General features: G+C 37.1%; 15 protein-coding genes and 1 long non-coding RNA gene across 28 annotated transcripts; 11 read left to right on the top strand and 5 right to left on the bottom strand.

Moving 5' to 3' along the window:
• Nucleotides 1–4,750: 4,750 nt before the first annotated feature.
• Nucleotides 4,751–18,694, bottom strand: LOC113054385 (CUE domain-containing protein 1-like). Of its 3 annotated transcripts, XM_026219911.1 has the most exons (13): nt 18,412–18,694; nt 15,770–15,956; nt 12,644–12,814; nt 11,060–11,644; nt 10,841–10,971; nt 9,026–9,152; nt 8,442–8,673; nt 6,574–6,639; nt 6,187–6,276; nt 5,954–6,098; nt 5,683–5,741; nt 5,502–5,574; nt 4,751–5,415 (listed from the first exon to the last, which is right to left on the bottom strand). In XM_026219911.1, coding segments are annotated over exons 4-13 (1,233 nt in total). In that variant the 5' UTR covers nt 11,369–11,644; nt 12,644–12,814; nt 15,770–15,956; nt 18,412–18,694; the 3' UTR covers nt 4,751–5,414. The 3 variants fall into 3 exon arrangements, with proteins under 3 accessions (XP_026075696.1, XP_026075697.1, XP_026075695.1); XM_026219912.1 differs by lacking the exons at nt 15,770–15,956; nt 18,412–18,694 and having other exon boundaries at nt 6,005–6,098; nt 12,644–13,588; XM_026219910.1 differs by lacking the exons at nt 15,770–15,956; nt 18,412–18,694 and having other exon boundaries at nt 12,644–13,586.
• Nucleotides 18,695–20,342: 1,648 nt separating this feature from the next.
• On the bottom strand, nt 20,343–39,573 carry LOC113054384 (vascular endothelial zinc finger 1-like). Of its 2 annotated transcripts, XM_026219908.1 has the most exons (6): nt 39,400–39,570; nt 26,937–27,706; nt 24,441–24,510; nt 24,061–24,226; nt 22,202–22,237; nt 20,343–21,963 (listed from the first exon to the last, which is right to left on the bottom strand). In XM_026219908.1, exons 1-6 carry the CDS (start codon nt 39,433–39,435, stop codon nt 21,605–21,607), a joined length of 1,437 nt encoding a protein of 478 aa, XP_026075693.1. In that variant the 5' UTR covers nt 39,436–39,570; the 3' UTR covers nt 20,343–21,604. The 2 variants fall into 2 exon arrangements, with proteins under 2 accessions (XP_026075693.1, XP_026075694.1); XM_026219909.1 differs by lacking the exon at nt 22,202–22,237 and having other exon boundaries at nt 39,400–39,573.
• Nucleotides 39,574–41,858: 2,285 nt separating this feature from the next.
• Nucleotides 41,859–80,942, top strand: LOC113054383 (unconventional myosin-XVIIIa-like). Of its 2 annotated transcripts, XM_026219905.1 has the most exons (42): nt 41,859–41,962; nt 43,090–44,216; nt 56,384–56,471; nt 56,580–56,686; nt 56,764–56,940; nt 57,022–57,232; nt 57,893–58,035; nt 58,123–58,223; nt 58,554–58,617; nt 58,705–58,849; nt 59,453–59,458; nt 59,728–59,892; nt 59,980–60,070; nt 60,159–60,351; nt 61,337–61,423; nt 61,813–61,954; nt 62,044–62,203; nt 62,726–62,912; nt 63,043–63,238; nt 63,328–63,437; nt 64,768–64,833; nt 66,136–66,264; nt 67,750–67,893; nt 68,287–68,376; nt 68,603–68,722; nt 69,155–69,272; nt 69,471–69,598; nt 69,786–69,940; nt 70,667–70,790; nt 70,951–71,151; nt 71,546–71,656; nt 71,772–71,876; nt 71,955–72,101; nt 72,197–72,310; nt 74,077–74,193; nt 74,515–74,598; nt 75,055–75,192; nt 75,545–75,730; nt 76,009–76,151; nt 76,452–76,496; nt 77,666–77,788; nt 80,341–80,942. In XM_026219905.1, exons 2-42 carry the CDS (start codon nt 43,215–43,217, stop codon nt 80,474–80,476), a joined length of 6,099 nt encoding a protein of 2,032 aa, XP_026075690.1. In that variant the 5' UTR covers nt 41,859–41,962; nt 43,090–43,214; the 3' UTR covers nt 80,477–80,942. The 2 variants fall into 2 exon arrangements, with proteins under 2 accessions (XP_026075690.1, XP_026075691.1); XM_026219906.1 differs by lacking the exon at nt 76,452–76,496 and having other exon boundaries at nt 41,860–41,962.
• A 7,871-nt stretch (nt 80,943–88,813) lies between these two features.
• Nucleotides 88,814–121,342, top strand: LOC113054382 (seizure protein 6-like). Its single transcript, XM_026219904.1, has 16 exons — nt 88,814–89,128; nt 103,333–103,872; nt 105,032–105,159; nt 109,538–109,730; nt 112,486–112,671; nt 112,859–113,027; nt 113,841–114,007; nt 114,780–114,974; nt 115,799–115,937; nt 118,277–118,473; nt 118,776–118,970; nt 119,734–119,925; nt 120,094–120,288; nt 120,476–120,511; nt 120,626–120,734; nt 120,824–121,342. Exons 1-16 carry the CDS (start codon nt 89,044–89,046, stop codon nt 120,984–120,986), a joined length of 2,889 nt encoding a protein of 962 aa, XP_026075689.1. The 5' UTR covers nt 88,814–89,043; the 3' UTR covers nt 120,987–121,342.
• Nucleotides 121,343–123,750: 2,408 nt separating this feature from the next.
• On the top strand, nt 123,751–131,063 carry LOC113054378 (PHD finger protein 12-like). The gene is made up of 15 exons (XM_026219901.1): nt 123,751–124,198; nt 124,448–124,629; nt 125,993–126,065; nt 126,448–126,874; nt 126,963–127,083; nt 127,179–127,311; nt 127,450–127,614; nt 127,709–127,852; nt 127,940–128,519; nt 128,596–128,712; nt 129,234–129,377; nt 129,458–129,556; nt 129,631–129,713; nt 129,813–129,951; nt 130,140–131,063. The coding sequence occupies exons 1-15, from the start codon at nt 124,133–124,135 to the stop codon at nt 130,493–130,495; spliced, it is 2,829 nt and encodes a 942-aa protein (XP_026075686.1). The 5' UTR covers nt 123,751–124,132; the 3' UTR covers nt 130,496–131,063.
• Nucleotides 131,064–131,204: 141 nt separating this feature from the next.
• On the top strand, nt 131,205–136,123 carry LOC113054380 (dehydrogenase/reductase SDR family member 13-like). The gene is made up of 5 exons (XM_026219903.1): nt 131,205–131,593; nt 131,808–131,926; nt 134,630–134,753; nt 134,864–135,190; nt 135,275–136,123. Exons 1-5 carry the CDS (start codon nt 131,467–131,469, stop codon nt 135,511–135,513), a joined length of 936 nt encoding a protein of 311 aa, XP_026075688.1. The 5' UTR covers nt 131,205–131,466; the 3' UTR covers nt 135,514–136,123.
• A 129-nt stretch (nt 136,124–136,252) lies between these two features.
• On the top strand, nt 136,253–139,066 carry LOC113054379 (dehydrogenase/reductase SDR family member 13-like). Its single transcript, XM_026219902.1, has 5 exons — nt 136,253–136,527; nt 136,667–136,785; nt 136,857–136,980; nt 137,126–137,452; nt 138,566–139,066. The coding sequence occupies exons 1-5, from the start codon at nt 136,401–136,403 to the stop codon at nt 138,823–138,825; spliced, it is 957 nt and encodes a 318-aa protein (XP_026075687.1). The 5' UTR covers nt 136,253–136,400; the 3' UTR covers nt 138,826–139,066.
• Nucleotides 139,067–143,095: 4,029 nt separating this feature from the next.
• LOC113054376 (pleckstrin homology domain-containing family B member 1-like) lies at nt 143,096–146,748 on the top strand. Its single transcript, XM_026219900.1, has 6 exons — nt 143,096–143,795; nt 144,768–144,920; nt 145,016–145,118; nt 145,205–145,244; nt 145,355–145,448; nt 146,173–146,748. Exons 1-6 carry the CDS (start codon nt 143,759–143,761, stop codon nt 146,307–146,309), a joined length of 564 nt encoding a protein of 187 aa, XP_026075685.1. The 5' UTR covers nt 143,096–143,758; the 3' UTR covers nt 146,310–146,748.
• A 400-nt stretch (nt 146,749–147,148) lies between these two features.
• On the bottom strand, nt 147,149–153,619 carry LOC113054375 (ras-related protein Rab-6A-like). Of its 2 annotated transcripts, none has more exons than XM_026219899.1 (8): nt 153,375–153,619; nt 152,110–152,168; nt 151,900–151,953; nt 150,876–150,981; nt 149,699–149,810; nt 148,976–149,069; nt 148,667–148,733; nt 147,149–148,522 (listed from the first exon to the last, which is right to left on the bottom strand). In XM_026219899.1, the coding sequence occupies exons 1-8, from the start codon at nt 153,442–153,444 to the stop codon at nt 148,458–148,460; spliced, it is 627 nt and encodes a 208-aa protein (XP_026075684.1). In that variant the 5' UTR covers nt 153,445–153,619; the 3' UTR covers nt 147,149–148,457. The 2 variants fall into 2 exon arrangements, with proteins under 2 accessions (XP_026075684.1, XP_026075683.1); XM_026219898.1 differs by lacking the exon at nt 150,876–150,981 and adding an exon at nt 150,615–150,720.
• mrpl48 (mitochondrial ribosomal protein L48) lies at nt 152,799–156,208 on the top strand. 2 transcript variants are annotated; one of them, XM_026219891.1, is made up of 8 exons: nt 152,799–152,904; nt 154,744–154,796; nt 154,966–154,997; nt 155,101–155,183; nt 155,274–155,443; nt 155,603–155,705; nt 155,824–155,913; nt 156,041–156,208. In XM_026219891.1, the coding sequence occupies exons 1-8, from the start codon at nt 152,824–152,826 to the stop codon at nt 156,116–156,118; spliced, it is 690 nt and encodes a 229-aa protein (XP_026075676.1). In that variant the 5' UTR covers nt 152,799–152,823; the 3' UTR covers nt 156,119–156,208. The 2 variants fall into 2 exon arrangements, with proteins under 2 accessions (XP_026075676.1, XP_026075677.1); XM_026219892.1 differs by lacking the exon at nt 152,799–152,904 and adding an exon at nt 154,411–154,570.
• A 1,796-nt stretch (nt 156,209–158,004) lies between these two features.
• LOC113054377 (uncharacterized) lies at nt 158,005–159,895 on the top strand. Its single transcript, XR_003277371.1, has 3 exons — nt 158,005–158,269; nt 158,796–158,953; nt 159,034–159,895. It is a non-coding gene; the product is annotated as an uncharacterized LOC113054377 (long non-coding RNA).
• Nucleotides 159,896–160,035: 140 nt separating this feature from the next.
• LOC113054371 (mitochondrial uncoupling protein 2-like) lies at nt 160,036–162,951 on the bottom strand. The gene is made up of 8 exons (XM_026219890.1): nt 162,808–162,951; nt 162,551–162,685; nt 161,945–162,162; nt 161,379–161,592; nt 161,096–161,290; nt 160,661–160,762; nt 160,398–160,578; nt 160,036–160,315 (listed from the first exon to the last, which is right to left on the bottom strand). The coding sequence occupies exons 3-8, from the start codon at nt 162,068–162,070 to the stop codon at nt 160,201–160,203; spliced, it is 933 nt and encodes a 310-aa protein (XP_026075675.1). The 5' UTR covers nt 162,071–162,162; nt 162,551–162,685; nt 162,808–162,951; the 3' UTR covers nt 160,036–160,200.
• Nucleotides 162,952–163,540: 589 nt separating this feature from the next.
• On the bottom strand, nt 163,541–166,883 carry LOC113054374 (mitochondrial uncoupling protein 2-like). Of its 4 annotated transcripts, XM_026219893.1 has the most exons (6): nt 166,651–166,878; nt 166,258–166,394; nt 165,975–166,164; nt 165,575–165,782; nt 165,299–165,496; nt 163,543–164,775 (listed from the first exon to the last, which is right to left on the bottom strand). In XM_026219893.1, exons 3-6 carry the CDS (start codon nt 166,098–166,100, stop codon nt 164,657–164,659), a joined length of 651 nt encoding a protein of 216 aa, XP_026075678.1. In that variant the 5' UTR covers nt 166,101–166,164; nt 166,258–166,394; nt 166,651–166,878; the 3' UTR covers nt 163,543–164,656. The 4 variants fall into 4 exon arrangements, with proteins under 4 accessions (XP_026075680.1, XP_026075681.1, XP_026075678.1 ...); XM_026219895.1 differs by having other exon boundaries at nt 163,541–164,775; nt 165,975–166,394; nt 166,651–166,883; XM_026219896.1 differs by lacking the exon at nt 166,258–166,394 and having other exon boundaries at nt 163,541–164,775; nt 166,651–166,882.
• A 3,293-nt stretch (nt 166,884–170,176) lies between these two features.
• LOC113054370 (remodeling and spacing factor 1-like) lies at nt 170,177–184,645 on the top strand. 2 transcript variants are annotated; one of them, XM_026219888.1, is made up of 16 exons: nt 170,177–170,453; nt 171,982–172,073; nt 172,272–172,364; nt 172,508–172,713; nt 172,858–173,006; nt 173,109–175,636; nt 176,323–176,595; nt 176,683–176,787; nt 176,873–176,952; nt 177,115–177,169; nt 178,959–179,068; nt 179,154–179,221; nt 179,308–179,515; nt 179,597–179,796; nt 180,444–180,623; nt 181,878–184,645. In XM_026219888.1, exons 1-16 carry the CDS (start codon nt 170,300–170,302, stop codon nt 182,402–182,404), a joined length of 5,028 nt encoding a protein of 1,675 aa, XP_026075673.1. In that variant the 5' UTR covers nt 170,177–170,299; the 3' UTR covers nt 182,405–184,645. The 2 variants fall into 2 exon arrangements, with proteins under 2 accessions (XP_026075673.1, XP_026075674.1); XM_026219889.1 differs by having other exon boundaries at nt 170,197–170,453; nt 179,600–179,796.
• Nucleotides 184,646–187,969: 3,324 nt separating this feature from the next.
• Nucleotides 187,970–196,872, top strand: LOC113054369 (excitatory amino acid transporter 1-like). Its single transcript, XM_026219887.1, has 10 exons — nt 187,970–188,477; nt 189,329–189,576; nt 189,762–189,899; nt 191,502–191,706; nt 191,791–191,833; nt 192,896–193,167; nt 194,010–194,243; nt 194,321–194,515; nt 194,594–194,728; nt 195,200–196,872. Exons 2-10 carry the CDS (start codon nt 189,396–189,398, stop codon nt 195,408–195,410), a joined length of 1,614 nt encoding a protein of 537 aa, XP_026075672.1. The 5' UTR covers nt 187,970–188,477; nt 189,329–189,395; the 3' UTR covers nt 195,411–196,872.
• Nucleotides 196,873–198,124: 1,252 nt separating this feature from the next.
• On the top strand, nt 198,125–223,767 carry LOC113054368 (nipped-B-like protein B). Of its 3 annotated transcripts, none has more exons than XM_026219886.1 (47): nt 198,125–198,521; nt 201,758–201,901; nt 202,464–202,629; nt 202,743–202,843; nt 203,582–203,690; nt 203,850–204,001; nt 204,142–204,290; nt 204,409–204,490; nt 205,271–205,810; nt 206,946–208,574; nt 208,744–208,866; nt 209,322–209,510; nt 209,632–209,703; nt 209,781–209,870; nt 209,981–210,081; nt 210,170–210,256; nt 210,339–210,570; nt 212,359–212,510; nt 212,718–212,798; nt 212,885–212,985; nt 213,062–213,191; nt 213,902–213,984; nt 214,515–214,647; nt 214,730–214,873; nt 214,962–215,048; nt 215,148–215,368; nt 215,485–215,587; nt 215,665–215,763; nt 215,848–215,994; nt 216,424–216,558; nt 216,927–217,025; nt 217,129–217,182; nt 217,496–217,604; nt 217,680–217,816; nt 218,111–218,251; nt 218,337–218,430; nt 218,533–218,687; nt 218,832–218,922; nt 219,016–219,189; nt 219,304–219,494; nt 219,576–219,683; nt 220,101–220,301; nt 220,443–220,589; nt 221,252–221,580; nt 221,686–221,860; nt 222,683–222,865; nt 222,957–223,322. In XM_026219886.1, exons 2-47 carry the CDS (start codon nt 201,838–201,840, stop codon nt 223,320–223,322), a joined length of 8,256 nt encoding a protein of 2,751 aa, XP_026075671.1. In that variant the 5' UTR covers nt 198,125–198,521; nt 201,758–201,837. The 3 variants fall into 3 exon arrangements, with proteins under 3 accessions (XP_026075671.1, XP_026075669.1, XP_026075670.1); XM_026219884.1 differs by having other exon boundaries at nt 198,126–198,521; nt 202,743–202,873; nt 222,957–223,767; XM_026219885.1 differs by having other exon boundaries at nt 198,127–198,521; nt 202,743–202,873; nt 206,946–208,544.
• The last annotated feature ends 4,678 nt before the right edge of the window (nt 223,768–228,445 follow it).

Raw genomic sequence — 228,445 nt, 5'->3', positions numbered from 1 at the left:
TACATCTTAGCCTACTCCAGAAATTACTATGTTATTGCTCTGCTACACTGTCATGGTAATGTGATAGTACCTTTTTTGCTATTTAACAGAGACCCCCGAACGAAATTCTTCAGAAAACCCTGATAATACCATTGCACAATTTTGTGAGAGAGGTCCAATTCTCATCCCTGTGCGTTTCTAAAAATACAGCATCACTTTACTGTCCAAATTCCATGTATTACCATGGTACACTGTGCAAAAATTGTAATACTACCATTGTTAGAGATAATATGGTAAATTGCAATAGAAGGAGCTCGTTCCCAGTCCTGTGCGCCCCTTAAATGCACCACAATAAACAGCTGCAGTGCAAAAATGGGAAGAAACGGATAAAGTGCGCGCAAGAGAGCGGATGCGCTCTTTCGTGACGCTGCACTTCGGCCCCTCTAGTCGTCATTACCTCTAGAGTGCGGATCTCCTGCTGCGTGAGATCGTTGGACGCCGCGCATTTGGTCCGGAGCCCTTGCAAACTGGAGATGGAGATGTCAATCATGTTCTGGATCAGTTCACACTGGTGTAGCGCGGCCATCGCTGCGCCACCGCCGCCGCCGCTGCTGCTGCTGTCCCTCTGTTCATCACTCTCCTCCACCATCATCAGCCCCACTCTAACACCATCCATCCCACTGCATCGGGCACGCCGTGGATGGAGAGATGAGTGCAACTACAAATAATAATACAATCCACATGCACTACTACAGATGCATGCCATCAGACTGTCCGAGCGGACAATAGATGCGGTCTATACTAGGATCCACAAGGGAGATGAGGTCTGAGGTACTCCCGAATCCAAGTGCGCTGTGGAAGCGCTCGTGCGAGCTGCGCGTTCTGCCGCGAGTCTCTGCTCACTGTATGTCAGCTGTGGGAAACATCGCACGAAGCGATGCACGCTGGGAAATGAAGTCCGTACGAACATGTCTGTAGGCTAATGATAGATAGATAGATAGAAGATAGATAGATAGATAGATAGATAGATAGATAGATAGATAGATAGATAGATAGATAGATAGATAGATAGATAGATAGATATTAATTATAACTATTAAATTAAAATCTAATAACTTGAGCATTTTCATTTATTATTATAGCCTATATATTATATGTTTTTATCTTAATTTTTTATATATATATATATATATATATATATATATATATATCGTTAAAGTACTTTATTCATATTTTGAATAATATTCTGTTATTAGGAAAAGACACTTTGTTTTTTGTTTTTGGACAGATATTAAATTTGTTTTGTAAAGTAAATTTGTAAAATGTATGAACTTTTGTGAACAGGACCAAAAATATGGTTATGACTTTCACATTATTTTTTATTGATGTTTACGGGAAAACAAAAATAAATAAATACATTTCATAAAAATATTGTTATTTTGTTTTCACCCTATTTTCCTGTTGCATATTTCCCAAAGTTACACACATGGAGAAACCAATGTCCTTGCAAACTCCCAAATCATTTCTTGGGATATTTATTTACAAGAAACATTGTAAATCAGGAAAGTACTAATGACGGAATCCAAAATAATACTAATGTTCCTATTTCCATAAAATGTGCTGAATTGCGATGTCAGATATTTTGGTTTGTTTTTAAAAAGGAAAGGAAATAGTCATGGCCAAATCCCCCATATGAATCATCCAGGAAGTCCTCTTTATGATTTTCAAACACTTCAAACTGTGTCATATATGGTCTCTGGAAAAAAAAAAGAAAATAAAAAAAATATATATTTCTTGGCAAATCTGAGCACAGTTTAAGACATCGTTGAGATCTCTTCTGAAGAGACACGTGCATGATTACAAGGGTTCTTCTGAGGAGACACCATCTGTGAAGCACAAGACTCAAACCAAAACCCACATTTTTTCTACTTAACTTAAATAGAGTTTAAGTAAAAACAACTGCAATATTAACAGGATAGCATTTGCGGGTTTTTCTTCCTTAGGGTATCCTCGGCTCAACAGAGGGCCTTTCACATATCAGGGTCTACAATGCAACTAATGATGAAAGAAATTCACCCCTTTGCCTAGCTTTTTTCCACACAAGCACAAGCATGTTTAATCACATTTATTAAAATGGGGGGGGGGGGGGGTTCTCATCTCACTGTGAGGGTGAGATGTTCCTCACATCAAACGCTCAGTCTGACTGCTGAGTCACTCTCTAAACCTCACTTCCTCTTCCATCTGTCCTTCATCTCACTCTCTTTCTCTATCCTTCCGTCTGTCCTCCATCTCTCCATCTGCGTGCTGCATAACACTCTACATCCTCCCCAACACATACACACACATCTCAGAGATGGAACATTACTCCAAGCGCCTTCTGAGGTCTGGTTGTAATGGATGGATTATAATCCAAACCCAGTAATGACCAACCAATGAAAAAAACATCTTCATTTGTATATGAGAAAGAAAGTCGCAGTTCAGTAAAATAAGGCCTCAAAGTGTATTCATGAGTGTAATATATAAAAAAGACATCAAAATATGTCCAGAAATCTCCTTAATTTGTTTCGCATATTAGTTTTTGTTCACGCAAAGCAGTGTTATCTTAGTAATATGTATATATTATTATACTAATTATTTGTTTTGAATTAGCTTATTTTTATATTTTTAATGTTCGTCATTTATTAAAGTCTCAGTCATTTTGTTAAGTGCTTTTTTTTTGACATTTTTATAATATCTTCCTTTGTGTCCATTTGTGTCAACATTTGGAACAATGAAGGTGAATAAATGATGTCAGAATTTTAATTTTACGATGAACTATCTCTTTAACAGTAATCCAGAGTAGTTGCAAAGCTAGAGCAGAAATTTAAGTAGAAATCATAATAAAAACTTAAAGGTATCTAAATTTAAAACTTGAATTTGAATTGAAACCAAACTGTCATCATTAACTCCAGTATTTTTTAGATGTATCTCTCACCGGTCAAAGTGTCAGGTGTGTATCTGTTCCATGCTGAGGACCACAGGAACCTCTTGAAGAAACCTGACCTTTCCATGCAGACAGAAGAAGCGTCAAATGAGGGTTCGTGTCATCCAAAAAATCAACCATACCATGACCTCTTTCCAAGCTAGTATGACATCTGATGTTATTGCATTCTTAAAACACTTTTGGTCAAACAAAAACTGAAATTATACCAGGCTCTAAATCAAGTGATTTATATGAGAAAGTTTCAGAGCACCAAGCCAAAAAAGCCTACAGAAGTGCTACAGACAAAGTGCAGCTTCCACCCTGGCTGCTGCTGTGTCGTCATGATACTCTCTCTCTATTGGTCAGCCTGAGGAATCCTTTCCCAGGATACAGCAGATTAAATTGGATTGTGGAGAATCTGATGACAGAGATCATCCGTGACACAGGCTGTCAGTAAATACCCGACTGACACGTCTTTTCAGTCACATTTCAGACTGTTTGTGTCTGCGGGGCAGGTGGTGCTGTGTGCTTTTCTATTTTATGTTTGGTGAGATCAGATCTGAGATTATTTCGAGACCTAGGTTAAAAAAGAAAAGGCCATCAGTCGCAGGATCTGGGAGTGGTGCATTATGGGGCTTTGAGGTAGACAGACACGGCTATAAATAAATCCCAATCTGCAGACACCAGACAATGAACAGAACACCTCGGACACGTGAGCGCCCACAGCCAGCTCTCTCTCTTTCTCTCTCTCAGGAACCCTACAGGTGTTTAGGCTGTTCCTGATAGCAAAATAAATGCCATCTATCACAGTAATGACTGATTATGATTGAAAAGAAAAATCAGAAGGTGTTTGAGCTGAACAAGCAATGTACAGCAAGGCACTGGTGTATAGCTCCATCTGCTGGACACTTACAGAATGGGAAAATAAAGTGTCACAAACAATCGAGGTCACCTGTGCCAAGATTAATTTCAACTTAAATAGGCAAAATAAATTTATGTCCACCTCTCTTTATCTATTTGCATATATATCTATATTTTTAGAGATGTTTGTTGCTGATTAGTTTGGTCACTGAAGCAGACAGTTGGTTGTTTTTCGCTGGCCGATATGATACTGACACCTAGCGTCGTGGATACAGCATCACGCAAAAGCAAAACTTGGCATTTTTCCGAAGTCATTGTAAAAATCTTAATTGATTTATTCCATAAGTGGAAAAATTTTAATAAAAGGGAAATTGTCAATACAAAATGAGATTGTCATATATGACTGGAACGTCTGGTCCGCCCCCAAGAGTAGACCCGAGATGTAAAACATAAGCTTTTACAAGAGTGATGATATTAGATTTCTCTTTATGGAAATGTCAGTGATTTCAAAGATATTTTGTGAGACCTGCTATTAATTTCTTTTATTGTAAAACTTTTTACTGAGGAAAAAAATCTATATGCGCCTTTAAATCGTAACATCCCTCTGCAGAGTTTATATCATGCAACGAGTTATCATAAAATAGCCTGACTAAATCTATATTTATAAGACACGTTTTTCATAAAACTGATATATTTTTAAACATTGGGTAAAAATTCTTCTCATTTTTAAATGTGAAAATCCCCTTATGGTTTGGCCTTATGGCACATATGTTGTGATGTTCTCTGCTGGTTCTTGTAAGAATGAAAACACAAGAGCACAACCCAAGTAAGCACCAATGTTTTGAAACAAAACTGTTTATCATCCTAAATGTTTGACTTTGTAACTTTGCGCATATGAAGAGTTTCATCCCTTCTGCAAACGAATTATTAAAGGACAAACAAGGATGTGTTGCTCTCAAAATGTAATTTAATAACAAACTACATCATCCTTTGAAAATCAATATCAATTTACAGTGAGCTGACAGCTCTAAACTCTGAAAATTACAATTTAGTTTTAATAATTAGCCTACTATCCCAGTTTAAATACACAAAAAACAGACCTTACTTTACACTAAGAATAAAATCAGCATGATTTTAAATTGTGATTTGGTTGAAAACACAGCAACTTAAATTGTATAACACATTTTAAACCAATCTCCCAGTTATCAAAATAAAACCTATCAGATAATATAATGAGAATTTAAAAGAGGTTTATCTATAAACATCAAAGGAACTGTATATAGACTCCAGGCCATTACAATTACTCCTGAGATAAACACAGATTTTCTTATCAAGCTGAGCAATGAGGTTTGTGCTTGTGGATGTTCTGAGTCCCGAGGCCCAGCACAGCATTCTTCTAAACACCACCAGATCTGCTACACCACATGACAGTCCTAAACTAGACTGTTGAACCAGAATATTACAAACAATATAGAACTATGATGATTTTATGGTTCAGGTTTAATAAAGCATTGCAGGAAACTAATGAGTAAAATCTCGATCATCATGACGCTTTAGTCTTCAGAGCTCTCTAAAGCAGACAACATCGGCAGCTCCGGCCAGGATTCATCCATCTGTCAAAAATCATAAAAAAATATGTGCCAATTATCCATATTCGTCCAATGATGTAAAGATGATAAGTGTATTTGTGAGCACTTACCATGACATCACTTCCTTTGACTCCTCCCCTTCGTCTCTTTCTGAAAGTCTCTTAAGTTTGTTGTCATCCTCAGCTTATAGACACAAACATATTTCCACTTTACGAGGTTTCACCAAATATTATACATTTTATGAAGTGCCGATATATTTCACATTTGCATTTAGATAAAGGGAATATTTACCCGAAGGCGGCCCCTCTACTTCTTCCAGGAGATTGACGATGGAGGTTGCAGAGCCTTGACTGAGAGCAAGTCAAGGACCAAACACACTATAGGTTTAAAACTACAATGCCATATAGCTTAGAAGATGTATTCTAGCATTTTTAACTTAAAAAAAGTATAGCTTTTAATTCATACAATACATATCAGAACAAGAAGATCAAAAAATCATATTTAGACATGCACTGACATTACACTGAATCTAGTAGTTATAGGAACAAAAAACACAACATACATAGAAGCAAACTCCAGGCAGCGACTGTCGGGGCTGGACATGTGAGGATATGACTGGTGTTTGGAGAAAGCTCGCTTTTTGGACTTCTTTCTTCTGGTCTTCTCCGAGAATGATCTGGCAATTTCAAAAAGCTTCTTCCTTGTAGCTGCAGGTAATAACGCAGTGATCAAAAAGGGCCAAGAGCTCAAGCCATTACATGAACTTGCTGTTAAACTTTGTCTGCGTTTTCCTACATTTGCCCATGTGCTTGAGTTTCTCCAGGAATAAGGCATCGTCAGAGACTGATGAACAGGCCTCCTCAGACCCCGAGACACAATTATCACCTACATCAAGAGTTAGACAACATATGGTTGCTCACATTTACCAATCACATTTTCTCCTTTGCGTTCGGCAGATGATTAAATAATGACAGATTTTTTTTTTTTTTTGTTAAACAGACTAATTTAACCTTATGATAAAAAAAAATTGTTAAATGCTGCAAAAGTGTAGAATGTGGTCCCTGTAGGCCGTTATCTGTGTGTTGTTTTATGTGGCGGCACCGACAGGTTCAGATGAAGCTTCCTGTCAGTGTTTGTGTGGCAGAAATGGCTGATGGATGGATGAAGATGAAGGGAATCTACCTTCGGCGGAGTTCTCTGTGCAAGCGGATGAATGACCACACTGTGCTTTCTCGCACCTCTGATGATCTAAAACACAGCAGGTAACAGGGTCACTGAGGGCAGGTGAAGATCGGTCGCTCCAGAGTGGAGACAGTGGAGTGAACAACACAACACTGCACACAGTGAGCGGTTCACACACACAACCCTCTGGGGTTCATTTAAAAGGCACTTTAGCAGAATGATAGGAGTGATAGTTTGCAAATATGAGAATGAAAAACATTGCAAATCTTTTTGCAAATAGAAAGGTAGAAATTATATTTCATTATATTAATCATCCTAAAGGTAGGTAAGGTGAGGAAGAAATTTTGGGAGGAACTAAAACTTTGAGGGGGCACAAAATAGGTAAAAAAAAAGGTGCTTGAATGCAATGTTGGTTAATGAGATCTTGGCTGTGAACAGGGTATCTGCAGGATTTATAAGCTCAAATTTAAGACCACCACAAATAAAATTAATATCACATGAGCAGGGCAGGGCAATGTCTATAGTGACATATTGAACTGTAAAATGACTGTAAAAAGCATGATTACAGGTTTTCACAATTTTGTTTTATATATATAAAGTTATAAACTTCACATTTCAGAATTTAAACTATTTTTAAGAAAATCGCTGAATCAAAATGATCAATTATTATATTAATTGAAACAACTATTACAAATAAATTATTATATTAATTAAGTAGCGTATAAATATATTTTACGGTCTAAATTGTTTAGATTTTTCTAATGCATTATCTTTTTGTCGATCCACCAGTTCACATTTACAAATGTGTGTTTGCTGCATAAAAACATGGGCTGATTTTCACATTGGTCTGAACAAAACCAGCAGACTTATTGAAAATGCAAATTCATTCTCTGCCAGCAGGTGGCGCTTTCGGAATTGCAGAAATACAGTAGTTCCTCCAATAGCAGCAGAAAACAAAGCAGTGACTTTGAAACATACAGAGCTCCAGTTTAATCAATTAATTCATCGCCTTCTGAAGTTTAATCTTTACAATAAGTCATACCGCAACTCTTGTCTTTCCATTGCCAAATTTAAGACCTCTTGAAATCATAATAAATAAGACTTTCTTGTACCATTTAAGACTGTTTATGGCCTTAATTTTGACTAACTGTAAGACTTTTAAGGACCTGCAGAAACCCTGTATGAATGACAGATTTCCCTCACACTGAGAAATCCAAACATTATTTCATTTTATGTGAAGTATGTTTGAAAAATGAGTGTTTGAGTGACAGTGGGCAAGGTGTCTCTGACCTAGTTACACTAAACCTTTAGGAGGGAAAGGTCTGAAAAATTTCACCAAAAAAACTGAATGATAATAAAAATTTAAATCCATTTAATTCACTTCTAAAAGTGTTTAAAAATTTACGATTAGGTCTACAGTAAATATAATGGAAACAGAATTTAATTAAGTATAAATAAATTCATATGAATAATAGAGTAACGTACTTTTAATTTAATTGTAATTAAATGTTGGTATACAATTCTATTTTGTAAATGCATGAAACCTATTTGTTAACAATTTCTGGCTTTGTAATTTTTTTAAAACAATAACGTTATAATAAAATCTTCTGGTAAAGCAGCAGACTTTTTTCTGGTGGTCTATGTTGGTCTCTCCAATTATTTAGTCTGCTTACACTCCACCACTTTCTGCATTTCATTTTTTTTTTCACATTTCCATAATCCATTTAACTCAGATGTTCATCACAATATGTGGGAAAAATTATGTTGCCACTTCCTTTACATATATAAACAACTATATAAACAATAGAAGTCAATATGAAATTCACATTGAGGTCAGCATATTTGTGTGTGTGTGTGTGTGTGTGTACCTATCTCCAGAGCTATGAGGAAGTCTCTGTTACGCTGTAGCTCTTTCATGAACTCCTGATTCTGCAGAAAAAGGGCTATTCGCTCATCCTCCAAGTATTGTTTCAACTTCCTGTCCTGTTCAGATGACCAAACGCCACCTGACAGGGCAATACTGCTGGATGAAAGCTGCGTCAGGGATGACAGTGAGGAAGAGGAGGAGGAGGAAGGCTGAGACAGGTTGCTCTGAGATCGCTGCAGGGGGAAAGAAATCAATAATGACATTTTTACTGTCAAATGAATTGCCCTTATCTGGTCTTAAATTTACTGAATTAAGGCCCTAAAATAAAGATGTAATGCTCAACTCAAGATTTTTGTTTGTAATTTTGAATGAAATGTTGGCTGAAAAAAATGGAACGAGTTAAATGCATCAAAAATATTATATGCATGATATGGCCAGTGTATGAACCCAGTGAATTTGGAAGGAATTTGAATCTGGATCTGAATCTAAATCTTTGAATCTGGATCTTAATGTTTGCTAATGTAAACGCATGATATTCAGCCAAGATTTTAATACCGAATACATGTTAATGGTTTATAAATCCACCTGAAGACTTTCTGACTGCTGAGGCAGGATACGCAGGAAGTCATCAGGGAGGTTGCCTAGTAACGGTGGATTCCAGTTCCTGTGTCTGCCGACCTGCTGATGCCCAGGAGGGGGATAATCATCGAACCTGACAAAATGAGTATAAAATAAAACTAATTCTTCTTATGAAACACACTCTTAAAATAAGAAAGGCCTGATGGGATTCTCATCTTGGGATTTAAAGGCACTGTTGTTTGCGGAGTTCACTTACTAATAGATCAGTAACTGTTTCCATCCATATATTTTATGAGACTTTTTGTGCGCTTGATGGAAATGCCAAGATGTGCATAAAATCGTATGCGCTCTGCTGAGGTGGAATAAATTCCTCAGTGCTCAGATGATTGGATGAGTGCACTAACCAGTGGACTAATGTCTTTGTACACCATCTCAAATGTTGCTTTAGTCAATCTGTAGTCCCTGAGCAAAAGTCTGTCATCAAAAAAGTTTGGTTACCTCACAAATCTGTCCCACACAATCCCAAACATCAGGTATCCTGCTCCAAACGCAAGATAACCTGACAACTGCTGGTTGTTACTGGACTTTGTCTGTGAGCTCTGAATGCAAGTCATTTATTATGGATGAGATCAGAAGCTACAATGGCTTCTTCAGTTGCAGTAGCATTTCTTTTGATTCTCAAATGTTTTATATATTCCTTTTTTTTTAAAGTTAAATTATCAACTTTGAATGTACTATGTAGTCTTCAAGACTTTGATGCTTTGATGTAGTAATATCAAACTAATAAGGGACTTACTTAGAAACTGTTTATTCACTAAATAACTTGTTAGTTTAAATGGTTTACACAACAAAGCAGCAGACTAAACTTGAGAAGTAAAGCACATCAGTTCAAAATGGTTATATAGACTAGCAAGCATTGCTAGCATTAGCATTGTTTTAACATGCTGCTAACATACATAAGCATGTTGCTAGCATGTTTTGACATGTTAGTAGTTATTTTTATAAGGTTTAACACATTGCGAGAATGTTTTAACATTTGGCTAGCATAATTTAGCACATTGCTAGCATGTTTGAGCAGATTTTTACATTAAACTTTAAATTATATATTTTAGCACGTTATACCAAGGTAGTTGTTAGGCTTTGCTAGTGATATGAAAGCTAGCCTGAAGGAGTTATTGGATGAAAGTTTTCACCCTCTCAAATGAAGTCTGTGGGAATTTGGGCCTGTTTAGAAAGTCCCTTATGGAAATTCCATAAACTACAGTTAGGAAAAAGTTTGAAAAAAAAAGAAGAGTAGAATACACGGAGTAAGAAACTCACAAAAATCTGTGCAGAGTTTGGGGATCGGAGCCTGAAAGTCTAGACTGCATTCATTTTATACATTTGGTCTCAGAAGAAGAAGAATAAGAAGAAAAATCTTAAATTGTGGATCAATTTGAGGTGAATACATTTGTTAACCAATAGAAAGTCATAAACTTTAGAGCACATTTACCGAATAAATTCCTTAATGAACAACAAAAAGCTTATGTGACTTTGAATCAGCAGATAATTTGACTGGATAACCAATGGACCAATCTCATTGTACAGCATCTCAAATCTTGTTTTTATTCTTTTTCTTAAATGCCTGGTCCTAAGTCTGCCATCAGAATAATTTGGTGTGAAGAAAAGTAAGAATAAATAGTAGCAGAATTTTTTTTCAAGTCAACATAAAAAGCATTTCAACAAAGTGAATGCAGATACAATGTCTCTCTCACAGGTTAAAGTCTACTGTTATTATTAGTCATTTTTCCAACAGGAAACATGATTAGTTGTTTTTCTTGCCTGGGTGGTGGTGTGGATGGAACATCTGCAGGATGTTTTCTGTCATAGATGTGCATGTCGTAGGAGGGCGGCGCGTAGACGGGTGGAGGCTCCTCATCTGAGCTGTCCGGCTCCAGTGTTCTTTCCAGGATCTGCAGGAGAAAAAAGGGAAGATTCTTTTGTGCACACAGATCTAAAAATGCCACACTTTTAGATCTCATTAAAAGTTTCTAGACTCACCTCTGGAGGGATGCTGTCCTCAGAATCCGAGCTGTCATCCGTGGCCTTGCTGTCCAGGCTCATCTGCAGTAGCTGGTCAATGGTGGAGTCGACAGCACCATGGTTGGCTCTCAAGACACACTCAATAACCTCATGCTTCATGCTGGGGAACATCGTCTTAAAGTCATCCATAGCCTGGGTAAACTCCAAACGCCGGACCTGATGTGGAGGCCTTCTGTTATTGAGCTCTCGTGATCCATCGTCGCTCCCTCGTGTACCACTGCCATGGTTACTGTTCGCATTACTCCGGCGGAAAAGACTGGTCATCATTTACAGCACCTCCCTCCCACTCAGAGCTGCCCATTCACTGCAATGATCCCACCCGTTGACCTATGCACCGCCTCCGGACACACCTGTTATCCACTCATGATGCCTCTGGAGGTAAGCTTCCGTATACAGAGGGGCAGCATTGGATGAACCTTTCTTCTGCTGCTGATAGCTAAGACTCAACCACATCCACGGCTGGCTGGGATTCCCAGAATGCCTTGCTCTCGCTCTCACAGTCAACCTCAAGCGAAGTACAAACAGCGGCCCACTCCTGAAGACCTACATTAGAACAGCAAAATGTTAAACATTGCTTATATTGAGAGAAAAAAATTGTTGAAAGAAATACGCAAAAACATATTTAAATATAACATATATAACATGTAGTCTCTCTTTTAATATGAACACTGTTATTTTAGTATTATTTAATATATATAATATTATATTAATTATAAGTATTTTGAATGTGATTTTGTTTTCTATATTCAGTTTTTATTTGAACTTGACTTTTTATTATATTATGTTCTTTTGTCATTTTTATTTGTTTTTGTGCATGGATTTTTTTCTTTTTTTATAGGTTTTATTTATTTTTTTATTTCAGTTTAATAATGTTAATACTTCAACCTTACATGTTTATTTATAAAAAAAAAATTTCATCAAGTCACCCAGGCAATTTAAAATGTATGTTTTTTTATATTGTATATTTAAGCTTTGTTTCAATAACCAAAAATGATTTTTAATAGATTTACTTTTAGTTAACAGAAGCAACACTGAATATGAAGCCCCAAAAACAGAATGTATATATGTATTTGTATTTATTTTAGTAGATACTTTGACCTTTGCCTTCTAATCGTCTAATTGTGTGTCTATCAGTGTGCGGACATTTTTAGTTTTTTTAGTGGATCAAATTTTTCTTGATTTACACTCCTGAGAATGGACTGGTTATCTTTTGGGAGCACATACAAAATCTTTTTTTTTTGATATAGTTCTTTACTTTACATATTTACATTTTTTTGTTTTTTTTTATAAAATGAATAATTTTAAATCGTGAATCATTCATGCACACATGAATAGCATGAGTCATACAGTGGATGGTCCCCATTGGACATTAAATGGATCAGGGTCATTAACAAACAAGGCTTCCATAAAAGATAGGATAGGTATCTTTAGGTACTCTTCAAAAGGGCACATTTTGCCCTCTCACCATACATGATCAGACACTGGACTCATGATGTAATCATGTGCTTCACATGTCCCTATATGTTTCTATTCCCTACTTACCGTCTCTCTGCAGAGGAGATGCAGACTCACACCAAAAGATCCACCAGGAAGCAACTAATGCCAGCAGGATAAACCTTTAACTCCCATCACAGGCTACAGGCTCCTCCATAAAATCCATCAACGGAGAGGTTCGGATATCCCTCGCTCCCATTTTCATCGCTCCACATTAATCTGCACCCAAAACCAAACAGGCAGCGCTAAATATAGCCAGAGACTCTGGCACAGTTAGCCAGCGAGGCTCAGGAACAGTAGCAGCTTAGTGATGTATCTCTGAAGAAGGGCGGCTGTGCCCTTGTGAATAACATGCAGCAAAGCCTGACGTCATCCATAGTTAATACGCCCGCTGAGCTGATATCGGTTAAGCAGGGGTCCGTGTGACCCACTGAGACAGATTAGAGCCAGAGGAATGCCACACAGCGCAGGATCTGATGGATAATTGTGAAAGAGATCTCAGCATGGTGGAGATGTCATCATAATCGGGGCAATCATCCTTCCGGTGCAACACAGGAAAGCTTGTTATTTTAAATTACGGCCATCATCAACAGTCAATGTGATCGGAGGCTGCTGGTCTTGTCTCCATGGCAACCCCCGTGACTATCAATCTCGCAGTCGTTGGACCCTCGGAGTAAGTGATTCATTAAGAAAACTCAGAATAAACCACAGCAGTGGTGTTAAAGTGCCAAACCCGATTTAAAGCTTCAGTCAATCTTGCCGTTTGGTCACACACTTGATATGAAATCAGTAAAAGCTGCACTGTAAGTGGAAAGCTTTTCAGATTCAAAACAACTCCAACCTAATTGAATTGTGTGAAGGAAGAAATTCTATCATTTAGACACCTCCATGTTGTTTCAAGGCGGAATTACATTTTTATAAAACATACCCTAAAATAATCTATGAAGGCCTGTTCAAACCAGAAGAGTTAATTATAACAATAACAAAACTAGCATCCACACCAGTGCATTCTGTTCATAATTTTGTCGACTTCCTTAAATGCTCACACTCTTTAAAGCATAATAAATTCAGAATGGCTATCATCATTGTGAAAAGTGATTCCAACTATATTGATCTTCCATGTCGTTATCATTATGGTGTGGATTCTGCTGTTCCTTTGCACTTACAGAATGATGTTTACATAACTATATTTATCATCTTCTGCTTGAAAAGGGTTTAAATTGAAAACTGATGAATCACTGACTCAGTGAGTTTAATTCAAAAATTGAATCAGTAAGTTTTCTGAATCAATCATGAATCAGATCAACTGATTTGACTCAAAAGAGTGATTCATAAATAAAGGTTCCAGAAGGGGGTTTTCGGAGCAATGCCATTTCTGGTTCCCCAAAGAACCTTTCAGTGAACAGTTCTTAAAATAACCTTTTTTTTGGGGGGTGTTATATTTATTTAAAAGTTGAATGAATCTTTCTTGACTCATTTTGGAACAGAACATAGAGTAAGTGTGAAGCTGGGAGACACACGACAACCCCGTTATTAATAATGAGCTATAAACAAAGCTTTAATGAAATTTAGAAGGAGCCCCTGCCAAAATGATCCTAGTCTCCCTTTCTGTATTACTCTGCCAAATTCAGATGCTTTTTCTGGCTGATTCAGCAGCCAAGAGGAGAGTGAAATCCAAGCGGGCAGATTGTGGTGTCTGACACGGAGAGCTGTTATCACCACAGGAGTCGACTGTGGGTTCTTGCTTATGTCAGAACACATGCCTGGTGTCTACGTATAAAAGCAGCAGCACGTTCACTGGCACATCTCTGCTATCATTAGCTCTAATGGGGCCAAACCCATGAGGATAAATTCCAGTAGTTGCTTACACAATTTGTAAGATTTTGTTTTAATTCATTTTATAAGAGCAGAAATGAAAATAGACTGCACTGAAAAGATGCAAGCATTTCCCCAAATGTTAATACAAGCAGGCTTTTGTAATGTTCAGCCCAAAGAAAAAGGGAACAGTTGCATAGTGTGCACTGAACCGAAAGAACGAGCAGGGCTTTGACACTTGTCCTTGTTTCTGACCTGGATCCACTGAGATAGAAGGAGAAAAGTGAAGATGAGAGGACAGGAAGGAACAGTGCAGAGGGGAGGTGACAGTCAAGTACCTTAAAAATAGCGTTTATACTAATACTGAGACAATCAAGTTATACTTTACCTCAAAAACATAAAACTTTTTTTTACTAACATTCTGTTAATCTTATTTTGTATTCCACAGGTGAAAGAAATACAATGCAAAAATTTGAAATGACATGAGGGCAAGGGGAGCTTTTTGGGATGGACTATACCTTTAATAGAATCTCTGCTCTTAAAGAGGTCCTATTATGCTCTTTTACAAATCTTGACTTTATCTCTCCTAAGTCTGGCATGAACGGCTGGAAAAGTTTCTGTATCAAATGAAGGCCCGCCTTCTGAAATACAAAATGCCCTGTGATTGGTTAGCTGGGCCAGTGTGTATTGTGATTGGCAGCACTTGGCGTCTGGTCGGGAAATGTCATGCCCCTTACCATAGCCACACTTGCGAGCTTCTGTGTAAATACTGCATCAAAATCAAATCAATTCACTCAAAAAAACTCAAACAACAACATTACAGACTAACTACAATTGAAAAGCATAATAAGACCCCTTTAAGCCATAATATAATGATACTAAAAACTATATTAGAGGCATGTGGTCACTCATGGACCCTATCCCAGGATTCATTGAGTGGAATAAAACTCAATGAATAAAATAAAAAAATCTCATACTTTCTTCTTCTTCCTTTTACTAGTTAAAAAAAAATTTACACTACATTTTCTCTGGAAAAAAAAAAGATGTGCACAAAAAAAACTGCTGTAAATACCACACAGTACTACATAGTAAAATATTATCATTATTATAATTTAATTATTACATAGACATAAATGGACCAGAGACACAGATGTGTTAATTCCATCACATCATACTGTAGCAACATAACAGCACCCTAATTTATGAGTCCGGCACTATATAGGGCGTTATTAACCACACTAATGCCTGTCTGGCTAGAGAATTATAACTGAACAGTGCTTAATTTATCTTAATAAATGCATAATCAAATCAAATGACAGAGAAAGAAGCAGCAGACTAAGGAGACGAAAGAGATCTTACCATCTGAAGAGATCGGCTCTGATCACATTACTCGATGCTGCATTCCTCCATGTTGTATATAATCAGTGATTGTGTGTGACAGTGTGTGACAGCAGCGCTCCAGCTCGTCAGATGGTGGATCTTTATCGGCTCTTGAGAGAATGAGCTGTGGGCAGATTATCCTCCTCTTACCGCACTCAAGAGCAACCTAGTGGATACAGGTGAGTAAAGCATCCCAGCATTCATTACAAAAGATCAAATCAACCCCATTGCATAACTATTCATTCATTTATTCATTTACATATGAAAAAAATATAACAGTATTATATTCAACAAGAATCAGAAGATTTTTTAAAATAAATTAAAATTTTTATTCAGCCAGGATAAATTCAATTGATCAAACATCAAAGACAAAAACAAAAAGTGTATTTCAAATGAATGGTGTTTTATGAACGTTCTATTATTTACATAATCCAAAATTTATATGCATCAAGGTGTCCACAAAATTAATTTTAAGCAGTACAACTGTTTTCAACATTGATAATAATAAGAAATGTTTCTTAAGCACCAAAATCAATGTACTGGAATGATTTCTGAAGGATCATGTGATGCTGAAGACCGGAGTAATGGCTATTAAAATACATTTTAGATTATTCATATATTCAAATAGAAATTAGTTATTTTATTTCACGATAGTACTGTTTTTTTATTGTATATTTGGATTCAGCAGTATATAGACCTGCTTCAAAAATATTTTAAAATCTTGCGTATATACTCATTCGCATTCAAAGTTATAAAATAGCCAATAAACACTCTATCTATATTTATATATCTAAAATGCAGGGGCACCACTGAACATCTGCTGAGGGGTATATAAGATCAGTTTTGGCGCCCCCTAAATTCCAGCCCCTAACACTAACTCCAACAGAAAACTTTCTGCAAGTCAATGACCAAAAGCCCATTAACTAGCTTGTGCATGGAAGAATACAAACTCATCAGGGGTAAAAAAAAAAGTGACAAAGGTCCGAACCATCTCCCCCATTTTCAATACCATAGGAAAAAAGTGTGTTATATAAGATCCCCTTCAACTCCAGGTGGTTGAGCTCAGACAATAGAACACTTCTGTTTATTTTATTTTTTACAAACACGTTATATTGCTCACTTTTTAGTTATGTTAATGTAAATAATACTCCTGAAAACTCCCCCGAACTACTACCAATAGTGCAGGCGTGCAGGAAGAGGGGCCGAGGTTGAAGTGCTACAAAGAGCTCTTGCACCATACATTATAGTTATCATTTTTTATCCGCTTAGAAAATCGCTACATTTTATTTTGTGTCACCATACTTAGTGTAATTACTCATGTAACTGTATTTAAATAGGGAAAACATGGAAGTGTTTGGTAGCTTCTAAATTCATCTTTGTTTGAATCCTAAGGAATGAATGTTGCTAAGCTAAACGCTAACATAGTGGCGCTGCATGCTTTAGTGATTAAGTGCACGCATTGAGATGGGAGAGGTACGTATGAACTGGTCTAAGTTGAGGGAAAAACATAGTGGAATATGGAAAAATTGTGGTTTTCCTTTAAGTGAAAGATTTCTGCCACCTGGTAGAAAAACAAATATTATTAAAATAAATGTCATGATATTCACACTATGGCCACTAGATGGGGCAGAGGATCATTCATTGCCTCATTTACCATTTCCACTCCGTAATATAGCTCTTTTCACATGTTTTGCTTTTGGATTTATATTTGGATGTTATAAATTGCTACTATAACATCTCAAAATAACCTTTTTTTTGGTCAAAATTCAACATTTTTTTGTACTAAAGTATGAAGTAGCAAGTTTTTACATGAATCACACAAATGACTATTTTAAATTTAAAACTGCAATTTTTGGCTAAATGTGGCTAGTTTGTATCCTTGTTAACAACCTACTAATTTCCTCTTAAATGTAAATCAAATGCCCAATTCCCAACCCTATTGTGACTTCATTTTTTGAGCATTAGAACTGATATTAACGTTAATCACTTATTTGCCCTCTATTAGACAACAATGTCAAATGTTGAATGACTGCATGACTTACAATGAAAAAAAATATAATAATAGCTTGCTAATTTATATTACTTCACTTGTACATTTCTGTATTTGAATGCATAGTTTTTCTTTTCTCCTTTGTCTTTTCTGTTCTGCGTCCCAGAGCGTTTCTCTCCTCTATTCATTTTGGTCATGTGACTCTGTCTGTGGCGGTAATGTGTCAAAAGGTGAGCGGTTGACATGTACTCCGTTTATAATAAATAATTTTTTGAAGTTATTAAAAATGCATAATAACAATGTTTCATTACATTATTTTTAACAACTAAGCGTTTGATTATTTATAAGGTTTTATTAAAGAACACAATGATCTCGGTAAAATTGCGCCTCCCTTCATGCTGCGTCCCATGCTTAAATTACCCCGTTTTTTGGCCAATGCTCAAACAGAAAACCCCACAATAATATAGCTTATATCGGGCGTAACCACTTTTTTTCTGTTTCAATAATAAATGTAAATGATTTATTACTTAAGTGCTCAATGTTGATGCAACATCCAAATTAGATGTTTTCATGAATATAAATGAACGGAGAGAAATGCTCTTCAAATACTAATACAGCTGCCTGTACTTACAGACACGGGCAGATGGTGAACAGCGGCGCCCCGAAAAAAGCGCAATTGTTCCTTCAGTGGGGCTCATTGTCTTTTATCCCCGTTGTGAGGCGACAGTTATGGGTGAAACAAAAGACCTTGAACCCGAAGCACCTGCTCATGGACACGAGATTAAACCCAGGGCTGATTGTATTGGGATCCCAGGGGCGCGTCACGCCTGATCAAATGATGCGGCAAGCGTGAGGCCGTGAACGCGCACCAATGGAGCCAATGCACATGGAAATTAGTCCTTACGACCAATATGAGATTCTGCTAAGAAAAAAAAAAAAAAAAAAAAAAAAAACAGTATGTGGGGGAGGGGGAGGGGACCATTGGAACAGGGCCAGATGGAGAGCCATGAATTAGAGATGAAAGAGAATTTCTTTTAATATAAAATAATATAAAGCCTCATATTAGGCATTTTAAAACGCAACACATTTTGCAGAGATGTATTTCCACACTTTGTTTCACCAGCAGAAATATTAAGTTTTTGATGCAAAATAAATAATGCATGAATCTACAATAAAAATTCTAGTTATAATCATATAAGTAAATATATGCAAAATAACTAAATAAAATAAAGCCAGAAGTTGGTTCAACAATCAGTGTTTCCAAATCTGACCAGCAAAAATAATTTATTTGAACTAAAAGAATAAATAGAGAATATTATTGAGAATAGATGCTGGTAGATCTTACACACACATGTAGCAGTCATGTTTTACAGTTTTTATTTAGACAATCCAAATAAAAGGCACATAAAACATTGCGCATGTTTACATAGTTATTTCTGACAAACTTACATTTAAAAAAAATGTAGGAATGTTTTTCTTTCTGCTACTCAGAAAGCCTAGTCTTCATATATACAAAATTACCATTGTTAATGTACTAATACAAAAGTTTTATAAAAGGTTATTTTGCTTTTCTTCGCTCACATGTCTATCTGTTCTCTAAGATCTTCTGATCTAAACACTTCTGTACAAACATATACATTCAACCGCTTTCACAGGGGCTCCAAAAATCATCCAGTTCATCAAATGAATCAAAACAAAAAACATTAGACTCAATTCAAAAATGTTCACTTCATTGGATTTCATAATTGGTTTCAATTTGGCAAATAAAAGAGGCAATTGTAATGCATCTACCATGAAATGCAGAAATGTGCATTCTCACTCTCCCACAAAGTAAACGATAGAAACATGCTTTTGTTTGTTCTAGTGTGATGGGAAATTCAAATGCTTCACACACACACACACAAACACACACACGGATCACGGATTCATTGTGTCTGATCAGGAAAAAGCATACCCTTCCTGAGACTCAGTGCTGGGGTGGACGGCATCCATTCAGACACTCCAGATCATCACATCACATAATGCGGCGGGAAAACTACCCACAAAAAAAAATTGGCATACAAGTCGAATAATTAGTGTTTTCACTACAGCAGTCTTCTCTCTGGCACCTGCTCCATCCACAGGAAGCATGTAGAGGAAGTGGCCGATATATACCTAAATTCCTTCACATTGATGACAGGTCCGTGTAGTGAATTACAGTTCACACTTCCTACTTTATACTATTGTTCTCATTAACACAAAACAATTAAACTCTTTAGTCCACACAGCCCAGCACGTAACCACCCACCACAGTGTAGAAATTTCCAGAGGCAGTCTGTAAACATTCTCCATTATTTCAGAATGAAGACATGCGTTTTATTTTAAATGGTGTTTCTGGGCTTTAGCTACGGGAAACAATGGTCTACAAAATCCAAAACACTGGAGCCAAATAAAATGAGCAGGATGGTGCTGCTGTTGAAATAACACATAAAAAAAAAAAAAAAAAAAAAAAAAAAAAAACAAACGTACAAAAACATTAACAAAAAAAAAAACAAAACATAACAAAAAAAAAAACAACAACAGTAAATAGAAATAAAACCTGAAACAAAAACACACACACAGGAAAGAAATAAAAACAAAGTGAAATATTTACAAACATGAATAATTCCTAGGCATTTTCCTGGTATTATTCACATTCGTTTCATATTCTAAGGACATTTCCTTTGTCAAAATTTTTTTTTTAGAACAGGGATCTTGCAAACATTATATAAAAATACTAAAAACAAGGTTATAAAATACTTTTAACAGGCAAAAATCCAAATTAAACCTTTATAGGTCTTCAACGTGGTACTCCAACCAATAGATGGCGCTGTTTTAAATGAGCTGGTTATCTAACGCTCATAATCCCTGTCCCAAAAAACACACTTGGCCCTTACAGTCCTTCTCCGAGTCCACGGTTTGGTGAAGTAATGCTGCACAGGCTGTCGAGTAGTAGTCTGCTGTGAAGTCTGCACCATTTCTCAATCATAAAATGACAAATGGGATACTCGGTGTCCTCATGGACCTTGTGGATCTGCACAAACAAAGGCCATGAGACCATAGTGACCACATCAAGTGCACCATTTGGGACACATCATGATATTTATATTTAGATAATACTGCCTCATTAGACTATGGATATGCTTTCAGTTCAAGACTCTCTATCCTTACTCCAAACGTTTTCTTCTGTATACAAAAAGAAAACACGCAACAGCTAACAATGGGCACATAAACAATATGCGAAAGAACCTGCCCTCCCCTCATTAAAAAAACGAATAGTTGTAAACATGATGAACGCTATTAATAATAACAATAAAAAAGTTCTCTACTGTACCGCTTCATATTTGCCACACATACAAATGCACGCACGCACTCACACCTCTGCGCAAAATCTAAATGTAAAAAAATATTGTAAAAATTCTCCCTCCCAATGGAAGCAACAGTTCATTTCAAATTAATTTCCTTAAATACCGATTAGCAGGTTACACTTCAAAATCATTGAGGTGCTCATCGGCACTGTTTATGAAAAAAAAAAAAGTTTGAAATGCACATCAATTATTGCATTTGTCCTTAAAAACGTCCTTCGTCGGGGTTTGAAGTGCTCAGATGGGTTTGCGAAATGCCTTGCTAGAGAGCTGCTCAGCAGGTGCGCAAAACGCAAACATATTTGAAGGCCAGAGAGAGTTGGAAATCCGTGCAAATCTTCTGCTAGTGTTGCAATGCAGCCATGGGATGGGTTGGTTCATGCCACTCAGGCGTCAGTAGCACGGCAGTCAGGGCAAAAATGCTGGTCAGCGCCCCTGGTTCTACCAGTGAGAAGACGGTAAGATTTGGGACAGGAAGGGCATAGAGTCCATAGATCTCATGGCGATGTTAAGCGGAGTGGCGATGTTCATGGACATGGGTGTGGTGATGGCCACTGGGTGGGCGATGTTCATGGGCGCTGTGGCTGGGATGTTGACTGATGCGATGTTCACTGGGCCGGTGATGGTAACCGGGTGCTGCAGGCTGACGGGAGACGTGATGTTGACCGTGTTGGTAGAGATGTTCATCTGGGCTGCTATGGTCACAGGGTGGCTGGTGTGGCCGCGGTTCATTGCAGTGGTGATGGGGTTTGTGGCTGTAACTGGCGTGGTGGCGGCAGAGTTGCAGACTTCACTGTTATCTTAGAGAAAGAGAAAGAGACAGGAGAAGCGTTAACGCTTTTTTTGAGGGTTTGGGTGTATTCTGTTCCCAAACTATCTGGGTATCTACACTGGTATAGCAAACCTAGACCTAGACCAGACCAGAAGATATATGTGAGCATTTGTGATTGAACTTCCTGTTATCAACAGCAGAGACAGCAAACTGTTAATGTGTGTGTATATCTGCTTTCGACCTTTTTTGTTTCGTTTCATTTTTACCTTTTCTGAGCCCTGAGTGGTTCCACTGCCAATCTCCTATTTAGAAACAGACAGAGGGTTATGATGGGCAGGCAGCTGCCTGCAGTGATGCATTATGGGACTTGTGACAATGCAGGGCTGCAGCATTTATGCTCAGTGTGAATTCAGACATGACTATCACGTTAAAATCTAAAGGTTTTCCATTTAATGTGAATGCTGCAGGTTCAATACAGGTAAAGCTATATAGACAGCATGTTGACAGAAGTTTGCAAAAAAAAAAAAAAAAATTATTTGTACATTATAAAGGCATTACTGTTAACAATTTATTAACTAATCTTTGAATTCTGAGGTATTATACAACTTAATAGTATAACATAATATAATAATACAAAATAATGGAATTTGTTTTTAACTGAGAGACAAAATAATACATTAATATAATCAAAAAGCTATTAAATATATTAAATTATAATACAATATTTTTTTTCCAACACATTATACCATATTATTACACTATACAATTAAAAATGGTTTTCAATATACTTTCAATATTAATAGAATTACAATATTCTGTGGTAATAAACAGCATGGTCACAGATTCTGTCGATAAAGAGAGAATCTGTCTTGAAACCAGAAGATTTTAGCTATTAAAATATACACGTCTACCAAATTCTAACATTCTATGGAGAAAAAAAAATAAAACAGACTCGCAGTCAACAACAACAAAAATGTAGCTAAATCCTAATAAAGAAATATATATATATTATATATATAAAAAAACAAAAAACACTAAACTACATGACAGGTAGAAAATGGGATGGGGAGCAGTGGGATTATTCATGAAAGAAAAATTATCCAAAAGTACACATAATGGCACTTATGTGTAAATAGCACAACAGCTCGGAGACAAACTGAGACCGCAGACATGAATTTGGGCGAACTGCATCCATTAAATTCTAATTAAAGTAAACGACAGACATTTCCAGACTACTGCTGACCTATTTTCATCTTTTCAGTAGATCTGCCCCTTGACCTACTGCTGACCCTGTCGAACACGTCCTTAGAAAGGATCCGGTTCAGTCAGAGCAGTTTCTGCCTAAAGCAAAGCACTGGTCTTCTCCACTGACATGCTTGACTAACTTAAGATCTGAACAAATGAGTCAAATGCCATGACCAATCAAACATGATGGATTGGACAACCAAAAAAAAAAAAAAGTCTAAACAACTCCCAAGAATCACAATCTCGAACAAACATAAACGGCACAGGAGTTTGAATAAAAAGAATCACGGAAGACATATTCATGTATCTTTCCGAACAGAAGTGCTAACAAAAAAATAGCTTAAAATTGCCCTCACGTCTATATTATAGAGATTTCACTCCAAAGATTTGTTGTTCTTCTTCAGATACCCATTTTTCTCCATTTTAGAAAATGCTGCTCTGCACTAGCTCCTAAAACCTGCTTTAGTCAAACCAGGAGAACACCTGGGACGGGATGAGGTCCAAACAAAGTAAAGTTTTCAGTATAACATGTGATATCATGAAAACACTGGATTAAATTACTGTGGATGCTAAAATATGTTCTGAAAAGTTGTAGGACTCAAAGACAACAACACTGTCATCCTGGCCAGTTCTTCTGAGAGAGGTTTAAAAATCTCCCAACTGTGCATGAAAAGACACTTCTCATAAACTTGTGCACTTGAGTGTGTAGGAAAGAGGTTGGGAGCTGAAGGGACAGCAAAGAGCTCAGAGTAAAGATGAACAGGGTTATTAGAAGGATGTTGGTGTTAGAGCTACATGAGTCACCCAGAGAGACTGGGAGGGTCGTTGGACAGACTAGCGGCTGATTGACTGTTGGGGCAGCCAATCATGTCGCACTTACCTTTGTTACAGGCATTGTTGTAGTTGCTCTGGCCATGTGTTTTTAAGTGGCTGGTGATGTAGGCGGCGCTCAGCATCTTTCCGCACACGTTACAAGTGACTTTCCCCTCGTGCCGAATCATATGTGACCGAAGTCTGTCTTTGGTGGCAAAGGCTGATGTACAGGCCTATAACAGACACATGACATGCAGAATTACATCATTTATGGCACTAATTCAATCAGTTTCTTGAATTATCCAAATTGATGTATGCTATGTTAAGTCCTAATTATTAACCCTTTATGGAGTTCAAACCTACCATCTTTTGGCTGCCAGCAACTAAAGACGCAAAGAGTTGTGAGGCTCAACTGCATAAATCCCAAAAATGGGTTCCTGTTCTTACCGTTACTTGGCATTTGAAAGGTCTCTCTGAAGAATGGACATGCTTCACATGGCAGCTGAGATGGTCTGGCCTGAAAAAGATGAAAATGAAAAACGTGCCAAGAAAGTAAACAGCATCATGCCCCTGAAACAAAGCCAGAGGATTTTGGTACCAGCAGCATCCGTGTGCACTTCAGAAAAACACAAGCAGCAGGCTCAGGTGCTGTACTTTGCCTCTGAGCTGCAGATTTCAGTCTGGGGTCGTGAACTAAAACGCATGCTTGTAGATGTGGCTGACAGTAAATATTTACCTACACTAGCTACTATTTACTATTCACATCTGCTTACAGAACACAAACTGATGCTGCTTTCACACTAGAGGTTCAGGTGTGAACATAAGTTTGATTGTCCATACTGTTTGGTTTTAATGTTTAGTAAGAAAGCATCTTCCAAAAACACATTCATGTGACACTGAAGATTAGCTTAATGGCTGCTGAAAATTCAGCTTTACCATCACAGGAGTAAAATACATTTGAATATATACACACACAAATAGAATAATTGCAAATTTGTAATAATATTTCATGATAGTACACTTTCATTGAATTTAGGTAAAAATGAATATTCAATTCTCAAAAGTGTGTTTCAAAAATTAAAAGTTACTTAACTAAAATAAAACAAAAACTGAACCCATAAAAAAGTTGACAAGGAAACGTATCATTTTCATTCAGTTTCACTAAAATATCTAAAACGGAGTGATAAAATAAAACTCAAATGAACATTTAGAACTATATAGACATTAAACAATTAAAATTGAAGTAAAAAATGACCAAAAATAAAAACTAATTCAAATCAATAATAAAAACTAACCGTCAAGTATTATAAATTAATTGTAGTATCTATTTTAGTATCTCAAAAATACTGAAATGACACATTTTGACTATCAGATTAACTTCTCATATTCAAAACGAAAGCATTGAAATCTTTCTATAATTTGGAACAAAATAACACAGTGAAAGCAAAGGAACGGGGCATGTGGGGGAGAACAATTGTATCTAGGTTTTAAAAATGCACTAAATATGAGCGTGACACGACCTGCCGGAGGAGATTGGGACAGTTTGTTTTCAGGTGGTGCTCTCAGGAACAGCCAGAGCCCTAAAACAGACCATTTTATCTCTGCGCTTTGACTTGTGTCCGAGCGTGATATAATCCGAGGATTAATTTCAACGATAGCAAGGCCTCTCTGATGCTTTCCCTGGATATTCAGGGACGTTATAGAAGAGCTATAAACGAGACTCCTAAAGCAGCCGTGTGTCTGCAGCCCCTGAGTGACTCGAAGGAAACCCCAGCACTGATCCTCTAAGACAGAACAAACAGGAGGCAAGGAGGGAATAACAGAGGAATAAGAGCACCCCCCCCTCCTTCTGTTCATGCAGACCCTCGGCATGCTGGGCCCTACAAAAGCAGCCAGTCAGATCCATTCACAGCAACTATAAATCAGCCAGCAGCAGCCAATAGGAACGAGACGACATTAACATCATCAGAACAGCAGATGGTGGATTCAGCTCCAGCTTTGAACACATATTTCAACAGACACTGACATCATCAGAATCCACAAACAGCCTCATTTCATGCGGAAAGTACGGAAGTGAGTCACATTTGCCATTAATGTATATTTTCTAGTATTATTGTTAAAGTGTAAATACATACTTATTTGTAGGGATTTATATTAAGAACTGGTTTTTATTCAGAACCAACATTAAATCACTTCAAATAAAAAATTAAATCAATTAACTGTTACTATACTCAAAACTTTTAAAAGATAAATCAGCTCAAGTACTGTATTCAAAGTTAATTAAAAAAATAAATTGTTGTAAAAAAAATTACAATTAATAGCTACAATAACAAAAATTAAAATACATTACTGGGCAAAAAAATACCTGGGTCTTTTATGGTCCTGAAAAAAGTTTATGTTCACCATGGCTGCATTTATAATCAAAATGAGTAATAACTGTATATTATGAAAAAATATATGATATTTCCTTTAATGTCGTTTATAATGTCAGTGTAACAAGAACCTTCAGAAATCATTCTAATATCCTGATTTGCTGCTCAAGAAACATTATTAGTGTTGAAAACAGTTGTGCTGCTGCTTCACGTTAGCGTGAAAACAGTAATAATTACGTTTTCAGCATTTTTTGTTGAAGTTCAAAGGAACAGCAATTATTAGATAATATATATTTAAAATTTTTTACAATTTACTTTCTTTTTTTTTCATCCATTTAATGCATCCTAGCTGGATAAAAGTATTAAAGTATAACTAAAAACTTGCTGATCCCAAAAGTTTGAACGATAGTGTGTTATCAAAAAAGGAGTTGTCTCAAAAATACTCTAGGAATCATTAAAGAACCAGAATTGCTCATTGCAATCTGAATTGGAATCATTACATTTCTTATAATTCAGATCCCTAATATCGAAATCTAAGCCAACTGACAAGAAGTGTAAAAGCTCCACGTACCTCGAGAAGCCCTTTCCACACACAGAACAGACGTAAGGCTTGTGGACGCCTCCGTCGTGTGAGCGCACGTGGTACGTCATGCGATCTTTCCTCTTAAAGCGCTGCTGGCATATAGGACACTCGAATGGTTTTTCGTCCGAGTGTGACAGCTTGTGACGGTTCAGATGGTAAACGTCCCGGAAGGCTTTCCCGCACATTTCACAGCCATGGTTCTTCTTTACAGGTTTGGGTGGCTTTTTGGGGGCACTGTGTTGGGTCACATTGGACATGGACATCGGGGACATGATGGTAGAAGAGGAGGACGTGGAAGTAGTCGCCGTGGAAAGGATGCCAGCAATGGTTGAGATGTAGGCAGGGTCGCCCGTGGTCTCACGGGACATGGTGGAGATGAGTGGGACCATGGTGGGTGCGGCTTGCGCCGTTTTTTTGGGTCTGGACACCATTTTGATGCCGGTGTGGCAGGACTCATGCCGGCGGAGGTGGTAGCTGTCACGGAAGGCCTTGTTGCAGTAGCCGCAGATGAATGGCGTCTTGCTCTTGTGCTCTTTCTTGATCACGGGCATTGGACCACCTCCTCCGGCATTCCCACCCCCTCCTCCCCCTGTCCCACTGGCTACGTTGTCCTTGAGGAGCTCGGCGGCACTGACGGGGGGCTTGTGGTCCAGTAGAATGGGCATCACAGGCTTCTGGTCCTGTGGCTCAGAGTTCAGCAGTGGCAGCAGGCTGCTCGGGGCCACATGGTGCTGGTGGTGAAGGGCTTCATTAGCCTGCTGGAAGGAGAAGACAGAACCCGGCAGAGGGGTTAAAAACAGCGATGCACTGACAAAAAAAAGAAAAAAAAGAAGATATTTACAATGTTAACTAAAATTATGGCTGATAGATGTTATATTATATAATATATATAATTAAATATATAATATATTGAGATTCTGTGCTTAATAAAAAGAATTAATAACAGAATAAAATACTTAAAATGAACAATGAATGAGATAAGAATAAAATAAAATACTTTTTTAGAATAAAATACAAAAAAATTAGAATGAAATAAAGTTTAAATAATAACAAATAAAATAAAACAAACAAATATACAAATAATAAAAAGAAACAAAATAAAAAGAAACTGATAGAATAAGAATAAAAATAGAATACTATTAAAATAGAATGAGATAAAATAATAATAAGATCAGAATAATAAATTAAATCCCCTCAAAATCAATCATTATAAAATCGTTGTCTATTTAAAAATAAATTCAGAGAAATATTATAAATCCAAAATGGTTTTATTTGTTTACAACAGGTTTACGTATTTATGATATACATAGAGAATTTAACGTGCTTTAAGTGAAACCAGGCAGCTTTAATATTTACATAACCTGCAAAAACTAGAAAAAAAAACTTATAATAACTTATATATATATTTGTATTGTAAATGATAGAATACATATGCACACACAACCACATATTCCACACATTAATTGTATTTTCCTGAGGTTAAAAAAGGCAATTTTTGGGAAAATTTTATTCTTGGACTCCAGTGTGTTTGAACAGAGATTGAAAACTCTGATTTCACTGATGCAGATGAAGAAGTCTATCTTGCACAGAGTTTTTGTGTGTGTGTGTGTGTGTTCTGTTCCCATCAGCACATCCGGCAGCCTGTGGGGTGACTAACGATGAGCAGAAGTTCAGGAATGAACACACACGCTCACGTTACATACATACAAACACACTGGAGTCGACAGCTGGCAGGACGAAAAGGCACTCCATTGAGAAACTTCTCATTAAATCAAATGAGTCAGGTTTCCCCTCTTCAACCACAGAAAAGCATGCTGGGCTAATGACTGGATTCAGAATTCCTGATTCAGAGTTATCAAAAATATCATCTAGGCCCCAAACTAATGACACCGATTAGGCTGCAGTCATGACCGAGCACATGTTGGCACGAATGCTGGGTACCGGGCAGAGGCTGTGTGCTCTGATTAACTGAACTCAAAAACATCGTAGTGCCTCAGAGGAATCTAAATCTGTCCAGCGTAAACCGATCTGCTGAGATGCTCTCGGTTCAACATGTGACTGCAAAATTAACTGTAACACAAGCGAGATGATTCAGCGGGTCAGGAACAAACTCAGCTAAACCTGTGAACGAGATGACTAGGACTTTACAGAGAAAACAAGAGACATGCAGCACTTACACTACAGATAGTTGTGTTTGACGGACAGGATTGTGAAAGATATTTATATTTAAAATTTGATAAGCAATATATTGGTTAATATTAGATATCAAACTGAAGTCCAGAACGGTACGCAAAAATCACGGTTCGGTACGTTACTCGGTTTTAAAGTCACTGTTCGGTTCATTTTCAGTATAGTTAAGGGAAAGAAATGAAAACATTAAACTGCAGGTTTTTCATTACAATAAACTTTTTTTTAACAATTTGTTTACACTAAGTTCTTTTTAGTAATATATATATATATATATATATATATATATAATTTTAAAAAAGAATAAGAAATAAAATACTGCTGCAAAGTTCTCCACTAGGGATGTTGCGGTGACGGATTTTTTTCCACCGATTAATCGACGTGTAAAAAAAACGGTAATCCCGTGTCACCGGAGTTGCGTGTCGGGGATTTCGGGTGGCCGAAAATGCGGTCGTGCAGACGTGCACAAGTCTCAATTTACTTTCACTTTAATTAGCGGCAATTCCATAGCATTTGTTTGAATTAATCATGGGTTAATTTTATTCTTAATAAAAATACACAAAACAATAAGACACTCGCTTGTATTACACACATCTTTATTGCAAAATGAATAATAACTTAACACACCATGCAAAAACTAAACAAAAGCACTTATGAAACACCTTTAAAGTGCATTTATTAACAAAACGAACCACTGCACACATCGTGCAAGTATCAAACAAGAAATTATATTTAAAAAATTCCCTATTCGTTAAAAGTGCCTGACTTTTTCAGCAAAAAAAAAACAAAAAAAACGCACAACCATCGAATTATGAAATGAACGCACATCAAAAACTTCATTAAATAAGCCTACCCAAATAATCACTGGACACTTAAGTGCAAAAAAAAAAACAAATATAAAAATTTTACTCACGTTAAGCTGTTAAAATCATTTCTTTGCATATGTATTTCGTCACTGCGTCAGTGCACGTGTCCCCGCTGTCCTTTATATTTTGTGCATCGCGCAAATGCACCACTTATCGAAGGCTGTGTTTGTGTGTCAGGCTTTTGTGGTCGATTTTTTGCCGCTGGACCCATCTTGGCCGCTTCATTTTGTGGTGTGCTTGAAGATGTGCATGTAAATTCGAAGTGTTACCTCCGGATGCTGCCACTTTCATCAGGCAAAGTTAGAGTTGCCCGTAACGTTTCAGGTTCCCTGTTGGCATTTGGTTTGAATCCAAAATATTTCCAAATAGGTGCTTTTGCATTTCGCTTTGAAACCAGATCTTCCGCCATCCTTTGCCAGTTAGCTCGCCCTACTCTCCTCAAATGATAAATGAAATTGGACACCTGCTGCTTTACTGCGGCACTCGTTCCCCTTACGCTAAATTACGAAGGCACGTAGTCACTAACTGAATTAAGTGCTTTATTGCTATAGGCTAAAACTTCAACACGATGGGGACGGTGCCGGTGGTCAAGTGCTATGACCGGTAGGTGGGTTAAACACTGTGTATCACCGGTAACACCGAATATCGCAACAAGCCTATTCTCCACTAAATAAAATACTCTGTCTCAAACCAATATCATATAATAAAATATAATGAAAAATATAAATAAATAACTATGATTACAGTGCAGCATTACCAATCCCAGCTTGTAGGTTTGCTCATATTTAAAAAATATATATAACTTTTCCAAAGTGTAAAGTTGCAGCATCAACAGTTTCAGTTTTTAGACCTGTTTCCGATTTCGTTATTGCGTTGTACCGATCGTATTTAAGAGCAAAGGTCTGTTTAAATGCCGACGGGTGCTGCGTTTGAAATACAATCGTTTTTTTTCCTAGTTGTAGTGATGTTCACACTCGCGTGATGCCTTTTGAAAACCTTAGGCTGGAGACACACTGGCTTATTGCACCTGTCAAACATAGTCTATTTTGCCGCCAACAGACAGTGTCCTTTATCAGTAGGCTTTATATTTATGCCCAAATGATGTATAGATGTTGTCGTGAAGACAAGAGCCTGGTCTGTCGGCGGCCTCCCTCTATGTCACCTACTTTAGCAGCAGCGCGCCAGGCTTGATTCTGGTGTGTAAAGACATGCCACGCATCCAGTGTGTCGCCGGCCTTAGAATCAGCTGCAGGGCAGGATTTGTGCTGAACGCGGAGACTTCAGCCACTTAATATGTTTGTTTGGAAACACGAAAATGTACCTATGTTCTGCACACAAAATATTGCATTCGGTACCGAAAGCCCTGTACCGAAACGGTCCGGTACGAATACACGTACCGTTACACCCCTACAGCAAAGACATTCATAATGTTATGAAAAATTCTATTTCAAATAAATTGCTGTTCTTATCCATCAAAGAATCCTGAAAAATGTATCATGGTTTCAATAAAAATATTAAGTAGCAAAACTCTTTTCAACACTAATCATTTTAAAGAAACTTTTCTGGGGCAACAAGTCAGCATATTAGAATGATTTCTGAAAGATCATGTAACGCTGAATAAATAAATTGTAATAATATTTTATTACAATTATTACAATAAATAATTGTAATAATATTTTACAATGTTACTGTATTTACTGTACTGTAAAAATACATTGGATAACTTGAACAAATAAAAACTTTCACAAATACAACAATGAATACAGAAATGGATTGACTTTCAAAGTTAACATCTGTGCACGCCAGATGTTGCCACAGCAGTTTAAAAAATGCATGATATTTTTATGATGTGGTTTTGTGACAATAGTGACATATTGTCCTACTACAACTCAAAAAGTCTATACTTAACCATTATGAGTGAATTATTTACTTTCAGAGCATAGATGTATCTGAATTAGGATGCAGCGAGCTTAAACACACAAGTGAAACCCACCTGGAAACAGAGGATGTTTGTTTATTTGTTTACTGAGGCTTCTGGGAGGCTGGACGCACTCCTTTAGTCCTCTCTTACACACACACACACACACACACACAGAGCAGCTTGTGGGATTTGTTTACACAGCCAGGGGCAAAAGCTTACAGACACTCACTGCTAACCTACATCACAACCTACTCTGGCAGACACTGATCTCTGAGCCACAACACCGAGACAAATGAGAGGGAAAGAATATACAACGATCACATCAATTGCCAAACTGGGTCTTGGCGAACAAGTTAAATCCAATGCATCCATGAACTGACCTAACGAAGTGATTCACCAAAAGGAATCTAACTTCTCAACCCTACCACTGCCTGAGGCGCTTAAAAGACCTGATAAAGTTCAGCAAACGCCCTGTTCACCCACTATTGATGTTCAATGGAGCATCTAAAACAGGCACAGCCCCCACAAACCAAGAAACGGCACAAAACCAGCTTGGTAAAAAAAAAATAATAATCCTTACCCAACTGCACACAACTAATGAGCAAAAAAATAAAAAAAATTCAGATGCACATTTTAAACCATGTACAAAGTCAGCAAAGGGTCAAAGGCGGCATTATTAGGGCTTGGCCCCTGACTTGATAAAACAACAAAGCCTGTCAATTCTCAGTGGCAAAGGAAACATAAGGAAGGGTTCACTAATCATCCTATAAGCTAACTGATTAGTGAGTGAAGTGGACTAGTTCATTTATAAAAAATATTTTTCAACATGATAAAGAGGGTTTTAGAATGCTCAAAGTGACTGCAGATGCTAAAACCTGTACAATTGTTGTAAAACCGTAATTGAGTAATTGTCTCTCAAATTTCAAAATGACGATAATAGTTTTGTGCTAAAAAGATATTTTGATATTTAGCATGCTTATTTGATGAATATTTGGCTTGCAAAGCCTTGCATGAGGTATACAGTACATATATACTATACATATATATATACTATACATATATATATATATATATATACACATATATATATATACACACACACATATATACACACATACCCACACGCACACACACTACCATTGGTCTCTGCAGGCTCAAAAATGAAGGGACATCGCAATTAAGATGCACGATCTCCTGCAATCACGGAGAGGGCAGGGTTAAATACCTGACCTCTCCCATTCAGCGTCATCCATCCATCTCACAGGGCTGACCACGCGGACGCAGGACAAGAGAAATGAACGCTTCTTTCTGCTCCTTATTTCATCTGCTCTATTGTGATGGATACAAATCGGAGCGGGGATGCCCTCACGGATCCGCAGGGGGTCTTTGTGCAGGAGTCTTCTCCGATTTGGTTCCTCTATTCATGAGGAGAACCACATATCTACACACACACCTGCTCGCTCACTTCCTAGCATCCCACTCATCAATTTACTGGGTACGTCTGGGGATGCGCGTCTAGACTAGGCCACTGCATGCGTGTGTGTGAACTTTGCGAGCATGTGAGACAGAATGACTGTAGCCCTGCTGCGTCTTCACGCCACTCTGACAATTTTGATACAAATCGGCTCTGAAGGCTGAGGTCAGTGTAACGTAAATAACAGAGAAAATGAGTTCAGCGAGAGAATAAGGAGTTTTGAAAAGCCAGCGGTCACACAATGGCAATCCGCAACAGGCCCGGACTGGATGCTGAAACACATGGCAATTCATTTTCGAGTAAAGCTTACTTAAATTTGAATTAGAAAAGAAACAGCAAAGAATAAAGGGTGATTAAACGGGCAAAACAAACAGTACAAAAGGAACAGGGAGCTTGTGGGAAGGCGGACAGCTCATAACACTACACAACCAAGCTGTTTACAACTATTAGACCCTAAAGGACAAAACCCAATCCACAATCTCCCAGCAGTTCACACATTTTCACAGACGCTAAAAGCCTGTGTTACACTGGGACTGGGGTGGGTGTTATGATCACAATTTTACATCATGCTATCAGACATTATACCACAGTAACCGTATACAAATAGGGGTGTGACGGTTAGTATATAACCGTGAGACCGGCGGTTATAGTTGAACACCGTCATTAGAACTCTATAACCGCCAAAACCGTGTCATTAAAATATTTTTTACAAACATTTTTTATAAAAAATTATTTTCATTTTTTAGATAGGATCATAAGATGCGCAATATATCAGGAGACATGGTTTTTACCACTTAATGAAGTTTTGTAAATCGTCAGACATGATATTTACCACTTCATAAAATTTTGCTTTGTAGAAACCCTTTCTTAAAAACGAATTTCGTTTTGTACAAATTTTATCTTAATTTTAATAAATGTTTCATCAACCAATTGCATGTATTTTAATAAATAAAAAGCAAATATAGCAGACAATGATAACCGTGACATGGAAGCACCAGCGCGCCGCGTTCACTTGCACTGCACTGTGAACTAGAGCGCATCTCATCGTAAATGAAACTCAGCGTAGGCCTATGCCTCATACATTAGCATTAAATATCTTTGCTGCATCCTTTCTAGAACAGACAATGGCTTTTTTTTGCGGCTCGCATCAGCAAAGCATTGCCATAGACCGCAAAACATTTAGCGGATGGCGGGCGGGTGCGGCTTTGAAATTTGCTCAAAAAACGTTGGTGCAGATGATGAGTTTTGTGACAGATCTCCGTAATAAACAGAGGTCTGAAATCTCTGCCCCTTTACCGATCAGAACGCGCGCTGACACGGAGTTAACCCGCTATCTCCAAGAACAACCAATTGACTCTACGGCAGATCCACTACCCCCCCCCAAAGGCATATGAATTGCCTTTGATAACGAATGCAATATTATGTAGCTTGTCAGTGAACTATGGCTCTGTGTATTAAACGCCGCTCCATCTGAAAGCCGGTGATGGTGATATCGCCCAGCCCTACGATACAGCAATTTATATATTGCTAGACAATCCATGATACATCACGATATCTGTCTAACTTGTCACAGTACCAAATTTTCAGTATTCGGTACCGATATAAGTGAAAATCCACGGTTCTATGTACCAACTTCGGTACTAAAGCAAAACGCAAAAAACATGCTAATTAGAACACTTGACTATACTTTTATTTAATCCAAACTGTGTACATATTTAATTTTAAAAGGCTTTTGAATTTTAAAGCCAAGAATAACTAAGTTAGATAAAAAAATTTAAAGGCACCAGAACTGCTTTTCTCGCTGATATGACAGTGTTAACCATTTGTACATTCTCTAAAATGCATATTTTAGATTCACAATTCATGTAAAAGCATCTGGTGTGTAAAAATAGTAAATATCGTCATGTCCTCCTATTTTCTTTTTTTTTTACCGTAATAAAAATTATAGGAGCATTAAATAGTTAAAGAAACTTCATTCCATTGCTCATTATATTAGCGTCAACTGTGCTTATGCTAACGATTAATTACTCTAATTACAGCATTCATTTCAATCTGGGAAAGATATAGGTTTCCCGGTAATGGTTGTAATCAAAAAAGCACTATGCCTGCGCTCTCCAAAAGCTGCTCAGGCATTATATGATATTGTGACCAGGAGCCACAAATAAATCAATGTATAGGAAAAACAATGAAACTTACCTGCTTGAACGCTACCATTTGATCGAGGCGACTGTCTTTAAAGTGTTTTGTTAGTTTGGTGTGTTTCATCATTTTGATGTCGCCACGTCGCAGTGATTTTATGAAGAGAGTGCATCTGCGCACCTCTCAGATAGCGCATCAAGAACTGGGTTGACCGGGTACTCTGTACCACCTATACTTAAAAAAAAACCTGGTACCGTAACATTTTCATTTTTGTAATACCGAATTAGTTATGAAGTACAAGGGCTTTTGACAACACTATGTCTAACTATGAAAACAAAATGCCTGTGAAAAGATTAAGAGCAGATTCTCTCAAGTTCAAACTGATGAAAATTCTGTCATCATTTACTTAATCTCAAATTGTTTTAAACCTGAATTAGTTTCTTTCTCCTGCTGAACATAAGTTTTTTTTTTTTTTTGAAGAATGTGGGTAACCAAACAGTTGCTGGTCACCAGTCTTTTTTTCCTTCTATCAAAGTTATTGGGGACCAGCAACTGTTTGGTTACCCAAAATATCCTCATATTCCCATTAAGCACATGGAAAAAATAAAATAAAAAAAGGTTAGAGACAACATGAGAGTGAATAAATAATGACAGAATTGTAATTCTTGGGTCCTTTTAATGATTAGCAGCAGCATGTTTACTACAATTAGTCTGCTGTCAATTTAAGAGCTGCACGCATCCGTTTTTCTCTCAACTGTTTACCTTCACTTTAGACATAATCAACTGTGTTTGTAAACCTTTTGTGTTTTTGACAGCATTAGCGCAATCAGACACGAAAGATCCAGTAATCAGGCGCTCTTTGAAAGTCTTTTTAGAGCGCCTGCACTTAAGGTGTGCACGCAAGAAAAGCCCATGAATGAATTGTTTAACCAGCAAGGCTTTAAAGCACATGCAAATAATCCAGTTCTTGCATATTGCGTACTCTCTTGTCGAGTCTGTTTGTCCCATCAATGTTATAAAAGCTGAAGTGGGTCCAGACTTCAGACTTAAACATTGTTGGGTTATCTATTATTTTACTAACACTGCTGTCTACACCCCGTTAAAAAACTCTTTTTCTTAAGCCAGTCAACTTATGTTAACGTAACTTTCCCTCATTCATGTGTCGCCACATCAAGGAGCCCAGCGATGCTTGGAGCAGGGAAAACTATTTAGAGCATATATATTAATTTAATGTAATAAAATAATTGATTAATAATTGACTGATTAATAATTAACTTTTTTTCAATAATCTATTGATGTAAATACTTTAAATAAGTGTTTTAATTAAATACATTATTGAAAACCTGTGAGTAGACTAAAGAATTAGAAATAAATAGAAAAAATAATTATGTCATCATCATTCACTTACTCTCAAGTTGTTTTAAACCTGAATGAGTTTCTTTCTTCCATTGAATAAATTTGGCATCAGTGCAAAAACACATCATATAATCAAGGCTGTAATACACTGTAATATAAACAACGTTTATATCACTGTAAAAGAGCTGAAATTATGATGAAACCACACCTTTGGATAATTTGTGGTATAAATGGTATAACAGACATATGTGTTGCCACAATTCATACGGTTTCTTGATATATACTGGCACCATACCACCCCATCCTAACTGTGATGCTTCATGAAACATTTAAGAAAACGTCCCAGCAAACATTTCCACTCTGATGAGTCAACCGAGGCACAGACTCCAAAAACATTCTCAGATGAGCAATGCTCACATCCCAGACGGTCAGACGTCACCATTTTCATTCATCATGAAAATTTTATCTTCAGCTTAAGTAAATATGAAAGTCTAAGGCAGTTCTGAATTCAAAAAACAAGCAGCAGCTGGGTCCCGGAGATAAGAGAGCAGGTCTGATGCGCATCTAGCGCTCTGTGTCTGATCAACAAATGAAGGATGTTTCATGAGTCAGCTCGGTGATAAATGGATTACGGGATTTCTACTTTCTCTAGGCTATACTAGGTCATTCTGCTTCACAACGACCAACTAGCTGTCCAACAACCAATTTGTGAAGTCAACTAGTTTATCAAAACCAACTTAAACCAGGTCCGCTTCCCCAGACACCTGAATGATATGCCCTGTCACTAAACACCCACTGAAGCGATTCACCCCTCAAACTAAAGTTTACCATCAGGAGAGCTTCTGCAATCTCACCAAAGTCACCACTTCCACTATGATGCTCTATCAAGAAAAAAAAGAAACTTTGCAAAACCCGTGTGGCGGCATGTGTCACATTAGATCAAACTTGTCTAATCTCACTTTCCGAGGACTGACTGTGAAATGACGCAGACGTGCTGCACTTCCAGGGCAAGACAGGACCCCCAAACATCTATTTCTTATGCAAATATAATAAAATCTTGCAAATTAAAATCAGCTTTATTAGAAAAAAGTTTATTATGTACATTTTTTTTTTTAAAATATGTTTCCTAGAATCTTTTCAGGAGAGTTATATAGTAAGTATGGGTCACAATGTTAAACAAACTATTACACAGGTAATAAACAAACATAAAAGAAGACATGTAAAGTAAAGAACAGTTAAGTAAACTCATCGACATGGCTCAACATTTGCTGAAAACAACCAGTACAACCAGTAAAACTCTCACTAACATCAAAAGCTCTGTGATCACAAGGCATGATAAATATGATCTTCAACAATATTTATATACATGCATCTGGTTGGAGAAAATCACACAGAGGGACCAGGTGCAATATGAAACAATGCATTTTGTAAAAGGTATAATGGAAAGCAGAAAGTTAAACTAAAGCCTGAGGATAGAAGTGACTAAGCAAAAAGCAATCCAACTGAACACCTCATAAAGTGAGTTTAAATGTGAACAAGTCCTCAGGATCTGAGTCACTCACTACAGCTTATTATTTTTCCAATTCTTGCGGTCCCAAAACTGATATATAGACAGAAAGATGGTTCCCAAACCTTTCGACTAATGGTTATCTATAACTTTTGTTGTAATAAATACGTTGTTATAATTTTACAATATATGCAAAATTATGTTACCATTTTATACATGACGTCACAAAAAAATATTTCCACCAAATTAAAAATTTAAAAAATAAAAAAATATATAAATATAGTCTAAAGAGATTTCCATAACTTTTTTCATTTTGTGTTCTGTAACTTTTCCCTGCTTAAAATTTTTTTTTTTTTAAATAAAATAAAAATTCCATGACTATAGGAACCTTAAACAGAGGTATATAAAAACATAAAGTGATCGAGGAACTGATAATGGACTGATCTACAAAGGGAGATAAAATGGAGATAGATGGAATTGGAAGACAGAGGAACAAACAGAGACAGACAGAGTGAAATTCTATGAAAGAGTGAAATATCTATAAAAGAGTGAATGGGGAGATGAATAAATACATAGAGATCTACAGAGGAAAAGATAAGTTAGATGGAAGAGAGATGGAGATAGTGACCGGATAACAGAGAAATATAGCGGGATAGATGGACTACAGACAGATGAGTAAACGGGGGACAGAAGGAAAGATCTACAAAATGAGAGAGATAGAGTAAAATAATGTACACATGGCTACATTATAGAGTTAGATAAGAGGGGTAAAGAGGGATATAAGGATAAGTTAGATCTACAGAGATAGAGGGGTAACTATAGAGGGAGCGCAGCTGGGTGCCCGGGACTCATCTACTATTGTTTTGCTCCAACTGCGCCTTTTCAAATATCTCTGTTGATAAAGCAGACTGAAGCAGGCAGGCCGGTAGCATGAGTGAGCGGCGCACGGACGGGTTGTGAGTGTGAATGTGCGTGTGTATTTGAGAAAGAGAGTTTCTCACCTGGAATAAGAAAGAGCTCCAGCTCTGCTCCATCATCGCGTCTCACTCACAGAAACAAAGCGCTCAACATGGCAGAGCGAGACTTCCGCCACCCCGCGGAACGTACCACTCGCAGGAGAGGGGAAAAACATAGCAGACTGAATTATTTAATGAATAAAAAACTATTCAGTTTTACAGTATGGTATATTACAAACATATTAACACACTTTGCGTGGTACAAGACACGTTGTGCATGCGTTGAGGGCACTGAATTTACGAGGTACTGAATCTAGCGATTTTCAAAGCACCCCTGTTTTTTATCTCCATCTCGACAGTCTCTCGGGACGCTCCAAAAAAACAAGAGTGAAGTTGATGAATAGCGTGGAACTGTCGCGAGACTCGTCATAACTCACTGCGCGAGACTGACTGCAGGATTTCTCTGCCTTTATACTATTAGACATGCTCTATCGTATCGTTGTAACGTTACATGTAAAGTCTATTTTTATACATTTAAATACTACATTATGTATATTAAGGTTTAATTTATCTGCCTACTAATTTTCGGGATTTTTTTAATATAAACGACATGAATCAAGGCTTAATTTATCTGCCTACTGATGTTAGGGATTTTGATTAATATAAAGGACATTAATCTTTTCACTAAAATGGTTTGTTTACACTCGTCCATTGATGCTTTCTGTGTCCCAGTCTGCAGGATGCTCCAGTAGTGAATGATTCTTTGAATCACTTAACCGAGTCAATAGAATCAAGCATCTTCAGCACGATGCTTTTTTATTTCATTAATGAACGAGAAGTCCTAGTAGTTCATTCGGTTTGTTCACAAACGACATGCTCTGAGATGACTCATTGTTGCATGGAAGTGAACGAAAACGACTCGTTCGTTTAAAAGATTCGTTCAAAACACCGAAAGACCAAATGCAGCGAACATGGGACAGACTTGTGTGCCCCTTTTAACCTGATTCATTCCTATAAATCCCCCAGCAGACACACGAGAGCGATTAGCTGAAGACGCAGACACAGCCCGCTCTATTTTAGGATCGTTTTATAATTAGAGCGAGTCCTGAACTGAATTAACTTAATAACCCGATTTATTATCAGCGGGGTTCCCTTCTAATAGGTCACAAAGAGATTAAAAGGTCATGCTTCATAAAACTGTTTTTCCAGAAGTAGTAGGGTATAATAACATTTGCGTGACTACCAAACATTAAACGTTAAACGCTAAAAAGCATTTAATTAGGACTTAAGAATTCAGTCTAACAATTTGTAATTTAAAAAAAATAATAATAAAAAAATATAAAAACATTTTTTTAATATATCAGTTAAATTTTTTTAATGCTGCTCTGGTATTCTTTGTGTTGAAGGTTCTAGCATAGATTTATATGGACTTTTTTTTCTGAAATAAAGCAGCATTAGGAGTGATATGAAATGTGATCATCATACAGTATAAGCCAGTTTGAAATCCTCTATTTCCATGGTGGCCCTGTGGAGCACCTTTTGAATAGTTTATGTTTGCCACAAATTTGTTTAAAAACCTAAACATAGAAGGAAATACATAATGTTTGATCAGTCCAAAAAAGTAAGGTCATGTGCTGAGAAACTAGCCAACTTGATTTGCTTTGGCTACAATATTTGATATGTTGTAATCATTTAAGCATGAGATAAGAAATATTTATATTTTCTACCAAAACACCACAGCCAGAACATATGATTTATAGGCTTGTATTAAATTGAGAAGCTTTGGTTAATGGTTAAAGATATTATAACTATATATGTATTTTATATTTTGTTTGATTTGTTTAGTGAACTTTAAATTGACACACTGATTCCAATACCAGAACAAGAGATGCTGTAAGAATGTAAGATAAATAAGTCACAAATGTGGAATAGATGGAGATTTGGAAGAATATTGCATAGCTGGAGAATTATGAAAAAAAATACAAAAAGAGGGATTAGTGTTGTCACAGAGTTGTTCCAAAGGAGGGCGCTATGCCCAAGAAAATTAAACTTGTGTACGCAAAATCAAGCACATGGTTAATTTGAAAAGACAATAATTTCTACTGAATATATTTTACTTTTTTAATTTTATTACGCCAATAGTGTGCATACCAGTCTATTCTTATACTATTTATTATTTTTCATTATTATTATTTATTCCTATAGAGGGCTAATTTATTGATATCTGTAGCTATTATTCTTATACAAATGATCGAATAGTACAAATTATTATTTTAACCTAGCTGGAATTTTATTTTTTTATTACTGGTTGCGTTTTTAAGCACTAAACTGTGTTGCACATCAGACAAATAAACTTTGATCTTAGTCAAAGTATCTCGACCTAAAACTCTCTAGGTTTCAATGGCTCTTAGTCATGCAAAAGGGATGAACTGATGTGTTCAACTTTTCTTGAAGAGATCATATCGAGCAGAGATCGCAGTGATCCGGGAGATCACCTGGTGCGCGCGTCCCATTGACCGTCAAACGCTCTAGACGCGTTTCCAGAGGAGCGGTGCTACAGCCCAGCGCGCACCGGCAGTCGCCAGACTATTTCTGCACCGGTTCAGCGGTGAGTTTGTTTATCTTTAGCGGCATTTATGTTTAGCTCACTGTACAGGTGAACAGTCTGTATGTTTGCGTTGATGCGGAATAAATAGGTTTGGAGAAGCGCATTACGCGCACCAAAACATTCACCTTAAAGACATGATATACAAGACCAATGAAATTACTGCATATAGACGCGGGATTTGAGTATAGGGTCTAATACTGAATTAATGAGTAATTTAATAAAAGCACAAAGAGTTTCATTTTAAAACCCTCGTAGATTTATATTAAGACCTGAATCAGTAAAAGTTTCTACCGGTAGTGTATCTATAGAAATTAATTCAACTTTACATGACAGACATGATTCTGCAGATGAGGTCAAGAGAATTCGTAGCATATTTATTGTAACAGAAATTAAATTCGAAGAGGAAGCGTTCAGGGGGCGATGAGATGCGTGGTTTCAGGAAGTTATTCATTCTACTCGTTTTGTTCGGATATTCGTGAAAACTGATCGTTTTAACATCATAACTGATATATGGTGCTGTGTTTTATATCATGTTTATGTCGTTGTGTACATTTTATATTACTGTCGATGATAAGCTGTACTACGGATCTCTTACCGATTTTTTTTGTACCTGTCAAGAGAGGTAAAAACAGCCAATGAGATTGTGTGACGTCACGCAGAGGTCTACCGTCATATATATATATATATATATATATATATATATATATATATATATATATATATATATATATATACGTATATATATATATACATATATATATATATATATATACATATATATATATATATATATATATATATATATATATATATATATATATATATGTGTATATATATATATATATATATATATATATATATATGTATATATGTATATGTATATATGTATATGTATGTATGTATATGTATGTATGTATATGTATGTATATATATATGTATATATATGTATGTATATATATATGTATATATATATATATATATATATATTAGTTGTAATAGTAATAATGATAATTTCAATTTATTTAACAATTACAATAAAATAATATGCATTTTAAACTCCATGACTACTACAGTCATTGCAAAAAAGAGGAAACATAAAAATGTGTTCTTTCAATCTGTTGTTTTAGAGGAGAGCTTCACCTGTAGCTGAGGTGCCCTTGGTGCTGTGGAACTGGAGCTGGTCATGACTGAATGCCAACATTGATCTTAATGCTGTGAAGAGACCTGGTGGATTCTACATTTGGGCACAACCATGTTCCACTTGATCAAGAAAGATAAAGACAAGGAGAAGGATGGAACAAAAAAGGAGAAGAAGGAGAAGAAAGTGAAACAAGAGCGAATGTCTCAAGCCGAACTGAATAGTCTAGAGGAAATGAGGATGAGGAGAGGTTTCTTTCATATTCATCGAAGCAGTTCTAACCGAGTGGCGAAAAGAAAGCTGGAGATTTCCAGCCCCATTCCCATCAGGGTGGTCCGAAACACAGAGCTCAGCCTGACAGACTTGGACCTCAGGAAACTCTATACTCAAGGTACCATAACACCCACAAGCTCCAGCGATGACATTAAGATTGACCAAGACATCCTCCGGTCATCCATCAAAGAACAGGAGGTCGAGTACGACTCCATGGCAAAGCAGAATTCCCAAGTCGAACAAATCTGGAAGCGAACAAATCTTTCTGTTTCACAGAAGAGTAAAGAGGAAAGGCCTTTAGGGTCGACCACACCATCAGGACAGAACTCCACCACTCCCTCACATCAGGTAGAGGTCAAGGTATTCAATCCGCCTCTATACACACCTCACCATCCCACCAGCCCTGCAAAGATTGTCCAGGTCCCAGAGATAGTGGACCAAACGTTCCCAGCAGACCTGCGCTTGCCTGCTGTGGCGCCTCCACAGATTCCTGCATCAAGAGAGTTGGAAATTCAGCGCCGCAACACAGGAGATTTTGGCTTTACACTTCGTCGCACCACCATGGTGGACCAGCAGCCCGATGGGTCGCTCTACCAAAAGGTGGTGCACTTTGCTGAGCCCGGCGCTGGGAATAAGGACCTGACACTGGGGCTGGTGCCAGGCGACCGTCTGGTAGAGATCAATGGGAGAAACGTGGAAAGTAAGAGCAGGGATGAGATCGTGGAGATGATCAGGCTGTCTGGAGACACGGTGCGTCTGAAGGTGCAGCCCATCGTGGAGTTGAGCGAGCTGAGCCGCTGTTGGTTGAGGAACACCAGAGGCCCGTACCGTGATGTTTACGAGGTGAGATAGTTGTGATGTGTTGAATCACTCAAAGAAAACTTGCTCTTGAGCCAAGTAGCAAAATGTGGATGGCATTGGTTTGCTAGCTCTTCTTCTTCACATTATTTTCTGTTGTCTCCCACCATGCACTAGGCACAATAAAACTCAATGAAATTGTGTCAGTAAAATCTGATAAATAGTGGATAAATATTTTTTTTTAGCTAAAAGTGTAATTTGGATTCTAAATGTTTGGCTTTTTGACGTTCCTCTGGAAAAACAGTACAGTTTGGGTACATACTCTATGTTTCAGCAACTCTTCATATGGAAGATCAGTTACAGCCTTGAGGTATTCTGTGAATTCAGAGAAATATGAGTGTTTCTGTTGACATCTAAAAATAGACCGTTGTGCAGAGAGCTGTTGATGATGTCAGCAGTTTCAGTGAGACAGCTTGGGGGGGGTTAATAACCCGTCTAATGTGTATTTGTCACTTTTACCCATAATGTATCTGCATTGTTTAGACTCTCGTTATGGAAGACAGTGGAGTCCCATTTGAGTGGAACAAATGGCAAAATAGCAGAAAAAGTCCATATTGTTATCTAATACACTGTTAAATGGAAAAGTTCAGATTCAGAAAGAGTTTTTATTTGTTCACTAAATGTTTTGTGATATTTACCGTACTCTACATAACTTTAGAATCATCCCTTTAGTTCAAACAATCGAGCATGGCGCTAGCAACACCAATGGCGTTGGTTCACTTCCTAGGGAATGCATGAACTGATAAAATGTATACTTTCAATTCAGTGTAAATCGCTTTGGATAAAAGCATCTGTGAAATGCATAAATATAGAATTTAGATATCGATTGGCAACTTTTCCTGAAGGTCTAATCGTATGTTCTGAGATCTTTGTTTCAATGTTTGCAGCAGAATTAGAGCCTTTTACTTATCTGCTCTCTTGGCTTTGCTGTATTCCCCAGTTGCTCTCTGACACATTTTCATCTCTGTATCCTGGTACAGCTGAGCGAACGGCCCCAATTCAGAATGTGGGCGAATCTGTTGGCCTGACAGCACTTATTGTATATTTTAATCTTATGTTGCTAAGCATTGATGGGTCTTTTGATAACGGAGAGAAAAACACTGAAAGCGAACATTTCAGTGATTTTTTTGTAGTCAGTCTAAAGGTCAGGTGCTCCAGGTGAAAGCAGATGTGATGTCAGCTGTGTTTGTTTCTGTGATCGTCTGTCATCATGATCCATCAGATATTTCATGTCAGTTGCACTCATCTCAGACAAAAAATGTCACAAGCTCAGTGTCACGTAAGAAGTCACAGTGGTTACCGATATGAAAATCAAGATCTGGGACATATTTTTAAAGAAACGTCTTATTTTTTCCAACACATTTTCAATGTCTCAGCAAATGATTTTGCAAACAATTCTAACAAATTGAGAAAAAAATGACAAATGCAAATACTTAGTTTAGGCTGACGTCCATACTCTGGTATATTAATTTGATCTGGCTCAGCACGAAACCAGAGCTAAGAAGAGATTAAAATGCATTGAGTGATTTATTTGTGATGTGAGAATAACATGGGGGAGGTAAATATTGAATGCTGTGTTTATGTACTGTAATATTTGCTCCATTTGAACCTTAAGAGGTTTATCCTAGTGCAGCCGAGAGCATCTGGCCTGATCTGTGAGGGGCCGCTCTTCACACTAACAGCATTTCATCTAATGGAGTGAAAATAGGAAGAAACAGGTGTTTGAAGAGAATGTTTTGGTCAGGCTAATCAAATGAGTTGGCATGGGTCACACGAGTCAGCAATGGCTCCTGCTCAACCTGTTTTCATGTTGGTTTGCTTGTGTTTGAATAGGAATGTGTGTGGAAATAACTGCTAATGGATAACCAGTGAAATATCTGTGTCAAAGTCAGAGTGTTGTGTTAGTACACCATCAATTTTAAAGTATGTCAGAACATTAGAAATGTTATAGCCAACCCAGTTTAAAAAATACATAAATAACTAACATTTTTAAGCTTTGAGCTCACAGTTCCCAGTTTATATCTTGAAATTCAAACTTTTTTTTTCTCAGAATTGCAGGAACAATTGTGAGATAAAAATATATAAATATAAATACTATACATTTTAAGTCATTTTTATTTTACCCGTTGGTGGAAATTGGCTCTCATACAAATCCTAATAGTTGCCTATATGCATAGACATTTATGCAGTCTAGATGCCTCTGGGCAAATTTGCCCCAGTAATGCTGAAAAACCAGAGCACATCAATCAGAGGAGATCCTAAGAATCTAGGACATTTAAGTTAGGTTGACCAAGTTTTCTCCTAGTTCCTGTTACCAAATACCAGTAACTCACAAAATTAAGTTTTATGAAAATTATACAAAAGGCTCATCCTCATATCATCCATTTCAAATGGTGACGTTATCAAGAGAGTAAATGTCAAATCAGCTGCTGTAATAAACTACGCCCTTTGAAAGTGGCCAGTCTCAGCCAGCCTGCAGGGGGCAGGAGTCCCACCTGAGTTTTTACTGGCCCACTTTCAAAAAAAAAGAACAGAAAAGGACATGACACATTTGGAATTGGCCTAAAAGCGTTTATTCTATATAAAGACTGTGATACAGAAATCTAGACTATGCCACTGTGGAGAGCTGCATGGTGAAATTGCTTGTTGCAACTTGATAAAAAATAGTGTAAAATGTAGACACTTTTTATTTTCTGTTCAGAGAAAAAAAGTTTTCCACCTGCGTCCAACCACTTGCAATTAAATTGCAGAGGCTAAATTAACCAGAGGCTAAATGTCTTGTAATAGTGCCGCAGTCATTGTCAGTCTTAAAGACGAGTATAGAATATTTACTCACAGAAACTTTATTTTTTTTTGCCTTGTGCAACTAGTTTGACCTTACCATTGTTCCTGTTCACCGTTACCTGATATACAGTTCCTTTGAATTGGATGCCAAAATAGCCCAGACAGCATTTACAAATAAACAACACCACAGTGTTATTTTAGTATTATTTATACTTTATTGTAGTATTGAATAATATTTGTAATTTTTTTTTTAACTTTTGTCATTGTATTAGTTTATTTTATTTATTTACATTGTTGTTGTTGTTTTTTTTCAGTTTTAGTCAGACTTATTCATTTCATTTAGTCTCCAAGACAACATTTCAAATATTAGTTTGATCTTTTATAAACTTCACCTTTATTTCAATTACCAAAAGTATTTTTATTTAATATCACTGGGCACAAATTACTCCTAGTGAGCTCCCTCCAGAACTGAAATGGAAGGCAGATACTCTTATGTCATGCAGCATGAGTGGCTTTATTCCAGTAGAATGTCAGGTTCAATCATGGTCTGTCTGTGACAGGAACTGCTTGTGATTTTGTTTGACAGGTTTGATTTTTAGCATTGATAGTTACCAGACAGACAGGTTTCAGCTGCACTACTGTAGTGTGAAGAACACACACAATCTCCTTACGCCCTCTCCAGCTCTCTCTTAGCTGAACGATTGTCCTCTGAATGAATGAATCAACTTTAATCAGCCTTTTGTGTGTGACTGCTGAATCTATTAGGATGTCTGAACCCACAAATGTATGTAGGGATTTATGATTAAAAGTTATGAACATGAAAAGGTTTTCCTTGCTCTTGCACTTATAAAGTACAAGCGCTTAAATGTACTATGTAGACTTTTTTTAAAGTTTACAATGCAATGCTTGCTAACCTAAGACCACCCAGACTTGTATATCAACACCTATTCAGTGACTTGGCCTGTCCTGATGGACAACAATGTGAACAATGCTGATACGCAAAGGTTAGTCAGCCATAACAGAGATGATTGACACCTACAGTACGTGCAGTCTTAAAAGTGCACTTAAGTAGTGAATTTTGTTTATATTATGCTGGTTAATATTTTGGTAACAGCAGTCCACTTTTGGCAATAAGATAATGATCAGTTTATTCAGTGCTCAGAAGTGTTTAAAAGAAGGAAATTACTACTTTTAGCAAAGAAACAGTCCTGTATAATTTCTTTGGACTCAATGGCTTCTTTTTTGTCCACCCTGTGAGGGTTCAACAGCCTGTGGACTATGAATGTGCTCTGACTGCTCTGACACAATCTGTCTTTGAATGGCTTCATTAACTAGAATCAGATTAGATTATGTAATGGCTTGACTTGGCTGCACATCAGGCACTGAATACAGGATGTGTCTTTCGTCTGTCATCACTGTCTGCTGTCCCTCCGTCCTCTCGGTCAAATCTCTCTTTATGTCTCCACTTTGTTTCCTGGCCGATGACCCAGAAGTCTTTCTTGAGCTGTCAGTGTTGCCCCAGTGCTACTGGGAGATTGAGGGGGCCTGAATATTTACACTGGTCAGGGGACACAGGGGTCCAGGAAGTGGCTTTAGTCAGGCTGATAATTATCCTGGTTTTTATCTGCAGGTCAGTGAAAACCATCTGCATTTTTTGGGCAGATTTTCGCTGGTATTTGGCAGTGGGACTATGCAAAGCTGTCCAGTATTCTCTGAGCATGTTGGCATAGGGATGATTGCAGTCCTTTAAATGTGACTTGGTTAACAGTAGCAGTTGGTTAGTCATTTACTTGCTGGCCATTCACACCCTAAGAATATAGCACAATGCACAAAATCAAAACAATGCTCTTATTTACTTTCTTAATGTATTTTGAATGTCATTTAATGTTGTCATAGCGTCTGCAATTTGATTTGGTTGTGTAGCTTTGATTCTAACAAATGATTGATTTCTTTCAAATTTGACAACAAAGGTGTGTTTACGCTTAGATCCTTATGAAACAAAAATATATTGCAGTATATTGAAAAATATCATGTAATATATTAGGCATATTTTTATTATATATATTTATTTTTTCCAATATATTGCAACATATTGAAAGCGGCAATCATTTGTATATTTTGCAATATATTATATAATATATGTATCATCAATATATTATTAAATGTATTCAAATATATAATATATTAGAAAATAAAAAGGGAAAATTATATATTACAATATATCACAATATATTTTAAGAAATATATTGGTAAATATATTTTCCGTTCGTAAGGGCGAGTTCTGTTCTCTTGGTCCTTTTGGTCCATACCAAAAAAGTAAATTAACAATTAACCTTGCACACCTGCGGGTAGACTACTAACCAAGGCTGGATACAAAAAAACTGATCTATTGAAAAAAAAAAGTTAAAGGAGTCATATGACATAGCTAAAAAGAACATTATTATGTGTATTTAATGTAATGAAATGTGTTAACGTGGTTCAAAAAACATTATTTTCCACATACTGTACATTATTGTTGCTCCTTTATGTCCTATTTGATATCTTTTTAAAACATTGGCATTTGTTGTTTTCTGATTCTGAATTGAGTTCTCTTCTTCAACATCCTCCGTTGATTGTATACAAACGGTCAAAAAATGGAAGAGATTAAGAGATTAATCTCAGTCCATCTCAGAGATTATTGAGTTCTGTACAAAATGGAAACTATCGATGTGGTATCAGTGCTAAGCGCAATAATACATTTAAAAAAATGTTTTATTTTGCCTTCCAAGAACTGGGAAAAAATACAGAATCAATTCTGTTATTACTTGTGCTTCATCCCATGTCCTTTACCTGATTAGTTGCCCCTGTGGTCTTTGTGTGATGGGATGTTAGGATCAGTGAACATAAGAGTTCTATTAGAGGAAAAGATGTTAATTATCCTGTGGCTGTCTGAATCATGAGGTTTCCTTTTTATGGCTTTGTGGCATTGAGAAAGTGACTGTGCCACTGAGAGGTGGTGATATAGAAATGCTTTTGTTTAGACGTGAGTTATTCGGGATATTTACTCTTCAAACTTTATCACCTATGGGTATGAATGATGAAGCACTGTTGAATCTGAGGTTATAGAGTGACGGTTTTTAACTGTTACCGTCCCACTACCAGGATGACCAAGTTTACTTCAATATATTAAAATTAAATCCTAATCTAATCATAACAAACTATATATCATTAAAAGTTATGAGAATCCTATATATATATATATATATATATATATATATATATATATATATATATATATTTTTTTTTTTTTTTTCTCTCACTGTTTGTTGTTAAAAATTATGCAGGAGCAGTTATAGATTAATTTATGACAAGAGTTGCTAGTCAAAACATATACACCATAGCTCTCACAAAAACTCGATTTGTTTCCTTTTTTCCTATCAGGTTTTAGTAGTCATTAATTATATATAATTTAAAAGCTTACAACCTGGTGATTGGTCATTTGTTGTTTTTTACATAAGATTGTGCATGAATATTTTTTTGTATACCTGATGAAGGTCATGGGACCGAAATGTTTTTAATAAAATATATATGTGCAAGTATCGATAGTGTTCGGGACTGTTGAGTTTTTCCACACCAAAAGAGAAACTGATACATTTGGTCCTGGTTAGATCAAACTACAAGTGCCCTTTTTAGCAGATATTTTGCAATAAAACTTACTAAATATACAAAATAATGCTGTTGACTGGACTAAATGTGCTCATTGTATGAGCTCAAATGGAGTTCTGCTGCGAATAGATGGTGGTTCTGGCTCCTTTACCGAACTGTAATGGGTTTGTGTTTGTTTAAATGTCTTTGGTACATGGGATATTATATATATATATATATATATATATTTTGTACATATATTTCAGTCAAACTGAACTTGAGTAAGTTTGGAAGCTTGTTTGGTGTACACCGATTTTCAGATGGCAGCATTCACACTTATTTAAGTGAACTTCACTAACAGAGCAATTGGACCTTTCTTTAATCAAACCAGACCTGACAGATTGTTTTAGGTTTCTTGTATCAAGAAATACAAGAAACCTTGATTTTGATGCCTACATTTAGCATGAGACTGGTAATCTTACATCATATGAGCAATTTTTCCATAACATAAATGTTATGTAAATCACTATGTAGCGAGTAGCAGCAAGACCAGACATGCTGCTGTTATCTGTCCGTAGGGTTTGTGCCCTCAGGATGTTTCTGAATGAGAGAAACAATACTTTATGAATTCGTGGAGCAAATGTTTCAATCAGGCTGTATTTGGCCTGTAGAAGAATGTCCTCACCTCTTCTTTTGTTTTTCATGTCTTTTGTACACCAGGAACTTGTTAAAAGATGTATTTTAATTCCAATCTTTATTATACAACATAAAAATGTCACATACTTTTAAATGTTGGCCTAGATTCAGTGCCAGGTGATACAGCTACAAAATGACTTTAAAACAATAATATATCTTCATATATCTATGTATGTATTTTTATGTATAACACAAGTTATTCCACCTTTTGTGCCAGCCCCTAGTTGCAGAACAGCCAATCAGCAGTCACCCTGTCAACCTCTGACCAATCACAGAGGCTGACTGTAGCGCTATACTATTCATTTGATAAGTTTCACCAGCATGAATTGTCTATTTTTAAATTGAAGTAAACACAGTGAATCAGGGAAACTTGAAAATGAAAATGGATTTGCACATTTTCTGAATCAAAACTTGTCACTATCACCAAGCCATGATGTTGTCGGTTGTTTGTTGCCCCCTTGTGGTGGGAATTAAACGTGTTGTCTCTGCTGGTGAAGTTTGTGAATTGAGTTCGGCTGGATTCTCAGAAAGAATAGTTAAACTGTTTGAATTCAGATTGTGTGTGTGTGTGTGTGTGTGTGGTCAGGGGGTACTGGGGTCTGCATGGTTATTTTTACCATGGTGTCCTCACGCAGCTGTTTTCCCCCTCCCAGGCCTAGACTCCTGCTTGACGTCCTTGTCATAATGTCATGCCTCACGTTGAGTTCTGCTCAAGACGTCTGCTCAAGAATGGCTAACTGAACACTTGCTTAACATAACAAAGGGAATCAGTGTTTAAAGCCTGCCGGACAGCCATTCATGTGTGTGTGCTGGTTACTTCACAGGCCTCTTCACATGTGCTCTATTTATACTAATGTTTAATGTTCTGGTATGTCATGAAAACTGCACTTTCACTTTCAGATGGGTTGTTTTTGCATTCTGTCAGCATTTTTCCTTATTTTATGCAAAGCTTGATTCACTTTATCTTATCTTTGTACAAACCAGGCTTCCCTCCTACCCTTTCCTCTTCCTCTCCTCTCCTGAACTGTCTGTTTCTCTTCTGTTTTTTTCTTCACAATATGATATATGATTGTTCGCCCCATATGTTACAGAGTATGACATGGGTGGAAAAAAAACATATTTCAATGCTTTTGCCTTCCCTCACAAAAAGTGTCAAATTCCCACAAGAAATGTTGTATTCACACACATTTTTTTTGCATGCTCTCAAGTATCGCATTTCTTAAGAAGAAACTCCCTTGTCCACATTTAGTAGCTTTGAATTAGTGTCAGGTGCCTGTATATGAGAGTTTGCTGTACTGGTCTTTAGTAACTGAGAAAGACAGAGGTTAATCTTCAGTCTGACAGAGGGATAATGAACTGTCTGATGCCCGCCTCTGTGAGAATCACTGGTGCATAAACTGTATATCAAGAGAACAGAGAGAGAGAGCAGGGTCAAGTGTCACAACCACCACAAAGTCTGATCCCTGGTTTAACTTTCCTGTCTCTATCTGCCTCCCTTCAGGTGAAAGATAAAAATGTCTCAGGTGCAAAAAGCACGAATGTAAGTGTTTGAACAGCATCATCACTACTGACTCGGATTTCAGATGGGTGTCTGTTCTGAGATCAGAAGATATGACATCTCACAAAACTCTGCATTTGTTATTGTGCCTGTGGTTCTCTCTGAAACAGATCCTGTGTGTTTACTTCACGTATATCACCAGGAGGTGCTAAAATGGGGTTTGTTCAGAAAATGGTGGTCTTTTTCTTTTAGGACAGTTGTTTGCTTCCAACCTTGTACTTTGTCTGTAATTGCCGTAAGAAAGCAGTTCATCTGTTTCTTCTCATCATCCAGTTGGAATGTAGTAGAATGGCTTTAAATGAAAGATAACATTTGAATGGACACAGAGTGAGTTGAAGTAACTTTCTGAACTATAGGGTATTAAATGCTCAAATGTGAATGTTAGCAGGCGAAAGATCATTTTTGGAGAAGAAAGTGAGAGTGATTGTTTAGAACTGTACTGCTGTACTCCAGTGGGTGGGGCCTGATGCCCTTTTTGTTTTGGGAGTAGCAGCTGGACGACGAATTAGAATATAAGACAATATATCATCCAGTCACACTACCCTTGTCAAATATTAAGAAATAAATTAGATCAAACATTTGATTAAAACAATGTTAAATATTCCTATTCTCCCCAAGGTAAAAAAAAAAATGCAATTAAAAATATTAATTGAGAAACCTGTATATCCCTCTAATAAATTTCTGCACTCAAAATTTATTTTTATTTTTATGTTATTTATGCAAATATTTAGTTTAAGATACAGAACATATTTTTTTTACATGTAGTTTGTCTCAGTCATTTTGGAAAGCATTGCATGACTGGATGGTAGAGAAAGGTCTGATAGCTTGATGGTTTCACTCAAACATTACAAGATGTAACCAAAGAGTGCTCTGTTTTGTATGATTTGATTAATAATATTGTTTTATTACCAAAATAATTTTTACATAAATGTGGATATTTTTAATCCTCTTCGTTGTTTATTGTATTTCAAATTGATCTAAAATACTTCTCAGATGCCCTTAGTAAAATTAAAATCCAAAAGCAGTTAAATTATTTAAGTTGTTTGTAATTATATATATATATATATATATATATATATATATATATATATATATATATATATATATATATATATATATATATATATATCCAGAGTGGCCACTGACATCAGACCAGAGAAGCAGCGACTCCATGTATGGATGACATGGCAGCGTTGAGTCTGGCACATTGGCGAGGAAGGACTAAACCTGGCGCACAAAGCAGGGTCAGAGGAAAAGCCGTCGGCAGCCACTTTCGGTCCCCAAAACAAGTTGCCCCCTGCAAGCTCGCAGCTCTGTAGATGGAGATGCCCTCTCTGTTGGGCTGACCAGCATAATGGGCCGTGCAAGGACTAAAGAGCATCGCTCTCGATTGAAAGCTGCCGAAAGCAAAGAACATCAAGAGGAAAACAAAGAAAATATTGTTAAAAGTGCCTCAGAAGAACCCCAACCATCCATTTGCCCCAGTGGCAGGATTTATCCCCAAGCCCAAAGTTGACCCATTAGCACCCCCCTGCAGGCTTTATTCCGGTACCACAGACTGCTGCTGTGCAAAAGCCAGAGGTACTGCATGTGTTTCTGAATGCTTTAGTAATGCATGTTTACTCAGCAGGCCAATGTTGTGAAACTCTGCAAGGCTCCCTGCAGAACTAATATCTGTCTTACTTTAACCTTTTGAAGTGGACTGAAGCAGTAACTTTGAAATCAGTTGACGCCTTCAAGAGATCAGCATGTCAACTATTGATGATGGAAGTGACTTTTTTGATTCTTGAGATCATTTTCTAATGCACACCATCTCTGTCAACCCTTCAAATGGCTTTAACTGCAAGTTGAGGTAAAATGTTGTTGGCTGCAGCCGTGACCACATATAAGACTAATATTGCATTAGTGTCAGTTGCAGACTTCTTGTACAGTTGTAATGTGGTGGATCCTATCTTGCTACTTTTTGGCATGATTGTAGACCGTCTGCTTGAATACACACATACTGACAATTGATGTATCTGTGAAGGGGGAGTCAAAACCTTCTGCAGCCCCTGCTGGAAAGCCTCCATTCCAGATTTCAACTATCGCCAACCAACAGGTGTGTCCCGCAACTTCCAAGATGTTTGTGTAAAACAGTGGTGTTCAACTGTGAGAGATATGTGTTGCCTGAAAGTGGATATGTGGTCAGTTAAATGTATTCTGCATCATCAGTGTTTATGTCTCACCGCTTATTTTCAGCAGTTAACAATTGTCAGCGGTTATACTATTGTGTCAGGCTTGGTCTTGTATTGGTTTTAATGTTAGCATCAATTGGTTTGATAATAATCACACTGCTGATCCTGGTTTGCGGGGCTTTCACACTAGCACTTTTGGTGTGCACCTGGGTTCGTTTGACGTCAGAGTTCGGTTTGTTTGGATAATGTGAATGCTGTTTTCTGAACTTGGGTGTGCACCTGTGAACCATCCCTGAATCTACCTAAAAAGGGTGGTCTGGGGTATGGTTCATGCAAACTCTAGTACGGTTCGCTTCTGATGTGAATGCAATCTTAATAAATCATGGAAGTGAGCTGCTATTAATGATGTATGAATTGGTCAGAGTATGTATTTATGCATTTACTCACAATTTTCCTTATAAGTGTGACTGATGCGCTGCAGCAGAGAGAATTTATGTCTAATTTCTGCTTGCAGAAATTGACTCACGCGTTCTTTTGGACTTTTGCATTACAGTCTTGACAAACAGATGCATGTTCTGTGTTGTTGCTTTGGAAATTAATCTCAATTTTCCCTTAACCTTTGTCAATTTTCTCCTTTCTTTTTTTCTTTCACAGTTCTTATATGTAGTGTGACTAAGGTGCATTTTTACCTGAACCTTTCCCTGTTATTATTTGTCCTGTGAGGATTTGTGTATTTATGACTTATTGCAGGCCGTGACAGCTAAAGATCCTTTCGCTGTCCTGCTGGCTGCACATAAAGCTGCCAGTCTGTATAAGGTCTGCCTACTGCATTGCCTGTGTGTAATTCTGCTTATGTGTAAAGCTTAGCTGAGTTTCGTTGTGACATTGAAGGAATCTTATCACCTCCGAGCTCCCATTCAAATTCTACTTTGGTGTATATGTGCATGTTTGACAATTCAGTTTATTTGCGTTATAGTTTTCTTTGTGATGTGTAAAGAGAGGCTATTGATTCATTTTCTATAGCTAGATAGACTTCAACCTAATGATGTGCATTGTTCTGCTGTTTTTTTGTGTCGAATGTGTTTGTCTTTCTGTGTTTAACATGACTCTAGCTGTTTTGTTGTGTATACATTTTAGATGTCGTCTTATTTATATTTATATTAGCAGCGACCACTTTACCTATCTGTCTCTGTCACAGTTAATTTTAAACAGACTGAAAATCTGAACTGAATTGCATTCAATCGTTGGACTGGAAACCTATTGTGTTTCATGTTCTGTGACTGGCGTGTGTCTGACAGTCTCTCTCATTCCTGCAGGTGAAGGCGGAGGAGCAGCTTGCTACAGAGAAGGCCTGGTACAACACTGGGAAGGTCTGGCTTGTCCATAAAGATGGCTTCTCTTTGGGTTAGTGAAGTCATAGTGCATTACTCCTATAATGATCTGAATATTCATTAAGTAAATAAATAATGTTAAAAATAAATATATACAAAAAATAAAGTTTTGTTTTTGTAGCTACACAGCTCAAGATAGAGATGGGGTCTCTCCCAGAGGGGAAAGTAAAGATCAGGCTGGAGCATGATGGGACCGTCCTGGAAGTGGACGAGGATGATGTGGAGAAGGTGGACATTAACATGTGACATTACTCACACAAAAGCCAAGAGACCTGTTTACTTACTTTCATCTGTCTGTCTGTCAGGCAAATCCTCTATCATATGATCGAGTGGAGGATCTCTCCTCTCTTCTGTACCTCAACGAGTCTAGCATCCTTCACACCCTTCGCCAGCGCTATGGTGGAAACCTCATTCACACCTACGCTGGGCCAAACCTGATTGTGATCAATCCTCTCTGTACCCCTGCCTTGTACTCAGAGAAGGTACGAACTTCGCACAAAGTATTAAAGTTACCTCAGAGTTATGGCCGTGAGAGATGGAGTGACATGGTCTGTTTATATCAGGTGATGCAGATGTTTAAGGGCTGCCGGAGAGAAGAAACAGCCCCTCACATTTTTGCCATTGCTCAGTCGGCGTATCATCAGCTGCTGACCACACGTCAGGATCAGACCATCGTGCTGCTGGGCAAGAGTGGCAGTGGAAAGACCACTAACTGTCAGCACCTGCTGCAGTACCTGGTCACCGTCGCAGCTGGCAGTGGAAAGGTGTTTTCAGGTGAGGAAGATGAGGAGGACCCAATATAGCGCTCTCCTTTTCAGCTTTCCCAGAGTTCATTTTCACTTTTGATTAAACTGAACAGTGGCTATAAGTCACTCATTTTCTATTAGATTTTTTTGATCGATCTATAAAATAAATGTTCACACTTTATGTTAGTCAAGTGATATGAATACTCAAGTTATTTTAATGAACTTATGTTATTTTATTTAATGATTAATTACATATATAGCTACACTACATTCAGTTGTTATATATTATATTGAATTTAAATTTATATTATTTTACCCTGGACTTAGCTAATACAAATATAATGTGTGTTTGAGTTTCAGTGTTGTTTTAGGATTATAATACAGTATTTATTTATTTTTAATTACCCTTTATTTTGATCTTCAATGTTAATGTTTTACAAATTTGTGTGCTTTTGTCATTTTATTTAGTTTGCATATTTTTTAAGTTCACTTTTAGTCATTTTAATACTTAAACTCAGTTAGTCACCAAGGATTTTAGTTTTTTTTTTTTTTATATTCATAATGTTTTATTTTATTTTTCAAAAACAGGTTTTTAATTTAAGTTTTAAGTTTAATAAAAAAATGTGTGCATAAATTCTCTGATTTTTATTAGAAGATTGTAACATTATGAACTGTCCCCTCCCCACAGCTGAGAAATGGCAGGCGGTCTACACGGTTCTGGAGGCTTTCGGGAACTGCAGTACAGCTATGAATGTGAACGCCAGTCGCTTCTCTCACATAGTCTCTCTTGACTTCGACCAGGCAGGACAGGTGGCCTCTGCCTCTGTTCAGGTGGGATACATCAAGGGCAATAACACACACTTTTTCTTAAAGACATTGGGACATTTATCTCTAATTTGCTTTATGTCTTGCAAACAGACCATGTTGCTGGAGAAGTTCAGAGTGACCAGACGACCAGAAGCAGAATCAAGCTTCAATGTGTTTTACTATCTGATGGCTGGAGCAGATGCAGCTCTAAAGTAAACAGTGCTGCCTTAGGCACATAAGTATAATCAAAGATTATATTAAACTGAATAAAGAAAAAATAGTTCAATCTTGTAAGATTATTGACCTGACTGACTGGTTTTAATTTTTACAGTGCATTAATCTAAAGAGCATGAATACTTAATGCATATTATGTCACAAATTATGCATAAATCTATCCAGCCACCATGCCATTTTGTAATATTCTAGACATACAAAATATCAAATCAGGCATGCAAATGATCATAGCAGGTCATTATGCTGATCATAGCAGGAAACATGTACAGATTAAAGTTGATCAGCTAATGGAATATTATGCCTTTCAGGACTGAACTTCATTTTGATCACTTTGCTGAAAGCAGCACGTTTGGGCTCCTCCCTCACTCGAAGGTGAGAAAAACCACATGTGGCATCATTAGACACACACTTTATCTATTTGATCTCTATACATTGTATCATACATCAAATGCTCTGTAGCCCGAGGACAAGCAGAGAGCCGCTCAGCAGTTTACTAAGCTACAGGCAGCCATGAAGGTCCTGGGCATCTCTGCTGAAGAACAGAAAACCGTGTGGCTGATCTTAGGGGCCATATACCACCTTGGGGCCGCTGGGGCCACCAAAGGTAAAGCTACCAGCTCCTCCAGTGGCTAGATCACCACTAATATCTGAATGTGTGAAGCAGTAAAATACAGCATGTCTAATTACACAGAGTGCATTTTAAAATCTGTCCACTGAGAGTCAGTAGAGACCTTCCAGCCATCAAACTAAAAGAATGTTTCATTGTTTAGAGAAGTTAGTGTGTGTGTTTGAGGTCTCAAAACATTTGGATCGACTGGCATAAAATTTTAATTCAGTCATCATTTACTCACCCTCATGTCATTTCTTTTTTCAGTGCAAACCAAAATTTGGAACAGTGTTGATAACCAAACAGTTTCTGTTACCATTAATTATCTGGGGGTTTTTTTCCCGTCCATACAGTGAAAGTCAGAGAAAACCAAAAGTGTTTGGATATCAGTTTTATTCAATATATCTTCTTTTAAGTTTCACTAAAGAAAGGAAACCATATAGGTTTAGAACAACACGAGCACAAGAAAATGACGACAAAATTTCTATTATGTTTTTGTGTGCGTGTGTTTATAACAGTTGTTGTGTTTTAACCATTTGTAATCATGTCTTTTATTGCATATTTATGCTGCATGCTGCCCCCATCATAACACACAAACAGATGCAGGTAAATGCAGGTCTCTTTCTCTTTCTCTTTCCATTTTTAGACTGAATGCAGGTGTTTCTTTAAATATTTTATTTAGCATCTTAACAGAACTATGCATTCATCTTTCATCTGCCTTTGTGCTTGTCTCCACTCTGATGTTGAATGGCAGAATGAAAATGTTTGCTCTCTTTGATCATCAATCCTGATCTCTGGACACTCTACAACATATTGTAGTTCACCATAACATGACAGATGTTTTCTTTCATGTATGTGGCTTTCTGACCCCTCAGCGGGCCGAAAGCAGTTTGCCAGGCACGAGTGGGCACAAAAAGCAGCATATCTCCTGGGCTGCACGCTGGAAGAGCTGTCCTCCGCCATCTTTAAAACGCACAGCAAGGGCACATTCCCCCGCTCCTCAAGTGTCCGGCAGAGTACAGATGATACCGATAGCTCAGGTGTTTTTTTGTTGTTGTTAACATTCTTAAATATGTGATAAATGCTTCCCTATTTTATGACTCAAAAAGTGTTTTTGTGTGTTTCAGTGTCTAAAGCAACAGCAGCTGAGTGTTTGGAGTTCATGGCGTCTGGTTTATACGCCGAGCTTTTCACACTCATCATCTCTCTCATTAACAGGTAATCCATAAGCAGTAACCGGTGATTACCTAAAGCAACTAGGTTTATCAAACAAGAGATGAATTCAGATGTCTTTTTCTACTTTCAGAGCGCTGAAGTCCAGTCAGCATTCTCTCTGTTCTCTGCTGATCGTGGACACACCAGGCTTCCAGAACCCTCGTCAGGTGAAGAACCAGCGCGGGGCCACGTTTGAGGAGCTCTGTCATAATTATGCTCAGGAACGTCTGCAGATGCTGTTCCAGGAGCGAACATTCGTACGGGAACTGGAGCGTTACAAAGAGGTGCGAAAAACACCCATAACCAACACCAGAATGTCAAACACAGTTCTTATTACAACACTGAATTACTTGGCTGTTAGTTTACCACTACTTGACTTCATTTTTACTTTTTTATTTATTGTATTCATCAGCAATTTGCCTTTACTGGATGAGACTGTGGAGCAGTGAACTACTATTCTGAAATTTTACTACAACTAATTATAACAAATAACGCAATGAAATGTATTGCAGGGATCTTGATCGGCTCTTTCAAAACTTTAACTACTTTAATTTAAATAACACAAAGCTCATGGCACAAGAAAGTGCTAAAAATGACCAAGGATGTCTATGTGACACTATACTTAGACAGTTCATTTGTAAATCAATAATTATATTATGAAGGTAAGATTATGGTAAGATGTTTGTTCTCTAGTAAAATAAGCATGCATATGCACACCATCCGAGCTGCCGGTCAGAAGACATCAAAGTAGCATAAAGAGGAATAAGACCTTGTGTTTGTGTTGCCGAAACATTTGTAATAAAGAATCACCTGCAAGTGAGTGTACAGTCTTATGCCTCTTTATGCTTCTTAGATGTTTGTTCTCACCAAGGCTATATTTATTTGAATGAAAATACACTAGCGTTTTGAAATATTGTTACAATTTATAATTACTGTTTTGTATTGGAATATATTTTAAAATGTAATTTATTCCTGTGATGGCAAAGCTGAAATTTCAGCATCATGACTCCAGGCATCATTCTCACATGATCCTTCAGAAATAATTCTAATATTTAGATTTGCTGCTCAAGAAACATTTCACATTATTATCAGTGTTAAGAAAGTTCAATGATGAATAGAAAGTAAAAAGAAAAACAGCATTTATTTGAAATAGATATATTTTTAAATGCTTTCTGCTTTCACATTTGATCTATTTGCATCCTTGCTAAAATATTTTCTTTAAAAAAAAAATACTTAATTTTTTTTTTTTTTTTTACCGTGTTAACACAGGAAAACATTGAGATCCCTCTGGATGACCTGGATCCCAGCCCTTCTCGCTCAGTAGCTGTGGTTGATCAGTCCTCCAGTCAGACCCTGGTGAGATGCACTTTCTAAATTAGTCAAAACTGCTGATGTTTAAAGTTTGCGTGTCTGTGTGATTATTTTAACAAGAACGCTGGATAAGTACTTAATTTTATTTCCATCTCCGTGTATTTTTTTTTTTTTGTTTAATACAAAATATTTAACTTTTGAAGGCTGAAAATGGGAACAGACTGTCATAGTAGGGTAAATGTAATCCTATATTAAGTATATAGTCCTATATCCTATATATAGTAATTAGTTGGCCGGTCATGGTTATATATGATGCAGTCCTTTTAAACCGTGTTTATAAGTATCAGAATAGAAGAGAGAGACCTGAAGAAAATGTCTGTGTAGGAAAGAAACATATGATTATTTGACTGTGGATATTCATGTCTGTATTTCAGGTACGTACTCTGTCCCGGACAGATGAGGCCAGGGGCTTGTTCTGGCTGATGGAGGAGGAGGTTTTGCAGCCGGGAGGGTCTGAGGAAACACTCCTGCAGCGACTCTTCAGTTACTATGGCCCTGCAGAGGGAGAGAGCACAGGTCAAACACACAAACATGCAACAAAAAAAAAAAAAACTCACACACTTACATTCTGCCCTAGACCAATTTATGCATTGTTTTTTTTGCAGGTCACATAGTGTTGCTTAAAAGTGAAAACAGACATCACTTCCTGCTCGGCCACAGTCACGGGACAGATTGGGTGGAATATGACACTCATGGATGGCTGAACCTAGCCAGGCTAAATCCCACCCCCCAGAACGCAGCCAACCTGCTGCAGAACTCCCAGAAGTGAGACCTACACACAACCCCATTGCACTTGTCACTCCAGTAAATCAGTCAAAAAACATTTTTTTAATTCAAGATTGATGACAAGAACTGACAGTCCAGACATCAGATTAGAGTTGCGCCACCTTAAACTGATTTCATTTAAAATATGATATTTTACATCTATAACTAAAACTGCCAGTAGGTGGCTGCAATTCACCTCCTTAATGAGTGATCGAGTCATTCAAATGATTCTTTCAAACGATTCATTCAGTCATTGAATCATTCATTGCACTGTTTTGTTCAAAATGCAGATTTATTCTGTAACTTAGCACTGCTATGTGTTGCTCAGATACACGTTTTTCTTGAGAAAATAAAGCAAAAATGAAATATGGAGAATACTGTGTATAAAATTTAACTAACTTTTTTTTTTTTGCGAGTAACATACACAATGTCAGCTCGTGCATAGGTAAAACAATAAACACATTATTATTGTAGACTATACATACCGCACACCCCTCGAGACTCACTGTGTGTTCCTCACAGGAAGAGCATCAGTGGGATGTTTGTGGGCCGCTCCAGCAGTTCTGCGGTTCTGACAGGCTCCATCGCTGGACTGGAGGGCGTCTCTCAGCTCGCGATGCGTCGGGCCACCAGCATGAGGAAGACCTTCACCACAGGCATGGCTACTGTCAAAAAGAAGTCTCTCTGTCTTCAGATTAAACTCCAAGTGGTAGGTTTTCAAGAGGGTCCTACACCGAATACTAGTGGTGGACATTTTTTCTCTTATGAAATTGTTCAGTTTCCCTATTAGTTGCAAGAAATGGATTAAAATACACATTATGTATTTCTCTTTTGATCAGGATGCACTGTTGGACACCATCCGCAGATCCAGGGTTCACTTTGTCCACTGTCTTTTACCCCGAGCGGAGGTTCTGAGGGCCGCAGGGTCCCCAGAGGAGAGCTGTGACCCTGGACTCATGCAGATGGATGTGGCTTTGCTCAGGGCCCAGATCCGTGGCTTTAAACTGCTGGACAGCTTGAGGATTTACAGACAAGGTGAAAAGAGAGACTGAAAGATCCAATCAAATAGATAAAATCAAGTCCTCTCCTTTATTTCCTGCTGAATATCCGCACGCTTGTTGCAGGTTACCCTGATCACATGGTCTTCTCTGAGTTCAGAAGACGCTTTGACATTTTGGCCCCTCACCTGACCAAGAAACTGGGCCGAGACTACATTGTGAAGGATGAGAAACGAGTGAGTAGCTAATTAAGAGAGTAGTAAGTATGAAAATAATAGAACAAAGGGTTTAGAAATGACTGGAATTAAGTTTTGGGCTCCTCTCGCTCTTGTGTGCTGTGAGTCCAAGACAGAATGAACTCTGGGTAATCAGGGTTATTGTGATGGCTTAATAAAAAAAAACCCAGCTGGGTCTCTGACTTGAATCAATACGCAGAGCAGACAGGAAAAATGTAGTAATTGCTCTGGGCTTTAGTGCTTACTAAAAGCCCAAATGTACTGTAATTATCAGCTAGAAAAATGTCTCCGTCCAGGGTCTCCTAATCTTGTTTTGGCCCTGTGATTTAGGAAATATGTGGAGATATAACTGGGAAATATTTCATCAAATTGCGATATATAAAAGTGCAATTATGAGAAATGAAGTCATACTGTGATATAAAAAGTAATATTTGAAGATATAAAAAAAATTGCGAGATATATTCAATTATAAGAAATTGACAATTTTGAGATATAGTCATATTGTGAGATATGAAATTGCAATGATCAGAAATGAAGTCGTAATTGAGATATAATTCATATTATGGAATAACAGTCATTTTGAGATACTTAAGTTGCAATTGTGAGATATAAACTCAAAATGTGAAATTTTAAATCAGTGTGAGATTCAAAAGAAATTAAAGTTTTATTGTTTATTTATTTGTTTTATTGTTTGTTTTATTTTTACTCACAGAAATGAGCACGTTCTTGACTTGCACAAACCTGTGCTGTAAATAATAAACAGCTAAAAAATCACATTGTCCCTTACCCTAAAATAAAAAAATAAAAAATGCAAAATGCCATGGGCAGTTTGAAATATTAATGACTATTCAACTGACAGATGTCTTAAAAAAGTCAATTTTTTACAAAAGAAAGATGACCATCCTCTTTTTATGGCACAGCAGAGGTCAGTCGCATTTCGAGTCTCATAGGAAGTCGAGACGATGCAAAATTCTATCTAGAGAGACGTAGAGAGAAAGAAAACGACAGAGGGAGGTAGAACCATGTCTCAGAGGAGAGGTTTTTGTGAAGTGATTCGAACAATGGCCCTTTAGTTGTTAGGGGCCAGCACCCCCTTTAGTGCTGTAATCTAGATGGGCCCTTTCAGATAGATCGAGTTCTCAAGACCTTTCCGCATGACAAAGACAGTGTCAGTGTCACGGTGAGGGCTGATGGTAGTCTGGACAGTTCGGGGACTGAGCGGGAGAGAATACCCGGTGTGTGTGTGTCCAGTAGGCCTACACAGGGGTCAGCAGTGTTTTTGTAATGTACACTGTGTGAACTAGACATGACAGTGTGTTTGTCATTGCAGGCAGTAGAGGAGCTTTTGGAGTCTTTGGAATTAGAGAAGAGCAGCTATCACATGGGCCTGAGCAGGGTGAGTAACACATACACAAGTTACTATCCATTTTATCACTTCGGAAGCGCCAAAGGATGCAGGTGAGTCAAATTGTAAATTATATGCAGTGGATGATATTTCATCTGCATGCTTTTGTGTCTGCTACTGCGTGGTCCATCGGCTGGAATCAAGAAACTCTCATCTCGGCGTGAGCTGCGTTGTTTGTTTGTGTCTTTCCTGGTTCTTCATGCCGTCCTAATCAGTGTGAACAGACACTGGCACTCAACGGTTTAATCCCATCAGCTGGAAAACCTGCGGCGTGTGTAAACAAGCCCCACATGGCGCATTCCCAGAAGAATGGAGATTTATTGGATTGTATTATAAGTTGGAATAGTTAGAAATTATTTTGTGGCAGCTGCAATTGGCGTCAAGGTTTGTAAAGGCCGAACTGTGCTCAGAAATGGATTAAAATGTCAGGGGCCCTTGACGAAGGATTCGAGCAACAGAACATACTGATTTACAACTCCACCAGCATCTCCTGTCAGTTCTGCTCGACTTGCGCTGTTACAGTTACTTGCAATGAAAAATAAACCAAACATGCATTAAATGGACATTGATTCACTCGAGTCGTTCAAACTGCTGTGGACAGATGGTCTATTTCTGAATATGAAGCCAGATAAAATTATTGCACGAGGGTAATAACATTTTCAGATTTTCTTTATCTTTGCTCTCTTCAAACCCTCAAGTTGTTTATATAGTTTAACATCCATAAGGTGAGACAGATTGCCGTTTTCACCTGCTGTTTCTCAAATGCATGTCTTATGATTAAATTGCATCTGATTTTGTGACCGTGTGCATCAGATCAGATAGACACGAAAAGATAAAAGCATCTGCTTAACAAATATATATAAAAATGAAAATGGAATGTTATAATAAAATACAGTAATATACAATAAAAACACAATATAACTGAAATAAAATGTCAAATATTATATAAAATACAGTATTTTATAAATAATAATAAAACAGACTAAAAATATATATTTACTTGTTTGATGAATAATAAATTGAAGAAAACTGATACTGTAGTGTGAAGGATAGCCACCTCTTGTTTAGTTTAAATTGCAAATGATACTGCAACAATTTGGTAATCATTTATGAAAAACCTCCATGTGCTTATGAATCCTTATATTACAGTTAAAGCTGTCTCTGTTTAAAACTCTCTACAAATGTATCTGTCTCTTTGTACTCTGTCATTTTAAGAACTTCATAATATACAGTTCAGTTTTAACACGCTCTCTTTACTGTTGTCTCGTCTGTAACTTTGTTTGTGTGTGTTAGGTGTTCTTCAGGGCTGGAACAGTGGCTAAACTAGAGGGACAGAGGGATGAACACACCAGACAGAACATCACGCTGTTCCAGGCCGCCTGCAGGGGCTTTCTGTCTCGACAGGCCTTCAAAAAGAGGAAGGTAAAGTCCATTTTCCATTTTGCTTCAGTCCTGAGCTGAAAATACAATGTCAATCATTCAGAATCTCAACATTTATATCTCTTACACTGCTGTTAAAAAGTTTGGGGTCGGTAAGTTTTTTTCTTTTCCTGTTTTTTTTTTTTTTTTTGAAAGACGTTTCTTATGCTCATCAAGGCTTTATTTTTTTATTTATTTTTCAAAAATGCAGTAAAAACAGTAATATTGTGAAGTATTATAACAATTTAAAATAAAAATGTTAATATATTTGAAATTCTGATATGCTGATTTGGTGCTCAAGGAACATTTCTTATTATTATCAATGTTGAAGAAAGTTTTTTTATTTTTTTGATGAATAGAAAATAAAAGAAACTGCATCTTTATTGACAACCCATGCATCTTTGCTGAATTATTATATTCATTTCCTTAAAAAAATAAATAAATCTTGCTTACCCAGACTTTTAAATAGTAATAATCAGTTTGCTTTAAGAGTAAAATGCACACATCAATGCACAGCATTGAGCAGGTAAGCCTTTACGGAGGTGACTAGGTCTTATTTAAGCCGAAGCATGTAATTTCTGAAACCCTGAGTCCCCGGGCAGAACTGCAGAAAAAAACTCCCCCGGTCTCGCATTGGACAGCCAAACAAACAGTTCTGCCCCAAACTCAGTCCATTGGTTGAGTCAGAGTTGCTGGTGACGTGCAGCTCAAACAAACCAAGTAATGTTTTGAAAGGACCACAGAAGGTTTTACATTTTTTGAGGGAATTAACCTACAAATTACTTACTTGTCTCTGTATAGCAAACTGTAGTAGAAAGTATTGTAATAAAGAAAAAAAACCACACTTCTCTCCTGTTTAGTCTCCCTAGAATTATTAGTCATTAGAAGTTCTCAAATCAGTAAAAGCTCCTCTGAACACAGATCATAGCATGCAGTTGGGCCTCTGAATCAGATCCTCTAAGTTCTTCATAATGTGCATTTAATTGATTGAATTGAATTGACAGTCAGATTTACAGTTTTGGTTTGCAAGTCTTTCTGTACTTTTTCAAAAATGTCATATATCAAAGTCATAAGGTGGCTTTTATGATTGTCTTTGCAAAGGAACATTAATCATTTCATGCCTCGCTATTAATGCAACCGTCATGTCATTCACAGATGGAGATCTGTATCATCAGCCTGTTCTGAACCCATGTGAAGCAGAAATTAAAGAATAGTTCAGTCAAAATGAATACTCTGTCATCATTACCTCATCCTCATGTCGTTCCAAAACTATATGGCTTTTTTCCCCCTGGAACATAAAAGTTGATGAATATTTGGGCCACTGTATTTCATATAATGAAAATAAAGGAAAACTAGGGCTGCTTGAAAGTTTTAACCTACTGTATGATGATTTATGTGCTATAATAAAATAAAACAACATGAGGTAAATGATGACCATTTTCATATTCACTTTAAATCATCTAAAACAAATCACTCTCTGTCTCTCAGATCCAGGATTTGGCCATCCGTTGTGTCCAGAAGAACATTAAGAAGAATCATGGTGTGAAGGACTGGCCCTGGTGGAAGCTCTTCATCACAGTACGACCTCTAGTGGAGGTTCAGCTCACCGAAGAACAGATTCGCGGAAAGGATGTGAGACTTTGCATCTTACTCTTTATTTCATTCCCTGGTTTGCTCGCTATGCAAAGCTCCTGTCAGTTTACAGAAGAGCTTGAAGGTTTATCTGTGTTTGTGGATGCGTTTGCCTTAAAGATGACATGATCAGAGGGCTTTTGTTGCATCAGCTTTAGAGCTGAGACTTCTCTTTGATTCCTGCTGCCATCACATCTAAGTCCCAGCTCAAAGCATTGTCTTCAGAAATGCAACATTGCCATCTGGCCAGATCTTGCCCGATCAAAAGATTAAAAAAAACACCAGATTATATAATATTAGCTGTACTAGCCTCGGTCCAAAGATTGTCTTTATTTTATCAAAATAATCAGTATTATCTTTTGCTGGAGATAAAATTGTTGTTTCGACTTGTAGGAGGAGATCATGCATCTGAAATTGAAGCTGGAGAAGGTGGAGAAGGAAAGAAATGAGCTGCGGCTGACCTCGGATGGTCTGGATAGTCGAGTAAGAGATGCAAGCATCTTATTTAATTTCAAATGCAAAGCAGGGCCTCATTTTTGCTGCTTCAAGAAAATGAGAAAGAAGTTGAGAAAGCAAAGGGTGTTATTTTTTTAGTTAGGCCGTGTGTCTCTACAAGGATAGACAATAAACTTAGTAGGTAAGTCTTAATGAAAATATTAAAAAGCCTCCACCATATTAGAAAAACAATCACATATGTTTGTTTATGTAGATCACAGAGCTGATAGCAGAGCTTTCAGATGAGAGAAATACTGCGGAGTCCACATCTCAGCTGCTGGAGACAGAAACAAGCGAGAGATTGCGTTTGGAAAAGGACATGAAGGATATGCAGGTACATGAACTCTAGCAATCCTGCTTCAGTCTTTTTATACAGTGATGGGAGTAACTACTTAAAGGACAGATGCTACTAGGCTAACTGTTTTTAAGTTATAGAATTCAGTAAAATAGTATAGTTTTTTCTAGTGGTTAAAGATAACATTTTACGACTTTTTGGTACAGTGTTTAGTAAAATGCTGCTGTTTAGTAACAGTTCAAAATATTGTTTTTAATATGGGAAACAATATGGCATCTTCATTTCAGTAGCTTGTAGAGTAGCTAAGCACTTTTTCATACGTGTAGATTTACTCTAGTTAAATTACTTTAAATTATGAGTTGCTTGTGCCATGGATTGACAAAAAAAAAAAGTGGTGAAAGAGTGTTGGAGCATATTTTGTGAGTGGGCTGCTGTATAACATGCCTGTTCATTTCTTTTTCTGAAACTCAGGTGAAGTTTGACACTGTGCGGAAACAGATGGAGTCCATGGAGATGGAGATCATGGAGGCCAGACTCCTCCAAGCATCAGAACTCAACGGCGAGGTGGAAGATGGTGGTGATGATTCCGGTAAAGAAGAAACACAATCAGCATTCGTACCTGATTATGGAAATGCTTAATTTTAATTAGAACATAGCATTTTTTTGGACGCTGGGATGGAAAGAGGGCGAGTTTGGTCAAAAACTACTGAAAGCACACACACAAACAGCTCATCATAACAACAGCTCTGAAAAAATCTGTCTGTCTCTGTGCGTTTGTGCATGTCAGGAGGTGAATGGAGGCTGAAATATGAACGTGTCATCAGAGACACAGAATTCACAAAGAAAAAGCTCCAGCAGGAGATGGAGGACAAGCTGGAGACAGAACAACAGAACAAGAGACACTTAGAAAGAAAAGTTAGTATCGCACACAGTAAATACACACACAATGCATACACACACGGCCTTCTGAAAGACTACACACAGTGTTGAATGTACCTGAATTCAAACTCTGCTAAAATAAATGATACTCTGACGTTGACCTGCAACTCCGACTTTTTTGACTATTTATTAAATTCACCCTACCGTCTCTTTTTCTGTGTAGTTCGGGGACTTGCAGGCTGACCACGAGGAGTCCCAGCGTTCAGTCCAGCAGCTGAAGAAGAAATGCCAGCGGCTGGCAGCTGAACTGCAAGACACCAAACTGCACCTGGAAAATCAAGAGGGACGCAACCATGAGCTTGAGAGAAAGCAGAGGAAGTAAGAGCCAATCATACACGCACATACTGCACCTCAGACTGTGTCTTCAGTCTCCTGCCTGGTCACCTGCTGGAGTCTGATTACAGAGATTTCTGATTATTGCTTACCCTGTGTTTGTTTGGGCCATACATTTACTGTTTGATTGTTTGGGCTGTTTGTTTTTGGGCTTTTTGTTTGTTTACTGTTTGATATTTTTTAGTGGTATGTTTGTTATTTTTTTCTGGGCTGTTCGTTTACTCATTGTTTAATCATACAGTTTGTTAAATCATAAATTACAGTAAACAGTTTATTATGTTGTTTGATTACTGTATGATTGTTTGGGCTCTTTACTGTTTGACTGTTTGTTGTTTAAGTCGTTTAATTAAATACTGTCTTTTGTTTGTTTAGTTGTTTGTTTGTTAAGGCTGTCCGTTTACTGTCTGATTACTGTCTTTTGTTTGCTGTTTAGTTAAAGCTGTCTATTTACTGTCTATTTACTCTTTTGGTTTCAGCAGTTTGTTTACTTTCCGATTAGTTGGGCTGTTCGGTTATAGTTTGAGCTGTTCACTTTTCTACTAACAATGTAGATGACAAACTGCAAAATCAGAAGCAGTACAATGCAAATGTTTGCTCGAAATGCCTACTAACTGAAGTTTGTGTTTGCTAGATTATGACTATTGAAGGTTGTCATGTTGCTCTTGAAATTACATGTCTCAAAACCTGTCTATCTACTGACATTTCTGGAAGGTTTGACGTGGAGAAGAACCAGTTTCAAGAGGAACTACAGAAGGAGAGGAACCAGCGGGAGAAACTAAGCCGCGAGAGAGATGTGCTAACTGGCGAGGTGTTTACAATCAGACAACAGCTACAGGTAAAACTCAAGATAGATACTGTAAGTGAATGTTTCTCTCTCATATCCTTAAGCATGATGCCTACTTAACTTCTGGTTTCTGTAATAAGTCTATGGTAAGTAGCTTTTGATAAAACCACAAAACCTTTAGCTAATGACAATTCCATAACTGAACAAACAGGAGAAGGACACAGAGCTGTGTACGGTCAGTCTGAAGGTCGAGCAGCTGGAATCCGAGCTCCAGGATCTCTCCTCTCAGGAGTCAAAAGACGAGGCTTCACTAGCAAAGGTTAAGAAGCAACTGCGTGAACTGGAAGCAAAGGTCAAAGATCAAGAGGAGGAGCTTGATGAACAGGCGGGAACCATTCAGATGCTGGAACAGGTACAAGCTAAAAAACATTCGAATCGAAGATGGATAGCGACTATGAATATACTGTATTCTGTTTAGAGCCATTGTTATTATTACAATAACAAATATAATTGTTATAAGACATCATTTTCGTTCATGGAAACATAGAAGCTAAAATAAAGTACAATTAGATATATATCATATTATATATGATAGATTAGATGATTATATATATATATATATATATATATATATATATATATATATATATATATATATATATATATATATATATAATATAAAATATAAATATAAAATATTTATAATATAAAAACACCATTCATTGCAGAATGGTGGGAAATTAAAACTTGGAAACTTTTATTTTTCAGAGGATATTAGCAATAGTTAACCTCATTTGATCTTTTAGGCTAAACTCCGTTTGGAAATGGAGATGGAGAGACTGAGACAAACTCACTCTAAAGAGCTGGACAGTAAAGATGAGGAAGTGGAGGAGATCAGACTCTCCTGCAGTAAGAAGGTGAACAAACAGGATCTTAACACACCTTCATGGGTTCATGGGTTTATTTTTGGGTTCATTCATTCCTCCATGTTCTCTCACGGCTCTTTTGAAATGTGTGTGCGTGTGTGTGTAGCTGAAGCAGATGGAAGTGCAGTTAGAGGAGGAATATGAAGATAAACAGAGAGTTCTGAGAGAAAAGAGAGACCTGGAGTCCAAACTGATGATGGCACAGGAACAGGTACTAACACAACAAAAAAACAAATATCACAGACAGCATACAACACTACACTCAACAAAGTATCACACCATATAACAGGTTGGTCAGAGGGATGTAGAGACAGAGAAACGTCTCAGGAAGGATCTGAAGCGCACAAAAGGTCTTCTGGCGGATGCACAGATGATGCTGGACCACCTAAAGAGTAATGTGCCCAGCAAAAGAGAGATCACCACACTCAAAAATAAGGTGGAATCACAATAAGAGCTGTAGAAATGACAATTAATGTCCCTCACTAGATGGATAAATCAAACACGAGTGTATGTGTGTTGTTTCTGGTTTAGTTGGAGGAGTCCGAGTTTGCCTGCGCAGCTGCAGTTAAAGCACGCAAGTCTATGGAGCTGGAAATTGAAGACCTTCATATCCAGATGGATGAAAACACCAAAGCCAAGATGGCTGTGAGTCATATTTTTTCTTTAAAAAAGTTTTAATGTTTTATTCACACGTTTATTCAAACGTAGAGTACATTTATTTATATATGATTGTTTGGGCTCTTTATTTACTGTTTGCTTATTTGTTTTTAGAGTGTTTGTTTACTGTATTTTTTGTCCTTTATTTGTTTAAGATGTTTACTGTCTGATTACTGTCTTTTGTTTGTCGTTTACTTGTTTAAGCGATTGTTTGTCTTATATCGATCAGTCGAGTTGATCATTACAGACAACAGAATGCGAGTCATCAACATCTCCTTTAGGAATTTACTGAGAATAGATTGTGCCATTCATAATGTGTTTTCCTAAAAAAAAATCCTCTTTTGAGTTGAATAGAGCAGTAAATGTGTCAGGATTCTCTCAGACTGTTAAGTAAAGATAAATAAAGTGCTTACAGTTCAATCATTGTCCTGCTCGGGCTGATGGAAAAAAACTTTTAGAATAAATATTCCAAGTAAACCTCCAGAGTCAGATCAAGAAACCCTGAATCAAGGTGTCCTAACCAAGCATGACGTGATAAAGCATTAAATCCTGTCTCTTCCATGTTTGTCTGAGTTTTTGTCCTAACTGACTGTGACTGTGACAGCTGACAAGACATATTGACAGTTGCTTGGCTTTTATTCCTGCAGCGTCATGCTGTCTTGCTTCACCTACAGTGAAATCTTATTGACACAAATCCTGATATACATGGAATTTTATATCTTAAATATATTCAGATTTTGTCACTTCACATTATACCTCCCTGAGGACGGAAAAAGGATGGAGATAGGGGAGATGATGTCAAATAGAAAAGTGTATAAAGTTATAATCTCCTCATCACACAGCCTCAGAAATATGCAGTTATTATATGGGGTGGTGTTGGCGCAGTGGATAAGACACATGCCTTTGGTGTGAGAGACTTGGGTTCGAATCCACTGTGAGGCACAAATGTGTCCCTGAGCAAGACACTTAACCCCTAGTTGTTCCAGAGGCGTGAACCCTCTGACATATTTAGCAATTGTAAGTCGCTTTGGATAAAAGCGTCAGATAAATGTAAATATTTATTCACAGCGTTTTAGTCCCACACTGAAATGTTAACCTAAACTTTTTCTCTAAAATGGCAGAAGTGAACTGTTACTAAAAGTTATGTTTTTGGGGGGTAGTCTAGACTTTTTAATACTGAAAGGGTCATGGAGATCAGAAAAAAACAACCCAAATAAAATATATATACAAATATATATACACATAAATATATTTCAGACACAAACCACTTTGGCAAGTTTACTTGAGTTTATTGAACACAATTTATCTTTGGCAGTATGATTCCTTATGGGGGTTCTTGCTCCCAGAATAATTGAACATACAAGAGCTTTAACATTAACCCCCTGGAACCATAAGTTTAGAAATAAATAACAATTAAAACTTTTAATAATGTCTTTAAAGCAAACAGTGATAATCATGTAGATGTGACAGTGGTACGTGTTTATATATGTGTGTTTGTGTGTGTGTGTAATAAACAGCTTTTGTTAGTTTTAAAGGGAATGAGAAATCATATGTTGTTGTTGATGTCAAACTCTGTGCATCCAATCAAACTCTGCAGTATTTTGGTATGGTATTTGTATTTGTCACATGGTAGAAGCTGCCAAATCAGACAGTTGGCAACATGGACAGGTTGTGTGACAATTCCTCATGCTAGAAGTTTGTGAACAAAACTATTCAAGGTACTCACCCAACCCTGTCTGTTCTGTCTCCCACAGATGGAGGAGCAGATAAGTCGTCTACAGAGAGAGAAGAACGACCTGCAGTCTCGCTTAGAGGAGGATCAGGAGGACATGAACGAACTCATGAAGAAACACAAAGCTGCAGTGGCTCAGGTGACCTCAGTACAGTACAGACCAAAAGTTTGGACAGACCTTCTCATTCAAAGAGTTTTCTTTATTTTCATGAATATGAAAATTATTGTGTATGATATAAAAAGTCAAAGATTATAAATTTATTATATATGTATATATCAACGTTACATCAGCTTTAAAAAACATTTAAAATACTACTAGTATAGATTAAGAGTTCAAATTAACTGTATATGTTACATATGTTTGTGTGTGTGTGTGTGTGTGTGTTTGTTTAGTCTCATTTGTAAGTCTGTTTTGGATAAAAGCGTGTGCTAAATGATTAAATGTAAAATGTAAATGTAGTCTACTAGAGATCTGGTACAGATCAGTGACCTGCAGACCCGGGTGGAAGAGGCCATGAAAGAAAAACAAGAGATCCAGGACAAGGTAAAAAAAAAAAAAAAAAAAAAAAACTAAATACACTAAAAAGGCAGATGCTCTCTTTATTCTTTACGGGAGTATATGGTGGATTTGTAGATGGTTAGGGACCATACAGTGAGAGAGATGCAGTCAGTCTTAAACGTGACCTTTGTGTGTGTGTGTGTGTGTGTGTGTGTGTGTGTGCTCTTGTTTTTGTGACATATCAGGACACAACTCTATATAATGACATGGGTATGACACATTTATTACAAGGAGAGGGTGACATTTTTCAAAATGCTTATAAATAATACAGAATTAGTTTTTTGAGAAAGTAAAAATGCACAAAGTTTCCTATGAGGGTTAGGGTTAGGTGTAGGGTTGGTATGGGGCATAGAATATACAGTTTGTACAGTATAAAAACCATTACGCCTATGGGATGAATCCACTTTCCACAAAAACAAACGTGTGTGTGTGTTTTGGCAGCTTCACTCCCTGCAGTCACAGCTTGAATTTCAGGAACAATCTATGGTGGAGAAATCACTGGTCAGTCGTCAGGAAGCCAAAATTCGTGAACTAGAGACCAAACTAGAATATGAGAGGACCCAGACCAAACGTCTGGAGGTGAGTCATGTGACGGCTCATACTTCATGCAAATTTAATTAATTCATAGCAGGATTCTGAAACAGGATCGTTCCGAAAAATTCTGTAATTTTATTTTTATTTCATTTTGTATTTTAGTCATAAATTTCACTTTAGCTTTTGTTGATTTAATGATATACAAGGAATTGTTATTTTAATCCATGCATAATTCTTTTAGATGCACTGGGAGCTAAAACAACGTGGCATGGCACATGCAGATAAACAACTCCGTCATTGGCTAGAATTCATTTACAGTAAATTGCTTCAGAATGTTTCTGTTCCTCGTTTTTTATGAGCCCTAAATCTCTGGCTTTTCCATCTTTTTATGTTCCAGTCTCTTGTGACACGGCTGAAGGAAAACCTGGAGAAGATGACTGAGGAACGAGACCAGCGTATTGCCAGCGAAAACCGGGAGAAGGATCAGAACAAGCGCATGCAACGACAGACCCGGGACATTAAGGAGGAGATGACTGAACTCTCTAAGAAAGAGGCAGAGGCCAGTCGCAAAAAACATGAGCTGGTGAGTTCCAGAGAATACAGAGATTCTCTTGTCATCATCACTTTAGCAACTATAATGAAGGAAAACTGCAGCACAGGAACCTTATATGCAAAGTGACATAGTTCTTGCAAAGTAACCATAGATTAACTGTGGTGTTTTAGTAAGGCCACTGGTAAAACCATAGATGGCTCCTCGTTACCATGGTTAGGTAAATGTAACGATACTGCCTAAAACACACTATTTTTACTGTGGTAAAGCTGTGGTCGTTTTTTTTTATAACTCTGGTTGGACTTTAACAGGAAATGGATATTGAAAGTCTGGAAGCAGCCAATCAGAGCTTACAAGCAGATTTGAAGCTGGCCTTTAAGCGGATTGGGGACCTGCAGGCTGCTATGGAAGATGAAATGGAGACGGATGATGATGATGATGACCTCATCAACAGGTATGAGGATTAGTCTCCTGTCGATGCCGCTGTTCCCATGGCAACAGTTCTCTGAAGTTGATCAGGATGACCATTGCATGTTACTACCGTTAACATAAATTTTTGCGTTATTTTGCTTTTCTTCTTCTTCTACTTTTACTTCTTGTCTCAAATGTGTGTGTGTATATATATATATATATATATATATATATATATATATATATATATATATATATATATATATATATATATATATATATATGATCAACTGCTTACTCGTTTTCCCTTTATTTTTGTCTATTTTAATTGTATTTTTGGCAGTTTACAAGACACGGTGACAAAGTATCAGAAAAGAAAACACAAAACGTGAGGATCCTGAATGGTGTTTGTTTCACAGCTGTTTGTTGGTTTGAGTTTGTAATGCTATTCACTGTAAGAACATGTGAAAATGCTGTTGTATTAATCTGCAGTCCAACAACCATGTGAAGTCTCACATGGCGAACGTTGTCTTCAGCTGAAATGGGAAAAATTAATAGTCCAATAACTAATTTAATACAGCATCATTTTCCTGTCTTCATGAGCACGTGCTGTACATTTAACAATATCATCATGTGTTGCTCATCTGTTTTTACCCATTATTACACCAGCCATCTTTTCATCAGAGCCATTTATACATCCAGGAAAATATGAAAATATTGCATTGAAAAACACAGAAAAAAAAAACATTGTTAAATTAATCCCACTCTAGACCCATTTCATTGTGTGTTTGTTTGAAAATCCAAAACTTATGTATTAAGTTTCCACTTGCAGACTGAATTTTGATTCTGCATAAAGTTCCCCAGGTGTTCTAAGAATTTCTAGAGCAACTTGCTACTTAACTGTATCTTGCTACTTATCTTAACTACAAGTTGTGATGTGTTCATGTGTGTCATTGTGCTAGGATTTGGGAAGGGGGAGTAATTGCATTTGGGTTGATTTGCTGTAATTGGATGGAACTGCGATATGCAACCAATAGAATCAGATTGTCACGGTCGATTAGTGTTTGAATGTGAGCTGTGTGTGTGCTTAAGCTTTAAATTGTGTGACAGAATGTTAAAATTCTCCAGAAACGTCTGTAGCCTAAATCCACAGTATGACATCCCCGATTGTGTGGTTGTGCAATTTTTGTAGACAGATTTATTCTAGGATAAGCTTTTGTGTACATTCATAAAATCAAACTATAATAGTAACTGTAAAGGCTCATGGGAATGATCTTACATGTACCACTACATTCTCAGATCTCCACAGATAAAATGCAGTAAAAGATCTGACTTCGGTGTTCGACCTGAGCCGTTTCTTTTTTCTCGTATCTTCTAAAATAGAGGCAGTTGCTGTGGAACAGATTCAAATGCTCTTTTCCCCAATTTCTTTTATTGAAAACACTTGTTGTTGTGGTACTAACAACTAACTGAAGTATTGTGACCCTCTTTACCTGACCAGCCAAAATGACCTTTATGTCAGCTGCTACATTTGATTGCGGTTCTCTTGTTTTGCAGTGGAGATGAATCGGATATGGACTCTGAAGTGGAGGACCGCATGGATGGGGTGAAGTCATCGCTCTCCGAGAGCAAAGGATCCACCAAGACACTCTCTGATGAGGGCACCCAGAAGACCACCAGGTCAGCATGAAATCCTTTTAGTTGCATATTACGGTTTCATCATTTGATAATTTCATCATTTCATCATTTGATGATCCCCAGAGCTGGAGAAATCAAACCACACTTAATATTGGTGGGAAACTAGGGACTAAATGATGAGTTTGTTTATGTTTAATGTATGTTTTTTTTTCTGGAAGTATACATTAAAGCTTTAAAGACATAAAAAATAGTTTTTTTGAATTTTAGTGTTCTAATCTATAAGCTAGTGAACCCCTTTCTAGTTATACAAAATACATATTTAACAGATATTTATATTTAATTTACCGTGTTTCATTTAATCCTCCATGAGTTTTCTGTGGAAGGCTGATTGAACAGTTGTTCAAAGAGTATAGGCAGCTTTTGTAGCTACAGGATAAGAACATTGGGGGCGCTACTGATGTGTTTTACCAGCCAAGACTTACATATGTCCTCTCCATCTGTAAGAATTGCTAATAAGCTCAAGACAGCATTTGATGGTGTTGGATTCATGACTGTCTCACCAGGAGCTGCTGTTACTGTTCTGTTCCTCAGTAGTATTAGTATGGTGTGGTTACATAACTGCCATTAGGAGTTTAATCCTTTTAAGTTTAGTCCTGGTGTTGGTGTAAAATATGCTCCTAAATTACCTCTCAAATCTCTTTCGCTCTTTGAATTCATGTTGATCTCTGTCACGGGTGTCATCCTGTTTCATTCATTGATCATCTGAAATTCTGCCACTTTTGATGTCACTTCTGTCTGTCTCAGACACACCAGTGCTGCTAATGCAGATGTGAAAGATATAAAAGAAGGAAAAGAGGGAAAAGAGGGCAAGGAGGAAGTAAATAAAGATTTGGATGAGAACCGTTCAGTGTCTGTGATGAGTTCGCTCAGCTCCCATCAGAAGGACTGGAATGGAGGCGCAGGGGATGACAGCTCCCTCTTTCAGTGCCCTTCGAAGTAGCCGGACATGCCTGACAGATTATCATTGCACAAAGCTAAAAGCAAATCCACAGACAGGGCTAAGTCTGGTGATGACCTGGATGACCGAGGTTCAGTGATATCCCAGGCATACTCTGAGGCTGCCAGTAAGGCCAGGAAAGGCCTAGACCGTCGCTGGACCAAAACCAGTCCAGAATTTGACAAGGAGCCCATGGTGTCCTCAGTTGCCCTGAGCCGGGCTTCCACACGCCGTGGGATTGGCCAAGATCATGATGCTCAGTCTGTTGTGAGCAAGTTCAGCTTGCAATGTAGTACTTCTTGGATGGATGACAGCCGCAGTGATTATGAGCCAACAAGTACTAGTATGAGCCAACGATCTAGAAGCCACAGTCCTGGAAGCACCAGCATCGGCTCACAAATATCCGAGGCATGCAGCACCCGACTTAACGAGTTTGGAGTTCACTTCCGGAAGCTCACTGAGTTCCTTCAACTCCAACAGCAGCAAGAGGAAGAACAAGAAAAAGAGCAGGTGCTCTGAGTCTGACAGCTTCTTCAATGAGGGTCATACTCGGCGGCATTCCAGACAGAAAGAAAAGAGAGGATCCAGAAGGTCAAGAAAGAAAGAATCTGGATCGTCCAAGTCAGAATCTGCCTCTGAATCATCATCTTCACGCTCTGCATCAACAGTTTCGTAACGCAGCTCAAACAGTGTGAAGAGACCCCAGGGCAGAAAGCCTCAGATGGGGGAAAGTCCTGATGAAGAATGACCCCCCAGCAAAAAAAGACATAAAGAGACAGAAGAAAAATGTGGACATTCTGGTTATGAAGTATCTCTACAAGCAGTGATTAGAGATCATTTACAGGTGACCCCGAATGGGCGAGACTAAGGATTTATGTTTTCAAGAAGCTTCACTTTAAACACATGTTCTGCTCTGTGTTAAACTCTAAACATTAACGACCTTCTTTGTATCACTGGATTGAACAGCATGCCTTGACACTGTTTCCTGAACTTGGTTTTGAGTTTGGACACAGACACATTCAAAGTGTAGCCACATACAGTACTGTACTAACACACAGATGCTTATCTTGATTTTGTCAAGGAGGACATGTTCCTTGTTGGTCCTGGAACAATATGCTGTCAATCAGATCCTTCTGGTAGATTAGACTTAGATTTTGAAACTCAAAACACTTCATGAACCTATTATTATCAACCATTTGATTTTATGGTTAATGGTTAAGGATATGTTGGGTACTTACAGTAATAGAAAAGGATAAGGGATAAGGGATATGCTTAGGCCTTTTTGCTGATTTGACAGAATTCTTGTTCCAAGACCAGCAAAAGATATTCTAGGAAACACAATAAGCCACAATTAATTTAAACAAGGCTTTAGATATACTGGTAGAGTTTAAACTGATAATTGAGCAAACAGAGAGGGTGTTTTGGAACCGCTGTAGATGTGCATTTGTCAGGGACATTCACTCATTACTTTTGTCTTGCTATCGATCTTTGCATGGCATTGTTCCCATCTGTTCTTTCACAAGGAACAGGTCTGAAGATGTGGCTATAACCTTCTCTTCCTGTTTCTAAAAAAATCTTTTGTCTTTTTTTCCTCCAGCCCCACTCTGTACAGACTACACTCAATGCAACATGATGAAGATAACACTGGACCAGAGGAAGACACTACACAAACTGAAAGTACTATACTTGAAGACAGTAATGGTGATTGCCAACCTTCGGAAAGCACTTCATAGAGCTGATCTGCTTCTCACATGCACTGAGAAGTGCCTCTGTTTACCTCTCATCTACCCTAATATTGATTTACTTTGGTTTCTCCATAGGTCATAGTGGGACTTAAGTTCATCACCGCTGGTCTACATATACAGTGTGTTTTAGAGTACTTTTCTGCAGCTGCAAGGCACTTGTATTTATTTAGATCTCACGTGTCTTAATGAACAATGCCTCCAAGAAAATGAAGCAATATATTGTAAAAAAGAAATTAGAGTCTTTATCTAATGTTTATTTTGTTTGGTTGAGTGTCTGCTTCATGATATATTTTGCCTTGAATTTGCTTGAGTGAACCATGTAGCACAGCTTTGCTGTAGTTTGCAGTTAAGGAAATAGGGTATTTATCTATCTCTCCTTTGTTTCTTTATAAGCTGGTGAACTTCTGTTAACCAGAGGAGGTTCATTTGAATGGCAGCATTTTCATTCTAAACCTCTTTATGATTCTGTTTATTTTCTTGGGGGTGCTTCATTTTTGGGCCTTAAATTACATTTTTACCCATTCATTTAAGATAATAATGTAGTATTATATATTTTCTGCCAAAATCAGTAATTGATGGGAGTCTAATAATTTCTGATGTGTTTGTGGGTAAGTGTGGTGGTGGCATGTATAGTGTGTGCGTGCATGTGTGTGTCCTCCTCTGTTTTTCTATGCATTTAATATTAATTTTATTATGAAAATACATGCAAACAAGAGATTTTCTGTTCATTGGTTTATGAAGTAAAAGCAAAATGATATATAAAAGCAATATATATATAAAAGCTATATATATATATATATATATAAGAAAGAGTTTTGCATTAGTTTTATTGTAAATAAAAGATGCTGCTCCATTTTTATGGCTGTGAACTTGATTTCTGACACATATGTGTCTAAAGAGTGTCAGTGGGGTAGTTTCAGAAATTATTCCCAGAAGTTGCATACAACCAGAAGATTCAGAAAGCTCTTATCAACAAACTGTTACTAAATTTAAATGGGCAGTTTGTAGGTGTGCTATCTGATTTAACGTATAAATGCAATATTCTATTATATTACATTACATTATATCACCAATAACAACATTTTTGGAGGGCTTTTAATTTGGAGTTTTTTTTTTCTTGTCCGCTGCAGGGATATCTAATATGGGTGATCAGTCAGCTCAGGTGACTGGTATCCAAAACTTATTCTCAAGATGGCAGCGTCCATGTTGTGTACTTCTGTACTTTCTAAGCAATTGTTCTTCAGGTATTTTAGAATGCATTTTCAAGGTTTCAAAAAACATCTGTCTAGCAGGCTAGAAAGAACACTGTGTGCAAACACAAGAATATAATTGAATCTCTGGAGTCTCCAGGGGGGCCTTACATAAACAGCGTTGTGGAAATGCACAGGAGAGCCATGCTGGGATTTCCACTGCTTTGTGTTTGGGCTCATCTACGGTATCTGTCTAGTCTGTTCTGAGCCATGTTCACTGATATCATTTGTTCTTCAGTGGAAGAGATAAATTAGCAGGACACTGTGGTTTAAATCCTCCCTGGCATTGTCCCGTGAGTTTCCAGAGGTTTATGGTGCTTTGATTTTATCTGTCAGAGGAAGTGATGGAGGTGCACTGTTTTAGAAGAGTGCTGTTTCCATTGTAAGCCTACGTGACAATAATGTGTTGTGCATGAAGCTTTGTCTTTTTATGACGTAGTCTTGCATGCTTTGTTTTGGTTCAGTACTGATCGATGGTTTGGTTTTGTTGGTTCTGTTATTCTTGTCAGACCTTCATTTGACAAGTGAATCACATCAAAGAGATACCAATCTACTAAATAGACTAATGGAATGCTTTTTGACAAAATCAGATTAAAGGATAAGAATTAAAGGCCTATTATACTTATAACCATAAAGTTTTAAAAGTTGTGTATTGTGTTGTTCTGACAGATGATGGGTTGTTTAAGAGGTATTTTAATATCACATATAAAAGTCCCAATTCTCAATGAGTTTAACTTTAAACGTGAATCCTGTGATTTAACACCTGTCTCTTTCTTTCCATTGATGGCGGCAATCCCGAAGCTAATTAACATAGCCCTCTCTGGGTTGAGGATGGATTTCTTCTGCTTTAGCTAATGGTCTTTTAATGTGTCCATTGTCAGACAAAGTCAATATAAATTTACTTTATTATTCCCCTAATAAATATGCTGGTCTTCTTCTCACTGTGCAGTTTCTGTTTGGAGCCCCATTGAAGTGTGTGGAATATGTGTTGACTGCAGACTGATTGAGAGGGATGCGGGAACATCAGGAATCATGAAACAAAGCAGCTAATCGTTTTTTAACAGCTTGCTTTATGACTGCAGGGTTGGGAGACATAAAAGATTTGCAATATGTGAAAGAATTATTCTTAACTAAAAAATACAGCATTTGTGTTATTCATGCTTTAGCGCTCTCTACAGCGTTTATAACATTATAGAGATCCCTCCAAAGGCGTATGTTTCAGAACTTTAAACTGCTTAAAAGCACAAATTAATTAGCCATTTAATTCCAAAGTTCATTAGCAGAGCAGATGGGATGAATTCTGTAGGGTATATACAGTATAGACAAATGATCCAATCACAGATTACCAGGCTCATGTTTCAGCAGCAGTCAATAGAAATTCTGCACATGATGCAGACTTTGAAAACTTGAATTCACTCACACTGTGTTACTGTCATTCTAAACCTCTTTTAACCACAAGTACAGAAATGTTTCACACTTGTAATTTAGCTGTGTTAGCACCGCTTTTTACCCCGAAGTAATGAAACCATGCTCAGAGCAGGGTTAGAACTGCTTTTGTGGTGTTAAAGGGGTCATATGACATTGTAAAAAAAAAAAAAAAAAAAAAAGAACATTATGTTGTGTATTTTGTGTAATGCAATTTGTTTATACAGTTTAAGTTTTAAAAAACACATTATGTTCCACATACTGTACATTATTCTTTCTTCTCTATTTCCGGCCTTTCTGAAACGCGTTGATTTTTACAAGGCTCTTTGTTCTGAAAAACGAGGTATGCTCTGATTGGCCAGCTATCCAGTGTGTTGTGATTGGCCAAATACCTCAAGCATGTGACAGAAAAGTTACACCCCTTACCATACTGTGACACCATGTCCCGGTGTGACAAGACAAAAACAATAAAACCCATCACAAAAAGGGCATTTGTTGCATCCAGTGGGGACATAATTATTGATCATAATGACTAATACTGTCTTTTTAGGTGTTGTGTTGCATTGCACAACGTAAACATAAAACCATCTCTGCATTTGTGACTGGAGAAATGACAAACAACAAGCGCTACTCTACGCTGTTCAAAACTCACATTTGAATCATCAACAGCAAATTCTTTAAATATGAAAACATATTTACAGACTGAGTCAGAACAGACGGCATTGTAGGCAACTCTCCCAGGATCAGGAAACAGTCCTCCATAAAATGCACACAAATATTTGATTTGAACTGTTCTGGAACAGTGTTTTAAACACTTAACCACAGATTTTTTGTTGTGTCCACTTTTGGAAGGCCAAACAACGTAGTTTCGCTTTCACAACGAAACACACAGCGTCTCCATGACATGGCGGCGGCGGCAGCGGCAACAACAATACTACAGTGAGAATCAAAGTTATGCCTTCTTATTTGCGTGAACATTTGGGCGGTGTTATGCAAATCTTCCCAGACAGTGATGTAGATGTGGGGGTGTGTTTAAACGAGGTGTTTTAGGAGGGAGTTGACAAGTCTTAACTTTTAAATAGAATATCTCTTTGGGTTTGAGACTTCAGTCTTTGCAACTTTAGGAATCTTATCTATTCACAAACAGCTTTTAACACTTTTAAAACTTGACATTATATGACCCCTTTAACCCATGCATTGCGGTGTCGAATGTTCTGCAGTATGAAATGACAGTTAGAATGTTACTGCTAGATGCTTAGCAACACACAATTATCACATGCTTCAAACAACATAATATTTATATAACAACATATACTAAGGTCCATTTAATTTACAATATTTCCTGTGAATTTGTTTTCACACAGATGCTTTAAAATGTAATTGTCTCCCCTTTTGACATCTAATCCCTATTAGCAATGTTTACTAGAATGTTTCTAAAGCAGGTAAATGCAATATTTGTTAAATGCAATAGAGAGGGTGTGAGATGTCTGATGGTGTGAAGGTCAGTGGCAGTTTAATAGAGCATAATTCTCATTTGGTAAGTGAATTATCAGTGCTGTGCCATAAATCACTGGAATAAATCAGTTAGGGACCCCAGTGACTCCTTCTCTAATGCATGCCAAACAGTCAGAATATCCTCTGACCTTTATAAGGCCTGGTCCTTGTTTAAGGGAAGGTCATATATTCTACTTCCGGGGGTCATTTGGCAGCTGAGCTACTGCCATGAGCTTTCTGGCTTCAGGTTTTATAGACATCCTAGGTTGTAGGTAATATCGAGTGCAACAGTGACCTCTCAGTTTTTTTCAAGTGGACTTGATCAAATTTTTCCACATTCATTAAAAAATGCAATTGAATCAGTATAATATAACTATTTACTATTATTCATTAAACTTTATACCATTAATTTGACATTTATTGCAAAATATTTTATCTAAACATACTGTAATATAATTTGACTGAACAGGAATTTAATCAATTACATGTGCCCCAATTCAGAATTATGTTAACACTGTGTAACACCTTTAAAGTGTTATCGCTAACAGGCAATGAGAAAATGAATTAACATTTCTAAACTCCATTGCACTCTGGAGAGTTTAGGGTAGTGACTGATTAAAAATGGTTATTGTGTTGTGTTTGGGGTTGATCAGATATCTGAGCGCTCTTCACATTTGTGCATCAGTCATTGTATAACAAGGTTGAAAATGATTAATGCTGCGTTAAACCGCAGACTGAGATACAATCAGAGCTCTGGGATTCTTTACCTCTGTGATATTTGCAGATTATTTTGTTGTGCAGCTTAGTGCAACACTTCAACACCTTCCACACAACTGTCACAGAAGATGCTGAGAAACTCATTTTCACACACTCAAGAGTTGTGATGTGAGCCAGTGTTTATGTAGTCTTGTAGCATTGTGTTTGGAGGAATTATGTGAACTGTATGTGATTTTCTTGCTTCCACTCAAATAATGGTAGATAATGATAAATAATAAAATGCCTCAATAAAAACATTAATACTCATTAGTACATTACAATTCAGAAGTTTGGGGGTTACATTTTTTCATGTCTCGAGAGAAGTCTCTTATGCTCACTCACTCATACTAATTTTATATTTTAAAATGTATTTCATCAGCAGTCATATCTCCGGTCTTCAGTGTCACATGAGCCTTTAAAAATCTTCCTAATAAGTTTATAAGTTCAAGAAACTTATTATTATCAATAATGAAAACAGTGGGCACTTCATATTTTTGTGGAAACCGTGATACAATTTTTTTTCAGTATTCTTTAGAGACTACAAAGTTCAAAAGAACAGATTTATTTGAAATAGAAATCTTTTTAACATTTTAAATGTCTTCACTGTCAGTTTTGATCATTTTAATGCACCTTTACTGAATAAAAGTATTCATTTCTTTAAAAAAAAAAAAAGTTACTGTTCCATGTTTTCTACCAATTAATGCTGTACATGGACATAAAATTTACTAAAGCGGCATTTCAAATGGTTGGAGATGTAGTATAACGACAGGACACTGCCGTCACTGCTTGAAATGTCATGTCAAGTACCCATTTTCTGTTAAAAATAAAATGGCTTATTAGCAGTCTGAGCTTCGGCCCCAGCCTCATGAATATTAATATTACCACCCCAACATGCAAACAAAGAAATGTTTGTTCTTGCCTGATGAATAATTTACTGGGTCTTAAAAGTGGTCACAGGTGTGTGAGGTCTCTAATAAAAGAAAGTTTTTTTTTTTAAATGCACGATTTAAACCTGGGGGTCAGACAGAACCTGTTTCCTCCTGAGGTGAAATCCGCTGTGTAAAAGCATAAAACTATTTTATATAATCTCATGCTGATATGATCTCAGCAGCCATTCTACAAAAGCACACAGGCTCAGAACATGATGTATAATCTCGTGTAAGTATAGAAGGAGAGTTCCAGTATGTTTAATCTAAAATGTGTAGCTTGTTTTTTTAAACATGAGTGATTTCATACTCTGAAATACACAGAATAAGGCTGCATGGATTGTGTGGGTCTAGTTTCACATTGTGGTGTTCAAATGTGGAAGGTGTTCAGCTATGGCCTATAATACTGTACACTAAACCTCAGTCATCATCATTCACAGGAATATGTGAGGGTCACAGGAATTGTGATACTTACTTAGGTTGTACATGATATTGAAGAAACCTTGGAAGGATTTCGTTTTATGATTTGAAATCACATGGTCTCATTCATGCTGTTTCTGCAGCCATTAGGATAATGCCGTTTCAGAAACATCAGCTATTGAGATTTATCGCAATGTTAAAAGAGCCCTCTCAGGTTTTCCACTGCATACAATTGACGCAGAGTGCTTGGATATGATATGATACACATCATTTCTGCTCATATACTGTAGACAGAATGACTTCATCAGTACAGACAGAGCTGTCCAGTCCTGAGTGGAAATGATTTCAGATAAAAAGGCTGATTTAGTAGAACAGAGGGAGGCGATGACATCAGCAGACGGAGACAAAAATATCTGGCAGCTGTGAAAGGCTTGGTGCCTGAATCACACTTTCCATTGCAGTTTTGATCAAATCCTCAGGCAGATACACATATACTCAAGTAGATCTACATTTAAGATGTGAATTTCATCTTTCATTCACTTAAAGTGGCATTTAAACAATACAAATTACATTTTTTAAATATATGTAGTTATTATATATTAGTTATATATAAAACAATATTAATAAATATATATATATATATATATATATATATATATATATATATATATATATATATATATATATATATATAATTTGTTTTACAAAAAAATCAAATTACTAATGCAGTTCTATTATGGCCAGGCCTGCTACTGTCATTGCTAAGGACACAGCAAATCCTATTTCCGTTATGGAAGGATATAGATTAATTCCTCAGTAATAATGTCTAAACGGCTGTTTAGTCAGCATCCCATCCGAATGAATTTAGAGCCTGTAAAGATGATGATGATCGCTTCATTACCTCAACACATTGGTCAGTCTATTTCACGGCCGTGATTTTCATTAGCTAAGCAGACAGACTTTTTTTAACAGCAGTGCTGCACAGCTGAAGTCTGTGTGTGTAAGCAATGAGTTACAAGCATTAAAAAAAACTATAAAATATACAGTACAGGATGTAAAATGGAACCAGAAGAACCTGATGTTGTTTCTACAGTTTTTCCTCCTGATTTTGTTGTAGTTTGTACTATACAAGAGATGTTCAGTAGCTCCAGAACTATTTGGAAACCTTGGACAATTTGTCTAAATTTTGTCCAAGATGTAGATGAGTGAAAATATGAGTCATCTCTACATAATATTGCTTTCTCCAGTGAAAAAGTTGTCTTGTCTGAATCTGGAGGGGAAAAAAAATTGTTTACATCGAAAACAGTTCTAAACAAATGTGTTTGTGGATTTTGATGTGAAAGGACAACAGGGAATTAACTTTTTCACTGAAGGAAGTTTTATTGTGGATTATGGATGTGCATTTTAAAGTTAAAAGTTAAAAAGCCTTAATGATGTATTTGTTTTCAATACACAAGACATTAACTGACTGACTGGAGTCGTGTGGATTATTGTAATGTTTTTATTAGATGTTTTTTTTAGCTGTTTTGACACTCAATCTGATGGCACCCATTCACTGCAGAGGATTCATGGGAGAGCAAGTTATGTAATGTTACATTTCTCCAAATCTGTGCTGATGAACAAATAAACTCCTACATCCTGGATGGCCTGAGCCATTTTCAGCACAATTAAATTTTTAGGCAAACTATTCCTCATTTAAAATGTATGAATGACATCATATTAGATTTCAAAATATAAAATCAAATAGTGTCTGCAAGTAAATGATTTTCTAAGAAGTCAGAACTAATTTCAATTAAACCATTTTTGCTAAAATAACCTTATAAATCAAAATGTTAAATTTAAAACCCAACAAAGTTTTTCTTCAAAACATTGCTATCATTTTAACCAACTTAGACCAATCACTCACTGTCCCTCCCCCAACCAGGAAAATGTTTAACTTGTTCTCATTACATTAAGACGATAATCATGTATGCACAAAAGCTGCTGCTGTAAATAAGCCCAACGCTGCTGGGGGAACGCCAGGCTGCTGTCAAGTGTCCAAGCGCTGTGGTTGACTGGAGCTGTCCGCGGTGCTGAACCTCCACCGCGCAATCCGTGTATAACAGTCCGTGAGTCTAGCTCTCTCTGCGTTGCTACCGGAGCTCTGCGCGATTCACCGGGAAAAAGGCGAATAGCTCATACGCGTACAAGACCTTACGGACATTTTATTTGACGCTCGAGTGATTCTCACAGCATTGTTTAACACAAGGACATATTGTAGTTTTTTCTGTGGAGTCGTTTCAGCATGTGTGTAAGGATCGAGCTCCAAAAGAACTGGCTCTTTCTGCTGCTCATTCTGACTCTTTCAGTGATTTACACGCATTGTCAAGGTGAGTATTTTTAAGTACTTAAATCTACTAATGCTGCTGTTTGTAATAGGGTTACATTATGCACAATCTTTGGCACAACGAGTAACTGGGTGTACTGTCTGGGGGTTTACTGGTAAAGGATTTCTCCACACAAGCACACATGCCATTTACGTACAATAACAAATTACAAATATATTTAGAGAATTTAGGATATATTTAGAGGTTAGTTGTTGATGTGTTGTACTTTAACAGAAAAATCGCAGGACTGCATGAAGTCGTCATGCATAAAACTTCATAGTGTTGTGAGTAAAGTCACATTGACGCGGTATTGGATAAAAAAAACAGACGCAGAGCTACAAAATGGTGTCTCAGACGCGTTTTCAAATTTAAACTACAAACTTGAAACGCCTGTCTTGACACTGGCAGGTTTTAAAAACACAAATATAGACGCTATAGCGAAAATAAGTCGCGTTAGTCTGGAGGTAACCACAGAAACTATACGCTTCACTGATGCGATCGGCAGTAGTAATTATCGGACGGAATATTAACAAGACACGGCGAGAATTTATATTATATAGGTATATTTAAAAAGTATTTTAGATAACTGACGCTAACAATTTATACTTCTCGAGAGAAGAACCGTATACTGCGACTCGAAAATTAGATATTTTATCATATCAGTAGCCCCAATTTGAACCATTTCACAAATATCGTCGAAGTGTTACAACGGGACATAGTGATTGTTCTGAGAGTCTCTGCAGCTCAAGATAATGAGACTAATCCTGAAAATCAGACTACCCCCGTCCCGAACTGAGCTGTTTATGTTTTACGAGTTTAATAACAGACTCTATCTCAGCTTATTCGGGTCATTTTAGAAGTAACTGATTGACTGCAGATGGCAGATTTTATATAGGCTATGATAAACGTTTCTTCATAAGTCAGTGCATTGTTTCGTTTATTTACTTTAGTGACACAGCATGTTTGGCGTCCATGTGTTGTGTTGGGATGATGAGATGCAGCCCTCCTGTTCTGTCCTGTGGCCTCCTGTTTGCTTTATAAGTACAAATTCTGCATTTTTCACTCATAGGACGTCTTTGTGTTTATTAATCTTGATTGCACATTTTATTATTATTCACATTCATTAGGCTATCAGCAAGAACAGTGAGCTATTACTAAACTGTGCATGTTTTTCTGCATTGTATATCATACTGTACCTGTGTAGATTCCTCTGTGGTTGTTTTTTTAATGTTATGTTTCCAAATGACAAAATGAGGTTTTATTAGTGCATTACAGTGCATTTAGGGTGGTGGTACATAGAGTTAATATCACTGAACTATGCCTTGTTGAGCTCTGAATGTAAGTTTTATAAGATGTATTTGAGAGTGAAAGAGTCTTTTAGGCAGCCAGAGGGAAATTTCTTTCTATTTCATGCAGAAATATGTGAAGTAATTTTGAAGTGTGGAATAGGTCTTTCCAAAGGTCTATTTCTGCATTCATTTCGCTGTAGCTTTCTTATCAGATCCTTTCATAATTCTGTGCAAGATTTTTCCTCTCATATTCAGGCTTTTCAAAAACAGGAGCATGGAAACAGTCTGATGGTTTCAATTTCTGCCTTTCACACCTCTGATTTCAGGGTAGGGTTTGAAAATGTTCAACACTCGTTTTTGGGATTTCTAGTGATTAGCTTGATCAAGGGCTATTCAGAAGCTGCTAGTTGACATAATTAGTCTGGCGCTTTGTCAGTTTATGGCTTGTAAATGAGAGTCATTATGGCAGAATGCTCTCTAATATCGTCATGCTGTCTAAATATATGACAAACCTTCCCTTTGCTGTCTCTCACAGAAAACTGGAAGATCTGTGATGATGGTTTATGTACGTACATATGTTTCCAATTTAGACAGAAAAGAGAGAGGAACCAGACGGTAAATATACCAAGACAAACCATGATCCTTGGTTCAAAATTGTGTCTGATATTATCTCCAGTTCATTCATCAAATAGAAATGGGAATAATTCACCCAAAAATGAAAATCTGCTTAGATTTAACTCACCCTGCAGGGAATCAAAGATGTAGACTTGTGGTTTACTGCACTCTGCAAAATTATTTCAGTGACACACCGGCACAAGAATCAGCACTATTTTGGTTAAAGGGATAACAGAAAATGGTTGAATACACTTAAATTAAAATGTTACTTTTAAATGTTACTGTAACGGAGTACAAACTTCATAATCACGGGAAGGAGGAGCCGGGAACTGGCGAACATTCAAATCAAAACTTTTAATACCAGATTTAACACAAAACAGCGACAGCCCCTCACGGATGACTGCCACACACAAACAAAAACCAAACACAAAATAAAGCCCAGGCCTGGTCCTCTCCCGTCCTTCACTGTCGTCGTCGCTCCTCTTTTGTATTCTTCCAATCTCCTCTGTGGTACTCGAGACCGGTGAGTGGAGCAGGTGTCGCTCATTTCCCGATCACTCCACTGGCCTTGCTCCGTTTCCACAGCTCTCGACCCAGCCTCACTCGTCACAGTCACATTTTTTGTTTTAAATAATGCTTGTTAAACTTATACTACTGTACATCTTAAATGGCCTGAGGGTGAGTAAATACTCAGTAAATATTTATTTCTGGGTGAACTATACCTTCAAGTTGGTTGCATTGCATTGTGGCCTACAGCTTTGACACAAAAGCAATAGCGGGCTTGTCCAAGATTGACTTTTCTTCTAAAGAAAGACTGCAAAATATAGAAGACAGACAGCAAAATACGTTTGAAACCATTTATCGTAGCTTCTTATCTGTGTTATTATCATGTTAAGCCCTTAAAGTCTGCCACACACATTTCCTTTTGTATCAAAATAGCATTTAAAACACTTTAACCGGCACGCTGTGATGGATCATGTATTGATTTCAAGTGTTTTCAAATCAGCCTAGAGGGTGGCAACATCGACTTCCTGGGCATCAATACCCACTGATCCTTTTGAAAGCGCAAGGCTGAGGCTCTTTACATGCCAGGCACCTGCAGCCATACAACCATAAAATTGGTATATTTAAGAGGAAGATTAAAAGCTGATATTCTGACTTTTAAAAAGCCACAAGTCCACTGGCCGCGTAATCCCCCTCTTATTATGTCTGACATTTCATTATTTAGTATCCTGATGGTTTCCTCAGCCTCTGATTCAGAATGCAGAGCAGGATACGTCTTAACATGTGCTGACACGAAATAAGGATTTTATATTTATTTTATTTTTTATGAAGGTTATAAACTGTGTTCTGATTTCACTCTCTTCATAAAAGTTAAAAAGTGCTGCATTTTAAATGCTTGTTTTTCATTTTCCTTTTTTATTTGAAGAAATTTGACAATGATCTCTATGAAGTTGTTTTGGAGAGTACTCTAATGGAATCTAACGAAAACAGAAAAAACAAACTTATTTAGCAATGAAAAGCAGCTGTGCTCTTTGATCTGTTACTACTACTCTATTCATGGTCAGTCATTAACCAAAGGTAGTTATACGAGACTTATGAGCATAATTTAAGTGATTTGAAGATTGAAGATGACATCTCTTGAGTTTGTGTTTTTATTTAAATGCATTGCATTTAATTAATATTTGCTTTTATCATGAGCATGTAGTGATGTTGTGTTTGTTAAAACTGTAAGTGGATATCTATGTTGTAATATTCTGTAAATGAATTATCTGATGTTATCAGGTTACACAACTGCTATTTAAATAAAGTGACAGGGAATTGGTGTCTGCAGATCCCTTGAGCTCATTTGTCAAATAAGAGGCTCTGTGTTTTGGCAGGGTCAGAGCAGAAGATGCAGGTCCATCAAAGACTCAAACGTTTCCTGGCATCCTTCTGATACTAGGTTTGAAATGGCACTGTATTTGAAACTGATGCTGCGATCAATGTCTAAAGCATTTGAATTCTGCATCAGCAGCTATCTGTCGTGCTGTAATAAATGATTGATATTATTCCGTTTGAGACTTTTATTTAGTCCTTTAGAGGCACAGATAGCCGATTGCTTTTGTTGTTGTTGTTATCATTGTAAGTGCCTCAAACTTGAATTACTTTTAGATCTGATTGCATGAAGCTCGAAATTGCTTTGAAAAAAACAAAGACTATCTTCTGAAGTGTTGTTCTAGCAGCTTGGGAATATGTAAAAAGTATGTTATATGTTTATCAGGTCAAGTGATAAAAACCAAGTAAATCTCAACTTTTTCTTAAGCTGGCCAATTAGGGCAGATCTTACTGTTTTGAGAAAACTGAGACTTCCAGTCCCTTTATTCTACTCATTAAGTGGCTTACTATTCCTGGCCCCTTTAATTGGTTCAACACTATCTTTGGCTCTGAAAGTTCTTACACTAAATACAATAAAAGGGGGGGCCATCTGAGATGTTAAGAGATTTCTGTGTTAAAAGTAATTATGCCCATTTAATTGCAGTAATTAGTCCAGTTAATGAGGAACTTGGCTAAAGCAGTGTGTGATTAGCTGCTGTTTGTGAGGTTGCTTAGGTGTTGTGTGCTTTACATTTGAAGTGATTTGACAGGTTGACGAAGCCACAGTTGGACTTTACACCTCTTCTGTTGGTCTGGGAGATGTTTCTCTGGATCTGCCATTCCAAAAGATCTGTCCCTCTCTTCCAAAACAGAGATGAAAAACCTGTTTTAGAAGAGATTTAACTCATCCCACACACACACACCTGGAGCAGTGGGCAGCCATTTATGCTCCGGTGCCAAGGGAGCAGTTGGGGGTTCAATGCCTTGCTCAAGGGCACCTCAGTCATGGTAGACTCAAACCCAGAACCTTAGGGTTAGGAGACAAACTCTAACCACTAGGCCACAACTTCCCCACTTATATGGTACTCATGAACTGAGCAAGTGTTTTTCACACTTGAAACCATTTTTATTTCACTTAAGACCATCTGACCTCGGAAGAAACAATGTGTTTCTCGATTGTGAAATGTAGTTTATGAACAGTGCATGCAGGTCAAGTCTAGACACTCTCAAGTGATGTTTAGAGGTTTAGATGTTTGTGAAACAATCCTTGGTGTTAAGAAGTCAGTTTTATACAGTGCACGTCTCGCTGCTCTGTTCCCCAGCATCAGTGTATTCCTCCAGGTCGAGCTGAGCAACATCTCTCACCCTGTTACATATTCATACACTTAAAAAAATCCTCTGTGTTGACCCAGACAGACAGCCTGGGAAAAACCTGTATATTCACTACTCATCATTCACTGCATAAATTGAATATATCCAGTGGGACGTATCTAAAAGTTGTTTCCATGGTAATCTGCTAGAGAAGTGGCACCAACAGGAGCTTCCAAATAAACCGTGCAAAACTTGAGAAGTTAACAAGACACAAGGGGAATACATTCTACATAATTAGCATCACGCCTTTCTCTTTCTTCCTTTCTTTCTGTCAATCCATGACTTGCTGTCACAGGCGTTTCTCGTAAAATTCTTTAGGATAAATAAATGAAATTGTTTGCATATACAGTACATATCTATATAAAAATTGCGATTTTTGATGCAGAATGTTTTTAGATATGCTACATCACACAATGTCGAATACGCATATAAAGCGGCACAAGTATTTTCAACATTGATAAGAATCAGAAAATGTTTTCTAACGTGTAAACTGAATGATGTAAAAGGATTTCTAATAGATCATGTGACACTGAAGACTGGAGTTATGGCTGATGAAAAAACTGCTTTGCCATCACAGGAATAAATTACATTTTAAAATATTTTACAACAGGAAACAATTAAGTTATTTCAAATTATAATCATTTTCTAAATATTTATGTTTTACTGCAACCTCCAGTGCAGCCTTCGTGAGCATTAAAGGAAATTTTAAAAATATTAAAAATCATAATTATTCCAAAACTTTGACTGGCAGTGTAATTAAGTATGAAATATAATTATGTAACCTATGTAGGCTTGTATTTTTATAAGGATATTCACTTCAGACATTTTCCTTCTTGATGTTATGCTCTGGGTTGATGGGAGACGGGTGGATATTGAGCAAAGGCTTCTGGGAGATTTCTGAGCTCATCACGGAGCATCTAATCAGCCTCCTTCTCTCTCTCTAAAATTTTAGTAACCTTGACCTTTCCTCTGCAATAAAACCTGTCTGTCAATCACAGATGTCTATCAGGACTGTAGTCTCAGAAGAGAGAAGCATACAAAATAAGAGAGCAGGATACCAGGATTTTCTTTTTCACATTGTATTTCAAATTGTAAATCCCAGCAGATGAGATGCATGTGCACATGCATCTCACCTCACTCATATATTGCATATTAATTTACTCCAAGATATATAAAAAAATTTAAGCAGAAGTAAAAAGGCATATGCATGCACACACAGATAAACCAGTGTCTGTTTACTTACTGTTTACTGTTTACTGTTTACTCTGTTTGTTAGCTTTATGTCTTGTGTTGTTTTCGCTTCACTTCCATGGGTTTATTTTTTCTGACAAGCTGTCATTTCCTCACAGGCCTTTGTTCTTCCAAATAGCATGAATTATGCTTTCTATCTCTCTCTCCTGTCACTCTGATCAAGTGTTTTCTGAAGAGTTTGGTGCAGAATGAAAGTGTCTTAGTGAGGCTGCCTATGAGATTTGAGTATTTGCACATTTGCGTGTGTTTTAGAAAGATAAATAAAGATCTGTGTAACTCTTCTTCCCTCTTGTACAGGGAAAATCTAAAATCACCTAGAATTAATTTTAAAATTTAAATTAAAGAAACAGAAGACTTTTCCTTTTTTAAGCTATATGTGAGCTGTTATTTATAATATTACAGGCTGTTCAATGCTTTCCTGCAATTCTGTAAACCTGCGGTCTTCAAGCAAATTTGCAGGTCAGAGATGCTTCTTCCGAATGAATTACGTTTATATTTCAAATGAGTACAAAAATCTAACAAATGTTTATTCTTTGGCTCGAATCACCCTAAAAACTAAAACAATCTAATATAAAGTTTATAAAATCAAATCTTTCCTATAGTGATTTTCTAAATCTGCTTTGTTTTATTACCCACAATGCTTTGTTTAAATCTCACTGCACAGATTGCACTGTAAAGAAATGGGAGAAAGTGACACTTTTAAGCCTAGGAAAACAAAGACAGAGAAAGGTAGGGATAGAGAGAGATACAAAAATGGAAAGGGGAATAACAAATCAAACACTTACTTAGAAACCCAGATTATTTCTGATCTTATAACAAATTTCCTCTGGATTTACAGCAAGCTTCAGGAAATGGATGGCCAAATAAGATCATTATTATTCCTTGGCCATGTTCTCACCCTCCTTCTATGCAAACTGTCATGGGATAACCTCCTGAAAAATTGGCTTCACTAAACCTACAGGAGTCTAGAGCTGTTTGAAAACACTAGAGTTTTTCATCTCTGTGTATTTCCCTTTCATATCGAACATGTAGCGATGCTGTATTAATCATAGAACTTGATTTGAACAGATATGACGCTAAGTTCAAACACAGCTCAGGTGAAATCCAGAAACTGCAGGGATACTAGAACACAGAAAATGGTTTTGTTTGTTGTCTCTTTGATGAAATCAGTTGTTTTTTTTCAGTAAACCCCAGAAGTTTATTGTCTGTAGCTGTGTTTCGATTCTCATTGTCCCTATGCAGTGTTCGCTCAATTTGTTCATTTGGAATGCCCTGCAATGTCTTCAAACACTTAAGATGACACAATAAAGCAAAAATAAATATAATATTACAATTCTATCATGTATATTTTAAAAAATTAAATAAAAAAAGTTGATTTTTTATTTTTTTTTCATGAATTCATATGTACTGTATGCACAATTCCCCGTGTATCTTATTTAACTTTTTCTTTAACAGCCGTCATTCATCTTAGGGCGCAATGACTGTGCAGGAAGCAGCATAACTAAAACGATGTTAATAACAAACTCATAATGCAACAGCCTTTATTTTGAGGTCAACAAAATGTAAATGGTTTCATCAGGACAGAAATGCAGCGACCTCTCCTCCATGTGGGTGGAAAGCTGTCTGAACGTCCACACTTTAATATATTCCACAAGCTGCCAACAATTAAATCATGCGCGTTCCAGTATAACAACACTTTTTCCACATGGCTAAGGCGTGTGTCAGAGAAGAGTTGCTAATGTATGAGCTCAGTAAATTATACATGCAGTTCACTAACACCTACTCAACTATGCTTTACTTTGTTTAGCACTTAGTCAACTTTTACTTTCTCTTCCTGCTGCCCAAAAGTTGTTGTTATAAAATGCAAACTTGTAAAAAAAAAAAAAAAAAAAAAAAGTATCTTGCGTTTTCACTTTGTTTCAGAAACGATTTCCATCCACACTTAACAACTGAAAACACATGTCACATGACCTTTTATACAGATACAACAATAAGCGTGCATGGTGTTATTGTTTAAACAGTCATCAGGGAAACGCAGAGCGAATGTTGGCAGCCACGGCATCATTTTCAAAAGTCTGTTTTGGTCCGGTTACGCTGAAACACAACCCCATAAGTTTTCAAACTAAAATGGGGTCTGCAGCATTTTTGAAAGTCTCTATTTTCAAGTAGTGTAAACGTAGGTAGCCTTAATGAGACATGACAGTGTAGCCTCTCAGTAAATAAATATATATAATTTTCGTGTAGAAAAAATTTGTGCATTGTACAGTGCATTGCATTGTGGAACAGGGTTTGGTTCGTCCCTGTCCAAAATCGATTTGGTTTTGTCAGTTCAGTGGTTTGTTCTCATCTGTAAAGATCCATTTTTGAAACTCAGGGTCACTGTATCCATTCTGGGAGCAAGACTCTATCTTTTTAAGAACTGAGCTTCATCCATCAGTGTCAGCTCTAATATTTGTAGTTCATACTGATGTCTGTTGGGCAGGTAGGACCTTTGTTTTGGCCGTTTATGTTTTTTGACATGTTGACCTGCAGCACTCTGCACTCTGACACCTGCCTGCCAAACCGAATAAAAGCAATTTCAGACTATTTAAATACCTCAGCGCTCTCTACGTGTCTCTGTGGGATTTTCACAGGCTGGAAGAAACATGCTGGATATGTGAAAGACTTGAGTAGCTTGACTCTAGGCTGCCTTAACTGACATGTAAAGTGACCAACCACACTTTTTAATTTGCTTTTACATGCCGTTTAAGGGAGGAGCTATCTGAAATATACTATAATGTATGTGGCTAAGGAAAGTTCAAAATTATATGGGCTGTTTTGTGCCCTTAAAGGTGGTATTTATTTGCAGAAGTGCACTGGGATTAGTCTATAAAAATACGGTTGAATTGTCTCTTTTAGAGATTAATGACTGTCTACAGCTTCAGGTTTAATCTGACTGAAAGGTCTGACATTGTGTGGCTTTGCGAGGCGGCTGTTTATTGCCACTGGAATGATCTGATCACACTTCTATTACAGAAAGTGTCATCTTGATAAATGGGATTCACTCTGGAGTGACATGTGCTCTATGTGTTCTTAATAGGAGAGAGATTGTGAGGTCAGTGCTTGATTTACAGCTTTTTTAAGGCTTTAGATCTGTTTATCATTTATTGGAAAGAGATTATGGGATGAAAGCAGGACACGTTTGTGAGCCTCTAAACAATGTGAGGAAAGAATCCAGTTTATGCACCCAGATTTACTGTGTGATTTATGCTCTTGGAGAAACCGTAGCATTTTAATTGCAGTTAGCAGCAGATGTGTTTGTAAACAAAAGATTGTATTGCTTTAATGTCAGAATATTTTTTTACTTTTTAATATTTGCTATCTTATGGAAACAACACCAGCTAATCTGATAAAGCTAAGATTATACAATGTATAATGTTTATTAAATATAGATTTACTCATTCAATAATATTGATGAGAGTAAGTTTTTTTAATGTTACATTTTTAGGCCTATCCAATGCCTTTTTTATATTTATTTTACATAATGTGGCCACAATAAAAATATAATATTTAATATAAAATATCAGTGAAATATTATTATTTATATGTTCTTCGTAAAATGTTTAATCACATTTTTCTATTACTTATTTACTATAATATTATTTATTAATATTTTGAATAGTTATTAAGCTGTTTTTGTTTAATGTTTAAAAAATAGTACAATTATTTTTAAACTAAAAATGTATTTCATTTTAGTCATTTTAACACTTTAGTCTATTTAATTTCAGTTTTATAAGCATACATGTTATATTTGTATACGGTTTCTATGATTTTCTCATTTCAATTAACACATGTATTTATTTATTCTATTTTTAATAGTTTTAGGTTATTTTTGTTTGCATTAACGATCACAACACTGGTCATATAATTCACAATTATATTTTGAATGGCTGTCAGTGACAGTAATGCTTTCTGCTGTCAGATGTTGTAGTACAAATGTCCACCAGCATAGGATGTCTAGTTCATGCTACTCTGCTGAAATAAAGCTGGCTAAATCCAGTCTTAGTAAGTTAAACTGGTCTCACAGCTTGGCCAAGCTAGTTTTCAGCTAGTTGGACTCTCAAATGTGTATTTTCAGTTCATTTATTTATCAGTATTAATGGCATGCAAACAGCATATTTGTTTCTTTCCTTGTAGCTGGTTTAATGGACCAATTATAGCAATTAGTGATGACTGGATAAAGATTAAAACATGTATACAAAGCAATAAAACATGCAGATATTTTAAATTCACCCAATGGAGGTTTCAGCTTTCTGACCTTATAGTACCAGAACATTTTCATGCCAACAAAACAGTTACAATCCACTACTGATTATCTTCATTCTGCCTTCCACCAGAGTTCACTGGCACCGTACTACAGGCTGATCCAATACAAAAGCAGATCCATAGCTCCTGCTGAGAGTTTAACTTTGTGCTAGTCTCCAAAAGTTGTCTCTAAATCTCTGATCCCTTTTTCGTCTGCCATTTACAGTCTGTGTCAGTGATGTTCTTTTTATCTCTTACTGTCTTCACTGTGTCACCAAGCTACATTAGAACACACTGTCATATAGTTCCCTAATTAGGGAGTAAAAACACACTCGAGATCTCAGGCTGTTTGAATGCAGAAACAATAGTAGGTCTCAGAGGTATCTGCTCCTCTGGGGTTCAGAGTCTTCTCAGAGATTTATTTTGAAGCCATTCATGAGATGTATAGGACGTACTATGAAGGCAAAATTAACCTTGATGATTGTCTCTGGTCGTCACAAAACACTTTAAAAGCGGTAGGTAGACTAAATTTTTTTTATATTTGTCATATCTGGATTTACTTACCAAATCCATATGATTTTCTGTCTTCATGCACTTTCTGAAAGATTAAACTCAACTCCAGATGTTGTTTTCAGCACAGCTATATCACATGAGTAGAAAAACAAAAGAATTTCCTTCACACCTCAGTGAAATGTAACAAATATCTAAATAAGAAAAGACAGATGCCAACATATGCAGTAGTGGTGAAAATGTTCAATAGCTTTTGTTGTAGTCACTGGCTTAAAAAGTGTGACAAAATAATAATAAATTATATATATATTATATATATATATATATATATATATATATATATATATATATATATATATATATATATATATATATATATATATATATATATATATATACAGTATTGTTCAAAATAATAGCAGTACAATGTGACTAACCAGAATAATCAAGGTTTTTCGTATATTTTTTTATTGCTACGTGGCAAACAAGTTACCAGTAGGTTCAGTAGATTCTCAGAAAACAAATGAGACCCAGCATTCATGATATGCACGCTCTTAAGGCTGTGCAATTGGGCAATTAGTTGAATTAGTTGAAAGGGGTGTGTTCAAAAAAATAGCAGTGTGGCATTCAGTCACTGAGGTCATCAATTTTGTGAAGAAACAGGTGTGAATCAGGTGGCCCCTATTTAAGGATGAAGCCAACACTTGTTGAACATGCATTTGAAAGCTGAGGAAAATGGGTCGTTCAAGACATTGTTCAGAAGAACAGCGTACTTTGATTAAAAAGTTGATTAGAGAGGGGAAAACCTATAAAGAGGTGCAAAAAATGATAGGCTGTTCAGCTAAAATGATCTCCAATGCCTTAAAATGGAGAGCAAAACCAGAGAGACGTGGAAGAAAACGGAAGACAACCATCAAAATGGATAGAAGAATAACCAGAATGGCAAAGGCTCAGCCAATGATCACCTCCAGGATGATCAAAGACAGTCTGGAGTTACCTGTAAGTACTGTGACAGTTAGAAGACGTCTGTGTGAAGCTAATCTATTTTCAAGAATCCCCCGCAAAGTCCCTCTGTTAAAAAAAAGGCATGTGCAGAAGAGGTTACAATTTGCCAAAGAACACATCAACTGGCCTAAAGAGAAATGGAGGAACATTTTGTGGACTGATGAGAGTAAAATTGTTCTTTTTGGGTCCAAGGGCCACAGGCAGTTTGTGAGACGACCCCCAAACTCTGAATTCAAGCCACAGTACACAGTGAAGACAGTGAAGCATGGAGGTGCAAGCATCATGATATGGGCATGTTTCTCCTACTATGGTGGTGGGCCTATTTATCGCATACCAGGGATCATGGATCAGTTTGCATATGTTAAAATACTTGAAGAGGTCATGTTGCCCTATGCTGAAGAGGACATGCCCTTGAAATGGTTGTTTCAACAAGACAATGACCCAAAACACACTAGTAAACGGGCAAAGTCTTGGTTCCAAACCAACAAAATTAATGTTATGGAGTGGCCAGCCCAATCCCCGGACCTTAATCCAATTGAGAACTTGTGGGGTGATATCAAAAATGCTGTTTCTGAAGCAAAACCAAGAAATGTGAATGAATTGTGGAATGTTGTTAAAGAATCATGGAGTGGAATAACAGCTGAGAGGTGCCACAAGTTGGTTGACTCCATGCCACACAGATGTCAAGCAGTTTTAAAAAACTGTGGTCATACAACTAAATATTAGTTTAGTGATTCACAGGATTGCTAAATCCCAGAAAAAAAAAATGTTTGTACAAAATAGTTTTGAGTTTGTACAGTCAAAGGTAGACACTGCTATTTTTTTGAACACACCCCTTTCAACTAATTGCCCAATTGCACAGCCTTAAGAGCGTGCATATCATGAATGCTGGGTCTTGTTTGTTTTCTGACAATCTACTGAACCTACTGGTAACTTGTTTGCCACGTAGCAATAAAAAATATACTAAAAACCTTGATTATTCTGGTTAGTCACATTGTACTGCTATTATTTTGAACAAAACTGTATATATATATATATATATATATATATATATATATATCAACACACACACACTGTTTATTACAGCTAGGCTTCCAAGTCAGTGATCATCAAGCATTTTCCCTGGAGAACAGATTTGACATTTTGATAATAACTTTCATATTCCACATAAAAAAAGGTAATTCTAGTTTTGAAAGACATAGGTTAGTAAATGACAGAATTTCTCAATCTAGACTCGATCTTTTGAAGGTAAATTTATTTATTTATTTATTTATTTTTACATCATGCAACTTAATTATCAAAGATTAAAATAATTTAGTTTGAAATCTGAGCGAGCGCATGCAATCGGAATGGTTTGACGCTTTTAAAAGTCAAAGAACGGTCAACAACAGTCTCTGACATTTTCATAATGACTGTTTTTGATCAAAATGGACTTTTATATTTTTTATCAAACATGCTTTTAAAAATCTTTGTGTCTGAATGAGATGCTCGAATGACTCACTTCCTCTCAGTGGCAAATAAGGCCTGTCTTTCTGATTACAGTTTGTTTCTAATCATAAACATTTGTTGAGACTTTCAGGCCTAGTATCGGCTGTCATTTTCCATCTCTCTCTTTCTTTCTCTCTCTCTCTCTTTTCTCTGAACCCTTCTGAGAGCTCTGCTGTCTAGTGAGGAGTGTTAATCTTGAGATGAAAGACGTGCTGTAATTGCCTTATGCTTTCTTTTCCCTGAAAGATTCTGCTGTATTTCAGCACTGAAGATCACAACAATATTATTGAACTTTTTGTGTCACTCCTAAGCTACAAATAATTAATTTGCAGGGAAGCATTACCTTAATATGTTAAAACATTGAATATTCAAATAGCATTACAAAACTTTTGTACAATGACTTTTGTATGACTTCTCTCTCTCTCTCTCTCAATGGCCCCCATGGGGATCTGTATAGGCCAGTTTAAAAATCACTTAGTCTCTTAGACAAGATTAGGTTTGTTAAGTATTAATTTTCAATCTCTTTGGATTTTGCAGAGGATGGAACTGAACAAACTCGGAATGGAGGAGAGTCAGAATCAGAAAGAGAGTTTGACCCTTTCACCGGCAAACAGGAGCCACCAACCGACGTCCAGCAGCTCACAACAGATGCAGTACCAATCCTCCCCAACCTAAGACTGCTCAAACTCCACTCAGCTCTGCTAACCAAGAGCTTTCAGGGAGATCAGCAGTTTTTTAAAGAGGCAACGCACACCATGCCAACAGTCCCCACTTCTACATCTAACACTAAACATTCACTGGAGCCTCAGAAGGATGGGGCAAAACCTGTGGAACAAAGAAGACCCAGCAAAAGCCATAGTAGAACATCAGAGAAGATGGTAGTCACCTCTCAGCCTCTCACAAACCCCTCCATTCCAATAAGCTCTCCCACAGTCACAGGTCAAAACACAACAATAAAGAAATCCTTTGACAAGGAAAGCACTTTGCCACCACTGTCTCTGTCAACTTCACCTAAGAAAGAATCACCGAGGCCGGAGAGGAAAACCACACCAGGATATTCCTCTGAGACATCTCCAGGTACAGTAAAGAGAACATTAAAACAGATTGAAATGGATATGGATAGAGATGGAAGGACATAGATGGATATTAATAATAGATATGGATGGTGATAGATGAATATGGATGGAAAATTAATATGGATTGATATGGATGCTAGATATGAATAGATATGGATGGATATATGAGGACATTGATAGATATAGATGGATATGAATAAATAGTTATGGATGGATATGAATGGTAGATGGTAGATATAGATAAATATATGGATAAATATGGCAAGATATGAAGGATATAGATGGATATAGATGGATAGATAGATATGGATAGATACAGATGATACAAATGGGTATGGATAGATATGATATAGATGGATATGGGTAGATATGGATGGATATAAATGATATGGATAGATGAAAAAGGATAGATATTGATGGACAGACATGTATAACAATTATAGACAGATATCCAGTTGTATATGAATGTGTATATATGGATATGAATAGATATGGATGGCTAGACAAAGAGGACATAGATGGATTTGGACAGGTAGATAAATATGGATATAGATATGGTTGGACATATGAGGACTTGGAAGGATATATATGAATATGGATAGATATGGATTTTAGATATAGATAGTTATAGATAGAAAAGCCTATCTATGGATGCTAGATCTGGAAGATATAGATGCAAATGGATAGAGAGATATAGATATAGATAGATAGAGATGGATATTTGGATATATAGAGATATGATATAAATGGAAATGGATAGAAACAGATGGATATAGATAGGTGAATATAGATGAATATGGATAGATATGGAAATTAATAGGTATGATTATATATGAATTGACAGATATGTATAACTAGTTATAGATATGGATGTAGATATATATGAACATCGATAGATAATAGATATGGATGGATATACCATACATAGCTAGATACAGAGGAAATATGGCTATAGATGGATATGGACAGCTACAGATGTATATGGCTAGATATAGATGAAAGATAGATGGATATGGATGTTGTTGATCTCTACGACAATGCACATGCCTCAGAGCTAATGGAGGATTATTGCACAGCCAACCAAACATAAAACAGCTGTAAAAGGGGTGACTTCAGAATGGTGCCCTTTTCTCTCTCTCTCTCTGTCTTTCTTTTTCCAGCTCACTGCGATATGAACTTCACAGACGCCGAGGGTTATATTGAGTTCCCCCTGGATGTCTCATTTGATTCCCACATTCATTGCACCTGCCTGGTTACTGTATATCTGGGTTACGGTGTTGAGATTCAGGTCAGTACTTTTTCATCTAACACGGTTATCGTATGCAAATTAGGAGAAGCCTCTCTGTGGCACATCTTTGTCTCTCAAGGACAACAGAGTGTCATTTCCCTCTCCTCTACACTTTACATTGAAATTTAATTTCAAGTGTATATAGAAATTAAAAAAAGTCTCAGCCTGTCCCTACAGGCTCAGTATGATAAGATATTCTCTTCTGAGCTTTCTGCATAACTGAATGAATTTTCCTAAATGGCAAGTATGAACTGACAAGCCTGACAACTGCATACAGGCCACTGCTATAGATAGAGGAACAATGCTTGAATGTGTGCCAATAATGTAGGAAATACAATACAATACAAAAAATAAAATAAAATGAAGAAACAGCATAGTTAAATTATTCAGTAAAGGAAAAAATATCAATGATATCAGTGACTGCTTCAAATCGCAGAATGATAAACTAGTTTGATTATGAACTAAAGAGAACTAGTCACTTTTCTAAATAGTTCTTAGAATAAATCATTAACTGCAAAGAGTATTTACAAGATGTTTTTTTTATTATTACTCAAGCTAAGAGAGAACAAACCGTTCATTTAGAGCAGACACTGTCTATTCTGCGTTTCATGCATTCAGGTGGAACTTGTTATTTTTCCTGTCAGCCGTCAACTCGATATGGTTCGATTGAATGCACTGCACTCTAATTTTTGATTGATCGAAAGAGAGAGAAGTGCCTTTAAAAACTGATTGCGAGGAGACAGAACATTGCACAGAAAAGTTTGCTGACAGATGCTGCCAATTCTTTTTCAGTCATTTATAGTGGCCTCCAGTCTGAAGTTGTGAAAGTTTCCGTGTGGAGTTCCAGGAGGACCGTCATGTTCACGTATCAGTGTGTTTGTCTGCAGCACAACTGGCGTATCAAATGAAACAAAATTCTATCTAAAAAGCCCTACAGTAGATATGTTGGAGGAGAGAGGCTCTGTTCTGTGCTCAATCATACATGTGACATTCACTTGATTTTCTGAACATTTTAGATGTGATGGCTTCATCAGGATTTTGACTTCAAGTTGATCTCTGTGCTTTGGTGAATTCGGTTTTCTGAGTAATGGTAGTTTCTTGAAATAATCACATCAACATCTGACATTTCTCATATATGTCTGAAGTCAAAACTTTTTCATTTGTAATGCATATTGATCTTACTGAGTTGAGGCCAATTATGAAAATGCTGAAGAGGTTTTATGTTTGAGGATTTTATAGTGAGTATAAAAGTTTAATGTACTGAATTGATCACAAACACATCCTACAAATTTTTAGACCATCTGTTTGCTTTTTTTATGTCTTGCAAAAACAAAACTTCTTAAAAATAACTGCTCTTTCCTGGTATTTGTAATTCTCAAATAGCCAAGTGGCCAATTTAAAGCCAGTGATTTTAATACGTGCTTGCTCTGGAATGGGATGCTAAAGGCACACTGGCTGCATATTTCTTTGTAAATTATGTTTATCTTTGCAGATTCCTCAGAGTTCTAGAGTTGTGTTTTCTACAGTGACTAGTTAGAGGTTAAAATGTCTATAACTGCAGGTATTCTGTTGTTATAGTGTGACAGGTGGGTGGTGTAGTAGTGGTTAAAGAGCTGGACAGCTAACAGTTGTGGGTTCCAAAATCAGAAGAAGTGAAATGCAAAACCATTATGCCCATATCTGGCAAAAAAAGAGAGATGCACTTTCACTGTAAAATGATGAAATAAATTCTTAAAGAAATAAATGTTAAAATTCAGAGGTTATGGACAAAAATTACTTTACACAGACGTTCATGGACATGTCATCATTATTAATTCAATCAAGTAATTGGCCTTAACCATAACAATACTAAAAACATTCCTCATTTCTTTTTCTAAAGTATTACTCACAGAATTCAGAACTTTGCAGTGTATTTTCAAATCCATATTAAGAGCCTCTGTGTTTTTTTTTTAGAATTGTTTTAAGTGACAATTCTAGCTCAGTTTGTGCTCCTTTTGCTGATTAGCCATCAAGCATTATCTTTTATGAGACTAAGGTAGTGGGGATTTGCGGCCATTTGCAGTGATTTGAGGAATAGATGCTGAAGTATATGAGTCAGCTTCCCTCAAAACTCTCCCTCCTTAATATATATTCTTTCATAGAAGGTCTGTTAATTGTGAGAAGCTCTTGATCTAATCAATGCTTGTGCGCTGATGAATGGGTTGACAGTGTATAGTAGAGAAACTGGAGTTTCAGTTGTGCTATAATTAGAGGTACCTTGTATTCACAGTGCCATCTCTCCAAGGTCCAGTGCTCTGTCGGCTAGACCCTCATTAACTTTCCACAAACTGGTCTGTTGGAGTCCTCAAAGGTCCCGTGAAAGGCCAAAAATCATTAAGATTCTCAACATTGTTTCATTTTAATTGCTTGTTGACCTGTTGACCATGACAGCGCTCATATTATTCCACATGCGCTGCCCTGCTAACCCTACCCAGCTCAGGGGTCAGGAAGCATCAACCAAACATCTGATGACGCACCTTCAAACCTAGTTTATCGAAATTAAGGCTTTTGTGCTTGTTCAGTTGGCATTTGAGTTTAAAAAGCTCAAATTATAGCAGAGCACATAAGCTAATATTCACAGAAAGAGGTCGCTTGAACCTGAGCACAGTTTCTGGGTCTTGCCACGACATCCGAAATGAGTTTTTCAGTCAAGGTCTCAGTTGAAGAGATTGCTGTCAGCTGATATTAATTTCACCTTGGCTCCGGTATGTGTCATAAAATGCAGGGAGATGTAAAGCAAAGGAGTGTTGGGGATGGTTATTCCTCTCAGTATGAGACTGACAAATCACAACAGAAAGAAAAAAGAAAAAGCACTGGAAATATGAAGCTAAACTTATCATGCATGTATTCAAATCTATTCAGTCTTTTCTACAGGTCATCAGCTCCTTCACCCTCTTTCAAATTATTATTTTATGAGGCTTAATTTACAAGTAAAGAAGGTCTGTGTAAACTCTATGGGTCTAGCATAATTTTTTTTGCAAATATCTCTTGGTTTTTAAGCTAACTACCATAGAAGGAAATTATGGAATGAAGTCGTATATTAATGGAATTTTATACTGTTTTGTTTTCAACGCAGTAATGGCAAAGAGAATTACATTTTGTCACTAGTATCAAAATTACCTGCAATTTGTCCTCATTAGACTTAGGAACTGGAAAACAATTCGAATATGGCGACATGCCAATCAGCTAATCAACTCAAAACACCTGCAAAGGTTTCCTGAGCCTTCAAAATGGTCTTAGAAACAAGAGACCAAAAAATGCAGATGAGCTGAAGACCACTGTCAAAGAAACCTGGGCTTCCATACCACCTCAGCAGTGCCACAAACTGATCACCTCCATGCCACGCCAGTAATTAAAGCACAAGGAGCCCATACCAAGTATTGAGTACATGTACAGTAAATAAACATACTTTCCAGAAGGCCAACAATTCATTCATTTTTTTATTGGTTTTATGAAGTATTTGTAATTTGTTGAGATTTAGTGGGTTTTTGTTAAATGTGAGCCAATATCGTCACAATTAAAAGAACCAAAGACTTAAACTACTTCAGTCTGTGTGCATTGGATTTATTTTAATACACAAGTTACACAATTTGAGTTGAAATACTGAAATGAATGAACTTTTCCACAACATTCTAATTTATTGAGACGCACCTGTACAGCAGTCAGTGTAGTCCAGTTCCCTGCAGAATGAATTTCTTATGTTGAGCCGATTCTTTTTAGTGAACCAGAAACATACAGCACGACAAGTGTAGTAGGATAAATATTGTAAATATTGACCAGTGTGGTTCCTGAATCATGTTTGAATGAATGTATGAATGAATGAATAAAACACATTTATTATTATTATTTTTTTTATTCTGTACTTAAATATATGTGGGAATTATTAGAAGTTATTTTAATAACCTTTTGGAATAAGTGAATTTAATTCTGATGTTTTATTTCTGTTCTGTTGATGGCATTTCCAAGAAACTTCTATTTTTTTTCCAAATGTATGCTTGTTACAAATTCTCAATGAGCATTAAGTTAAATATATTTAATTCAACAAGAAAACTGTAGCACCTGTGCTGCTCTCACAGCCATAAAAACATATCAGTGTGTATCAGTATCAGCTCTGATACAGCTGGTTAGCTGAACACTTCACACAACGCTGGTCGCTATGCTTATCTCAGGGGCACATGCAACAAAACCGATCAGAGGAACCTCCACACACAAATTCATATTCTGGACCCAATGAAGTGCACCCAAAACACACATTCAGTTGAGCTGATCTTAATAGATATTTATACGGATGCAGTCATGTAGGCCTATGTTTTGATCCGATTCTGCCTTTGTGCTCTAGGTGCTGAACGCGAGTTTGGATGACGGGATGGAGGCAGTTCTGGAGGATCTAGGTGGACCTGTGGTTTCAATACTTGCCAACAACTCAGTGTTGTCCAGGGGTCTGGTGCTGCGGAGCTCTAGCAACCAGATCTCAGTGCAGTTCAGCAGTGAATGGCCCGCTCAGCCTGGCTTATTACTTCTGCGGTATAGAGGTACCATCCAACTGTTTTGTGTTATGTTTTGCCTATATAATAAGAGGGAAAAAAACAATTTGCTGTAGTTGTAATTTGCAAAAGTCTGGTTTACAGAATTATAAACAAATATTAGTACTGAATTGGTTTCTAGAATAATGTCATGGAAATAAGCCTGAAGAATAAAACATCATCGCTCATGCTAAAGTCCTTGAGGGGTTTGATACTGATGGTACTCCACAGTGTAAACATGTTGAGGTTGTTTTCCAGAGGAGGCAGACAGCATCTGTCTGTTTGGATGTGTGTGTGTGTGTGTGTGTGTGTGTGTGTGCGTGTGTGTGTGTGTGTATGTGTGTGTGTGTGTGTGTGTCTACATGGGAAAAGAAATCAAACTAGAATTTGTTTTTTATTTTCAGGCAGACAGCCCATTCAGAGAGACAGGATTGTTACATGGGCAGCACTCAGAGACATCACTGTCAGCAAGACATACAAATATAAAAGAAAAAACAGGTCTTACATACTTTTGAACTGTATATGTAGTTAATCAGAATCCCTAATGTGTGTGTGTGTTGCTACACATAACGTTCTAAAGCTTTTTCTTCTTTTGCTTACCAAGGCTGCATTTGTTTGTCCAAAAATACAGTAAATAATTAATGTGAAATATTGTTATAATTTAAAATAACTGTTTTCTATTTTAATATTTTAAAATGGAATTTATCCCTGTGATGGATTTTTTATTCATTACTCCAGTCTTCAGTCTCACATGATCTTTCAGAAATCATTCTGATATGCTGATTTGGTGCTCAAGAACATTATGTCTTTCCTGCCACTTTTGATCAATGTAATGTGTATTTTTTGAAAAAAGTATTCAGTTCTTAAAAAACAAAAAACTATATATAGACTATACATGATATCAAATCATTTTATACATTTTTATGCTCACATGACCTCCCTCTCGAAATCCCAGCATCCTCTGGACTTGGCAGCCACCAGAGATGAAGTTACTGGCCAAAAGCCTGCCGAGTTGAAATGCAATTGAAGCACACATGAATAGCACTCCTGCCGCTAAATAGAGATCAATAGCGCTTGTCCCAGAGAGAGATTAAATGAGAAAGAACTATAATGCATCACTGTGCTCTATTGATATTTATGCGCTGGGGTTAAATGCTCTGTTCAAATGGTAAGGGCTCAATAAATGCTATTAAGGGAGAGAGATGCAGCTCAGAGGCCATGAAGAGCTCTGATACACTCTCAAACGCAGTCAAATTAATGAACCATTCGCTATATGATGACCTCGCCGTGATATGATGCTGTTCTGCTAGTATTTTACTCATAACAACTAGATGAATGAAACAATTAATGGTCACACCAGAATGCAGATATTCCAAGCAAAAACCTGCAAATATAAAATAAATAAATAGTATTTACTGATCAAACCAGTTTTGATAATTAATATATATATATATATATATATATATATACTTTAACAATATATATATATATATATATATATATATATATATATATATATATATATATATATTATTAAAGTGGAAATCAGTTTATTAAATAATCTTGACTTATTGCTTCGCTTTCACTTTTAAGACACTTAAGATTTTTTCAAGAAAAAAAGAATATGTTTTTGATTATATGCTTCTGCACTTAGTAAGTGGCTCTTTTTCATCAGATAGACAGATTGGATAAGTGTTACAAAAAACCCTGATATCTGTAGCCCTTAACCCCCAAGCAGTGAATCTGCCCTGCTGTGCTTGAACTTAGTCATTGTTAGTAAAAACTAAACAACTGGTCATTAAGGAACATTAATCACCATGGAAACAGAGACAGCAGGGTCAGTTATTCACAGCTGGTGAGACCAACTGGACATTAAATGTTGCTTCTGCATTTAACCTGCACCTGATTGGTTTAGTGACAGATAAAGGAAGTCTGGGTCAGATTTAAGCATCTGCTTTCGGTCTGTTTTCTCTTTTCTGTTTTCCTATGGTTCAACTGCACTCGTAGCAGCACTAAGATCAAAGGTTCAGTTTCCAGGGACCACAAATAGTGATAAAATGTGCCTTAAATGCATTGTAAGGTGCTTCAGATAAAAATGCCATTAAATATAATTGCTGGATAAGAAGTTAAAGGTTACAGATCTTCTGCTTACATTGAGGCAGCTATGTTTTCAGTGTCTGTCTGTTTCTAACAAACAAATTCTGCCACCTTCAACACTTCAACAACAAAAATCTTTATTTGTCTTGTTAAATCAAGATGCACATACTTGAAGAAGGGAAATGACATGGGATATTAAGTCTTGTTTTCAGAAAAATGAAAAACAAGAAAAATAATAAGAAAAATAAACTTAATTAAACTGGCAAACAAGATTATATATTTTTTCTTGTTTTAAGCATAAACATAATTTTTTTTTTTTAAAGACAAGACATATATAGCTCTAATAGTCACTTTACTTCATACTGTAAATGTGTTGAGTGTTCAGGTTATCAGACCCATCCATCATCATAGACAGATCCAAATCCTTTCTTGAGAGAGAAAGAAAGAGAAACGGAATATATGGTATATATTTGAAAATGACTATTATTTTTTAAATTATGTTGGGTGATGCTTGTGGCATAGAAATTAGACATTTATCTGCAGCCTCCACCCCTGCAGATAAATGTCTAATTTCTATGCCACAAGCATCACCCAACATAATTTAAAAAATAATAGTCATTTTCAAATATATACCATATATTCCGTTTCTCTTTCTTTCTCTCTTCAGCCTTTGCTCTGAGTTGTGCATCCCTGCTGGCCCCTGAAAATGGTGAAGTATCAGTCACTGGTCTTCAGGTGGAGGGCGTGGCCTATTTCTCCTGTCTGATTGGCTATCAGCTCCAGGGCCCCTCCTCTCTCACATGCCGAAATGCCACCACACCATATTGGAGTGGCAGAGAGCCCAGGTGTCAAGGTATGAGAAGGACAAGCTAATACTACGCCTGTATGTGTTGCTTCAAAATTGCTATACACGTCAAAAATTATGACTTTGGTTTCATTTAAATGTTATTCCTTTTCATTAGTCTCATTAGTTTTTGGCAGTCTGTTGGAAATCTATGCCATGCATAATGAAAATGAAACTTTTTGTCTTTCATGCCCAGTTGTTTGTGGGGGGATGATGAGAAATGCCACTCAGGGTCGTATCATCTCGCCGGGATTTCCAGGAAATTACAGCAGCAATCTGACATGTCACTGGGTACTGGAGGCCCCTGAGGGCCATCGGCTCCATGTTCACTTTGAGAAAGTTGCCCTGGCTGAGGATGATGACAGGCATGTGCTTTCTGTTTTTTACTTAATAATCTCCAAAAATCTCCAAAATTCCATTAAAGTGAAACCATTTTTAGTGGGTTAACAGATGAAACCAGATGCATTAAATTGATAAAAAGTGACAGTAAAACCTTTGTCAACTGTTGAACTTTATATTTGAACAAAAATCCTAGAAAAATGTGTCATGGTTTCCACAAAAATATTAAGCAGCACAACTGGTCAAAACATTTATAATAGTAAGAAATGTTTCTTGAGCACCAAATCAGCATATTAGAAAGATTTCTGAAGTATCATGTGACACTGACGACAAGATTAATGGCTGCTGATAATTCAGCTTTGTCATCAAATTTTTAAATATATTAAATAGAAATCTCTTATTTTAAATGATAAAAATATTTTATATGACTGTTTTTACTGTATTTTTTATTTTTTTTAAATGCAGCCTTGGTGAGCATTAAAAGACTTAATTCAAATCCCAACTTTTGAACAGTATGTACAAAGTATTATCAGGCCTATTTTCAACTTAAAAAAAGAAAAAATTGTTCATACACACAAAAGCTGTCATTGCGGTGGTCTCTTTACAAAAGGTACTCTTTTGAACTCTATATTATATACCCCTAAAAGATACATATTACACTAATACCTTAAAAGTAAATATTAGTAACTAAATGGTACATATTAGTACCTATTGTAAAGGTACTGCCCCAGTGACATCTTTATACCTTGTTTTACTTTTTTTATAAAAAAAAATAAAAATAAAAATCTGTTGAAACATTTTCAATTTAGTGATGCTGACTTTCTTTTGTTTGTTTTCAGGCTCCTCATAAAGGATGGGAGTAACATTGACTCTCCGCCCCTGTATGACTCATATGAAGTCGAGTATCTGCCCACTGAGGGGGTCACCAGCACCGGCAGGCATCTGTTTGTGGAATTCACCAGTGATGAGACGGGCACATGCACTGGAGCTGCCATTCGATATGACGGTACAAGGACCCTTCTGTATTTCCTGAACATGAACCCATGTCTTCCAGTAATTTAGCAAAAAACCTTGTTCACTTCTGCCTCTAATTAGTTCGCTTTAAGGCCTGAACAAATCTGTTACATCAACTGAAGAAAAGCAGAGAGGGCCAGATGCAATAGACGTTACCTAGAGACAAAAGATTACAGGGTATATTTATAGAGTAACAGGTTCACCATCACCAAGGAGTATGACAAACATCTACTGAAATAACACTAGAAATACTAGATTGCTAAAGAATGCAAGAACTTATATAATGAGTAGCTTGATTTTATTTTGTCACTTTGGATTAAAGCCAAGTGTATACATCTAAATGTAAACTGTTTATGGGATAAATAATATGAACAATGTTATATTGTTGTATTTTCTTTTAAATATTTTATAAATGTTAAAGGTATAGGTTACCCAAAAATGTTTTTTTTTACACACTCAGGTTGTTCCAAACCTGAGTTTATTTTTTCTGCTGAACAAAAAAAGTAGAATTTACATAACTTAACAGTATCTGATCACCATTGACTTATTTTTTTTCCCAATGCTGTCAAAGGCTACCAGCAACAGTCTGGTTACCAACATCAAAATATCTTCTTTTGTGTTCAGCAATAGAAAAAAAAACTCATACAAGTTTGGAGCAGCATGAGGGTGAATAAATTATGGCAGAACTTAATTTTTTTGGAAAACTATCCCTTTAACTGTGAGTTTTTGTTTTTTGTTTTTTTATTATTCTGCATGTTTTACAGCATTTGCTCAGGGCAGCTGTTATGAGCCATTTGTGAAGAATGGAAATTTTTCCACAAGTGATCCTGCGTTTGGAGTTGGTTCTGTGGTGGAGTTCACCTGTGAGCCGGGTTATACACTGGAGCAGGGCGCTGTTATTTTAGAGTGCATAAATGAGGAAAATCCACAATGGAATGAGACAGAACCAGCCTGTCGAGGTGATTTTGTGTGTGTGATGTCTCTTTCAGCGTGCTGATTGAATTATAGTCTAAAACCTTACCTCATGTATTTTCAAATATATATATATATATATATATATATATATTTATTTATTTATTTATTTATTTTTTACATGCCGTTTGAAGTCAATATGAAAACCTATTTGACTCTTTTTTCACCCAAATATGAAAAACAATTTCACTCTCTTCAAGTCGTTCCAAACTTTTAAGACTTTTTCTTCTTTTTAACATTTTGAAGAATGTCTCTGCATTTTAATTTTTAGTTTATATTTTTGTCCCTATGATGAAAGTTAGTGGGCTAAAATATTGTTTGTATTGTATTGTTAAAATATCTTCTTTTTTGTTGCGAAGAGGAAAATAAGTAATATAGGTTGGAAATAACATGAGGGCATGTGAATGAGGACAGAATTTTAATTTGTCCAATATTAATTGAAAATATTCATTTTACAAATTGAACACCCATGATCGTCACCACAAAGTCGTAATTTCATTTGAAAAATCTGAGTTGGGGGTGTGTCAGTGAGAAAACAAGTCAGATGCAACATCTGCATTAATGGCAAATTTGTTAAAAAATATGTTTTTATTTTTAATTTGTAATAAATATTAGTTGCATGCACAAAATCAACATTTTACAATATAATTACAATATATCAAGATCCAAATTTATAGTGTCTACACAATACGCAAAATGCAAAAACACACCGGATTCACAGTCTTCCAAACTGATTTAAAAGCACCTGACATTGTATCATTTATACTAACTTCGCAGGAGGACATGAATGCACCATTTGTTTATTTTACAGCGGTGTGCAGTGGAGAAATAACGGATTCAGCAGGTGTGGTGCTTTCTCCAAACTGGCCTGAAGCATATGACAAAGGCCAGGATTGTATCTGGGGTCTACATGTGGAGGAGGACAAGAGATTTATGCTGGATGTTCAGGTGTGAGTATCTGAACCTATATGTATGTGTGTGGACAAAAAGGATAGATGGTTATATTTTAGGACTGTCTTTGTGTAGCTAAGTGTGTGTGTTTAGCTTTTTTCCTCTAATGAGAATGCTTTAATTTCTCTAGCATTCAGTACAGTTCACTGCCTTCCAATTACAGAGGAACAGTGTGTATAATGACTGATTAATTGATTTAGCACAGATATGGAGTGGAACCCACGGACTTATTAACACATAGCGCTAATGAGCACTCGTACCTGTGCCAGGCTGAACACCTGGATGGGGTCACACCTGCACATGTTACTTCAAAACAATGGAGCTTCTTCAATATCTTTGTGACCCACTATGGGATGTGCACTCTATTATATTGATGTTTGATTGTAGCATATTTCATAAGTAGCAAAGATCTGAGGGAAACATAAAGGAAAATAATTTTTTATTTATTTTTAAACAAATAAATTTGGGGCATTTTGGGGCGAGGTTGGAGTTGTGTGGGTTGGTAATAGAAGGGTGGTATGAATTGGTTTGGGTGGTTATAGATAGGTGATATGGATGGGTTTTGAGTAATTATTGGTGGATTGGGTTGGTATGAATTGGTTTTTGATGGCATAGATGGAATTTATGGAGTTATTTGTAGGTTTTGTGGTGGTGTGAATTGATTTGGGGTGGTATAGGTAGGTTTGGATTGATGTGGGTGCTATCTGTAGTGTTACTGGTGGGTTTTGTGATGTACAGGTATGAGTGAGGATTTTGGGTGTTATATGTAGGTTTGGAATTATATGAATGGGTTTTATGGAGCCATTGGTGGGCTTGTGATGGAATGAGTGGGAATTATTGTGGTATTAATTGGTTTTGGGTAGTATATGTTGGTCTAGAGTGATACAAGTGGGTTTTATAGTGTTATTGGTGAGGTTTGTGGTATATGAATAGGGATTAGGGTGGTACAAATAGATTTTGGGTGTTATAGAAGATTTTTGTTGGGTTTTGTGGTGGTATAAATTAGTTTGTGGACTTACTGGTGAATTTTGGTGCAGTATTAGCAGTTTTGTGATGGTATCTTTGGGTTTTAGGATATATTGGGATTAAGAAAGTTTATGTGTGATGGATAGGTTTGGCATAATCTAAAGAGATTGTTTGACCAGACAAAAAGTTTTTGTAAATAGAGACTGTGGCATTTTAAAACCAACCTACTCTATTTTACTTATTATTAAGAAGAAAAAATTAAGTATTTTTTATTGCTCTGACATTCTGCCCTTTTTAGAAGCCACTGGTCCACCACAGTCATCGACTCTTTCTGAGGCTGAGTGTGACATTATCTCTGCACCCAGAGCCTCTGTGTCCCAGCATGCATCATTAGTTCAGCTTTACTAGCTTCTGCACAATACTGTCTTCCAAACATACCCCAAACAAGCACACACACACACACACACACACACACACAGACCTGAAAGACAAGGCTGTAACAATGATTCTATTTGGTAGAAGAAGAAAAGAAATATCTCCGTCCGTCTCAGCTGATCATCAGGATGTACATGTGCATTTAACTCTGTAAACTCTCATTGTACACCCGTCTTTTGTCAGGCTGTGAATATTAACACAGCTCATCTGTGACCTTTCCAAACATCAGAACCCAAAGGGCTGACAGCCGTATGACGCCCCGAGGGTTCTGCCTCTCTGCTTTCCAACATTACAATAAATAAATCAAATTTCTTTGCAAAATGTCACTTCCCCGTTGAAGAGGTAAATGCAGCCTCCCGATAGATGAGGGAATCTAAACACTGTCCTATACTGCCATTTAGGATGACAGAATGGAAAACAAGATTGATTCTCAGCGTGGATACTGTTGTGTAAAATTCTGCCTAGGCTATGTAATTAGTTTTTCCCTTGCATTACTCATTTTGGTTTGGAAATCAAGATGAATTGTGGAATGACATCAGCAAACCATCTGGGAATAAATGTGGCTGCTGGTGTGACCGCTTCTTATGTTAGAATGCCACCATTCCTCTAAATTAATGAAACAGTTCACCTAAAAATGAATTTTCTGTTATAATTTATCCTTCTTTTGCTTTAGGCTTGTATGATTTTCTTTTTTTTAGTGGAATGCCAAATATATTAATAATTTAAACATTAATGTTTAATATTTAAATCACTTTTTAAAAAACTATTTAAATAAAAACATATTCACATGGAGTTTCATTCTGCAACTGTACGTTCAAAAGACAATCATTATAATATATTATTATCATAATAATATGTCAATGCAATATGACAATATGGTGAGAGCTACAACCTGAGCTACATTAATGGTGTGCATTCATTCGTGTTGTATTATCAGTCTTCGTCTGGGGAAGAATGACCTGCTGACCTTTTATGATGGTGATGACCTCACAGCCAACATCCTGGGCCAGTACAGCGGTGTCCTTGCTCGATTTAGACTCTACACCTCTACAGCTGATGTGACCATCCAGTTTCAATCTGATCCAGCCTCCAACATGTACGGATACAACAATGGCTTTGTAGTGCATTTTTTTGGTAAGTGGCATTATGAGAATCTGCTGATCAACTTTACATTCTTCTTTGTTTTATTTCTATGTATACGGTAGGCCTTTTACGGTGAACATTAGTACATTAAGGATCAGTTATTGACATGTCTATTGAGCCCCCAGTGTCGTAACAAGCAGAAGGGGTGCCAGCCTGCTTGTCAGTGCCTATCACTGCCAAAGTCTGTAATGGGCAACTGTTTTCTCACAGCAGCCTCATTTACATTCAAAACTTAATGGTAAAAACAGAAAAGACCCCATGCATCTTTTTTCCTTCCATCATCCAAATACTAGAAGTGCCACGTAACGACACATGTGCAGAGCTGCCAGAAATCCCTAATGGCTGGAAGAGCACATCTCATCCCGACCTGACCCATGGCACCGTTATTACCTACCAGTGTTACCCAGGCTTCCGTCTGCAGGGCTCAGAGATCCTGATGTGCCAGTGGGATCTGACTTGGAGCGGAGACGTCCCGATCTGTGAGAAAAGTAAGAACTAACATCACACTTAAAGGTCACACCAGATCATTAGTGCTTGAGACAAATTAAGAAAACTTAATTAACATGGTGATAATGACTACATAGCTTTAAACTTAATGCCACCTACTGGTGAATTGAGGTTACTACAAACAATATCCTCCCTATCATGAAAGATGCAGTGAAATCTGAAAGTAAGTTTTCAGAAGCATTAACTGGCAGGCACTTGCCTGGGTTTAGCAATGGCAATTAATTGATTTGAGAATATTTGACAATAATCAAACTGATTTTGTTCTTGAAGAGGAATCCTATTATATTAAATTTATATTATATTTGAATTCTCAATAAACTTTTCTCAACAGGAAGATGTGCACCACAGCGTATAAGCCAAAACCAAATGCCTTATTATTAAGTAATTTACATAATATAATATAAATATAATACATTTACATTTTTTCATTAATGATACAATTGTATTTTCATATTTATAATAAATACTTGATAGATTATAAAACATTATTATTATTATTATTATTATTATTATTATTATTATTAAACAATATATACAGTTATTTTAAAGATAATGATTAAAGATAGGTTTTAACCCCACAAAAACATTTTATGCAATAAAAATGTTCTGCGCAAAAAAATAAGTTCCGGTATAATTTTGCTTCTCTAATTTGATTTCTTATTTACTTTCTTAAATCATAATTATTTATTTTGAAGTATTGGTAAATGTTGCAAGTGTTATTTTTTTATTTTATTTTTTGCCTAGTTATGTCATGTGAGGATCCAGGACTAGTGGAAAACAGTCAGAGACTGGTGACCAGCTCTCGTTTCACTGTGGGATCGTCCGTGGAGTACATTTGCAACAAAGGATACTCACTTTTTGGCCCAGGAGTGCTCACTTGCTACAGCAGAGATACTGCAGACCCAAAGTGGAGTGAAAGACTGCCCAAATGTGTCCGTAAGTGGGAAACGTCTGTGCTGTTGTATTGTTGATATTAATTTTTCAGCATTCCAAGAAATGCAAACCTAAATCTTACACTGTACTGCCATCTAGTGGACTTCAGAATTACTGCGTCCCAGTACTTAGTGCATTCCAACAGACTGAAATCTCTGCGTTTTTCTTTAGCTGAAAGATATGAACCCTGCAGTAACCCTGGTGCCCCCTCCTCGGCCATCCAAAGTTCAGAGAAACTGTTCTTCCAGGCAGGAGAGACTCTGAGCTTCACCTGCCGAGCAGGTTATGTGCTTCAGGGTGAACCCAATATCCACTGCCTCCCTGGACATCCCTCTCAATGGAGCGGAGCGCCCCCTATGTGCAGAGGTACAAACTGCACTCCTAACGTTAAATATTTAAATAATTGTTTAAATAAAATGTTCAAAAAAACAAGAATAGACAATAATTATTAACATAATCTCCTTTAGTGTAAGTGGCTTACATCTTACATGAGATTTAAAACACTGTTCAATGATTCAGGGGTATTTCATTCGTTGTCATTGGTGTTTTTCAGCTTCCACAAGAAACAATGAGGAACACAGATTGAACGGTGACACAATGTTTTGTATTATCTAAATGTTTCGATCACTAAACAATTAAACATCCTCATTCATTATTGTATTATTATTATTTTTTTATGTTCCGTAAAATGTCCACATGACAGCTGTTGATTCAGAGTTTGATGCAGAGGACGTCAACATCGCTATCGCAGTTCTGATTCCTGTAGTGGCGGTGCTGATGCTCCTCTTGGTCATCTTCCTCTGCATCTCAATGTAAGTTTCAAGGGCAGGGAAAAATACACTGTGCTTATTGTTTTAGGGTTAGTTTTTCACTGATAATGTTGTCTTGTTTGTCTCTGCAGAGCTCAAAGTAAGTCTTTTCAGCTCCCTGGATCATCATTGCCGCCGTATGACAACATGACAGAAGAATCTGCATTTGACAACCCTGTTTATGAGACAGGAGTAAGTATGGATGCCGTGAACCTCAGAGACGTGGGCTCTCACAACACCATCGTCTTGTCCTGATCAATGCTTGCCGTTCTGTCATTTCGACATATCATCTATGACTCTGAACTGGATATTTCAAAAAACTTTATAACTGAATGAGCCTAGTGTTGCATTAGCCAACTCTTAAGTTTTTTAACAATATTTAAAAATAAGCAAAGGTTGAAAATGCTGCTGTCTGTTTGTAACACACATTAACGTGCTAGAAAGAATATGTCTGGAGGAAAGATTCTGTGTCCCTTATTAAAACATTTATTTTAGATGTAAAATCCATTTAGGCTCGAGGCTGTGGGTCAGAAATATCTAGAACTCAGAAGATGTGTGTCTGTGTGTGTGGGTGTGGGCATGTTTTTGTGACATATCAGGACACAACTCTGTATAATGACATGGGTATGACACAGGTATTACAAGGAGAGGGTCCCCATTTTTCAAAACGCTTTTAAATCATACAGAATGAGTTTTTTTGAGAAAGTTAAAAATGCACAAAGTTTCCTGTGAGGGTTAGGTTTAGGGGTATGGTTGGTGAATGGCGATAGAATATACAGTTTCTACAGTATAAAAACCATTACGCCTATGGGATGTCCCCACTGTTCCCAAAAACAAACGTGTGTGTGTGTGTGTGTGTGTGTGTGTGTGTGTGTGTGTTTCAATTTGTGTATGTCATTCACCGTTATCTACTGAATGTGAAAGGTTCTGTCTAAATTCCATTTGAATGATCACAAAAATGTATGTTTATTTATAATAGCTTTATTTGACTGGATTTTTTCATGACACTCACTTTCAGTCATTACTGTGTTTCAAGTTGTTTGTTCGATTGATCATTTGTTTCATGCTTTCATAAGTTTCCTTTTTTTTATTCAGATGACAAGAAATGCTAAAGAAGCTCTTGAACTTTCTTGCACATTATACATTCATAAACTTAAAATGTGGATTTATTTTTTATTTGAAAGGTGATAAATGCATACAGATTCCACAAAAAAGTAACCAAAAAAACAGATTATTGCATATTAGAAGAATGCTTTCTGAAGGATTGTGTAACGCTGCTGAAAACATCACAGAAATAAATTATATTTATATTACTAATATATTTAAAAAGTAAGCAGTTTAACTGCAATTACATTTGACAGTTTTTCTGTATTTTTGATCAAATAAATGCAGTCTCATGGTGTGCATAAGTAACTTCTTTCAAAAATATTTAAAAAAAATCTTACTGACCCAAAACATTTGAACTTTTGAATTTTTTTGTTTCAAGTAGCCTACAACTTGGATAACCAGCTGTATTGAATGATAGGACAAAGCAAACTACTGTACTGCACTGTCCTGAAATCTGATTTGTTTATCTTTTCAGGATGCAAGGCAATGCGAGGTGTGTATGTAAAATTCATCTGTCTTTCTTTTGGCACCTATGCTCTTTTTCCTGCTGGGTTCCTGTAAATGTATTTTCTCTAAGACCTCTGCCAGCACATAAATGACGGTGGACAATAGAGTGTTATTTCTGTAGCATGTCAGAGCCTGAGGTTTGTGTTGTACCTTTTTTTAAAGCCCCAAAGGCTCACACCTTGAGGCTAGACTATATCAGAATGCACTGGATTCTTTATTTCACACTGGAAAACAACAGAGGTGGAAGCTGTTTTCACCCACATGCAGCAAAAGAGTTGGGAGAGTGGCTGAAAGTCTCGAGTTGAACTCACTGGCTGCATGGGTGCTTATTTGCAGATAACTTTGTAAATAAATGGTCAAAAACTACATTATGGTGTTGTGTTGTGTGTTTATTATGCAATATAGTGTGTAGCTGTGGAAGTTTTTCTTTGAACAAGACTGCAGCTATTTATTGAACAGCATCACATTTTTTTATCTCTCAAATGTGCTATATTTATTATAATAAAACAAACATATTTTGCTTTTCAATAGAATCTATTCTATTATAATGTATTCTAAATATTTAATATCTAGTTTAATAAATTAAATAATAATCATTTCAGTGCTTACTGGTGATATGTTGATTTTAACACTACCCCATTCCAAAACCATCAAAAGGAATTTGATTCAGTTCTTCCGTTTCTCGCATTGGTTCATGTCACGCCGGCGACGAAACGGACCAATCAGAAGCTTGAATTTTCCCTCACAATAAAAAGAGGCTCGAATACGTAAACAAAACGGATAATGGCATCTGCTGTCGAAACGTCATGGGATATTGTATTAAACAAGTTCCTCACACACAAACTGTCGGTTCCCACAATGACTGCATCGACAGAGAGGTTTTTATAAACAGAGGAAAAGCGCAAGATGGCTCCACTGTTGACGGGTAGTGATGCCCGACCGCGAAAGAATTATTGTTTTGAACCGACTCTTTATAAAGATTCATTCGAACCGATTCGCAAAGCGTTTGTAAATCACTAGATTGTTAACAATAGATACTTTACTTAAAAGTTAAATATATGTCATCATTTACTCACCCTCGTGTTCATTTCAAATATATGACTTTCTTTATTCCGTGGAGAAAACTTTGGATGTAAAATTGTGAGGTGTGGAATGTTAATTGAAACTTTAATCGATGTAAAGTCATTAAAAGCAGTAATTAAAATGTGTATGGTATAAATATTATTTAAAAATGTTATTTTTATACAGCTGTATAAATATTAAATAGAACATAAACATCAACTATGGCAAATCACTGAATTGATTCTACTGAACCGGTTAACTGAAGCGAACCGATTCTCTAAATGAATTGGATTCCTATAGCTACTGACGGGGCGACGCATGCGCACACAGGTTTGTGCGTCAGTTCACGCGAGCGTTCCTTCATCACAACAGAGACGCTCCGCCGTTAAGTCGTTCTTTCACTGGGAGAAAAACGTCTGGTTTTCGCCGCTGCCAGTTCCTCGGGGGAGTTGTTCTTCGGGGTGCTTGATGTTTGACGTCTTTGCAACATGGATTTAGTGGTTATTTATCTGTGTTTATTATTCCTTCTCTTACCGGGCCGGAATCTCGCACAGCACCGGGAATAGAGGCCTCCGCGCGCCTGCTCGATTAACGGAGAGCCCGCGCGGAACCACATCAGACACGGGCGGGAATTCTACGGATGTTTTGGAGGTCAGACGCTATTCATCTGACACGAGTCGGGGTGTAGTGGCTGAGGGAAACGGAACTAGTTGGGGCTGGTGTTGATGTGGGGGCAAATGGAGAACCCGACGATCGTGTACGATCTGGATACCTCCGGCGGGCTGATGGAGGTAAGTCAAACACACTCATAGACTCCTTTATACCGCTCTTCACTGACCGGATAACATTCTTAAAGTAACGTTAGCCGCTAACCCGCTCTTGCTCGCTAATGTCATCCATTCCATAGGCTCCTTTCAAACGGGGGCGCGCGCGAGTTCACGGTCTCAGCCCAACAATGGCTGGAGCGGCTGATGTGATGTAAGAAGCGTGCAGATGTTTCACTAATGAGTTTCTGAATCTCTCTCGCATCCCTCCTGCAGCAAATCCAGACACTGCTGGCGCCACCCAAGTCTGAAGATGGAGAGAAGAAGGCCAGGAAACCAGACAGGAGCACCAGGAGAGCCGGCAGGGCCAGCAATCATGAAACCTGTGACAGCTGCCGGGAAGGAGGGGACCTGCTGTGTTGTGATCACTGCCCCGCTGCCTTCCATCTACAGTGCTGGTGTGTGTGATGCTGGAACTGGAACAAAATTGAGCCCAATGCTGTCATGTCGGTTTAGTCGGTGCACATGCGTATCAACTAGATGTCCATCAGATTTGGCTGATGTTTATAATTGCATCTCTTGATGGAACATCATGCATGTTGGGGTTTATTTATATGCTGTCTGATGTTTCTTGCATGAGCGTGGAAAAGCTCTAGCAGGGAGCTGGTAAATGATCATTAACAATGGAGATCTGAAGGCCACAACCACACAATCTCCATTATGGAGAGTTTGAGATGGATTTTCCTTTATCATTTGAGTCAATTTGTCTGCTGAAGATCTGTGATTGGCTTCACTTATTAATGTCAGAATTAAATGAAAATTCACAATATCAGTTTTCTAAATGCATGTTATAAATTTTATTGTGAACAATTCATCCATGCATGTTTCACATTTTTCTTATGCAGGGCTTTTTCAATCAATTAGTCCTCCTAAACTTTATTCTTGCATGCTTTAACGCTCATCTGCTTCTATTTTTGAGTGCAATGTCCACATCTCAAAATTCAATCAACAACTGATGCATGGAATCAAGTCCCTGCCATACTTTTTTTTTTTAATGGTACCCTGTTGCCCTTGGACGTATGTCACAGTGGTGTTATCCGATGCCATTTCTGTTTTATTATGACTTTAAACTCATTTCATGCTGTAGTTGGTCAGCTGCAGTGGAGGATGATTGAATTTCAATTCCCTCCTTATTTTCTCATTGTTTATTGTGTCTGTTTGGGATGTGAAATGATTCCATTAGTGTGAGGAGAAACACATGCAGCTGGTGCTACGTGGCCCACGGGCCACTGGAAATCTGCCACACTTCATCCGTGTAGTCTCTTAGTTCCAGAGTTTCTGGGTTTGATCAGTTGTGCCGCAACAAGAAACTACATTAACATGTCAAGGTCATTTTGCATTTATAGAGTCTGGTGCTTTTAAGCTTCCTTACAGATTTATTTGAAACCATCAGTAGAACAGAAATGTTTGGACGTAGATCTGTTTGCGCATGTGCAATGCAATAGAAAACAGAAGCTCCTTTCTTTCAGAGTGAGGTATTGATTTACCTTCTCTATGCTGGCTGGGTATAGATAGGTTATTCAAAATTGCCTCTTTTAAAACATGTCTTGCATAACATGTGGGTCTGGTTTGAGAAGCTGCCAAAGTTATAGTATCATGTTTGTTTGTATTTTTACTAAAGGCTGAAGTATAAAGCTGGTCTGCTGACCCGTTATCATTCATTGTAGTATTGAATGGCTGTGCATACTACAACTGTGTATGTTTGCCCTGTGCTAAATGAAGCCTGTAGTTTTACCTCTGACTTTGTTTACATTTCCTCAGTAACCCGCCATTGAGTAGAGAAATGCTGCCCCCTGGCGACTGGATGTGTCATCGCTGTACCGTTCGCAAGAAGGTTGGTGTCCTGTCAGTTATGGACACAAATATTAGTTTTGTACTTTTGTTCTGTGAAATTATTAAAGACATCTTTTATTTTACATTCAAATCATTGTACTAATAATAACATTTATATTTGTATAATTTAATAAAATATTATTGTTATACTGTTGTTGCTATTGTATAGTCATAATTGGTGTAAAACAAGTTTTCCTTCTTTTTTCTTTTTTTTTTTGTCCTTAGCTGATCACATGTCTGATAATCATATATTTACTATGTTTGAAAATTCCTTATACTTTAGTTCTTCAACATTTTTGTTGATTGTCAGCGGTTTGCAATAAAAAACAAAGTTTCAAATATTGGTTTGTGATTTTTATTTTATTTTTTCCCCCTCTTTATAGAAAAGGGAACAGAAGAAGGAGCAAATTAACGGTCTGTTGGAGCCGCAGCTGGGGAGGCAAATGCCTTCTCCAACTCCTGAGCAGGAATGTGGGACGTTATGTCCGGATCCTTCCATGGGGTTGGGTAGCACAGGGCTTCGGGCCGCCGTCGCTCAGGTACGGCTCCTGGAGAGACGACCAAGCAGCCGCCCCACAACCCCCAACTCTAACACTTCTTCCACAGACACGCCCACACCATCTGAGCAGAATGACATGGAGGAAGACCTCCTGGACGTGGAGGACGAGGCCCAGGGTTCTGAGCCTGAAATCTCAAATATCAAAACCACCCTCAAGAGACCATTTGACCTCCTAATTGCCGCTGCCATGCAAAGGAACCCTACGCAGTTCCAGCTTCCAACTGACCTCACTTGCACAACCGCATTTCCAGGTACAGGACATTATGATCTCACTGTAAAATTGTGTGAACAGATCATATGTTATCCTAAGAAATGAAACATCTGTTTTCATCATCTAAGGCACCAGCAAAAGGAGACGAAAAGATGAGTTTTCAGGCAAGAATGTTAAACGCCCACAACATGAGTTGGACCATTGTGGACTGGTTCCACTGCCAGTGAAAGTGTGCTACACATGCAGCAGGTACAAGCTTTTATATACAAATGATTTGTTATTTTTTTAATAAGCTCCCTTTTAAGATATTATACATTCATAGTTGCTGTTTTTTTTTCTCTCAGGACCTGCCGATTGGCTCCACTGATCCAGTGCGACTATTGCCCTCTCTTGTTTCACATGGACTGTTTGGACCCGCCTCTCACTGCCTTTCCTACAGGCAGGTGGATGTGTCCCAACCACATCCAGGACCTGATAGTAAGGAAGCTTTTGTAAAACAAAAATCAAAACTTGTATATCTTTTTAATTGTGAAATTTTCATATGCCAAATTGAAAAACACCCCGAAAACACCCTTACAAACATGCCACTCATTAATTTTCCTCATTTCCTCTCAGCTGAACCAGAGAACCTTGACCCTCAGCAACCGTTGCCAGTTATTTGACCAGTTTCAGGATCGCATTTCTCAACATGCTGTCAAACTTGACTTCCTGCAGCAGATACATCAGCAGCACCCCCCTACTCAGGGGTCGGCTCATGCAAACAGCAGAAAGACTCTGAAGGTTATCTGTCTTCTTTTAAACTCACTGTATGATATGAGTGATAAGACACTTGAAATGTTGACACTTATTGGAAATATTTTTTGGTTAATCGCAGGTTCCAGATGCCATAAAGTCACAGTACCAGAACCCACCTGCTCTGATGGCCCCGGCAGGAGTCCGTGAAGGAGAGCTGATCTGCTCCAGCCTCTCAGAATCTTTTACCCCACAGCACTTAGCCAGTGAAGACGAACAGTGTCAGGTGTGTATACGCAGCCAAATTGCTCTGCTTTTGTATTCAGTTTTGTTTCTGAACCAGTGTTTTTATTCTGTTTATGCTTTGGTGTAGTGGCTCAAAGATGTCATCTCGCTGCAGTGCAGCATTATGAGGCATTTATGGAACAGACAAACATCTCCTTGGGATTCGGAGCACACAGAAAAGACTGATCTAAAACTCAGAGACTCTTGCCAGAGTGCCACCTCAACAGGCAACCAGAACATTGCTCCAAAAGGTTCCTGTAGCTCATGTACTGATGGACTGTGTCAGAACTGTAAGACCACAAATGGCCCTGTAGACCGATTGGTTCAGTCCAATGGAATGCAGGGTCCTGATAGAACTCAAGAAAACACCACTGACCATGATATACCCCGTTTACACATGCCCAATCTACCCAACCATACCAACACTGAAACGGTAATCAAGACTGAGAATGCCAGCTTAAAGTCCTGTAATAGCATCGAGGTACCTCCACCTGCTTGTGTCAAATCTAAGCCCAGCACCCCATCATGTGACCATGGGAAAACTGCATTAGCTTTGGATGCAGCAGCAGCAGCAAAACTTTTGGCCTCTACTGCGTGTTCAGGAGCACATGCTGTTAAACCACAGAAAATCATCACAGATACCGAGTCAAAAGATCAGAGATCCAGTGGTAAATGCCTACTTCTGTAGTTTGATTATTATCCAGCCACACTTTAAAAATATTGATTGGTTACTTTCTCTTTCAGATGGGAATGCTGCCTCGCATCCTGTGATTGCAGGCAGTGGTGAAGTCTTCTCTTACACAGAACCTAACATGCTGGAGCTGTCCGGACGAATAAAAGACCTCATGCAGGGCAGCGGAGGTGGGTTTGAGTGTGTTTCGGTGGAATCTTGTAATCTTTCTGTTTTGCTATTCAAGTTCAGTTGAAAAGATATTATAACTTTAAGATTTCAAAATCCTTCCCAGTTCTAAATTGTGCATTAAAGCAACTCAATTTATGTTTGTGTATTTTTGCAAATTTGGCACTCTCTACAGTTAAGTGAAAGAAATTCACTGTCCTAATTACAGTTAATAGCTATACATAAAGCTGCCACAAAGCAGTCTGCTTTTTCACAGAATTTCATACCGAACTTGCATACATTAATAGATTTCATCTGCATTATTTGGGGGGGAAATAATGCAGTATTTATTTATTTAAAATCTCCAGTGCTTCTTTTGTAAGCATCCATGATTTGGATATAAACTGTTATATATCAATTTGATAATAAAATAATAATTACTACTTTTAGGATTAGGATTACTATTACGTAAACCATTTTAAATAAAAGACTTCAAAAGATGCTAGCATTTTGTTAACTTCTTGAAACCTGGTTTATTTTGCAGAAGTTGAGCTTGGCTCATTAGATGAGAAATTTATCAAGCTCTTAGCTTGGCAGCGGATTCAGCAGCTCTTCAAGTCGAAAGCCTCTCCTGTTCAGAGCAGTTCTCCTTTATCTGTGTCACCCACTCACAGGAAACCCAGTGAAGGTATGAGATTCATTGTTCATTATGCTCTTTTGAAGTTTGTGTACCTGTCAGCGAATGAACTCTTGATGTTTCCATTTCAGCCCAAAACAAGGAAGTGCAGGCGAGAGCTTCATTCTGTTCGGCCTCAGGAAAGGGGACGGCTGTAAACATGTGCTACAGGAGTCTGTACATCGGAACAGGTCATTATTATCAGGTGGCTGCAGGAAATGCCTCATCCTAGAAAGTTCAGTACAACTATGTGTTCTCATTGCAGGTGCTGATATGGATGTGTGCCTTAAAAACTACGGGCATTGTAACTATGTTTCAGGGAAACATGCCTGTATATTTTATGATGAGGTATGCATTTTTAAACATATAACATGCTTTACGAACAAAGGTGGTGTCATCTCTTTTGAGTGATTTACATTTACATGCATTTGTTCTCTCCTCCTCCAGAATACAAAGCAGTATGAACTGCTGAACTACAGCGAACACGGGACGACTGTTGACAACGTATTATATTCCTGTGACTTCTCTGAGAAGATGAGCCAGAGTCCGTCCAACAACCTGCTCGCCAAAGTGCAAAATATAATCCGTGAGTTACTCCTCTTCAAGTTCCAGTGATTTTAAAAATTGTGGGGGAAAAAGAAAAATGCACAAATTAATCATTTACAATAAATTCAATAACATGCATTAAGAAAATGTATAGGGTGATTTCCATTTCATGACAACTTTAAAAGCATCGCACAGTAAGCATCAGTATTAACTAAAGTGCATTTGTAGGACGCTGCAGGAAAAAGGAGCAGGAGGAGTCTTCAGTGGGCATCGCTGCAACAACAGAGGATGGAGTTATGAGCTGCGAGTCCCAAGATGCTCCCATCACTCCCTGTAACTGTAAAAACAGCAGCTCCAGTTATATTGGAGGCAGTGGTGCTGGATGGGAAGGCACTGCGCTCCTCCATCATGGAAGCCACATCAAACTGGGCTGCTTGCAGTTTATATTCAGTATCACGGAGTTCGCCAACAAGTCACTTAAAGAGGAGTTCAACACCTGCAGCCTCACTCCCACAGCTGGCCAACAGGGGGAGCAGCTAAACAAGGCAATGCCTCCTTCACTTCAAAACAACCTTGTAACTTAACCCCTCAAGCATCAACTTGTACAGTTTAAACGGTTTCCTAAATGTTTATACACTTGCATGAGGTGACCTTTTATCTAGTTATTTCAGACTCTTTTGACAGGTTGCACATTTTCTTGTCTCAAGGCAAGACTTGCATTTTTAAAGGGAAACTTTGATCATCCTGTATGCTCAGAACCAGTGAGCAATTTTGACATGTAAAAAAAAAAAAATTCCAAAACATGTTCTATTTTGTGCCAGTTACAATAGTTTTTATAAAAAACATGCATTTCTTTTCTTTTTTTCATAAAAATTGATGTTTTTATTTATGTATGTCCTCTGGAGCAGTCAGACCTGGTGGTTCTTTAGCACGACTTGCAAAGAGACTCATGTACATAGATGTATGTATCCATGTGAATAGCCAGAAAGCCACACGATTCAATGCGCAAAAGTGCTAGAGTTTGTATTTCTGTCCTGCACTATTTTGTTGCTGTTCAGTTCTTTTATGTGCCTGTTTCTTGTGGTTTTGCAATTAGTTTTCACCAGGTTCTTGTCTCAAACTATGTAAATACAAACCAGATTTTAAATAACATGCTTTAGAAGTCCACCAGCCTGTGTTCATGTATCATGCTTACTGGTTCACTCACTGGTCTCAATCTTTCAGACAAAAACGATATTTGAAAAAACTCCTAGTGGTCCCTGCTTAAATCAGAATATCTTACAATTTCGACCACCCTATAGAAACATGGACATGGTTTCAAAATTTCATCGACAGAGGCCTGGCCTGTCAGCAGCTTACTGTAACAAATTGCTTTAAATCAGCGCAACAGTGTTGTAGTCTTCAATATAATAGCTTTGAGGGTTGTTTTTGGTTTTGTAATCTGAGGAGGGCATCGAGGGCGTGTTTGGCTCCAGCAAGTCTTCCTGTTCCCAGTCTGGAGGAAATTGCTCTTTGATAAGTAAACATAGCAGTTTTTTGCTCTGATCGTTTGAACATGTTTACCGTTCTGCTCATTTGCGGAGGACTCGTCGGGTTTTACCTGCTGATGTGGGTGACGGTGTTGCAACAGCCAAAATGTAAGAGCACAGCAAAGCTGTACGGGAGGACAGTGATCGTGACTGGTATGTGCTCAGTTTCAATTCAGCGTATTTGATACTCTCTTCAGCCACGCATGGCATGTCCCAATTTGATCATTATTGATAATGTTAAAACGTTTTTGCGCATTTTACGCTTCTCGTAAGCAATCCAAACGCGAAACGGACATCTCGTCCACACAGGCAATCGTGTTATGCCATTGAGTAGATGCGATTGACATTTGAGTTGGTTTAACTGCAGGAGCAAACACGGGAATCGGTAAAGCCACCGCGCTGGATCTGGCAAAAAGAGGAGCTCGTGTGATTCTCGCCTGCAGGGATGAAAGGCGAGCTCAGGCTGCTGTCACAGACATCCAGAGGGTGAGAGCTAGCATTGTTTCTTTACTGTTCAGGATAATCACCGTTTCTAATAAAATAAAAAAAATGAAGTTCCGCTAGGAGGCTCGTGGAGCGAGCCACTGAGCTGCATCCAAATCTCACATGACTGGTTTTAAAAAAGTTTCATAGTTTAACTTGATTGGTATCTTATATTATACAAACATGCAGCACTAAAATAAAAATATTATCTTTTAAACATTTAAAGCGTCAATAGCTTTTAGTAAACACCTTCTTATCACGTTATTGTCACTAGCTTTGTCTGATTTATAAAGGTTTGTTACCGATTGACAGTTCCACCTATTATCAGCTATAAATGCAGGTTTTAAAAACCCAAAGAAAAATGGAAATGAGTCTCATTTGACTTATAGCCTATTTTAAACAATTATTTTAACGTGACCAGGCGTTTTAAAAACGCGCTGAAGAAAAGCAAACAATGCGTTACGGTTAGAATTCTGTTTAATACAGTTTTAAGGTCGAAAACAACATTTTATAATTGTATCAGAAGACTAAAAAAGTTAAATAATTAAAAACTATATCGTTTGATGTAATAAAATGAGTGAATTTTCAAAAAAGATCACGGGCTTCGGACAATACAGGTACTGGTCATAATTAGAATATCATCTAAAAGTTGATTTATCTCACTAATTCCATTCAGAAAGTGAAACTTGTATATTATATTAATTCATTACACATAGACTGATATATTTCAAATGTTTATTTCTTTTAATTTTGATGATTATAACTGACAATTAAGGAAAATTCCAAATCCAGTACTATCTCAGAAAATTAGAATATTGTGAAAAGGTTCAATATTGAAGACACCTGGTGCCACACTCCAATCGTCTAATTAACTCAAAACACCTGCAAAGCCTTTTAAGGTCTCTCAGTTTAGTTCTGTAGGCTGCAGAATCATGGGGAAGACTGCTGACTTGACAGTTGTCCAAAAGACGACCATTGACACCTTGCAAAAGGAGGGCAAGACACAAAAGGTCATTGCAAAAGAGGCTGGCTGTTCACAGAGCTCTGTATTCCAAGCACATTAATAGAGATGTGAAGGGAAGGAAAAGATGTGGTAGAAAAAGGTGTACAAGCAATAGGGATAACCACACCCTGGAGAGGATGGTGAAACAAAACTCATTCAAAATGTGGGGGAGATTCACAAAGAGTGGACTGCAGCTGGAGTCAGTGCTTCAAGAACCACTACACACAGACTTATGCAAGACATGTGTTTCAGCTGTCGCATTCCTTGTGTCAAGCCACTCTTGAACAACAGACATCGTCAGAAGCATCTCTCTTCAAAAAGGACTGGACTGCTGCCGAGTGGTCCAAAGTTATGTTCTCTGATTTAAAGTAAATTTTGCATTTCCTTTGAAAATCAGGGTCCCAGAGCCTGGAGGAAGAGAGGAGAGGCACACAATCCACGTTGCTTGAGGTCCAGTGTAAAGTTTCCACAGTCAGTGATGGTTTGGGGTGCCATGTCATCTGCTGATGTTGGTCCATTTTGTTTTCTGAGGTCCAAAGTCAACACAGCCGTATTCCAGGAAGTTTTAGAGCACGTCATGCTTCCTGCTGCTGACCAACTTTATGGAGATGCAGATTTCTTTTTTTAACAGGACTTGGCACCTGCACAGTGCACATAGTGCCAAAGCTTCCAGTACCTGGTTTAAGGACCATGGTATCCCTGTTCTTAATTGTCCAGCAAACTCGCCTGACCTTAACCCCATAGAAAATCTATGGGGTATTGTGAAGAGTAAGATGCAATATGCCAGACCCAAGAATGCAGAAGAGCTGTAGGCCACTAGCAGAGCAACCTGGGCTCTCATAACACCTGAGCAGTGCCACAGACTGACCGAGTCCATGCCACTCCGCATTGCTGCAGTAATTCAGGCAAAAGGAGCCCCAACTAAGTGTTGAGTGCTGTACCAGCTCATACTTTTCATGTTCATACTTTTCAGGTGGCCAAGATTTCTAAAAATCCTTTCTTTGTATTGGTCTTAAGTAATATTCCAATTTTCTGAGATTTGGGATTTTCCTTAGTTGTCATTAATAATCATCAAAATTAAAAGAAAAATACATTTGAAATATATCATTCTGTGTGTAGTAAATGAATATAATATACAAGTTTCACTTTTTGAATGGAATTAAAAGTAGTGAAATAAATCAAAATAGTGAAATAAATCAACTTTTTGATGATATTCTAATTATATGACCAGCACCTGTATAGCCTACATCAGGTTTCCTCAAAGGATCGAACAGCATACTTGTGTTATTTTCATAGATGTGTCTAAAGTCTGCTGTCTTTTGCTTGATATTAAATAGAGCCCATCATGATGATTTCTCAACACTTGATTGAAATCCCCCACATGCAGGCACATTAAAATGTTGAAAACTGCTGAAAAGAAAAAAACAACATCAACCAAAACCAGCCGAAGCTCATTTGTAGGCCTTTATGTTTTTGTAGCCTTAAAGGTTTTTTGTAGAAAACGAATGGAATTTTTACCTTAATATTTCTCCATTAAAAACCTTTGCCCCTAAAAAAAAGAAAGAAAAATATTACTATATAAATAATAATAAATAAAACTCCAGTCATATCAGTATTAAACAAATCCATGATTCTGCTAGATAAGTCAGCAGAATGAATTAGGAATGTTGTGAAATCAGTGAACCGATGTGACTGCCACACAGGAATCCGGAAACAAAGAGGTGTTGTATATGCACTTGGATCTGGCCAGTCTGAAATCTGTGAGGTCTTTCGCTGAAAACTTTCTTAAGAAAGAATCCAGGTTGGACATTCTTATCAACAATGCAGGTAGCTATCAAATATATGCAATTTTATGTTATGCAATGATACGTTTTAAGATAACTGAAAATCAGCCACAGGTTTAAAAACATTATATTGTTTCTTTTCTGTGTTTTTAGGACTTCTTGTTGGTGGCAAGACTGAGGATGGCTTTGGAAGGATCTTTGGCGTCAATCACCTCGGTCACTTTCTGTTAACCATCCTGCTGCTGGAAAGGTTAAAAGAGTGCGGCCCCAGCAGAGTTGTGACAGTCTCTTCAATCTCCCATTCAGGGGGGGAAATTGATTTCGACTGCATCAACACTCATCAAGATTTGGGTTTAGGAAATTCCACATTGGCCTTATTAAAGTTGTACGGCCACAGCAAACTCTGCAATGTCCTCTTTACGCATGAACTAGCCAAGAGACTCAAAGGCACAAATGTCACCTGCTACAGTCTTCATCCAGGTCAGTTTGTGTTAGCAGTAAGAAGCAGTACTTGATAAAATATCGTAGGTCATCATAAGTGATCAATTCTGATTTATTTTGTAGGCGCCATCAAAACGGACATCTGTCGCCACATCGTTCTATGGATTTTGCTGCTTTTCTTTGCAGACGTGGAATCTGGAGCTCAAACGTCTCTTTATTGTGCACTTCAAGAGGGTATTGAACCCCTGAGCGGACGCTACTTCTCTAAATGTGCAGTCCAGAATGTTTCTGCTAAAGCCAGAGATGATGCAGTAGCCAAAAAGCTTTGGGAAGTCAGCGAGAGGCTGGTTGGTTTAGCGTGAGATTATGGAGTTGCACTTGCAGTGTATTTAGTGGCACCTGTGGTCAACTGTGTGGGATAAATCTGTTTCTGTATATTATAAAAAGCCAGTGAAAAATATACTCTGACCACAACAAAAAATTATATTCTTATAATGAAAACATTCTTTGATTGTTTTACACATTGTGTTTGTGCAAATATCTCTAATTAGAAATAACATTTTGAATGTTAAAAAAACAGTTAAAAACCAGTGTATATGAAATGTTTTCCCTTCCTGAAGTTTACCAGGTTTCCTCTGCATAAATCATGTTTCTTTGTCATATCAGAGCAAAGACGTAACTCACTAGGTGTGTCTGGGGATACCTAGGCCTTTACTGTGTGTTGAATGTGTCACCTCTCCCAGTTAGAGTATGTCTTTGATTTAGTAAAGGAACAGCATGCACTCTCACCTGTGGATTCCATGCGTCAAAATACGTCAAGGAATGCCAAAATTGTTGGCCCAGTTACTCAATTTCTCCATGATAATGAGACTCAGAATAGCTTGGGGTGTTAGTTCTTTGATGATGTCATCCCCACTCAAACAACTTTCAGTCGTTTCCCTCAAAAACTGCATTTAGTCTCCCTTTTTTTTTTGTAAAAATAAATAATAAATAAACTCTTTAACTGTGAAAGAACCTTTAACTGGTTTGTTGTATAAAAAGCGCTACTCAGTTCACCAACCATGACAAGATATTAAGATAAAAAAGCAGTCGTTGGCCTGGATCGTTATATTGTTAGCTTGAGCACAAGCAAACCGGTTTCGTTGAGTGCTCGTGAGGTGATGGAGGAAAACTTCGAACCGGTTTATCAGGCTCAGCCCGGGTGGAGAACATAAGAACCGCCCGCAGACTCCGACAGTAGGTCACAATCATGATCCATCTCATCATCGCTGGTGTGCTTGTCGCAGCTCTTTATGTCGTCTTAGTGGAGACGCTCTTTAAGAAGTCGAAATGTAAAGGAACCGCTGATATGACCGGGAAAACGGCAATTATTACAGGTGAGGTTTTTGATAAACATACAAATCACCTCTGGAAAATGACACGTAGCATTCTCTTCTATATATGACGTGGGACGCTGTGCCGCTGTGCCGCTGTGTTTAGTTTTGGACATGAGAGATGTTTGGTTTGATGTTTCAGGCGGGAATACTGGTATCGGTAAGGCCACAGCTCTAGATCTGGCAGGTCGTGGAGTAAGAGTCATTCTGGCCTGCAGAAACCAGAAGAGAGCAGAGGCAGCTATAAATGACATCAAAAAGGTGAGGACCATCACTTCTGACCACTGATTCAAGAGTTATGAGTGTTTATTGAAGCAGTGTTTGTTGTTCAGGCCACAGGAAGCAATGATATCCTGTTCATGGAGCTTGATCTTGGAAGCCTCAAATCTGTGCGAGCTTTTGCTAAGAACTTCCTCAAATCTGAGTCAAGACTGGATCTGCTCATAAACAATGCAGGTAATCAAAATCCTCAAAACGGTTTCAAATCAGAATTTAAACAAATGTGGGAAACATAGGTAAAAGTTAGGCCAACTTGATTGACCGCTATCTGAATACTACAGGGAACATGTGGCACTGTATTCAAAGGTTTTTTCATGTTTAGGTCTTGTGGCAGATGGAAGAACCGAGGATGGTTTTGGCATAGAGTTTGGAGTAAACCATCTTGGTCATTTCCTGCTCACGTGTCTTCTCCTGGACCGTCTGAAGGAGAGTCCTGCTGCTCGCATCATCACTCTGTCCTCCATGGCCTATCGCTGGGGCAAGATTGATTTCGATTCTCTTGTAGCTACCAAAGACCTGGGGTCAGGGCGATACAGCTGGCAGTTCTTCCAGGCCTACTGCAACAGCAAACTCTGTAATGTCCTGTTCACTCACGAACTGGCCAAGAGACTGAAGGGCACGAATGTCACCTGCTACAGTGTGCATCCAGGTAAATTATACTTTTAAGAAATAAAAAGTTGAAATTCTGTTTTTTTTAATCCTACCCTAATGTTATTCAAAACCCATATGAATTTTTTTTTCTCCTTCGTTTGCACATCATTCAAATTCCTCTTTTTGCGTTCCACAAATAAAGAGTCATACAGGTTTGAAACGTCACAGTGTTGAATGTCACATTTACTAAAGAATGAATGTTTTCAGTGTGTTACTTTCCATTTCTTTGTCGTTATTTATGAAATTGACTAACATTAAAAATAGTTTCAAAACCAAATTTTTTGATATTAAAAGAAAAGGTCATAATGAAATTTTGGCAATATTTAGCTGTCAAACAAAGGTAAATTATCAAGTCATACACCAGTCACTTTCAAACCAAGCAGCTTTCTGTTGGCCAACTTGGCATATCTGCAATAAACGTGGAACTCTGGGAAATCTGTGTGGGGATATCTTTCACCCTCTAACCTCTAACAATTGGATTTCGTTCTCAAAAATGGGCAAACAGTGACAAATATGACTGTACTATGACTGTACTTATATAGTACAGTCATATTTGCCACTGGTTGCCAATATTTAACATATGTTAAATATGACCATATATTAACAGAAGCTCCATCCGAAAGCTCATACTGTCTAGTAGGTACTACGTTTGGTTTGAAACTTAGTAGTATAAATGAAATTCTGATGTACCACATCTGTCACCATCACGTGACCTACCAGCATCAGTTGTCACTTGAGTGCCATTCACATCTTTTTGTTTACTAATCATGAATACACACTTATTTGTTCATAAAACCAGAAGGTTTACAACCAACTGCTGGTATGCAATACCACATTCCTGGTGGGAATTCATTTTTATTTATTTTTTTAAATGATCAATAATGAGATGATTTATAATGACATGATGAATAAATAATAAGAGTTAATGAGACCCATAGTTTTTGTGTATAGTTTTGTTTTGCATGTGAATTCCAGATCAATCATCTGGAATTTTCAGAGCCATTTCCTGTTTTTTGATAAGCCTTCTGTCTTAAATATTCTCTGCTGAATCACCAATCAGTTGTTCAGTTGGGTTAAACAAATACATAATATTGTATGATCCCTTTTGCAGGTGTTGTAAAGACTGAGCTCTCCCGCCATGTGAGTCTCTGGCAGAAAGTGTTCATCGAGCCAGTGGCTAGACTGCTGTTCCTGGACCCAAAAACTGGAGCCCAAACGACTCTGCATTGTGCTGTACAGGAAGGAATCGAGCATTTCAGTGGACGTCATTTCTCATGCTGCGCTGTGGAGAAAGTTAGTGCCAAAGGTAATGATGACGCAGTGGCCAAAAAGCTTTGGGAAGTCAGTGAACGACTGAGCGGCCTTTCATAAAACCAGAGAAACTGTTTTATTTCTGGTGGCTGGAGACTATCTGTGAACTTTATCCCTAAAGGGCTGAAAACGTATGAAGTGATGAAACTGATTGTGGCATTTATTATTATTTTTTTATTTTTATGGATGGACAATTATTTTACAAGGTTTAGAGTGTTTTATTTGTGTTTACATGAACTGCTATATGCTGGTGTGAGTTTTTTTTTTACTGTATTAAAGTATCTAATGAAATCACTGTCAACTTCGTTGGTTCTTTATTGTAAGAAATCTGTTAACTTAAATTATATTATGTCTTAACGCAAATGTGAGCAATATAGTCAGGTTTCTTGACACACATCCCAATCCCCAATTAAATTAAATTCAGACAACCTTACCTTTTGTTACATATTGCAACAAGTCATAATCTAATATGAAAGCTTATCTAAATTGTGAGATTAAAGTTTATTATTATTATTATTACTTAAAAAATTGACAGCACTAATTCGTGAACATCTCAAATGATGACGTTGTCACTTAATATAGAATGTTAATCGAGGTCAAGTGCAAAATCTCCTTAAAAACAAGCTATTTTACTTGTAAATGTCCCAAGCAGGTTTGTCTAGGTCTAGTTAGCAGAACACGAAGTGATCTTAGTGTTCTCTAAGTAAAGCCCACAAGTATTTGACCCGTGCTTACTTGTACAAGAGCATGTGTCTTAAAAGCACATTCTGCTACAGAGAATGAAACAAATATTTGTATAAACTTAATGAGGTTAGAGGGTTTAATGAGTTTGTGACTTCATGCTAAAGCTAAAATCCACTTAGGCCCCAATCAGGCAGAATGTGTTTATAAGTTATGAAAGTACAGGTCAGTCATTGTGGTAAAAATCAGGTAGAAAAACTATATAAATACTGTTCAGTCTTTTGCACAGACCAATCATTTCTTGTCTTTACACATCAATGTATCATCACGAGCCGCAGGGTTTAATTTTCGTTTGTGTGTTTTTTTCATTTATTTATTTTTTATTATTGTATGTTTTAGCCATGATTCCCATCCACTCACCTTATAAGAGTGTTAGACTGCAATGGTTTGACTTAAAAATCTTGGTTTGTACAGAAGAAACAAAGTCACCTAGATCTTGGATGCCCTGGGGGTTTCAGCAGCAGAGTGAAATGTATTTATACAGAAAAAACAACTAGAAGCGAATAACACCAGAAGCAACACACAAAAGTTAAAAATGGCCCCACCCACCCGTTTAAGGGTGTTACAGAAATGGAACAATTACATTTATCCAATTTCATTGTGAACCATTTCACAATGTATGTTGACTGAAATGATTCAACAGAAAAGGATTTCATGGTAGCCTATGTACAAACATTACGAACAACATGAAATCTGACAGGAATTAATCCGTGCACCTTCCGTTTTATATTTTATTTCAGTTAATGTTTATTTTATTTCAAGTAACACATTTTTCTTAATGGTTTTAGGATTAGTTAGATGTAATAACACTAGGCCTCAGTGTTTCAATTGTTAACTAAAACTAAAACATTTTTTGAATTATTTTTTTTATCATAAAACATAATATTAAAAATAGCTTTCTTACCTTTAAATAAGGTTGAAAATGTAAGAAGAAAAGCACATAAATAAGACAAATAAAAATTAGAACATTGAATTTGTCCAGAAAATCTAACTGAAAATAAGTAAAAGTTCAAGTACTAAAATAACTAAAGCAGAAATTAAATAAAAATAATTTTCTATCTTAATAGAAATATTTTAGAAAAAAATGAAACGATAAATGCACTTAAAATTACTAAACATTGAAAACTGAAAATATACAAATAAAAGCTGAGTCAAAATATGTTTTTTTCTTTAGAAAAAATGTAAAGTTTATTTGAAAGAAGTTCAATTAATAAATGCAAATATTGTGTCTTTTTATTAATCAACATTTTAAAGACAATCAGGTAGTGAGATGAAAAAATCACTAAAAGTGTTATCATGTGAGCTTTATTATAAAGCTTTATGGTTTGCTGTGGTGCTCTGTGTCTTACTGATAGCCATTTAAGGTGGGGACAGCTACAGAATATAAACACTGTGGGTGGACAAGCAGTTTGATCCAGAGCTGACAAAGACACCTGGTGGTAAGAAACAGCTATTACAGAAAATATTTTAGCACTGAACACAGGCTTGCTGTAAACATGAACACAGAAACTTTTTCAATTTGGCCATTGTTCTCCAGCATTATGTGTATAGACCTGCATATTCATGCTCTTGTGTGTTCCTGCACTCTCTGGTCTGTATAGATCCTCCATTAATACTGCGGGAAAGATGCCCACTGCGCCACTGAACTCGCCCTCCCAGAGCCCAGAACCCATCAGCTTCTTGGTTGTGTTTGCTGAGAATGTAATTAATGGCTCCCTTTGGGGAAAGACAATTCATCCTCTGTCTGACTCTGAGCCTCATAGGCATACAGAGCCCTGGCCAGATTTATGGCTGTGCAAAAGAGGAACAGAGCAGAAAATTTAGCGTTTTGTTTGTTAAATTATATTAAGCATTTAGTACTAGCAATGTAAAAAACTATAAACTAGCATTATTCCATATATTATACTATAACCAGTGGTCTCACCGCTGCCATGACTGTTCGGGCTCCTCTGGGTGAGTGTGTCTATTTCTGGCTCTTGTTCTCCCAAAGTGCTGGAGGTGTGTGATTTTGGTGTCCATGCTGGAGAAAGACTAGAGCATCCTCAATAGAGAGCTGGAAGTCAGGAGTTGCCGTATTTCTCCGGCACAATATACTACCTGCTCTGCTCTGTTCCTAGCCTGAAAAACATAAACTTAACCAATAAATGGCAACATCATAATTGGCATCTAGTTAAGGGGTTTTCAAACCTTACATGCCCCAACAATAATTTAAATGGTCAATAGAAAATTAGAGATATAAAAAGACAAAATGTTTCTAAAATAACTTAATTTAAACACAATATCTATATTGTGAAAAAAAAATTATGAAAAAAAGCTAGATATTTTAATTATTTTGTTATTATTTAGCAATTTCTTTTAATTATAATGCTATTATAGTTAAACTTCTAATTATAATGCACGCACACACACACACACACACACACACAAACAGACACATTAATGTTCAAAAGTTGAAAGATCTTAAAATGTTTTATGTATATATATTTTTAAAAATATGTATTGCTTATGCTCACCGTCTTTATCTAAAATAAAAATACATTTAAAACAGTAAAAATGTTATTCAAAATAACGTTTTACATTTTTATGTATTTAAAAAATAATTTATTAAAGTAGTATTTATTATAAAAAAAAAAGAAAAAGAAATGTATTCCTGTGATGCAAAGCTGAATTCTGAGCATCATTCAGTGTCACGTGGTCCTTCAGAAATCATACAAATATGCTGATATGCTGGTCAAGAAACATTTATTATTATCAAATGTTGAAAAAAAGCTTAATTTGTTTTGTGGAAACCATAACTGTTTTTTCAGGATTCTTTGATGAATAGAAAGAACAGCATATATTTGAAATAGTAATATAATATTGTAATATAAATATTCTTACTGTCTCCGTTGATCAATTAAATGCATCCTTACTAAACAAAAGTATTAATTTCAATGAAAAGTAGTCTAATTAGTGAAAATTATTAGTAAGTTGTGAAATTAGGTTATATAATTAATACATACGTATAGGAATATAAAAAGCAGTGTAACTCGACCTCAGATCCTCCAGCTCTCGTTCTACATCTAACTGCAGTGATAATGATCAAAATTTGGTCAACTGTCACTTTAGCTAAATTTATTCTACCTTCATCATCGTAAAATAATCACACACACACACACACACACACAAAAAAAAGCGTTCGTCACATAATGTTTGGGAAATGAGGCCATCTAGCGGTGGGTGTATGTAATAACAAAGTGGGACACTCACCCAATCAAATTTAAATCCAATATCAGAAATAATAATATATATTTGTAAATAATAATAATAAGCAGTGGTAGTAGTAATATTGCATTATGTGTTTATAACATTAAAATAATATATAATATTTATTCTTGTTTATTGTATTATTGTATCATTATTTTTCATACATGTTATGGTCATGCATTGCAATAAATACATTTCTAGAAGTACACTGGTACTAAATGTGTTACTAGCTGTTCGTGAAAAGGTTGACACTTTTAAAACCAGTAAAATGAACACACCTAGGAGTGTTTACTACAGATTAAGGGTAATTCCTGATTCAGAAAAATGGCAGTGCCATGCAGTGATGACTTAGTTACTAATTACAGCTCTCACAGCTTCGGTTAAAAACAGATAAGTGGCTTGATTTGACTACTACAATTACTCTGTTTATGATGGATGTAGCCAAAGATGAGATAAAGGTGTGCATGTGAGCATGATGTGCTACTGTATGCCTATCCACATACATTTTTAGAACGTCTTTGTTGCGACTTTTCCAGACAGGAATTATGTTCATGAAGACATTAATCTTAATTCAAATCTAAAAAGTGCAACAGGTGCATTTTAGAGCTAATGTTAGTGTGATTCAGATGAGTGTGCTTCAGTATGCCTATTTAGCATTCAATCTGAGCAAGAAGACTGTTAACAGGCTAAACTGATTAAACACAGTAATACACAATAACATGAAGTAGAGATTGAGAAACACAGGAAAGAATTTTAATATTCCACGTACAACCAGTAGGCTACAAACTCGCATGGTGCTGTAATCTGAGATTACTGGTCAAGCGAAGCTTCACTTTGGCCTGTTAAAAGGATTAGAGGAAGAGTCATCAAACTATTCCAGCACTACAAAACCCCTTTCGACTGTCTACAGTCAGTCATCGCTCACAAACAAACAGGCATATCAAACAAGCACAACAGCACTAGGAGTATAGCTGTTGTTCCTGTAGCAGTTGACAGATCAGGCCCGATGGCTCTGCTCAAATCTGGCTGGCTCTGGAGACAGTGTAAGTACATGATTCTCATTTATATATGTTTATTTAAAGTGTTTCCTAATCTTCTCAAGGTATCTCTGAAAATTAGAAGTAGTTCAAATTTTAGCACTGAAAGATGAAAGAGGAAGATATAGATATCTTATTTGAAATTATATATTTCAAAGAGTGCTCCAGAAGGTTTGTAATGACACTCGGGTCCTGACACTGTTTGTAGTAATCCTCTTACGGTCAGTGTTACAGTACAGTACAGTAGCTGTTAGTTTAGGACCCCAGGTTGTTTTGTGCTAACCTAGAGAGACTCCAACCTGTTACTTTTAAAGCATTATAGATGCCGATAGGGTTACATAAAAAAGAAAAAAAAATTGAATATGAATACTCTCCCAAAATAACATCATGCCTTGCAAATAAAGTGGGTTGTTCGATTTTATAACGTTTGGAATAGAATTAGGAAACCAATCAACACCAGGAGTCGATTCCAAGCTAATTGTCTTCTTAAAATAAACAGAAAAGAAAATAATCATGAATGACAAATAAATTTAGGTCTGTTCTTTGTTAGTCTAATAATAGTCTAATCCTGTCGTATCAAATACATGTTTTAAACTTTAATTGTTATTTTAATCTGTATTAGTGCTGTCTTGGTGTTTTGGAGGTGAATGACTCAGAGATATTGAACGGACATATTGATTGAATGATTCAAAGTTTTATTTGTAATACTCGTAAAGATCTTTTCACCAAATGCTTCACAGGGATGAATCAAATTTTCAGGTTCTAGCTAGCTTGTAAGGCTCTTCGGGGATGAGTATTAGTTTGGTGATGTGACTGTCAGTTCCCAACCGCTTAGTATCTAAGAATCGATTATAAAAGGATTTTGGAAAAGTAGTTTGCTTCTTTATATGTATTGCCTGTCCTAAAAGACTGTGGAAATGAAGACGTATTCAGTCATATTATGGATTTTTATTAATATTTTATTGAAACTTTTCACAGCTTCAATCCTCAAGCGCTGGAAGTTGAACTGGTGTGACCTGTGGATAGATGGGAGCTTTGTTTTCTACAAAACTGAGTCCAGAAGAGACTACGAGACCAAAGTGAATCTGAAGGCCACCTGTGTGAATGTGAAGTCTGGACTGGAGTGTCCAAGTAGGAAGGAACTTTTTCAACATTTCAAATTATTCGGTCGTGGAGAAAGTACATGTGCATGGTATGAAATATGTTAACAATGTTTTAATGAGCAGATGTATGTCCACCTGAGAGTCACCCCAGAGAGAATCTGCTGGTTGTTTATCTGAGGCGTGGTAATATGCTGATCCTGTGTGCCAACAGTGAAGATGAGGCACTGTAAGTCTTGACATTTTAGCTTAACCCCTCCCACAACATATGAAGCCCTTTCGTCGCAAATTCATTTCAGTTCTGTTACTTTTCAGGGCCTGGAAACTCACACTCATGGAAGCGAAAAGAAATCCTGTGAGTTTATCTTTTACATTCAGGATGGTTTTCTGTTTATTGTAATTATTATTTGTTTTTTTTATAAAAATAATTTTTTACAAATTTTTTTTTTTTTTTTACTCTCATAGGTTTTCACATACAATCCCTATGATGATACATACCAAACCGTTTCAGTTGACAGTCATAATGCAGTGTACATCATGCCAAGTCCAGGTAGTGGAGGTAATTATACAAACACATCATTCATTCTGCAGAAAGCACAGAGAAAGTGCTATTGCCAATTTGTGTTTCTCTATACATTGATACAATACATTGTTTTAATTACACCATTTTATGATTATTTCATTCATTTCCTTACAGCACACTTTACTGCTACTTTAAAGCTAAAATTATTTAAGTGAGAAAAATAGGAAAATTAAAGGAATAGTTCATCAAAAAAAAAAAAAAAAAATTCTGCAAATGTACTCACCCTCAAGATATCAAATATATACATTAGATGAGTTTGTTTTTTCAACCTAACTGATTTGGAGAAATTTAGCATTACATCAATTGCTCAGTGCTCACCAATGGATCCTCTGCAGTGAATGGGTGCCATCAGAATGAGTCCAAACAGCTAATAAAAAGTAATCTCTTGTGAATCAGTAATGAAATATACAAAAAACATGGAGTCATGTGGATTACCTGTTGTTTATTGTGATGTTTTGATCAGCTGTTTGGACTCTCATTTTGACGGCACCCATTTACTGCAGAGCATCTATTGCTGGGCAAGTAACTGTTCGGAATCTTTTACATGTATTTTTGGTTTGTTTTAAATGTAACAGTTTATTACCACTTTGAACTTAAATTTGAACTCCTTGATTTTCAGTGGTCTTATTGATTCCCACTGTAGAAGCTGTTTCATAAACAAAGAAACATTTAACCAGGGATGAACTGTGCTTCCATGCAGGGACTCAGCATGTCTGGGTACACAGAGACACTTGTTACGACAATTTTGGAGAGCAGATTGCTTTGGGCCTCCTGGCTGGAATGGCTGCAGGTGCAGCAATGCGTTCTCTTTTATGGATGCCCTTCTGGTTCTGCTGAGGACCAGTCAGACCTCCAGCAGACTGAGAGAACCGACTGGAAGCCGTCCATAATGCTCAGCCATAGCAAATGCTCCTGTTCCTGCATATGAATATGTAAATATGAGAATAGCTGCAGTCTTTTTAACCTCAGTGGGCATTAAGTGGTTAATCAGTGTGTAAAGGAGGGATTCTTCTTTTTTCATTGTTTACAGTTCTTTTGAATATCTATATAAAACTAAATAATAATTATGCACAGCTAATGACTGTTTTTTTCTTGCGGTGATGATTCTGCTTTGTGTATATTGTACATGTAGAGCTTTGCAAACTTGCTCAGGGTTTTGTCATTTTTTTTGTTCTTTTTCTCAAGACACAAGTTCTCCTATCAGTATTTATAAAAAGTTCCAAGATTTTTTTAACTCTAAAACACTAAACCCCAAATTCATTATGTTCCATAGCATGAGACTGTTGAATGCGCTTCTAATGCGAATCTTGCAAAACTCTTCTTACAAAAGAATACGATGCTGAAGTAGCCAACAAAAGCTGAATATGTTGATCAAGCTTTTAAAAATACTTCAGTAATGAAGGCCTGATTATGAAATCAGTTCTCATGACTGACCACTAGAGGCAGGCAGAACAGTATTTGCATTTGGCCTGTGTACGCACTACTATGCTACCTTGCCAGTATAAGTTATAAACTTTAAAAAAAAAAAATTATAAACTTAATATTGTTGTGCAAAATAAAAGACTTCTATTACATACAGAATTATATTAGATGGCATTTAAATGTTTGTGTTAACAATTAAAACTCTTGCATATTTAATGTCATCAAGAAAAAATAAACAAAACAAAACAAAAAAACACTGTTAAATGCAAGATTTTTTATTAAGGATGCCTCAAGATTGTGATAATTTTATTCAGTGCAAATAATGAGCATTGGTGTCAAGCAGTGTTGCCAGATGAAACAGGTTAAAATCCATTTGAAATGAATGAGACCATTTTAAGAAAACAACCAAACAAAATACACAAAATGCACTATATCATAAAACATTTAGATAAGTATGGGGACAAATTTACCACTATACATTAAAAAAAAAAAAAAAAAAAATTGTGTCAGGTGCTTAGACCAGAATATCTAAATGCCTCCATCTACAAATTTTGACAAAACAAACAGTGTTTAAAAACAAAAAGACATAAATAAATATTAGGGTTCATGCTTGATTTAACAAATCAAACCATATCTAGTGTGTTATTATTACAATAATTAAAACTTTACAATGCTTAAAAAAAAAAAAAACATGGAAGCCCCATAAAACAAACCATCAAAGGCAATGTCTGCATATTATCTGTTAAACTTGATCTGATACTTCCCTTAATATACATGATATTTCTTTGCAATAAATGTAGTTCTCTTTGACTAAGCTATTGGCTTTCTAATGCTCAAAATAACAAGGAAAAAAACAAAAAAATAAATGGCACCTAAGGAGTGAGAAAAAAAAAACCCTGCAATGTTTGAGAGTTGTCTGAGCTAAAAGCAGCACTTGTTCCTCCAAAATTCCAAAAACATTTGTTTTTACACTTTTCTTTCTTTCTTATGAAGAAGTCATTAGCAACGTCACAGATGTAACGCCCCATAGCCACATATGATGAGACCTACACTTGGATATTTCCAAAAACACTAGCAAACATTTCTGCCATCTCTGCACCGTGAATCTGGACAATATTTAACAAGTCCTTGCATAATCAAATATAGGTATCCTTCTCACATTAGTTCTGTAATTTCATTTATTTATCTTGTTTTGTTCCTATTCACGTCATTGTTACAGTAATATAAGTATTATTTCACATAAAACGAAACGTGGACAAAAACAACACTTTATAAAAAGTGTTTTAAAAGAGTGAAAAACCAAATCACCACAAAAGGTGTAACAATTAACAGAAACAAATAATAGAAAAGCAACAGCAAACACCTAAACATTGTGCTTTCGAATTTAAAGTCATTTGAGTGGGCCAGTGGTAACCACGGTAACGAGGGTGACGGACAGGTAGTGTTCTACTCCCTCCAGGTGGGCGGAGCTTCTGCAGAATATCCAGAGAGATGCTGAGTACAACTAAGAGCGTCTGAAAGAGCGTCAATAAGAGACACGGAACAGATATGTAGAATAAATCCTCAGCATGAACAGCCGCCTTCGCTGACCGGCTGCTCTGGCGGCTTTTCCAATTTTATGTCAATCACTGAAGGAAAAAGAATTAAGGAAATATACAAAGTTTTCGTGATGTGTTTACACTGCAAAAGTATACAGATGGACAATTATGTACTAAAACAAGTGATGCATGTGTGTACATATGTAAGTTTATGCACATATTTGTGTAGGATACTGTCTTCTCTGCTCTTGTCTTGTGTGCTCTCCATACCAGGAAGAGCTGCTGCTACACGCCGGAAAAGCTAGACGAGACAAACACAAGCCCCATTATTAAACTCTCACACCGGGATCAGAAAAAACAAGCAGTGTGTGGGGTTGTTTGCATTCAGATAAGTTGAATATTTAATCATCTGGAGGTCATCTTCTGAAGACACTGATAATGAGTGTAGTGTTCAGTAATGCTGTTTTTAAATAATAGAATTTAATAAATCATTAAAGCACATATTTCTACTTTTGATTTAAGTCAAATCTCGGCCACACTCACCTGTTTGACGTTGTATCCGGCTTTAGCGCTAGTTTCAATAAACATTACATTCAGTTCTTTGGCTTTCCTCTCTCCTTCCTCAATAGAAACTTGCCTGAAATTATCCCCAAAACACATGTAATCATTAAGATGTGCCTACTTCCGATATTTTGCTATTTTGATCAGATTTATAGAATATTAGTACTAGTTTGTTTCATTTTTAAAAAAAGGTGCTTTTGTCAACATATGCATTTCTGTTTAGTAAATTTTTAGTCTGTTATTCTCAACAAGGCTGCATTTATTTAATCATAAGTGCAGTAAAAACAGTAATATTGTAAAAAATTACTACAATTTAAAAATCACTGATTTCTATAGTAATCTATTTTAAAATGTAATTAATTCCTGAGATGGCAAAGCTGAATTTTCAGCAGCCATTCATTCAGTCTTCAGTGTTACATGATCATTTCAGAAATCATTCTAATTTGCTGATTTGCTCCTCAAGCAAACAATATTATGAATGTTGAAAAAGTTTTTTTTGCATGAAACCATGATGATTTTTTTCCCAGGATTCTTTGGTTCTTGAATATAAAGTTCAAAAGGACAGACTTTATTTGGAATAAAAATAAAATAAATTACTCTTTATCAATTTAATGCACCCTGGAATAAAATAATAATAAAATAATTATAATAATAATAATAATAATAATAATAATTTATCATGACCAAACAACCATTTACACATACCTTTTATCTGCAAGGTCTGTTTTGTTTCCCACCAGCATGATTATGACATCACCTCCCCGTTCTGTTCGGACATCATCGATCCATTTAGTGGTCTGCTGGAATGAGTTGACATCTGTCGGGGGGATTTCAGAAACACTGGGTTAATAATCAAGATGAGCCTCAGGGGGTCTATAGGGAATCCCAGGATCAATCACAGGGAGACACAACAGGAAGGGATAAAATAAGAGGAAAGAAAAGTGGGAGGTAAATAGCTGGAAGTGTCCATTCTCATGAATGCGTCACAGGAACTTAGTCTGCAGAAAGAGTTAATCTGAAAAGAAATAGATAAAATAATATTTCATTTACATCAACTACATTTCATCAATTTGTAAAATGGTCAAAGAATGCATATTCTTTTTTATAAATAATTCAAATATTTTTATATGACCAAAATATATTTGACAAAAAATATGTTTTTAGCAAATATAAAAATGCGTTGCTTAAAATAATGGTTTAAAAAGCAATGGTTGAAGAAGTGAAAATGTTATTAGGGACTTACTTTTGAGCGTTGTGGATTTAAAATTTACTTTTGGCCACAACTGCCAAAAATGTACTAGTTATTTATATTTTTATTCCCCATTAAACTGTACACTGATACATTTTCTAAATGGCATTACTTAGCGGTTTATATTGTTTCATTAGCAGCAACAGGAAAGTGTGAAACTGTTAACCTTTAAATGTGAATATAAAAAAGGTGCCTACTGAAAAGGTGCACTGAATTGCAATTACAAAACGAAAAAAAAAAAGTTACAAAAAAGAAGATAAAGAGAATGAAATCACATAGAAACACAAAGGATGTGAAACAGAAAGAGACTGCGTTGAGATGACAGACAGCTTTCCTCTTCCTTAAGTTTTCCTGCCGAGGATCCACACTCACTTGTGATGTCATAGACTACCACGGCAACAGTAGAGTCCCGGATATAGCTGGGAATCAGACTGCGGAAGCGCTCCTGTCCTGCTGTGTCCCAAAGCTGCAGCCGCACCTGGCCAAATATTTTAGCACCAGAGATCCAGCATAGAGAGAGAGAGACAGAGAGAGAGAGAGAGAGAGAGAGAGAGAGAGAGAGTGGGGGAGAAAGGGGAAGAGGAAGAGGTAAGAGGAGGGGAACTGGATGCACAGCGGGTCTCAGATACCTACTTGTGATGTCGTAAACTACAACAGCAGCAGCAGAGTCTCTGATGTAACTGGGAATGAGACTACGGAAACGCTCCTGTCCTGCTGTGTCCCAAAGCTGCAGCCTGATCTGTGTGAATGGAGAACAAACAAACGAAAAGAAGGAGAATAAAGGAAAAAAGGGGGAAAATGAAACATTCAAAGGAAAAACAATAGATAAAAAAGGAGTTGAATGAAATGTAAGAAATAAAAGAAAAGCAAAGTGGACTGAAACATCTCAAGGGTTATGGTAAGGGTTAGGGTTGTGTTATGCCATCAAGCCTGCAGATCTTCAGAGTAGTTTCCAGCTCAAAACCCATCAAAAAGAACAATTCTTTACAGAAGGAAACACACACATATGAACAAATAACTAGAGAAAGAGAGCAAAAGAGACACAGCGGGGGGAAGAAGGCACAGGAGTTTCTCGTGGTGCAGTTTACAGACACATCACAATATAAGTGTTCAAATTAATGTTCAACAAAGAAAATAAAACTAACATGTCATAAGAAGAACCAAACGTTAATGTGTCAAATCAATTTAAATTATTTTCTATAATAATAGTGATAGTTTACTAAAAGTAGATGTAAAGTAGAATGCATTACAATAAGTGTTTATTTATTCATTCAATCATTTATTTAACACCATATCATCACCAAAGGTTATGTTCAGGTTATCAGCAACAAAGTTCATGCTAAAATTATTACTTTAATAAAATAAAAAATAAAAAAACAACACTAAACAATGTAACAATATTGTTCTTACAACAGCATTAAAACATTGCAGTTTGATTAAAATCAATATGTTAAATGCCTTTAATTTTTTTTTAAAAATGAACTATTGTGCAGTCATAAAAATAATTCTCTCCCTCAGTCGTCAATCAGTAGCATCCCAGACATTTAAACATTGGTGAAATTATTTTACAGAACTTATATTTCTAGAGATGTAATATCTTTAAAACACTGAAAGGCATGTGCATTTACTGTTAGGAATAAAAAAATAAAGTACTTACTGTTCTGTCCTCAAGATACATTGTTTTCGACAAGAAATCGATTCCTATTGTGGCCTGAAAAGAAAAACAAGGAAACAAAACTTTAAAAATACACATTATACACATACATTAAAACGGGATAAAATACACTAATCCACGCATCTGATTAGAAACATCCAAACAAATCAGAACACTGTTTAAAGTTGCAGAGTCAGAAAAATCTTCACTCACCTGGTAGGTATTATCAAAACTGTCATACATAAATCTGGTGATCAACGATGTCTTTCCCACTGCAAAATGAAATCAAGAATTAAATAGTTACTATCAACATTACATTCTTGTGAAGTTGTGACCTTCCAACTTTTTTTCAGAGACATTTCTGCATCAATGATTACTTTTATTGCCAATACATTTTCCTAGAAGAAAAAGATCCAACCAGTTACACAAATTAAATGTCCATTTCATGTAAGTTCATCCTTTGATACACCTCACATTTGAAACTGACATGCTGATAGATTTAATTTCAGACGCATAACTTTAAAAACAAAAAAATCACTGAACAAAGGTCTTGAATGCACAAATGAATGCACAAATTTGTCCAAATTCATTTCAGATTCACATCAGATTCTTCTCACATGACATGCAGGGCAATTGCAATAGATTAACCGAAAACTGCATGTGAAATAAACACATGCATTAGTATTTATGTAAATATATGCAAACGGTTTGAATATTTGCAATGTTTTTTTGTTTTGTTTTTACTATTCAAATTTTTTGACATCCAGCAAAAGTCCAAGCTATTTTTTTCAGGTTTAGTCTTATTAGAGTTTAAAACAAAATACTGCCACGTGATCTTATGGTTTATGCTGATAGCTAATTTACATAGAACCCAGTCCTGACTTGCTGTTGAATTCTGGGACCAGGGAAGTTTTTCACTAGCTCGAAATGAGATTGACAGGCCACCTGTGTCAGATATGTCAGAAAGAGGAACGGATCATCAAACTGAGACTTCAGTGGTATCAATTAGTAAGTGTTGGTGTTTTTATCTTATGAAGACATGTAAGTTTTCCCGACCTTTGAAATGCGTGTGTTCAATAGTAAGAAGATCCAGAACATTTCAGCATGTCAGCAAAACACAGGGTCAGAGATGTGGATATCATATTTACACAGGCGACAGACAAAAATATTCTATGAAAAGAATGTGAAGTGCAGTTCAAGACCAGACTTTATGGTAACAGCCAATATTTATGGAATTTCAATGAAAAACCTTGGCTGATTTATGATAGTTAAGATTTAAAATGATATCACAAGTTGTTTTTTGACATGTTTCAGTACAATTGTAAGCATATTATCAAATGTACAACAAATATGAACACATTCCAACACAAAAACACATAACGTTATACGTTGCAATAAAATAAATGCACACACATATAAGAAACAGGACCAGTAGGTTCGGTTCGGCTCGGCTAGGTTCGGTTCGGTTCGACACTCACCGCTCTGTTCTCCCAGAAATACCAGCTTGAATTTGCGGAGCGGGTTGCCGAAATCTCCTGTTGCAGACATGCTGCCAGTTCCGCTGGGCCCAGTGTGGGTGTGAATGTGTTGCTATAACTATCAAAATGTTCTAAAGAAGAAAATAAATCCGCTAGTATCCCAGTTGCTCTAATTCTTTTCAGTTAGACTCTCTGCGGGCCCAGTTCTGCGCTGCAACCTAACATGATAGTCAGAGGTGTGTTTGACAGCTGAGCTCAGCCTATAGCGTTTGAGGGAATACGAAGGCATCCGTCCATTCAACACATCATTCTTGCCAAATGAATGACACAGTAGTGGATAATTAATAAGATCACACTGAAACTATTCATGTATTTTCTCAATACCACTATCATTTAATTTATGCTCCTGATATTTCTGTATATTTTGATACAATACATTTCCTGTGATGTCTTTACGTTATAAAACGTACATTTAACAGGCTCGCTGAACTGATTCATTCGTATCCATATTCATATGTGATGTTTTTTGCGTTCTTAAAACGTATTTGTTTGTGGAAATGAAATTATTTGTGTATGTACTGGACCGAGTGGGCGGATTGTTGTCTATATATGGAAACAAGGCGGGGCGCCAAACAAGTTAGGTTGAGCTTTGTAAGTGCCACGCCACGTCTCTATCCACGTGACTGCCCTGCATCATCGCGTTCCGTTAACCCTTGAACTGAGCAGAGTGGGAGTCAGGATTTAATCACTCTGTCGCTGCCAATTTTAAAATATGATACAATTATATGTTAAGAGAGGATAAATTACACGCATGCTTGCTTTCTGTGTCAGGAATTATTTAATCTATATAACCTAGATAGTGTCAGGAATTATTTAATCTATATAACCTAGATTTTGTGTATTTTTTATTTTTTTTTACTAATATTTCAACATTATTTTTTTCTCTAAGCGGAATAGTAACTTAATATCTTAGTCAAATAAATAATACCGATTTCAACCGCAAAAGAGACGCTTCTGCTCCAGCAGGTGGCAGCAATGCGCGTCCGGCTATTCACCTGCTGAAACCCGTGAAGAAGATCAGTCGCAGTGCAAGTACATGCGCCTCTCGAAACCCTTCACGGATTTTGGCTATTTGTCTTTAAACTACCACTGAATCAAAATATTAGCGTGAAACAATGAACACTTTACTGAACAAGGTGCAGTATTTAGAGCATGGCATCTCAGTTGTTTGTGTATTGCAGTGGTTTATGCTGTTGATATGAGCCAAGGTCGTAGAGAAAGAGCAAACCAGTGTTTTTTTTTAATTAAAAGAAAACATTTATTGTATTTCCAATCATAATTTTTTGTGTGTGGTATTCTTTTGCTTCAGGTTTTATTGCTTCAGAACACACGGGCGCTGGTTTGTGCAGCATCATCGCTTCAGTAAGTGGCTTTTTATTGTTCACGTTAGATGCCTCATCTTCGATATATATATATATATATATATATATATATATATATATATATATATATATATATATATATATATATATATATATATATATAAAGGTTATCTTTAAAGCTGATCATTATTTTTGCTCTAATGTCACAGAAGTCAAGTGTTAACTAAACAAATGCCATTGGGTAAGAGCATTACTTCTGTTATTATGTTTCGTTTTCACATATGTATGTGTATACAAATATAAGTAACTGACAGTAAGCAAATTATGTTTTTGTGTCTAACTAGGTGTTTTGCTGACTAACAGACATTATAGATCAATGCCCACACATGGTATTGGAAGATACAGACATCTTCTTCCAAAAGCATTGGTAAGACCTAAGGTTTTGTCCATCATCTGTGTAAAATGTTTTTATTACCAGTTAATAACATGTTTGAAATTAATTATTGTTACTATTCAGCCAAAGAAGAAGAAGGAGAAAGTTCAAGCGAAGCAGATAAAAGCTGCGACAGCAACAGAGTTTGGTGTGTTTAATGTGTGTGTTTCCGGTTATGACATGACTCTAGTGGAACACTATTCCCAATATATCCACAATCTCTGCAATCATTTGGACATCAGAGTCGATGAAAGGTGGGATAAAGTGTTTTTTTTGTTTTGTTTTTTTGAAAATATGCACCCAAACCAAAAAATATTCAAGTTAATGTATTTTCAAATATATGTTATTTTACATCCTAATAACTATTATTAGGTTGTGGTGAAAATAATGAGCTCTCATTTTATGTTTTAAAGTTGTGCCCTGCCTACGAAAACCACAGAGGTCATGGTGATGCAGGAGCAAGGCACTAAGATGTATGTAGATGCGGTCCTGAAAACCCATGAGCGTATTGTTCAGGTGAATGCTTTGAGCTTGTGTTTAGTCATATGACTAAGTTACGACATTATTTGACTAAATGTAATTATTAATATAGGTGCCTGTAGCTATAACCAATTTATTGGTGGTTTGTTTTTAGATCAGTGAAATGAAGGCGACACTTTTTCCCATATTTATGGAAGTCATTCTGAAGAACCAGCCTGAGGGGGTGCGACTTTGTCTGAAGCAGGTCAGACAATTACACCTTACACATATTGACACTGTTCTTATATTTACTTAAAATCTTGTCTGGCTGCGTCTGACACTCCTATGTAACTGTAAGGCTTAATGTGTTTTTTATTTTGTTTGTTTTTCAGCACACAGAAGCAGATTATCAAGCCCGGTTCAAAACAAGACCTGAGCTTGAGGGGCTTCTCGCAAAAATTAATAATTAACACATTTAAAAATGTTTTTCATTTTCTATCCCATTTATGCTGTAATTAATCTGTGAAGCAATAAACTCATCCCATGAAATGTTTTCCATATTTATGCATTTTTGGCTTTAATTTGGAATTTGAGGAGCGTTGAAATCCATCCTCTCTCTCAGTGTGCTGTAATGTTGTTGGCAGCAGGCACGTGCACAGGTAGGGCTCAACCTGTGCAGAGCACATGCCCTTTTTGCCCTTACACTCCGAAGTGCCCTTTTTTTGGTGTTTTTTTTTTTTTTTTTTTTTTTAATGCTATTGGTCACCATTTACGTCTGTATGTTTGTTTTACAAATATTTAGCAAATGAAAGTTCTTAAAACGAGCTTGTGTAAATCTAATTCGATCCTCAAGCTGTCAGTAAGCTGATAACTCCGCCCCCTCTATATTCATTGAATCAACTGAAGTTCCACAGCAGCCTCACAGTAGACAACAGCTGAGCTGAACAGTTTTGCGAAGGGTAAATAAATATTTTGTTTTTTGAATAAGTACTACTAAACACTATGTCTATAAAGGCTCATATTTTATTTATTGGATGTCTGTCTGACTGACTGAGACATGTGGGACGTCGCCTGAGAGAGAGGGCTAGCATTTGCCATCTAGTCATAGCCAATACATAGCCAACACTTAAATAGCCTGGGCATATAGTAGCATTTCATCTTTTATAAAATGCGATTTTGGCCAAATGCATTTTACCACAGGAAAAACTGAGCGCTCCGTCTATATAGCTAAAAAAACTAGTTTGTCACCTGTAGATGAAAATGTAATGGGATGCCCGCAGCGGCAGGCGCCGTCGCCGTTTTAATGACGGACAAAAAAAATAAATAACATTTACACGCATTCGCTGGTCAAAAACGATATATTGATAACAACAACATATACTTTGTTTTTACCATCGGAAAATCATAACAGGTGCGCCCCCGCGCTGTTTCGAACTGGAACTTACACAAAGCAGCGAGTGATCCTCGTCACCTAGATAACTATATTTCTAAGAAATTTCTTCTTTGATTTATGATTGCTGATACAGTTAATTTTTTAACATTTAGGATAATCATGTTATGGTATACTCTCCGTATACTCTCTGTATAAAAAGTAGTAAAACATGGTTTTACTACAGTAATGTAGTAGTAACAAAAAAAAAAATACAGAAGATCACTGTGAAATCTTTATATTTTATCATGCAGAATGTAATTCATGATTCATTCCAAGGCTTCGTTTATTTGATCCAAAATACAGCAAAAACAGTAATGTAGTGTAATATTTTTACAATTTTAAATAACTGTTTTCTATTTGAATATATTTTAAAATGTAATTTATTTTTGTGATCAAAGCTGAATTTTCAGCATCATTACTGCAGTTAGTACTCTTCAGTGTCACGTGATCCTTCAGAAATGCTTTTCACTGCAACTGTACTTTTCACACTATTTTTATTTATTTTTTCATTGCTGGCTTATTTTAGGGAAAGTGTAGTGAATAGGAGACCTTCAAGAAACCAACATCCCTGGTCCACCACAGTATCAAATTTTTGCCAGGAAACATGTTGGATAGCTATGTTATAGTAACGGTATGGCTATAGTTTCTTATAATCTGGAATTGAGTTGTACCGTAGTGTTGGACATAATTACTTAAATTATATTTCAAAAAAGTTAGTCCAAAATACTTGACTCATTGCTCACCTTCCCCTCTTCTCAATATCATTCATAAAAATGTTAACCAAATAATACAAATTAGCTTATGAAACCAAACAGAATAGCTAAAAAAGAGAATATATATAATTGATATAAAAAAAGGGAGGGGGTGCCCTTTTTCAGTTTCAGCACATGCCCCTCACAAGGTCTGTGCACGGCCCTGGTTGGCAGTATCATAATATTCTCAATTTTATAAAATTATTCAGCAGCTGTTTTATAAAAGACTGCATTACCCGAGAGTTCTAAGTATTATTATTTATATATACTGCATTAAAATCAGAAAATTATATGGTTTACCATCTTTTTAGAGGACGTTTTATCTTTGTATCCGCTACCGGCGGCTCGCGCTGAAGCTCATCCGCGCAGCAGCAGTCACGCGCGCGCCGCCGAGCTCTTCTCTCTGCTCGCGGAGGCGTTTGACGTACTGAGCGACCGTAAGTGCACAAGAAGACAAAACCTAGAATATTAACATAAAATATAACACAAAAACAACCTTACAACAGCGCTGGAATATGTTTTAAAATACTTTGTATAAACGGTTTGATATTACAACGCTAATAATGTGTCCCAACGGCTTTTGGTTCCTAGAACGTTCTGGCAAAAATAAAAATACAAAATAACAATAGCAGTTAAAGAACGCTCTTCTCTTAAAGTGTGTTAATGTTCATTAAAGATTATGATTTGGTTCTCCAAAATAAAACTAAAATACTAACGTTTGCTGTGATAGTATTCCTGGAGGTACCATGTGAATATATTTTTCATTATTTTGTATATATACTTGGATAAAAGCAGCATAGTATTACTATCTCATTTTATCACTGTACAGTGGTGTTAAAGAAAACAGCACCAGACCTACACATGTCTCACAGTTCAGCCCCTCATTTCCATGTTTCCTGGTGAGCCAGACATCATATTTAGGTGTTTTTTTTGCTTTGTTCTGATAAGTAATATCTATTATAGACTTCTTCACCAATGATGGCAGTGAGGACAACGCAGCTTTTAAGAGCTTGCGTGGGCAAAAAGAAAATCTGCAGGATCCACCAATTGAGAGAGACCTTCACCTTGCCTTGGAGGACCTTTATTATGGATGCACTAAAAAAATTAAGATATCCCGTAGGGTAAGTTTAGCATAAAGGGGTATAAATTACATCAAATGACTCATGAGAAATTAATTTCAGAAGAGATGTGTCTGATACAGGTCATGAATGAAGATGGACACACATCCAGCATCAGGGACAGGATTTTAACCTTCACTGTAAAAGCAGGATGGAATGAAGGGACACGGATCACATTTCCAATTCACAATTTTATTTCAATGTGTTTGTAAATTGATCTTGGTCATCACAGAGTGTTGTATGTTTTTTTTCCCTCTCTCTACACAGGGACCAAACAACATCCCAGCAGATATTGTTTTATCATACGCCAAAAGCATCATCCATGCTTTGTCCTCCAAAATGATAATCTGTACTACACAGCACATATTTCCCTTGAGAAGGTGAAAAACATTGTTTTCGGCACCGGCAAAAAATGTATTTCATGTAGAATATTGTAGATAAATAGATTATGATTTTGTTTTTGTTTTTTGGTCTAGTTTTCATGTTGAATATTTGATAGGCTTTTTAATCAGACCAACATGATATTAAAAATAAACAAAAGCTTAAGTTTATTTGAAATTATATTTTAGTATAATAGGATTTTGTATATTTATATTTGTGGCAACTCTGCAGGCTTTGATTGGTTTCTCAGTAGAAGTCAAGACACTAGATGGCAGGCTTCTCAACATCCCCATCAATGACATTGTGCAGTGAGTAACCATTTCTTTCTGTAGCCTACACAGGTCAGATAATAGACAAGTCAGTACACGTTTTGTTACTCCAAACTTTTGAATGTGGTTTTCATATTCAAGATGATTTTAACTTCTTTACACTACAGCCCTAAGTACACCAATGTTGTGACCGGGGAGGGAATGCCACTAGTCAACAACCCATCCAAGAGAGGGGACCTTATCATTCACTTCATTACACATTTCCCAGAGAAGCGCTCACCTGAAAAGAAACCGCTTCTAAAACAAGCTCTCTCATCAAAACTCATCCAGGCATCTTAGTCTATTCAGTCATGAATAAAAAATAATAATAATAAAAAAAAAAAAGTCATTATAGGAATTAAAACACTTGAAACTCAAAAGAATTCTAGTTTGAAATTGCCATTTTTTAAGAGCCTCATTTTATTGGCACAAGACAGACAAGAACAGAGTAAAAGCCAAAATCTAATTATTTTTAATAGATGTAAACCATTCTTACAGAAAACCTAAAAACAGAGAAAGTCAGAACCACACCAGCTAAGCTCAACTAACTGCATTCACTGCTTAAAGAGGGGTGACCCAGTTATGACGTGCTGCCATCATGGCCCGTTTCAGCTGTTCATAGGTGACAAACATAACCACATTCCAGGAGCCCAGCCTCAGGAACGATGGCATGAATCTAAAAAGAACAAACATTTGTCAATTCTACATTCACCCTCAAATCATTAAAAGTAAAGCTATAGTGGGTTAAGAGAACGGACCCCTTGTAAAAAGCCTTTGGTCCCTCTTTAGTCAGCATGGCTACAGCACAGTTGAGGGCACTGCTGTACTGGCCCGGGGCGGAGTTCATGTATCTTGTCTTCACAACATCAACAGGAGAAGCAATAACTGTAGTGCAGAAACCAGCTCCGAATGCAGATGTGAAATGGCAGGGAAGATCATCTGTGAAGAAAAACTTCTATAAATTTTTTGTCCCACTCTGACACTTAAGTTTGTAATCGTTTTTTCTGCATGCTCATCTCACCATTCATTAGCAGTGATTTTAGAAGTGCGTCTTTGATAAGGTCATAGGTCACCAGCTCAGTACAGTTTACAATGGCATTGCGGGTGATGTTTGGGCCAGTTCCTATAAAAAGATTAAATTGGAAAGGAGAGAACAAAATAGTAATTACTATTAAATACTTGGTTGTGAAATTATAATCTAATATTTATAATTATAAACTAAAATTCACCAATGAAACTAACTAAATTAATATTTCAATAAGAATTGACAGTTTAAGTAAATTTTAATACAATAAACCTTTTAATGTATAATAAACTAAATAAAAGCAAGAAATGTATAATTATTATTAATAATTATATTATTAATTAATTATAATCATTAAGTTCATATTATAAAAGTTAAATAATTACAGTGGATTTCATTAAATATTATTGGCCCAAGTTGGCCCAGACTCACCTTTCCACAAACCACGAAACCCCTCTTCCTTTGCAATGGTCCGATATGCATTTATAGTACCATGGTAACGTTTACTGGCCCCGGTGCTGACTTGAGCCTGAAATCGTACCTTCACCACATCGGTGGGTTGGGCCAGAGCCACTGCCATGGCTCCAGTCGTACAGCCAGCCATCAGTCGACTGCCAATCCCAACATCTAAGCAATGCATTGCATGGTGTTAATAAGAGAGGCCTTACATGAATGGTTTCCAATCATTCCTGCGTACAAGCGTTTGACAACTTACGATCTGAGCCTTTGGTGTAGAACTGCTTGACGGAATCGTAGAGGCCAATGCGTACAGAGGCAAAGCTCATCTGACGCTGCAGTCCTGCAACCAGCCCGCTATAGAGACTGCGCGGCCCCTCAACACGCACCATGGTGCTGATCGTGCCAAATACTCCACGATATTTCACCGGACCATGGCCTGTGTTCACGGGACTTTTGGTCTCCCCCTGAATCTGTACAGAACAAAAGGTGGATGGAGAAACTTTACAGAATCACGGGGAAGGGAAGCAGCATCTTCAGCTTAAAAGGGTCCATAGTGATCCTGGGTCAGCAAGGACAATCATCAAGGCCTGGACCTGCTTACGTTGCTAGTGTAAAGAGAGTCAAGAGAAATAGATAAAGCTGATGTCAGTATGGGTGTGACTTGAAACAGTCTACCTGAAATAAAAAAAAGTTAGTTTATTGCTGCTGCGAGTTGATCTAGGTCAAGTTGTCACGTGCATCTGTTGTCTCCAGAGTCAACCGCTGGCTCAGCTGTCACACAAGCAAAAAAAAAACACAAACACACACACGATATAGACTCACCTGAAGTCTAACTTTTGCTGTGTCCAGTGGAAATGTGAAGAGGTCTGCAATGCAGGCTGCAGTTCCTGCACCAATAAACTTCACAGTGGCTGTAGGAGGCACATCACTAGCTCTGAATCCAACCATGTTTTTTTGCAGTCGGAATCACAGGAATGTAAAGGTGAAATGGAATGTTGAAAATCAATGAAGTGAACAAGATGAGTGAACTCCACCCTAACCTGGATTTAGGAAGACATGATGATTACTTTCTTTTAAAGGTTAAAAAATGTTATTTAAAGCCTTAAACCTGTTTTATTGTGCAAATTTAAGCCATTTGGGGTGGGCCAATGGATGTGCTTAATATAGGTGCAAACTAAGGCTCTCTGACAGTCAACAGAAGAAAAAAAAACATATTCATGCTAATCTATAGGTTGACGTCATCATCCTGTTTACATCTGGGGCGTCTTTGTTGGCTTTATGTCACACAAAAGAGCTTCAATAAAGGAAGTGCGGATACATACAAAATGCGAGATTATGAAATGCTGGCATAATATTACATAAGATGTATTAACCTTATTAAAAAAAAAAAAAAAATGAATAAACGTTTTTGGAAAACTTTTTACCAACCGGTTTGGATGAGAACTTCAAGATTCTCTGAAAGTATCTCTCTGGTTGAAATGACTTTCAACTTGAATTTTGTTGCCGTGTTCTTCCATAGAAAAATGTTTAGAACCCGTACAAATCAAAAACATATTCCAAAGTCTGAAAAACAAGAATATTTCCGTGTTATATGCATATCAGCATCACTTGAAATAATAAAAGATAACCCATTCGCAAGTTACGGAGAAAGTCTGTTCGCAGTATTTGAAAATGACAATACTAACCTTAAACAAGAATGTATAAAGTGTCCACGAATAAAAGTGTAAAGAGTATAAAAAAAAATAACTTCCTCAGACAGCAGCGAGTTAAAGTGCGCAGGTGCTCTGTTCTGTTCCGGACGCTGCGCCTAGTGCGCCGACCCTTTTAAATGCCTTCGAAGGAGTCACGTGACACGCGTGACGGGTCATTCAGCGATTAAAGTAACGCCTCTTTTGTCTTCACTGATAAAACCCTTTTACAAATTTTTACTTTTATTGTATTTGGTTTAGGTTTTTGAAATAAATACTGTAAAAAAAATTAAATGCTGCTAACCGTTCACACAGTGGTGCAAAATTACATATGAAGTTTCGAGTCAAAATACTATTACACAGTTTTTGTATTTTCTCTTGATCAAACCAGTAAAGCATTCGATTAATATATTTTTGGTGTATCCTATATTGCTTTGTGTTTTAGGATTCTTTACTGTTTTAAATTATCTGAATTGTGTCATAATGACAACATGCCAAAACTTTGTGTGTGACTTTTGATATGACTTTTTCAAACAGAAATCTGCTCTCTGAAATATTTGTTGGATTAAGTGTGACAACTAGCCCCAGTCTCCCCTATTTGACTGAAATGCTGAGTCATTCTGAATTAGTAGGATATGTGTTGCACATATGTTATTCATAAAGAGGACTTTCAGTTCTCCCTCTTTTAAAGACACATTCCCTGGATTTCCTTTTTTACATGGATATATATATATATATATAATACGAGAGTATTATTGTTTTTCATCAGATAGCCTACAAGAACCAAAAGCATTTAAACTACATACCTGCACCAAACTTCCCATCACCAAATCAAAAAGACAGGGCTGCTGTTTAGGTTTCTCTTAGATTAAACAGAACATTACTGGAGAATGTACATCTTCAAGGCAAAACAAAATAATTGTGTTCACCAGACACGTGGGTTAAAAACACACAATGACACACATGCTTCATGAACTACACACTGCTGCTTATTATTGTGTGAGTCCCAGGTCAATTCAAGGGTCACATGCACACAACAGTCTTCAGAGAGCATCAGGCATCACTTCTATCACACTTCCTGAGAATCCTGAAACATGTCAGTGCTGTTTGTTGCTCACACTTCTCAGATTTGCATTTGTCTTATTGTTAATGTGGCGTTCACTTCCTCTTTTCATCAAGTAAACTTCACAGCTTCAGTCTAACAAAGTTTTTGTTTGCCTGTCTTTTATGGCTAAGCAAGAGAGCGCTTTCTGAACCTTTGTCATGTGAAAGCCATTTGGATTTTAAGTTTCCTTCTGGGTGTTGGGCTCTCAGTTGATTTGATCATTGATTGATTAAAAGACAGGATTCAGGGGAGACAAACACATATAATCTAAATGAGTTGCATGTACCTGATTTGATACTTAAAACACTTTAGAACTCATTAACAGAAACAGATATATCATAAAAAGCTTTATTTTTCCAATAATGTACAGTTTATAGTATAAATATATATTAATTCATTAGTGCCATGGACCCGTTTTCTTGACATATTTAAAAGTATATACATAAAAAATGGACATATATCCTGGCAATTGGATACCTCTAATAATACCTCTGCTCTCAGTGTCCAATGACAATGAAACTAAGACAAAAATGTGCATTTTGCTTTCTCAGCCATACGTCTTGTGATTGTTGGCAACTCATCTTTCATTTTTGATGAGCTTGCCCTTTGGCCTCAAAAAAGCTGCTGCCTTTTTCAGTGATAAGACTTTACCTGGGAATCCATTTGTTCTCATAACAAAGGACTTGACTTATATTTGCACTCTCTGTTTAATCAACATCTGAAGATACTGACAATGTCCGTTCAGAAAGGTGACTCCCATGAGCACTGAATTCTAGTCAGACCTCTCTTGATTTGCTCGTAGGAAACGAACATCACTATGTTCCAGGTGCCTAAGCGCAGGATCCTGTTTGGCATGCAGCCTTAAATAGAGAAAAAAATACATCTTTATCTCCACCAGAACAACTCATGTGACTGGCATGTGAAAGTTGAATTTAAAGGGATTGTGTGCCGAAAAATCATTTACTCACTCTCATGTTTTCCCAAAACATTTATTTCTTCTAAAAAGAAGATATTTTGTATGTGTATTTTTATCTATACTATGAAAGTCAGTGGGGTCCATTGTTGCTTTGGACAGTGCTATTTTAGTATTAATTAATATTTTAAATAGGTTTATTTTTTATATCATATTTTATTGTATTTAGTCTTTATTTCAATAACAAAAACTGTATATTTTTAGATTAAGTTAACAATATTGGTTTAGCCCCCCATGACTTACATTGTGTGGATAAAAAATAAACATAAATACATAGTAAGAAAATTTCTTCTTTTTCAAAGAAGAAGAAAGACATACAGGTTTGGAATGAAATGATGGAGTGTAAATCACGATAAAATTTTGTTTTTGGGGGTGGGGAGTGAACTATGCTTTTAAGAACTCTTGCTCACCCTTCCAGAGCCCCCGAACACCCTCATCACGTGCAATAGTCCGATAAGCATCCATTGTGCTGTTGTATCTCTTTAATCCATCAGACTGACGTGCCTGAGCCTGGAAACGCACTTTTACGACATCTGTGGGCTGTGCCAATGCAACAGCCATGGCTCCAGTAGTGCTGCCAGCCAGTAGACGAGTCGCAATGTTTGCGTCTGAGAAGAAGAAATCAGAGTGTTAGCATCAGTATCAGCACTATCATTTCCATCTCTATTCCAACCCACAGTACTCACTCTCAGTGCCCCTGGTGTAGAATTGCTTCATTGAGTCATAAAGACCGATACGAACAGATGCAAAGCTCATTTGTCGTTGCAGTCCTGCCACCAGGCCATTATAAAGACTCCTTGCACCCTCTGTACGCACCATAGTGGAAATGGTGCCAAATACTCCTCGATATTTCACCACAGCTGATCCTGAGGCAGCTGTAGATTCTCCCTGGATCTGAAATAAGACAGATGAAAGAACATAATGTGCTTTTTGTGTTGTTTTTGATTGTTTCAGGCACATAAAGTCAATGCAAACACAATTCAAACAACCCTTAATGGGCTCAAAAAGTATGTTTTCTTCATGAAAAACTTTTTCCATATCTTAGCTTACATATTACTAATGATGTATTATTCTAAAAGTCCTCACCTGAAGTCTCACTTTTGCTGTGTCCAGGGGGAAAGTGACCAGATCAGCAAAACATCCCGCCGCACCAGCACCAAAAAACTTGACCGCAGCAGTTGGTGGCAGGTCGCTAGGTTTGATTCCAACCATTTTTTTCTGTACTTCTGACAGGATCTTACTTTATTTTTATCTAGAGATTCTTGTGTTTCCCCACCTGACGGAGAATAAGAAGCAGGCCAAAACTGGTTAATAATTTTCATTTGGATTCAAGAATTAATAAGTGTATTTATGTACTAATTCAATTTACCTCAGCAGACTGCTGATTCAAGATCAAGTTTCTTCCAAAGGAAAAACTCTCTTGTCTTTTGTTTTAAATGTTTCAACACTTGTGGCCATAGAACATTGTGGCTCAGTGTTCCAAAGCAGCATTCCAGCAGCGCAACACTACACAGTAACATTTAAGATCAATGCTAATCGTGTGATTTGGTGGATATAGATAAAGCATGACTGTAAAATCAACATTTCTCATAACTTTAGCTGTGGATACCCAGAAACACAAAAAACCTGTGTACAATACTGTATGAAACATAATAAATTACAGTGTATGTCTCATTAATTAAGCTCTGGGTTCCCAGAAACATAGAAATCAGCAGCATACAAAATAGTTTGAAATACGATAAAATACAGTGTGCTCACCAACCTTCTGCTAATATGAAATGGTTAGTCCAAAATGTACTGACAGAAAGCAAAATAATTATTTTCACCCAGGGTGTAATCCAGTGTGTTTTCCACCAAAGTATAGTGGAACCGCTCTGTCAAACTTGAATTTATAGGTGCATGTGCCGGCTGAAGCCAGACCCATGTGTTCCTCTAATGAGTCTAATTTTAACTTTGTGTGGCGAAGAACATGTACACTTGTTTACTAGTTGTCACCGATAGGGTTGTTGTCTGCCCTCCATATCAAATATATACACATATCAGTAAAAATTATATATTAAATTATTATATATTTATCTATTTTTTAAATGTATTTTTTTTTATGAATCAACTATATATGTGTGTATATGTGTGTGTGTGTGTGAGTGTATGTGTGTTATTTATTTATAAATACACACACACACACACATATATATATATATATATATATATATATATATATATATATATATATATATATATATATACACACACACATACATCCACAGGCTACATGTAATTTTGTAATGTTTACAGCTTATTTAATTTTAATTAATTTAGTTAATTATACATTTTAGTTTATTATACAATGAATGTCACAGAAATCATTTTGGATACATTTTCTCAATTTTATTGTTTGCTATTATTCAAAAAAATAGATGTTCGTAAACACACACGTGTCACAGTCATGTGTTGCTTTGTCACCTTTGCCCTGCTTCCCAAAACACCTCTGGAAATTATAAATCTGAAAATAGTCCATGGTGATCTGATCACTCATTATCGTTTGGCTGCGACTTTGAACAAACGGCCAAATGGCAGTTACGTAACAGTGGCATTATCATGTTTCAATAAATGGTGAGAAATAATTGTTGTCTAGTCCTGCAATCTTGAAGCTGCTGTAGAAAGAAGAAGATCAGCTGAAGGAAAAAAAAAGCAAAATATCCTTCACAGACCTGTTTGTGCAAGTACATGAGATCAGGACACTGCGCTGCGTTATTATGATATTTCTGCCACAGCAGCTATTGCACCATTCAAATAAACAACCTGCTTCTGTTTGCAACCGTCATAAACCCACTAGTATGAATGAGTGACCTATAGGCTCCTGGAATGGGTTTGCATCACTGTTTGGCCAATAGCAGCTTTTGATTTCCACCTTTGTAAACCTTCATTGGACAACCATGTTATTTTCTTACCTTCTGTATTTTCAAGATTTGTTTGTGTCTAGACTGGAATCCCTTACATTTTCCCCATGGTTTGATTGTAAACTTAAGGCCTTACCTTTGCTGTCTGCTTCCAGCTGGAATCAGTTTCTTTAGTGTACCCTGTGATCATTCAGCCTCTAAAAGATGTAAACAAACACCCGTGTACTGCTAGACACACACTCACCCTGCCAGCTACTGAAAGTGGATACATCAATGACTGACGCAGACGCAGACATAAATTTATGTCTACCAAAGACAGCTGCCATTGAGACCTGCTTTATGTATGAATAAATATTTCCTCTGAAAGCACAGGCACATCTAAAAATATACCTCCCTGTTTTCAAGCAAAGGTCAGTAGGTCATGCTCAGTCTATGTAAAGGTATGCAAATATCTCAACAAAACTCCATATGTGGTCATTCATCATACAACTGCCCACCAAAAGTATTGGGACATTTAAGACACTTAAAATGTCTGAATGCCAGATAAATTATAGAATCAAACAGCATCAAGCTTGATCTTTTTTTTACTTCACATGCAATGACTTTTAACCATAGTTCCACTATTTTTGACAACCATAGAGTGTCCAAATATGATTATTTATTGTTTTGGAACAGTATATTTTTTGTTTCATGCACAACATGACATTTTCTTAAAAAAAATAAAAAATAAATAAATAAATAAATCAGGTTGTATGTTTGAGAACCATAAAATGTCCAAATGCATCTATTTTCTTAATTATGAACTGTGTATTTACGTTTACATTTATTCATTTAGCAGACGCTTTTATCCAAAGTGACTTACAAATGAGGACAGTGGTAAATGGGAGCAGAGCCAGTGGTAGTTTTGTAGGCAAACATCAAAGCTTTGAACTTTATGCAAGCAGCTTTTGGTAGCCAGTTCAAATTGATAAATTGTATTTATTGTTTAATGCTACTTGATTTTATTGTAGAATGCAAATACATTTATTTTTTAAAGCAGCTAAGCACAAGTACAAAAGTTTAGTCAGTTAACACAATAATAAAATATTCTATTTAATAGACTGAAAAAATTCAGGCCAAATTTATATTACATGATAACTGAGTCATGTAGCACTAGTGATTTTCTTGGCCTCCTTAGGGTTCTAAGAGGAGTGCATTTAAAAACCTGACCAGTACGGAGGTGGTGAAAATTAACGTGACTGCTGATTTCAGAAAATGCCATTCTCAATTCCTCCTGTCATTCTTGGCTTTCCCACATTCCCACATTGCCACATCATTTTGCGCAGGCTATTGCTGTGTCAGCTGGCCGACTGCATTGAAATAAGTTTCGTTCTAGTCATTTATGCCCTTTTTTATAATCAACTATCAGTTAATGGGAATTTTTAGGTCTATGAGCACCTTTTACGTTATTTTTTTTTTTTTACATAACATGACATAAATGTTGAAATAAAAAATAAAAACATTCCCACAACACAGAATTGCAATAGTTCTGTATGTAGCTGTTGTTAATACAAGTATCTTTTGTAAGTAGTGAAATACAAGGAAATATTTATTAAGCAAATATTAGAAGTAATTATATGTGAATGATCAAGAAGTTCAATAGTAATAATTCTCAGTGGCATGAACATTTCTTTTTTCTTTTTACAAAACATTTCAGGAGACTGTAGAAATGTATGCTGACAATTCATGCTAAATCTCAACTGACTTGAACAGAAAATCTGCTGACTTCCTTAATCTTTCAGGTTTTAACAAATTAAACCAGGACTGAACATACTCTCCAAACCAGCCAATTTTCTGTCCTGTCTGATCAACTACATTATATTCTCATATATATATATATATATATATATATATATATATATATATATATATATATATATATATATGAACGCCTTTGTGAGACAAATACAGTGCAAATATCAAATTTACTGACAGCGCCCTCTGCTGGTAACCTATGGCATTAACAGTTCATTAACTTATCTTGATGTACTGAGCGTACACGACTACACTTTTTTGTTAGTGACCTTAGGATCAGTGTTCACTACAATATTTAAATATAAAAACCAATATGAAAAGTATTTATACTATATTTTTTTCAGATAACAGGATAGATGTTAACAATGCTCTCCAACTCTGCCTGTCTGGACTTCTTTCATGTCCTCTTTCTTCTCTCTCTCTGTCTTTCTCTGGAAAGCTTAAGAGTCCCTAAGAGTTGAAGTGACACAAATGCGTTTTTCTTTCGTTTGTCTCGTTTTTACTTAATATCTACAATGTTATGCCACTTTAATTGTTTAATTGAGGGGTCTTTGGGTTCCCCCTCTCTCTCGCACGCTTTCCGACTCTCTGCTGCTGCAGCTGGTTTGTTTACATCAGTTCAGTGTCTATGGCGCAAGGGCTTCTGGGCCATGTGTCTGCCATAGACGCAGTGCATTGTGGGGAGGTTGTGGTCCTCCAGCGGCTCGGTTCGGAATAATGTCTGCCTCGGAGGCAGCGGACGGTTCTTCCCCGGAGTTATGCCCGAGCTTCGCCGTTATCTGCTCGTTTCTGGAGCGGTATGGGGCTCTGCTGGACCTGCCGGAGGTGTCGTTCCCGGAGCTGGAGCGCAGTCTGCGGGAGAGCAGCGCGGGTGAGCCGCTCCTCCATTGTTGCTCTACAGCCGCTTTATATGCCTTTAAAGGGCCGTTAGTTATTCCACCTGCAGGTGTCGGTGTTTTTGTCGCCGTTTGTGTAGCTAAAGCGCCGTTTCTGGCGTTAATTTCGGCGTTTTGTCCAACGGAAGGTTTTATTCCGCTTTATTTACTCATCACAGCGCACAGAAACGCATTGCTGCTTTATTTGCGTTTAAATTCGGCCTTTTACTTATAGCAATAAGTTTTATTTGCATATAACTACACACATATTGAGAGGAAAGAAATAATCATGTTTATTCATAGTTAAATAATAATTTGGCGTGAATTGGTGCGATGTGAAAAGCGCGCATGCGCAGAACGTGTAAACTTCCTGCCCGCGCGCCGCTGAGAGGGAGAAATGACAATATGGGAATATTTTGATTGTCAGACTTTGGTGAAAGTTATCAGTAAGCCATTTTATTTGTGTCTGTGATGGTTTTACTGCATTATAAACGTGTTAGGTGTGTATACGCTGAACTGACGCATGAATTGAGCAGCGTGTTAAATCCTAGCATTCCCTTAAAAATATGTGAGGGAATATATATAACTATAAATTGTAGTACACTAATTTACATTATAGGACACTAATAAAAAAAAAATATATATATATATATATATATATATATATATATATATAATGTGTAAGTGTGTGTTTTGTTGATAGTACCAAATCCTAAATAAAAATCGTCACCCTTTACTAAATCTTTACTATGTTGATCCTTCATAGAGTTAATAATAAAAAAAAAAAAAAAGCTTTTTCTTTTTTTTTTTTGGAAAACTTGTCCCTTTAAATTACTGCAGTTTTGTTGTAGTAACAATACATGTACTAAAAGCTGGAACGATAGCAGCTATAGTACATTTGCTGTAGAGACAGATAAATTCTGCCATTTATTAACACATTTATATAAGTCCTTCAGTAAAGCATGTAGGGGACTATAGCAGTACCAGAAGAACAGCAATATGAAATGGCCAGTAATGCGTTTATCATTGTGCAGCTACTTTACATGCAAATGTAATGTTTTTGCATGAATAAATAACACAATATTGGTTACAAACCATTGCAATTTTCTCAGATTCTGGTGCCCTAAAAGAGTGGTTCTTAAAACCTAAAATGGAATTACTTTCACCAATCTGTAATTTTGCCAGACTGTTGTTTATCTTTTTTTATTTTTCTCTTATTTGTATTTTTTTTATATATATAAATGAACTAACCGTACCTACGTGTGAAGTTGGGCCAGACACTTAAATACACAGATGTGTTACTGAATGAGCAAATATTGTATTGAGTTAATAAGTCAATTAACAATTTAATGCATTTAAATGTCATTTTATGATGTGTGATTCATCTAATCCACCAACTGATTTACAGACTACTTGAGATTAATCAAAGACAACACTTTGTGAACTACTGAGCTAAAACTTTACAACTGTTATTGTGTTATGGCTATGTAAATTCTAATTCTGCTTCTAACTCGGTGTGCCTAGTACCAAAACTTCTTGTCGACCTGCACGTGAAGTTACTGAGGAAAATTGGCAAGTCCGTGTCTGCAGACAGATGGGAGAAGAATCTCATTAAGGTGAGTAAATCAGTGTTAATTAAGTATTTAGTGACTCCTCATATGCCGCACATTCTGCTTTTAACAATCACTTGAAACTGCTGTGATTTATGGATCATTTCATAATGAATATGTGAATAGCTATGAGCACAGTGAGCAAATTACAGTCAATATTAGTCTCACCAGTGTTTAATTTTTGATGGCTTTATTCTTATATAGATCTGTCAGGAGTTTAACACCACATGGGCATGGGAGCTGGAAAAGAAAGGTTATCGAGAGATGACAGTGGAGTGTAAGACTGGGATACTGAAGGTAAAATGGGAAAATCTTTAATGTCACACCACTGGAATAATTTGCACTAGAACTTAATATTAATTCGTTAAACCTGTTGTTGCATTATGTATTTCTTTTTTATCAGCCGAATGTAACTTGAAAATGCTTTGTTTTTCAAACAGTACTTGTGTGAATGCCAGTTTGATGACAATGTCAAGTTTAAAACCACTATCAATGAAGAGGATCCAGATAAAATGCGTCTTCAGCCCATCGGCAAAGACAAAGATGGCCTCATGTACTGGTTCCAGCTAGATCAAGACCATAATGTTAGGGTCTATGTGGAAGAACAGGATGATCTGGATGGGTCATCCTGGAAGTGTATAGTAAGGTAGGCATCAATTTCCAGTGGAATTAAATTCACTTTCTGGATTAAATGCATTTATCTTCTCTCCCTGTTAATCTGTCAGAAAAAAACAATAATCAATACATAGACATAACCGATACATCTTTTAAACAAAATTTTCTATTTCAGAAATAGAGATGACCTAGCTCAAATCCTTGGACTGTTGAAGACTCACATTGATCCAGCCCTTTTAGTAAAGAAGGATCAGGAGGAGGGCTCATCTAGTAACAGTCCAAACCCAGACAATGAAGAAAATAAGAAGAAAGAGGGAGCTGAAGGTATCTAAAAAGAAAAAGTAATATTTAGTATTGACTGAACACAGATTACTGATTTGTTTTGTATCTGTTTTGTATTTGTAAATCTGTATTTTTGACTTCTAGTGGAATTCAGAGATGAGAAGTCACAAAATGATTTATCCGCATCTGAAAATAAGGAAAACATCTTGGAGAAGGACAGTGCAAAGCAAGAAGATGCAGAGACCACAGATGCTTTGTTGGAAAAAGGCTTGAAGGTGAAGGAAGAGCTACAGAAACATTTGGAGACGGCAGATGGCACTGGTGTTATTACTGGATCGATCAAAGAAGAGCCACAAGATGAGGAGGAGAAAGCCAAGGACTTGTCAGCACCTTCACAAAATGCGGAACAGGCAGAGGACGCGAAAAGAAAAACTCTAGAAGAGACTCAGAGAGCTTTGAAAAATGACCATCAAGCTAAAATCCCCCTGAAAAAGCGGGAAATGAAACTAAGTGAAGACTTCGACAGCAACAGCATGGTCGTACGAAATGCTCCGGTGAAAGAATCACAGACATGTTTTGATGACAGCAGATCAAGTGCTGAAAAGATCAACGGCCATGTCCCTCACTTTACACCATCTGAGAGTGAAACGCAAAAAGGGTCAGAAAGTCTTCAAAAAGAAAGCACAGAAGAGAACATTTTCGAAAATCTCCCTCTTGTTTCAGATGAATCCAAAGAGGGAAAGGATGACCAGACGGTAGAGAAGATAGAAACAAATGAAAGCAGATCATGTGCTGAAGAGCAGATGGAGGTGGAGAAGCCGGAGGAATCCTGTGCTGTCATTGCAGAAGAGAACAAAGAAAAATCTGAAACTTCTCAATCTCACAAAAAGACCCCTGGAGAAGAAAAGCCCTCATCATTAAGTGAACAGTCAGAAAAGACACCTGGTTCTGAAGAAGTGACTGACAATAAAAAATCTCCCAATAGTAGCAATATGGATGCTACTGAAGTAAACGCATCAACACTGCCTGAAGAATCAATGAAAGATCTCCCAAACAAAGAGTCAACAAAAGATCTTGCAAGAGACGAGTCAGTGAAAATTCCTTCAAAAGATGAGCCAGCAAAAGATCAGTCCATGAAACATCTCTTAGAAGAAGAGACATCAGTTGAAAAGTCAACGAAAGACTTCTCGAAAGAAGCAATGAGAGATCTCCCAAACAGAGAATCAACAAAAGATTTTACAAGAGAAGGTTTGCTGAAAGATCTTCCAAAAGATGAGCCAGCAAAAGAAGAGTCGATTAAAGATCTTTTGAAAGGAGAGACATCAAAAGAAGAGTCAATAAGAAAACCCTCAAATGAACAATCCAAGAAAGGTCTCGCAGAAGAGGAGTCACAGAAAGTTCTCACAGAAGAAAGTCAGCAATCTCCCAAAGACTCCAATAAAGACCATGAAAAACCAGATCCAACTGCTTCCATGCCAATGGAAACTGAGCCATTCCAGCCATCTAAAACAGAGGAGTCCTCTTCCCATGAAGTAATCAAACCACATTCTGGCGCAGAAAAGTCAGAGAATGCTGAAGAAACCAAACCTGGTCACAGCTTAGAAGACACCACCACAGAAAAAGAACCAACTTCCTTTGTCTCAACTGAAACTGAAAAACAGTGTTTGTCTGAAGGAGACAAATTCTCAACCAATGGAGAAAGTGAGTCCATTGCCTCTAAACCTTCTGAAGATTCAGATGGCCCTCAAGTCAAAGCGCGAGAGCAGTCTGCCTCCCCTAAGTCAGCATCAAGTGATCTTGAAAAATCATCTGTTTCTGATTCAACGAATAAGCCGAGCACACCAAAAACCACAGAGAAAGAAGACGGCGAGGAAAAATGTGATACAGCTGAAACTGATAAAAATGAGAATTTGGAAACGTCAAAAGACAAGGATGAAAAGGGTGAAGCTGCAAACAGATCTGAAGAATTTGCAGTGAAAAAATCAGAGGACGTTAAAGCTACAGAACAACCCAATGAATCCAACAGTTCAGAGGAACCTTCCTCTGATAGAGACCACGAAAAGGAACCAGATTCAGAGGAAGGGAACAAAGAGATCAGTAAAGCTAATAAACTTCAGTCAGCTGTTGAGGAGGGATGTGATATAACAACAGCGAGTGAGAAGGAAACCGATGGTCCTGTAGATCAAAACACCACCTCAAGCCAACAATCTAAGCAAGAAAGAACTTCTGAAGAACGTGACACTTCTGGTGATGTTCAAGAAAAAAGCAACACTGCTGTGAAAAGCAGTAAAAGACCAGGGCGGCCTCCAAAGAAGGCTCAGGAGAGTCAGGATGAGGATAAAACAGGGGATGAACAAGAAGAAATGGGACGACAGGAAGGGATTCGCATGAAGCTCAAAATCCCAGCTCACAGGCGAAAGAGAGAACTTCAGAGAGAAGAGGTGAGGGGAGATTCAGAGTCTGAGGTGACTGATGGCAGGTGCTTGAGGAGATCTCCGAGAATCTGCAGACCCACCGCTAAAGTTGTAGAGATCCAGGACAGGAGGGCAGAGCGGAAGCAGGCCACTCCTGTGTCAGAGAAAGAAAAGGATGACAACGAAGACAAAGAGGATGAGGATTCTGTACAGAGGAAACCAAGGAAAGCTGAGCCAGATGGGCAAACAAAACCAAAGGTGTGTGTTTCTTTTTTTTACAATTAGAATACCTTTGCCATTTTCTGACGCTCATTTAAAGTTAACCTTTTAAAGCAGGATTAATAACAGTTAAATGTTTCTTTAGTAAATCTCAAAATAAATATCCACTTATCATACTGTACATTGCAATGTTGTCAGGACTAAATTAACTCGTAGCAATATAATTATTAATTTTAGTTTTTAGTGTTTAATTTCCATTTATTTAGGTAAAATTGTGTAGAATTAATATCTGCAATTTATTGGCCATAACATGAGGAAACATACCAGTAAAACAGTAACATTGTGATATATTTTTTTCCTGTGATGCAGAGCTGAATTTTCAGCAGCCATTACTCCAGTCTTCAGTGTCACATGATCCTTCAAAATCATTCATAAATGATGGTTAGGTGCTTAAGAAACATTTCTTATGATTACCAGTGTTGAAAACAGTTGTGCTGCTTAATATTTTGGTGGAAACCTAGATATTATTTTCAGGATTTTTGGTCTGTTGTAGCATCAAAAAATGTCTTTATTGTGATTTTGGTCAATTTAATGGATCCGTGCTGAATAAAAGTCTTCGTTCCTTTTAAAAATATTTTTTTTTTACTGACCCCAAACTTTTGAATGGTAGAGATTTATTTGATCATAGCTGCGGGTCATTCACAGTGTAACTCAATATTCAACAGGTGGGGAGACGTCGGAAACGACAACCATGGTCTCGCATGAGACGTAAAAAGAAAAGTTCTGACGATGATGATGATGAGGAGACCGAGAGTGAGGAAGAGGAGACAGAGGAGGATGACAGCGATGAAGATTTCAAGGTAGAGAAGACCAGGAAGAGAAGGAGAAACCGAAACCGAGAGAGGAACAGCTCTGACTCCTCTACCTCTTCATCAGAAGATGATCAACCTAATGATGACCCCTGCAAACACTGTGGCCTTCCCAACCATCCCGAGCTGGTGTGGCACACTTCTGCAAAATATCTTCATCATCTTACAGTTACAGTCAGAAGTGCTGCTTTTAACCTCTCATTTCTGTTCCCCAAGATACTCCTGTGTGATTCCTGTGACAGCGGCTACCACACCGCCTGTCTGCGGCCTCCGCTCATGATCATACCAGATGGGGAATGGTTCTGCCCCCCCTGCCAGCATGTGAGTCAATTCAGATTTCAAGAATCCCTTTACAGAAAAACACCATCCTGGCTATTCAAATGCTGATGCTCTATTTCTCTTCCAGAAGCAACTTTGCGACAGGCTCGAGGAGCAATTGCAGAATTTGGATGCAGTCCTTAAAAAGAAAGAACGTGCAGAACGGAGGTAAATTAAGAGATATTTAGACCAGCTCAAGTGAATTAGTTTGAACCAGTTGCAGAAAAGTTTATGAATTAAATCCTGTTAACCTCTATCAGTCTGTTAACAATTTACTGTGCCTTGGCATGATGACCAATATAAGAAATCATTGTTATTCTTCCCTCACAGGAAAGAGCGACTGATGTATGTTGGCATCAGTCTAGAAAACATCATCACACCCTCTGTAAGTGCCTACAGTGCTCATTGAAAGTAATGAATTTCTGATCGCGATTACAATTATGGATGCAACAATTATGTAATTGTTTAGTCCACTTATGTTATTCTGCATGCTTAAGATGCACTTATTTCTTTCTACATGTTATCTTAAAAAAAGAAGAGCACTTAAAAAATATAAAATGTAACTAATCTGCTGTCATAAAAATAACTTAAAGGGGGGGTGAAATGCTCGTTTTCACTCAATATCCTGTTAATCTTGAGTACCTATAGAGTAGTACTGCATCCTTCATAACTCCAAAAAGTCTATATTTTTATTATATTTATAAGAGAAAGATAGTCTGTACCGATTTTTCCCGGAAAAACACGAGCGCCTAGAGGCGTGACGTGTGGGCGGGGCTAAAGAATCACGAGCACCAGTAGGCTTTTGAGTTGAGAGCATGTGGAAGCTGTGACACAGATCCAGAGGCTGAAATTTAACAAGAGCAGCATCAGCAAAGGCGGTATGCTATGTGGTATGTACTGAAACTGTATATATTTGCTTAGCGGTTTTGGAAAATGACTAAGTTCCACTTTACGTCGTCTTTTTTTTTTTTTTTTTTAAGCTGTACATGTGGAAAGTGCAGTTTGATGACAACATCGCATGTTGTTTACTTGATGTGCTTATGCGCTGATAGCTAAATTAACAACACAGAGATATTTGAAGCAGTTTTACTCACCGCATGTGGTTCCAACACAAGATCGTGACCCTTTTTAGTTGGGACTGCATTATCCTTAAGAAATAAACGATGTGCAAATCCGAAATGCAGGGAACAAACAAAAACACTTGCACAACTCCGTTGATGCTCTGTAAAGATAAACTCTATACACTGGTCCCTTAATGCTGTTTCTCTTTTGGTAATCTGTGCAGGGTTGTCTTGCCCTGGCAACCAAAAACACACTTCTTATGTGACTTTTCACGACGCTCTCGCTCTGATCAGGCTGTGCTCAGCCTCTCAGTGCTCTGCTATACGGGAGCGCGCGCTCTTCCGGCAGAAGTGCCTTAGGACCCATATAAGGAAATTCTGCTCGATCTAACGTCACACAGAGCCATACTCGAAAAAAACTTTCCGAAACTTGTGACAAACCGGAAGAGGTTTTTTTGGAACAAAAATACTCCTTCAAACGTACAACTTAATTTTTGAAACTTTGTCCATGTTTAGCATGGGAATCCAACTCTTTAACAGTGTAAAAAACTCAGTATGCATGAAATAGCATTTCACCCCCCCTTTAAGCATTGGAATTATTATTATTTTTTATTTTTTTTAAGCCCAACTATTTTTAATTATGAAGAAATATTTGGAGTACTTTAAACTCTATAATACATAATCAGAATTTAAAATGCTGTTCAAAAGTTTGGTGTTAGTATAATTTTTGTTTTTGAAAGATTTTATATTTATTTGATAAAAAAATACAGTAAAACCACAATATCAAGAAGAAAAAAGATAATAAATGAAAATGTTTTCTATTTTAATATATTTAAAATGTAATTTATTCCTGTGATGTCTTCAGTGTCATAATATGCTGATTTGCTGCTCGAGAAACATTTCTTATTATCATCAATGAAAACAGTTGTGCTGCTTAATATTTTTGTGGAAGCTGAGAATTTTTTTCAGTACTCTTTGATGAAAAGAAGAAGAAAAAAAAAAAAGGCATTTATTTGACATCAGAAAACTTTACTGTCACTTTGATCAATTAAATGCATCCTTGCTGAATCAAAGTATTAATTTCTTATTAAAAAATCTTACCCAAAACTGAAGGTTGAAGTGGAGGAAGAAAAGGAGGAGCTGGTGAAAGAGAAGAAAGATGTAAAGAAGAGCAAAAGTTGGGGACGGAGATCAACCAGGGCCAAGAAAAACATAAGCTACAGGTATGTGAATCAACTTACTTACATAATCATTATTATCTAACGCCATTTACGCAGTTGTTAATTTTTATTGTTATATTTTTGGCAGATTTGATGAATTTGATGAAGCGATCGAAGAGGCAATCGAGGAAGACATTAAAGAGGCAGAGGGTGGAGGTAGGGGAGCATTTTCATACATCACACTAGTGTTGATATTAAAGCTTTAACATGGGAGATTAGACTGGCCAAATGTGTCAACACAGGAGCAGGCCGGGGTAAGGACATGGCGAACATCACAGGCCACAGAGAGAAGGACATCACCACCATCCTACAAGAGGATGGGAAGGAGAATGGGCGGCCGCGGCGAACCAGTGCAGCTCAGAAGAAGAAGCGACGGCGGCTCAACGATCTAGACAGCGACAGCACAGTGGACGAAGAAGAGAGCGAAGATGAGTTCCGTCTCAGTAACAGGTAATGTTAAACTGCTTTTAATTTAAGATAAGTACAGAATCCTGCCAATGAAATAACACTTACTCTGCTCTGATTGGTCAGTAGTTCAGAGGATGAGGAGTGTGTGGCCTCTGATAACGAGGCAGAGAGCGAAGCAGAAGTCCCTTCCTATGAGGACAGTGACTTTGGGAGTGAGGCTGACCGCCCGCGGAGGAGACAGCCGCCGCGCAGGAGACGCAAACCGAAAGGATACTCTGATGAGGAGGAGCTGGAAACTGACGAAGAGGAGGAAGAGGAGATAGGTGAGGCATTTATAAAAAATATATATATATTTTAAAATGAAAAATTATACTTAATATGCAACCCTGTTATGTATTCTGACAGTTTTTGATATTGTAGAATTTTTGTTAATGTTGTTTATTTTTGTTTGTTTAAAAATAAATAAAAAAAATTACAAATTAAGAGTTGTAGATAATTAAAAGTAAAAGCTGGGTTAATATTTGTGTTTGAACTGCTGAGGTAGACAAATAATGTTTTCTGAAGGTTAAAAAAATGTGGATTCCATTTTTTTGTTTTTAGACAATTTGTACCATGCTTGTTTGGGGTGTAACAATATACCAGTGCCACATTACGCACTGAAACATTCTTTTACAGTCGTGTTCTCATAATAATTTTTTTAAGCCTATATGACAGATTTGTTATGCAGAGGTTGCCCTTAATGGTACCTTCCTTTTCAAAGTGATTCAAGCAATTCAAAACCATTATGGGTGTACACAAGTGTCTCAGCAGGGGGCGGAGTAGGCCAAGAGAGTATCACAGAATTTCAGTTCAGTTTGAATATCATTTCACCACTGGTAATTATGGTTTGCTGTTTGTTTACTGATATATTTCCATGTTTGTTTATCTTGTTTTGTGTGTATATCATTGTGTGTGGGGGATTTGCATGCAGCAACGGAAGGCTCTAGTGAATTCAGTGACAGCGATCTGGACATCCGCTGTCGGCGGTCTTATCGGAGTCGTAAGCAAGAGGTGAATTACTGTGAAAGTTCAGATTCTGACGGCTCACAGGCCAGCACCAACAAAGACAAAAAGAAGAAACGAAGACGTCTTTCCAGCTCTGACAGTGAAGGTGCTGATCACATCGGAGGATATTCACTGCATAAGGCTTATTTTTGTTATATATGTGACCCTGGACCTCAAAACCAGTCTGAAGTGTCAATTTTTCGAAATTAAGATTTATATAATGAATAAATAAGCTTTCAATTGGTTTGTTAAGATAGGACAATATTTGGCAGAGATACAACTATTTGAAAATCAGGAATCTGAGGATGCAAAAAAAAAAATCCAAATACTAAGAAAATCACCTTTAAAGTTGTCCAAATTAATTCTTAGCGATGCATATTACTAATGAAAAATTTAGTTTTGATATATTTACAGTAGGAAATGTACAGAATATCTTCATGGAACATGGTCTTTACTAAAAAACTTTTTTTTTTTTTTTTTTAATCGTACAGTGTTTTTTAGCTATTGCTAAAAATTTTCCCCCAGCGATTTAGGGGTGGTTTTGTGGTCCAGGGTCACATATGACATTGACCTCTATAATATAATTATTATTATTTTATCATGATCTTATAACATATCGCTAGAATTACTAGTGATATACTGACACAAGTTTTTCAGTAGCTGGTAGTAATATATAGAAACCTGGATTTCTGATATGTACATAATATACACTACTGTTCAAAAGTTTAGGAGTCAGATTTATTTTTAATTTTTAAAAGAAATTATTACTTTTATTTCAGCAAGGATGCATTAAATGAATCTAATTTTACAGTAAAGACTTATTGCATGTTACAAAAGATTTTATTTCACGTAAATGCTGTTCTTTTGATGTTTCTGTTAATCAAAGAATTTAAAAAAAAATCACAAAAATATTAAACGGAAATTGAAACTGTTTTCAACATTGATAATAATTCAGAAATGTATCTTGAGAAGACTGGACTAATGCTGAAAATTCAGTTTTGCCATCACAGGAAGAAGAATTACATTTTAAAACATTATTATAGAAAACAGTGACTTTTGTTATAATTTGGTTTTACTATATTTACGTACTATATATTTTTTAAATCAAATTAATACAACCTTTGTGAACATAAGAAACTTTTAAAAATATAGGAAATCTCACTGACCCCAAATTATAGTATAATTATAGTATATAATACATATATTTTTATGTTTATATATACATCTGTATTAATATATGCTCAGTACTTATAAAAATACAAAATATGTTGTTGATGTATGGTTGATAAAGATTCAGTTTTAACTGTTAGTTTGATGAATGAAGCGTTACAAATGATTTTTTTGTCTTTTGCTCCTCCAGTCAGTTTCCAGTCAGCTGAATCTGATGAAGAGGACAGGAAACCCAAGAAGATAAGAGCTGACTCATCCGAGGAAGAATCCAGAAAACGTCGCAGACGCCTATCCCTTAAACGCCGGAGGGAGTCGGAGGATGACGATGATGACGACGATTCGGACGAATCGGAGGAAGAAGAGCGGCCCGTTCGGAAGCGTGTGAACCGCATCGACTCTGACGACAGCGAGAGTGAAGAGGAGGTGAAGAAGAGCCCGTCGGAGAAAGAGACCGAGGAGACCGTTGGCAAAGGGCCCAGTCCACTGGACTACAACTTAGTGGAGCTTCCTCCCACTAACGGACAGAGCCCGATGAAGAGTTTGGAGGGTCTCATACCACGACCTGGGGTGGGAGTGATATCTAAAAATGGCAACGCCCCATCAGCTGTATCCGTAGCGCCAAATGGTATGGAGATTGCAGCGCAGGACGAGGATGAGGACGACCTTTTGGGCGTCACAGACCTCGTAGACTATGTATGCAACAGTGAACAGTTATAACCTGCTATTCTTTTTCTTTTTTACATTTTATTCTTATTTTCCGACCCTCATCCTGTTTTCACCAGTCAGCATGGATCACGTCAACAGTCCCTGTTAATCGTGCCAGCAGAACCGATCAGGGACAAATCAGGTGGAACATTAATAATAGCTGTAAATATTTTACTGAGCAAAAGTATCAAGGGAAGGACAACCCAATCCTTCCAAGAGACACTCCCTGAGATATTCCTCCTGAAGTATCTTTGCGTTCGATAAGAGCGATCGCTCTCAAACACACCCTCTCTGGAAACAACCTCTAAAACCTCTTTTTACACTAATCACACAGCCATGCTCACACTCACATGTCTGACGTAGAGACATTTGTCGAGTTTACGTGTGTTTTGATCTCCACTGCTCTCAGTTGCACATTACAAAGAGAACCGGAAGTGGGTGGAGTCAGTACAAAGGGGGTGGAGTCTTCGTTTTAGTGACGTTCCAGACATCGCTAAATATCTTTATCCTTTGTTTCCTCTCCGAGGCCATTTTTAATCGTTCATCTTTTATAATCTAATTGGAGTGGAAGTTGAATTTCTACCGATTGGTTTCATAATGTCATTTGATGGCGAGAAAAAAAAAAGTTTTTATTAGGTGATGTCATTATAAGCTTTGTTTTGTTATACTATTTATTATAAAATTGTCATTTGTACCTGAAATTATCGCTTGGTTGTACAGTTGCTCACACCATTATAGCAAAAGAATCCTGGAAGTTTCTAAGAGATGTCTAATGATGGAAATTGCTCATATACTTACGCCAACATACTAATAAATTCTGTTGCTTTGGACTGTTTTAGCACCACATTTTGATTTGAATCCAAACACTATTTACTCTTTTCAATGCATCAAATGCCAAATCTTCCACTCGCGGATGATAAAATGCTGAGGACTCTCACCCACACCGATGCAAAGTTTGTTTTTCTGAGGGATTTCTTGAAGTTTAGTGCTGATCATCTCATTTTAATGCAGATATTCCATCTAATGGATTCTTCTTTGCCCATCGTGTCCAGCTTATTTCTGTTTCAGTGCACTATATTCATTTTCTTTATATGAATATAATTATTGTAATGTTTTCCTTTTGTTTTTAAGCATACTAATGATGTGTATGATTTGTTTTGTTCTTCATCAATTACAAAGCAATACATTTTTCTTACAAAACATGCAGGAAGAGAACCATCATCTCCTGGTTTTGTCTATTTTTTTAAAGACCGTAATTCATGTTGCTGCTGATATTCAAATGATTTCCAACCTTTTCCGAGAGCAGCGTGATGTGAGATGCCCCTCTGAGACGTAAGAACGCGTCTGAGAACTGTATAATCTTGCATTACCCTGGTGTGTATATCTGTAGTTTTCTGCTGTAACATATTAGAAGCATTTCTAAATCATTTAAAGTATACATAGCAGTCCTTTTATGATTGCAGCTGTTTATAATTTGTTTTTTAGGTACATTTGTACCACTCCAAAGTGGGCACGTCTGTCTTTTTTCATTAGTGCGTTTTCGATTTCAGTTTTGTCTTCTTTGAGAGTTTTCACTCTCTCTGTCTCATTTCCACTGATTGTTAAAACAGTTCTGAGAAATGTCTGTTCTCAGAGAAAAAGGCATTTGATATAAAGCCCAACAGACAGTTTTAATTGTTTCGATGTCAGCAATGATCGACAAAAGCGGTGTAAAAATGTCTTGTACATTAATGTTTATGCTTGGCATGCACATATATTCTAGTCTGATTTATTTTCTGTTGCAGCATTAGGGCATCAGATTTTGAAAATAAAACTTCCCAGAATCTTTTTTTTTTTTTTTTTTACAAATACAGTTTTAGACATGCTAAGACCAAGAGCATCATTAGATGCTAGACCACAATGCATTTCTCCTAAGGTGGTCTATTAACAGTATTGGGCCAATGTTTAATTCCCGTGTAATTTAAAAATCAAAGGTACAGACATCTATTTGAAACTGAGGCCCAGCCTCTAATGACACAGTATATCTGGTTAATTTTCTGGTTAATAATGAGAGATGCCAACAGCAGTGTTTGAAAATATTTGGCTGATGTAGTTTGACAGCAGATGGGCAGATGCAGTCTGGTTTTAGCTATTAGAGTCGTCCTTTGTGTTTGTCTGTTCCTCTTTTGGATGTTTTTGTTAACTGTATTGTAATTTCTTTCATATGATTTATTATCTTGTACATTTGTCATAATAAAAATGAAATGAAACCTGTGTAATCCTTTTATATGTGCAAAGATTCTTCTTGTGTTTATTTATGGCAATCGGCTTTTACGTTTTCTGTTTATTAGAGCTCATTGACAAATGGCATGCAAGTTATTGTGACTGATGCACTTTTGATGTTAATATTTTGGAAAAGGTTGTTTTGCAAATATGAAGCCATTTTGTAATATTTTCTCCTGGGATGTGTTTTTCCAGTTAATTGTAGATATCAACAGTAATAGGCAAGAGAAGAGAACACTGAACACAAGGTGGTGTTGAGCTAAGATGAAGCTGACAGTGCAGTTCTCAATGTGACCATATGGTGGCAACCAATTTGAGAATAGAAACCTATTCTAACGATGTACACTGCAATATTGCATTTTTCGTTTTGAAAACGTGTCTGGTTAATATTTATCTAATAATCATCCTCCCAACCTGTTCTGGCTGGTCTATAGCTGATTTTAGAGTGGTTTTATCTAGCCCAGAATCAACTTTTATAATGCGATCTGCTAACATAGAGACCAGCTGTGAAAGAGGATTTACTTGTTCGGATCTCATTACGGCCGAGTCTGAGCGGAATACTAATGCTGCTGCTCTCTGCATATTAACTGTCCTCACATATTCAAACTTTTAAGTTTGTATAGAAGAATGAGTGTTAGGGATGGAGAATAGAGCATGAGGGTCGTGTGATGAGAACCCTCTGAATTTGGCCCATTCAAAAAAAGCACACTTGTTTTGGTGAAATACTTAAGGCTTGACGATTACATGTAAATTCATGGGCCATTTTCTTATTGCTTTATGTGTCACGGTCTTTTCTATTGAAGATAGGCTAATAATTTTATTTTAAATATTTGTCAAGTAAATAAATCCAGAACTCACTTTTATGCAGTTAAACTGTCTTTTTATCATATAGGTTTGCCTGTAACCGCATCGGAATGCTAAAAAAAATACATTTTATTTTTTACCAACAAATGTCCGGTTTTTAAATATAAAAAAAGTTTGTTTTAGCAAATGTTACGAAAATGTGATGTAAGTTGCTTTGGATAAAGGCGTCTGCTAAATGCATAAATATACTGAAAGAATGTTTGCTCATGCTCATAACTTTGAACAAAACTTGTCAGGACAGAAAATCCTTCTTGGGCAAAATTTGACCTCATTAAGGTGGATCTGCTCCATATTAGTGCAATTAACTCTTTAGTTCCTCTATAAGATGAACCATTCCCCAGTGTGTGAACTGGGAAGTGTATTTTGATTTATTTTGATTCCGTTCCTCCAAATGGCCTTGAACCAAACATGCAGCTTCATGCTTTCAGAGTAAATTTCTGTCCTTGAATAACTATCCCTGCGTCCCAATGTGCATACTATCCACCTTATCTGCCCTAAATAGTATTGAAAATGACTAATATCACATAGAATTTAGGATGGCTAGTGTGCACATTGGGCATGGATTTGTAAATATTGTTATGGGGGAGTGTTGCTCAGGGTCACAATGAGTTCATCGTAAGGTCATGTGAAGAGGGAAATGTCCACTCAAGTTCACCAGTAGGCGTGGAAATTCCCTTCTGCACTTTTCGAATTAACCGCAGGAGCTCCAAAAAAAAAGAAAAAAAGAAAAAGAAAGTGCTTTAAAAATAAAATACATTAAAATATTGATCTTAAAATGTATCAGTAAATAAACATTTAAATGTATTTATATTATCTAGTTTGTTCTCAGGAGAATAAAGTATTATGCAAAGTGATTTCTTTTTATGTGTATTCAGGTATTAACTGGCGTAAGTTAGCTTTTTTTATTGAATTAAATGCATGAATCAAGTGATATCAGATGTTTTGATAGAGTTCAGCTGTTTCAAATGGACTGTAAAACGGACACCTTCAGGCTCCATCTAAACTCTCAGACTCAAGTTCAGTGAATCCAGTGCACTCACACAACTGCCCTGCTTCCCCCAAATCTAAGAGTCTTCAAATGCTCTCCCTCAAAACTGTAAGCCCAAAGGCTGAAAGCGTCTTTTGTGCTTCATCTCTTTTGTTTGCCGGGAAGAGAGAAGGAATGGACGGGTGACGGGGGAGAGGGGGGTTACTGGTCTGGAAGTGTTTGGTCCAAATTACACAATCAGGCCCGAGCACTGTTTATGATTATTCTCACAGAGTCCAGACAAAAGTAGAGACATTCCAGGAACCCAGTGAAGAGGACCAACTTATTCTGATGAAGGACAGAGACCTATCGTAACTTCATTCACATGAACAGATGCTGATTGGTCAACTCAACATTCCAGACCTGCTAAAATACACAATATTGCAAAAGCTGCGAAAATCACCCCAATACCATTAAAAAAAGTTTGGGGTCTATATAAAATGTCTTTTATATAGAAATGAATGCTTTTATTTATCAAAGATGCATTAAATTAATTTAACATTTATAATGTTTCAAAATATTTATATTTCAAATAAATGCATTAAAATATACAGTAAAAAAAACCGTGCTATCACAGTCTCAAAAATATATTAAGCAGCACAATGTTTTTCGTGATAATGATAAAAATATACTTTTTAAGCACCAAATTAGCATATTAGAGTGATTTCTGAGGGATCGTGTGACACTGAAGGCTGGAGTAATGATGCTGAAAATTCAGCTTTGCCATCATAGGAATACTTTACATTTTAAACATAGACAGCAATTATTTTAAACTGTAATTATATTTTACAATTGTACTTTTTGATTAAATGCTGAATTTGATAGCATAAGATACTTCTTTCAAAAACATTGAGAAATCATATAGACCTTATTTTTATATAAAATTAAATTAAAATTTGATGTGTGCACAATGAATATAACCTTTAATTGGTTTAAATCACTCAATATGTAAATTACACGGGGTGACGTCACCCCATGGGACAGAACGGCTCACAAAAGGAGCATGAGGATTCTCTTAGCATGGGCTTTAAGTGGTTTTGGAATGGTATTTGTTTTTGTTTTTTTGTGAAAGGTAACATTTGCCAAGCTCCTCAATTCATCTAAAAAACATCTGCTGTGATCTCTGCTTCTTCTAATATGAAAGCTATAAGGACTAGAATTTGCTCTTTGTGTGATTATCTGTCTGCAATATAATGGCTCTCTTTTTATTATTCTATTTATTTTATCATTATTATATATTTATTGAATTCTTATGTTTGTTGATGTGTCTTCTGTTAATGATATTGTTGTTGATATTATGTGTTGTATGGCTATTTTCTGTATGTTCCAGTTTTCAGTAATAATAATAATAAAAAACACACTGAAGGAGGAAAATTCTGTTTGTCGGGCTTGTAGGAGAGGTGACCCACAGGAAGTCCCATCACAAGTGTCATCTGAATAGCCCAAAGACCTGCTGAGAGCAGAGGGCTGCGGTGGGCGGCGTTATTCCTCGCCCTTCTAAACCATTGAAATCGTCTCTCAGGATGAAATGTGAAACACGGATCTGAGTTCTGATCACCTAACATTGAATCTCACAGAAATACGATCGAGGCCGACCTCAAAGTGTGCCTTCAAAGAAAGTATTTGTAGAATACTTTGCTAATTAGCCTTTTAAAATGAACTATTTTTAAACAATTGTACATTCTAACAGGTTCATATATTTGAATTTGAGAATCAAGCAAGGTCCTTCCTGCCATTCCATCATGTACCACCACTGGCCCCCCCTTTGAAGTGTCTTGAGCATCTCCTATTTAGAGTTAGCAAGCTCCTCCCTCTCTGAGATCCTGAGTATCAGGAGCTTCTTACTGGTGGAAGGTTGTTAAATTCCCAGCACAGACTGGCTAACTCTGATCACTCAGGGCATCTCTCAGAACAAGAACTCACTGGAAGCAGGTAAGCAGCTCATCTTCTCTCAGCTACTTGTAGCTATAGAGGATTATTATTATACTTTTTTTTTTTGTGGCTGAACCCCATTAGCATTGAAATCAGTTATATGCATATCAGTTATACTTACAATAAGGTGTCTGTAGCTAAAAAGGCTTATGTATTTCATTTAAAAAAGAGCTTTTAAAAAACACAAAAAGATTTGTGTGGTTCACACTGAATTGATGAACCTCAGCAACAAGCTACAAGATCAGACAGCTGTAGGTCTTTATAATTTAATTACATATTAAATGTTATTGCTTATGTCTTAACGTTAATTGCATATAAAGTGTAATTGTATATTTATAAATACTTTTATGTCAGTAATATAAATATTTAATATATAATATATAATTGAGTATCGTATATATTTAAATTGTGTGTGTGTATAAATATGAAATTTAATTTTTTTGTTTTGTTTTCAGTAATAATTTTTTTTTAAATATATAGTCAGTTATTTATTAAGTGAAATGATATTTAGTAAATATTATATAGTATATATTATAAACTTTATATAGTAATATAAACATGATATTTAGTAAACATCACATACAGATTAAATATATATGTGTGTGCGTGTGTCTGTGTATTTGTTCAGTAACAAACTTTCATTTACATGCAATTTAATTGCATATATCACATATTTAAATATACTTACAATTAAGTTAATTCCAATTTATTTCCCTATACTGCATATTTAGGTTGTATTTTGGTTTTCCAGTCATTTTTGCTGTCTGTCCCATTTTAACTTAAGGATTTAGGATATAGATCAGTGGGTGTGCTAGATAGAGTTCGTCTCATTTTCTCATCTTCTTGCGTAGGGTCTCTTTTGGGTCACCGGTTCAGCCCAGCTAGCTTGATTTGAGTGTGTTGAGTGACACCGCCAGCATGACCAAAAGCACTGGGGAGAAGCCGAGGTCACGCAATCGCGTACAGCAGATCCGTGAGAGAATTCACCTGCGTTCCCTAAAGGCAAGGAAGAAAGTGGAGGACATCACTAAAGATGACGTGAAGTCCTTTCTGAGAAGAAATGCTTTTGTGCTCCTCACCATTGGAGCCGTGGTCTTCGGTCAGTGCACCTGGTTTAGTGAAATTACATTTACTCAGGAAGTTTTAACCATCTAAAGAAATCATCTAACCTGAAGTTAGTGTCTTGGTCAAGGACACAGAGTTTGCTGTAAAACTAAAAAGCCTTTTGACAAGGGATGCTTTTTGATTTATGACAAAATAAAAACATTTTTTTCTCCCTCTTAGGTATCATAATGGGTTTTGGTCTGAGGTCATTCAAGATGTCATACAGAGAAGTGAAGTATTTCTCCTTTCCTGGTGAACTATTGATGCGTATGCTGCAGATGTTAGTGCTTCCCCTTCTAGTCTCAAGTTTAATTACAGGTATGATATATATATATATATATATTTTTTTTTTTTGCAAGAGATTCAGTAAATATGTTACGGTGATAATATAAATTATAGACACTGCAAAAACTGGATACTTAAGTCTAAGATCTTAACTTAACTAAAAATCTTTACACTTAAAGGAAAGAATAGAAGAAAAAGGGGCGGAGCAACCGGGGGATTGCCCCAGGCCATATGATTAAGAGAGCCTAATAAGATCTTCAGTATAAAGCTGCTCTTTGAGTCTGGGCTGATGGGACCCAACTAATCAAATGTTGTCCCGGGCCCTGTGAATTTGTTTGTTTATAAGGAAAAGTCAAAATAGGGATGCAAGGACATAGTTGAACAAGGAGATTAATAGGATGAGAACGTGAGATCGGCGCAAATTTGGAATTGTGGGAGTGGCTGAGATAATTCTATAGTGCAAGAGAAAAGAGATGAAAGGAAGGATAAAAGGACTGAAATTAGTTGCCAATTAATGCCAACACAACAAACAAGCAGCTCAAGAATTAAAGGGCCACATAATTAAAGTCAATGTATATTTATAAGACAATCGGAGATGCAAAAAGACCTCAAATAAAGCTGATAGAACAGCAATGAAGTCACCATGAGTTTTCTTCAGATCTCAATCAAAACGAATAGCAACTTTCAAGGAAACAGGTGTTACAACTGTGCCTCTGCGAAGCTTTGCATTACGCTGGGCTCCATTTTCAGGTTTGTAGACTGTGACCTCTTTGTGCTTCTATTAAAAGTGGCAGTGAGAATGAGGCAGAGGTTGTAAAGACGAGCTGAGCACCCCCCCCACCCCACCCCTTCTGCTTCACTTCACACAAATAAAGGAATTAATGAGAGCACTTACCTCAAACTCATTTTTTATATACACTTATGCAAACTCTGATTGGTTAGTAATAATACTAATAATAATAATTATTATTATTTAATTGAAATATTTAAATCAAATTATTATTATTATTAATATTTGCTGGCCATTTTATTCTGTGATTGTGACACATTGGGTGTGAGGGGAGCTGTTTTGTTTATTCACTTCTTTGTAACTGCACAACATGAGTAATTTCTTTAGTTTTAAACAAGATCATTGGGAGTTTGCTGTAGCTGTGGAGACATAGAGAGTGTGCATGACTGCAGAAACACAGACAGGTGGAGGAATTTCCCAGGCCTGTCTGAATGAAAGAGAGATGAACGAATGCTGATCAAGAGAGAGACAGGGTATGAACAGAGGAAACTGTGAAGTGAGAGACAGAAATTTAAAAGATGCTGAAGTTTGGATCCCCAGGATGAGGGGAGTAAAGAATGGGGATCAGGGCTGCACAAAGGCCCCTGACTGGTTCAAAATTCAAACCTTAATTTGTTCTGGAAAGTCAAATTCTTTTTGCTAATTGACTTCAACAATGATTGCAATTTATCCTAAGAGACTTTTAAAGTCAAACAATATAGTTCTTTTTAGGTACATGAAGATTAAATCATGAATCTTTCATTATTCACCAACACCAATCTTCACATTTGTAAAATTTTTGGTAAGATATCTGTATCAAAATGGTACATGGAATGGTGTATTTGTTTCTAATGAATTCTGTCTAGGCATGGCAGCATTGGACAGTCACGCTTCTGGAAAGATGGGCATGCGGGCAGTTATATACTATATGACCACCACGTTCATCGCAGTGTTCATCGGCATCATTATGGTTCTGATTATCCACCCGGGCAAAGGCTCAAAGGATGAATTTGCCAAACAGCAGAAGATCGAGCAGGTCAGCCCAGCTGATGCCTTCCTTGACCTCATCAGGTAATAGACTGGTGTAGTCCATCTGTTACTCCAAGAAACTGAAATAAACCAGAGAAATTATTCAGTGTATTCACTCTTTTGCAGAAACATGTTTCCTCCTAATCTGGTTCAGGCCTGCACTCAACAGGTGAGAATGTTTTTCACTTGATCCTATTATTCAAAATTCAATTTTTTAATGCCATCTTAGTAAATAAAGATTTATTAAATAGTCTCTGTTGCACACATTATGAAACCAATGGTCAAAAAATGATTAAATTGGCTAAAATCATTACAAACCTTTAATTACATTTAAATCTAGCTTATGTCACTGTCACACAATGCTGTTTCTTTGCAAAAAATAAAATAAAAAAATAAATAAAATCAAACTTAAAAAACTAAAAAGTTTTAGATCAATTTTATATAAAATAGAAATGTGTGGTGCACCATAGCAGAAATTAAAAAGGACTGTTTTATTGGGTTAAAATAATTGCTTATTTTTAACCAATTAATTGCCAATATTTAATTACAAAATAAGTAAATATTGAATATTAAAGACTCATATTAATATGGACAGGCTCTCATATATAATTGATATAATATTTTGAGGGTTAAGAACTTTGGGGTGAAACTCTAATTTGTTTCCCTTTTCATCAGGAAATCAACTTATCATTTGATTTGATTAGACTTGCTGACATCTCAAAGCACAAAAACTTATAATTTATCACTCTTGGATCCAAAATTTTTCTGGGAGGCCTTGAATATATAATCGTACCAATATTGCTCTCAAGTCTTGACAACATTTCATTTTTCCTCCTGCTGGCCCAGCTTAGTGTGTATGGAATAGATATTTTCCATTTAGCAATTGGAGAGTCTGGCTTGAGTTCAACCTACAGCTGAGAGCTTTGGCAGAGCTGCAATGGTGCCACAGTCGATATAATGGGGCAGAAATGGCCAGACAATAACACTAAAGAGTCTGACAGCGGCTCACAGTCTGTCCGCGCACACTCCGGAGGGACACCCTGTAGTCAACCAGATCTAAAAAAAAAAAAAACGTATTTAAAGAATATTGAAAAGAGTCTTTCTGTAGAATGTTTCTAGCAATCCTAATCCCTAATCAGAATAACACGAACAGGATCTTAACATTTCAAATTGATCAGATTCTTGCTCATATATTAAAACTACCTCTGTTCTTCTCTTTTTCCTCCTGTAGTTTAAGACCCAGTATACCAAGAGGATCATTCATGTGAAGATGATCGTGAATGATTCAATATTCAACCTAACTAACTCCACCAAGGAGATTGCCCAAGAGGAAGTGATTCCTCTCCCAGGCACCACCAACGGAGTTAATGCCCTTGGGCTGGTGGTGTTTTCAATGTCCTTCGGCTTGATCATTGGGAATATGAAGGAACAGGGACAGGCTCTCAGAGACTTCTTCGACTCCCTCAACGAGGCCATCATGCGACTTGTTTCTTTTATTATGTGGTAAGTGATACAAGACACACAAACCGAAAAACAAACAAAAAAAACTGTTTTTAAAATGTAAATTAGATTAAGAACTGTGTTATTATAGCCTGGGGGTGGGGAGGATGGGTTCCAATTCCAATTTTCCAATAAACTTCAAGAGTGAGTTCAATGTCAAGTGTTTCCTAAACAATAGCAATTCAAACAATTTTGCTCAATTTAAAACTTTAACAAAAAAAAAAAAGAAAAATCTTAATGTTATCCTGAAAATAAATGTATCGTGGTTTTCTAAAAAATATTAAGCGGAACATATATTTTAAACAATAATAATAAGAAGAAATGTTTCTTGAGCACCATAGTAGAATGATTTCTGAAGGATCATGTGACACTGAAGACTGGAGTAATGGCTGCTTCAAATAGAAAATGGTTATTTTTAAAATGTAAAAATATTTCACAATATTACTGTATTTTTATAAGATAAATCGAATCTTTCAAAAACATTAAAAACACTTGCAGACCTTTGTTTTGTTCGGAATAGAAAAAATCAACCTTTTCATTACTTCGAAAAATTCAGAATTCATCACAGAAATGCCTCGTCATAATTTCACCATACTATAAAATAAATGAATCTCCTGTTTGTTTGGACAGCAATGTGGCCTGTTCTCTCATTGTGTGTGACCCTTTTTCACGACCCCTTTTCAATCTACATGAGTAACTCATTGACATTTTGGGAAACCTTGTCAACAAGTAATGCTTCTGGATGCAGATCCCTGCTGTTTGATAGTCTAGTTTAAAATAAAACAGAAGTAACAAACCTGAATGGAGGTAAATGTATCTTTACACATCATATATCCTATTCCCAGGTATGCACCAATTGGTATCCTGTTTCTGATTGCTGGAAAAATCGTGGAGATGGATGACATCACTGAAATGGGCGGTCAGCTCGGCATGTACACGATTACAGTGATTATTGGCCTCATGATACACGGCATGGTCATTCTACCGACTTTGTACTTCGTCATCACACGGAAGAACCCCTTCATCTTTATCACGGGTTTGCTGCAGGCCCTAATCACGGCTCTCGGCACCTCTTCCAGGTAAGTCCGACCATGTCAAAATCAGAAATAATTTGCTCTCATTGGACTTTTTCATATTTTTTTTTTTTATCTCCCAGCTCAGCCACTCTTCCGGTTACCTTCAAATGCCTCGAGGAGAATAACAAAGTCGACAAACGAGTGACTCGATTCGTGCTGCCTGTTGGAGCAACAATCAACATGGATGGAACAGCGCTGTATGAAGCCCTGGCAGCCATCTTTATTGCTCAGGTTAACAACATGGAAATGAACTTTGGGCAGATCATAACCATTAGGTGGGTTATTTTGAAATATAAACTGAATGAACTGAATGAAATTTCTGGGTATGATTAATATTCTCTTTAATAATACAGCATCACAGCCACTGCTGCAAGCATTGGGGCGGCCGGAATCCCTCAGGCTGGTCTGGTCACTATGGTGATTGTGCTGACCTCTGTCGGACTCCCAACCGATGACATCACCCTCATCATTGCAGTTGATTGGTTCCTGTGAGTGACCATCTATAGAATCATGATTTGATTTAGTTTACAAGTGAATAACAACACAAAATCAAAGTCTTTTATGAAATAGGGCAAAACCAAATAGCATCTTTTATCAAACTGACTGCGTTTGGCACTTTATCTTCCCTCTTATTTGGGACTCATTCATTTTTTTTCCCATTATCAACCCAGGTGACACACTTTGATGTGTTCCCATGAGACTTGCTCCATTTTTTTTTTCGAGAATTTCCTGTAATTCAATTGGTTTTAACATAGAAACGTAATTAGGTTGGCCAAATTAATCATTCCAGATAGATCCCATATAGCAAGTTACACAGCTAAAAGAGACTCTTTTTAAACTAGGATGAAAACTGAGATGAAAACTTTTTTGACAACTCAATCAAGCATTGGCGGTTTTTACTGTCTCAGTAAATAGATTCTAAATTTCCTCTTTTCTTCACTTTTCCCTTGCACTCACAGTGATCGACTTCGCACAACAACTAACGTCCTGGGAGACTCTATAGGAGCTGGAATCATAGAGTTCCTGTCCAAAGATGAGCTTCAGAACAGCGATGTGGAGTTGGGGAGTTCAGTCCTGGAGGAGAATGAAGTGAAGAAACCTTATCAGAGGATCCCTCAGGAGAATGAGTATGAGAATGAGAAACCACCAGACAGCGAGACCAAGATGTAGAAGCTGCATATTCAACCCACAACCAAGGATTTTTTGCATGCTTGCATTTGTATATGTACAGTGGCCCAAAAATATTTGACCACTTAAAATCACACTTATCAGAATTGTAAGAATTTAATTGCTTTTATTGAGCAAATATCTAACTGAATGGCATTTATTTGAAAGAAATCTAGTACAAGCATGCTATTTAAGCAAAACAAAAAGTATTTGGACACTTTCTGGTTGTCATATTTTGAATAATGTTTGTAATTAGGGTTATGGATTACATGCATTCACAAAAATAATTAAAAAAGTGAAGTTAGTTTTGAGAAAACCTTCCAGGTGCCATTCTATTAGATATTTTGTAATCCATGCAGTGACATTCATGCATTTTTGAAGTGTTGCTTAAGTGTCCAAATTTTTGTGGGGCCATTGTACAATATATGTACTGTATATTTAGTTTTGTTTTTGAAATTTTCATTTTCAAACTTCTTTAGATTTTTTACTGTCATTTTGTTCTTGTGCTTTGTGTCCTGTCTCCAGGTCATACCAATTGTTGATTTGATTTGGCAGGAGAATATTACCTTGACAAAAAATTATTTTTTTTTTTGCAATGCTTTTTCATTGTTTTAATAATTCGCTGAAATGGGAATCTATGTGGAAGGCATTTGTATGTTGGTGACCAGCATTTTGTCACACAGGCTATAATGGGAGCAGCAAGATTTAAAACCCAAGAGTGTTAAAACGAACAGGGCCATGAATGCACACAGGACGGATTTTAAGCAGAAATTAATATCAGTAAGTTATTCATCACTCAAGTTGAGTATAACATGGGCAGGATTGCAAGATTAAAAACTTTTGGGCTCCGCATATGAAGTGATCATCTAAAAGTGGAGGATGAAATGTCAGACTGTAAATATCAAGAGAAAATTATGTTTAGCTTTGAAAGCTGCTTTACACATCTTTATGCATAAGAAGACTGTTTCAGTAGCTATTACAACAGATATTTGAGTTTTCTCAGAGGCTCCACACAACTAATGATAAATGAACACACATATACTTATGAGTTTATGAGATTTTTTTTCATTGTTTGGTATGCTGCTACAGTTCATCCACTGACCCTTTTATTGCCATTTGCTAACATTAAAGATAAATAGAATAATATATAGCTGCTACAGATTATTAAGTGTAGGAAAATGGACTGAATCTCCCCAGTTCAATTATTGCAATGACATGCAGAACTGAGTAATTATAAAACTGTAAATCTTTTGAAAACATGCTATAGACACAAGTTGGAGTCACATACTCAGCTGAAACTGTGAACTTAAATTTGTTTGCCTTTTTTAAAATGCTTATATTTTTTCCATGTTGCTGTATATTTCCTGTCAAGTCCATAAAAAGCTAAATTATAGAATTATAGAATAAAGAGCATACGGATGTTGTGTGTTTAACACAGTTTTGAATAAAATGGAGAGTGACGATGCATTGTGTGGGGATTTTTGTTTAATTACAGATTATAGTTTTTAAGAAACTGCTTTGATATTGGTTAATTAATTAATAGAATGTGGGATATGATTCATATATTCACATATATTTATTAAAATTGGCAAGAAAAGCTTGTATAAACAGTTTCTACAAATGAAAATTGATCAATAAACTAAAGCACAAATAAAGTTCCAGCCTATTGGATCGTTATAAATTAATATATGCTGCCATCTAGTGGACAATGGCTTTCTTGAGGCGACAAAAGCTCCATAACAATAAGAGTCAACTGTCAAAATTGGCTGAATGCATTATGATCCGCATTGTTAATGAAAGAACATATTTGCTATAGTTTAGGAAAATATGTGCATGTCACTTTAATGTCTGCTTAAAGAACATGTTTTCTTTCTTTTCTTTGTATTTGTTAACTTTAATACAGGCTATATTTTAACATATTTTCTTTTTCTTTCTTTAAAAGTAAGTTTAAAATCCTCCTATATTCGAATATTACCTGAGAATTCCGTCCTCAAGACAAATATAAATGCAAACAGTTTATGCTAATTGTCAATAGTCTAGGTCAACAGATGTTTAATGAATTGCATAGTTTTTAAAGGTGCAAATGTTTAATAGTCACAAGTTTAAGGTATGTGTCTATACCGAAGTTACAGTATGACTGTCCCCTATTATGCCTTAAATAACAGCCATTATTAGTTTAGCACCGTGAGAGGGAGCAATTGAGCTCGTATCCATATGCATATACCAGCATGAACAAAATAGACCTTGTCTGAATATTCCTTTCGAGTCGAATGTTATATTTTAATATGCAAATTATGCATTATCCAATTTAAAAGCACTAACTTGCATACATTTCCAGAACAGGAATGTAAACATTTACATAGACCCAGTTTAAATGGGCTCAATGCATGATTTTTTTTTCTTTAAATCTACATTAATCAAATTAATTAAAATACAAATTGATAAACTAAACACTTAAATGTGTATTTTAGATGTTTGCTTTCCACTACTCTGATTATTATGGAAGCAAAATAACGCAAAACCACAAAATTGACTAGTGTGTGACAAAAAACAATGGTTTTGCTTTAGCGTTTTGTCTAAAATGTAAACATGGATTTTCTTTTTAAGCCATCACCTTATTTATACACATTTAATGAACACACCCCTCAGACGATTGAAATACTCTAATATTAGAAAGCAAAAGCGTGAATGGGTAGAGAAGTGGGTAGGAGGGAGAGGAGAGCAGAGTGGAGGATGATAGAGAAGAGGATGGGAAGCAGCGGATGGAAGAAGGAGAGCAGGCAGCGGAAGTCGGCGGGTCGCTGCTGGTTGGTTCGGCGCCGGTGGAGGGAGTCATTCCTGCAGCAGTGCTTCCGGTCGGCATTTTGTTCTGCGAGAGAGAGAGTCTGTGTGGATTCTTTTATGAGCGCCCAGGAGCCTTTCGGTACCGAATCCTTTCTTCCATCGTCCGGAGTAAAGTGCGAGCTTCCGCTGGCGCCTGCGAGGAGAATGACCGTCGCCCGTCCGTCTTCATGTTTGCAGTGAGAGGAAGCGGTGCGACCCGGATTATTGTTGTGAGAGGGACACAGCGAGCCCGAACCCCTCCATCTTCACCTTTCAACAACAGAGCCTCAGGTAAATGCGCCGGACCCGTTTTCGCTGGTTCCGAGCGGGAAAGCATAGTAGCCCGGTGTCGGGGTGGGACGTGCTTTGGACTTTCCGAAAGGTTATAGGTGTTGTGCAGCCCTTGCTCAGTGTTAGCATACGCGTTAGCTCGATGTGGGCCCGCAGGCGAATCCGCGGTTCGGATGGTTCGCGAACGCAAAGGCCAAAACGGGCCGTTTAAAAGGACTCAACTGGTCCAGGGGGCTCATCTGGAGATGCAGGTGTGCAGCTGAACCTGAAGCCCGGAGATAAGAGTCATACAGGCCTGCAGCTCCGCAGACCAGAGTAAACAATACTGTCCTCTCAGAGTAAACCCCATTCACCTTCCATCAGAGTAAACGTTACTGTGTTTTTAGCGTAAAACCGTTTCCAGCATCTGACAGAGTACACACAATCATATCAGAACGATGCTTATTAACTAGAAGTCGGAGTAAACAATACTCTCATATTCCAGGAAAACTTATTAGCCATCAGAATAACTATAAACAAAAATCCTATTAAGAAATTCTCATTAGCTGTCTGTCAGAATAAACAAAACTCGAGTCTTATTTACCATCTAGCTCAGTAAACAATACCATAACCATCAAGATTAGATATTAAACCTGATTGATTAATTATCCATCAGAATAAACAGTACTGCCCTCTTAAAGCTGAACTTGTGAACATCAGAATAGTTTGATTAATAGATCCACAACATCTAATTAGAGCAAACCTTAGAGAATCTGTCAAAGTAAAGAGCAAACAATGCTCTCTTATATTGAATAACACTGGCCTTTAATAATTAATCAGATAAAATATATAATCAGATATCTATCAGTCATGGTTTTGGCAGGGTAATTATCCAAATATTCATAACTAGCTGGCCGTGTGAAGGGAATATAAATGAATTATTGGAATCTGAAGGGCTTTACCTGCAGCTCAATATACTATTCATTTACTAAGAGAAAAAATTAAATGAGTTTCCATGATCGTTTACTGTCAATTATCTCTGAATACAAAGGTATGCAAAGATTAATATGAATTAAAGTCGTGGTGAGATTAGTGATGTCTTACACAAACATTTTAACCATTTATAATGCTCAAACTCTGAATATTTATGACAGTAATACATGTTTATAAAGAACAGAATTATCAGTCTTTTATAAACAAGTAACTCATATCTGAACTGTTAATTTTATAGAAAATAAATGTATTATAAAACAGAACATTGAGGCTTTGATTTAAAAATGCAGTTTGGGTTTAATGATTTATGATGGCAAAGAATGAATTAATGAATGAATGAAATCATGCAAGGATTCAGTTAGCTTTAGTAGTTCTTATCCAAAACATGCAGAAATCAAAAACCAAAAGTAAATTTAAAGTTTTCAGTCTGTTGCCAAGATTCTGGCTTAATAACGGTAGATTCAGAGAAGGGAATATAGTTGAAATCGCTCACAATTATGACAAGACTGCCAGATTTGTTTGTTTAAATTGCTGTGGTGTTTTATTGGAGCAGCTGGGGCTGGAGAAACATTGAGCTGTGGCTGTAATCTGGGAATGAGATTTCACATAGGAGACCTATGTTAATATATTTACCATTAATGAATTAGCAGACATGATAAAGCTTGTCCTGAGTTGAAATTTATTGCGTTTTTTCCTGTGGTCTTTCATTTTACTTGGATAAATGTTTGTGTAATAAGAAACAGCACTTTTCCTGGTTTTGTTACACTATTGCACTGTTGTCTAGTCCATCAGTAAGGCACCATGATGAGTCACCCAAACTAATGTATATACATAGAGAGAGACCGAGAACCAATCAGGAACTGTTTATGTACAGCGGCCTAAGTTTGAGGGTTCATACAGCAGCCTATGTAGTCCAAAGACTATGAAACTCTGTCTCCTCGTGCATGTTTGAATTTGTGTTACACAAACTATGGGGCTTTTTGTATGTGTTGTGTAAATATGGTCTAAATATTATGTGATTGTGTCCCTCAATTAGAGATTACCGCCTGTTAGAACCACCTGTAGAATTAGTGGATTATTCTGCAAGTTCATAGATGTACTGTTTAGGCTATATAAAATCATACCTGATGTTCTCGAATGCTCAAGGTTCATTTCAGGAAATTAACTAATATTGCAGATTCTCTAAATGTAAATATTAATATTCATTCATTCTTTTTTTAATTGCAAAACATTTTTTCACATTAATAATAATGTTTTTCTTTTTGTTTGTTTGTTTGTTTTTTTTGCAATTAATCTCAAGCAATTCTTTATTTTTTAGTTGTATTTTCTGAATCTTTCCTCCATTCCACTGCTTCCAGTTGCTCTTATAGCAGTAAAACGCAGGGCATCCACAGGCAGCGGCATGTCTTTTATGTTTTGGAATTGATGTTGGAGTCTCACTGAGACTCTGGAGGTTTTCTACAGGAAACGATTGGCTCTTGAGCAGCTGAATGCAGCTGAAGCCAAACTCTGTTCTTCCAAATTTGTTGCAACCGTCTGGGGAAGACCTTTCTGTTTCAACAGGACTGTGTCTCCTCAGCCTGCCCACTGTCTGATGAGGAACCCTCCTAGAGGAATGGAGGCAGTTATAGAAGCATAGGGGGGAGGGGCAACTTCAAAATAAAGCCCATTTGATGAGCAGATGCATGTGTAGTTTTGCCCTTGCTTGGTGCCTCTTTTGTTCCATGCATAATGCATATGGTAAGTTTAAAAGGAAGGTTTTTCATTTATAGCTCCAATTTTTATTTTATAGATAGTTACCTCCTTTGATATTTCCATGTTTTAAATTCCAGACTTCAAGATGTCAGTGCTAGCCATCAGTGTCATGTTTATTAAATCGTTGAGTTATGTTGAACTAGTGATCATGTTATGAGGAAAATTGTGGTGATGATGGCAAAGTTTTCATCACTATTATGGAGGTGAAACTAGTTGTGAAAAAATATACACTACCATTCAAATGTCTGGATGAAATGAAATGTTTTTAAAAGTAGTCTTATAGTCTTCAGTGTCACATGATCCTTGCTGATTTGCTTCTCAAAAACATTTCTTTTGATTATCAATGTGGCAAACAGTTGTTGCTTAATATTTTTGTGGAAACAGGATTATTTCATGGATAGAAGGTTCAAAAGGACAGGAAAATGTAAATGTTTCTATATGTCTGAAAAGAAAATGCTCATAGTATTGAACCTGATGATTGTCATTTTGTCCTTTTCTTTCTCTTGCAGTAAAAGATGTAAAGGTGGATCAGTGAGCAGCGACACTGAGCGACCTGTGCATCCACGCGAGCTCCCTGCCCTTCTTCAGCATGAATGGGGATATGCCTCATGTTCCTATCACCACTCTCGCTGGGATCGCAAGCCTCACTGACCGTAAGTTGCACAAATGCTTGGTACCTGAACTTGTATAACAAACCTTCCTTAACAGATTATTTATTAATTTCTTAAAGATGCTTTTAGGAATGTAATGTTATTTTTTTTTTTTTATTATGACTCATAACTTTTATTACTAAAAATTATTTGATAATAGGAGTCTTATCATGACAGAGTTCATAGTGTTCAGCTCATCATTTGACATGGTGGCCACCATAAGAGGGAAATCATCTTTATGTAGAATAACAATATTTTTTGTCATACACAGATAAACAAATTTATGGGAAGTACTATTGATTTCTCTTTGGGTGTGAAAATGACGTTGTGTATCTTGAAAAGTGTAAATATTCATCGAGATGGTATACACTGAAGAACATGCTCTATTGATTGGGTATGGAAGATGTTGATTCTTTCAAATTGATAGGGCTAGGCCTTGATTTGTACAGGCAATCATATTTTTGTGTTTGAATTAAAACAGGGAGTCCCGAAGAAATTAGTAAAATATTTCACGCCTCCTGTTGTAATAAGGAATGACACATTTTTTTGTGTGTTTATTTCTCAGTGTTTAATCAGCTGCCTCTCCCTTCCCCTCTACCTGTCACTACCACTAAGAGCCTGCTGTATAATGGGAGGATCGCCGAGGAGGTCAGCTGTCTGCTGTCCCGGCGGGACGACACGCTTGTGTCTCAGCTGGCGCACAGCCTCAACCAGGTGTCCACTGAGCACATGTGGGTATCTCACCTCGGTCTCCTTCCTCCAGTACATCCTCAACAAATGTGTTTGTTACATGATATGTGAAATATCTGTGAATCAGATTCCGTCTTTGTGGTTTTACATGCAGAGAGCTGAAGGACAACTTGGGCAGTGATGACCCAGAAGGAGATGTGCCTCTACTGCTGCAGACGGTGCTATCAAGGAATCCCAATCTCTTCAGGGAGAAAAGTACGCCCACCCGATATGGGGTTCAGGGCGGTAAGGAGAAACTGCAGAAATAAAGCTGTTTAGTCTGGGCATGCTTTTATTCTGTGATCTCTGTTAGAGCTCCCTGGATTAGAAATCCCATTTTTTTTATTTTCCAGACTATAGTTTGAAAATACTGTGAAATAGTGGTAATATTAATTATAATTTTACATGTATGAAACTGCCATAATATAATGATTTTGGGCATTCACTAATGGTCAAAAGTTTGGCATTGGCAAAGTTTTGTTAGTTTTTTCAGAAAAAACTCTTATTCTCACTAAGGCTTGCATTTATTACATCAAACACAGTTGAAAACAGATGTTCTGCTTAATATTTTTATGGAAAATATGCATTTTATTCCAGATTCTATGATGAATATAAAGTTCAAAAGAACATACGTCTTTGCTGTCAGTTTTGATAAACCTTTGATCTTTGATGTATCCTTGCTGGGGAAAAACAAAACAACAAAATCTTCAAAAAATGTTTTACTTACCTGCAAACTTTTGAACAGTAGTGTGTATGTGAAAGTATTTTTAAGTGTTCTTTTAATTACATTTGGCTCACAAAATTATTTTATCGCTGACTGAGTTTAATCAAACTCATTGGAGTTCTAGTCAGATAGCATGACAAATGTGAGCTTGAATTGCCATGTCATTTGACCCATGAAGTCAACATTTTAAACCCATGATTTGTTGACAGTCTTTGTTTTATGCTTTGAAGGTTTAATGCAACAGCCAATGTTATCACCATACAAGATGCCTCAGAATTCAATGCATGGAAGTCCGGCATCAAACTACCAGCAAACCACTATAACTCCAAGCCCTCCCAGGTACTGTTTCAGTTTCCTTTTTATTTAGGTTAGATAGGTAAGTGGCAAACAGCAAACCATTTTAACTCCATCTAGTGTGATTAAAGGAATTAAAATATGCAGAAAAACCTGGTTCCATTTCTATTCTGTATACTGACCAGTTCTGCTCTTACTCGACAGCCGATATGTTCAACCTCCGGCAGGTTCTGGAACCAGGTACATGCCACAGCAGAACAGCCCAGTGCCCAGCCCGTATGCGCCACAGAGCCCTGCAGGCTACATGCAGTTCAGCCATCCACCCAGCTACCCTCAGCACCAACAGATCCAGCAAGGTGAGTCTCCAGTCTTCTCTCTTATGAGAACCTCAAGAGGATGTTTATTCAATTTCTTAATGCATGTTCTTGTTCTTGTTGTGAAAAATGAATCAATGTAAATTATTACAAATAAAAATAATATGTTTATTGTATTGCAGTATCTGTATCCAGTCCAATAGTTCCTGGTGGCATGAGAAACATCCATGACAACAAGGTCTCCTGTCAAGTGTCTGGTAACTCCAACCATAATGCAAGGCATTGCTCCAACGATGAGTACATCAGCATTGTCCAGAGACTTGGAAATGATGTGAGTGCTTTCCAAAAGACGTTTTTATAACCCAACATACATTTCTTCATTTTTTTTTTCTTCATTAGATTGTGCCTGAATTTGTATCAAAAACACAGTTTTCAACCTGTTTTCACAGGAGAGTGACCCCGCTATGAGAAACGCCTCCTTCCCTGTACGCTCCATATGCTCTCCTGCTGGAAGTGAAGGGACGCCGAAAGGTAGATTGAACCTCCATTTTTGTACCTATACCATTTTTAGATATGGTATGCTTTTAAGCCCCTAATTTAACTCCTACTGGTCTCTTTTCACATTGTACTTTGGGTACGTTTGCAACAGTCTCACCTGTGATTAGCAGTCACACAGTGCTTACTAGTGCCAGATGTGTACCACTGTAAGTAGGTAGCAATGCAGGTTGACATTGCCAGATTCACGGTTTAATTTGTGTTATTGTCACTTTGAACATACACCCTTTACACATATGCTTGTACTTGTCTGTATAGCATGATTATGCTTGCTATTCTCCCAAGAAAATATATTCGGAGACAAGCAGCTGGGAGAAATAATACTCTCCTCTTGTTAAGTTGTGATGTAAGGAAAACTGTTTCTCGGTCCAAGCCTCTACTCTTGAGAATATTGTCTCAAAAGACGTTTATGGGCACTATTTATAGTACACATTTAAGCTAAACTGTACACTACATTCTCTGGGCTTATGATTCACAAAAGATGAATTCTGAGTCGGGTTAACTGAGATTTCTGTATGGAGACAAAGGTTAGGATAATTATTTTCCAGTAGTATTACAGTACAGGGTGACTGATTATGATCCTATGTTAGGACCTTTATAGAGTGTTTGGACTCACAAGGTCTGATTTATCAAATTGATATGGATGTGCAAAAATGCAGAAATTAAACCAACCAAACTCTACCAAAAGCTTATTTTGTTGCCATATTGCTGATTTACAAAGTATGACTTTTCACCTTTGGGTTGGTTAAATTTCAGTTGGATCTCGGCCGCCCCTGATTCTTCAGTCTCCTCCACCCTACACCTCCCCAAGAGATGCTGCTTCTGACCTCCTCTTGGACTCACCTGAACGGAAAAAGAAACAGAAAAAGTTAATGAAGGAGGAGGGGGGTAAAGGTGCCATGTATGACATTGTCAGCTCACCCACTAAAGACTCCACAAAGCTAACAATAAAGTTGTCTCGAGTGAAGTCTTCTGAGACTGAGCAGTCAGCTGAGCCATTATCGGTGGTAGAGCATGGCTCAGAGGCTGAGAATGAACTATCGTGCAATACCTCACCATATCACCGGAACCCCCAGGAACGGCTCTCCGCAGGTCATTGTCTATCGGGTGAGCAGTCGGCCTACCAACAGGTTCCTGTACTACAGAACACTGGGGCACTTGCAGCCAAGCAACCCGGGGTAGTAAGTGGAACCCCCTACGACGAGGCAGAGCTGGATGCTCTTGCTGAGATCGAAAGGATTGAGAGGGAATCCGCTATTGAACGAGAACGCTGCTCTAAGGAAGTTCAAGATAAAGGTTGTGTTTATTTTTTAGTTGTCACTTGATGTGCATGCTTTTAATTGATTATCTAATAATCTGTATAACAGCCTTTATTACTGGTGCTTATAAATGTTAACATGCTGGCAACGCTTATAGCTGCAACTGCACCCACTCAGTAAATCCTAGCATTCACATCAGTAACAACTTGCCTTACCAATTGCTAATCAGGACCCTGGCAACTACCTCAGAACATCCTAGCAAACACATGGTAACATGCTAGAAACCAATCAGAACAACTTAGCAACTGCAAAGCAATGTCCTGACAAGCACCATCTATGGCAACTGGAAAGCAGCACCCTAGCAACCACTCAAAACGATTCAAAACAACTGGTACAATAATAATAACACCTGCAAAGCAGTTCCCTGGCAGCCACCCAGAGCATCTCAGCAACCACATTGTAATACTGTATAGTAACACCTTACCTTACCAATTGTAAAGCAGGACCTTGGCAGTCACCCAAGAACATACCTACCACGTAGTAACATGCTTGAACCCAATCAGAACAACTTAGCAACCACAAAGCAATATACTGGCAACCATCCACAACCATGTAGTAACTTTCTAACAACCATTCAGAATACCCTAAGAACCACATAACAGCATCCTGGAAACAACCCTGAATTTTCTAATAAGACCTTCCTCGGCAACCACTTAGCAACACCCTGGCAAACATCCTGAACATGCTAATAACCAATAACCAATAATAACAACAATTCAGAACACCTTAAAAGCTACATAGCAGGATCCTGGCATCTACCCAGAACATCCTGACAACCGAAGGGTAAATTGTTTACTGCCAATGAGTTTACCTTAGCAACCAATAAACAGTACCCTGGTAACCCCCTAAAAGCATTCCTAGCAACTGTATAGTAACATGCTTAAAACCAATAAAAAACCCTTGACAACCACATAGCAGCACCCTGGTAGCCACCCAGAACCTTCTAGTGACCACTTAGTAACATGCTAAAGACATAGCAACCACACAGCAGTGCCCTGGCAACCATAGAAAACCCTAGCATCTAGCCAGAGAGTTTTGCAAGGTTCACTCATATTGTTGATGAAAATGTATGTTTAATACTACTACTTACCTGTGTGATTTAAATTTTGCAGACAAACCCCTAAAGAAGAGAAAGCAGGATTCGTATCCTCAGGAACCAGGAGCTGCAGGCACCGCTGGCTCTTCTGGAACACCTGGCGTGGGTGGTGGATGCAATGCTGGGAACAAATTGGTACCTCAAGAGGCTTGTGCCGCTAGTAATGGAGCCAGTCGTCCGGCCTTGATGGTCAGTATAGACCTGCAACAGGCAGGCAGGGTGGAAGGGCCAATGGACTCCTGTCCTGTCCCTGCAACAGAGGCCCAGCGCTGGCCTGAAGATGGTTCTGAAACCACCGGGGTCTTGCGGCTCAAATCAAAGACAGATGGAGAGGTGCAGAGGAAGGTAGATGGACGTCCAGAAGTCATCAAGCAACTCTTGGAAACTACACCACAGAAAACCACTTCAGATGGGCGATCAGAGACTCCCAAACACAAGCATGAGAACCGCCATGAGATCTCCAACAAAGGGAGTTCAGAAAAAAGATTGAATCTTTCCAAGCACAGACATGATGGTATGTCTGACAAAGTAAGGCCTGAGGGAAAAGGTCATGAAACTTCCAGAAAACAGGAAGGACGTTTGGAGTCAACTCGAGAGAGCAAAGAGGAGAGGCAAAAAGATTGGGACAGTGAAGATCCCAAAGTCCGACGACCAGATACGTCTAAGTCCAACCAGGTAGAGCACAACCGGGAGGTAGATCGGAACCAGGAGCGGGAAAAGGAAGGGGAAAATTGGGACAAAGAGCGAGAGAAAGATCGAGACAAGGTGCGGAATAAGGATCAGGAGAAAGTTCGGGACATGGTGCGGGAAAAAGATCGGGACATGGTGCGGGAAAAAGATCGGGACATGGTGCGGGAAAAAGATCGGGACAAGGTGCGGGAGAAAGACCGGGACAGGGTGCGGGAGAAAGACCGGGACAAGGTGCGAGAGAAAGATCAAGACAAGGTGCGGGAGAAAGATAGAGATAAAGAGCGGGTTAAAAATCGGGTCAAGGAGCGGGTAAAAGATCGGGACAAGGAACGGGAGAGGGTCCGGGATAAAGATCGGGACAGGGATACAGAGAAAGATCAGGAAAAGGAACGGGAGAGGGTCCGGGATAAAGATCGGAACAGGGATCGAGACCAAGAAAAGAAACGCCATACAGAATCAACAGAGTCCCGTGACAAGCCATCTCCTGAGCAGCGCTCCAATCCTAACAGTCCTCGGTTGAAGCAGGAACCTCGTAGTGGAGCAGAATCCAAAACAAAACAGGAACGGTCAGTCCAAAAAACTTCCAACAACAAAGACGAGAGGCGGAGTGGAGACAAGAACCGACTTGATGGACACAAGCCACCATCCTTGGACAGTAAAACGGCAGAATTTCCCAACTACCTACTGGGGGGCAAATCGAGTGCATTAAAAAACTTTGTCATCCCCAAGTTGAAACGAGACAAAGATGGTAACGTCATGCAGGAAATGCGACGAGAACTGTTTTCAGAGCCACTTGTGAAATTAGAAAAACTGGACCTGGTGGAGGACCTCAATAAGGGCGTAAAACCTGTTGTTGTTCTGAAGAAACTTTCCATTGATGAGGTCAAGAAGTTGATCAGTAGTTCGCGGAGCAAGTCAAGCAAGAGTAAGTCGTCTTGTGGAAAATCGCTTGGAAGTAAGACCTTGTGACCCCTGTTTTCTTGATATTTTATGAACAGTGAGTTTTTTTTAAGTTCATTGTACACTGAATTGACCGATTGTCTGAATGTGAGTTTGAGTAGCCCTCTCTGTAGGAGGCTTCATTTATTCAGTGTTAACGGAACTCCCTCATCATGTGCTGACAGAGATGGATTCCCGTATGCCACTGTGTGAGAGGGTGAAAATGAATAAACGCAGACGCAGCTCCACTAATGAGAAGCCCAAGTATGCTGAAGCCAGCTCAGATGATGATAGTAGTTCTGTAGAACGTAAGTAAATATACTGAATCTAATGGTGTTTTCACACTTAATGTTCTGGCTTGTCCCAAATCAGGGTTTCATCATCAATGTTAGTACAAAAATATAAATGGAAAGCAATACATTGGTTTAGTTGTTACTAATAAACTATTGGTAAAATATTCCTACAGAATGCGGTTAATTCACATCTATTTTGAATTCACATTAAATACAAACTGTATTGTTGTTCACTTTAAGGCTTCCCATTTCTAATGGCTTCAAAGACAGTCCTTACACTAGTCCAGATTCAGAATTATCTTGATGAATAAACCCATGTTTGCATGAAAAACTTAAGTGTTTTCGAAGTAGTTTTTCTGGCTGTCACCCATAATCTTCTTAATTATAATGTCTCCTCTGCTTAATTTCTTAGAGTTGAGATGGATTTAAGTTTTTTTTCCATTGAAATTTTTTGTCTTCATGGCTTTAAGTGCCCCCGAAGCGTTCGAAAAAGGATCGAGACAAAACATGGGAATATGAAGAAAAGGACCGGAGGGGTTCTGGAGATCATCGACGAAGTGGAGGTCACTACGACAGCCGGAGAAGTTCAGGCAGTCGACACCGAGAACAAAGTCCTGTGGACTCTGATGAAGATTCACCCCCTCCCAGTCTGAGTGATCGTAAGTGATCAGTTATAAATGTTAGCAATTGTTATGTTGACAGTGTTGACCGTTTTGTTGCTCAAATGGGTTGGAGTGTGGAATTCGAATAACTCTGATATTTGACATCCTTCAACAACAGTCGCCAGAAAGTTGAAGAAGAAGGAAAAGCAGAAAAAGAGGAAATCCTACGAGCCCAAACTGACTGAGGATGGTATGCTTGCAGATTGTAATCAGCGTTGAGCGATCTGAAATGCTTAGATCTTTAGTAATCCAACTTGTGCTCCACAGAAATGATGGACTCCTCCACGTTCAAGAGATTTTCCACCAGTGTTGACAACATTCTTGAAAACCTTGAAGATGTGGACTTGACATCATTAGGTAAATTAGGAGAAATTATTACATTTGACATTGAAGGTTCAAATTATTACAGATTCTGCCATACTGGAATGCTTCCGCAAATTTGAAAGTAATTGATATAATGAATGTAGATGATGATGAGATTCCTCAGGAGCTGCTCCTCGGAAAACACCAGCTCTCTGAGTTAAGCAGTGAAACAGCAAAAATAAAGGCTATGGGCATCATGCATAAGGTGGGTACATGATCACCTCTGTCGACAGGACAGATCTCACATCTCAAGAGACAGGACACATCATAAATACCTGATCTTTTATTCTTAGATTCCATCTGATAAGATGGTGAAGGTCCAGAGTATTTTGGAAAAAAACATTCAAGATGGTGCGAAGCTCTCCACCCTCATGAATCATGTAAGCATCATTGTAGTTTCTATTGGTGGAATGGCTCTGCCATGGACTCTCACTGATAGGTTCCCTGTCCTTGTGATTTCAGGACAGTGACAGGGACGAAGAGGAGCGTTTGTGGCGTGACCTCATCATGGAACGTGTCACCAAATCTGCTGATGCTTGTCTGACGGCTCTTAACATCATGACCTCAGCACGAATGCCGAAGGCCGTTTACATTGAGGATGTTATCGAGAGGGTTGTGCAGTACACCAAGTTCCATCTACAGAACACACTGTACCCGCAGTACGACCCCGTCTACAGGGTGAACCCTCATGGCGGTCAGTCCTGCACCTTAACACCATAAATCTTAACCTGCAAGATCCTTTCTATTCAATGGCAACATGAGTTTTTGTCACCACCAGGAAGAGCCACAAAGTACTTGTACAACAAGACATCTGATTTTGGTTTAGATTTTTATCCCGACTGTCTCTATATTGGCCTCTTATTATCAAATTCTTTCTGATTGGCTGTAATTGCTAACTGAAATTGCTTCCAGCTTGATACTGGAAACTTTACTAAAAGGACAAAGTGGGTATATGTTATCCAAGGATGTAGTTTTTCAATATTTATACAAATTACTTTATTTTCTGACCTGAAGTATGACCCGCATGAATTTATAAAATCTTATGGAAAAATGCTGCATTTTCAAATACATTTAAAAATGCATGTAATTTCTGACTACACTGCACAAGCGAGTGGCATCATGTAGCGGTTATGCGAAAACACCCTTAAAAGGGGTCACATGATGCTTTTTTAAAGATATTTTTTCTTGTATGTATTTGGTGTTACAGAATATGTTGACATGCTTTAATGTTCAAAAAACACATTATTTTTCAAATACTGTACGTTATTGGAGGTCCTCTATGCCCCGCCACTCTCAAACGCGTCGTCTTCTAATAATTCCCTCCTTCCGACAAGCGCAGTCTGCTCTGATTGGCCAGCTGACCCAGTGCATTATGATTGACCAACATGACAAGCACTCGTTGGAAATGTAACGCCCCTTCATCATCTTTCAATCATACATCAATGTCCTTAGTTTTACCGAAAAGAGAACAAAGTTGCATGACAGACACCGTGATGAAGCTTGTATGTGTTTGCAGTACACAAGCCACGGACGGTTAAGACAGCTGACTCCACTTTGTGACCCTGTCTCTCTCACATGAGTGTGCGCACACACACGGGAGGCGCAAAAACTCAGCATTTAAACATTCAGTTGCAAATACTTAAACTAATAACAAAACATACTTACAGTAGCTGATTCAGAAGCGCCATATTGTCATAGCAAAGTCAGAATAACCCCCTATCCTAAGTCCATGAAACGTTCGTCCATAAAATGCATTGCTGTTCTGTTGTAAGTAATCTTAAAGTTTCCTAAATGCATCTACTTTCAGAAGGCCAAATAAAAAGTGTTTTTGCTTTTACCTAGATACACACAGCATCTCCCTGACATGGCTGCTTCAACACTAACTGTGGTTACGGGAACCACATCTTCTTTCTTTGCATGAAAATTTGGACGGCATTATGCAAATATTTTCACACAGTGACATTAAAATGTGGGGGCGTGTTTTAGATGGGGGGGTGGCAGTCTTAACTTTGATAAAGAATATCTCTTTGGATTTAAGACTTTAGTGACTTTTGTGACTTTTTGAGACTTTTGCAACTTTACTGATCTTCTTCATGTGTACCAAGATCTTGTAAAACACCAAAGTGATAGGAAAAATTTAAAATCGCACCATATGACCCCTTTAACACCTAGCATTCACCAAGCACCACATGAGACATGACACTAATATTAGTATTTTCATTATAATGTTTTGTGTTAAATGATTATAATTAATAAATACTCGTTTTAATTTTCCAGTACAGTTGTATTACTGCTATAGTAGTATGTATTTTTTTTATTATTTTTTTATAAAATAGTAATAATAATGTTGTATAGTCATGTTGAATGGGTTAAAAACATTTTTATTTCTTTTATTTCGTTTTTTTTCTTTGTCCTTAGCTGATCTCATGCCTGGTCATCACAACAACTGTCCAAATTATGTCTATTTCTTCGTCCATTTCAGGTGGAACACTAAGTTCAAAAGCCAAGCGAGCAAAGTGCTCAACGCACAAGCAGAAAGTTACTGTCATGCTCTACAACAAAGTTTGTGATATTATCAGTAACCTGTCTGAACTGTTGGAGATTCAGCTGTTGACTGACACAACCATCCTTCAGGTGAGAGTCTGATCTCTGATTGCTGCTGCTTCTAAATAAGATTCCTTTGTTCTTTGCTTCACACAAATATTGTGTTGACAAACATTTCATACACCACTGTATCAAGCAGAAGAAGACCAGAAACATGAGTTTAGAATGTAGATGTAGTCAGGTTTCATTTCCATTAGCAAAATTATTTAATCTGCACTTGTGTATCTCTCTCTGCAGATCTCGTCTCTAGGTATCACTCCATTCTTTGTTGAGAATGTGAGTGAGCTGCAGCTTTGTGCAATTAAACTAGTGACGGCTGTAAGTACCAGTGCAGTTCAGCTTTCTTTACACTATAATTTGCTTTGCTAACTGCAGCTAACACTGTTGTGTTGTGCAATTTCTAGATTTTCTCTAGATATGAGAAACACAGGCAGCTGATCCTGGAGGAGATCTTCACCTCTCTTGCCAGACTGCCAACCAGCAAGAGAAACTTAAGAAATTTCAGGTATATGCTGCAGTCTATTCTACCAGCTGACAAGGGCACTTTTTGAGCATATGCATTGACTCTATTGTGTTTTTAGACTGAACAGCAGTGACATGGATGGGGAGCCCATGTACATTCAGATGGTGACCGCGCTGGTTCTGCAGCTTATTCAGTGTGTGGTCCATCTACCTTCTGATAAATACTCAGATGATTATAATGACAGAAAGGTAAGAGTTAAGTTAAACTGAATCTCCAGAGATGTTGGAAAAGGATTTTCCTTGCTGTTATGAACAACTAAGTAGACATACCCTGATGTTCACTGAAGTGAACTCTGGAGTCCACCCAAAAAAAAAAAAAAAAAAGTTGGGGTCAGTAAGACTTTAATGTTTTTAAATCTCTTATGCTCTCCAAGGCTGTATTTATCGGATTAAACATCTAGGTAAAACAGCAATAAATAGGTATTTTCTATGCAACTTATTCTTGTGATGAAAAAGCTGAATTTTCAGCTATTCAGTGTTCAGTGTGACATGATCCTTCAGAAATCATTCTGATATGCTGATCTGGTGCATTATAAGTCGTTGTTGTCACTTTTGACCAATTTCATGCAGCCTCCTTGCTGAATACAATTAATTTCTTTAAAGAAAAAGATCTTACTGACCCTAAGCCTTTGAGTTCATTTACATATTCTGTGTTGTCATTTTAAATGACTTACAGGGTTTAAAGGTAAATTAGCAAGAAAACCCTGTTTTTTTTTTTGGGGGGGGGGGGGGGGCATATTTTAGTTCTTGGTTTGTATTCTTACCTAATAGCCACATGCCGAAATGACATATTACTACAAGTTATTGAGTCTCTTCTGTAAAAAGAATGTTCTATATATATTTTTTTTCTTTATGCCTTTTAGTCATACTTTATAAAGCCATTCTCTTTTTTGTTTCAGGTTGATCAGGATGTATTAATCACAAACTCGTACGAGACTGCAATGAGAACAGCACAAAACTTCCTCTCCGTTTTCCTCAAAAAGTAAGAAAAGCCCCTGACATTATTCCATCCACACAATTCAACCCATTTATATTGGGGAAAATGAACTTTTATGCCATCTATATTGAAGCAGTGTTCTTCTTGGACCAGTAATGCTTGTTTTTTATCTACATACTGCGTCTTTAAGCTGAGCATGTACACTGTCTCAGGAAACACCTGTTTTACTCTCATCTGTTGCTCATTTGAGGGTTTAACCATGCCATCTCAGGACAAACAACACCTGCATCGCTACATAGTTTTACTTGTTTTTTAACCCTGTCTCTAAATGTTTTAATTTATTTGTTTATTTATTATTTGTTCATTTTTATTTAATTTATTTGTAAATTCTTCTGAGGGACAGCATCTGTTTATTAGACAGGGACGGTACTGAATCATATTACTGCAAAGTATTCGCAGCAGATGCTCTGGATATATGCTTCCAGATGATTGCTACATTTCATTTTTTAAAGAAAGAATCTTGTCATTCTTGGAAATTAAGTTACACTTGCGTTTATTTCTTTTTTTTATTTTAGGTGTGGTAGCAAGCAAGGTGAGGATGACTACAGGCCACTGTTTGAGAACTTTGTTCAGGATCTACTGTCCACCGTCAATAAACCTGATTGGCCAGCTGCAGAACTGCTGCTGAGCCTTCTGGGAAGGCTGCTGGTGAGTTTCAGATTGATATTTCACAGGTAGAATGTGTACCGTCACTTGAAAACCCACACAACACTCTGATTTCTCTTTGTAGGTTCACCAGTTCAGTAATAAGCAAACAGAGATGGCTTTGAGAGTGGCCTCTTTGGATTATCTGGGCACAGTGGCTGCACGGCTTCGCAAAGATGCTGTCACCAGCACAATGGACCAGCGTTCAATTAACCGCATCCTCGGAGAGGTAAACGTCAGAGTCCGCCCATCTGTGCCATCGCATGTATGAATCCCTCCTGGTCTGAAAGAAACTCATGCTATTTTGTGTTTTAAAGAACTCAGGCGGTGATGAGGTTCAGCAGCTGCAGAAGGCTTTGCTGGGTTACCTGGACGAGAACGTAGAGACTGACCCGTCGCTCTTGGTGAGAAAATTCAGACATATTATTGTGAGGAGAAAAACAGCCCTAAGAATCTCTAGTCTAGTGGTTTTAATGTTGTTGTGATGTCTTCATTTTTAAAAGTTTGCACGGAAGTTCTACATCGCGCAGTGGTTCAGGGACACCAGCACTGAGACAGAGAAAGCCATGAAATCGCATAGTCAGAGGGACGACGACTCGTCCGATGGGCCGCACCATGCCAGGGATGTCGAGACCACTGGTGAGATCTTACAGAAAGCTGAAGCGCGCAAGAAGTTCCTCCGGTCTGTTATCAAGACCTCAGCATCAAAATTCAGCTCTCTGAGGTACAAACAGCAGCGATTTTTGCCAAAACAACTTTGTTAAAGGGATAGTATACCCCAAAAACGAATATGTGATACGTTTAGAAGCATTTTGACACCTGCAATGTGTTTTCTTTCAGAGTAAACTCAGATGCTGTTGACTATGAGGACTCGTGTCTTATTGTGCGATATCTGGCCTCCATGAGGCCGTTTGCACAGAGCTTTGATATTTATCTCACACAGGTTAGAAGTCATCACATCTCTCAGCATTTTTGTTGGCATTGCATATCAATAATAGATCTCCCCATTTGTGTCTGTAGATTTTGAGAGTTCTCGGTGAAAGTGCCATTGCGGTGAGAACTAAAGCCATGAAATGTCTTTCTGAAGTGGTTGCGGTGGATCCAAGCATTCTGGCTCGGGTGAGTGCAGTTTCCAAAGAACCTAAGCTTTTTAATGTGCTCATTTGCATATTTTGAATTCTCATTTGCTTTTTTTTGGTTTAGTCGGACATGCAGCGGGGAGTTCATGGCCGACTGATGGACAACTCCACCAGCGTGAGAGAAGCTGCGGTAGAGCTGCTGGGGCGCTTCGTACTGAGTCGACCACAGCTAACTGAACAGTATTACGACATGCTGATCGAGCGCATCCTGGTTTGTTTTTTTTTTGCATATATAATCGTCTGAATTGTAGGATTTTGCAGTCAAATTTTTTTGTATTATAACTGCAAAAAATATATATTTGACCCTTGTTTTTAACAGATTTCCTCAATAGGTTGCTCGAAGTCTGTAGTAGCAGTCAGCAGTTTCGTTACATTTTCGTTACATTTTTCTAATGTTCTAATGTTTCTCTCTTTTTAAAGAACAACCAAAATTCCACCTGTTTTTTTGTTTGTGTATTTGGCAAAACCCATGAAATAAAACACATGCTGATCACTCGGTCTGGGTTTATGTGGTGATGATGATGGCCACCTGTACCTTATTACTTACAGTTAAAACATGCTTTTTTCCAGTTAGCAGTGAAAACTGATCCTTTTGAATTCATTGTGTAGGCTGATTTGTGCTGGGAAATGTTTTCTGCAGGACACAGGCATCAGTGTGAGGAAGAGGGTTATTAAAATCCTACGGGACATCTGTCTGGAGCAGCCCACCTTCAACAAGATCACAGAGATGTGTGTAAAGATGATCAGGAGGGTCAATGACGAAGAAGGAATCAAGGTTAGCTGTTTTGCTCTTACAGTCTAGATTAATCCATGTATTTTACATTTATGTAAAAATTGTGTATTCTGTGTTTTTGTTGTAAAATATTACAAAATTTTGTTAAGCTAATTTACTTTATACTGGTGGTCTATTACATTTTTTTTAGTAATTATATATTTTTATCTTATTTAGGGGTCTAAATTAATTTCTAATAATGCAAAAAAATATATATATTTGATTAATTTTTTATATTATTAGAGATTACTTTAGTTTATTTAGTTAATTTAGTTAACTAAATTAATTTAGTTAGAGATTTTTTTTTTTTTTTTTTATTATTATTGTGCAGCCATGTTATAACCAGTTTCTTTTTGCCATCTCTTATTCAGAAATTGGTAAATGAGACATTTCAGAAGCTGTGGTTCACCCCTACACCTAATCATGATAAACAGGCCATGACTCGCAAGATTCTCAACATCACAGACGTGGTAAGGATCTGCAGAGTGGTCAAAGATCTGACCTCTAGTCATGTGCTATAATACACATTTAAGGTCATGTTATGTCCCTCTTACGCGAATCATTGTCTCTCAGGTCGCTGCATGCAAGGATTCTGGTTACGACTGGTTTGAGCAGCTCCTTCAGAATGTAAGTTGTCCATCTATGGTTCAAGGACAATTTTGATTTGTTTTTCCAATGCTTAATTGTGCATTTAGGGCTTCAAGAAGATCTGGGATAGTACCCTGAAAGGTTGCATGTCTGAACCGCAAAAGGGGTGACAGAAGAGCAAAATACTCAATTCCGATCCATTCTGTTGCACTTTTCCGAAATAGAAAGCAAATTCTGACTTACTGAGTTGAATTGAACATAGCATTAGCCCCGGGTTACTCCTATGGGTTAAGAATTGTGACCTGGAATATATATATAAACCTAACCACTGATGTAATCAATGTTGTCACAGCTGTTAAAGTCAGAAGAGGATGCCTCGTACAAACCGGCCAGGAAGGCTTGTGCTCAGCTGGTGGACAGTCTCGTGGAGCATATTCTGAAATACGAGGAGTCTCTCGCTGGTATGAGCGGTGTTAAATTATGATGAAAAGATTTACCTTGGTTGAAGTTTTGATGAGTTTTTTCCTGTTTTGCAGACTGTGAGAATAAGGGGTTGATGTCCAGTTGCCTAGTGGCTTGTATTACCACGCTGTACCTGTTTAGTAAGATCCGACCCCAGCTGATGGTGAAACATGCCATGACTATCCAGCCGTATCTAACTACAAAGTGTAATGTGAGTATGCTGTCGGGAAACTTAGGATGTATTGCAGGGGTCACCAAACTCGGTCATGGAGGGCCGGTGACCTCTAGAGTTTACCTCCAACCCTAATCAAACACACCTGCTAATCAGTGTCTTACTAGGCATGCTTGAAACTTCCAGGCAGGTGTTTTCAGGCAAGTTGGAGAAGGACACCAGACCTCCAGGACGGAGTTTGGTGACCCCATGATAATTGCAATAAATGGTGTTGTGCTGCCATCTAGAGGCCAGAGAGTGAAGGCACTTCTTGTGCTTATTGTGTCCCTACAGACCTCGAGTGATTTTATGGTGATCTGTAATGTGGCTAAAATCCTGGAGCTTGTTATTCCTTTGATGGACCATCCGAGTGAAAATTTCCTCACCACCATCGAAGAAGACCTGATGAAACTCATCATCAAATACGGCATGACGGTCAGTTGAAGAGCAAGTCTCAGTAACTCTGAAGTCTAGCGGTTTGTAGATAGCTTCATGGTGCCATCTGCCTTGTTTCCTGCAGGTTGTGCAGCACTGCGTGAGTTGTCTCGGTGCGGTCGTCAATAAGGTCACCCATAACTTCAAGTTTGTGTGGTCTTGTTTCAACCGATACTACGGTGAGGAAATTTCAGTGCCGGCCAGGAGTCTTTTTCTCTTTTTTTTTTTTGATGATCCTGAGACTGTTAACCACTCTAAAATTCTTCTTCTTTCACGTGAAGGAGCACTAAACAAGCTGAAGTTGCAGCATCAGGAAGACCCAAACAGCACCGTACTGGTGTCTAATAAACCTGCTCTGCTGCGTTCACTCTTCACTGTGGGTGCCCTGTGCCGACACTTCGACTTTGACCAAGAGGAGTTCAAAGGCAGTAATAAGGTGAGATCCTCAGTCATGATCTCTGGATTTTAAAAGGCTTGAATCCCAGGAGAAATTTGTCAGCATTAATACATGTACTATAATGGACTATAATAAACTAGTCAAATTATAAATCATTTGGTTAATGGTTGTCTTCTCTTTCAGGTGGTCATAAAAGACAAAGTGCTGGAGCTGCTATTGTATTTCACTAAAAATGAGGATGAAGAGGTGCAGACCAAGGCCATCATTGGTCTAGGTAAATATTTGCGCTCCATAATCACTGAATTTCTTGTTTTTACCTTTTCACTGTACTCACAGTGAACCAAACCATGATCTGTTGGTTCTCCAGGCTTCCTGTTCATCCAGCACCCAGGGCTAATGTTTGCTTCAGATGTGAAAAACCTCTACAACTGCCTCCTGGCTGACAGGAAAACGTCAGTGAATCTGAAGATCCAGGTGCTAAAGAATCTGCAGATGTACCTGCAGGAGGAAGACTCGCGCATGCAGGAAGCCGACAGGGAGTGTGAGTGTCATTTCTGAAGGATTTTCCTCGTCTGTGCTCAATGCAGCTGTCACTTTGTAAGTAGCTCTCCAGTTAGCTATTTGTATTCTCATTCTTTGTCATTGGTCTTTTCAGGGAAGAAGATGTCTAAGCAGGAGGACCTGAAGGAGATGGGTGACATCTCATCTGGCATGAGCAGTTCTATCATGCAGCTCTACCTCAAGCAGGTGCTGGAGAGCTTTTTCCACACGCAATCCAGCGTACGGCACTTTGCCCTCAATGTAATCGTCCTGACACTCAGCCAAGGCCTCATTCATCCTGTACAGGTACGTATCCACTCCACAAACTCCCCTAAAGGCGGTCTGAATGAGAGTTTCGTTGAACTTGTTTGTTTCCTCCTCCATTAGTGTGTTCCGTATCTTATTGCAATGGGAACCGACTCGGAACCCACAATGAGGAATAAATCTGATCAACAGCTGGTGGAGATCGATAAGAAATACACAGGATTCATTCACGTAAGTGGATTTGAACAACTAACTTGCATTTATAATGAATGATGCAATAAATCGTAATATATTAGGTGTAGGTATTTGTCAAATAATAATATTTAGAAATGAAAAAATCCTCAGAGCTGTTGCTAACAAGTGTTATAATTAACATCCTATTTAGATAGTTTTATAAAGCAACATTTCTTGTTTCATTTGGTTTAACTTGACATACTAAAACCAAACCTGAAAAAAAAATGTATAAAAACTAACTAAACCTATTTTACAGAACACTTAAACTAATATATTTACATAAACATAAAACCACACTTCACAATCAAAAACTACACATTAAAATATATATATATATAAAAAAAAATGAAATAAAGATCTGATAACATGTCAGTTATGCTGAAATAACTGTGGATGTATATGCCATCCAAACAGATGAAGGCTGTGGCGGGGATGAAGATGTCCTATCAGGTGCAGCAAGCCATTGTGGATTCAAAGGACATGATAATCAGAGGTTTCCGACAGGATGAGACAAACACAGCTCTTTGCGCTCACCTCTACACCATGGTGCGTGGAAACAGGCAACACCGCAGGGCTTTCCTCATCTCCCTGCTCAACCTGTTTGATGACAACGCGGTTAGTGAGCTTTTTTTCATGTTTTGCATTATGCGCTTCTCTGTGGTACATTTTCTTTTATATTATTATTGTCTTCAGTAACTACATTTTATGCTTTCCTGTAGTGTTTCTTGAATGTTGTTTTGTTTTCTTCCCATTTAGAAGTCAGACGTGAACTTGCTGTTGTATGTCGCAGACAATCTGGCCTGCTTCCCATATCAGAGTCAGGAAGAGCCACTGTTCATTATGCACCATGTAGACATCACACTATCAGTGTCCGGCAGTAACCTGCTGCAGTCATTCAAAGAGGTGTGCTGCTTTCTCAACCAGTCAGTGTGTTGAATTTCTACCCTTTTACTGTAACTCTCTTAAGCACACAATAGTTTAGAAAATTGTTCAATAAACAATGTATTAAATAATATTATGGTAAATATAAATCTTAATTTAGGGCAGACATAAATTGATTAGTATCTGCAAACAAAACATTTGATTCCAAGCTTGCTGGCCCTTAATTTTTATGTTATTTTATTAACATTTTTCAGGGCTAATTCTAGAAATGTTATTAAAAAAAACAGCTATAAAAAACGATATAGACAGTTTTATTTAAGTGTTATTTATATACTTATTAATTAATTTATATATATATATATATTATATCATTATTTATTAATATTAGCTTTAAATTTTTCATTTGTTTCAGTAATTTTGTAAATTGGCATTTAATTGTATTTATTTTTTTATTTTTTTATTTTGAGGATTATATATATATATATATATATATATATATATATATATATATATATAATCCTCAAAATAAAAAATTTTATTTCATATATATATATATATATATATATATATATATATATATATCACAGGTTTTAAAATTTACAAATACATTTTGTTTGTCCTTTTTGCAGCTTTTTTGTGAGGACTGGCATAACCTTTTCTAATAATCTTGTCTTGTATTGCAGTCTTTGCTAAAGGAACCTAGACCAAGGGAAAAGAAGAAAAAAAGAGGGAAGAAATATGGCTCTGAGGAAGAGGATGAAAGTAGCAGAGGAAGCAGCAGTGATAGTGATAGTAGTGATGAAGTCATCCGTCGGCCCAAGAAATCCAGACGATCCGCTGCAGTGAACTCTGACTCCGATTCAGACCTGGACTTGGAGGACGTTGACAAGGTCATGCTGCGTCTACCTGACAACCCAGAGCCCTTATTGGACTTTGCTAATGCCTCTCAGGGCATCTTGCTGCTCCTGATGCTCAAGCAGCACCTTAAGAACCTCTATGGCTTCTCTGACAGGTGAGTTTAAATCGCTAATCCAAATGCATTCTGGGCTGAAATATCTATTGTAATGTGTTCATGGCCCTGACTTCATAACAAATGCCTCTTCGTCTCTTTCTGCAGTAAAATTCTGAAATACTCACCTACAGAATCTGCAAAGGTTTATGATAAGGCTGTAAACAGGAAGGCCAATGTGCATTTCAACCCACGGCAGACACTAGACTACCTGACAAACAGCCTGTCCAATGCAGATCTTACTTACGATGTCAAGAGGAGAGTCGTCAGACAGTATTTAGATGTAAACATTCTGATTTTCATTTTTTATTTGTGTTTTGCCTCATACAGTGTTGTTTAGAAAGGCTGAGTGATTACATTTATTAGAATTATTCTGTTTTATATATGTGTGTGTGTGTGTGTGTATATATATATATATATATATATATATATATATATATATATATATATATATATATATATATATATATATATATATACACTGAAAAAAGTAAGAAAACACAAAAAAATAAATAAATACAAAATAATTTATGATTATTAAACCTAACGTAACTTTCAAGCTATTTTAGAGCAAAAAAAATTAATATAAATATTTATATATAATTGTATTTATTTTTAGCTTGAAAATTACTTGAGGTTTAATATAATCATTAATGATTTTTTTATACAAACATAATAATTATTTAATATATATGGTTTAACGTGTATAATATAAAAATATGAATGTTTTTATATACTCAATAACAATAAAAAAAACTGAAACTAGTGCAAATTTTCATTAATTGAAATAAAGCTTAAATAAAATATAAATATTATAAATAAATTCAAGTTACAAAAATTTGGCTAAATGTTTTTTTTTATTAAAATTTAAATAACAAATAAAAATATATACAATATATAATAAGGTAATTAAAAATATTAATAAAGATTATAATACTATATAAATAATGCTAAAATAACAGGTTAAGACATTTAATATATTAAGAAAAAAAGTAATGACAAACAGCTCATTGATTTGACTTGAATTTATTTATTAAAGTGAACGGTTTGTACTGTTTCACAAAAATGAGTCAAATTGACCATCTCTAACTGTTTTATTCCACAGTTTAAGGTACTGATGGAGCACTTGGACCCAGATGAGGAAGATGAGGAAGGAGAGGCTTCGGCCAATTCCCACGCCAGAAATAAAGCCATCACTGCTCTACTAGGAGGCTCCAGCTCCAGCCCCAAGAACAATGCTGCGGAGTCGTACGATGACGACAGCGATGCGGACGAAAAGGCTCCTGGGGTAAGAAAGCCCCTGTGCTAAACTTTTCATTCGACTCTTGATGTCTTGTGTTACTGTCACTTGAAAACACCATGTGTTTGTTCTCTTCTAGTCATCACGGAGATCCAGGAGAGGCGGAGATTCGGCAGAGGCATCAGGTCACATGAACGAAACGGTGGAAGCCATGGACGTCATCGCTATCTGCTGCCCCAAATATAAGGACCGGCCGCAGATAGCGCGTGTTATTCAGAAGACAAGCAAAGGATACAGCATACGCTGGATGGCCGGATCATACTCCGGCACCTGGGCGGAGGCCAAGAAACGCGACGGACGTAAACTGGTGCCTTGGGTGGACACTATAAAGGAGTCGGACATTATTTACAAGAAAATTGCCTTGACAAGTGCGCACAAACTGACCAACAAAGTAGTGCAGACTTTACGTTCACTATACGCAGCCAAGGAAGGAACTTCCAGCTAATTAAATCTGTATTAACTCTCGAACTGTTACACTCAACAAACTCTCAGCAGCCAAGCTTCATCAGGATTTAATGTTTTGTAAACATATTCGGAGAGAAAAGAGTACTACAGACTCACAGGTTTTAAGATCCAATGCAGAACTGGTCGAAATTAAGGAACGACGATTTTAAAAGTGTGGTCTGTTTGGAAATGTAGATGTGTATCCTGTACATCTTTTAAGTTAAACGGAAAAGAAAGAAACGGAGCTCCTTCGCTGTTGTGCAGCAACTTGGTTGTTTGAATTTTATCCCCCTCCACTGTATCATAGTTTAACACAAAACTGAAACAAAAAATGTTTATATCTCTTGACGAAGAAAAAAAAAACTGTTCAAAGAAATAAACCTAAAGTGAATGTTGAAAAGTAGTCTGTTGATGTTCTTAATAAAGTGACCTTGGAGTTTAACCTAGCACCGGATGGGTTTCTTTAGTTTAGCTCAGTTTCCAGGGAAATAAACTTTTAAACATCTCCTCTGCTTTATGTTTTACTTCTTTTGTGCTGTAAAATGGAGTCTCCTGACATAATTTATTCAGTTGAAAGCAGAGCATGCAGTATCTGTTGCCTTCATGGAAGGGAGGTTTTTTTTTTGTTGTAAATGTAGATTTTGATGTATTGGGTCAGCGTTTGGGTCTCTACACCCCACAGCGGGACGAGGGACCCCCAGCATGTGTGGAGGAGCAAATACTGCAATAAATTTTTTACTTCTCTTTGTTACTTGTCTGGTTTGCGTTTGACTTTGATTTTTAATGTTCACATTTATGCATCGTTTCTAAAAGGGATGTTGTGTCGGCTTTAGATCTTATTTTATGACTGAATGTTAGGATTTATTATAGATGTCTGCAAATGTACTATACACTACCATTAGAGAGGTTGACGTCTGTAAGTTTTAATGTCTCACAGAGCTGCTTTTACTTGATCAGAAATAGAGTAAAAACAGTGATATAAAAGACCATTACAATAATGTTTTCTATTCAAATATATTTTCAAATGTAATTTTATTTCTGTGATGCAAAGCTGATTTTTCATCAGTCATTACTTCAGTCTTTAATCACATGATTTTTCGGAAACCATTCTAATATTTTGATTTTGTGCCCAAGAATTAATTTTCTGCTAAAGAAGCATTTCATATTATTATCATTATTGATACATAACACATCTGAATATTTTGTTGTAAATACCACTGATTTTTTGTTGTGTCCTCTTTTGGAATGCCAAAGAAAGTATTTTCGCTTACACAACAAAAAAGTGTCTCCACAACATGGCTCTGGCGGCAACAGTGAGAATCAAAGTTATGCCGTCTTTCTTTGTGTAAACATTTGGACGGCGTTATGCAAACCTTCTTCCGATAGAGATTTGGGGGGGGGGGGGGGGGTTTGAATGAGGCATTTTAGGAGGGCGTGGACAAGTCTTACATTTTATGAACAATATCTCTTTGGGTTTGAGACTTTAGTCTTTGCAACTTTACAGATGTTCTTTATGCACCAAGAGCTTGTAACACTCCAAACTTGAAATCACATAATATGACCCCTTTAGGGTAAGGAATATAAAAACAAAAGGCATGAAACATTGCCACAACATCACTGCAACAACTTTTGTTTGTACTTTACTGGAACGTCCAGGTCATACCACAGTCTAAAATTTGGTCAATCTGTTCAAGCAGAGTTGTGATTAACCAGGTCACAAACAGCATGACTTTCTATTAATTTAACTCTTGTGTATGTTTAACCACTTCATCCAGTTTTGGATCTATATGTATTCAAGTTATACGTGGAAATCAGCTAGTTTGTCGAGGGTCCAGTCATAGTTTGGCCAAACTGGGCATTCCAGGATAACCCAAAACCAACCATAGATCAGTCTGGTAGTCTGCAAACCATCTTAGACTAATTATAGATGTTTTTCCAGCATAGTAGTGACTTGAATAATCCTAAAGAAAGAGTTCCCTCAGGGAAACGTGAAGCTTACTGACCTACTTTTAATGTGACTTATAGGAAAGATGTTCTAAATTACTACATTTAGCGTGATGTAAAACCCTCTTTGCCCTGTGAGTGTGTTTTTAAAATGAGTAATACCAGGTCCCCTGGCTAAATCAGTGTTACAGGTCCTACAACTCAAACTTCCCGTCACAATAATCTGCTCTGGACTGAACTACAGGATGACTCCGTCGGCTTTGATTCCCAGATTCATTAAAAGATCCAGGGGGTGTGGTTGGATCCAGATCCAACTCCTCCCACCTTACATATATCTAAACCTACCTGTCTCCACCCCCTTATTCCTAAACCCACTAATCTCCACCCCTAAACCTACCCATCTCCCAGAGCTCCACCCCTAAGCCTGCCAAACTCCACCCCCTAGTTGTGGCTCCAAATACGCCCCCTGGATCTTGTGTTTTGCAGTGAGGGGCTACTGGGCTCTGTTTATACTCCACTCCCACTGCATTAAAAAGGACGACTCATGAGCTGGACGAACACTTGGATTTGTCCTCTAGAAGTTACAGAAGAATGAAAAAGCGCGAAAGCATGAATCCCGGTTTTGTTATGGACATTGTCGAGCTAGAGTCGTTTGTCAACAGCCCTCCTCGCGGATTCTTTGTGGAGAGTCGCGCGGACTGCAGAGTCGTGAAGTGGGATCCGGAGAACAGCTGCGTGTTCATCGATGAAGTCCAGACTAGCGAGGGGAAGGTGATTTTCTGTAATTCTCCAGGAAGGTAAATTGATTAAAATAACGTCAATTTGACAATATGCAGGTTTAGATATAGCCTGCGTTTGTAACTCTTCTTGGCCATTTCAGGAAAGTCATTGTACGCACTTTGGGAGAGTACACAGATTTGAGACGACAGCTAACCTCAAAAACAACATACATCCTTGTGTCCGCATGCACGAAAACAAAGGTCAAAGAAAGAGAAAAGATTATGTTACAGGTAGGATTTTTTTAAATATAATATTTCTCCGTGAAAGTCTTTGACCTTCTTCTGTAAATTAACGTGTTTTTACGTATTACAGAGGAGATCGATGTGCTGTGTCTAATCATTATATATATATATATATATATATATATATATATATATATATATATATATATATATATATATATATATATACACACACACATACACACACACACAGGTGCATCTACAAAATTTTGAATATCATGGAAAATGTCTTTATTTTTTGTAATTTAATAAAAAAAGGAAACTAGATTCTAGATTCATTGCACACAAACTGAAATATTTCAAGAGTTTTTGTTTTTTGTTTTTTGTTTTAATTCTGATGGTTACGACTTACGGCTTAGAAAAATAAAAAATTCTGTATCCCAAAAAATTTGAATATTATATTTTGAGCTTGATTAGTTTGATTAATTTTGAGTATGAATACTGGGTACCTCTTGGGCTCGTTTCTAAGCAACCACAATTATGTGAAAGACTACTGACATGACAGTTGTCCAGAAGACAATCATCAACACCCTCCACAAGGAGGATAAGCCACAGAAGGTCACTGCTGAAAGGGCAGGCTGTTCACGGAGTGCTGCATCTAAATATATTCATAGAAAGTTGACTGGATGGAAAAAGTTTGGTAGGAAAAAGTACACAAGCAACAGGGATGTCCACAGCTTTGGGAAGATTGTCAGGAAAAGCTGATTCAAAAACTTGGGAGAGCTTCACAAAGAGTAGACTGAAGCTGGAGTCAGCGCATCAAGAGTCACCACACCCAGACGTCTTCAGGAAAAGAGCTACAGCTGTCACATTCCTTGAACCAAGCCACTCCTGAACTAGAAACAAAGTCAGAAGCATTTCATCTGGGGTAAGGAGAAAAATATGTGGACTGTTGCTCAGTGCAAATTCCAAAGTCCTCTTTTCAGATGAAAGTCAATTTAGCATTTAATTTGGAAATCATGGTCTGGAGTCTGGAGGAAGACTGCAAGCCACAGAATCCAAAGTCCAGGGTGAAATTTCCGAAATCAGTGATGATTTGGGGTGCTGTGACGTCTGCTGGTGTCGGTCCATTGTGTTATGCACAGCAAGGACAAGTCCAAAGTCAATGTAAACATCTACCAGGAAATTTTGGAGCACTTTATGTTTCCATCTGCTGACAAGCTTTATGGACATGCTAATTTCATTTTGCAGAAGGACCTTAGTACCTACCCACACTGCAAAAACCACTTCCAAGTGTTTTGCTGACCATGATATTACTGTGCTTGTTTGGCCAGCCAACATGCCTGACCTGAACCTCACAGAGAATCTATGGGGTATTGTGAAGAGGAAGATAAGTAACATCTGACAAACAATACAGAGGAGCTAAAGGCTGCTATCAAAGCAACCTAGGCTTCAATAGCCGCATTTCCACTGTCAGGCCAGTGCGAGCCAGGGCTTAAAGTGGTCCAGGCGGGGCTAATAGCCTCGGGCCAGTAGCAGCTCCGCTGCATGTCACTAAAACACGCCCTTTACACGCCTGTATTTGCTGTTTGCAGGCTTGGTTAAATATTCAAATTCAAAAGCTTTGATGTTTTACCATAGAATAAGTGATACATTGATCATAATGAATTAATTTATCAGGACTCAAAATTAATCGCACATAAATACACTTATTTCTATTCTATTTATTCATTTTTAACGCTTGAAAATAGCCTGCATATTCAGTCGAGTCTATTTCTGTTTATTTGTAGCATTAGCCTATACTTCACATTAAGAATGATTGATAATATCTCTATTTTTATAAAAAGCTCCCGAACAAAAACATTATTATATTTTTATGATTTTCATGACTCTCGAGATGAGACTTATGACGGATAATATAAAGTTACTAAATAAATACAAGATTGTGACAGATAATAAGAAACAGACATTCTGATTTCTTCAAGCAGTCATATTTACCATGTTTACTATGGTAACATGTTGAGCGTGCATAGTCTTTACATCGCTTAAAATATTTCTGCCTGGTATGGTGATCCACATCGGATCGGAATCGCGTTATTTCAAACACACGCTGCTGACTGAAAGTCTTATGAACTCTCCCCCTTAAGACTTATATAAAAAAGTATTTAATGCTGGTGTTAAAGCTGTTATCTTTCTGAAATGATCCGCGCTGACGCTC

This window comes from Carassius auratus, chromosome 35 (genome assembly GCF_003368295.1).
Source record: "Carassius auratus strain Wakin chromosome 35, ASM336829v1, whole genome shotgun sequence".
Taxonomy (NCBI): domain Eukaryota; kingdom Metazoa; phylum Chordata; class Actinopteri; order Cypriniformes; family Cyprinidae; genus Carassius; species Carassius auratus.
The sequence above is the reverse complement of the archived record's forward strand: the minus strand, read 5'-3'. Positions and strand labels throughout refer to the sequence as shown.

Coding starts and splice junctions, on each gene's coding strand:
- LOC113054370 (XM_026219888.1), top strand. CDS start 170,300: ATGTCTGCCTCGGAGGCAGCGGACGGTTCTTCCCCGGAGTTATGCCCG. Junction 173,007..173,108: donor GAAGAAAGAGGGAGCTGAAG/GTATCTAAAAAG, acceptor TTTGACTTCTAG/TGGAATTCAGAGATGAGAAG. Junction 175,637..176,322: donor ATGGGCAAACAAAACCAAAG/GTGTGTGTTTCT, acceptor AATATTCAACAG/GTGGGGAGACGTCGGAAACG.
- LOC113054368 (XM_026219884.1), top strand. CDS start 201,838: ATGAATGGGGATATGCCTCATGTTCCTATCACCACTCTCGCTGGGATC. Junction 209,704..209,780: donor GCCCAAACTGACTGAGGATG/GTATGCTTGCAG, acceptor TGTGCTCCACAG/AAATGATGGACTCCTCCACG. Junction 215,995..216,423: donor TGCTGATCGAGCGCATCCTG/GTTTGTTTTTTT, acceptor TGTTTTCTGCAG/GACACAGGCATCAGTGTGAG.
- LOC113054371 (XM_026219890.1), bottom strand. CDS start 162,070: ATGGTTGGATTCAGAGCTAGTGATGTGCCTCCTACAGCCACTGTGAAG. Junction 161,291..161,378: donor CTACACCAAAGGCTCAGATC/GTAAGTTGTCAA, acceptor TGCATTGCTTAG/ATGTTGGGATTGGCAGTCGA. Junction 160,579..160,660: donor AAAATCACTGCTAATGAATG/GTGAGATGAGCA, acceptor TTTTCTTCACAG/ATGATCTTCCCTGCCATTTC.
- LOC113054378 (XM_026219901.1), top strand. CDS start 124,133: ATGTGGGGGCAAATGGAGAACCCGACGATCGTGTACGATCTGGATACC. Junction 126,875..126,962: donor TTGCACAACCGCATTTCCAG/GTACAGGACATT, acceptor TCATCATCTAAG/GCACCAGCAAAAGGAGACGA. Junction 127,615..127,708: donor ACAGCAGAAAGACTCTGAAG/GTTATCTGTCTT, acceptor GGTTAATCGCAG/GTTCCAGATGCCATAAAGTC.
- LOC113054383 (XM_026219905.1), top strand. CDS start 43,215: ATGTTCCACTTGATCAAGAAAGATAAAGACAAGGAGAAGGATGGAACA. Junction 44,217..56,383: donor CGTACCGTGATGTTTACGAG/GTGAGATAGTTG, acceptor TCATTCCTGCAG/GTGAAGGCGGAGGAGCAGCT. Junction 75,193..75,544: donor CCCAGACCAAACGTCTGGAG/GTGAGTCATGTG, acceptor TTTATGTTCCAG/TCTCTTGTGACACGGCTGAA.
- LOC113054382 (XM_026219904.1), top strand. CDS start 89,044: ATGTGTGTAAGGATCGAGCTCCAAAAGAACTGGCTCTTTCTGCTGCTC. Junction 113,028..113,840: donor CTGGCTGAGGATGATGACAG/GCATGTGCTTTC, acceptor GTTTGTTTTCAG/GCTCCTCATAAAGGATGGGA. Junction 120,512..120,625: donor TGAGGAACACAGATTGAACG/GTGACACAATGT, acceptor TCCACATGACAG/CTGTTGATTCAGAGTTTGAT.
- LOC113054380 (XM_026219903.1), top strand. CDS start 131,467: ATGTTTACCGTTCTGCTCATTTGCGGAGGACTCGTCGGGTTTTACCTG. Junction 131,927..134,629: donor CTGTCACAGACATCCAGAGG/GTGAGAGCTAGC, acceptor ACTGCCACACAG/GAATCCGGAAACAAAGAGGT. Junction 135,191..135,274: donor CTGCTACAGTCTTCATCCAG/GTCAGTTTGTGT, acceptor TTTATTTTGTAG/GCGCCATCAAAACGGACATC.
- LOC113054384 (XM_026219908.1), bottom strand. CDS start 39,435: ATGATGGAGCAGAGCTGGAGCTCTTTCTTATTCCAG. Junction 27,707..39,399: donor GGAGCTCTTTCTTATTCCAG/GTGAGAAACTCT, acceptor TTCTCCTTCCAG/CAGGCTAATGAAGCCCTTCA. Junction 24,227..24,440: donor CTTTCAAATGCCAAGTAACG/GTAAGAACAGGA, acceptor TGTCTGTTATAG/GCCTGTACATCAGCCTTTGC.
- LOC113054374 (XM_026219895.1), bottom strand. CDS start 166,100: ATGGTTGGAATCAAACCTAGCGACCTGCCACCAACTGCTGCGGTCAAG. Junction 165,783..165,974: donor CAGCAAAAGTGAGACTTCAG/GTGAGGACTTTT, acceptor GTCTTATTTCAG/ATCCAGGGAGAATCTACAGC. Junction 165,497..165,574: donor CTACACCAGGGGCACTGAGA/GTGAGTACTGTG, acceptor TCTTCTTCTCAG/ACGCAAACATTGCGACTCGT.
- LOC113054375 (XM_026219899.1), bottom strand. CDS start 153,444: ATGTCTGCAACAGGAGATTTCGGCAACCCGCTCCGCAAATTCAAGCTG. Junction 150,982..151,899: donor TGTATCTTGAGGACAGAACA/GTAAGTACTTTA, acceptor CCATTCACACAG/ATCAGGCTGCAGCTTTGGGA. Junction 148,734..148,975: donor CCGGATACAACGTCAAACAG/GTGAGTGTGGCC, acceptor TGTCTCGTCTAG/CTTTTCCGGCGTGTAGCAGC.
- mrpl48 (XM_026219891.1), top strand. CDS start 152,824: ATGAGATTGACAGGCCACCTGTGTCAGATATGTCAGAAAGAGGAACGG. Junction 154,998..155,100: donor AACTAAACAAATGCCATTGG/GTAAGAGCATTA, acceptor GTGTCTAACTAG/GTGTTTTGCTGACTAACAGA. Junction 155,914..156,040: donor TGCGACTTTGTCTGAAGCAG/GTCAGACAATTA, acceptor TTTGTTTTTCAG/CACACAGAAGCAGATTATCA.
- LOC113054379 (XM_026219902.1), top strand. CDS start 136,401: ATGATCCATCTCATCATCGCTGGTGTGCTTGTCGCAGCTCTTTATGTC. Junction 136,786..136,856: donor CTATAAATGACATCAAAAAG/GTGAGGACCATC, acceptor TTTGTTGTTCAG/GCCACAGGAAGCAATGATAT. Junction 137,453..138,565: donor CTGCTACAGTGTGCATCCAG/GTAAATTATACT, acceptor TCCCTTTTGCAG/GTGTTGTAAAGACTGAGCTC.
- LOC113054376 (XM_026219900.1), top strand. CDS start 143,759: ATGGCTCTGCTCAAATCTGGCTGGCTCTGGAGACAGT. Junction 144,921..145,015: donor GTCTGGACTGGAGTGTCCAA/GTAGGAAGGAAC, acceptor TTTAATGAGCAG/ATGTATGTCCACCTGAGAGT. Junction 145,245..145,354: donor TGGAAGCGAAAAGAAATCCT/GTGAGTTTATCT, acceptor TTACTCTCATAG/GTTTTCACATACAATCCCTA.
- LOC113054369 (XM_026219887.1), top strand. CDS start 189,396: ATGACCAAAAGCACTGGGGAGAAGCCGAGGTCACGCAATCGCGTACAG. Junction 191,707..191,790: donor GCCTTCCTTGACCTCATCAG/GTAATAGACTGG, acceptor ACTCTTTTGCAG/AAACATGTTTCCTCCTAATC. Junction 191,834..192,895: donor TTCAGGCCTGCACTCAACAG/GTGAGAATGTTT, acceptor TTCCTCCTGTAG/TTTAAGACCCAGTATACCAA.
- LOC113054385 (XM_026219911.1), bottom strand. CDS start 11,368: ATGATGACCAGTCTTTTCCGCCGGAGTAATGCGAACAGTAACCATGGC. Junction 10,972..11,059: donor AGGACAGCATCCCTCCAGAG/GTGAGTCTAGAA, acceptor TTTCTCCTGCAG/ATCCTGGAAAGAACACTGGA. Junction 6,277..6,573: donor CACAGAGAACTCCGCCGAAG/GTAGATTCCCTT, acceptor CTCTTGATGTAG/GTGATAATTGTGTCTCGGGG.